This window comes from Bos taurus, chromosome 24 (genome assembly GCF_002263795.3).
Source record: "Bos taurus isolate L1 Dominette 01449 registration number 42190680 breed Hereford chromosome 24, ARS-UCD2.0, whole genome shotgun sequence".
In the NCBI taxonomy this organism is placed as follows: domain Eukaryota; kingdom Metazoa; phylum Chordata; class Mammalia; order Artiodactyla; family Bovidae; genus Bos; species Bos taurus.
This window is the reverse complement of record NC_037351.1, coordinates 38862251-39150608: the sequence shown is the minus strand read 5'-3', so window position 1 is coordinate 39150608 and position 288358 is coordinate 38862251. Positions and strand designations below refer to the sequence as shown.

Here is a 288358-nt window from a genome sequence, read left to right as displayed (position 1 = left end):
CCCAAGAAAGTGTGATCTAAACCCTCTAATACTGTGCTTGGGATTCCATTTAAACATAAAATGAGCTCAACATAGAGTTGTAACCATGCTTAATAGTAGAGAGAAATATCTACTTTAAATATTTTGTTGTTATTTTAGTTGCCAAGTCATGTCAAACACATTTGTGACCCCATAGACTGTAGCCTGCCAGGCTCCTCTGTCCATGGGATTTCCCAGACAAGAATACTGGAGTGGGTAACCATTTCTTACTGCAGAGGATCCTCCCAACCTAGGGGTCAAACATGCGTCTCCTGCACTGCAGGCAAATGAATGATATTCAGCAGTTTAAAAAATTACATTGTTCTCCTCCCCTCTAGCTCATACATATTGTTTTAAAAATTAAAAATGCCTGCATAAGTATCATAATTGCATTGTTTATGTGACTGATTACAGGAAAACAAGATATACATTGTCACAGACGTTGTCTACAGATAACTATTAACCATCAAGGAATTGAAATCAGGCTCATGGGCTGAAAGCTATTAATTAATTCAACTTTAAAAGATTGCAAGGAGATTTTAATAGAAGTTTATATAACATCTCTGAGCACGAGTATCCCATTTCTCCTGATAACAAACTTATCAGACACTCTTAATATTGGAAAATCAAAGATTGCTGGGGAAAATTCTGCAGGCGAAAAAAAACTTATAGGGTAAAATTTTCTGATATTATAAAATACTTAAAAGCTATATTATTTCATACTCATGAAATTTTGGAATTATCTATATTCCCAATCTTTTCAATCATCTTAGCCTCAGAATATTTTCTAACTACTCTGCACTCAAAACCTAATTCACCCATTTCTCAAGCATAGAATGAATATAAAAGATCTCAATTTTTATGCCACTGGGGAAGAGTGTTTTCAGGCATGATCATTTGCATTGATGACTCTGTTCTGGTGCTCTGTAATGAGAGCAATAAGAATTAAATTTTTTGAACGTCAGGGCATCATTATGGTTCCAAGATTATGCTCCTTCTCTGTTTCCTGGTTTGCACTTGACTGTTCAAATGGAATAAGGAACTAAATTCACCAACTCATGGAGCTGGTTCTTAACTTCAAAAAGCTTCCATGGAGAATGCTATTCTACAGATGTTTAAAGTGAGAATAAGATGCTGACTCCAGAGGAGAAGATACACGGGATCTAGGTCAAGAGTGGCCGCTCACCTTCATTTTTCACAAGGGCCTTTTCTACCTCTCCTGCTTCTGTCTGATGGTGATCCAGCTCCTGAGAAGTCTATTTTAGCAGCCCCCATTGTGGCAAGAGCTCTCTCAATAAGCAGAACAAACACGATTTCAACCAGAAACTAGATTTGCCTCCAGGGAGTGAAGGCAGCTCTGTGCATATTAAATTCTGTATGTGGCTGAAATCTGCTTCTCATTTACTGGGTTTGAAAGCAAATAAAATGCATGTTTGGATTTTTAGATCCTTTATCTGTCATCAGAGGAATATTTTCCTGTGCCTTATATAATTCTTTCAAAGATGACACCAAGAATAACCTGCAAAACTTATGCTCTTAAACTTATGAAACTGAAAATTGGTTCAGTTTCAGCCAAATATAGCAGATAGCATTGCGGCATCTGTCTTTCATGTCCTGAAATATTCCAAGTTTGACTTCAGTAAAAGAGTAAACATTCTTCTTTCTATTATTTCCTTACTTGTGAGCAACTATTTATTATGGTTCTTATTAGTGACACTTTCCTCTAGGGTGGGGAAGGAGGCTAGAAAATGTTCATAGAATCTTCTTTGGAGCCTTTTAAAAATACAGGTGCCAACTGCATATATGTAGTCAACTGGCCTTTGATAAAGGAGCAAAGGCAATACAGCACAACAAAGATGGTCTTTCCAACAAATGGTGCTGGACACTCATGAGTGTCATGAGTCCAGACACAGACCTCATACCCACCACAAAAATTAACTCAAAATGGATCACAGACCTAAATGTAGAAGACAAAACTATAAACTCCTTTTTGTTGTTTTTGTTCAGTCACTAAATCATGTCCGACTCTGCGACCCCACGGACTGCAGCACGCCAGGCTTCCCTGTCCCTCACTGTCGCCCGGAGTTTGCTCAAACTCATGTCCATTGAGTCAGTGCCCTAAAAGATAACAAATAAGAAAACCCAAATGACCTTGGGTATGACAATGACTTTTCAGATACAATTCCAAAGGCAAAATTCATCAAAGAAATAATAGATAAGCTGGGACTTCCCTGGCAGTCCAGGGGCTAAGCCTCCACCTCCCAATGCAGGGGGCCTGGATTCGATCCTTGGGCAGAGACCTAGATTCCACATGCTGCAACTAAGCATTTGCCTGCTGAAACTAAAGATTCCACAAGAAAGATGGAAGACCCCACGTGCTACAGCTAAGACCCAGAGCAACCAAATAAGTAATAAATAAATAGTTCAAGAAGTTTAAAAACTGCTCTGTGGAAGACAATAGCCAAAGAATGAGAAAACAAGCCACAGGCTGGAATAAAATATTTGCAAAAGGCACACCTAATAAAGGACTGTTATCCAAATATACACAGAATGCTTAAAGCTCAACAATAAGAAAACAACTCAGTTAAAAAGTGAGCCAAAAGTCTTAACAAACACCTGACCAAAGAACATATATGATGGCAAATGGGCATTAAAAAAAAAAAAAGTTCACATAATATTTTGTCAGGGAAATGCAAATTAAAACAAGGTACCACTACACACCTATTGCTGCTGCTGCTGCTGCTAAGTCGCTCCAGTCGTGTCCGACTCTGTGTGACCCCACAGACTGCAGCCCACCAGGCTCCCCCGTTTCTGGGATTCTCCAGGCAAGAACACTGGAGTGGGTTGCCATTTCCTTCTCCAATGCATAAAAGTGAAAAGTGAAAGTGAAGTCGCTCAGTCATGTCCGACTCTCAGCGACCCCATGGACTGCAGCCTACCAGGCTCCTCCGTCCATGGAATTTTCCCGGCAAGAGTACTGGAGTGGGGTGCCAATGCCTTTTAGAAGGGCCCAAATCCAGAACTGACGACACCAAATGCTGGTGAGGGTGTGGAATGACAGGAACTCGTGTTTACTGCCAGCAGGAATGCAAAATAGTACAGCCACGTTGGAAGAGAGTTTGGCCATTTCTTACAATTCTAAACATGCTCTTTTACATACTATCCAGCAATCTCATTCCTTGATATTTACTCAAAGAAGTTGAAAACTTATGTCTATATGAAAGCCTACACATGGATGTTTAAAGCAACTTTATTCATAATTGCCAACACTTGGAAGCCACCAAGTGAAAGTGAAAGTGTTCGTCTCTCAGTCGTGTCCGACTCTTGGCGACCCCGTGAACTGTAGCCCATCAGGCTTCTCTTTCCATGGGATTCTCCAGGCAAGAATACTGGAGTGGGTAGCCATTTCTATCTCCATCTTCCCAACCCAGGGGTTGAAGCCAGGTCTCCCACATTGCAGGCAGATTCTTTACCATCTGAGCCACCAGGGAAACCCACCAAGATATCCGTCAGTTGGTGAATGAATAAATAAACTGTGGTCCATTCAGACAATGGAATAGTATTCCTCACTATCAAGCCACAAGAAAGCACGAGGAATCTTAAACGCATATTACAAAGTGAAAGAAGCCAATCTGAAAAGGTTATACACTGAATGAGTCCAGCTATATGACAAAACTACAGAGACGGTCAAAAAAAATCTGATGATTGCCTGGTGGGGGCAGGGGGTGGTAGGGATGAGCAAATGGTGCACAGAAGAGTTTTAGGACAGTGAAAATACTCTGCATGATATTATAAGGATGAATACATGCCATTATATTAGGTTGGCCAAAAGGTTCATTCAGGTTTTTCCACCCCATTTGTTTGTACATTTCCAATACGTACTGCATTGTTTTTGTAGTACAAATGTCTAATCCCATAGAACAGGTACTTTGGCCACCTCATGCGAAGAGTTGACTCATTGGAAAAGACTCTGATGCTGGGAGGGATTGGGGGCAGGAGGAGAAGGGGACGACAGAGGATGAGATGGCTGGATGGCATCACTGACTCGATGGATGTGAGTCTGAGTGAACTCTGGGAGTTGGTGATGGACAGGGAGGCCTGGCGTGCTGTGATTCATGGGGTCTCAAAGAGTCGGACACGACTGAGCGACTGAACTGAACTGAAGAGTGAACCTTAATGGCCACTGTGGACTTCAGTTAATAATGACCTGTCAATGTAGGGTTATCAACCACAGCCAAGGTACCACTGTGGTGGGAATGCTGATAGGGGGCAGGCTGTGCACGTGAGAGGGCAGGGCCACAGGAACCTCTGTGCCCTTCCCCTCCATATTGCCATGAACCTAGTCTAAAAAATAAAACTTAATATAAATTTGTAATAAATTTAAAAACCCACCAACAACAGGTGTTCAAATTCTGACTTTGGTTTTAGCGCACCCATGTTTCTGACAGTAGGCAGGGGGTGGGGGTCCCACCTGTGAATTTGAAAAAAGATTCCTCATAATTGTGATGAGCCTCTTAGTTGAAATCATTGGCATTGTAAAGTACTAAACAGATTGCATTTAATAATGAGACTTTTTAAACCTTTCTGGGCATGCTCAGTCGCTTCAGTCATGTCCAACTCTTGGCAACCCCATGGACTATAGCCCACCAGGCTCCTCTGTCCATGGGATTCTCCCAGCAAGAATACTGGGAGTGGGTTGCCATTTCCTCCTCCAGGAAATCTTCCCAATCTTTAGCATGGGTATTAAGTGATGGGGGATGGCAGAGGAAATTATAAGATTATATTTTACTCCTTCTGCGTAAATTATGTCTCTTCTGCTGGTAAGTGAAAACAAGCAACAGTGTGAGAATTCTATTACCATCACAGATCTGCTACCTTAAATTTTTTGCATGAAGTGTGATACCATTTTTTAAACCCCAATACAGCTTTTCAGTATATCGACTGAATAAAGTCTTTTCACTTGTCTCCCCAAAGCCTATTTTCCAATTTCTGATTCTGTTTGCAGTTTGGACACACAATATAATCTTAAAATCTCTTTACAAACTGTTTCCAGGTTCTCTGAACAGGACCCTGGAGAAATGGTACAAAACATGCATGCATCACAAGCTCTATACAGTAGAGATTTTCTTTTTAATTCTATATAACATCATTGGGTTTGGAAGCAGTTGCTTTAAAAGAAATATGTTTTCCTTCTCCCATCTTAAATGAATAATGCTTAGAAGCTGTCTAAGATGCTTACAGATCTGGGGAAATAGGAATCATAGGTGACTTAAGCTTCTCAACAGTGTAGACAGTTTTTGAAAGCAGAATAGGTAATTTAACTTTCAGAGATGCTGAAGTGTGGCATACTGCCCCAGTCACCCCTCCTCCTGAAACTTATACACAAACTCAGAAAGTAAAATACTTTAGAGTATCACAGTGAAGATGAAACCTATAAAATGAGCTTCCTGTACAGACATAATAATAGGAGATCACAAAGTATGTATTGTCTACTTGGGTCCTATTAGAGGATTAGTATGCTAAGAAAATATTTGTCAGTCTCTCAATCCTTACAGCATCAAGGTGAATTGAAATGTGCAATCCTCTGCAAAGAAAACTCTTTATTATATTTGATGTTTTTCAAAGGAGCTAGTGGTAAACAACCCACCTGCCAAGGCAGGAGACAGAAATGGTTTCGATCCCTGAGTCAGGAAGATCTCCTGGAAGAGAACATGGCAACCCAACTCCAGTATTCTTGCCTGGAGAATCCCACGGACAGAGGAAGAAGATTGTCTCTGAATTTGCTCTGCCTCCTTCCATGGCCCCTGGGGAAAGTAAAGGCTTACTAAACACCGCATACATCCAACCATACACACAAACACACAACCTTGACCTGACTTCCTCCTCCCCCTGAGCCCCCACCATGAAATCCAGGGCATACACATGGAGACACAGGATGAATGAGGATATAAGACCCAAGTGATGAGCAACTTGATGCTTAAATGGGAAAATTGGATTTTATCCTAGAAGCAAGTTACAGCCACTAAAAGTTTATGAGCAGTGGAATCATATGATCTAAATGATGTTTGAGGAATATTCCTCCTATGGTGGATGATGGGGAAATTCATGAAACTGTATGTTGTTACTATGATCTTCTAAAACGTAACAGCAAAATAATCAAGGGAGCAATGTGGAATTACCACATTTCAAGTCGCCTCAGGCACCAGTAAGAGATTTCAGCCTCTGAATGATAATACTGATGTTAGCAGTACATAGTTAAAACTTCCTGAGCTCTAAACAAACCCTCACATATACAGTCAAATGATTTTCCACAGCGATGCTAAGACCATTCAGTGGGAAAAAGGACAGTCTTTTCAACAAATGATACTGAAAAAATCAGAAATCCACATACTAGAAGAATGAAGTTAGACCCTTACCTAACACCACATACAAAAACTAACTTAAAATGGATCAAGGACCTAAACCCAAGGTGCTAAAGCTATAAAACTATTATATAGGAAATGAGGGGGAAAGTTTTGTTACATTGGATTTAGCAGTGATTTCTTGGATATGATACAAAAAGCACACTTAAATATGACACACAAAATGCATTTTAAATGATGCAGATGATACATTTTATATTATGCATAATTTTATCACTTTTTTAATTTTTAAAGAAAAATCTTTGAAGATTATATCTTTTAGCATCAGCTTTGACTTGTAAGGGCTTCTCAGGCAGCTCAGTGGTAAAGAGTCTGCCTGCCAATGCAGAAGATGAGGGTTCAATCCCTGAGTCAGGAAGGTCCCCTGGAGAAAGAAATGGCAAGCCACTGAAGTATTTTTGCCTGGGAAATCGCATGGACAGAGGAGCCTTCAGTCCACGGAGTCACAAAGAATTGGACATGACTTAGTGACTAAACAACAACAATATGTAACATATACGGATTGACTTGTAAACAAAATCTCTGTATCAGAACACATTCTGTGTTTGACCCGAGGGTACGAGTTAGAAACAATGCTGAGGAATCCACTGTAAATAACATAACTACACAGAAATGTCCAGTCACCCACACAGAAGGATCTAGGAAGAGAGGGCTGGGCGCTGCTTGACTTTCTTCCCACAGAACCAAAGAGAAACTCTAAGATTACTTCCTGATGGAAAACCAAAACTTTGCTGTAACTCTTTCATGTGAGAAAGAAGTTTATGTGCATTTCTCTTTTTTTTTTACTTTTCCACACGTAAGAATCAGCAGCAAAGCTCAGATTCAGGAAAAAAATACACCAACCTTTCCCTTTGCCATGAAATACCATCATCATTGCATTTTCTTCAGCTGATGGAAAGAGAGTTAACTGCAAAGCCAAGAACGCAAGCCCATATACCTCAGAGGGACATCTGGGACCCTTTTCTAGAGCACCTGTTCTCAAGGACTGCCGAGACCTGCAACACTGGTATTGCCTGAGATCTTATCAGTAAGCCCCAGGCCCCTGTGTTTTAATAAACCCTGATGAAGTTCAAGAACCTGTCAAGTATGAATGTCATTACCACTCATGCAATAGGAACCCCGGGAAGACAAAAAGGGTGGGGTGGGGGTGGGGCAGGACTTTCAAAGCATGAATGAAAATGAACTGTTGACTTCTGAATGGTTGATAGAAATAAAGAAATAGAAAATTAAACCAATGGAAAATTAATATCCATTTTTCTACAAAGAGCATCTAATCCAATTAATATTTATAGTTTGTTGTTTTAATTGAAATCAATTTTTATTAAAAGTTCTAAAAGAAATGTAGTGAGCACTCAGTATGTTCAAAGGGCTTTTAGGTACACTTTCCCACTGAGTCCTCACATTATCCCACACGGCGGGCACTATTATTCCCATTTTACAGATGAGAAAACAGCCTGAAGAGGTTTAAAAAAAACTTGCCTATAGTCACACAGCTGGAATAAGCAGCAAAGCCTGAATTTAACACTGGGTCTCTCTGACTCAGTCTGGCTTGCTCAGCATTTATTGTCATCTGTTAGGTGGATCTTCCTGGACATTGAACTTGAAGACAGTCTTAGACCCTAACTTGGAATCATGTGTGATTCACCTCGCTCCTTTACCCCTTGAACACCATCTGCTTCCACTTTCTTTTTTATTTCTACTGAAAATTCCTCCCTTTCCACCCAGACTTCATTCTGCTGGGCAGTGATTTTTCCTTAATCATGACTTTCAACCTGTCAGAGACTAGTTCAAAAACTCCTAAATACCAAATCGTTCTTTTCTTTGTGTCCTCCTGTGAATTCTCACCTGCAGAGTGGTTCAGATGCTCTCTCTGGCTACAAACCTTGGTCTGTTATTCCCTTTACTCTCAAATGCATTCCCTCCTCCCTCGATTGGTCAGTCTCCTCCCAGTCTCAGGAACATTCGATGGTCACCCAGCTCCATTCTTCAGCTCCCATTGTCTTCTGGACTGGAATACCCTCCCCTCTTTCTTCTGCACAGTCAACCCCCTCCCCTGCTCACCTCTTAGCTTGAGCCCACCTTGACCTCTTCCTCCCCTGCCCTCCTTCAGCCCTCACTCTCTGCAGGGGTCTCTCAAGTTCACTAAACAAGATCCCCCTTAGTAGACCATTTGTACATGCACATTTATAAACTACATTAATGAACATAAATGTGCATTTCAAAGCATTTGAAAATAGAAGTTAAAAACTGATACTTCTGATCTTTTCTTCCTTCATCTTAAAAGATGATCCCGGGGCTCTGACCACATGTGTGACCCCTTTGATGATTCTGCCAGCTTTCCTTGTCCAGTTGGTCATGCATCCCTATTTTATATTCCTTAAAAATATGTTGTATGTTCTTAAGGGGAATGACTCTCTTTTCAGTGGCAAAAATGGGATATTACATAGGAGGTGCCCAATCCTTTTTTTGGGGGGGGGATAGTTGCTTTACAATGTTGTGTTAGTTTCGGGTGTACAACAAAGTGAACCTGCCCATTCTCTGATACAAGTTCACTGATGTCCACTGCACTCAGCTGACATGTTAGGTTTCAAGGCTGCTGGTTATTGTCAGATCATAGCTTCTGGTTGTTGCATAAGATGAGATGGCAGTGGTTTCAGTTTGTCTGACTTCAAAGGGAAGCCAGGCAGTGCCTGAGTCCCATGTCACTTGGCCAGTTCCTGTGAAATTGGGCATTTCCAGAAGAACAGTGTGACTCGCAGCCAGAAAGAGAATCACATGTTTCACCAAGTCTTGGCGAATTGAGAAGGGGGTGACTTTTTTTGTTTCTTTCCCATATCCTTGCCGCTCTCGCTCTCTTTTTCCTCACGGCTTTATTGAGATAGAATTGACATATAACATTGTGTAAGTTGAAGGTGTACTAGATGTTGATTTGATACATTTATATATTGTAAAATAATTACCACCTTAGCATTAGCTGGCATTCCCATTCTGTCACATAATTACCATTTCTTTCTTTGCAACAGGAACATTTAAGACCTACTCTCTTAGCAATATTCAAGAATATACTTCTATTAGCTATAATTTCTGTGCTGTACAATAAATGCCCAGAACCTATTAATCCTGTAACTGAAAGCTTATACACTTTGACCAATATCTACCCCTTTCTTTCATCCCCTCAGCCCCTGACTCTATTCTGTTTCTCTGAATTTGGCTTTTTAATATTTCACGTATAAGTAAGATCATAGAGTATGTCTTTGTCCATCTGACGTTTTTCACTTAACATAACGCCCTCACATTTCATCCAAGTTGTCACAATGGGCAGGATTTCGTTCTTTCTCACGGCTGAATAATATTCCATTGTATAAACCCCGCCTCTTCTTTATCCATTGATCCATTGATGGACGCTTGGGTTGTTTCCAAGTCTTGGTTATTGTGAGCAATGTTGCAAAGAACAAGAAGGTGCAGATTTCTCTTCCAGATAGTGATTTCATTTCCTTTGGGTAAATAACCAGAAGTGGAATTGCTGGACCATATGGCGCTTCTATTTTTAATTTTTTGAGGAACCTCCACACTGTTTTCCAGAGCGGCTGCCCCCACGTGCTTGCCCACCAACAGTGTGCTAGGGTTCCCTCTTCTCCACACCCTCACCAACACTATCTGTTCCTTGCCTCTCTTTGAACCCTGTATGGATGTCCCCAGATTACCTGAAGGCCAGGTGTCATTTCCTGAATCACCTAGCAAGATGAAAGTGTACCCTGACCAACATCTAATCAACAATCTAGCATTTTACAATCACGCCTTCTCCCTGATAAAAGTTTCAGTTAATCATTGCTTAGCAAGATAACCTTGGTTGGGAAGAGTCTTATTACTGAGGTGTGCCTTTTTTCTTTATCTTAAAAGTCATTTCACATCTTTAAATGTAGTCTTATGTTATTAAAAATTCCCTAAACACGTCTCATTTCTTTCTGTTCTCCCCTCCATGTTTTACACCTTTGTTAATTATCTGAGGGATTCAGAAAGTAGCATCTCTACTTTAAAAGTGATGTTTGCCAATGCTGACAAATTAGATAGTTGCCAAGTGTTCAAAGAGAGGGAGGGAAGATGGGTAGGAATTAAAAAGTCACACCATTCTTAATAAATAAGGAGAAACTTTCTAGCCATTGACATGAGTGACTCATCTGAAGGACTGACACCCTAATTTAGACACACAATAATCCTGCCAGAGAAGACAAAACTCCACAGCAAGACCTGGCTTCCATATTCCTTGGGGTAAAATGCCAGGGGGTTGCCTGTTTTATTTTCAGGGGAGGCAATGGATGCTTTTATTAGCATCTTGGTGAAAGAATCTTACCAACCAATACTGTGATTTTGTACACGACTTTGGAAAGTGGAGTCTGGTCAGGAAGGAGTCTCTTTACTGGTCCCTGGTCTCCCTGTTACAGGCATGATTGTAAAATGTAAGACTGTTGATTAGATGTTGGTCAGGGTGCACCTGTTTACCCTCCAGCCCAACATGATGCAGAGAAGCACAGGGCTCAGCCATGCCTGCAAAATTCTGGGGGTGGTCTCAGGGGGTCAAGATCAAGTTGGGGACCAAGGTGAGAATGAAGTCGCTGGTGTCCCCTGTGCCTAGCCTTCTGGTGATCTGGGGAGTAGAGAGCAGACAACCATCCTTATCACCAATATCCATGTGGTATTGCTGGATTTCCTGGCTATCTTCCCTTCTATCACCTGCTGAAAAAAGTAGTGAAAGCGTTAGTTGCTCAGTCATGTCTGACTCCTTGTGACTCCATGAACCGTAGCCCGCCAGGCTCCTCGGTCCATAGGATTTTCCAGGCAAAAACACTGGAGTAGGTTGCCATTCCCTTCTCCAAGGGATCATTCCAACCCTAGAATCAAACCTGGGGCCTCCTGCATTGCAGGCAGGTTCTTTACTATCTGAGCCACCAGGGAAGCCTGCTCTCACCTATTAAGCAACTATTATTTCACCTTTTCAAAAATCACCTGGCAAAGCAGATATCAGGATACCATTCTCCAGGTAAGAAACTGAGTTCAGCAGGATGAAATCATTTTTCCAGATTCACACAGCTAGGAAGTAGTAAGTAGACAGTCGAAAGACTTCCCCAGTGGCCCAGTGGTAAAGAATCTGCCTGCAATGCAGGAGACACAGGAGACGCTGGTTTGATCCCTGGGTCAGGAGATCCACTGGAGGAGGGCACAGCAACCCATTCCAGTGTTCTTGCCTGGAGAATCCCATGGACTGAGGAGACTGGCGGGCTACAGTCCACAGGGTCACAAACAGTCGGACACAACTGAAGTGCAGAGGCTGATCTCAAAACTCAGACCTTTCCATCTCACCGGGCTACTTCTCACCTGCATTACTGAGTGACTACTTACTGTGTATAAACAGATCTGTGCACACATATCCCCACCCCCATTCGGCTTCACATTAGCCTGATCCATCTAATTCCTAAATCCACCACATTTCCTTGGAGTTGGTTGTTGCTGTGATAGCTCAGTCCCTTCTGGTTCCCCATGGCTTCTCTCTGAAGTCTCCAGCAGCAAGCTGAAGAAGGTATTTGTTTGTTTTTTCTGAAATGCCCTCAGTAGCCCCTCCCCGCCATTTCCTACAGAATGAGTGTCCAAGGGAGAAATTGTTGTCCTTATTTTGATGGCATTTCAGACACAGGGCTCAAATAGCCACAGAGCCCATTAACTGAACTGCAACACAGTGGCAAAAAATAAGAAGTTTTGTTTTCTCTGCATTTTTATCTGCTATTTCTATACTAGCATTCCTTAACTATTACTGAAGATTCTGGTCTTGACAGAGGACTAACTCTGTGAGATGTGGGAGGTGGGAAAAAATAGACTTCATCTAACTATGAGAAAAGGATCTTGAGGGTTTTTTAAAAACCTTCCTTTTCCAAGCACCTTTCCCACCTACATTCCAAGTTAAGAAGAATGTTACCAAATATCTCTTCTTAAAATATGTCCTTTGGAGTCTGTGAAATGGCACTGTTATAAAGAGCATAACAAGCTTTTTTAAAAGGAAAGGGGAAAAAAAGGAGATTTTTTTCCAGGAGAATGTTTCTCAAAGTATGGTCCTGAAAACTCTGAGTAGTAACTGAGACCCTTCTAGTGGAAACCTTAGAGTTAAAATAACTTTCACAACAAAATTCACACATTATTGCCTTTTTTACCCTTATTCTTTCATGAGTACAATCAAGTTTCCTGGGGGCTATTTGGCATGTAGTGACTATCATCTGACAGCTTGTATTCTGATGTTTTTTAAAACTGCAATTTGGTACATCCACTATGAAAAACATTATTCATGATCATCAAAAACTTAAAAATAGAACTACCATACAATCCAGTAATTCCACTTCTGAAAATATATCCAAAGGAAATGAAAACATCAACTAAAAAAATATCTTCACCCTACGTTCATTGCCACATTATTTACAACAGCCAAGAAATGGAAACCACCTAAATGCCCATCGAATGGATGAGTAGATAAAGAAGTTGTGAGATATATTTCTAATGGAATATTATTCAGCCATTAAAGATGAGGCAACCTTACCATTTGAGACAGCATGGATGGACCTTGAAGGCATTAAGCTAAGTGAAATAAGTCAGACAAGGACAAATACTACACAATCTCATTTATATGTGTAGTCTAAAACAAAGAACCCAAGATCATAGACAAAGAGATCAGATTTGTGGTTACCAGAGTCCCAGGATAGGAAGGGGGAATTGGAGGAAGGAATCAAAAGGGACAAACTTCCCGTTATGAGTATCCAGGGTGTAAATTACAACACGATGGCTGTAACTGACACTGCCGTATTATATACAGAAAAGTTGGAAAGAGAGTAAATTCTAAGAGCTCTCATTGTAAGGAGGACATTGCTTTCCTCTTCCTTTTCTTTCCTGTTTTATTTTTATTGTACCTATAGGAAAAGATGGATGTGTTAGCTGAACCTACTGTGAAAATCATTTCACAATTTGTATAAATCAAAATATCATGCTATGTACCTTAGACTTATACAGTGATGGATATCAGTTATTTCTCAATAAAATTGGAAATAAAATTTTCACTTTTATTTTCTAACATGATAAACATGATTATAATCCACATAAGCAAAATCTCCTTGGGGTCCCAAATGATTTTTTAATATTTATTTTTATTCATTTATCTATGGGCTTCCCCAGTGGCCCAGTGGTAAGAATCTGCCTGCCAATGCAGGATCCCTGGGTTAGGAAGCTCCTCTGGAGAAAGAGTGGCACCCCACTCCAGTACTCTTGCCTGGAAAATCCCATGAACAGAGGACCCTGCTAGGCTGCAGTCCATGGGGTCGCTGAGGGTTGGAGCTATTTCACGACTGAGCTATTTCACTTTCACTTTTCACTTTCAGGCATTGGAGAAGGAAATGGCAACCCACTCCAGTGTTCTTGCCTGGAGAATCCCAGGGACGGGGGAGCCTGGTGTGCTGCCGTCTATGGGGTTGCACAGAGTCGGACATGACTGAAGTGACTTAGCAGCTGGAGAAGGAAATGGCAAACCATTCCAGTATTCTTGCCTGGAAAATCTCATAGACAGAGGAGCCTGGCAGACTACAATCCATGGAATTGCAAAGACTCAGACATGACTGAGCGACAGAGCACACATTTATTTACTTAGCTGCACCAGATCTTAGCTGTGGCAGTCAGGATCTTTGAGTGTGGCAGGTCAACTCTCAGTTGCAGCATGTGGGATCTAGTTACCTGACCAGGGATCAAACCTGGGCCTCCTCAATTGACAGTGTCGAGTCTTAACCACTGGACCACCAGGGAAGTCCCCCCAGTAGCTCTTTAGGAATGAAAAAAGATTGTAAAAGCAAAGTCTGTGAGCCACTATTCCAAGAAACACATGCTCGTTGGAAATTGGTGTCTCATGAAATATCCTGAAAGAAGGCACCGTGTCACCAGGGTGGTGACTCTGGTGAAAGTCACAGGAGGAAAGTAATCTGACTTCCAGTATTCCTAAGGACGCTCCAGGGACATCGGGCTGGGACACACTTCTGGCAGGCTGTCTGTACACACAGCAAACTGAAGAGATGAAAACAAAAGAGCAACGATGGGCCTGTGATCTGAACACACTCAGACCTGACACTCAGCAAAGGTGAGGGGGCTCAGCAGGGAAGTCACACGACAAATGCAAATGGAAGTGCGCGTCCACACACGCTGGGTTCCTGTGGCCACATGCAAGTCCCTGAGAGCAAGCCAAGGCAGTAGGGTCTATTCTGCAGCCTCTGTCTGAGTCCAGAAAGGGAATCAGAGGCAAATGCTATGCCTGCCTGGCACCGGCTCTTCTTGCCTCCAGATGACAGTTGTGGAGGAAAGCTGCCTTTACAGAGAGTCCACCTGTCCTACCTCGTTGAGGATGGTGCTCCTAGAACAAGTGATGGAATTCCATCTCAAGGCTGCCTCATCGCCTGTCTGGCAGAAGCAGCCTAGATAGATATTCCTTGTGCCATCAAACAATACCACATTTCATGGTTTTGTTTGCACTCCAGGTTGCAATTATCTGATAAGAAGTAGCATTGATGTGCTAATTTCTTTGAAACTTTGGAAAGTTGAGAAGTATAAAGTATCTACTCTTAAAGGAAAGCAAAAGTTGTCTCCTGGTATTGATGGGAGTTCTTTATAGTAGCAGCTTTCAGGACTTCCCAGGTGGTCCAGTGGTTAAGATTCTGAGCTTCCAGTGCAGAGGGCAGGGGTTTGACCCCTGGTTCAGGAACTAAGACCCCACATGCCACAAGGCGCAGCCACAAAAATAAATTAATTAGATAAAATAGACAACCAACAAGGGTCCACTGTAAAATAAGTATGTATGTGTGCTCAGTCACTCAGTCATGTCCAACTTTTCATGACCCCATGGATTGTAGCCTGCCAGGCTCCTCCATCCGTGGGATTTCCCAGGCAACAATACTGGAGTGGGTTGCCATTTACATTAGACCACCTTAAAAAAAAAAAAAAAAAAAAAGAGCTCAAACTGCAGTAAAGGAAAACCACTCCAACGTTCCTCTGAGCTGCTTAAATCAAGACAATTTCCAAGGCTGGGCAGATGAAATGTGCCAAACCAAATATGACATAGCCTGAAATCAGCAAATGGAGATCCATACTGGGGTAGTAAAATGGATGTACAGCTGTACTTTGAACATGAAGATTATTTTAAATCACCAGGTGTATAGGTATTGTAAAACTCATCAAAAGACTTTTGCACCCTGGACTGTCCTTGCCTTATTGGGGGCCAGCCGCACAATCTAACACTTGGCGGCAGCCATCCTTAGTGTCCAGGTTTGACTGCAATGCTTGCACAGCTGTTTGAACTGTTTGCACTCATATCTAGATATCGATTTGCAGAGTCAGTATTCTCACACTTGAGTCCTTGAGAGACAGGACCTAAAATCCAGGGCTACGGTTTTTAAAAATAAGTAAAAGGTGTTCTTCTTGAGTGACAGGGTTTTCACAATACTTATTAAGTGAGACTAATCAGGTTATCAAGCAATGTATAGAGTAAGATTCTATTTTTCCATAAGAAAAATATATATAGGTATAAACTTGTCAGAAATTTAAAACAGCAAATTCATTAGTGGGATGGTCTGGGGATGGGAGGTGGGAGGTGTGGAAAGATATACAGGCTTATTTTAAATCAGAAATGGAACTTACCAAACAGCAAATAAGATGGCCTTACATACAAAATGATTTTATGCATCTAAATTTAGTCAAGGAGAAACCAGCAGGACATTAATTATGTTCCAATCATCTAACCAAAATAGGTGTGGGCTTGATTCACTGAATTAAGGTACAAAAGCCACATACAAAAGCCTTTTCAAAATTCAGTAAAGCAGACAACTCACTCATGTCTTAAGAGAATTTGGAAATTATTAACATTATTAACCAGAGGATATTTTTCTTCAATATTCAGTGAGAAGTCTTTGCAAACATATGGATGCTTTCTATTAATATTTTTAAAAACTTGTTCCAGGATGTATGGCGTGTGAAGTGAAAGTTGCTCAGTTGTGTCAGACTCTTTGTGACCCCATAGACTATAAAGTCCATGGAATTTTCCAGGCCAGAATACCGGAGTGGGTAGCCTTTCCCTTCTCCAGGGGATCTTCCCAACCCAGGGATCGAAGCCAGGTCTCCCACACTGCAGGCAGATTCTTTACAAGCTGAGCCACGAGGGATATAATGGTATTTAAAAAATACTCAATTATTTTGCCCAATGCTAAGGTAAATAATTATTCATCCAAATCATAATTATCAGTATATGATTAGAAAAGTTATTCTGACACAACAGGCTACATTAGCATTAAGGGTCACAGTGGTTTTTCTAAACTTTGTGAACCACAAAATGATAAATATGTTGTCATAAAAAATGGACATGTTATGTAGAATAGCCATTAAAAATGCCCGGAGCATTAAAAAAAAGGCAGTACAGCTCTAGAGAGGTAATGTTTGAGCAGAAACAAATCTTATTTGTTACAATTCTCTCAATTCACGTAAAGGATTTATTCATTTAAAGAGAAAAGGAAACATCAAAAATATAAATCCTTAACATTACTTGAGGCAGATTTTTCTAACATCAGCCAAGAAGCCAGCAAGTCTCACTGATAGCTTCTATGGTGATGTTTCTAATTAATACATTGTGATGACAATAAAACCATATGAACAAAAAAGAACAAAATATCTGTTTTCTTTTTATTAACAGAGATTTTCCAGGCCCTTCTTTCATTTTTCCATCACAAGAAAAGCCAAATTTGGCTCCTTGACTCAAACTTTATTACAAAGTTATAATAATCAAAGCAGTATGGTACGGGCACAAAAATAAGCCACATAGACCAACGGAACAGAATTGAGGACCCAGAAATAAACCCACACCTATATGTCAACTAATATTTGACAAGGGCTCCAAGAGTGTGGCACACACACACAATGGAATATTAGCCATAAAAAATGAAATCCTGCCATTTTCAACACTATGGATGAACCCTGGGGACACCATGCTAAGTGAAATAAATCAGAGAAAGATAAATACTATTTGATCTCACTTATCTGTGGAATTCAAAACATTGCACTGATCAAAACAGAAATAGAATGGTGGTTGCCAGGGGCTAAGGGCTGCATAAAATGGGAAGATGCTGGTTAAAGAGTAGAAACTTGCACGTACAAGATGAGTAAGTTTCAAGGAGGGCTTCCCAAGTGGCACTAGTGGTAAAGAACCCGCCTGCCAATGCAGGAGAAGTAAGATACAAAGGGTTCAATCCCTGAGTCAGGAAGAGCCCCTAGAGAAGGCAACGCCACCCCACTTCAGTATTCTTGCCTGGAGAATTCCATGGACAGAGGAGCCCGGCAGGCTATGGTCCACAGGGGTCGCAGAGTCCGACATGACTGAAGCGACTTAGCTCGCACCCACGCAAGTTCTAGGGACTCTAACGAACAGCATGGTGACTATAGTTAACAATATTGTGTTGTATATGTGAAAGTTACCATGAGAGTACAGTTTTAATGTTCTGGCTAAAACAACAACAACAAAATGATAGTTTTGTGAGATGAAGGATGTACTAACTGATCTTATTGTGGCAAACACTTCACAATAAATATGTGTATCAAATTATCATGATCCACCTTAAATTTACACAGTGTTATAGGTTAACCATCTCTCAAATAAAAAAGGGGAAGAAAAAGAGCCACCAAATTTGGGGTTCTATGGGAGCCATTTTAGACAAAGTTTGTAAAGGAAAGGCAAAGAAAGTGTCAAAAAATATCCATGACCACATAGGAATTTATGTATATGGCAGGTCTGGCACTTTCAATGTTGTTTGTACTATCTTTTTTGATGATGTGAAAGTCATCTGAATCATGTAAACCAGGACAATTTTATTTCCTCTAAACTCTGATGGCTTGGTGGGTAAAGAGGCAGGCAGGCAGTCTAAGTTGATTCCGTCATGTCTGACTCTGTGAGACCCTATGGACCATAGTCCACCAGGCTCCTTTGTCTGTGGGATTCTCCAGGCGAGAATACTGGACTGGGTTGCCATGCCCTCCTCCAAGGGATCTTCCTCACTGGGTAAAGAATCCACCTGCAATGCAGGAGATACAGCAGACACGGGTTCAATCGCTGGGTTGGAAAGATCCCTTGGAGGAGGACATGGCAACCCACTCCAGTATTCTTGCCTGAAAAAATCCCCTGCACAGAGAAGCCTGGTGGCCTACAGTCCATGGGGTTGCAAAGAGTCGGACAATACAGAAGCGACTTAACAAGGGCAGAGGCACATCCATTTGGAGAAAGTGCATTTCAATCAGGTCTCCTGGGACAGGTTTTGGCAGGAAGAAGAGATGCAAAACAGGGAACTGGGCCAGTCCTGAGAAGGAGCTCAGGAAAAGCCTGGAGGTGGGCAAGAGCTCACAGCCACCTTGGATGCCAAGTGAAGATAGAGTGCGCTGGGAGGAGGCACAACTGCTGGGAGGGCTGGTAGCCGTCCCTGACTGGGTTCCTTTCAACATTTTCAAATTTTATCCGGAGTGAGCCAAAGGTCTTTGAAAAGAGCTAAGCAAAGGAAGAATCCCTGCGCTAGTATGAGAAAAATGAGCCCGAGGCAGAAAGGGTGGAGTGGGGGGCGGGGCGGAGAAGCACCGCAGTTGGGAGCCTAAGACAGACCAGACTAGGGAAGATGAGTTTGGAAACCACAGCAATGGAAGAGGCAGACACCTTAACGCAGTGATCTGGAGGTGACCTGGCCAAACCTGACAGGCCTCTGGTGACTCAGGGCTTCCCCAGGAAAAAGCTGAAACACTGGAGGAGAAATCTCCTTTTCTCATAGATTGAAAAAAAAATCTGGATTTTTATTTTTAATATCAGCATTGTTCTTTTTATGGATCAGCCATATGTGAAATAAGAGAACGCTAACAAGTTTGCTTAAAATCTGATGATGGAGCAAATTTCTGCGGCAAATCCTACCCTTTCAAGTGTCACTCAGACAGCATCTGCCTGGGAAATTTACTAGTTGGTTACCGTTCCAAAGAAGACCCTCATGTTTTAGAGACATCTAACACAGAACTCTGTCACTTTCCTCTTCTGGCTTCCTGGGTCTGGAAAGTTCTGCACAGGCCCCTCACCAGTGGATGGTTCCACCACCCAAATAACTGACAAAATGAAAAGAGCCAGGGTGAGGCCAGAGATAGAGACCAGCAAGGTCTGGGAGCCTTACTAAATCTCACTTGGTGAAAATGAACATCACCAACTAGCCACAGGACATGGCTCTTCTTGGCAAAGAATGTGGCTCTGATTTTAAAAGCGGAAAAGTAGAAACCAAAGTAATAGTCAGTCCAGTTGTCAGCCCTGGCTTAAGGTGATACAGACATACACAACTACCAATTTTAAATACATCATATATCATATTTAGAAAACTTCTTGGTTTGTAAAATGTGGCAAAGAATCACTTTTCAGATGATTAGCTCCAATGTATCGCTAAGTTCTCATGCTTTGCCACAGATCAGAAAATAGCCTAAAGAGTTTCTGCATCTAGAGTGTTCTTTTCACAGGCTGGCATGCATCAAGCCAAGGAGCAGGAAACGGCAAGTCCTAAATCTTTAGAATGAGTTGATGAGTTGCAGTTATGTGGGAGGTTTATTGATCAGTCACTGCTGTTTGATATTTCGCAGCAAAGGGCAGAGCTTCCTACGGAACTTTCTGCTCTCAGCAACTTGGTGAAATTCGTATTATAATGGAGAGGTACTTATTTTATTTTATTAGAGTATAATTGATTTACAATGTTGTGATAGTTTCAGGTGTGATTCAGTTACATGTATATACATATTCTTTTTCAGACTCATATAGGTTATTACAGAATATTGAGTAGAGTTCCCTGTGCTCTAGAGGAGGTCCTTGTTGATTATCTATCTTACATACAGTGGTGTGTGTGTGAATCCCAAGCTCCTGATTTATGCCCCTCCCCCCACACCTCCCCTTTGGTAACCGTAAGTTTGTTTTAGATATCTGTTTTAAGTCTGTTTTGCAGAGAACTTCATTTGTACATTTTTAAAAAAATTAAATTGCAAATATGAGTGATATCATATGATATTTGTCTTTCTCTGTCTGACTTATTTTATGTCGTATGATAATCTCTAGGCCCATCCATGGTGCTGCAAATGGCATTATTTCATTCTTTTTTGTGGCTGTATAATATTTCTTCACATGGGCTTTCTTGGTGGCTCAGATGGTTAAGAATTTGTCCACGATGCAGGAGACTCTGGTTTGGTCCCTGGGTAGGGAATATCCCCTGGAGAAGGGAATGGCTACCCACAGTAGTATTCTTGCCTGGAGAGTGCCATGGACAGAGGAGACTGGTGGGCTATGGTCCATGGGGTCACAGAGTCAGACACGACTGAGAGACTAAGCACGAATGCACACACGCATATTCCCTTGTATATATGCATCAGGTCTTCTTTATCCATTTACTTGTCAGTGGACATTTAGGCTGCTTCTGTGTCATGGATATTATAAACAGCACTGCAATGAATATTGAGGTGTATGTATCCTTTTGAATTATGGTTTTCTCCAGATATAGGCCCAGGAGGGAGATTGCTGGGTCATATGGTAGTTCTTTATTTACTTATTTATTTTTGACTGTACTGGGTCTTCACTGCTGCTCGGGCTTTTCTCTAGTTGTGGCGAGCGGGGGCTCCACTCTAGTTGCAGTACGTGGGCTTCTCATTGCCTTGGCTTTTCTTGCCGTGGAGCACACACTCCAGGGCATGCTGACTTCCTTAGATGTGGCGTGTGGACTTGGTAGTTGCAGCTCCCGGGCTCTAGAGCACAGGCTCAACAGTTGTGGCACATGAGCTTAGTTGCTCCACAGCAGGTGGGATCATCCTGGACCAGAGATTGAAACCATGTCTCCAGCATTGGCAGCTGGATTCTTTACCAGTGAGCCACCAGGGAAGCCCCTGTTTTTAGTTTTTTAAGGAAACTCTATACAGTTCTCCATAATGATTGTACCAATTTACATTCCCACCACTCTATTTTTACAGAAAAAAAAAAGGGGGGAAATCATTCTAAGGCTGATGCATGCCATGCCAAACCTAAGGAGGTCTGGAGGATCAGTGACGATTCAGTGGTTTTAAGTATTACAGTAGGATTTCACTTGGAGGAAAAGCTGGTTAGGAGGATGGGCATGTCTGATTGTAAGAAAAACATACAGGTGTTCCATCCACAGCATTTTTAAACTTCTGATGTTCTTCAATTTCAGTCCAAGCAGCTTGAGAGGGAGGAGGCTGGTGATAGTGATGACAGCACAGTGTCATTCTTAGGGCTCTTCCTCGTTTTCAAAGCCCTTTCATCAGATTATTTCATTTAATCCTACCTATTCAATGAGGTCCTCATGGCGTTCCCAATTTATCTAAGGAGATTGAGATTCAGAGAGGTTAAGTCTGAGATCCCACTGCTGGGAAAGAAACAGCACTGGGGAAGAAGCTGGAAGACATTCCTGGAAATCACAACTTTATTTGACTTTTTGCTTCACGTTTTGAAGTTTGCAGGGGCAGGACAGCAGCAACGAGAGGAAACGATTTTTGCTGCAAAGGCCAGTCTCCAGTTTATGCATCAGGAGGCCACGGATGCCAGCCTTCAGTTTTGCCAGTCCTTGTGTTCGCAAAGGTGGCTCCTTAGAGAAAACACAGGGAAGTCTGCCTTTCAAAAGATTGCATAAACCAGCTAGGCCACTTCTGCAGAATCCAACATTCACCTTGAAGGCTTTTGCTAATGAGACAAATTTAAGAGAAATAATGCTCTTTTCAACTATCGCATTCCGTTAAGGATGTGCTGAACAACTTGAATAGTTAGAATACCTAAAATTTCTATCAGAGCTGTATCTTTCATTTAATTCACTGTATTCTACTGCAGTATCTACCTGGATACTTTGGGGGGATTATAGAAAATAAAAGCCACTTTTTGCAATTCCAAATATAAGTCACTGTCTCTTATGTGTAGTCTCCAAGCAGAGTCATTAAATAATATTAACAGTAGGGCTTTTGTTGTTTTAGTCACTAAGTTGTGTCTGACTCCTTGCAACCCCATAGACTGCAGTCCACCAGTCTCCTCCGTTCCTGGGATTCTCCAGGCAAGAATACTGGAGTGGGTTGCTTCTCCAGAGGCTCTTCCTAACCCAGGGATTAAACCCTCCTCTCCTGCATTAGCAGGCAGATTCTTAACCACTATGCCACCAGGGAAGCCAATAGTGGGACTGGCCTCAGTCAAACTTGCTTTCTGAATTGTTCTCAAACGCATACTCAGATTCTCCGTAAGTTTGCAGAACAAGGTACATGAAAAATGGGATGATTAATCAATGAGGAAAATTTGTCCCATATGTAGGAGTTTTCCATTTCATTTTGTAGAAATGTTTTCTAAGGACTTCCAACTTATAAAGCCCAAGTTTGACCCAGAGCTTTAACAGTACAAGAAAGGCATTCATTTCCCTTGTGAGCTGAGTTGCCACTTTGGAAAAAGACAGTGCTAAATATGAACCCCTTTAATGAGTTCCTTCTGCTCCAAGAGACTCTGTTTCACAAGAAGAAAGTGTCCAAAATCGTTTTAATAGACTCCATGATTTGAAAGAATATGTTTCAAAACTTTCGTTGAACTTTTCATTTTGATGCCTGGTGATATGTAATTTCACCTTTTGGCCAACTAAATGGTCAGATGATCGCTAACAACCTTTTGTTTGCATATTACCTGCTTTACTTCCTATTCATCAAACACATAGTTATTTTAAGTCTTTTACATTCTTGATACTCTTTTACTTTACTCTGCTGTTTTTTTTTTTTAATAATCTTTTTTTAAAGATTTTTTTTTTTATGTGCACCATTTTTAAAGTCTATTGAGTTTGTTACAATACTGCCTCTATTATTTACTTTCTGGTCTTTTGGCCAAAAGGCATGTGGGATCTCAGCTCCTCCAATAGAGATCGAACCCACGCCCCCTGCTCTGGAAGGTGAAGTCCCAACCACTGAACCACAAGGGAAGTCCCTACTCTGCTTTAATTATATAGGCCTCTCTATGAAACCTTTCAACTATCTGGCTTCCATCTCTTTAGTCACACTGACAACCACTTAGCATGTGAATATATCACCAGTTAATTGTAAATGTGTTCATGTGTTCCTGGAATTTCACCCATTCATTCAACAAATATTTATTGAGACTCTATTGTATTCCAGGCTCTGATATAGGCACTGAGGATACAGCAGTAAACCTAAGAGATTAAAATCTCCTTTTTTGTGGGGTTTACAGTCATGGTAGGGGATGGGTTGACTGTAAGTAATTAATAAAAACAATCTATACTATGTTGGATTGTGATGCAAGCTATAGAGGAAAATCCAGCAGTGAGACAGAGAAGTGTGTTGGAAGCAGGGAGTGTAATTTCAAATTCGGCACCCACAGGAGCCTTCACTGAGGAAGACCTTTGAGCAAAGGCCTGGTGCTGATGCAAAGTACAGGGACACCTGGGGAAGAGCATCTCAGATGCAAGGAGGAGGATGCACGTCAGGAGCATCTTGGAAGCCAATGACCTTGAGTGGGGCCCAGGGTGGAGAGCAGTAAGACAAGAGGGAGAAGAGGCATTAAGACCAAAAGGGCGGTTCTGTTTGGATTTGGAATTTTTATGCTGACAAAGTAAAAGCCATGGAGTTGGGACCTGAATGGAGAAGGAAATGGCAACCTACTCCAGTGTTCTTGCCTGGAGAATCCCAGGGACGGGGGAGCCTGGTGGGCTGCCATCTATGGGGTCGCACAGAGTCGGACACGACTGAAGCGACTTAGCAACAGCAGCAGCAGCATGGAGCTGAAATGATACGATATATTTGAAAAGTATGATGTAGGCTGAGGGGCTGACGACAGTCTTCGGTAGAGCCAGGTCCAACACAGGGGACCGGTGACGAGGCTATTATGATAGTCAATAGTGATGGAGGTGGTGAGAAATTTGGATTCTGGACTCTGTTCAAGGTGGAACAAACAGGATCTGCTACAGATCAGGCATGGGGTGTGAGAGAGAGGGTGTTATCAAGCATGACTTTGGGATTTGACCTGCACAACTGCAGGGACAGAGACATCATTTTACTGACGGGGACGGTCAGGAGCTGATGACAGCTCTGGGGGCCCAGGAGCCTGAGACAGAAGAGGCTGCAGGAGCAGGGGGCAGCAGCTGGGGCGAGAGGGAGGGGGTGGCTAATACCGTCAGAAGATGCTTACACAATGGGACTTCCCTGGTGGTCCAGTGGTTTAGACTACATGCTTCTGCTTCAGGGGGCACGGATTCAATCCCTGGTTGGGGGGACTAAGCTCCCACATGCTGCACCATGCAGCCAAAATTTTAAAAAGATGGTTACACAAGGCGAGTCAGGAAAGTAAGTCAATATTCTGAGGGTAATGAAAGGTGACTCTGTCAGAGAAAAGATTTACAAATAAAGAGGGAGGGCTAGAATGAACCCTGAATGTTTGAGGCACAATTGGTAGTATTGACGTGCTATTTACATCTCTAGATAAATACAGAGATCAATTTACCTCTATATGTTTTCATAGATATATACATATAAATGGCTTGATAGAAAAATAGATACATAGATATACACACACGTAGCAATAGACATAAATGTGTGTGTCTGCTTGTGTGTGAACATTTGTCACTTACTTCCTTGCTCGCCCCACTGAGAGAGCATAGAAGTTAGGACATGCTAGTAGCAGTGAGCATTTTGGTGCCCAGAACTCATTCCTTAATGCCATCCTCTATGAAAAGAAACCAGGGCTCCTCAAAGAGCTCACTGATTCCAAGACTGGGGCAGCGAAAGTACCAAATGAGCCATCTTGATTTGCCAGAAAGTGAGAACCACGGAGGCATGATCAGAGGGACCGAAGAGCCAGCTTGAAGAGACACCCTCTGGCCAAATCTGGATGTGTGAGCATCAAAATAAATAATGAAAGTAATAATATGATCCGTGGGCTGGAATAGGAATTCATGACTCTATACTGCCATAAACAGACAAATGCAGGGAAGGGAACTATTGTTTTCACAGAATGCCAATACACACTTGAAAAAAGGAATGATGCAAATGGGGGGTAGTCATTTGGCAACCATCATAGCAGTGGCTGATTTAGGCAAGACTGGTTGAGTGAAGTTTCAATGAGAAACAGACAATTGATGTAGCCTAGGAGTCTGTCCCTATACTTCTCAGTCACAGGACAGAATGCTGACTTCACACTGGAGGATTCCAGTGTCTGACAACCCAGGAGATCAAGGTTATTATCACAATGATGGGATGCTTCTTAGTGAACTGTCTAGAGCAGAGTAGCATTTCTTTGATGCACCCAACAAAAACGCACGACCTGGGTCAAACATGAAGAAACATCAGATGGATCCAGGCTGAGGTCTCTGAAATCTACAGAATAAAAGGCATGTCATTTTCAAAGCCATCAAGGGCATGAAAGATGGAAGAACTGTGGCAGATGAAAGGAAAAGAACCAGATGTGTCACTTTCAGGAAATGTGTGCACCTAGATTGGATTCAGGACCAAAAATGAAAATGAAACATTTTGCGGCAAGTTGGGAAATCTGAAGGGATTCTATGGATCGGCCGTACTGTGCTTATGTGGGAGAGAATTCTAGTTTGGGAGAAACATATCCTGGAGTGTTTAAGGATAACGGGACATCATGTCTACACCTGCTGTTAAATGATTCAGACAAAGAATACTGATCATGAGTATCTACCCATCTAGAGAGAAAGAGAGGTCAATGTGAAATGGCCACAATTCAGAAAACTAGGACAGAAGGACTTACTGAGTTCTTTGTACTATTTTCCATACTATTCTAAGTTTGAAATTGTTTCAAATCATTAAAAAGTGACTTCACTGGTCCCTGGGCCTAATCCCACCCTTTTACAGGAAGGAAGCATTGAATGACACACTGCGCTATGCGAAGTCACTGCAGTCATGTCCGACTCTTTGTGACCCCATGGACTGTAGCCCACCAGGCTCCTCTGTCCATGGTGATTCTCCAGGCAAGAATACTGGAGTCGGTTGCCATGCCCTCCTCCAGGGGATCATCCAGATCCAGGCATGGAAACGGTGTGTCTTATGTCTCTTGTCTCTTGCACTGGCAGGCGAGTTCTTTACCACTAGCACCACCTGGGAAGCCCGAATGACACTAGGAACCCCTAAGTCCTGAATGAGCAGTAACACATGAAAAGGATTTTTCAGGTATCACATGCCACTCTCCCATTCAAAACGGATACAAAAGTGCCACCCACGCTAATTGCAGCACCTTGGGAAAGGTATTTTGCTGGTAGATGGGGTGGAGCACTGCTTTCTTTTACAAGGAGGTCAGAGGCAATTTGGAGGGTAAGAAATGGCGAAAGATTGTGAAACCAGGTCACATGAGGAAAGGCTGGAAGCCCAGGGCACTTTCGTCTGGATGAAAGAAGTCACACAGGGGATCTGTTATTTGTCTCAAACAAGCTGGAGGGCTCTCTTGTGACACAGGGCTCAGACATTTCTATGACCACCAAGGGGAGGAACAGAACCAGAACCAATCAGTAAAAAAAAAAGTGTACTGTTTCGCATTTCATCTTCAAGTAAAAAAGAGGGCATGAACACTGGCTAGTCAGTTTCTCATCACAGGGAAAACACAAGCAGGGTGAGGAGTTGTCAGAAATACTCTATCAAAAGCAAATATAAAAAGGTCTTAGGTAACCTTTAAGCCCTTTTTAAACTCTGTTTACAATAATAGCTACTATTCACTGCATGCTTCCATCTTTCCACAAGCAGACATTGTGCCCAGCATTATAGACTGCGCTGTCTCAGTGAGTCCTTCCTACGGCTCCATCAGACAGGACCCCTGATCCCCGTTACACAGATAAACAGAATGAGACTTTAACAACCTGTCTCACTTGCAAATCAAACACAGCACATGGAAAAAATGGAACCTGGAGTCAGCCCTGTGTCTGTCTACTCCATAAGCCACTCTAAGTCCCAAGAACTCTCTCATACCTCCTCCTTCCAAATCTTGAGCCATTTGGTATGTTCAGTAGACCAAAGAGCATCCATTGATTTCTCATACTATTCACAGGTGCTCCAATTTTATCTCTCCTTGCTTTCTCAGCCACTTGAGTCTTTAGCTCCTTCCCTACTATTAAGGAAAAGCCATCTTGTCTAGTTGTTTGTGCCTGGTCGGGCTGTCAACACATCAGATGCCTGGGTGGACTAATATTAGACAAGAGGCATGTCCCCCATCCCCATCCCCACCTCCACCTCTAATCAGGTACTCCTTCTGGTACTGAATCCAGCTGCACTCAAGTTTGAGCCAAGCCACACCTTCATTCAACCCTCAGTTTCAGCCAGTTCAGGTCAGAGTGCAATGCATTTGCTATGCTATGCTAAGTCACTTCAGTCGTGTCCGACTCTGTGCGACCCCATAGACGGCAGCCCACCAGGCTCCCCCGTCCCTGGGATTCTCCAGGCAAGAACACTGCAGTGGGTTGCCATTTCCTTCTCCAATGCATGAAAGTGAAAAGTCAAAGTGAAGTCACTCAGTCGTGTCCGACTCTTCGAGACCCCATGGACTGCAGCCCACCAGGCTCCTCCATCCATGGGATTTTCCAGGCAAGAGTACTGGAGTGGGGTGCCAGCACTTAACCTGTAGTATGAACAGACCTCCCATGAATGTTTTACCTCTGAATTGCGCCACCCTAGTCTCCTTGGGTTTCAAGTTTTAAGAAAACGGATGAGGACAGACTTGCCTCTTCTTGAGAAGTAAATGTTAGCACTTGGCTGCCAGGAGGGGGAAAAAAGTGGCTATCATTTTCCAAAGTGAACCCAAGGTGTGAGGATCTCATGAAACAAAATCTGCCTTAAGGTGCAAGGAACTGGGGCTACGAAACAGCATCCCAAGTCACTTAGCAATAAGAGGACAGCGAGAGTCTCCTTAACTGGTGACAACTGCCGCCTGATTTTCTTTAGTGAAGCCTCTTTCCTCCCCCTCCCCCTATTGAGGAGTCTAGAAAGCACAGCTAGACAGGACCGCGTGTGCGCGCTTGTCACGCTTAAGAGTGGCACAAGGGCACTCACAAAACAGAGATATGTCCCTGACGGACTATAAAATGTGCGATTTGGGAAGTTCATTTTGAAATGTACTAAACTAACAGGGAGTTGGCATTGTACCTCGCTCCCATATCAGGGAGGGAGACGTTTCTGGTTGACTGGATCACTTCCTAGAGTGGGATTTTCATCTTTTTATATGTTTTTCTCCTCCAGTAGACTTTACCCAAGGAATTGTCCAGAAAGCATGACTTCAGGAGGTACTAAGCGACAGAGGGAAGGTGCGCATGAATGTCTGGGCGATGGCCCAGGAAACTCCTATCCCAGTCTCTAGGGAGGCAGTGGGAGGAAAAAGAAAGATCAGGTGCTCTCTGTTTACTTAAAAGACCCAGTTGTGCAAAACGCAGGCCTTGTGCATGCACGGGCGTGAGTGTTCTCCGCCTGGACGCCGAGGCGCAGAATCAAGCAAGCACGTGGCTGACGCGTGGGCCTTCCTTCAGGCCTCGGGGCTCGGTGGGCACCGGTCGGGGTGAGTGGCTAGGGGGTCGCTGGAGCCCGAGGTGCTCCGCGTCGGTGGTGCAGGTTGGGTGAGAAAAGACCCGGATCCCAGGACTTATCTTCGTATTTTAGCGTTTCGTGTGAACCCGTGTGAAGCTTAAGCGGAAACAAGCCCCCGAACACTTAAGGACTCGCATCCCCGCCGCTTCTGCCGTGACTTGAACTCTTTTCAGAAACTGTACAGATTTAATACCAGCAAAAGGAGCCGAGTTACCAGGTCCCCTTCAGGCGCGCGAAGGGCTTGTGTCACACCGTATCTCTCTTCTCCAATCCCCGGCCGACACAAAATTGCGCGTGTGTGTACCCGATCCTTCCCTCCTTGCCAAAGCCCAAGCAGCTCGCAGCATTCGCGGGCTATAAAGCCCGGGGCTGCTGGGCAGGAACGCAGCTCTGGGACGGAGCTGGGCGGGGCCGAGCGCCGGGACTGCCCGGGCGCGGGGCGCAGCCAACCAGCGGCCGCGGAGGCGGGTCGGCGCGGGCAGAGGGGCGCGGGCTGTCACAGGCGCCTGGCGCGCGCTGCAGGTGGCAACTTGGAGGTGCCACCGCCGCCGCCGCAAGAGGGCCCGGGTCTGGCGGCCCCTTCCGGCCTCCGGGAGCCCTTTCCCGCCACCGAGCGGAGATCGGACGCGGGAGAATCCGCAGGAAAAAGCCGCTGCGCAGGGACCCGTGAGCAGCCCTACCTCTCCTCTGCCCTTCCGCTACTTTTTTTCTTCGAGGAAGGTTGTGCCGGGAAGCGGCGACCAGGCTTCGTGAGAGGCCGGAGAGGGACACTCCCGGCGACCCAGGTGAGCGCCTTTCCTCCACCTATCCCAGCCGGGCGCAGGCCGGGACGCTGGCTCGCCCAGTGCGCAGGGGCCGCGGCGCGGGCGCCTGCCCTTGGCTCGAGGTCGAGGAGGGAGAAGGGGAGGCAGGGGGCGAGGCTGCCCCGGCCGGGGGCTGCTTGCCCGGAACCACCTGAAATGCGCAGAGACTCCCGGTTGGGCACTTGCGGCGAGGGATGGACGGAGAGGGGCTCAGCGGTGATGGGAGGGCGGGCACCCTGCTTGCCGCGGGCCAGGATCGCCCCCGTGCGCGCCGTTCGGGAGCCGCAGCGGGAGCCGGGCGCTGCGCCTCTGCGAACCCCGGGAGTGAGCGCGCGGGTCCGGCGAGCTCAAGAACCTTCAGTCTCTGCGAGACCCGGGCTTCGGAGGACGTCATCCCTCCCGGCCCCACAACTCCTCCGCCCTTCTCGCCTCCACCCCTCCGTGCCCGCGGCGCAGCCTATTCGGAGATCCGTGCCTTGGCCGGCGCGTGGAGGGGTTGTTGCTTCCCCTCCCTGCCCTCGCCCGAGTTGGAGCGCCCCGGGGTCCCGCTCCTCTGCCCCGACCGCCCAGCAGTGCGCTGGAGGCGAGTGGGGCGGACCGGTTCTCCGCGCCGAGGGCGGAGGTGGCGCGGTCTCGCTCTCCAGTGCTCCCTCTGTCCATACCACCCGCCCCTCCTGCAGTTTGAACCGCTGGCCCAGGGAGGGGAAACTCTGTAGCCAGATCCTCTCTCGCTCTGGGAAACTGGGGGGCCTCCGGGGATGTTGGAAACCTCGGAGAAGAGGCGAGAGTATCTGCCTCCATCTGGACGTTTCAGACCCTACTGTGAATTGGACAGTGGCTCTGACCTCCGTGTCCGGGATCTGGCGTGGGGGTGCTGGCGGCCGTGAGCGTGTGTGTGTATGCGTGTGTGTGTTCCTCAGTGAGGCAGAGGTGCAGGGGCCGGCTGCCCCTGCCCGGCGGAGACGCAGGGCCCCGCCACCCGTCTTCGCCGGCCGCGCGCAGCGGCACCGAGCAACTCAGCGCTGCTGACTCTTCTCCTCCGGCTCCAGCTGCCCGCCCCCACCCCCACTCCACCTAGACGCGTCTGGGGGTGGCTATCATCTGGCCGGAAGGTGCGGACGGAGATCCAGTCTCTCCCGGGGCGAATGGGGCAGGTTTCCAAAATCCAGAGGAATGCTCCTCGCCCGGCTGTAGGGACCTCGGGAAGAGGCTGGTGGAGGCGAGTCCGCGCTTCGCGGAGGCTGTCGTGTCCCTCGGGAAGCCGAAGTTGGGGTCGCTGAGCCGCGGAACTGCCTTTGGTGCGTCCGGGTCGGAGGCGGAGGAACCGGCCGGCGGGGGGCGCGCTGCGCGGGCGGTGGGAGAGACTGGGGACCAGCTGTGGAGAGTTCCCGGGGCCGCGGGTGCACGGGGGCTCGGCTCCGGTGTGTGGGCGGGGGGCGCGTCCGGGCTGCGGTGGGCTCCGGGGACGCCCACTAGCGCTAGTTGAGGTCGGGGTCGGTGCCTCGTAGGGATCGCCCTCGCGACCGCTGCGGATCCCAAGCAGTAGCCACGCGGCGCGTTCGGCCCCCAACTCCGCCCGCCGGCCGCGGCTTTCGCTTTTCATTCTGCAGAAGTGGAGCTTCTACGCAGGGAAAGCCGGAGATGCTGGAGGCGAAATCCTCCGGGGAGTGAGGGCGGCGCCCAAAGACGCGGAAAGGGAGAACGCGGGTAGCGCAGTGAAACGCCAAAGATCCCCTAGGCAAGGCAAGGCTGGCCCAGGCCAGAGGTCGGGCTCCGGGCCCTGGCCGCCGCTTTCCTAGGGGACGGAAGGCTCCAGCCTCCCGCGCCCCCAGCCCCGGCTCGTGGTCAACTCCTGTGTAATTCCCTGCGAAGTGCACTGGATTAAGACTGGGCGGGGAAGGGGCTAGAAAGCACGAAATGAATGAAAGTGGAAAGGGCTGTAAATCCCAATTTTAATTCCGGCTTAAATCTAAACTCCATTTGATTAGAAACAGACTCTAATCTGGTCGCGCGGGGTCTGGATTCATTTCTGCTAAGGATAGTTACTGGAGGGCCGGGCGAGGTTCGTCCTTCCCAGACTGGAATTGTCCGCAGACGCAGGTGGGCGGGGTGCACCGACACTTCACTTGCAGCAGGGAAGCGGTCAGTTCACGTTGGTTTCGAAATGACCTTGCAGGCCTTCTCTTATTTGTCACAGGCATTCCCTCCTGGATCAAATACATACGTTCAGAGACTTCATGACACCAAGGGGTTAAAATCCTTGCCTGTAACAGTAGTTTCCAAGGAGGGCTTTTTAATGGGCTCCTTAGAACCGCAGTAACCTCAGGGAACATTCTCAGTTCCCAGGAGCAGGGGTGTAAAACCAAAATTTTATACCTCGGCTATGATGTGTAATCCCCCATAAGGGAGGTTTCCTCCTGACTATGGTGTACGTTATTGAGGGCAGGGCTCTGATTCTTTTTTCTCTAGGGCCGGAAATATAGTAGGTGTTCAACAAACACATATAGACTGGTACTTACAATTAAAAATGTTGGCCTGAAAAAAAAACATTTAATAATTTCTAGGATCAATCATTATTAAAAATCAGAATCTTAAACCGAGTGTTATAGTCATTTTGAGGCCTATTGTGCGTAGTTTAGTTACATTTTTAAAAAACCGTTTGTGATTGATAAAATCACTTATGAGAATGCGCTTAGGATGTTGCTGTTGTTAGTCACTCAGTTGTGTCCGACTCTTTTGCAGTCCTATGGACTGTAGCCCGACAGGCTTGTCTGTCCATGGGATTTCCCAGGCAAGAATACTGGAGTGTGTTGACATTTCCTTCTGCAGGAGAATCTTCCCACGCCAGGCAGGGACCAAACCCGGATCTCCCACGTTTCTTGCACTGGCAGATGGATTCTTTACTGCTGAGACACTGGAGAAGCCCACTTAGGATGTTAGGAAATTTAGAAATAACAGAATGACTGTTGCATGTTTAAAGCCCCTCTGTAACAGTCTCAGATTCCTCCAGAAATGGAGACCTCACTACTTTCACAAAGGTTCAATCCACTGTAGATAAACTCATTATTCCAATGTTGGGAGCTCAAGGTTGAATAGGACAGGGCCTCTGTCCTCACATGCTGCTTGGCAAGCCAAAAAGGAAACGTGATTTTGGTCCTGCTGTGTAGACATATGGGAAAGTTAAGAGATCTCAGTGCTTTGAGTGACAGCAGCAAGGGGCACCTGACTGAGGACAGTCCTGTGGTTTGGATTTGGAGGAGGAAGAGGACTATATAAACAGACTAATAAGAACTTTCTCAGTACTTCCCTGGCAGTCCAGTGGTTAACACTCTGCCTTCCAATAGAGGGTGCCCTGGTTCCATCCCCCATCAAGGAACTAATATCCCGCATGTTGTGCAGTGTGGCAAAAAAAAAAAAAAGAAAAAAATTAATTATATATTTAAAAAAGAACTTTTTTGAAGCTTAGCCTGCCTGTCTATTCCTCCCAGAGCCATCTCCTGAGCTGTGACCCTAACGCCCTCTCTCTCCTCCATGCCTACCCTTCTTCTCTGTAACAGCAGTCTCCAAGCCTCTCTGTTTCTTTTCTTGAAGCCTAAGATTCTTCATGCTACACCTCACCCTGCGTAACCAGCTCACCTCACAGCACACTGAATATTAATATGCTATCTCTGAAAATTAAAAAATAGGGAAGAGGAGCAAAAACTCAAGCAGGGGATGATTTGTGTAGGACTTGAAGTCAAAGCAGTGAATAGTTCATTAAAAAGATCCAGGGAGTGGGATGAGTCATGGTCCATTCTGGGCAGCCACTTCCTGGTCTGGAAGGAGAGTAATCATTTTCACCTGCCATGCGGTGAGAATCCATTTATGGCTCCTGCGTTATCAGAGATGCTGGGAAGGCGCCGGTGAGAGCGAACACATAGAACCTATATTTTTCCAATCAGAACTGGTTAACCAGGAATAACAAGACCCACAATTAGTAAGAAAACAGGACTTTCCCTGGAGAGCTGCTGAAGGGGCTGGAGATGTTGAAAGCTATTGAACCATGGTCTTCACAGTAAAGATGGAAGAAACGTCAATAGCTGTTATAAAGTTTCTGATTTATCATTTTGCCAGGGAGTCATTGAAACAGTGATGGAGGAATCAAAGCGACCACCAGATTGCTGCGGGGAAGACAATCATTGTGTTTTAATGCTACCTGAGTGGCACGTGAGGCTGCTTTTTTTGGGCAGCTTTTTGTGTCCTGATGACATGATGTAGAAAGCAGGTCTGATAGATGGACCACCTGTGTTCTGCAGGGCCACCGGTCACAGGGCCCAAAGCTAATACTAGGGCTCCTATCCTGGTGGGATGCTGGACAGAATTCAGGACACCAGAGCTAAAAGTCCAGTATCTTGGAATCCTCAGTAGCAGAGAGTGACCGGCTACCTAGGTTAAGAACAGTGATGTGATAGGGAATAGCACTGCATATAATCAGGGCCGATTAAGAGGGTTTTGGTCAAGTGGAATGAACCCAGATCAGAACGGGAGGAAAGATGTGAATGGGCGCAGGAGCGCCTGGTAGAACTTGGTGCCTGGGGACTCAGGAGCAGAAAGAGGAGGAGAGCTGTCCCATCTCAGTGGGAAAGCAAGGGCCAGAGGTGGCAGTCGGTCCTTGCTGCTGCTCCAGTGTGTTGTTACGGAAGGTCTCTGAGCCACAGCATCTCCATCAGGAAAATGGGGAGAAAGATGCTTCCTAGTGAGAAATCAGTACCATGTAAATGCCTTACATCTGGTCTGGCTTCCAGGTTAGCTGCCCTGGCAACAAGCTTCCAGTTTGCTAGTCCAGGAATGTAGGCTGACTGGATGAATTATCACCAGGTCATTCTCTTCAGCCTCCTTTAGAAGTCCAGTCTCACATTTTCAGCTGCCAAGTAGCTTCCCTGATAGCTCAGTTGGTAAAGAATCTGCCTGCAATACAAGATACCCCAGTTCAATTCCTGGGTCAGGAAGATCCCCTGGAGAGGGATAGGCTACCCACTCCAGTATTCTTGGGCTTCCCTTGTGGCTCAGCTAGTAAAGAATCTGCTGGCAATGAGGGAGACCTGGGTTCCATCCCTGGGTTGGGAAGATCCCCGGAGAAGGGAATGGCTACCCATTCCAGTATTCTGGCCTGGAGAATTACATGGACTGTATAGCTCATGCAGTTGCAAAGAGTCGGAGACGGCTGAGCAACTCACTTTTACCCACATTTTCAGCTGCCAAGTAGATATTTTTACCCTGCTGTTCCACAGTCACTTGGACTTGATGGATCTCAATGTTTCATTCATCTGTTTCATGCTTTTCTCCCTTATACCAGTACGTGCCCTCAGTCTCCAGGCAGGAAGCCTGGTCTTCATTTTCTTTGCTTCTTCTTCTCACGTAGCTCCCCTGTAGATACACAGAAATGCCAGTAGTCATGTTGTGACTCCCATTGTCGCTCCCTTCCCCAGTCTCTTCCTGTCTGGACTGTTGTATTGTCCTCCCAGCCTACTCTTATCCCACCCCCTAACCTGAGCTTCCCACTCAGTCCTTTGATTGGACAATTTTGATGACATTGCTGCTGCTGCTGCTGCTAAGTCGCTTCAGTTGTGTCCGACTCTGTTCGACACCATAGACGGCAGCCCACCAGGCTCCCCCGTCCCTGGGATTCTCCAGGCAAGAACACTGGAGTGGGGTGCCATTGCCTTCTCCAATGCAGGAAACTGAAAAGTGAAAGTGAAGTCGCTCAGTCGTATCCGACTCTGTGTGACCTCATAGACTGCAGCCTAGCAGGGTGCTCTGTCCATGGGATTTTCCAGGCAAGCGTACTGAAGTGGGGTGCCATTGCCTTCTCTGTGATGACATTGCTGCCTGGCTCCAAACCTCAAGTCTCTCCTATTTCCTGATAGGCGCTCAGCCCTTTCAATCTGTGTTCAACATTCAGTGTGACCTCCCACTGGCCCCCAGCAGGAAACCCATTACATCTGTCCCTGGTTTTTTTTTTTGGTTGCACACCTTGGCATGTGGGACCTTAGTTCTCTGGCCAGGGATCAAACCTACACCCCCTGCACTGTAGGCAGAGTCTTAACCACTGGACCACGAGGAAAGTCCCTGTCCCTGTTTTGAATGTACATCTTTCGGTTTTGTGTCCACATCCTTTGCTCATCTACTTCCTTCAACCGAGATCCACCCCCTCTGTATTTTCTTGAAATCCCACTGGTTTTTCAAGGTCTAACTCAAACACCACCTCCCTTCTGTTTTCCCTGGTCATTCTCAGAAGGTCTCCCTTCCCCTTCAGCAGATCTATGCTTCTTCCTCACGCAAATACCATGTTTTTATTCCGTGGTGTGTTCCTGTTGAGAACTTATGGATCTTTGTCTTCATCACTGAGTGGTACCCTCCAGAGTGGAGACTCCATCACTTTTCATTGAATGAATGATTGTGTCGTGAAGCCTGAGAAAGACAATGAAAGAAGGATGCTCGAAACCCAGGTCAAGACCTACCTCCAACCTAGGTAGGAGGAAGAAGTGGCCTTGATCAGGTCTTTGCAAAGTGGAAAAGAGGCAATTATCTGGAGGGTTCACAAACCACACTCTACCTCCTTTTGGTCTAGTTACATGAGTGACTCAAGCTTTGGCAGCCGGAGGAACCTGTAAGCATTATTGACATTCTTCATTGTAGAAATCAGCTTCTAGTCATGTGAGTTGGACAGAGCTTTCCAAAGCAGGCTGGAGTGTGGGAAAGCCAAGCTGACAGTGATTGGGCTGAAAGGAAACAGGTATCCTGGGCAAGATGCCTGTAAATGCTGGATGCAGCCAGAAAAAGGAAAGATTCTTGGTCTGGGACTCAGGAATGTCTGATCTAGAATTCCTTTTAGGAAGCTTTTCATCTGATTCCTCTCATAGCTCCTTGCTTTACAAGATATACATACTATATTATCAAAATCTATAATCATGCATGTGTTCATTAGCATGGGTAGTTGTTTGAATGTTTCTGATGGAGAAGAATGAAAAGACTAGGCCTATCCTCCTGTGCATACAATATGTTTGAGGACAGGTTGGAAAACAAGTTATTATAAAAAGCTTGCCAGTTTGCAAGTTCCAGGAACAGAAATGCTTCCAAACAGTCGTAAATATACAAGCTTTCAACCCTGAGAGGATAAATCCATCCTCATCAAATAGTTATAAACAGCCCATTGCACACGAGGAATGAACAAGTAGGAAGAAAATAGGGCATGATCAGGTGCTGAGGTTTTGAATAGTCAGGAATGAGACACTTTATTAAATGATGTTTGAATTATACTCTCAAACCTCTTCTGAAATCTGAGCAACTGGATGATCTAAGTGATCAAGAGCTGTTGTGTCTGTGCTATATAGACTTTAACACATGGTGTTTATATAGTCTGTATACATACATTACAAAATAGAAAAGACGTTGGTCATCCAGTGTGTGAGAACATTTAGCCACATGTTTGATTCCTATCTAGGACACTGTCCAAACTGGCTAATAGAGATGATAGTGTTCTGTATCACAGAAACAACAACAAAAGTACTGAATGGCATCTCAGAGACACAGCATTTAATTACTACTCTGATAGTTTAAAAAAAAAATCAGCATTTTGCCATAGAAATCTCTTCATCTCTGTAACCTCCTCGATATAAAAGTCCATCGTGGAAGATTCACAAGAACTATTTCAAATACAAGGAAATTTTTGTTCTTTAGGTTTTATTGAAGTCCTGTTACATTAATTTCTGCCGTACAGCAAAATGATTCAGTTACATATAGAAATGTGTGTGTTTGTGGATATATCCTTTTTCATATTCTTTCCCGTTATGGTTTGTCTCAGGATACTGAATATAGTTCACTGTGCTATATACCCTGTTGTTTACCCATTCTATATATAATAGTTTGCATCTGCAAATGGAAAAAAGAAAATATTTTTTAAAACAAATGTGATTTCTTTTTGGCACTTTTCACATTAGAAAAAAAAATTTTTTAACCAAAGTACAATTCAGTTAGGAAGATAAACCTGCCGATTCTACTGCAAAATATGTCTGCATTTTAAGATCAAATAGAAATGATTATTATGTTGATCTACCTCCTCTGCATCATTCATGTTGTAAAAATAATGTCGCAGACGTTTGTCTCTGCACTAAAATAATCCATGACAAATTCATTTAGACTCTTTGATCTTGAAGTGATCCACATTGATCATGTAATTACCAAGATAATTAGGTAAAACTGCTGCACCTTCTTTTTTCAGCTGGGCAGAGCTGATCTGCTTCTTGAAAAAGCAGTTCCATTTACAGTGGATGCACGAGTAAGCCATGTTTCCCAGGCCAAAGAGCTTAATAACCGTAATGCGACTCACTCTATCGCCACCTGCAATCGTGTTAGTTCTGAATAGAGTCAGATTTCGCCTGCTGACCTTAGGAATCCCTGGGGATCACTCCCTGGCTTGCGAAACCAAATTCTTCCGGGCTGCCTGCACTCCACCATTTTCACTTGCTTTTATTCAGGCCACCATGATGTCAAATGATGACATTTGATATCAAAGATCCCAGATGCACCCAAGGATGCTGTTAAACCCACCCTGACTTGAACCCAATAGAGAGGCGCCCATGAGGCCAGCAGGTGACGTGCTCCCCAGCTTTCCCAAAGTCTGGATTGAGTACAAGTTCAGTAGAAAAGTGAAGTGAAAGTGTCAGTCATTCAGTTGTGTCTGACTCTTTGCGACCTCATGGACTGTAGCCCTGCCAGGCTCTTCTGTCCATGGGCTTCTCCACGCAAGAATACTGGAATAGGTTGCCATTCCCTTCTCCAGGATCCCAACCCAGGGATCAAACCTGGGTCTCCTGCATTGCAGGCAGATTCTTTACCATCTGAGCCACCAGGGCAGCCCACAGGTTCCACGCTGGTAGTGCTTGGATCACTGCTCAGCTGGCAGCATTGTCCTCGTGGCCCCATGAGGTCCAGCATTCAGCCCTTTGTCTTGGAGACACCAGCACACAACAGAGCCTCTTGGCGGATTCTGTGATTGACGTGAAGTGGCTCCTTCACTCAGGACCCAGACACGAGGGAACCAGGCATACTCTGTATCACACTCCAAGCCTGTTACAGTTTCATGGTTTCATAAAATATCCCTGGCACACAGTAAATGTGTGAACAAGGATACCAAGCTTGTAAGCTTATGAAATGTGTGTGTGTGTGTCTCCACGCACGTGCTCAGTCACATCCAACTCATTGTGATCCATGGAGTGTAGCTCACCAGGCTCCTCTGTCCATGGGATTCTCCAGGCAAGAATGCTGGAATGGGTTGCCATTTCCTACTCCAGGGAATCTTCTTGACCCAAGAATCAAACCCACATCTTATACATCTCCTGCACTGGCAGACCGATTCTTTATCACTGCACCACCTGAGAAATCTTGGAGTTTATCAAACAGGCAATGCAGACCCATGGAAGGAATTTGTGTAGGAGAGTCATACAGGAAATGAGAAATAGGCTTACTCTGGCTGTGGGTGGAGTAAGCTTGATGGCACAAAAGGGCAGAAAGTTAGATGGGCAACCAGGAAGCTTTTCCACCTTGCACCACACTCCTTGCTGACCTTGGAGTTTGAATCTCTTCCCCTTTAATTTGGGTTCTTTCCTGGGAGGTCCCTAACTTTTTCTCCTATGATTAGATGCTGGAATAACAGAATCTAAAATGTAGAGATCTCATTCTTCAAAGGTTGGGTGTCTTAGATACTTTCCTTCATAAATTTTATGAATCTTGGGGAATATTATCATATTTCAACATCATCTACATTATATTTATAAAGAATGAGTAATGTGCTATTCTTAGTCATTTGCTTTCTTTGGAAAACATATTAAAGATGAAAATGAATTAGGTAATTCAACAATGAGTAATGCTGCTGAAGTGTATGTGCAACCCAGATGTCAAATCTTTTCATTCAGTGAAAAATATCATGATGTTCTGATGTATGTCTTATACCTTCAATATACAAGTATACACTTATCTTTCAGGTTATTTCACATAGTATTTTGTCTTAAGTGTAGCTTTGTCCACCCCCTAGATACAGTTAGGAGATAACTGTGTTTCATGAAAAATAAACAGTGATGTAATTTTCCAGATTGTGGGTTTATCAGCATTTAATTTCCCTGGATGACTGTTTATTCGTCTTTAGGATGGAGTTACAGCTGCTCCAGCTTTCAAATCTACAATCTGAAAACATCATCATAGATTTAAAAAACCTTTTGTTTTCTAAACCTGATAGCATCACATAAACTTCATGATCGATTTTACACGTCAGCATTATTGAAACATAATTTTGGCTCAAGGAAATGAAAATATCACTTTGCAAGGGTCTGCTGTACAAAAATACTAAATTCACTGTATTGTAGGAATTAAAACAACACTGTAAATCAACTACACTTCAGTAAAATAAACTACAAGGGAAGCAAGACCAAATACTAAACAATTCTTTAGTAACAATAATAATAGTAGTATTATTAGAAGCAGAGGTAGTATAGTTTTGTTCTCTGGATAATTGATCTCATTAGTTTGATGACGATGTCCTATTTTTCGGAACTGACTCAACACTTTCTTTAACCACATTATCCAGAATTTCATTTTATCTTCCTCCCCTTTCACCTCTCCTCCTAGATTTGGATGGTCTCAAAGATATTCTAAGTAATCTTTACAAAGCCTGGGAAGATGATTTATCTGTGTGGTTTTCACTAAAATCTATTGGAGTGATCAACACAGGCTGAAGTATAGCACATCTTTCAGAATGCTTTCTCCTAGACTCCATTTGGCTTAAGGAAAGGAAGTGTTGGTTACATCTGGCCAGCTGTTAGTCTAGTGGGAAGTCAAGGTCCATTGGGCAGGGCTGGAGTGTAGCAAATGGCTCTAGCAGTGAGCTGTTTGAAGCTTCAAAGAGCAGCTGGGCTGGGACTTCCCTGGTGGTCCGGTGACTAAGACTCCTTGCTCCCAATGCAGGGGGCCCAGGTTCCATGCTTGGCCAGGGAACCAGATCCTGTATGCCACAACTAAAGACCCAGCACAGCCAAATAAATAAAAGAACAGCTGGGCTGAGCCACTGGTGACTTTCTATGGGAGTGTGGTTCACTTATTGCCTGGAAATGAGAAGATTTGGGAAAAGTGACCCATAAAATTATTGCTCTGACCAAAAGTATACTTTTAACAAGATTGAGAAATAGAGTTGAAAAATAGAAAAACCAAAACAAGGAAAATAACCATTTCCTCACATTATACTTCACTGTGTTGGATCAGAGTGAGTGCTGGGTGTCATGGATTCCGTAAAGCAAGTTACATTGTGTTCACAGAAAATTAGTCAGAGTCAAAGAAATATGCTCTTCTTTCTCTGCCCATTGCTTCTGAATATTGCCCAAGACCTTGCCTCAAAAATAGCAACAACAGGGACTTCCCTGGTGGTCCAGTGGCTAAGACTCGGTGCTCCCAATGCAGGGAGCCTAGGTTCAATCCCTGGTAAGGTAACTAGATCCCAATTGCTGCAACTAAGACCCTGCTGCTGCTGCTAAGTCGCTTCAGTCGTGTCTGACTCTGTGCGACCCCACAGTCGGCAGCCCACCAGGGTTGCCTTTTCCTTCTCCAATGCATGAAAAGTGAAAGTGAAGTCGCTCAGTAGTGTCCAACTCTTCGAGACCCCATTGACTGTAGCCCACCAGGCTCCTCCATCCATGGAATTTTCCAGGCAAGAGTACTGGAGTGGGGTGCCATTGCCTTCTCCGAACTAAGACCCAGCACAAATAAATAAATAAAAATATTAAAACAACAACAAACCCAACCAAAACTCTTTTCTTTTCCTGATTGTTTTATTGAAATATAATTGGTCTACAGGGCTTCCCTGGTGGCTCAGTGGTAGAGCCAATGCAGGGGATGCAGGTTTGATCCCTGGATCAGGAAGATTCCCTTGGAGAAGGAACTGGCAGCCCACTTCAGTGTTCTTGCCTGGAGAATGCTGTGGACAGAGGAGCCTGGTGGGCTACAATTCATGGGACCACAAAAGTGTCAGAGGTGTCTTAGTGACTAACCAACAACATCAACAATTGACCTACCACACTGTGTAAATTTAAGGTGGACAGCATAATGATTTGACTTACATACAACATGAAATGATGACCCCAGTAAGTTTAGTGACCATCCATTATCTCATATAGATACAAAATAAAATAAAAAGCAAAAACTTGTCTTCCTTGTAATGAGAAGTCTTAGGATTTATTCTCAATTTTCATATAAACTATACAGCAACATTCAGGTCTTCATTATATGTATCATATTGTACATTATATCCTAGTGTTTCCTTATTTCATAACTTTGTACATTTTGACCACTTTTATCCACTTCCTCCTTCTCCCCCCATACCAGCTCAGGCAACCACACATCTGATCTCTTTTTCTGAGAGTGTTTTTGAAGCATAATTGACCTAAAACACTGTGTCTGTTCTTGGTGCACAGTGTTGTGATTTGATATTTGATGGCATCACAGACTCGATGGACATGAGTTTGAGTAGGCTCCGGGAGTTGGTGATGGACAGGGAAGCCTGGCATGCTGCAGTCCATGGGGTCACAAAGAGTCGGGCACAACTGAGCAACTGAACTGAACTAATATGCTACACTATGATCACCACAGTAAGTCTAGTTACCTCCTGCACTGCAGGCAGATTCTTTACTGTCTGAGCCACCAGGGAAGCCCCAACATATTATACAAAGATTAATTACATAGTGATTGGTTATATTTCCCATGGTGTAGATTTCATCCCCATGACTGGTTCATTTCACAACTGAAAGTTCCTGCCTCTTAATCCCCAAATTCTCTTAATAGCCAAGAGCCAGATTTTTGTGAGGCTGTCCTTTAATACAGAGGACATGAAAGTGAAAGTGTTAGTCAGTCAGTCATGTCTGACTCTGTGACTCCATGAACCGTAGCCGTTTAGGCTCCTTTATCCATGGAATTCTCCAGGCAAGAATACTGAAGTGGGTTCCCATTACCTTCTCCAAGGGATCTTCCCAACCCAGGGATCAAACCCGGGTCTCCCACGTTGCAGAGCACATAGTAGGCATTCAGTAAATGCAAAGAATCCTAAAAACTTGATTTAGCATCATGAACCAGGATGCAAACTAAGCATGTCTGCTCATCTGTTTTCAAAAAAGTTTAAGTGGCTGAGTTCATCAGAGTGATATTTTAAAGATCCTTGTCTCTGCTTGTATCTCCTTGTATCTGCAGTGAGGGGTTTGCATTTCCCTTTATTTTTTTTAATTTAATTTTATTTTATTTTTAAACTTTACATAATTGTATTAGTTTTGCCAAATATCAAAATGAATCCGCCACAGGTATACATGTGTTCCCCATCCTGAACCCTCCTCCCTCCTCCCTCCCCATACCATCCCTCTGGGTCGTCCCAGTGCACTAGCCCCAAACATCCAGTATCGTGCATCAAACCTGGACTGGCATCTCGTTTCTTACATGATATTTTACATGTTTCAATGTCATTCTCCCAAATCTTCCCACCCTCTCCCTCTCCCACAAAGTCCATAAGACTGTTCTATACATCAGTGTCTCTTTTGCTGTCTCGTACACAGGGTTATTGTTACCATCTTTCTAAATTCCATATATATGCGTTAGTATACTATATTTATGTTTTTCCTTCTGGCTTACTTCACTCTGTATAATAGGCTCCAGTTTCATCCACCTCATTAGAACTGATTCAAATGTATTCTTTTTAATGGCTGAGTAATACTCCATTGTGTATATGTACCACTGCTTTCTTATCCATTCATCTGCTGATGGACATCTAGGTTGCTTCCATGTCCTGGCTATTATAAACAGTGCTGCGATGAACATTGGGGTACACGTGTCTCTTTCCCTTCTGGTTTCCTCAGTGTGTATGCCCAGCAGTGGGATTGCTGGGTCATAAGGCAGTTCTATTTCCAGTTTTTTAAGGAATCTCCACACTGTTCTCCATAGTGGCTGTACTAGTTTGCATTCCCACCAACAGTGTAAGAGGGTTCCCTTTTCTCCACACCCTCTCCAGCATTTATTATTTGTAGACTTTTGGATTTCCCTTTACACCCAACAGTCAGAGAGCTGTGAGCATGTGTGTTCTACCCAGGCTAAAAACACTGTGCTCAGTTCCAGGTGCCTTCTTGTCTCAGTGGTCTGATACAATGGTCCGATGGTTTCCTGATTGTAAGCACAAGCTGAATCTGTCCCTGTGAGGTTGCTTGCTTGAAATTGATGGTATGGTTCTCCCCTACTCTGTGTTGACTCTTCTCTGCTTACAGAGAGACACACTGAATTCAGAAATTGGCTTTTTGGGGCATTGACCTACCAAAGTATCAGTTTGTTCCTGATGTGAAAGTCAGCATCAGAGATGTGAACAGGATGAGGTCAGTGACGTTGAACATCCTGAAGCCTTTTATTTTTCAGCTGTGCTCACACAGGGGAGAAGCCTGGCTTCAGAAGTCCTGTGCCCTTTGGAACAGGTTGAGCAATGTTGCCAACAGAGTCTTTTTTTTTTTTTCTTTTTGAGCCCTTGGTCTTCTTTGAAACATTTATACTTCTGCACCCCCCAGCAACCCAACCCCATAAGGAATTGAACTTCCCTGGTGGCTCAGCAGTAAAGAATCTGCCTGCCAATGCAGGAGACACAGGAGACTTGGGTTTGATCCTGGGTGGGGAAGATCCCCTGGAGAAGGGAATGGCTACCCACCCCAGTGTTCTCACCTGGAGAATCCCATGGACAGAGGAGCCTGGTGGGCTACTGTCTGTGGGGTCGAAAAGAGTCGGACGTGACTTAGCGACCGAGCACAAACTCATGCCACAAGGAATGCATGCAGTCATATACTTTGACAAGTTTCGGCACTCCTTTTCTGAGTTATTTTTCAAAGCAGAAGGCGAGCAATGATCAAAGAGCCCTTTAATGGATGTAGTGCATTTTGTTTGTAACAGCACAGAAATGCTTATTTTCTTCAACCTCTGGCCTTTCAGTCCTAGGGGTGAGATGATTAGATTGATAAAAGGCAGAGACCTACTTTCTGAATACAGTCATTCCCCATTTTACAGAAGAATTGTTTTTCCAAAAGTATATTTGTTAGTATTTGTTTGAAATGTTGAATTCTTAGCCCGGAGAGAAGATACTGAAAATTATGGTTAGATTTCTAGGCTAGTTCAGACAACTATGCTCAGTCTGTGTCATGAGAATATGTTGGAATTATTAGTACCACTACTGGGACTCAGACAGGAAGCCAGTGGTGCCTCATCATGGGGACAGCCTAAGGTGAAAATCTTTTAATTCATATATAGCATCTCTTCCTGACTCCTCATTCATCTTCTCCTGCCCACTTCTCTGGGCTCTGATGTCCACATACTTTCTTGAGTCTCACTTCTAGTCTTTCCATTAGGCTTTCTTCCCCCAATACATTCCTTGTTCCAATTGTATTACCTTCTTTATTTCCCAAATAAAGCTATCATTTCCTTAGTTCTGCTGATCAATCCTGATACGAGTAGGAAAGCCATCTGATTGAATTAACTGTAATTGTATGTTTGTATGGGATTGATAACCCCATAGCCCTTTCGTGCTATTGCATTAAAAAGGAAAATGTCTCACAGATGGCCAATAGTCACATGAAAAGATGCTCAACACTGCTAATCAACAGATGAATGCAAACTAAAACTGCAATGAGATATCATCTCACACTGGTCAGAATCAGATCAGATCAGTTGCTCAGTTGTGTCCGACTCTTTGCGACCCCATGAATCGCAGCACGCCAGGCCTCCCTGTCCATCACTAACTCCCGGAGTTCACTCAGACTCACATCCATCGAGTCAGTGATGCCATCCAGCCATCTCATCCTCTGTCGTCCCCTTCTCCTCCTGCCCCCAATCCCTCCCAGCATCAGTCTTTTCCAATGAGTCAACTCTTCGCATGAGGTGGCCAAAGTACTGCAGTTTCAGATTTAGCATCATTCCTTCCAAAGAAATCCCAGGGCTGATCTCCTTCAGAATGGACTGGTTGGATCTCCTTGCAGTCCAAGGGACTCTCAAGAGTCTTCTCCAACACCACAGTTCAAAAGCATCAATTCTTTGGCGCTCAGCTTTCTTCACAGTCCAACTCTCACATCCATACATGACCACAGGAAAAACCATAGCCTTGACTAGACAAATCTTTGTTGGCAAAGTAATGTCTCTGCTTTTGAATATGCTATCTAGGTTGGTTATAACCTTCCTTCCAAGGAGTAAGCGTCTTTTAATTTCATGGCTGCAGTCACCATCTGTAGTGATTTTGGAGCCCCCCAAAATAAAGTCTGACACTGTTTCCACTGTTTCCCCATCTATTTCCCATGAAGTGGTGGGACCAGATGCCATGATCTTCGTTTTCTGAATGTTGAGCTTTAAGCCAACTTTTTCACTCTCCACTTTCACTTTCATCAAGAGGCTTTTGAGTTCCTCTTCACTTTCTGCCATAAGGGTGGTGTCATCTGCATATGTGAGGTTATTGATATTTCTCCCGGCAATCTTGATTCTAGCTTGTGTTTCTTCCAGTCCAGCGTTTCTCATGATGTACTCTGCATATAAGTTAAATAAACAGGGTGACAATATACAGCCTTGATGAACTCCTTTTCCTATTTGGGACCAGTCTGTTGTTCCATGTCCAGTTCTAACTGTTGCTTCCTGACCTGCATACAAATTTCTCAAGAGGCAGATCAGGTGTTTTGGTATTCCCATCTCTTGAAGAATTTTCCACAGTTTATTGTGATCCACACAGTCAAAGGCTTTGGCATAGTCAATAAAGCAGAAATAGATGTTTTTCTGGAACTCTCTTGCTTTTTCTATGATCCAGCAGATGTTGGCAATTTGATCTCTGGTTCCTCTGCCTTTTCTAAAACCAGCTTGAACATCAGGAAGTTCATGGTTCACATATTGCTGAAGCCTGGCTTGGAGAATTTTGAGCATTACTTTACTAGCGTGTGAGATGCGTGCAATTGTACAGTAGTTTGAGCATTCTTTGGCATTGCCTTTCTTTGGGATTGGAATGAAAACTGACCTTTTCCAGTCCTGTGGCCACTGCTGAGTTTTCCAAGTTTGCTGGCATATTGAGTGCAGCACTTTCACAGCATCATCTTTCAGGATTTGGAATAGCTCAACTGGAATTCCATCACCTCCACTAGCTTTGTTTGTAGTGATGCTTTCTAAGGCCCACTTGACTTCACATTCCAGGATGTCTGGCTCTAGGTCAGTGATCACACCATCGTGATTATCTGGGTTGTGAAGATATTTTTTGTACCGTTCTTCTGTGTATTCTTGCCATCTCTTCTTAATATCTTCTGCTTCTGTTAGGTCCATACCATTTCTGTCCTTTATTGAGCTCATCTTTGCATGAAATGTTCCTTTGGTATCTCTGATTTTCTTGAAGAGATCCCTAGTCTTTCCCATTCTGTTGTTTTCCTCTATTTCTTTGCATTGATCGTTGAAGAAGGCTTTCTTATCTCTTCTTGCTATTCTTTGGAACTCTGCATTCAGATGTTTATATCTTTCCTTTTCTCCTTTGCTTTTCGCTTCTCTTCTTTTCACAGCTATTTGTAAGGCCTCCCCAGACAGCCATTTTGCTTTTTTGCATTTCTTTTCCATGAGGATGGTCTTGATCCCTGTCTCCTGTACAATGTCACGAACCTCATTCCATAGTTCATCAGGCACTCTATCTATCAGATCTAGGCCCTTAAATCTATTTCTCACTTCCACTGTATAATCATAAGGGATTTGATTTAGGTCATACCTGAATGGTCTAGTGGTTTTCCCTACTTTCTTCAATTTCAGTCTGAATTTGGCAATAAGGAGTTCATGGTCTGAGCCATAGTCAGCTCCTGGTCTTGTTTTTGCTGACTGTATAGAGCTTCTCCATCTTTGGCTGCAAAGAATATAATCAATCTGATTTCTGACCATCTGGTGATGTCCATGTATAGAGTCTTCTCTTGTGTTGTTGGAAGAGGGTGTTTGTTATGACCAGTGCATTTTCTTGGCAAAACTCTTTTAGTCTTTGCCCTGCTTCATTCCGTATACCAAGGCCAAATTTGCCTGTTACTCCAGGTGTTTCTTGACTTCCTACTTTTGCATTCCAGTCCCCTATAATGAAAAGGACATCTTTTTGGGGTGTTAGTTCTAAAAGGTCTTGTAGGTCTTCATAGAACCGTTCAACTTCAGCTTCTTCAGCATTACTGGTTGGGGCATAGACTTGGATTACTGTGATATTGAATGGTTTGCCTTGGAAACAAAGAGAGATCATTCTGTCATTTTTGAGATTGCATCCAAGTACTGCATTTCAGACTCTTTTGTTGACCATGATGGCTAGTCCATTTCTTCTGAGGGATTCCTGCCTGCAGTAGTAGATATAATGGTCATCTGAGTTAAATTCACCCATTCCAGTCCATTTCAGTTCGGGGATTCCTAGAATGTCGACATTCACTCTTGCCATCTCTTGTTTGACCACTTCCAATTTGCCTTGATTCATGGACCTGACATTCCAGGTTCCTATGCAATATTGCTCTTTACAGCATCAGACCTTGCTTCTATCACCAGTCACATCCACAGCTGGGTGTTGTTTTTGCTTTGGCTCCGTCCCTTCATTCTTTCTGGAGTTATTTCTCCACTGATCTCCAGTAGCATATTGGGCACCTACTGACCTGGGGAGTTTCTCTTTCAGTATCCTATCATTTTGCCTTTTCATACTGTTCATGGGGTTCTCAAGGCAAGAATACTGAAGTGGTTTGCCATTCCCTTCTCCGGTGGACCACATTCTGTCAAATCTCTCCACCATGACCCGCCCGTCTTGGGTTGCCCCACGGGTGTGGCTTAGTTTCATTGAGTTAGACAATGGCCATCATCAAAAGTCTGCATATAATAAATACTGGAGAGGGTGTGGAGAAAAGGGAACCCTCTTACATTGTTGATGGGAATTAAATTGGTACAGCCACTATGGAGAATAGTATGGAGGTTCCTTAAAAAGCTAAAAGTAGAGTTACCGTTTGATTTAGCAATCCCACTCCTGGGCATATGTTGGGAAAAGAAAACTCTAATTCAGAAAGAACCCCAAAGTTTATATCAGCACCATTTACAATAGCCAAGACATGGAAGCAACCTGCGTCCACTGAGAGATGAATGAGTAAAGATGTAGCATATATATATATGATGGAATATTACCAGCCATAAAAAGAATGAGATAATGCCATTTCCAGCAACATAGATAGGCCTAGAGACTATCGTATTGAGTGAATTAAGTCAGAGAAATACACATATTATAAGATATCATTTATATGTGGAATCTAAAAAATAACACAAATGAGCTCATTTACAAAACAGAAACAGAAACCTACAGACACACAAACAAATATAGTTACCAAAGAGGAGAAGGGATAAACTAAGAGTTTGTGATTAGCCGATGCACCCAACCATATTTAAAATAGATAAACAACAAAGATTTCCTGTATTGCACAAAGAAATACATTAAATATCTTGTAATAACTTAATGAAAAAATATATATATGTGTATCACTGAATCACTTTGCTGTACTCCTGAAACTAACATAACATTGTGAATCAAGTACGTTTTGATTAAAAAAAAAATAGAATGTCTTGTAACTCAAATCAAATGCAAGGTGTTGTATTTACTTCAATTTGATTTTCACTCATTTTTTACAAGCAAGGTACTGATGCAGGCCATGAAAATACAAGTGTGAATTAAAAACGGTGCTTATCATCTTACTGGGAGACAAATATATAAATGCCAATGAACATGATCCAAAATGTTATGAATTTCTAAAGAGAATTTTATGAAAATATCAAACCTTATACCTCACTGGAGTGAAGCAGATAAACTGATAACGATAATACTGAAGAACAAGGGACTTCCCTGGTGGTCTAGTGGCTAAGAGGCCACGTTCCTGATGCAGGGAACCCGGGGTCTGATCCCTGGTCAGGGAACTAGAGGGGCTTCCCCTGTGGCTCAAACAGTAAAGAATCTGCCTGCAGTGCAGGAGACCTGGGTTTGATCCCTGGGTCAGAAAGATTCCCTGGTGAAGGGAATGGCAAGCCATCCAGTGTTTTTGCCTGGAGAATTCCATGGACAGAGGAGCCTGGTGGGCTACAGTCCATGGGGTCACAAAGAGTTGGGCACAAGTTAACAGCTAACACTTTCACATTCCCTAGTGGCTCAGCAGAAAAGATTCCACCTGCCAATGCAGGAGCCACAGGAGAGGAGGGTTCAATCCCTGGGTCGGGAAGATCCCCTGGAGGAGGGCATGACAGTCTACTCCAGTATTCTTGCCTGGGAAATCCCATGGACGGAGGAGACTAGCAGACTTTGCAATCCACTGGGGTTGCAAAGAGTCGGACATGACTTAGCAACTAAACAACAACAAAACAACATCCTAAGTGCATTCTTATAAGTGATTTCACCAGTCCCAAATAGTTTAAACATTAAAATTGAAGAAGTTTCTAGAAGTCACGTCAATCAAGTTACCACATACAAAGCTAGATGTCAGGGGGACTTCCCTGGTGGTCCAGTGGTTAAGATTCTGCACTTCCGCAATAGGGGGCACAGGTTCAACCCCTGGTTGAAGAACTAGGATCCCATTTGCCATGTAGTGAAGCCAATAAATGAATGAATCAGTGAATAAATAAAGTGAATAAATCAGTGAATTAAGTAATCAGTGAATAAATAAAGTTGTCAACAGGTGTCAGGGAGGAGAGTTTCAACTAAATCATCATGAGATAGAGATTTCTATTTTTAATCTATTCATGAATCACAGGCATCTGTCTTCAGCATATACACATTCCTTCAGTTCTGTTTCTCTCTCTGTACATGTAATGGTTACCTAAGAATTGAGCAGCTCTTGGATGGCGGGTTGTGATGTGAAGAAAAAAAAAGGGAGGAAACCAAGAAAGGAACTGCCATTTACTGAGCACCTGCTGTGCTCCAAGTATTCTGACCTAAGGGCTGAAAATGCCCTTATTTCTGACCTTTCTTACAGTTCTGCAGAGATGAGCAAAGACAACAAAATCAAGGCTTGCCCAGGGCAAGTGACTCACCAAGCCAAAGTAGATTCAAAAAGACAGACTATCTCTGTGAAATCATACTGGGTCCCTCCTTGCTTTACACCCCGCAAAAAAAAAAAAAAAAGAGAAAAACAGGGAACTATATTTAATATCCTATGATAAACCATAATGGAAAAAATATTTAAAAATGTATACAGGTATGTAACTGAGTCACTTCGCTATACAGCAGAGATTGGCACAATGTTGTGAAAAAACTAAATTTCAATTTTAATAAATAAATTTTGAAAGAAAAGTTTTAATTAGATCCACTCAGAAGTTTAGCTTCCCAAGTGGTTCAGTGGTAAAGAACCTACCTGCCAATGCAGGAGATGCAGAGACCCGGGTTTGATCCCTGGGTTGGGAAGTTGTCCTGAAGAAGGTGATGGCAACCCAGTCCAGTATTCTTGCCTGGAGAATTCCATGGACAGAGGAGCCTGGCGGGCTACAGTCCATGGGGCTGCAAAGAGCCAGACAAGACTGAGTGGCTGAGCACACATGCATGCACTGAGAAGTTTAATTCCTTGGGTTTTTTGCTCAAATGTCTTTAGCATTTTTTATAGGTCTGCCCTCCTCTCCTGACGTTCTACCATCTCAGTCTTGCTGAAAGGCTTGAGCATCTTATCAGTTTTGTTTTGTTTTTTTAAGGTACAGACTGTCCCCTCAGTGATGCTGTTCCAGCAGGCGTCCCTGGAGAATGCACTTTGATAAGAATGTTTGATGTGACTGGCCTTGTTGCCTGGCTGCGTTCCTTCATCTCCTTCACACCCATTTCCTTACCTGGATATGCCTTAGATCCGTCTTCTCTCACTGATGTTACTAACATACAATTATTTTCTTGTTATTAAAATCATAATCACGCTTTTGGTTGCTATTTATTCCTGGAAATTGCATATTAAAGTAATTATTTTTATCTTGCCGACATTAACAGCTCATAAATTTTACAGTCATAAATATTAACCGCTTAGCTGCCTGCCTCTAGCTCCTTGGTGAAGAGAGAAGTGAGGTTTTTTTCCTCTAACAGTTAGGGGAATGCAGAAGGGACTTGAGGATGGATAAAGCTTGCAGCAGCTTCTGAGGTGACAGGTACCAAAAAGCCAATAGGGCTAGTAGAGGGGGTTCACGGGCAGCACAGAGGGGCTCACTTCCTCATAGCTCAGTTGATAAAGAATCCCCCCTGCAATTCAGGAGACCCCAGTTCGATTCCTGGACGGGGAAGGTCCCCTGGAGAAGGAATAGGCTATCCATTTCAGTATTCTTGGGCTTTCCTGATGGCTCAGCTGGTAAAGAATCTGCTTGCAATGCGGGAGATCTAGGTTCTATCCCTGGGTTGGGAAGATCCCCTGGAAAAGGAAAAAGCTACCCACTCAGTATTCTGGCCTGGAGAATTCCATGGACTGTATTGTCTGGGGGATCACAAAGAGTCGGACACAACTGAGCGACTTTCACTCACTCAGAAGGCCTCACTGAAGTCAGAAAGGACCACCTATCCTGGAAGCTCTATTTCTTCCTGCCCCACAGAGCATCCTCAGAGTAGTGACTCTGATCTTGGCTCCACTGGAATGCGGGCTCCTCTATAAACATTTCCCACTTCCCAATTAACCATAAAGTGGGTTTCAAAAAATGAGCACAGTGCAGACATTGCACCAACCACAGAGGGGAAGTTATTCTTTTTGAAAGCAACCTTGAGATTCATTGTAGGCTGATGAAGCTTTATGTTGGAGCTTTATGAATTCATGTTTCTATGATGAATCATTAAAAGGTAGAAAAGTAAGATGAGCGGTGAGTAATTCTTTATGTCCATCACAGGCAGGGAAAGACACTGTAACTGCAGCCTCCAACACGCGTGGACCAGACTGATCTTGCTTTTTGGTTAAGACCAGAATCACGCATGTGGCCCTGGGGGCTTCTCCTGCATCCTTCTCAGCCTCATCGTTTACCCTTCACTATCCTGATTTCCGTTGTAGACACTGGTACCCAAATATTTTGGTCTTAGGACCTCTTTCCTTCAATCATCCTTAAAAATGATTGAAGAACCTTTGTTTATTCGTGCATACTTATTGATATGTACTACGTTCAGAATTACAACGGAGAAGTTTTTCAGATATTTGTTTTTAATTCACCTTAAAATAGTAAATTCCATACCATGCGAATGTAAACATTTTTTAAATTTATGTTTAACTGGAGGTTAATGAACGTGAATATTTTTATGAAAGTTGCCTATATTTCCAAAATAAGAATAATTTAGGGTAAAGAGTGTTACTGCAATTCTATTTAATGCCCAGCTTAAGAGAGTGAATTCTTATGTAGGTTCCTGCTTCCCACTTAGAAACCGAAGGTGAGACCTCATAGACCATGTAGCATCCAGAAACTTCCACTGTATGCAAAAGGCAAATTAGTCCACGGAGTCCCTAAGAGTCAGACACGACTGAGCGACTTTACTTTCAGTTTTCACTTTCATGCATTGGAGAAGGAAATGGCAGCCCACTCCAGTGTTCTTGCTTGGAGAATCCCAGGGACGGCGGAGCCTGGTGGGCTGCCGTCTATGGGGTCACACAGAGTCGGACACGACTTAGCAGCAGCAGCATGACTAGGGAAAGGGCTTCCCTGGTGACTCTGGTAAAAAAAAAAAAAAAAATCCACTTGCCAAGCAGGAGACGGGGATTCGATCCCTGGGTCAGGAAGATCCCCTGGAGAAGGAAATGGCAACCCACTCCAGTATTCTTGCCTGGGAAATGCTATGAACAGGGGAGCTTGGCGAGTCAGTCCATAACATCACAAAAATGTTGGACATGACTCAGCAACTAACAACAACATGACTAGGAAAATTGTTTTGATCTCATGGGCCTCCTGGAAGAGGCATAGGGGCCTCCCGGAGTCCTGGACCCCACTTTAGAAATAGACTCATGGGCCTTCACAGGGTTGGAAATAGGCCTGTAGGGATGGATAATGACAAATACAATTGGCAGTTGAAGTTGAGGCTACAGCATATCCTATTTCAACATTTCTTATCCAATGAAGGGACTGAGCATTCTTGCTGAGAAGCAGACAATAAATACTCAAGGACATTCCAAAGCCCACTCTGAATTTTTCCTGCTTATTTCCCAAAGGTCTTTCCCAAACATCATTTCATTTCCTCTGCACCATGACTTGATGAGAAAACCAGGACCTCATTCTCCTTTTCCACTCAAGGAAACAGATGTTTAATGACTTGCTCAAGATTCCCCCAGTTCCTTTAAAGGACCCCTGAACCCACACTTCAGATTCCCCAATTCCTCCCCCTACTCTGGCTGTCTCCCCTCACTGTGAGGTCAACCCAGGCAGTCAGGGGCCAGGTTCACAGGGTGATGGAACCTGTGGGCAGAAGGTGATTGAAACCAGATGTGTATGCTCACTTCTGTGACAGTGACTCATGTATGCACCTACGTATTCCCTTTCCTGAGTCTCTAGGAAAGAAAAATAGTCAATATTATTTTTATCCACAGAGAGGATCAGCTGTATCCTTTGGCCATTACCAAGGAAGTCCGTGTGTTCTCACTGGGAAGAAAACACCATTCACTATTAGAACTAGGAGAGTAGATGAAACCAAATGCTGCACACTAGTCAAGTTCTTAAACTTTTTAAATATCCAGAGGACGTTAGGGGCATATTGCAAGGTTCCGCGGGCTTGGACGGATCAGGAGGGGGCTGTGGGCTGAGTGCTGACAGCTGGCTCCTCTCTGGTCTCTGCAGGCATGTCTGTCACACTTCATCCAGTGCCCTTTAAGTAACTGCTCTTGTCCCAGACCTGTGGAGAGGAAGACCAGGTTTCTTGAGTATGTGCTAAGGCTGCTTTTGTTTCACAGACTGCAATATTTTTTAACACTTTATGCTGAGCGTGACTTAGACTCTTATTCTTTCTTCTAAAGATTGGGTCTACAAAGGGTGACCAGTAATCATTCTAACAATAGCTGTTTTGTTTTTAAGTGTGGTAATGTGCTGACTCACTGGAAAAGGCCCTGATGCTGGGAAAGATGGAAGGCCAAAGGAGAAGGGGCGGCAGATGATGAGATGGTTAGCTAGCATCACCGACTCAATGGACAGGAATTTGAGCAAACTGCAGGAGATAGTGAAGGACAGAGGAGCCTGGCATGCTGCAGTCCATGGGTTCACAAAGAGTCAGACACAGCTGCCGTCTATGGGGTCACACAGAGTCGGACACGACTGAAGTGACTTAGCAGCAGCAGTAGCAGTCAAATGCTTGTGGGAGTATGTAAATAATTTTACTGAGTTTTCTGATTTTGATTTTGAAATAGCCTAAGTCTTTACTTGGCCACAACGTGCCTGCAATGCAGGAGACCTGGGTTCAGTCCCTGGGTTGGGAAAATCCCCTGGAGAAGGGGATTGTCAACTACTCCAATATTCTTGCCTGGAAAATCCCACGGGCAGAGGAGCCTGGCAAGCTACAGTCTGTGGGGTCACAGAGAATCAGACACAACTGAGTGACTAATACACTTACTTGACCACAGTCTCAAACTCCTCCCCCATTCTAGGCCACATTGCTTTCATTATTTTTATGTCCCTATGCGTTCATACAACTCTTTTATAGTCTCTTTCTGGAAACATCTATTATACATTCAAATGTGGCTTGCATGTGTTTTCTCTTATTTGTAACATTTGTGTTCTCTTATCTGCTTGTTGAAAGTGTTAACAAGATATCCCTTTGTGTCTCTCATGAATTATCTACCTTTTCTTTTTTTAAATCTCAATTGGAGAATAGTTGCTTTCCAACATTGTATTCGTTTCTGCCGTACAAATTATGAATACATATACCCCCTCTTTTTCAGATTTCCTTCCCATTTGGGTCACCAGAGAACACTGAGTACAGTTCTCTGTCTATACAGTAGGTTCCCATTAGTCATCCAGTTTATACACAGTAGTATATATCTGTCAATCAGATATATACTGATCTGTCAAATAGTATATATCTGTCAGTAGTATATATAAGCTCATCCCATCTCCTTCTTTCCCCCTTGGTATCCACAGTTCTCGACCTTGTTTTCCTATAGCAACTTTCGCCTTGACCCACTGTGTCTTGGCAATGGGGCAGTTTCTAGAAAGGAGAGAACTCTTACTATCATGCTCAGAATGGGGATGAGTTATCACTAGGTGTTGAATTACTTCTAATCTATGTTTTCTTCTCCTTTTTGCTCACCTCCCTGTCTTGCTGCCTCTCGGAACATGGCACGGGACCTGCACATCATCTGGAAAAATGTTATTTCTGGGCGTGCAACATGGACTATGTGGGTGAGTCATGAAATTAATGTTTAAGCTGTTGATTTCTGTGTTTGGAGAAGAAGACAATTGCCAGATGAAATTGCTTGTTGGGAAAATATCTTTAGCATCCTGGTGCCCACATGCGTGCACCCTATGCGCCTTCATGTTTTGCTCTTGGTTTTATTTCTGAAAGGAGGGGTTTTGTACAATTTTGAAGAATAGTTCTTTATAACAAAGTAGTTTGAAAATATCCCAAACAGTTTGAAATGGAATTTTCTAAGGCTCTTGTTTGGTTGTTTCTATAAGTTATACACCACGGATATTCACAATTACCATTTGTGGCAGATATGTGTGTTGGGTTTTGTGATGCTGGCATTGTTTCTAATATAAAGGCATTGGAAATGGTACGCTATGGATGTATTTATATTCAATGAGTTGTGAATTTGACATGAAATCTTCTCACTTTAATTGGTCCCACTTTAATTGGTCCTCAAGGTAGCAAGATTCAAAATATCAAACTTTGTTCTTCCAAAGCTGGGCAGTAAGGATGTACTGGGCACCCAGCTATTCCACCTGTGGGACCAGGGAGGGGGGAAAGGGTTGATGTCTGCTGGTGGATTTCTTGTTGTAGAATGGAGACCAGATGACAGGTAGGTTTTGAATACAAAAAGTAGAGTTTTAGTTACATTTATTTCTAGTTATCAAGCATGTGGGAAATAAGATTCCTCCCCCTGCTGAAAAAGGCTTTGATTAGCATGATACTGTAGGAGTGGCTGGTTTAATAGTGTCTATCCATTTTTAATTTCTTTATTTTTAATTGGAGGATAATTGCTTTATAATATTGTTGGTTTCTGCCATACATTAACATGAATCAGCCATAGATATACATATGTCCCCTCCCTCCTGAACCTCCCTGCCACCTCCCACACCATCCTACCCCGCTAGCTTGTCACAGAGCACTGGATTTGAGCTCCCCGGGTCATACAGCTCATTCCCCCTGGCTATCTGTTTTGCATATTGTTATGTATACATTTCGGTGCTACTCTCTCACTTCATCCCACGCTCTCCTTCCCTCACTGTGTCCACCAATCTGTTCTCTATGTCTGCATCTCCATCGCTGCCCTGCAAATAGGTTTATCAGTACCATCTTTGTAGATTCCATATATATGCATTAATATACGATATTTGTCTTTCTCTTTCTGACTTACTTCACTGTATATAATAGGCTCTAGGATCATTCACCTCATTAGAACTTCTATCCTTTTAAAAAAAAATGTCCTTAGCATGGCTGGTTCCTGGAAGAAAAAGAAAAAAGAAATCCTTTGGGCTATTCTTCTGTAGGAAAATCATTGTCTTGATTATCCATTCCACTTTCATCCTGGGTCTCCCTCCTCATAAATTCCAAATAAATTTCAAACTGTCGTCTTAGCCAGTTGAGATGGCAGGATTTCACTTGTTGGGAGCAAATGCATGTTACTGTTACAAATACATAATGCCATCTGGGTTATTTCTGGAACCTCTAAAACTATATATTGAATGTTAGCATGAAATTTGGCATGGATGTTTGTAAGATTTTCTATTCTGGTGTAAGTAATTTGGGAATCTTATTCTTAGATGATTTGGTTGCCTGTAAATATCCTTAGGACTACGTATCATTTAAGTTTACTCTGTTGAGCTATGAGTTGTTGATTTGATGCAATTACCGCTAATCAGCAGTTTTGCCTTTTGGGTTATGCTATGATTTTTCAGTTCCACATCTCAAGTCCCCTTTTGGGATTCACACTGTGTGTTTTCCTCTGTGTATGTCTGTAGGTCTTTCCATTATCCTTCTCATTAACGAGCGGTCCTCAACCTGGCACCCAGGGTCGGTTTTATGGGGAAGACAACTTTCCCACAGACCAGGAGTGGGGGTCTGTGGGAAAATTCGGGATGATTCAAGCGAATTGCATTTATTGTGTACTTTATTTCTATTATTATTACATTACCTCCACCTCAGATCATCAGACGTCAGATCCCAAAGGTTGGGGACCCCTATTGTAAACGATAACCTGCTGGACAACCATCCTTAAAATCTCACTTTCTCTTCCAGTAATAATCAGTAACTAGAACCTACTTCTTTTAAGTTAATCGTGTGCCAAATACTGTGAATTCTTCTTTCTTCTAGGACTTAGAAAGTTTGGAATATAGCACTGTGTTTGTGAGATGTTCAGGGAATCTTCTGAAATCTCTGCTCCCAGAAGCAGCAAAGTACAAGCCAGAGTGTTTGCCTGTTTTTTCACCCTCGACTCCATCCCAGAGCATGTGTATCCTATCAGTTTCTCCTTTTCTTTCACTTTCTAAGGCTCCCTTCTACTCTATTTAGGAATCTTTTGATGTGTGTGTGTCATTTGGGCTTTTAAAATTTGTTTTCGTTCCATTTACAGAGAGGGGACAGGCAGGGTCTGCAGCCTAAAGATTTGGTCGATCTGGGATCACTTTCTTAAAAAAAAAAAAAAGCTAATGGGCTTGTCACTCGACGTGGTTTCTTTTCTGGGATGTGCATGACCAGATATCATCAGCAGCCTCATTTTTGGCCACACCTTCATCACTTCCTCTTTCCCAGGTGCTGGGCGATGGACTGCACATGTGTCCCATTTAATCTTCATAACCTCATGATAGGAACTTACCTATCATCTGATTTTATGGATGAGTAAACTGAGGTACAACTTACCTGCTAAAAGCCACCAGGGTCCTAGTCATAAACTGGTTTTATTTAGACATATTTCCTTTTAACCATTTTAATATACTTTTTGACTCTCCTGTACCTTCAAAAACAGAATTTTGGTGCATCTCAGACAATATTTTGTCACATACAACTAAATTTGTCTTTCATCTGGAGGTTATATAAAGCTCTTTCATTGTGCAGGGGGAAGGGGGATTAGAAAGGGTTATAGTTAAAAAAAAAAAAATGTGTCAATCAGTAGGGTGATTTGCCCTATGAAAGAGATTTCTGTTTCTAGAGAAGTTGCTATCCTCAACAGTATATTTTGGTAGAACTAATAGTGGTTTTGCAGGAAAAAAAGTCAAACAGAAACTAAATTTTTTTTCCCAATTCATATAAAGCCTTGTACCTACAAATTCCATTTAGATTTTCAACTCTTTCTTTTGAGGGTTATTGAGCTTCTAAATCTAATCATGAATACTTCTCTAATAGCTAATTTTCTGCTTTATTAGTCAGGGTAATAAGGCCCTTCTCAAAATCAGAGAGACATGAAAAGCAGAAAGTTATCTTGGTCAGCTTGCTCTCCCTGCTTGGCTCTCCCAAGGGTCTCCATTGAGAAGGATAGGAGTTGATGAAGCCAAGCCATAGACACCTTGGACCAGAAGACTGGGATTTCCAGTTGCCCAAGGTGTGCAGATTTTCATCATATCTTCCCTGAGTTTTGCAAAGGCTTGCCAAATCCTTCTTTTCATCTTTACGCTATCCTTCATCTGGCTCCAGAGATGCATCCAAGCTATAAATCTGCCCATGCCCCCCTCTTGCTTTAAACACCCCAGTGGTTCCATCTTGCTTCTGGTCCTGCTTCTCCACCATAGTTTTGCAACAGCCTGGTGAGCATTATCGTTTGTGTGGGTGTCACAGGTAAGGGGCTGCTAATAATAAGTCTAAGTATTAGAGCTTAAGAAGTATTTATTTCTAAAGTAAAATAGGCTGGATTCAAGTTTATCTCTATGGCATTGTTGTCTGTACTCACTTTTATTCTGTACTGTTTCATCTGTGTGTAAAATAAAGATCTGTTAATATCTATCTGTGCTGTGTGCTCAGTCGCTCAGTTGTGTCTGACTGTCTGTGACCCCCAAGACCTGTAGCCCACCAGGCTCCTCTGTTCATAGCATTTCCCAGGCAAGATACTGGAGTGGGTGCCCTTTCCTCCTTCATGAGAACTTCCCAACCCAGGGATCAAACCTGCATCTCCCACATTGGCAGGCAGATTCTTTATCATGAGCCAGCAGGGCAGCCCATCTATCTATCAGATGTCATATCTGGCTATGTACTGGGGATTGTGTATAAAATCATCAGTCCTCCTTATTTGTCTCATCACCTCGTGGTTTCTGGTGTGTCACTAATAATTCTGTTTATCAAGAATCTCTGTAGCACTTGTGAGTTGTAACTTTGTAGTTATTGACTGGGTCTATGTAATTTTGCTCGTGGGTAATTCCTAGGTAAGAAGGAAGGCAACTATCCCTCGTAGTTCAGATGGTAAAGAATCTGCCTGCAGTGCAGGAGACCCGGGTTCGATCCCTGGGTCGGGAAGATCCCCTAGAGAAGGAAATGGCAACCTATTCCAATATCCTTGCCTGGAAAATCCCATGGATAGAGGAACCTGGTGGGCTGCAGTCCATGGGGTTACACAACTGAGCGACTAACCCACACACACACAAGAAGGAAGGCAAGGATAGCTGAGGAGAACTCCAACATTGTATTGTATGTAATGATGTTATAAACATTGTGACCCAAATGGCAATCATTTCTGATGACCACATAAACATCAAAGTAGGACAAGTCATATAAATAAAAAGTTAAGATCTGTACATTTTGTTTGTTTTGGTAGCAATAAATAATGTAGTTGCTCTTCAAGAGTCCATGTTTATTTACTTTTCTAACATTATCCATGAAATCGAGATTTGAAAAAAAAAAGATAAAGTTCTTTTTTCAAAATAAAATGTTTTGAAAAATCTTATGTGCTGATGATTTTTCTTATAAAATATCTAATTCTGTGCATAGTAGATAATGTCAGAAATTAGTTTATGTAAAGTGTTGTCCATACCACCCTCATACTCCTGAAATGTCTGTGCTGCTTTTTGCTTTATATTCCCAAGTAATTTTGGTGGAGGTCAGGAGTTGGGAAAATCTGAAAGTGTAGATTGCATGAAAGTCATCTGTCTTATGTCTCCATCTATAAAAAGGTCAAGAACAAAGCTCCTTACCATCACCTGCAAGTTTTCCCTGATCCTGTTACCACCTACCAGATGCATCAGCCAGGTGGCTTTTGGCTCCAGGCTTGTGTCACTTGTTACTCCTGCTGTGCCCCATGTGTGTCCTGCCTTTAACATCCCAAGGACTTGCTTGTATCCATGATTTTTCTCATTTTCTCTCTCTTGCTTTCAACTCCTTGCCTTGTCCTTATCTAGTAATTCCTGCTTGTCTTTTACACACAGCTCCCAAAAGAATTCTGTCCTAATAAGCATCCCCTTCTCCCATCCTCCTGGGTATGAGAATCCATCAGACTCTTTCAGCAACTAAGTGTGTCTCCCTGTATCTTTGCATGTCATAAGGAGTAATGGAATTACCTATATATGTCCCTGTTGTTTTATAAAACCATGAAGAACTGAGACTTCTCTTGAACAATTCCTTATGCCTTATTCATTATGCCCTAAAGTCAGGGATGTCATGGGTTATTTCTTGAGGATAGATTGTGAAATGGACATTGATGACGAAGATATTTATTAGCAGAATATCCCTGAAACCAACGCCAAGGAGGAAGGCAGGACAGAACAGAGGGAGAAGTTGTGATCCCCTCAGCTCATCCTATGAGGACCCTTAGAGCTGGGGTGACCTCCAGGTTATTTCTAACCTCCAGTTAGAGCAAGATGGCCCAAGCATCCTTACCTGCTCCACTGGAAGATGTATGACATAGGCAAGGCAGCTGTCTTCAGTGGAGGCAACTCCACGAAGGGCTGACAGCTGAGAGCTGCCTACTGACAGCACTTCCGGAAGCTGGAGGATTATAAATCGTTTGTTCCTGGAAGAATATCATAGTTCCCACATGCATGCATGCTAGCATCATCACTTTAATGTGTCCAACTCTTTGTGACCTATAGACTTTAACCCGCCCGGTTCCTCTATCCAGGGTATTCTCCAGGCAAGAATACTGGAGTGGGTTGCCATGCCCTCCTCCAGGGGATCTTCCCTACCCAGGGATCAAACCTAGGTCTCTTTCATCTCCTTCATTGGCAGACAGGTTCTTTATCGCCAGCATCACCTGGGAAACCCCTCGTACTGCCCACTGTGGGGTTATCATGGTGTCCACTTTATAGGCACAGAACTCTTGTGACATTGACTGAAGAAGAGCAAAATGCCTGTGAATTTGGGAAATTGGGGCTGAGAGGAGGAAATGAAACACATGGGTGATGTCTATCTGCTCTATTAATAGAAATGGTTTTAATAAAAATGGATTTTTCTCTGAATAAGGAGATATGATTTTTTAAAGACCCTTTAAGCTCTAAGCCTTCCAGCCCTGAAAGCAGCAAATGCATTGTTTGTAACTGTTCCAAATATTGAAACTTCTGCTGCTCATTCCACAGACATTTATTGACTCCCCAAAAGATACACAGCACTATAGTAGCTGGTGAGGGACCCAAAAAATTGTTTAAAGAAAAAAACAATCAAATATCCAGGAGATTTCAACCCATTGGTAGATAAGGTCATCTAGACAACGGATCACAAAGCAGAGCAGAATGAAACTCTGGAGCGAGATGTCACATGAGCTGAACTTTGAACCTCCAGAGCCTTGAGTCTGACTCTTCCAGGAAATGGTAGCTTTTACTTTTCTCCCCGAAAAAATATCTCATTTGACTTTTGTAGCCTCTGCAAACAATGACCTCCATTTGTTTAAAAGAGAGGCACTCTTATCACAACTTACAGTGGCCAATGAAAACCAAATCATAACTCTTTCTTCTGTGTTCCATTCCCAAACTCTAAAAATGAAATGATGCTCGTGCCTTTTAGCTGTGGTTTCTGTAGGGAAAAAAAGTCCCCACACGTGGAGCTATATATCAGTTCCAGGGCTGGGCCTACAGAGGCTTATGGGTCTTGCTTGGTGATGTTTGCTTCTAATCACCTCTGAGGTTCGCTGTGGGCTCTTGTCCCAACTGGTGATCCTGAGTCACCTGCAGGGTGGAGGTGTGCCTCAGCTCATTTCCACTGTATTTAAAAGAAAATGCCTTTGGGGACTTACCTGGTGGACCAGTGGTTAGGACTCCCTTCCACTGCAGGGAGGGCGAGTTGGATCCCTGGTTGGCAAACAAAGATTCCACATGCTGTATGAATCAAAAAATAATAATGTTAAATATTATCAAAAAATAATAATAATAAAAAATAAAAGAAAGTGCCTTTTCACCTTGCTTTTATAGAGGACTCGCCCTTCCTTTTAATGACTTCTATGTATATTATAGTTCCTTTCTTTCCCTACCTTATCTTTAATTGCTAAGATGGTGACGGTGCTGATGAAGAAGACATATGATTCTCTCTCAAAGGTTTAGTCAAAAGGAAAAAAAATGAAGCAAACTGAATTACAATAGCAGAGTTCTCAATTATGCTTATGAGGCAGTGTTGGTGATAAGGAAGTAGTTAAACATTACTTTGCTTAGGAATTGTTCTTGGGACCAATACCAACTGTCAGCAAAACAAAAAACAACTGATCTATCAAGTTCTTTCCTCCTTGGCATATACAGAATGAGATGCTTAGCTTGGCAAAGTTATTCTGCAGTCTATTTTAGTGTGTAGCTTTCTCTACCCACCATTTACCCACCCTGATGTTCCTGAAGTCCCATATGTAAAAAATTTTAAAACATCAGTTACCCAGTCTCCTCTGCTGACTCTTCTAAAGATGTTACCCTCGAGATAAAGAGAGGAGAGCTGAAGGGCTGTAAACCTGTCAAGTCTGTATTGATCCTTCCTGTTGAATTTAGCATCACTTTCCTGATGTTCATCATGCAGGAAGTAGATACGAGATGCCCAGGTCACCTATCTTTTAGGGAAGAATTTGAATATAAGTTTTACTCCATAAGACTCTATTATCATAGTATCAGTACTGGCTACAAGAGGGCAGCAAGAGAAACGGGGAAAGCACAGTGTTTGGGGGAAGTATGTGAGTGTATATTTTCTGTGCTACGGGGTGGATTTCACCCCACTCCCATCTGAAAAGCTAATTGGAAAACTCCAGTACACTGTAGCAGAAGGAATAAGAGCATCAACATGGAAACTTGGTATGAAAATAAAAGCTTAATGAGCAATCTTACATGAAAGTTGTCACTTTTAAAGGTATCGAAAAAGGCTCTTATAGTCTGTCCAGTTCATCTAGTCTTTGTTTTAGCCAACAAACAGCTTGAGAACCCAAAGCTCAGATCATTTCTCTTCTTTTTTTAAAAAAATCACCTGGGCTTCCCAGGTGGCCCAGTGGTAAAGAATCCACTGCCAATGCAGGAGCTGCATAAAATGCCGGTTTGATCCCTGTGTCAGGAAGATCCCCTGGAGTAGGAGATGGCAACTCGCTCCAGTATTCTTGCCTGGAAAATCCCATGGACAGAGCTACAGTTCATGGGGTCGCAAGAGTGGGACATGTCTAGAGACTGAGCACACATACTGTCATCAAAGAAGATTGTCCACTCCTCAGTGCTATTCTTCATCCTATTGATTTTGCTTCTGTAAACCATTTATGGTAGCAGAACAATTTGAATTTAGTAAATAGCTTGAAAAGGAAGGGAGCGGCTTGCTTATGGACAATATGAAGCAAACGTCAAAAAACATGATATTTGATATCTGCTTTTTATAACTGTTCTCTTTAACGGGTATAAATTTCTGGTTCTGTTGATGCTGGATTCTTCGGGTAGTGCTAACTGCCTCCATGCCTACCTGACCCAGCCTGAACCTGACTCTTGGATTTTCTGGGGGAGAATTTATGTGAGGTCAATGATTTGTACTTGTTCAAAGGTTACCGTGCTACATAATTCGGCTGTCAGCAGAGTCAGGTCTGTCCTGGCCCAAGACTGTGTATAGATCTGGAAAAAAATAAAATAAAAACAGACTACACAACATTTTACTGCCCAGTAAACTGACAGAATCACATAGGCTATGTCAGCACAGGTGCTGGGTGGTTGGGCAAGGGTAACTGCTGCTCGTCTGAACTTTGCATTTTGAGCACGTGGCATTGGAAAGACAGCCCTGAGATAGCGCAGGGGGAGCTGAACCAGCAACGATGCCCAGGAAATATTTGTGGGGCTATCATGGTGTTTTCATCCAGCAGCTGTGAGTGATGACTAAGTTTGGCCGGTTATCTCTGAAGTCTTATCTCCTCCAGCTTGAGTCCACTGAGAGGCTCAAGACTAGACAGCGCCTATTTTTAACAGCAAGTCCTACAGACCCATAATTGAACGTGTGTGTGTGTGTGTGTTTCGGTTCAGAAGTCACTCCTAAACCGAGGTTCAGATATTCCTAAATGTCTGGTTAGGCCTTCCTGCATTTCTTAACCATGGAGAACATAGAGATTTGAATGTATTTTGCTTTGCTTTTATTTTACTGCAGTTTAATTGATTTACAATGCTGTGTTCATTTCTGCTGCACAGAACACTGATTTAGTTATACTTATACATGCATTCTTTTCCATGATAATTTATCCCGGGATACTGAATGTAGTTCACTGTGCTGTTAATTTGGGTATTTTGTCTTTTACTCATGATGATGTTTTCCATCCTCCTCCTTGTTAGTCACTCAGTCGTGTCCGACTCTTTGCAATCCCATGGACTGTAGCCCACCAGGCTCCTCTGTCCATGGAATTCTCCAGGCAAGAATACTGGAGTGGGTTGCCAGTCTCTTCTTCAGGGGATCTTCCCAACCCAGGGATCAAACCCAGGTCTCCTACATTGTAGGCAGATTCTTCACTGTCTGAGCCACCAGGGAAGCCTGATGATGCTTTGAGGTTTGTCTTTTACTCTGATCTTTTTGAGTCTTGTTTTTCACAACAGCGTGTCTCTAATTGGAATGTCATGGTGTGTCTGAGGACTATGCCCACTTTAGACACAGGAGAACATTAACACTGTCAAAATATTTTTACAAGTGTCCAGAAAGGATTTATTCCCCAATCCCCATATGCCTCCTCTTCAAAGGAAATGTAATATTTGCATTGAATTCAAATCCTTACAGCTCTTGACTCTGTCACTTTGCACCTGGTGCTTCTCCATAATAAACATTAATGATCCTATTCATAGTCATGGTTTTTATTGTTAGAAAGAAAAACTCCATTCTGATGATACTATAGATTTTAAGGATACGTTCTTTAAAAGTGAGAAAATAAAAGTGCCTTTCGGGTTTTGCTTTCAATTGTTTTTTTCTTTCCCTTTTTAAAATCATTCCAAATCTTGAACGTGGGGCTCCACCTAGTGTAAGTTTTAGGTTAAAAAAAAACAGTATGAATATAAGGAAAGGGCAAAAATAACAGAATGGACTTCTTAATGCTAAAAATGCAAAACAAAAGACAGTGATATTTCATAAAATGCTTTTGTGGTTCCAGATGCTTCACGGAATTTAGGAATGCAGAAGCATTCTTCTTCGTTCCATCGTTTTCCACAAATTCTTACTTTTATACCTTTTTTGAAAAGCAAAAATACATTATAGATGCGTGTAAATACAGTTTTAGGTTGTAAACATTTTCTTTGCCTATGGTAAATGGATTTAGATTCAATTTTCCAGTGGTGTAACAAGACAAGAATCTTAAATAAAACAGTTCGGGATGTCTTCACAGTAAAGTTAGAGTTGCTACCGGAAATTGCTATTTTTTTGGTTTGTTTTAATAAACAAGGACTTAAATTTTAGGCTAACATTTTAATTTAATACTTTCAAGAATACCATCTGATTATATTTTGAAAATATTTATATTGCATCCAGCTTAAAGATTGAGTTTTTTTTTAACTTAGTAGTCACTAAGTGGAGTTGTAGTACTGTCACTAACACAATTTTTTTACAGCTTTGAAATGATCACTATAGTCTAGTGTTCAGTATCTTTATATTTTTTTCTCATAGAGGGGAATTTGCAGTGCTTATGTCTATTGTCAGTGAGTTCCAACAGCAGACTGTATGTACGTCTCTAAAGCACCAAGTACCAGACTGAAGTGACACATACAGGAAATTGACCTAGCTTCACCATATCAACAGCCAAGAGATGCAGAGAGTTGAGAAATTCACTTCAGAAATACGTCCCCTCGAGTGTTAGGATTTTCAGATAGGCAGCATTTGCCCTAGAATTGACCCATGGTGGTTTCCAGGGGAATATTTCCCATGTGCCCCCTGCATGACAGGTGTTGTATATATAAGATGTATCTACTTTTCCTAACACCCTGTGAAGTAGGAACACAGAGCTGTTTTACAGAGAAGGAAACAAGCTCAGAGCAGTCAAATAACTTATCCTGGGTTTGAACTCAAGTCTGTGTCTCTACATACTATGTTTTTTCCTCTGCATCATATTACTAAACTACATAAAATTTCTGAAATCTTTCATGACAACAACTCTTTTTTAAGATTCCAATTAATCGCTGTTTTTATTCAAGACTGAATATGTGCTAGGGAGTTCCAAGGGAGTTGATACTATTGTGTCCTCAAGAAACTTTCGTTTTAGCTGAAGAGGCCGAGCACAAGTTGTTACTGTTGCTATTTAGGCTCTGAGTCGTGTCTGACTCTTTTGCCAGCCAGTGGACTGTAGCCTGCCAGGCTTCTCTGTCCACCGGATACTCCAGGCAAGAACACTGGAGTTGCCATTTCCTTCTCCAGGGGATCTTTCTCACTCAGGGATTGAACCCGACTCTCCTGCACTGCAGGTGAATTCTTTACCACTGAGCCACCAGGGAAATTCTAGATTTCAGGGAGATGAATTCGCAGGTCCCAAGTCAGAAAAGAGGTTATATGACAGATCTAGAGTGTGGATCAAAGATCCTAGAAAGATGAAGACCAATGCATGAAAACCAAAACTGGCTTGAGGAGAGGCTGATGGCATTGGGGGCAGGGAGAGGGGTTAGGAACAAAGTAGACTGAAGCTAGACCCCTGGCAGTCTACAGTGGGAGAAGACAGGTGAAACGCTGGTCAAAGCCAAGTCTTGTAGATCTTGCTATTATCTATGGTCTTATTTAGTTATAGGGAGGGTGTCTGGGAAAAGATATTTCCAGCTGGAAAATATATTCCTTAAAAATAATTTGAAAAAGAAAAAGCTTAGCTAAAGATTTATAGAAAAACATGTCATTATTAGAACCCTATGAAAGTGACCCCATGAAAAGAATCTTCTCATTGCATTTTCAGAAGCATGACATAATGTTTTTGTTTCAAAAGAACATTTTAGCCACAACAATAAAACTGCCACAGAAATCTGTCATTGAGAGGAAGGGAAAAAATCAACAAAACTTTTTCATCCTCTGATTGGAATGAGCAGAATAAGAAATTATTTTCTCTTCATATCCTCTATCATTTCATGTGAAACTAGCATTGCCAACTAGTCAGACACATTTTTTTGTGCCTGTGCTGGTCATCTACAAGTTTTGGAGACCCAGATATCACCACATCTGTGACCCAGATGTGGTCTACTAATCAGAGGACCCGGGCATCAGAGTATGGTTAGAACCTGGGTCTCCAACTTGGCAGTGCGTCTTTGGGTAGGTCACACCCAGCTTCTGAAGATCTCCATCATGTATACAGCAGGAAATAAAAACTAGATCATTGGTTCTCAAAGTGTGGTCTATGGACTGACAGCATCAACATTGCTTGGAACTGGTTAGAAATAGGTTGCTGTATTTCTACTCAGTTAGAAGAGAGGCCCCTCCCAGACTTTCTGAAGCAAAACCATAGGAGCAGGACTCAGAAATCAGTTCTGACATGTTCTCCAAATGATTTTGTGCATTCTACAGTTTTTGAGCCATTAGCTTAGCTGATCTCTTAAATTCCTTCTAGTTTCAATGCTAGAAGTTTCTAAGAGTCATGTGGCTCATTCTGGCCCTCGGGGAAATAGTTGTCTGGAGCCATCAGAACAGAGAATCATTTTTCTTTAATAAATATTCAGAAGACAGAGACTGCCATGAGTGGCTCACTGCATTATTTAACCATTTCAAGTTATTGTACCTTGTTGTTTATTCAAAATATATGTAGGACAGTGATTTTTTAAATTGATTTTTGGATTATGGTTACCTTAAAGACAAAAAGAGCTGTGAGGATTCTCCAGTGGGGAAGGTGACTGGGAGGGAAGGAGAGCCACCTCCTAGAATAAGCATGTAATTGATACACAACTTTAAGCGGTTCACAGATGCCCTAACACCCATCCCTGGTACTCACAGACTTGGTTAAGAACTGACTTGGAAATTTTTCAATAATTGTTGAGAAAAGTAAGGACATTTCCAGGGGTTCTAAAAGAGAGACTCATTCAATAGATTTCCTCCAGTTTCCATCTGTTTGTCAAATCCATTTTAAATACTTACTCATGGGGAAGGTGCAATTCTGAGTCCTGGGGTGGGATATATCCTATTCTTTTTTTTGTTGTTGTTTAATTTTATTTTATTTTTAAACTTCACAATATTGTATTGGTTCTGCCATATATCGAAATGAATCTGCCACAGGCATACATGTGTTCCCCATTCTGAACCCTCCTCCCTCCTCCCTCCCCATACCATCCCTCTGGGTCGTCCCAGTGCACCAGCCCCAAGCATCCAGTATCGTGCATCGAACCTGGACTGGCGATTCGTTTCATATATGATATTATACATATTTCAATGCCATTCTCCCAAATCATCCCACCCTCTCCCTCTCCCACAGAGTCCAAAAGACTGTTCTATACATCAGTGTCTCTTTTGCTGTCTCATATACAGGGTTATCGTTACCATCTTTCTAAATTCCATATATATGCGTTAGTATACTGTATTGGTGTTTTTCTTTCTGGCTTACTTCACTCTGTATAATAGGCTCCAGTTTCATCCACCTCATTAGAACTGATTCAAATGTATTCTTTTTAATGGCTGAGTAATACTCCATTGTGTATATGTACCACTGCTTTCTTATCCATTCATCTGCTGATGGATATCTAGGTTGCTTCCATGTCCTGGCTATTATAAACAGTGCTGCGATGAACATTGGGGTACACATGTCTCTTTCCCTTCTGGTTTCCTCAGTGTGTATGCCCAGCAGTGGGATTGCTGGGTCATATGGCAGTTCTACTTCCAGTTTTTTAAGGAATCTCCACACTATTCTCCATAGTGGCTGTATTAGTTTGCATTCCCACCAACAGTGTAAGAGGGTTCCCTTTTCTCCACATCCTCTCCAGCATTTATTACTTGTAGACTTTTGGATCGCAGCCATTCTGACTGGCGTGAAATGGTACCTCATAGTGGTTTTGATTTGCATTTTTCTGATAATGAGTGATGTTGAGCATCTTTTCATGTGTTTGTTAGCCATCTGTATGTCTTCTTTGGAGAAATGTCTATTTAATTCTTTGGCCCATTTTTTGATTGGGTCATTTATTTTTCTGGAATTGAGCTGTAGGAGTTGCTTATATATTTTTGAGATTAGTTGTTTGTCAGTTGCTTCATTTGCTATTATTTTCTCCCATTCTGAAGGCTGTCTTTTCACCTTGCTTATAGTTTCCTTTGTTGTGCAGAAGCTTTTAAGTTTAATTAGGTCCCATTTGTTTATTTTTGCTTTTATTTCCAATATTCTGGGAGCTGGGTCATAGAGGAACCTGCTGTGATGTATGTCAGAGAGTGTTTTGCCTATGTTCTCCTCTAGGAGTTTTATAGTTTCTGGTCTTACGTTTAGATCTTTAATCCATTTTGAGTTTATTTTTGTGTATGGTGTTAGAAAGTGCTCTAGTTTCATTCTTTTACAAGTGGTTGACCAGTTTTCCCAGCACCACTTGTTAAAGAGATTGTCTTTCATCCATTGTATATTCTTGCTTCCTTTGTCAAAGATAAGGTGTCCATATGTGTGTGGATTTATCTCTGGGCTTTCTATTTTGTTCCATTGATCTATATTTCTGTCTTTGTGCCAGTACCATACTGTCTTGATGACTGTGGCTTTGTAGTAGAGCCTGAAGTCAGGCAGGTTGATTCCTCCAGTTCCATTCTTCTTTCTCAAGATAGCTTTGGCTATTCGAGGTTTTTTGTTTTTCCATACAAATTGTGAAATTATTACATAGAAAACCCTAAAGACTCCACCAGAAAATTACTAGAACTAATCAATGATTATAGTAAAATTTCAGGATATAAAATCAACACACAGAAATCCCTTGCATTCCTATACACTAATAATGAGAAAACAGAAAGAGAAATTAAGGAAACAATTCCATTCACCATTGCAACGAAAAGAATAAAATACTTAGGAATATATCTACCTGAAGAAACTAAAGACCTATATATAGAAAACTATAAAACACTGGTGAAAGAAATCAAAGAGGACACTAATAGATGGAGAAATATACCATGTTCATGGATTGGAAGACTCAATATAGTGAAAATGAGTACACTACCCAAAGCAATTTATAGATTCAATGCAATCCCTATCAAGCTACCAACGGTATTCTTCACAGAGCTAGAACAAATAATTTCACAATTTGTATGGATATATCCTATTCTTTGTGAGCTTTCACACTTACCTGCAAAAGTGGTCAGAACAAGTACCAAATGGGCCACAGATTCCTTCTGCCGGAAGCTATTTCCGTGTGTGTTTCGGCGGGGAGTGGTGGGGAGGGATTTTCAAAAGAGATGGCACATGAATTGGTCTTGGAGATGAGCTAGATGGGCATTTGCAAACTGAGATGATGGCAGGAAGGAAGGCTGGAGATCCAAGGTCGTTCAGGAGGCCCAATTGATGGAGAAGCTTTAAACAAAGAGACCCTGGCTCCTGAGTTTTCTTCAAGGGCTACATGGAAATTTCTAGAGGAGATAAAGTAGAATCCTTTCCTTCCCTCACTGATGTTAACATGCACAGCTGTCAATTCTCCACGTTAGCTCCAAGGATTCTCTTGGAAACAACTTCTTCCAAGTGATGATATTGGATCTTAAACAATTGGGCTGTTCTCCTAAGAGAGCAAGTTATAACCACAAGACATTTGCCCATAAGACTTTTCTGGTAATTTTAAGCTGTATTTTTACTTCAGTTTTCAAGAAGCTAATGGAGGTGTGTGTGCTCAGTCATGTCCAACACTTTGCAACCCCATGGACTGTAGCCCACCGGGTTCCTCTATCCATTGGATTCCCCAGGCAAGAATACTGGAGTGGGTTGCCATTTCCTCCTCCAGGGCAACTTCCTGACCCAGGGATTGAACCTGCATCTCCTGCATTAGCAGATGGGTTCTTTACCACTGAGCCACCAAGGAAGCCCTCAAGAAGCTAAAAGTTGGGTCATTTTAGAGAACTAGTCACTAATCATTTGCTTATTCTCAAAGTGCCTTGTGTGAATTGATTAATTCTGTGTACTTAACAAGTGCTCATAAGGCATAGCCTTTTAGTCCTTTAATAAGATTTTAATTAATTCTTGCAAGAGCGATAATTTTCTACTCATTTCTTAGACCTTTCCAATTATAATGACAATAGTTGTGTCCTGATGACCTCATGTAGTGCTTCATTTCTTGGTGGTTTAATTTCAGAAGGAATAGGGCAGTGTGAAAGTATCTTCTGATTTGATTGAATTTTCATCCTTGGTATTCACTGCTAGACTATATTGGGACTTCATTACTGAGAGACTGCTTACATTCCCTGCAAGGGGAACAAACAGTTTAATCTGCTGGAGTTTGCTCGGATTCGTATCCATTGAGTTTGTGATGCTATCTGACTATTTCATCCTCTGCCATCTTCTTCTTTTGCCTTCAATCTTTCCCAGCATCAAATTCTTTTCCAGTGTGTTGGCTCACTGAGCCACCTAAGTTTGGTCACATCAGGTGGCCAGAGTGTTGGAGCCTCAACTTCAGCATCAGTCCTTCCAATGAATATTCAGGGTTGATTTCTTTTAGGATTGACTGGTTTGATCTCCTTGCTGTCCAAGGGACTCTCAAGAGTCTTCTCTAGCACCACAATCCAAAAGCATCAATTCTTTGGCACTCAGCCTTCTTTATGGTCCAGCTGCCATACCAGTACATGACTACTGGAACCATGTCTGGTGGTTTAGTTGCTAAGTTGTGTCTGACTCTTGCAACCTCAGGGTCCTCTGTCCATGGGATTCTCCAGGCAAAAATACTGGAGTGGGTTGCCATTTCCTTCTCCAGGGGATCTTCCTGACCCAGGAATAGAACCCGGGTCTCCTGCATTGCAGGCAGATCCTTTACTGACTGAGCTACAAGGGAAACCTGGAACCATGTCTACAGGATGCTAAGAAATCAAACAATACAATGTCTATGGTGTTGTCATAGCCATCATTACAATCAACCAGGGAGTTAGAATTATTGCTGTCTGGGCCCCATCAATTAAGCTCATGTCTCTGAAGCCTGGGCCTTGGTGTCAGTTTTTAAAGGCTCCCAGGTGGTTCTCAAGGGCAATTAGAGCTGAGATCTCCTGGTCTTCATGAGACCTGCGTGGTTGTCACATTTGGGCAGTGATGTGATTGACAGAAAGATGTCAACAGTTACAGCCAGAAGGTATGGTTTTTTTTCTTTAATGGCAATTGACTTGAAAACATCCAGAGACTCTTACATTAAAGCAGGATATAACATAGCGTGTTCCCAGAGATATGGATTTCCAGGCCCCTGAAGTTCCCCATGGTGATGGACAGCTGGGATGGATGATCCCCATGTGAAGTGAGGGTCTCTGGGGGGTGGGGGAGAGCATCACTTGGTCCCTGAGTTCTGTGTTCCTGCTTCCTTGTCCATATGCCCCCCGCCACCTCTGTTCTGGGTGAACTGGCTACCTGTTTGCTGCCAGTGCAACCTCCCTCCTCCAACACATTCCTAGGCTTGTGCTGCAAAATTAGATAGATCCAGAACCCCTGAGGGGCTCCCTGGATAATCTCCCCAGGATCCCCAGACAGCTGAGGGCCATTCTTGCAATGGCCAGTTGGCAGTCTATCTTCTCTCTTAAAAAAAATACGTATATATATATATATATATAATTTTTTTTAATTTACTTTATTTGTGGCTGTGCTGGGTCTTTGTTATTGCACAGGCTTTTCTCTAGTTGTAGCCAGCGAGGGCTACTCTCTAGTTGCGGTGCATGGGCTTCTCACTGCAGTGGCTTCTCACTGTTGTGGAGCATGGGCTCTAGGGTGCTCCGGCTTCAGTAGTTGCAGCACATGGGCTCAGTAATTGTGGTTCCCCAGCTCTAGCTGCTGCTGCTGCTGCTAAGTTGCTTCAGTCGTGTCCGACTCTGTGCAACCCCATAGACGGTAGCCCACTAGGCTCCTCTGTCCCTGGGATTCTCCAGGGAAGAATACTGGAATGGGTTGCCATTTCCTTCTCCAATGCATGAAAGTGAAAAGTGAAAGTGAAGTTGCTCAGTCGTGCCCAACTCTTAGCAACCCCATGGACTGGAGCCTACCAGGCTCCTCCGTCCATGGGATTTTCCAGGCAAGAGTACTGGAGTGGGGTGCCATTGCCTTCTCCACCCAGCTCTAGAGCACAGGCTTAATAGTCGTGGTTCACAAGGCTTAGATGCTCCAAGGCATGTGTGATCTTCCCGGACCAGCGATGGAACCTTTGTCTTCCGTATTGACAGGTGGATTCTTTACCACTGAACCACCAGGGCTTCCCTGGTGGCTCAGCTGGTAAAGAATCTGCCGGCAATGCACGAGACCCTGTTCAATTCCTGGATCGGGAAGATCTGCTGGAGAAGGGATAGGCTACCCACTCCAGTATGCTTGGGCTTCTCTGGTGGCTCAGCTGGTAAAGAATCCACCTGCAATTCTGGAGGTTCTGGGTTCGATCCCTGGGTTGGGAAGATCCCCTGGAGAAGGGAAAGGCTACTCTCTCCAATATTTTGGCCTGGAGAATTCCATGGACTGTATAGTCCATGGGGGTCACAAAGAGTCAGACATGACTGAGTGACTTTCACTTTCACCAGGGAACCCCTCTTAGCTTCTCTTTTAAAGATTGGGATGATTTTTCTAGTGTTTTTTGGGTGGCAAAACGTTTTAGGTAAATTATTGATCATAATAATTAAATAGCTCATTTCTCTTTGTTTTGAAAAAATGAGAGACAATGAGGAAGTTCATCATAGCTTGAAGCATTTTTAAGTCTAGACCATGCCTAGCTTAGTATTCTTTTGTAGGCAATTATTTAATTTTTCTGGCAATTATTTCATTTTTCTGGGAAGGGGAGAGGCTGTAAAAGATGACATCATGTGTCTATTTCTGGGTGTTCTCCCTTTCCAGAAAATGACATATTGAAATCTTTTTAATGTTTTTATTTGATTTCCCTTTTCTTTCACTCCTGGCATTTCTTTTTACCCTATACTTAGAGGTCAAAATAAAGGTGAGATTTTCACATGTTTTACCAAAGAAAAATGACAAATTCAAACTTTTAGCAATCATTGCAAATGCCAATTGAAATTTTCCTTTCCTAATATTTCTTCCACTTTTTTTCCCTCTCAACCAAATGATTCTCATGTTTGCTCACCACAAAAGCTTTGTGGCCTTGGTCGATATACTTAACAAGAAAATAACCATGACAAATGAGCATTGGATGTATCCTCAAGTCCAGGGCTGTGAGAAGACAGTAAGCATTATAAAAAATTTTTTGTTGAATAAATGAATGGATCTACCATTTAAATTTTTCTTTTTTGCTCAAGATGACTATATAGAAACTTTTCTGGGATGTACATACTCATATATTTCAAACTTAAAATTATTTTATTTCATCATAATAACATAACATTCTTAGCTCACTCACTTATAGTTGGAAAAGGGCCATTTCCACATTATGGACGGTATTTTGAAAACATCATATGCACACAACTTTTTTCTCTTTCCATTGCATCTTAAGGGTACCGATTCTAAAGTTGGAATTACTGGGTCCCAGGCTGGGGGCTTCCCTTGTGGCTCAGCTGGCAAAGAATCTGCCTGCAATGAGGTAGACCTGGATTCAATGCCTGGGTTGGGAAGATCCCCTTGAGAAGGGAACGGCTACCTACTCCAGTATTCTGGCCTGGAGAATTCCGTGGACTATATAGTCTGTGGGGTCACAGAGCTGGAGCAGCTTGAGCGGCTTTCACTTTCACTCTTTGGGCTGTGCTCAACATCCTGACTCTTTTTGAAGATTGCATGGTTGTGTCCCAAGTTATTGCACTCCTTTACAGGAATTCATAGGGCTCCTAGCAACTCCTGCCAACATTAGATTTATTATTTTAATTCATGTTTCCCAGTTTGGTAAGTGTGAGATGGTACTTTATTTAAATGAGTGCTGTCTTCGTTGTCTATGAAGCTCTGAATATCATTTCAAAGTGTGTTATTTTAGTGCCTCTGTGTGTGAGCCGCATTTTACTCTCGTCAAATTGAGGTTAGGTATTATCTTAAGGGATTTAAGGAGGTATTTCTAAGAGGCTTACATTCATAATATAGAGAAATTTATTGTGATCATTGCAGCTGTCTTGATTTTCATCTTAGTTCTCATTTTTGTGTCCTACAGAATTATTTTATTTCATTATGTTAAAGCCACTAATAGATTATAGGAGTCAAACAAACTCTAGCTGCTCTCCAGAATTAAAATTCTTTATCTCCCTCTCTCCCTATTTCCGGTCTCTCTCTCCATCTTTTAAGCTTTCATTGGTTGCTTTTACATCTTAAGGAAATTTCATGGCTGTCATGTGAGGGGACAGAATCAGGAAGGGAAGAAGGACGTTGAAAGGCTGTACATGGTCTGTACTGCCCGGGCACTCAACCCTGAATGGTCTTTTTCTAATTATAAGGCCCATTGCTGTTTGATTAATTTCTAACTTCCCTGCTTCTTCCTGATGATCCCTATTTCTCAAAGTTGCATCAAAGTATTCTTCTTACTAATTGTTTTCTACAGATAGTGACAGATGTGAGTTACAGTTCATTTCCAAGATGTGTGTTAAAGTCTGTTCTACTGAATTTTTTAAATGTTATAAACCCAAATCTGTAATTTATTCACATTTTCTCAGGACACTTGAACAAGTTGAGTTCTTGCCATTGCTTCTTGTGGATGTAAAGGGCTAAAGAATTGTGAAGGTTCTGAAGATATTAAAAAATGACTGTAATTACCTAGGACACCAAGGATTTGAATACCAACTGTTTTTCCAGCATCTGCCTATAAATATATCATGTTGTCAGGCTTCATGGAGCTCACTGAATAACCAAGCTGCCAAATAATTATCTTTGGACATCATTTAAATGACCACACAGGAAATCCTATTTATCTTAAACAGTACCACACACAGAAAAACACAATGCAATATAATTGTTGACATTTAAGAATATTTAGACTACTTATTCATAACATATGATCCTTGAATCTTTCAACTTCTCTGCCTAATATAGCTTGGTCAAATAAATGACTTAAAAATACATGACATATGCCAAAATGCAGAATTTTGCTCTAGCTGAATTATTGAAGTACAGAACAAACACATTTTAGCTATCTATTAGCTTCGTTTGTGGATGTAGCCATTAGGACTGCCCCAGGAAGCAGGAGGCACGTGCAGCTGTGAATTTCAGCAGGGAATTTTATAGAAGCCAACAAGAGATGTTGAAGTACCAAGACCAGAAGAGGAGGGAGCCGTAACCACCCTAGACTGACATGGTGAGGGGAGGAAGCTTTTTACAGCATTCAGTGTGAGTGGAAGGGTAGGAGAGAATGCTTCCAACAAGAATGGTGCCAACAATATTTCCTTCCCATTTAGGTCCCCACAGAGCACTGAGTAGAGCTCCCTGCTCTATACAGTAGGTTTTCATTAGTTGCCTGCTTTATACATAGTATTGTGTGCATGTCAATCCCAATCTCCCAATTCATTCCACCCTCCACTATATCTGTGTCTTTCTGCTTTGCAAATTAGTCTTCCCTGTTGGCTTAGTTGGTAAAGAGTCTGCCTGAAATGTGGGAGACCTGGGTTCAATCCCTGGGTCAGGAAGATCCCCTGGAGAAGGAAATGGCAACCCCCTCCAGTATTCTTGACTGGAGAATTCCACGGACAGAGGAGCCTGGTGGGCTACAGTCCATGGCGTCACAAAGAGTCAGACATGACTGACTAACACCTTCATCTGCACCATTTTTCTAGATTCCACATATAAGCAATATTATAGGATATTTTTTTTCTTTCTGACTTACTTCACTCTGTATAACAGTCTCTAGGTCCATCCACATTTCTGCAAATGGCATGGTTTTGTTCCTTTTTATGGCTAATATTCCATTGTATACATGTACCACATCTTCTTTACCCATTCCTCTGTTGATGGACATTTCAGTGTTTCCATGTCTTAGCTATTGTAAATACAGCTGCAATGGACATTAGGGTGCATGTGTGTTTTTGAATTATAGTTTTCTGGTTATGGGTTTATGACCAGGAATGGGATTGCTGGATCATATGTAGTTCTGTTTTTAGTTTTTTAAGGAGTCTGCAAACTGAATGGTCCTTGGAGATCAGGTCCTTGGAGACATATGCAGCCCCTGGGAAGCACATGGCATCATAGCTGGGAGGAAACCAGGGGAAAGTACTCCAGCCTATCTCTCCTCTACTTCAGTCCTGATGGTGTTTCCCAAAGTCAAAGTCAATCTGAGCAGAGGGTCAGGCAGCCTGAGTGATGGGGGTAGGTCCTATAAGTAGACCCTCACCCTATCCCCAATTCTCTGGTATGGAGGCACGTGGAAAATGGAGTTCCTACAGGGAAATAATTAGCATGATAGAATTTTGAGTTCCCTTTGAGGATATCTATTGATAAACACATTCAGAAGAGCAGTATACAAGAGAATCATCTATCTTTTAAATAGATCTCTACTGTGAAGAAAGCTGAGTGCCGAAGAATTGATGCTTTTGAACTGTGGTGGTGGAGAAGACTCTTGAGAGTCCCTTGGACTGGAAGGAGATCCAAACAGTCCATTCTAAAGAATATCAGCCCTGGGTGTTCTTTGGAAGGAATGATGTTAAAGTTGAAACTCCAGTACTTTGGCCACCTCATGCAAAGAGTTGACTCATTGGAAAAGACTCTGATACTGGGAGGGATTGGGGGCAGGGGATTACAGAGGATGAGATGGCTGGATGGCATCACTGACTTGATGGACATGAGTTTGAGTGAACTCCAGGAGACGGTGATGGACAGGGAGGCCTGGCATGCTGCGATTCATGGGATCGCAAAGAGTCAGACACGACTGAGCAACTGAACTGAACTGAACTATGTGCACTCGGGCTTCCCTGATGGCTCAGTGGCAAAGAATCTCCCTGAAAATACAGAAGACTTGAGTTCAGTCCCTGGGTCAGGAAGACCCCCCTGGAGAAGGAAATGGCAGCCCACTCCAGTATTCTTGCCTGGAGAATTCCATGGACAGAGGAGCCTGGTGGGCTACAGTCCATGGGGTTGCAGAGTGGGACACAACTTAGCAAATAAACAGCAACAACAACTCTAATGCATTATGTGATAATTAATAATACAAAATAGTATTAGAATATAGCTTCTTTAGAACCCTTAATATAGAAAGAAATTCTTGTCAAATCTAGTGTTAATGACCCAAGAGAAGACTTAGCGACTGAGTAGCAGCAATAGTATTTGCATTACTTGCTTCAAAGATAAATATTTAAGCTCTTTCAATATTATTTTGAGTAGCAGGAATAAGCAGAGAGATGATCATGTGTTGGCAACAGCATCCACCCCTTGTAAATTACAATTGCAGACACCAATTGGGTGAATTTATAAGTCAAAAAACAGCAAAAGCTGAAATTAAGCTACACCTAGCATATTTATCTATTTTTCTCTTTCTTTTCAATTTGGGTTTGCATGTCTTTCTTCAAAAGTTTCACACAGTTCTCGAAAGCATGAAAGGGTCATTCTATTAATTGGGGGAAATTGTACCCTCCTCTATACAAGGCAGCCATTGATTGTACAGTAAGAGTCACAGGGGCCTGCAGTCCAGTTTTCTGAGTCATCGTTTCATGCTGGACTTAGCATTATGTTCATCTTTTTTAATTCAAGTCAGCCTTCTCTTTGAAGCTGTGTGCCTTCGATTTTAATTTGCTACAGATTTTCACTTTGAAGCAGATGAAATACTTTGATTCTTTGGAATGTCTCACACTTGGTGGTTAGGAGTTATTTTCATATATTTATTGATTACAGTAACTGAAATTCTCCCTTTTAGAATGGGAAAAACATAAACTATTACTCAGGGAAGGTAATGAACAGTTACTGAACACCTGTCACATGCCAGTCTTTTCATCTTTCTCTTTGTTCTGTATTCTTCATTTTATTTCACAAAGAAGTTTGGAATAATTTTTGTTAAGAGGTCACAATCTTTACCGTAGCTCTATGCAGCAGGTACTATTCATTTCACTTTTTTAGATGAGGAAGAAACATCCAAAGAGTTTAAATAACTTTGTAAAGCTATGAAATGAAGCAGTGTGTGTGTGTGTGTGTTAGTCACTCAGTCGTGTCCGACTCTATGAAACCCCAAGTTAAACCTTGCTATCTCCCCAGGAAAAATGAGATGATCTACTAATATTAAACTCAGTGCCAGAACAGCATCAAAATATACCTGACAACCCCTATCAAAAGCTTTCAGTCACACCTGTTTCAATGGGATGGATTTTACCACAGCAGATTCATTCCAGGAATTTTGGATCTGGCATGGAGAGGCCCTTACTGAGCCTTAGTGATTGAATCTAGGAATTTAAGGCCTCAGCTTTTTGCCAGTTTATGCCATACCCTCATTTCCAGTGATTGATAGGTAGAGAACTTATAGACATGTTCTAGAGCAGAAACATGCTGGATAAGCATGTGAGAATGGTTAATCTGAGTTTTCAAAGGTGTTTGTCCTCTTAAAAAAATACAAATGAACTGATTTACAAAGCAGAAACAGATTCGTAGATTTAGAGAACCAACTTATGGTTGCCAGGTGGAAGACTGGGGAAAGGGATAGTTAGGGAGTTTAAGACAGATAACCAACAAGGACCTACTGTATAGCACATGGAACTCTGATCAATATTATGTGGCAGCCTGGATGGGAGGGGAGTTTGGGGGAGAATAGACACATGTATATGTATGGCTGAGTCCCTTCCCTGTTCCCCTGAAACTATCAAAACATTGTTAATTGGCTATGAAAAAATGAAAACGTTAGTCACTCAGTCCTGTCCGACTCTTTGCAAACCCCATGGACTGTAGCCCACCAGGCTCCTCTGTCCATGGAATTTTCCAGGCAAGAATAGTGAATGGGGAGCCATTCCCTTCTCCAGGAGATCTTCCCAATGCAGGTAATCAATCAGCTATACTCCAATACAAAAAAAAAAAAAAAAAAAAATACAATGACTCTTCAACTTTCAGCTGCTATATGATCAGCCCATCAATTTAATAACACTTTGGGGGTAGGAAACACTGCCACATTGAATATATGAATCAGTTTCACATCCTGATTTCAAAGATGTTGAAACAGTCAGAGAAAAAGCACATGTTAGAAATGAGGAAACAAAGAATTCCTGGAAGGTTACCTGACTTTCGGAAGTATACTTGTTCCTTGTAGTCAGCTGGATCCAGACGATATTCTGGGGAAAAAAAAAAAAACAAAGAGGAAGAAGAGCTGTTGATTTTGAATTGTGCTGCCCTGGATAACCTACTAAGATGGTCATTCTAACAGGTAAATGGGTCACGCCTGGGCCACTGTGTCTCCTGGGCTGGTTCCCGAGTCAGTAGACTTGGATTAAAACCAAGACTCAACCACAATGTCTCTGAGCTTCCCGAGGCTTCGTGAGTACAGTGGGCAGGCAAATGCCTTTCTTGTGAGACTGGTGGACATTTGAAAGACCTCACCTCGGTGGATTACCTTGGCAGGTGGTCGGGACTGTTGTACGTCTTCTACGATGGTTTATGACCTATTGGTCTCAGCCACCCTGCCTGGGAGTCACAGTGACTAAAAGAGTCAGAAGAGATTATTTCCCCGATTCATCCCTTTGCCTGAATCTCAGAAATTCCAGGACCCTGTCCAGATTCTCCTTTCCTATTCACTGCCCCCCCTTTTTTTCTGGAGTATTTAAGGTGCATCTCATGGGCTCAGGGTCCTTAGTTACCCTGTGGCATTTGCCACCTTCCCCTCTGCTGCTCTGGGTCCCTGTCATGACATCAGCAGCGGCTCCCAATTCCTGGGAGAGGCCAGCCACTTCTCCAGGGACCCTTTGCCAGGTCTGCTGAAGCTCCAGCATCAGTCCTGCCAAATTTCACATCTGAGAGAGAATGAAGGACAGGGAAGCTGGCGTGCTGCAGTTCATGGAGTTGCAAAGAGTTAGAAACCACTTAGTGACTGAACAACAACAGGGGTCCCCAGGGGCTGCTTTTAGTTGGCGCTTACACTTTCATGACAGTTCCTGTAATTCCAGGGGACATTTAAGTTTTTATGAGAGGTTAAAATAAGTGAAAATCACCACTCAGGTCTGACTTCCTGCTCAGTCACAAACTACATAGAATCAGTAAGTCATGTAACTAACGGGGTCTCAGTTCTTCCTTCCTAAAATGAGGGCTGGAAGAGCTTATTTCCTTGGTTCTTCCCAGCACTGATATTCTCTGCATTAAAACCATTTTGGCTGTTGTAAGAAAATACGAAGCCACATTTGTCGTATTTAGAAAACATTAGTCTTAGAGCCTCCTTAAACATATACTGTTTAGCATTTTAAGAGTAAGCATCTGTTTGATGTTGGGAGAAATTAACTTGTAGGCTCCAGATGTGATCCTGTTCTCTGTGGAAACATCTATTTAAAGCCCACGTCTCTAACCAGCCTGGAGGCAGCTGCCAAGATCTCTTATGTTCCTTTACCTGTTTTTTAGTCTTTGCGGGATGAAGATTTTGTGAAGCTTTTCCTGCTCCGTTGGCTTATTTTCTTCTGTGTTGAGAACTTTTTCTAGCCTGGGATCATTCTCAATCTCCCACTGCACTTCTTCTGTGATGTAAGAGCAAAATGTAGTTGTTGTGGACTCCCATGGCCTCAGGATTCAGTTTGAGAGCAAACCCCAATGGTCTTTGGATCTGAAATCACACTGGAGGGCTTTTTACTGAGACACCATGGAGCAAAATTTTCTAGTTTGATGTGAAAACTCAACATTCCAAATCCTTAGTCTCTTTTGCTTTTCTGTTTCTGCCTTCTCCATGAAAGGTACAGGTTGTTTAGAAAAAATTCAGTGGAGTCCATTTGAAGATCTAATTGGCTTTATTCAATGATTCATGAATCGAGAGGCATCCCATCTGACAAAGTTAAAAAAAGCTCCAAGGAGCGGAACCAAATGGGAGGTTTTTATAAGCACACGGGGTGGGGAGAAAGAAAGAGCAGATTCCCTTACTTCCTTTGGGGAATGGAAAAATGGGCCAGTTATCAGTGGACTACCTATTTCTGCTGTCCAGGCAAGTCTAGATGGACTGGTATAAGATTACAGACCTGGGAGGAGCAGAAATTGCAAGAAGGTTGGGATTTAAGTCTTGGTTTGCTGACATGAGGCTTAGCACAGGTGACTCCATTTGGAGTCTGTTGTCTCTATTTTTTAACAAGGTGAAACTACAACATCCTAAGTTTTTAGAAAGGTTAAGGTTTTGTGTTTTGAAGGTCTAAGTGACATTTGGTAGAATGTGTGTGTGTGTGTGTGTGTGTGTGTGTGCTCAGTTGTGTCCAACTGTTTGCAATCCTACAGACTGTAGCCCACCAGGCTCCTCCATCCATGGGATTCTCCAGGCAAGAATACTGGAGTGGGGTGCCATTTCCTCCTCCAGGGATCTTCCTGACCCAGGGATTGAACCTGCATCTCTTGCATTGGCAGGCAGATTCTTACCACTAGTGGCACCTGAGTGGTTGATGGACTGTCCCAGAACTAAACAATGAAGTGTGTATGTGTGTTTGGGGGATGGGGGGGAAGCAGTGATTGGGGGAAAGGGAGTTCCATGCGCCTTTTCCCTGGCTCTCACATATCTTAGTGATTCAGAGTTTGTACAGGCTTTTTTTGTTGTTGCTTTTTGAGCTTTTTTCCTTTTTTGCATTTTTGTATCCCACTTCCAACTCACATACCCATCTCACTTACTTACATCAACAGCAAGTACTGGAAATTGTAGCCTGTTTACTCTTTCATTATTCTCTGGAGCCTCTAGCTTTTAAAATCCAATTTGAGAGAATGTTCTTATAACTGAACCTAAACTCATGGGAGAACTTCACATTTAGACACTGTAAGGGTGTGTGTATGTGTGTGTGTGTTGGGTGCTCAGTCGTGCCCAACTCTTTGTGACCCCATGGACTGTACCCACCAGGCTTCTCTGTCCATGGAATTCTCCAGACAAGAATACTGGAGAATTGCCATTTTCTTCTCCAGGGGATCTTTCTGACCCAGGGATCAAACCAGCTCTCCCACACTGAGGCAGATTCTTTACAATCTGAGCCACCAGGTAAATGCACCAAACTAAAAACCTCCAAAAATAAGATCTCAGAAGCCAAATTTAGGAAGTCTAGACTCCCTGTGAGTGATGATAATAGTGAGTCTTATTTTTTATAATATTAATGGTGGCCATTCATTAAGTGCTGGTTACATTCCAGACTCCATCTGGTATATACATCACCAACAATTAGGCAAAATTTTTCTTTGCTTTTGTCACAGCAAAAAGACTTAATAGATTTTCCCAAATTTAAAGAGATATGGTTACAAATATCGATGGCTTCATTTCCACTAAGTTGCTCTGAGAGGCCACTGGCAGGTGTGGGCCTGGCCCTGAGGAGGAGCAGAAAGTGAGATACAATGGGAGGCTGTGGTGCTCAGGGGTGTGAAGGACAGGCCATGGCGGGAAGCACGTGTGAAATCACCAGCAAGGATTGTAACCGGGAGCCCCAGGATGGGCGTCATGGACCAGCTGCTCCAAGGGAATCACGTTCATTTTAAGCCACGTTGCTTCTCATATGGATGATTCAGTGACATATGCTGGAGAAGGGAAGGGACACAAGGGTTTTTGAAAATAGTTAATGAGTCTCAAGTAATGCCAGAAAAACTAGGCAGCATTTTGTGTGTTTGTGTCTGTACATATGAGTGCATGTGTGTGTGTGTTCATATGTGTCTATACATGTGTGCTTATGAGTATGTATCTTTTGTTATGAGTATATATGCATAAGTGTTAATACATGTATGTGAATATGTATGTCTAAATACAGATTGTGCATGGGTGTATGTTCATGCATATGTGTATATGATGTGTGTCTATATGTATATGTATGAGTGTGCATTTATATATGTAGTGTCCACGCACATGTGTGTATCTATACACATGAAAGTACATGTGGATATTTGTGTTGGTACTGTGTGTGTTTCTGTACATATGTGTGTGTATTAGTATCACCACCATTAAGAGCTTGGACAATGGAACAAGAGACAACTGGGTTCAAGACTTCCATCATAATTGTATGTCCTCTGGGAAATTTCTTGACCTCTTTTTCTTACAGTTTGTCTTTAAATTGGAAACAATAATAATTCATGCCTCATAGATTGTAGTGAGGGACATGTCAAAAAGCGTTGGTAGTGCTCTGGCTGATAAGCAGATAACAGCGTTAAATCATCAGGATCACCACCTTTATCATCATCTGAAGTCCTTGCGTCCCAAGGACTCTGAGTCTGTGAGAGTGAGACAGCCCCTTCCAGTTCAGGATGCTAGGTTTGGTTGGTCTGTGTACTGTTCAAAATGTCTGTTAGACTGGTGATACCTTTCTTGTCTTTCAACACAAGCTGGAAAAACTAAGTTGATTGGTTCTGGTTATGACCTGTAGACAAGGTTGCTCCATCCTCATAGATGAATGGGAGTCAGTTGTGCTGTTTGTACGTCTCTAGTTGAAAGCAGGGTAGAGGTCTCTGTTCTGGTGGCAGTGGGGGCTTCAGAGTCTGCTGAACCTGAATTTGAGTCCTTAATGCAGCACTGTATGACTTGGACCCAATTTTTCTTTATTTGTTGTTTTTTTTCTTGTTTCTTTGGGTGTTTTTAGGACCTCAGATGTACAAACTGGGCTTCCCAGGTCATGCAAGAGGTGAAGAACTCACCTGCCAATGCAGTAGACATAGAGATGCAGGTTCATTCTCTGGGTTGGAAAGATCCCCTGGAGGGGGGCATGGCAACCCACTCTGATGTTCTTGTCTGAAGAATCTCTTGGACAGAGGAGACTGGCAGGCTACAGTCCATGGGGTAGACAAGAGTCAGACATAACTCAGTGACTTAGTATGCACACACTTGTGTGAATTAGACTACTAGTAATCCTCGGTCAATGATACACTCCAGTTGGTGTTTTCTCTTTATTTCATTGTTTTCTAAATGCAGTAAGGCTAGTGAGGGGGTTTCCTAGGTGGCTCAGCAGGTAAAGAAATTACCTGCAATGTAGGAGAGACCCAGGTTTGATCCCTGAGTCGGGACGATCCCCTGGAGGAGGAAATGGCAACCCACTCCAGTATTCCTGCCTGGAGAATCCCACGGACAGAGGAGTCTGGTGAGCTACAGTCCGTGGGGTCACAGAGTTGGACACAACTAAGGGATTAAGTATGCATTCACACAAGACCAATGAGACCACCTCCCCAAACAAAAGCCAGGATTTGACAGTGACCTTCACGTAACCATCAGGCCATTCCCTTATTTCATTCCAGCTCCACCTGCCCTGACTTTATCCTGAGTCTCATGTTTGTTACTCCTTTTCTTTCCTTTCCATGTGCTTTCACTGCATTCATAAGAAATCCGAAAAGGAAACCTTTAATTATAATTATCTTTTACTTTCTATAAAGGATATAATGTTGCATGTAATCCTGTGAAACTAATTTTTTATTTCAGAGATTCATCTACATGATGATACACTGTACTACTTTTGTTTTGCTCTATTGTTTAATATTCTAATGTGTGAAGCATTTCATAGTGTATTATATGGTCATTTGTTGATGGGGCATTTGTGTGTCTTCAGAACGTTATTGTTGTAGAGAGGGGTATTTTGACATTGAACAGAAGTCTTCGTGCACATGTGTAAGAGTTTCTTGGAGAACAGTACAGAGGTTTCTTTTAAAATTTAAAAATAGAGATACCATATGATCCTGCAGTCTCACTCTTGGGCATATATCCAGAGAAAACCATAATTTGAAAAGATACATGACCCCAATGGTCATACCACTACTATTTACAATTGCCAAGACATGACAACAACCTAAATGTCTGCCAACAGGTGAAAGAATAAAGAAGATATGATACACACATACAATGGAATATTACTTGGCCATAAAAAATAATGAAATAATGCCATTTGCAGCAACTTGGATGGACCTAGATCTTATCATACTAAATGAAATAAACCAGAAAAATACAAATACCATAAGATATCATTTATATGTGGAATCTAACAAAAAAAGATACAAATGAACCTATATGCAAAACAGAAATAGGTCTATACAAATAGAAGACAAACTTAGAGTTATGAAAAGAGAATGGGGGAAGGGGTAAATGAGGAGTTTAGGGTTAACATGTCCACAATGCTGTACATAAATAGATAAGCAACAATGACCTACTGTTTAGCACGGGGAACTATACTCCGTACTTTGCAACAAACTATAAAGAAAGCCTGGTAGGCTACAGTCCATGGGGTCGCAAAGAGCTGGACATGACTGAGCAACTTCACTTTCACTTTCATAAAGGAAAAGAATCTGGAAAAGAATAGACATAAATATACGTATAACTGAATCACTTTGCTGTTCACCTGAAACTAACACAACATTGTGAATCAACTATACTTCAATTAAAAATAATAATTGAAATTGAAAACAAATTTCTCTTGGACAGATGTGGAATTGCTGCATCCTAGGGTTTATGAATGTTTAACTTCAGGACATAGAACCAAATGGTTTTCCAAAGTCAGTAGACCTAATTTTCACTCTCATTGGAATGTAGGTCCACAGTTCTTTAACACTTGTTGGACTTTTTCATTTTTGCTAATTGAATGGTTATCTTGCTGGAGTTTTATGTTTCTCTGACAATTAATAATGATGAATACTTCTCACGCTTACTGGCGGCTGTGAAATGTCTCTTCCTATATTTTGATCATTTTTCTCTTGGGTGGTGATTTTCTTACTTGTGTGTAGGAGATGTTGAGCAAGTTACTTGACCATTTGGAGATTATTTTTGCATCTAAAGATGGGGTTGATAGCTCAGTGTTTGGGGGTTGATTTTGGATTCATGTTTATATAACATACCATAAGTACTAGCCTAGAGCACAATAGATGATCAGAAAGCAAAGCTCTTGCTTGTTTCTTGGTCCCTCCCCACCGCCGGAGCCTCTATTTCATAGACTAGCTTTGTTGGAATTTGCCCCATTTACTTAGTTGGAGAATCTCTGCTTATTGGCCTGGCTAGTGTAGCCCTACTGATATTTTTATACTTTAGAGATTAAGCAATTCAGTGAACTCAGACTCTCTTGGAAGAAATATGGGGAAAGAAAGTTAGAAGGGAAGAGCTTCAATGGAGTCTTTGGTAAAATAAAGGAGGAAAAGAAATCAGCATCATTATTCCATTTTGCTTTTGGTAGCTCTGTTGGTAGATGTTTAAACTGTGTGTATTAATACAGCATGGGCTTCCCAGGTAACTCAAATGATAAAGAATCTGCCTGCCAATGCAGGAGATGTGGGTTCAATCCCTGGGTCAGGAAGATCCCCCGGAGGAGGAAATGGCAACCCACTCCAGTATTCTTGCTTGGAGAATCCCATGGACAGATAACCCTGGTGGGCTACAGTCCGTGGGGTTGCAAAGAGTCAGACACGACTGAGCACGCAAACCCATTAATAGGGCATTGAAGAGACTTCCTTGGCAGTCCAGTGGTTAAGACTTTGCCTTCCAATGCAGGGAATGCAGGTTCAATCCCTGGTTGGGGAGCTAATATCCTACAAGCCTCGTGGCCAAAAAAACAAAACATAAAACAGAAGTAATATTGTAACAAATTCAGTAAGACTTTTTAAATGGTCTACATAAAAAATCTAATTAAAAATATGGCAATTGTGGGAAACTAAGGATTTCTAAAATGCTCATCTACATATTTACACTGAAAATTTGATACAAAGCAGAAGAGTCTAAGATGCCCGGGAGCCGGTGGTCCTAGGATGCCCTCTGTGACTCGCGGTGTTCTCTTTGCTGCTGCCACTGAAGCTGCTTCACAGCACTTTTCAGAGGGCTGCACCGTCATGCAGAGAAGCTACAGAGAGGGGCCGGGAAAACGATTCGGAGACGGGTCTGAAGGACACTGTGGGATGCTGTGCAGTGATTGCTTCCTGCCCCTTGCTTGTTTTTTCGAGCTTTGAATTCAAGGAGAGCAGCTGGATGTGATCGGAAAACAATTGCCTTTACCTCCCTGGATCTGTTTGTGTTTCGCTGAATCTCTTCCTGGAGGAATAGCAGCCAGGATGCCTGCACTCCGGTCACTTTGAAACTGCTGCACTGCAGCATGCCATCCTTCATCTGCCTCTATCTGTGCTCAAAGTCCCTCTTAGGATTTGGAGGTAACGTTTTTGTCTTCCTAACATGAATGTGTGCTTATGAGAAGTGACCATTTATCAAACTCTGAACAGGATAAATGATGAAGCAAGTCCAGTTATAAATTCAACCAGGGAAATGTGGAAATTCTTCTTTAGTGCCTGAAGTCTTTGAAAACGTTGGTTCATTCGTGACTTTGTTACGTTAATTGTTCTCTAGTTTTTCTCTGTTTGAAAGGCTTTGCTTTTCAGTTTTTAGCAGGAAAACCTGGAGGTGAGAACAGATGGGGTTTAGCTACAATGTCATCTCACCTTCCTCTTTATCCTTCTTAGTCTTTGCCAATCTGATTCATCAGAAAGTCTTTGCTCTAAGGACACACACTTAGAGTTAGGAAACAGCTTTCGGTCATTATGGCAACTTCCATGGAAGAAGTGGTTAAAAGCTTGAATGTGCTCCAAAGAGAAGAACGCCACAGGCTTATGCTCAGGCTTTGCAATTCACAAGTTGTAATTCGCTTTTCTTTATGCCAAGAATTACACAGACTAGAATAGTCAGATGTAACTTAAATTTATTCTGGAAATAATAGTAAAACAACTTCATTAAAGCGTGGATGATACCTACACCTCAAAGGGAGGGAGCTGCCTGTCAGTCAAGCCAGGGATCTATTTCAGGCTGGAGAGTCTCATGTCTGACATCCTCAGTGGTTTCTGTGGGTCTTTTGTGGATCACTGGGAAAATGAATTTTTAGCAATAATTGGTTTTAGAAGTAACTAATTAGCAAGGTATGTATACAGAAGCAGCAGGAAACTCAGAAAGGTTTCTCTGCGGGCTCTTTTGTTGGAATCTTTTGATCTTGACATGTATTTTATCAAGTGAATTCATAATATTTTCAAAGGGGGCTGTTTCCTTTGTCACCCACCTCGTCCTGAGAGACAAGGGGCTTTGACTGAACAAGAACCCAACCCCTTTCCTGCCAACTACTGAGTTGCTAGTTTCTCTTAATTCTGTCCTTTTCTCAGAGTAACTTTCAAGAACAATATTATTATCTGGGAGATTTTGGTGTGATATTTTGAATATTATCTGTATTTTGCACCACACTTTATTTTTCTTTGAATGTCTGTTTCTGAGCTATTTCTCACATTTATTTTCAACGAATCCAGAAAGTTTTGCAGGGCTATGCAAAAATTAACTTTCTAGCATGGAAGTTACAGAGAAAATAGGCCTCCCTTAATAGAGCCATTTTGCTTCAAATGAACCTTTTAGTTGGAAATTGGTAATATTTTGCACCTTGCTGTTCAGTTGCTCCATCAGGTCCCATTCTTTGCAACCCCATGGACTGCAGCACCCCAGGTTTCCCTGTCCCTTACTGTCTCCCAGAGTTTGCTCAAACTCACATCCGTTGAATTGGTGATATCGTCCAACTATCTTATCCTCTGTTGTCCCCTTCTCCCCTCTGCCCTCAATCTTTCCCAGCACCCAGGTCTTTTCCAGTGAGTTGCCCCTTTGCATCAGGTGGCCAAATTATTGAAGCTTCAGCTTCAGCATCAGTCTTCCCAATGAATATTCAAGGTTGATTTCCTTTAGGATGGACTGGTTGGATCTCCTTGCTGTCCAAGGGACTCTCAAGAGTCTTCTCCAGCACCACAGTTCAAAAGCATCAATTCTTTGGCTCTCAGCCTTCTTTACAGTCCAGCTGTCACATCTGTACATGACTACTAGAAAAATCATAGCTTTGACTCGACTGATCTTTGTCAGCAAAGTAATGTCTCTGCTTTTCAGTGCACTGGGGTGTGCCTGATTCCTCCAGAACAAACTGACAACACTTGAGAAATGGTGTCTGCCTGTGGGCTTACTAGAGACACCTTACCCAGGAGTTCTATTGGTGGCTGGTCCCATCGACATCCTCTACCACGTTCCCATCAAAATTCTAGGCTCCTGGAGGAAAGTGGGTATTCGGCATAAGCCATGTGGTTTGCACCAACAGTTTGGGCCAAGAGAGTCACCTGATCAGTTGGGAGCAGAGCAAACTCTCCCCTTAATCCAAGTTCCCAGGTACCAGCCAAGGGGCAGTCCTACAAAGAGGCCTTTCTAAGGATAGCATATCAACCTTGCTGCTCTCACACTTCTCTGCATGGGATCTACTGAAGTTTATTGAACAGCTACAGTGACCTTGAAAACCGTGGTTCGAAAGATTTCATTGGAGTGGAGTGGAGAACAGAGTGGAGTAGTTGGTGAGACACTGGAGCCAGGAGCTTGGAAATAATCTAGCCTAAATCTCAGATGTCAGTGTGAGAATAAAAAGAGGAGGGATGGTTGGTAGGAAGAATAACAGGTCGAAGATAAGCAATGCAGGGATAGGAAGTGGTATCTAAGTCTGAGAGATGAACTACCCAGAAGGCTTTTTTCTGGTAGAGGAAGATTATTTAGGTAGAGCTCCTTGATGGGAAGGGAGACATTATAAATTCTGGATATATTGATATATATTATCTAATATTATATTACAATTTATTATATATCATATTTCCTACCTACTGGATGAGAAGGGAGACATTCTAAATTCTGGATATATTGATATAACATTTATTTACATTATTGCATATCATATTTATACTATATTAAGGGCTTCCCAGGTGGCACTCAGAGAAGGCAATGGAACCCCACTCCAGTCCTCTTGCCTGGAAAATCCCATGGACGGAGGAGCCTGGTGGGCTGCAGTCCATGGGGTTGCTGGGAGTTGGACACGACTTCACTTTCACTTTCACTTTTCACTTTCATGCATTGGAGAAGGAAATGGCAACCCACTCCAGTGTTCTTGTCTGGAGAATCCCAGGGACAGGGGAGCCTGGTGGGCTGCTGTCTATGGGGTTGCACTGAGTCGGACATGACTGAAGCGACTTAGCAGCAGGTGGCACCAGTGGTTAAGAATCCTCTTGCCAATGCAGGAGATGCAAGAGACTCAAGTTTGATCCCTGGGTTGGGAAGATCCCCTGGAGGAGGGCATGGCAACCCACATATTATTTATATTAATATATTTTATTCATATCATATATATTATTCATATTGTATACAACATATTGTGAAAGTGAAGTCGCTCAGTCGTGTCCGACTCTTTGCAACCCCATGGTCTGTAGCCTACCAGGCTCCTCTGTCCATGGGATTTTCCAGGCAAGAGTACTGGAGTGGGTTGCCATTTCCTTCTCCAGGAGATCTTCCCAACCCAGGGATCAAACCCAGGTCTCCCGCACTGCAGGCAGACGCTTTACCACCTGAGCCATCAGGGAAGCATGTATTATTACACATAATCAAATTATATGTATATCATATAATATAAAATATGAATATTTTACCACCAACAAAATACATTCAAGATATTGGTAAATTACATTAGAAAAACTGATTCTAACTTGAAATTCATGTCCAAGGTATGTTTTTATGTCATGAGTAGACAATGAGAGTAAATCACATAATAAAATAATTAGTGTTGAGAAGAAAATTTAAATTGTATTAGCTGTAAAGGACACACTATTAACAGATATAATTTTAACCTAGAAATATTATTAATGTCATTTTAAAGTATTATATTTTAGGCAACTTATTTTAGCATTTTATTCTACTTACCAATCATTAACAATTGGAATCCTTTACCCAAGCTATCTAATCTGGTCGTGATTTTTTTAAACATAAATAGCTCTTGTTTTTTTTTGTTGTTGTTTGTAAGAAAGAAGTATTGTGTGAACAATTCCCTAGAGGTTTGTTTGCTACAAGGTATAGATTTCTGGTTGGAGTTGATTTAGAAAAGAAACATAGGAAATGGAGTCTGTTAGGGGAATGGGAAGTGATGAGGTCTCTGGTCATTGAACCAAACTGATGAAACAATGTATGTGTATACAGCTTCTAAGAAAAACTCTCTTCTCACTGATTATCTGAACAACATAGGCAGATGCCAGCTGCCTGGAAGAGTATCTGTGCTGTGCCTCCAGTCACAGCGGCTTCTGAGAATCCAGTTATATTTCCTCCCCATAGTTACTACCGTAAATATCCTAGTCCTATTTATTGATTAGCATATAACTGCTTTTGATCAGACTAATAACCACTTTACTTAACCAGAGCAATATTTTACATTCCCTATTTTTTATTCTTTTAATGAAGATTCTCTCTCACTTGCAAGGGCAGAAAATATAGTAACAGGTTTGGGATCATTTTTAGACCTGCCCAAGTTGGGGAACACGTGTGATGCAGGAGCTGGGCAAAGCTACTTCATAAATATGTCCTGTGGAGATGACGTTCTTGTGTTATACAAATTGGATGTGTCAGGATTTTAAATGTCACTTTGGGATTTAATGTGAGAAATTCCTGACTGGCATTTTCTTGACTTTCTTTAGAAGTGACCCCGTAGTCACAGAAACTTAGTTTCAATTCCTTGCTGCTCAGATGTGAGATTTTTCTCTTTCCTTCTTGCAAGTCCAGCCCCCACCTACTCCTGTTCCTCAGAACTCTTGCCATCTTCTTTGAATGTCAGGACTCCCATGAGTGGGGGGCGGTGGATAGATGGGGCATCCTAAATCCTTTTTGCCTTCACAAAGTAGAGGTCTAAAAGCAGGAAAAAGACTATCTTTCTCTTCCATGCAACTATTTTGCTTATTGCTCATTCTTAAAACTCATATCCCATATTGCTCTAAAGTACCTGAGTTAGGCGTCCCAATTGTTCAAACAGAATAAATGGTGGAGGAAGTCAGGGTTAAAAGACGATACAGGAAGGAAAAAGCAGGGCCAGGACCAGGTGAGTCTGAGAGGTATGTACCTTCATGCCTTGTGGACGAGGTAGGTTGCAGGTTTAACTCCTTCAGGGAAAGTGAAGAGGAAGACATAATTAGTGACAGATCTGAAATATCTTAAGATAAAAACCCCAGTTGTCCTACTCCTGAAACCTGAGAGGAGATTCTTCCAGCTGCTCTTTAAGGGTAATGTAAAGGACAATGATTCACCAGCACCCTGTAATAGACAGCTAGACTCATATGGCTGTTGGTTAGGACCTCGTCAGTAGATGCTTATTTACATGCCACACAAACATACATGAGCAGAAGGAGTTCTAAACAGACCACCAATTCCCAGTACACTTGTTGTTGTTCAGTCACTCAGTCGTATCTGACTCTTTGTGACCCTGTGGACTGCAGCACACCAGTCTTCCCTGACCTTCTCTATCTCCTGGAGTTTGCTCAGACTCATGTCCACTGGGACAGTGATGCTATCTAACCCTCTCGTCCTCTGCCATTTCCTTTTCCTTTTGCCCTCACTCTTCCCAGCATCAGGGTCTTTTCCAGTGAGTCACACCTTCACATCAGGTGGTCAAAGTATTGGAGATTCAGCTTCAGTATCAGTCCTTCCAATGAATAGTCAGGGTTGATTTCCTTTAGGATTGACTGGTTTGATATCCTTGCAGTCCAAGGGACTCTCAAGAGTCCTCTTCAGCACCACAATTCAAAGGCATCAATTCTTTGGCACTTAGCCTTCTTTATGGTCCAACTCTCACATCTGTACATAACTACTGGAAAAACCATAACTTTGACTATACTGACCTTTGTTGGCAAAGTGATAACTCTACTTTTTAAATATGCTATCTAGGTTTGTCAGAGCTTTTCTTCCAAGGAGCAAGCATCTTTTAATTTCATGACTACAGTCACCATCTGCAGTGATTTTGTAGCCCAAGAAAATAAAATCTGTCACTGTTTCTACTTTTTCCCCATCTATTTGCCATGAAGTTATGGGACCAGATGCCATGATCTTCGTTTTTTGAATGCTGAGTTTTAGGTCAGCTTTTTCACTGTCATCTTTCACTTTCATCAAGAGGCTCTTTAGTTCCTCTTTGCTTTCTGCCATTAGAGTGGTATCATCTGCATATCTGAGGTTATTGATATTTCTCCTGGCAATCTTGATTCCAGCTTGTGATTCATCCGCCCAGCGTTTCTCATAATGTACTCTGCATAGAAGTTAAATAAGCATGGTGACAATGTACAGCCTGGATGTACTCCTTTCCCAATTTTGAACCAGTCTGTTATTCCACCTCCAGTTCTAACTGTTGCTTCTTGACCTGTGTACAGGTTTCTCAGGAGACAGGTAAGGTGGTCTGGTATTCAGCCTAAGAGGTTAACATTTTTCTACAGACAAGAAGAAGGTGGAGGACATGGGGGGTGGGGCAAGATCTCTTCTAGGAAGGCCCCATAGGGTCCTGCTCAACTATGGAAGGACAGAGTTAATTTTTTCTACTCACGTTTAAGGACACATCCCTAAATGGATGGTCACTGTGGCTTCACTTAGGTATGATACAAGGGAGGATCCACAGCAGGGATAAAAATCCACTTCAAACCAACATGGAACATGATTCTAACTCAAGTTTCTTACCTTTATAGCAGTTATCTGGAAAAGTTAAAATTTGGGGGTAAGAATCATTGAACACCACATTGCCCAGAAATGAAATGTCATTAAAATCACATTATGTTTTGCCCACTGGAAAAGAAGTCCTAAAATGCATCATGCTGAAATGCAATTAATTACCCAAGAGCTATGAATCCTCAGAGGCCTAGCATTTGGTACAGAACAGGCTGAAAAAAATAAACTCCAAGAAATGATGCTTAAATTTTGATCACATTGCTGCTCATGTCAAAATAGAGTCTAGCCAACCTAGAGAACGTTTGCATTCCTTTCTCTAAAAGAAGAATTTTTTAATAAGCAGGTCAATGTATTTGAAAATGGAATTTTATTTGACATGAACTAATGGCTCAATGGTGAGGAAATTTAGAGCCAATGTGTATTTCTGATGCCTCTTGGAATGTTTTCAAATGTGTTTACAACCACTTTTCTCAGAGTACATGACTTCAGAATGCTGAAAGTTTTCCACTTTACCCTTCAAAATGTGCTAATATAACAGAGAAGTCCATTTCAAAGCAATGCACATAATTTAAATTCTCCATGTGTACTGGACTTATATTCAGAAAGAAAGAAAGTCTCTAAAAACTTGGCATTTGATAAGAAAAAAACATACAGACTATTCAACACAATGAAACCTATTTTATTTCAAGGATTACAAAGTTCGATGGAAAATGCTGATAAGCTTGCTTTTCCATAATGACTGCAGTCTGCTCCCTCACCTCTGACATCTCTTGCCACGTCTCTGTTGCCAGGCAACAGCAGAGAAATAAAACCTGTGTAAGGAAACTTCCCTACATAAGGAACTACATAAGAATGGCCTGTATTCTTGAAGCTGGTGAACCACTTATTTAGAATTTTAAATGCATTTTTTATGTTAAAAATATTATCAATAGCAATTCAGTGCCCCAGCCAGCTGCTGTAAGTCTGTTTAACTCTTGATGCCCTTCCAGGATTAAAAAGTAGCACCTTTTCTATCCAGAGTGAACAGGACACGTAGTAAACTCCTCGACCTCCAGACAGCCTCCTTATAAGAATTATAACAACTATCCCATACCCAACAAATAATACTCTTTTTAAAGATTCATTAGTAAGTCAAAGACAAATATCATATAACATCACATATGATGATATGTAGAATCTAAAAAAAAAAAATGACACGAACTTATTTACAAAACAGAAATAGACCCACAGCCATAGAAAACAAACTTACCGTTCAGTTCAGTTCAGTCGCTCAGTCATGTCCGACTCTTTGTGACCCCATGAATCGCAGCACGCCAGGCCTCCCTGTCCATCACCAACTCCCAGAGATCACCCAAACTCATGTCCATCGAGTCGGTGATGCCATCCAGCCATCTCATCCTCTGTTATCCCCTTCTCCTCCTGCCCCCAATTCCTCCGATCATCAGAGTCTTTTCCAATGAGTCAACTCTTCACATGAGGTGGCCAAAGTACTGCAGTTTCAGATTTAGCATCAGTCCTTCCAAAGAACACCCAGGACTAATCCCATTTAGAATGGACTGGTTGGATCTCCTTGCAGTCCAAGGGACTCTGAAGAGTCTTCTCCGACACCACAGTTCAAAAGCATCAATTCTTCGGCCCTCAGCTTTCTTCACAGTCCAACTCTCACATCCATACATGACTACTGGAAAAACCATAGCCTTGACTAGATGGACCTTTGTTGGCAAAGTAATATCTCTGCTTTTGAATATGCTATCTAGGTTGCTCATAACTTTCATTCCAAGGAGTAAGCGTCTTTTAATTTCATGGCTACACTCACCATCTGCAGTGATTTTGGAGCCCAAAAAAATAAAGTCTGACACTGTTTCCACTGTTTCCCCATCTATTTCCCATGAAGTGATGGGACCAGATGCCATGATCTTCGTTTTCTGAATGTTGAGCTTTAAGCCAACTTTTTCACTCTCCTCTTTCACTTTCATCAACAGGCTTTTGAGTTCCTCTTCACTTTCTGCCATAAGGGTGGTGTCATCTGCATATCTGAGGTTATTGATATTTCTCCAGGCAATCTTGATTCCAGCTTGTGCTTCTTCCAGCCCAGCGTTTCTCATGATGTACTCTGCATATAAGTTAAATAAGCAGGGTGACAATATACAGCCTTGACTTACTCCTTTTCCTATTTGGAACCAGTCAGTTGTTCCATGTCCAGTTCTAACTGTTGCTTCCTGACCTGCATACAGATTTCTCAAGAGGCAGGTCAGGTGGTCTGGGATTCCCATCTCTTTCAGAATTTTCCACAGTTTATTGTGATCCACACAGTCAAAGGCTTTGGCATAGTCAATAAAGCAGAAATAGATGTTTTTCTGGAACTCTTCCTTTTTCCATGATCCAGAGGATGTCAGCAATTTGATCTCTGGTTCCTCTGCCTTTTCTAAAACCAGCTTGAACATCTGGAAGTTCATGGTTCACATATTGCTGAAGCCTGGCTTGGAGAATTTTGAGCATTACTTTACTAGCGTGTGAGATGAGTGCAATTGTGCGGTAGTTTGAGCATTCTTTGGCATTGCCTTTCTTTGGGATTGGAATGAAAACTGACCTTTTCCAGTCCTGTGGCCACTGCTGAGTTTTCCAAGTTTGCTGGCATATTGAGTGCAGCACTTTCAGCATTATCTTCCAGAATTTGAAATAGCTCAACTGGAATTCCATCACCTCCACTAGTTCGTAGTGATGCTAAGGCCCACTTGACTTCACATTCCAGGATGTCTGGCTCTAGGTGACTGATCACACCATCGTGATTATCTGGGTTGTGAAGATCTTTTGTGTACATTTCTTCTGTGTATTCTTGACACCTCTTCTTAATATCTTCTGCTTCTGTTAGGTCCATACCATTTCTGTCCTTTATCGAGCCCATCTTTGTATAAAATGTTCCCTTGGTATCTCTCATTTCCTTGAAGAGATCTCTAGTCTTTCCCATTCTATTGTTTTCCTCTATTTCTTTGCACTGATCGCTGAGGAAGGCTTTCTTATCTCTCCTTGCTATTCTTTGGAACTCTGCATTCAGATGCTTATATCTTTCCTTTTCTCCTTTGCTTTTCTCTTCTCTGCTTTTCACAGCTACTTGTAAGGCCTCCCCAGACAGCCATTTTGCTTTTATGGTTACCAAAGGGAAAAGAGCAGGAGGGATAAATTAGGAGTTAGTGATTAACATATAGATACTCACACTATTATATTTAGAATACGCAAACAACAAGGACCTACTGTATAGCACAGGAAAATGTACTCAATATCTTGTAATAACCTATAATGGAAAAGAATCTGAAAAAAAAAATATATATATATAAAACTGAGTCACTTTTCTGTACACCTGAAACTAACAAAGCATTGTGAATTAACTATACTTCAATTAAAAAACTGAATTACCAAAAAATTTATCATACTAAATTCTAATGTTTGGAGTACAAAAAAAAGACTCATTAGTGTACATTTTAGAAAGCTTGAATCATAAATAGAAAGAAAGTTAAGTGGGATCGCGACCTGTAAGCAGCACCATCGAGGTTTGAAGATGCCTCATTTGGGTTGGACTAATTCCAAATTCTGTTTTCTTGCTTTTTAATACTGATAGACTTTTATGCTTTGTGCACATAAATAAGAAACTGTATTGATGTTACCAGAAACGTCTTCTTTTAATTCTCTTTGTGCCTGCGCTTCCCTGTAGTGTGGTCTGTGTTGGCAGTAAGCTGCAGTGGAGGTGCTATGCTGGCATCTTAGAGGTGTGGAGGGAAGAACTCTGACGTCCAACATCAACATCTTGGTCAAGTAAAGTCTTCAGGGTGTTTTGCACACAAATTGTAGTCAGATAGCTATGCGTGTTTAGAGTAAATCTCCCGTTTGTAATTTTCCTTAGAATTTTGCAAAATGTTGTGACAGATATTTGTCAGAAGAAAACAGCACTGATTACAAGTTTTGAAGAGGTATGTCTTCAGGTCTAAGCAAAGTTCATCTAGCTGTATAGCTGAACTTTGCTATCAAAGTACCACAGTTTTGGAAAAGGAAATGGCAACCCGCTCTGGGATTCTTGCCTGGGAAATCCCATTGACAGAGGAGTCCATGGGGTCGCACAAGAGTAGGGCACGACTTGGCCACTAAACAACAAATCCCGCATGACCTCATTCTAAGCAATTCATTTCAAAAGACCCTGTTTCCAACTAAGATCATATTCTGAGTTTCTGGATAAACATTTTTTTTTTTTTTTTTTTTGAGAGAAACACTATTCACCGTAGTACAGTGATATTCTGTGTGTCTCAAGGGAATTTATATTCTGCAGTTGCTGGCTGTAGTGTTCTATGCCCAGTAGGTATATTTAAGTAAAGTTTTGAACCAATTCTAACATATGACTACAATTTTTCTTTTCTTTTATTAGTTACTGAGTGTGATAAGTATCAATCGTGATTTAGATGTTTGTATTTCTTTTTAATTCTATCAGTTTCTACCATGTATATTTTTAGTCATATTGGATATATACAAATTAAAAAAATTTAGATATCCACTTGGATTTAATATTTTCATTAATAAATATCCCTTTAAAAGCAAAAAAGTACCACAATTTAATTATGCCTAAGATTTGGTATGAATTCATGCATTGGAGAAGGAAATGGCAACCCACTACAGTGTTCTTGCCTGGAGAATCCCAGGGACGGGGGAGCCTGGTGGGCTGCTGTCTATGGGGTCACACAGAGTCAGACACAACTGAAGCGACTTAGCAGCAGCAGCAGCAGCATACCAATATATTGCCATAGGGAAATATTTTAAGAATTCCAACTAGGGACACACGATAAACATCTTCCACTTAGAGGCAGTGAAAGTAAGCTATTGAAAGCTGTGTGTGCCTGGGAAAAAGAGGAAAAGTAGCAAGGTCTTCACCTCTGGGTAAAAGAAATACACATCTCTGAGTTAGTCACCTAACCTAGTGTTAAGAACTGTGTCGTAAAACACAGTTGGCCCCTAAGAGGCCAAGAACATGCTTCCCTCTCACCCGCTCCTCTCATCCCTCAGGTGGGCTACTCGTTCACAATGGGGGCATCACTAATCTGACAACTATGTTGTATTATATGCTACACCTCAGCAACGTTTTAATCGAGTTGTTCACAAGCCCTGCTGACTCTTAATTGCTGTTTTGGTCACGCACCCAACAGAGACAGTGATTCCGAATTAGAAAGTGAGTGATTGGTAGTAAACATTTGATTAACTTCATACAATAAGTACCAGTACTTGCTAAAAATATTGGGAGGTAGCTGACCACTCTCTTTAAAATGAGGGTGGTCAAACTAAAAATCTAAACTAAAAATGTTCTGCTCACCAAAACAAATTCTGCTGTTACTATTCTGTTTCATTTTTTCCCCTTTAGATTGCCTCTAGATCTGAAGGGCTAATTTTGAGAATTCCTATTCCAGATTACTGAAAATTGTACTAAAAAGCTACGCAGTCCCATTGAAAGAAAACATTACCCAATCAAATCTACCGATTGTAATCAAGATACATTTTATAAAATTGTATTTATGGAAAAGTTCCATTGTTTGTTGTTGTTTGTTGCTATGTCATGTCCGACTCTTTGCACCCCATGGTCTGTGGCACATCGGGCTCCCCTGCCCTTCAATATCTCCCAAAGTCTTCTCAAATTCATGTCTGTTTAGCTGGTGATGCTATCTAACCATCTCATCCTCTGCCGCCCCCTTCTCCTTTTGCCGTCAATCTTTCCCAGCATCAGGGTCTTTTCCAATGGGTTGGCTCTTTGCATCAGGTGGCCAAAGTATTTGGAGCTTCAGCTTCAGCATCAGTCCTTCCATTGAATATTCAGGGGTGATTTCCTTTAGGATTGACTGGCTTGATCTTGTAGGAGCTTGCATAATCGTCACTAAACTCAATTTTTTCAATAGTCCACGTTTTTATAACTGAAAGTCTTAGTTTTATTTTTCTCATTGTTCAGCTTGAGCTTCTTACAGAATTTCTTAAGTTCAAAGCATGCTGGGGCTATGCCAAGGCTCTTTGAAGAAGTGGGTAACATACAACAACATATTTAATAAAAACTTCTTAATTTGGAAATCCGGGGATCTGAAACTATGGACTTGAAGAACAAAAAACTTTACATTCTTCCTCCAAGAGAGATCCTGGGAATGGTCTATATATATATATATATATATATATATATATATATATACTGCTAGGAACATTACTGTAACTTTGTTAGTCTCTCCTCTTGTTGACAAATATCAGTATCACCCAGAGATGTTTTGCATTTAATCAGGGCTTGAGTATACCCCAGGGAGCACCCTAGCAAATGTGGAGAGACCTCTGGGAAATCTAGATCCATATTTTCACATCTAGTGTTTTAAAAACATTCTTTGATATTCAACAAAGCCTTTCCTTTCTCTCAGATTTGACTGTTTTTCTTTGTAACCATCCAGAAGAATTGGTATAAATCACAGTGGAAGGAGAACGGCAGCTTTCGAGCATGGATGGGACAGTACTTCATTGAGGACCAGTGATCTTCATACTTTTTGCTTCTATGCCACCTAGAAGAAGTTTGAGAAACTATGTACCCCTTGTCCATTTTTAGGCTCATATCTAAATGATTTTACACTAAATTTTTTCATGTCAAATTTAAATGGTTATACCACACATGGTTTTAGTTATCATGCATATATGATACTTTTCATAATCAAACAAGTACATCACTCTTCTATATGTATCTTTTAAATTCTGTAGCGATCTTCCTGACCCAGGGATCAAACCCAGGTTTCTCATGTAATAGACAGATTTTTTTTTTTAACCATCTGAACCACCAGGGAAGCCCCAATAATACTGGAGTGGGTAGCCATTCTCTTCTCCAGGGGATTTTCCTGACCCAGGGATTGAACCTGGGTCTCCTGCATTGCAGGCAGATTCTTTACCATCTGAGCCACCGGGGAAGCCCTAGCAATTTCCTACTGGCCATCTATTTTACAAGGACAGGAATAAGCTTTTCTTTTGCAGATATTTTGCATCATTTCTTTCTCTCCTTAAACTTTATTTTTTTTTCTACTTGCTCCATAGAATATAACCCTCATATGGTATTTTTATGCTTGAAAGTATTTTATTGATTGCCTATCATAATTCTCTGCAAAAATTGGGTATGTAAATTGAAATTTGAACTTCATTTTTCACTTTATGTGATATAATATTCTGTGTTTGACCTACTGTGCAGCACAGGGAACTAAATATTTTATAATAACCTATAGGAATGAAGAGTCTGAAAAAGAATATATATATTCACTTTGCTGTACACCTGAAACTAACACATTATAAATCAACTATACTTCTAGAAAGAGAAAAAAAAAACTGTCGTATAATATCACTTCTATGTGGAATCTAGAAAAATGATACAGACGAACTTATTTGCAAAGCAGAAATAGAGACACAGAGAACAAACATGTGTACACCAAGGAAGGAAGGCAGGTGTGAGATGAACTGGGGAATTGGGATTGATATATACAAGTGAGTGTGTGCTAAGTCCCTCGGTCGTGTCTGACTCTGCGTGACCCTATGCACTGTACCCCGCCAGGCTCCTCTGTCCATGGGATTCTCCAGGCAAGAATACTGGAGTGGGTTGCCAGGCCCTCCTCTAGGGGATCTTCCCTACTCAGGGGTTGAACCCGGGTCTCCCACATTGCAGGCAGATTCTTTACCATCTGAGCCACCAGAACATATACACACGGCTATGTATAAAACAGTAAACTAATGAGAACCTACTGAATCACACAATGAACTCTGTTCAGTGCTCTCTGGTGAACGAAATGGAAGGAAATATTACTGGCACTGCTCTTGTTGGATGGATTCTTCCCTATCTTTCAGCTCACAGTGAGTGCTGTTAACAGCTTCCTCCCCACACCGTGTCAGCCTGGGGGTGATAAAGTATCCCTCCTCTTCCCAGTCCTGGTGCCTCAACACCCCTTGTTGGCTTCTCTAACATTCCCTGCCTTATTTCTCTGAAATTCACAGCTGCGTATGCCTCTTGCTTCCTGGGGCAGTCTTGATGGATACATCCACAAATCAAGCTAATAGATAGCTAAAATGTGTTCCCTACTTCAACAATTGAGCTAGAGCAAAATTCTGTATTTTGGCATATGTCATGTTTTTCTTAGAAGTCATTTATTTGACCAAGCCCATTAGACAGAGAAGCTGAAAGATGCAAGTATTATACGTTATGAATCAGTAGTCTAGTCTTAAAATATCAACGAATTGAACTGCATTATGTTTTTCTGTGTGTGGTACTGGCTAAGACAAATAGAGTTTCCTCTCTGGTCATTTAAGTCCTTTCCAAAGATAACTGTTTGGTGGCCTGGTTATTAAGTGAGTGCCACGAAGCCTGACAACATGACACACTTGCAGGCAGATGCTGGGAAGACAGTGAGGATTCAAGCTCTTGGTGTCCCAGATATTTTGTAGAATGTCCCTCCATTTGGCTTTGTCTCATGTACGTGAAAGTGTTAGTTGCTCAGTCATGTCCAATTTTTTGCAACCCTATGGGCTGCAGCCCGCCAGGCTCCTCTGTCCCTGTAATTCTCCAGGGAAGAATATTGGAGTGGGTAGCCATTCTCTTCTCCAGGGGATCTTTGCAACCCAGGGATCGAACCTGGGTCTCCTGCATTGCAGGCAGATTCTTTACTGACTGAGCCACCAGGAAAGTCCCATGTTTCCCATGAATAGACTAAGGTCATGCATTTGGGGAAGAACCTACACAGGTGATGTGACCTCTCAGTGCATCATGTTGGGAGCCTGTGACCTCTGTGTTAACATTATTGGTGATGTCAACTTTCATCACCTGAGTTAAGGTGGTTCCTACTATAAGGAGGGTAACATGCATCCGTCTGTAGTTAATAAATATTTGTGGGGAGATACTCTGAAACTTAAACTTTCACCCCCTAATTTTGGCATTCATCCATGGATCTGGTGATTTTTCTATTTCCTTCATTCATCCTACAATTATTAGTTGGAATTCTTCTGTAAGAGTTGTGCCTTCTCCTATTTCTGTGTATTTAGTCAGTCATTTATTTATAACGGTATGGAGTCATGGATATTTACTTGATTCTTTGGGTTATACTCGAGTATCATCCTTATTTCCTTTTTTTGCTCAAATTGTTCCAGTCTTGGCTCTTAGGAGCTCCCATGTCCCTTCCATTATGCCCCCCAACTTATTTTTAGGCACTTTCTTTATGGCTCAAAAAGATGCTGCAGGCTTAGCACATGAAGCACGTTTATGGGATTTTTAATTATGTATCCTACTTGAAAATTAAAATTTCTCCTTGGACATCTCATTCAGTTGATCACTAGCCTTTTAGAAGGTTCTTGTGAAGGATTTGCCATGTGTGGCCGTAAGAAAACCGCAGAAGATAATACATTCTTTGTTCTTTCCCCCCAATATAATGTCTTGGAAATTACCATGTAAAGTATGGAACATAACATTTGAGTCACATAACAAGGCCTGCCATTCAATTTCCTTTCAATAAACATGCAGATGTTCCCCTTGCTGATCAATGTACCCGAACAAATGTAGATTTTTTTCAGAATGGTGCAGTGGGGTATCCTGCAGTGTTCTCCAGAACTAGGATCTGCAGGCTTCATTCCCCTGCATATTCAGATAGACTTTGTACTTCACCTGAGGCTTTGACGTTGTTCAGTAACAGGTTATCTCTTCCTACAGAGTGAATTAAGTTTGAAAAAGTTAAAATTAAAAAGTTACTCTTATCAGGCAGTTTGTGTTGCCAAAGTTGTTTAGTTTTTCTAAATGCTTCCCTGGGGGAACTATTTCTAAACAACCAATTTTAAGTTAGGAATAAGAGTTCTTCATTCTTTTTTTTTTTATCTCCTATATTTATTTATTTGGCTGCATTTACATCTTAGTTGTGGCACTTGGGGTCTTCATGGCATCATGCGGGATTTTTATGTCGGCGCACAGACTCTCTAGTTCTGGAACACAGGCTCAGTAGTTGTGACACGCATGTGGGCTTAGTTGCTCCTCGGCATATAGGATCTTAGTTCCCGGGCCATGGGTCAAACCCACATTCCCTGTATTGCAAGGTGGATTCTTAAACACTGGACAGCTAGGGAAGTCCCTCTTTTTCATTCTTAAAGTTACTGCATCTAGACTAGTATAGACTATGGATGTCCTCCTCACCCCTCCACTCATCAGGCAGTTGCTATGCAATTAATCAAGGGAACCCATCTAATTTTAGGTTGAACTTTAATTAGCTCTTGTGCTATCACCATTTTTTTTTTTGCCCTTTTATACAAACACTTTAGATTACTTTCAGCATTTCTGAAACTCAAAGTTGGGGAAAAACCTGATCCAACACACAGATGCCAAGGGGATTTGCAGGGAGCGTCTTGGCGAGGTTACTGGAGGTGCGTATATTTTCGTGTCTGGATGGTATAGTAGAGTTTGAGCCAAAGATCAAAATAAGATGGCAAATAAAAAATAGCCTACCTATCCATTCATCTGCTGATGGGCATCTAGGTTGCTTCCATGTCCTAGCTATTATAAACAGTGCTGTGATGAACATTGGGGTACATGTGTCTCTGTGGTACATATACACAATGGAGTATTACTCAGCCATTAAAAAGAATACATTTGAATCAGTTCTAATGAGGTCGATGAAACTGGAACCTATTATACAGAGTGAAGTAAGCCAGAAAGAAAAACACCAATACAGTATACTAACACATATATGTGGAATTTAGAAAGATGGTAACAATAACCCAGTGTACGAGACAGCAAAAGAGACACTGATGTATAGATCAGTCTTATGGACTCTGTGGGAGAGGGAGAGGGAGAGGGAGAGGGTGGGGAGATTTGGGAGAATGGCATTGAAACGTGTATAATATCATGTATGAAATGAGTCGCCAGTCCAGGTTCGATGCACGATACTGGATGCTTGGGGCTGGTGCACTGGGACGACCCAGAGGGAGGGTATGGGGAGGGAGGAGGGAGGAGGGTTCAGGATGGGGAGCACGGGTATACGTGTGGCGGATTCATTTTGATGTTTGGCAAAACTAATACAATATTGTAAAGTTTAAAAATAAAATAAAATAAAAAGATAGCCTACCTATAGAGGTAGGTGAAATAGCATGTCCGTGCTTTAGCATGCATAAAGGCAAAATTTAAACTATAATATCTAACATCGTGATATAGGTGCAATATCATGAAATTTTCTCTCATCTTTTTGAAAACTGCTAATTATGTGGTAGGTGAAAAATATTTTATGTAGATCACATACCAAGAACCTGAGGTAGTTATTAAGCCATCAGTAATATTGTTTAGTATTCATTAGTTTTTCTAGAGAAGCAACCAAGTAAATACTGCCTGATTGATATGAACTGCAAGAAGGTTTCAAATTAATCCGAATAACCATGAACTTATGAACACTGACATCCATAGGTTCATTTGTAGATTGATTGTTTGGAGCTCAGAAGACAGACTGTTTTAGTGGTTGGCTTCCCAGGTAATTGGATGGAGGTCTGTTTCATCCCTTTGAAGAACAGATTGTTGTTGTTGTTCAGTCGCTAAGTTGTGTCCAACTCTTTGCGACGCCATGGACTGCAGCATGCCAGGCTTGCCTATCCTTCACTATATCCTGGAGTTTGCTCAAACTCATGTCCATTGAGTCGATGATGGCATCCAACCATCTCATCCTCTGTCGTCCCCTTCTCCTCCTGCCCTCAATCTTTCCCAGCATCAGAGTCTTTTCCATTGAGTTGGCCCTTTGCATCAGGTGGACAAAGTATTAGAGCTAAACTCTAGTATTTCAATTCTACTGAATTGACGATTTTTGCATGGCAGCTGTGAAACTTTGCTTTTGGGATCCTATCTCTGGTGAGAATTCAGTTAGCTAGGATTTCACAGATGGTCCCTATATAAGATTCTCCTGGTGTCCTAAGATGGGGGAGAAGCAGGGCTCTCTTGGCAACGGAGACTTCCTGTAGTTGAGGTAGGTCCTCCAGGTACCCATAACTTTCTCTCTCTTTGCCTAAAATTGATGTTCTAAATTAGGAACCTAGGGAAATTTTTCTTCTCCATTAATTTGAAAATAGGGCTGTTAAAAGTCCAGACTTAATGATATGAGAACATTTCGTGATAGGAAAACATCATCATCTATTCTCCTGATCAACTTGGGAGTAACTGTGGCTGCCTTGACTTCATAAAGATAAAACTGCTGCCAAATATTTTGAAGATCACAAAGTTCTCCACAGGAAAAAAGAAATGTATATTCATCTTCATAAGGAATGCATGCCAAATTTTTCTTTTCTGAGGTACTCTACAGAAATGGGTCCTGGAAACTTTTTACTTTAGAAACTATCATTTAATTAATTTCAGACGCTGTGTAATGTTGGCAAGGAAAATTCTCATAAAGTTCAAAAAACTCAGACTTGATGTAGTCTAATTGAATTAAAGCACCACTGCTGAAGACTAAGTACCTTTGTAGAATATCAATGTCTGTCCTGTGGTGCCCTCTCCCAGATAATGACCCTTGGGGAAATGAGTGTGTTTCTACATCAATATGAATAATCACAGCTAACATTATAGTGGGCTTCCTATGCCTTAGACATACTAGGAAGAACTTAACATATCTGATTCTCAAGCAACCCTAGGATGAGGGTGATTCCCACTCTGCACTGAAATCACTGAGGCCTTAGGGGATAATTTACTGGGCTTCCTCAGTGGCTCAATGGTAAAAATCCTCCTGCAAAGCAGGAGACACAGGAGACATGGATTCGATAGCTTGGTCGAGAAGATCCCCTGGAGTAGGGCATAGTAACCCACTCCAGTAGTCTTGCCGGGAAATTCCCATGGATAGAGGAGTCTGGCAGGCTATGGTCCTTAGGGTCACAAAGAGTTGAACACAACCGAAGCAACTGAGCGCTAGAGATTCCAAAGTCAGGTTTAAACGCAACTCTTAACACCTAGTCTGTGCAGCTTCTATATAACTAAATTTAATATGTAATTATACTTCATACTAGAAGCTCAAACCCTCCCTGTAAACATAATGGTAGCTGGATACACATCCCATTCTCTGTTATTCATTTCTGAGATTTTTGTAGGCTCATTTCTGCTTCCCATTTGAAAGGGTCTCAGAGTGCTTCCCTCTGACACTGGAAATTTCTGTCCACTAGCAAAGCCCTGTTTCAAGGCCCCAGGTTCTAGTAATCCTGCATGGTTATTGTAGGGTTCTATGTTTGCATGGATTACAGAAAGCTTGGCCATTATATGAAAAAAAATTTTTTTTTAGCAAATATATCAGAGAGCATTCATTCAAAGGAATGTTGTCTTCTTGAAGAGGGAGAGGAGAGAGCTGTCAAATAAATACTTCTATGCAGACAAATGCAGTTCTATCTCTTTATTGTGACCTTGGGCACAGACTGAATTTCTCAGGTGTTAGATGGTACAATATAGATTTAGGGGTTTTCTGAATCTCAAGTGATAGAGTGAATGTAACATACTTACCAAGTGCCTGGCAGATAGTAGGCTGTTGATAAATGAGAGCTATGTTTGTGAATGGAGATGATTCTGTGGCTCAGAGTATTTTTGGAACTGCTTTTTGAACTTCCTTCCAAACTAGTCCATTAAATTCTTCTAAGAACTCAGTTGAATGTGTTTATAGTTAGAACTCCCAGTTTGTGTCTTTCTTTCTTTTTTTTTTGATGGCCAATGGCTCTGACCCCAGTTGATCCCTTTATTCATTAGTCTGGTGCTCAATCATTTTGTCTCCTTCAAAAATATATATCTATCTTCAGCAACATGAGTATTTGTAGTTTTTGATGGGATTTCCAAATACTGACACATGCTCTTGAGAACATCTCAGATAAGTGCTTAAAAAAAAAAAAAAAAAAGCTTCCAGCCATGGTGGCAAGACTGGGGAAAAAATGTGTTAGGAGCAGCACATGTGTTAATACATAAGCTCTTGGCTCCGAGTAGATATGATTTCCTGCATTTACCCCTTTCCATCGGGTAACAGAACTGTGTCAGATTAGCTATTAAGGGCTCCTTGCTGCTTCTTCCTAGCTCCTCGTGAACTAGATATATAAGTTCAACACACCTCCCAAAGATTGAGGGTTTCACTGTTGGCTCAGACAATAAAGAATCCACCTGCAATGCATGAGACCTGGACTTGATCCCTGGATTGGGAAGATCCCCTGGAGAAGGGAATGGCAACCCACTCCAGTATTCTTGTCTGGAGAATTCCATGGACAGAGGAGCCATCCTTCTTTACCTTTTCAAGTGGGCTGGTTCTCCAGGGGCCCTTAGCTCTGCCTCTGTATCTTGGAGCCCACAGAGGTGAGATGGAAGGAGGGAGATGTCAGGAACCTGTGGGCTGCACTGGCCAAGGAAGCGTGGCCAAAAGGTATGAGTGTGAGCTGCCCTCGTAACCTCATTTAACGCCATCACCATTCTACGAACCTAAGATCTCACTTAGTGCTTTCTACATTATTTCATCCAGTCCTTTCAGTGGCCCTTGAAGCAGGTTAGTCACTCAGTTTAGAAATGAGAAAGCAGACACAAAGAGATGAAGCACCGTGGCCCAAGCCAAGTCAGGGCTCTGGCGCTTGGAGGAGTCAGGGGGCTGACTCCAGGCCCAATGCTCTGTCCAGCATGAGGAGCCAGGGCCAGACAGAGAGACTCAGCCTGGTCTTTAATTCCTCTTCCAGGATTGATCACTGACATGGACAGAGTGAATGTGAACCAGTGGCGAAGCTCAGAGGCTGATGCTCTGGGCTAGGGAAGAATTGCATCATTCTCCCCAGTCTATGGGCAGCATTTCAGGTGCAAGTGTTCCTGCTCCTGCCACACCACTGGGAGAAGTAGCAAGGTTTTGGTACCTGTTCAGTCCCTGTGCACAAATGATATGGATGAATATTTAAGTGCCCATTGTGAGCCTTACTTACTTGTCCAAGATCCTAAAGGCCTCGTGGAGTCCAGGTTTATGCATTTGGTTTTTCTTTGTACCAGAAGTAGTGAGCCCCTTGCCACCACCTGTGCAGGCAGACGCCTAATCATCATGGACCGTACCGTCTCCAATGACGAGAGTCTGGTGACGTTCATTTATCGTAAATGTTCACTGAGCATCTCCCATGTGCCAGGCAGTGTGCATGGTGGGGACACAGCAGTGAGGAGAAGCAGACCTGGTTCTCAACTGGGATTTCATTCTAGCAAAGGGAGACAGTGGCTCATCAGTCACACCCTCCCTGCAGAGTTGCAACGGTGGCACTTTTGGAGGATCTATGCCCTAGTTAAGGAAGCCAAAAAAGAGGAATGGAAAGCAGCTGGTCCGAACAGAGCAGAGTAAGTGCACATGGGTCAGGAGCTCCATGAGAACTCAGAGCATTGAGGCTGCAATAGAGGGAGTTGTCCTTGCCCTGAGAACAGTGGGCTGTTCTTGTTCTAAGCAACCCACTTATGTCTCTGAGTGCTCACTCTTGTCAGGGCAACTGGAGACTAGAGAATGGACTGTTCCAGTATGGAGAGGAGAGATGTGCACAGATCTGGGAGATTCGGATAAAATGCAAAGGACTTAGTAATAGAGTGGGTAAAGGAGCTGATGGGGAGTGAGGTGCCAGGAAGACCCAGGGTTTCTAAGGTGCATGGCTGGGAACGGTGGCATCATTCACTAAGCCCTCTAGTGCCTGGTGCTAGGAGTTATTTCAGAGTTTCTTAGGGTTAATGTGCCATGCCATTCATACTGGAAAGTACAACTATGAGAAAAATATACCCACTTTGCTCACAGGGCTTGCAATCTAATGATGTGGGGCACAGGGAGTGATGAAGATATTCTGTCTCCTAAGATTTGTTTAAAGTATGGCCGTGGCATAAACTTGGCAATGTAACACACAAGGACACTTCTTTCAGAGTGTGTGGGAGGCCTTAGACCTTTGTTGCCCTGGTGAAGGAAGAGGCTGGGGATTAGAAGACATTCTTGGCAGGTGAAGGATTGATCTGGTGACCTTTGAACAGGCACCATGAATCACTGAATAAAACCAAAATGCAGACCGCATGGAAAGACACAGTACAGGCTTCAAGCTTGAAATTACAGAATGTGAGACTCATCTTTCTTGGGCACGCCAAGTGCAATCAAAAGAAGTGAGCAATTTATTGGGAGCAAGTGGGATGAGAGTGATTTGTGAAGATGGAGGGGGGATTGTAACTTCTTATCCTCCAGAAGCCTCTTAGAAGTATTCACTGACTGATCATGGTGACATCTTTATAAATATCACCATGGCAACCATGGATGTGAGAAACAATTCTAGCCTGGACACTTCTGCTCCAGCTGATGTGACAACTCCCACTGCAGTGGTCATCCCCATTGTTTGTGCAGATGAGTGAGGAGGGTCCCACCTGGATCCTGTGACATTTTCTTTTGTCTTGAGAAGACAAGTGCTCATTAAATCCTCCCTGATGTTAAGTGGCATTTGGGGTGGTGGCTACACCATTCTTGACTTTCATCGCTGAGGATGTGGTAAGAGGTGCACCCTGCTGGTGTCATCCGTGTTGGTTCAGGGTGAGGATGGGGAGCCTTTTAGGGTGGTTAGGAGACTCTGCCCAGATCAGTTCCGCCATTGGATCTGGAGGAAGTCTGTTGCTTGTAACTCTGCACACGTTTCCACCATACATCCATTCCTTCTCATATTTAGTTTCATCCTTCTGAATCTCTTCTTTCTGGTGTCCAACCCCAATCCCAGGCAACCTAACTCTGCAGTTCTGTACTTCCTGCCCTTCTAATCACTCTTGTCCTCAGAATTCCTTCTTTTATAATCCCTGCTCCTTTCTTCATTCTTTCATTCAACAAATACAAACTGAGGGCCTTCCCTCTGCCAGGCACTGTTCTCTGTGGGCGGGACACCCAGGGAATTGGATCCCAGAACTCTTGCCTTTGTGGGACTCACATTGAGTACGTAATCAGTAAGGAAATACTGGGTGTGATCGATGCAGGATGCAGGGTGGGAGTGTTGGGTCAGTTTATAATCAGGTCCGCCGTTTACAATCAGGCTCTTTGAGGATATGGCATGTGATCAGATTTGAAGATGGGGTGTCAGCATATCAGAGAGAGGAATTGAGCGTGGGCTGTGCCTGGCTTGTTTGAGGATCTGCAAGGAGCCAAAGTGAGAGAGACAGGATATGTGGTTGGCAGAAGAGGCCTGAACAGTGAGAGCAGAGGATGCAGGTCTAGAGATCTTTGGGGGCTTTGAATGTGAATGACATGACCTGGCTTGTTTCATCAGGATCACAGTGTCTTCCATTTGGACAATGACAACAAAAGTCTCAGAAAGGCAGAAGAGATAAATATGACACTCTTACAGGAACCCAGAGAGGGATGGTGATGGTTTGCCCCAGAGTGCTAGCAGTAGGTGTGGTGAGAAGAAAGAAAGAATGTGAAGTCGCTCAGTTATGTCTGACTATTTGCAACCCCATGGACTGTAGCCTGCCAGGCTCCTCTGTTCATGGGATTTTCCAGGCAAGAATACTTGAGTGGGTTGCCATTTCCTTCTCCAGGGGATTTTCCCAACCCAGGGATCAAACCCTGGTCTCCCGCACTGCAGCAGACTCTTTACTGTTTGAGCCACCAGGGAAGCTGGTGTGATGGAGAGTGGTGGTATTCTGGTTATATTGAAGGTAGAGCCACTAGAATTCACTCATGGAGCAGAACTTTCCCCTTTGGCCTTTTTCCCAAGGTTGAAATAGAAGTAGAATACACTTCTTAGTAAAATAGATCCATCTCTAAAGAAGAAAGTGAAGTCACTTGGTTGTGTCCGACTCTTTGCAACCCCATGGACTGTAGCCTGCCAGACGCCTCTGTTCATGGGATTTTCCAGGGAAAAATACTGGAGTGGGTTGCCATTTTCTTCTCCAGGGGATCTTCCTGACCCAGGGATTAAACCCGGGTCTCCCACACTGCAGGCTGACTCTTTACCATCTGAGCCACCAGGCAAGCTGGAATACATGGATTCCACGTGGGGAACAACTTTTTAAATTTGTTGATGAAATTGCACTGAACTGATGGAATTCTGTAGGAACAACTGGGCACTGTGGTTAGGAGCACAGGCTCCAAAATAAAATTACCAGGTGGTAGAAATGATCATTCCTTAATCCCGTGCATCCCTGCCTTCATAGCTAATTCAGTTTCTTCTCATTATAGTACATATCATAGTTACTGTTTTTGAAAGTCAAAAAACACTCAGAGAATGCCAGTTTCATGAGATTTAACTAAATATGTGTGTGCGTGTGTGTATATGTGACTGTAGAGTTGGAAGCCTTTGGGGTCTAGCTTGGGAGTCAGGCCATCCAAGTTTATATCCTGGTTCTACTGGTCATGGTTATGTGACCTTGGACACATTGTTGAACCCGTTTCTGCCTCATTTCCCCCTTCTGTCAAATAGGGACAATCATGGGATCTATCTCATAAGGTTCTCATGATGGTGAAACAAGCTATTCTCATAGACTAGCTCGTAAAACAGTTGCTTGCACAAGGCAAATGCTCCATAAATTTTGGCTCTTAGTAAAAAATCATGATCACTGAGCTGGGAACATGGTGTAGAATCCCAGTGTGTGAACACCCCTGGGGGAAATCACTAGCTTCAAATCATAAAACATTAAGATTATATTTATTTAGACACAACTTCCTACTAGACACCTCTGATCACATACTGGAATCTTCTATCATCCACCATCCAAGATACTCATGAGTGTACAAGTATATTTTCTCTACTTCATGCAGGAACTTGGAATAAAACCATGAATGATATTTTTTTCTTTGGGGTGTTTGAAGAGTTGTTGAAATTCTAGTCATGATATTTAGTGTTATGAGCTCTTTATGCCTGTTGTTAAATATGCCAGCATTTTATTGACACATTACTGTGAAATGGGCAGCCAGCTACAGTAATAAGTTTCCCCTAAAGAGTGCGAGTATCAACAAATCTGATGGCAGGCACTGCCAAGGAAACTTAACATGTGTTCAAAAAACAACTAGCTTCACAGAGGATAATGGGTACATGCATGTTTAATCCAGTGACTTCTGTTTGAAGGTATAAATAGGTGGCTACTATTAATTTTGATTTTCATGGTATCCTTCTTTTGAGAAATTCTATATATGGCTTAATTTTGTGCTTTAGTCTTCTCTTACTCTTGTTTCTCAACTCTGCCTATCCTTAAAAACCACTTAAGAAATATTAAAAAATATTGATACTTGCTCGTCATTCCCCAGAGGTTCTGATCTCATTGGTTTGGGGGTGGATCTCAGGCATCAGTTATTTTTTAAGTATTTTTAAACTTTCATCATGAAATATTTCAAATGTACATAAAGTACAAATATTTATAATAATAAGGCCACATGTATCTCTTATGCCTCTGTCATAATGAACTTCAGTTGTTATTTTTTAAAATCTCCCCTACCTGATTCTTCCAACGCACCACCATGGTTGAGAACCATTCTTTTAAAAAGACAGAAAATGGGAGGAATATTTCAATGGATATTGACATCAAGAGAAGCTGAAATTTGTTCAAGGTCACACAACAATTTTAAAACATCATTCCATACTCTGTTCATCAAGCCATAATGGCATTCATGAACATGTATGTTGTATGGCAAGTGTGTGCCTGCTTGATTTTGTTTAAAGAGTGGAATAGTTGGGAAATTTTCAGAAAAGAGCTTAGAAATATAATGGTTTTCCATTTACAATCCTTGTACCTTGACTCAAACCACATTGTGGCCATCCACTTAATGCAGCTCAATAAAACGTAACTCAGAGATAAAGGTCTGATGAGCAAGGGTGGGACAAGTGGATTAGAGTTGATGGATCAGACAGGTCATGTAGGAAGGGAAACAGTGGTGGAAATTGTCTTCAGATTCACAGAGAAAAAGCAATGAACCAATCACAGATTAATCTCAACCTATAAGAGAGTTTTGTAGGCTATTCCATAGCATGTACATATATATATATATAGTGGTGGTGCTTCAGTTGCTAAGTCGTGTCCAACTCTTGTGACCCCATGGACTGTAGTCTGCCAGGCTCCTTTCCAGGCAAGAATACTAGAGTGGGTTGCCATTTCCTTCTGCAGGGGATCTTCCCAACCCAGGAATTGAACCCACAGTCTCTCACATCTCCTGCACTGTGGGCAGATTCTTTCCTGCTGAGTCAGCAGGAATGCCCCATATATGTGTGTGTGTGTGTGTGTGTGTATAAAACATGTATATGTAATATGTATACTGGATATCTCAGTCAGTATATCTTAATGAAGTTAAGATTTGTATTGCTACCTCAACAGTGAAGACTTGTGGGCAAGCTCTAGTTCCTGCATGGCAAACACTTGGAAAACAATTTGGTCTCAGGGGTAAACAGGACTTTAAATATGATCTCGCCAAACTGCCCATCTGTAAGAGGAATCTCTTCTGGGGCATTACTGACAGATGTCATCTGGTATCCAGATGGAGACCCTTGACCCTGCCAGCTGGAAAGTCCACTGCTCATAAGCCAGCAGGTTCATATTAGGATTTATTATCTTTTATTGAGCTGAAATCTCACTCTTTAATATACCTTTAAAGAAAGAAAATACTTCTGATGTTCCTCATGTTGTCATATTTTTGTTACTTAAATATATATAGATGTAAAACTAGATTTAAATTTCTCATTCTGTAGGTCTCATCAACTATAAAACCAAACTAACCTTACAACTTGATATGAAAAATACAAGACCCATAAATTAACAACATATTAATGGCTACCCACCCAGTATTCTTAGGGCTTCCCTAGTGGCTCAGATGATAAAGAATCTTCCCGCAATGAGGGTGACCTAAGGTCAATCCCTGGGTCTCGAAGATCCCCTGGAGAAGGGAATGGCTAGCCACTCCAGTATTCTTCCCTGGAGAATTCCATGGACTGAGGAGTCTGATGGGCTACAGCCCATGGGGTTGCAAACAGTCAGGCACAACTGATTGACTAACACTAATGGGAATAATGATCTTGTTTTTCAGAAACAAAATCCCTCACTTTGTGCTTAAGGATAGAAAGACGTATGTCTGGTCAATTTGTTTGGTTCACTAGCTTTCACTGATCAGCACAAGGGATACCTGTCTGCATATGTATGTTCTAGCAAAAGGTGTGAATACTTTAAAGTTTCTATTTGCTGGGTTTGGGAGAGTCAAATCTCAAACTTAACCGAAACTGCCAGCAATTAGTTCTCCATTTCCCATTTTTAGGAGACATCCCTTGGCAACTTTGTCAGGATGTTTTGTGCACTTGGAAATTAAGGTCAGAGTTGTAGTGTTATTGCAGTCTTCAATAAATGGGCATCTAATCTAATTATTGCTGGAACTGGGTACAGAACAATCTTTCATTGTTATTTATTACTGTACTTACTGAGAATGAACTGCTGTTGCAAATTGACGCATACGACAGGATCCAAGCAATAACTCTTACAGCAAAATGTGTGCTGACTGTCATGGCAGAGCCTCCTTATAGTTCTGCTTATCTATGTGGCTGAAGGAGGCTGTCTCTCACTTATCTCTGTCCCACCTTCTATAAAACAGCTATGCAAATAATACATCAACCTTGTCACCTGTATCATTATTGCTGTACCCTAGTGTCCTGGACCAGTGGTCCTCAAAACCAAGTGTGATTTTGTATCAGCTGGGGAGCTTGTTGAAAGTGCTTGCTCTCTGGTCCCCACCCCAGGGATTCTGGTTTGTTTATCCTGGGGCTGGACCCAAGAGTCTTCCTTATTAACAAGCACTCTGAGGGATTCTGATATAAGTGGTGTGAGTGCTTATAAGCTTTCCAAGATTATGGTTGACATGGAAATAAGAGACTTAAACTCTTCACAAACCACCTGAATTGAGAAACTCTGGTGTCCTCCTCAGATTTACATCATCCGCAAAAAGCCCTTCTTCGATATTCTGACAAGTGCCTGATAAACATCTTGAACAGGAGAGAGTCAACAGCAGAGTCTTTAAAGATGGCTTTGACCTATTAAGCACCAGATTTATTTCAAGGGACACAGATATTCTAATGATGTTTTCATTGATGCCCAGAACATTCTGGAAGCTGTGGACTATTTTCAGATTATTAAGTATGCATGGACAAGGAGGCAATTGGAAATGGCAAATAAAAGTCCTGGAAAACAGGAATCAAATCAAGCACCAAAGTTGACATTTTTCTTGGGAGTAGTTATAGGTGGATACTCCTTAATTTACAGAGTTAACTATGGCCTGTTTGCCTAAAGTGGGGAACATAAGCCTGCAGACAGAGTCAACAAGCTAATAAACCAGACATCTGAATGTGTCATATTACCATTTTTTTTTTCTTCCTCAGTTTATTCTTGTTAATTCTGGTTAGGATGAAATAGAATAGCTGGCTAGGATTATTTACAACTTTACAGGAGACTAAGGGGCTTGCTGGCATTTATTTCATGTCTTTTGGGGTGAAGTGGTTAAAATGTTACGTGTCTTGGCATAACCCAACAGTGATCATCTATTGGGGTATCAATATGGTCTTAGTGAATTACAGATCGCCAACTTCCATTATTTATATTTTACCACTATAAACAAAATGCCCAAAGATATTCTTAATGGATTTTTATTTCTACTTAAAGGAAAGAGAATAGTTATTGAGCATTTCAACTTTATAAAGAACTGAGGATTAGACTAACCCTTAAAATTTTATTGTTGGAAATTATGCTATTTATTTACAAGTGCTGAGATTACTTTCTAAAGTTCACAACAAATGGAAAGTAAAAAATTATTTAATAAGGGTATATTTTAATACAATGAAACTTCAGATCAGATCAGATCAGATCAGTTGCTCAGTCGTGTCCGACTCTTTGCGACCCCACGAATCGCAGCACGCCAGGCCTCCCTGTCCATCACCAACTCCCAGAGTTCACTCAGACTCATGGCCATCGAGTCAGTGATGCCATCCAGCCATCTCATCCTCTGTCGTCCCCTTCTCCTCTTGCCCCCAATCCCTCCCAGCATCAGAGTCTTTTCCAATGAGTCAACTCTTCGCATGAGGTGGCCAAAGTACTGGAGTTTCAGCTTTAGCATCATTCCTTCGAAAGAAATCCCAGGGCCTATCTCCCCTAGAATGGACTGGTTGGATCTCCTTGCAGTCCAAGGGACTCTCAAGAGTCTTCTCCAACACCACAGTTCAAAAGCATCAATTCTTCGGTGCTCAGCCTTCTTCACAGTCCAACTCTCACATCCATACATGACCAGAGGAAAAACCATAGCCTTGACTAGACGGACCTTTGTTGGCAAAGTAATGTCTCTGCTTTTGAATATGCTATCTAGGTTGGTCATAACTTTCCTTCCAAGGAGTGTCTTTTAATTTCATGGCTGCAGTCACCATCTGCAGTGATTTTGGAGCCCAGAACTTACATGATATGTATTAGCCATGTCTTTTTGACTAATATTTTTCCAAGAGTACAAAGATAGAAAGGAGGAAAATATGGAATTTTGATGAATAGGAATGATTTTTAAGAATGATGTGCTAGCAGCCTATTATACAGAGTGAAATGTTTGAAAGAGAAAAACAAATGTCATATACTAACGCATATATATGGACTCTAGAAAGATGGTATTGATGAACCTATTGGCAGGGGAGCTATGGAGACAAAGATATTGAAAACAGATTTGTGGGCACAGGGTGGGAAGGAGATGGTGGGACGAATGGAGAGAGGAGCGTGGAAACATAAACACTACCGTATGCAAAATAGATAGTCAGTGGGAATTTGCTGTATGATGCAGGGAGCTCAAACTGGTGCTCTGTGACAACCTAGAGGGATAGGATGGGATGGGAGGTGGGAGGGAGGTTCCAATGGGAGGGGACATATGTATACCTATGGCTGATTCATGTTGATGTATGGCAGAAACCAACACAATATTGTAAAACAATTATCCTTCCATTAGAAATAAATAAAAATGTTTAAAAAATAGCTGAATAAAAGAGGAGAGAGAATAAGTCTTCAACATAAAAAAAAAGAAAATGATGTGCTAGCAGGTCTAAACTTGCTCCCTCTCATATGTACATATTTTTACATAGTTTGTGCTGCATTTGTACTTGCATTTTAAAATTTCGTTCTGCATCTGTGCTCTGCATGTACACAGACCTCTGAAATGATGTATACAAACTCAGAATGAAGCATCTGGAAGCCTTGATAAGCTGTTAACTTGACACTATTCTTAGAACCCAGAAACTCTCAAATGAATTTTCATTTCAGAAGAGTAAGCTTGTTGCTTCTGAATTATGCATTCATCCCCGGATTTCCCTTATTTATGGTCCCTGGTAATGCTATGGCTGAAGACTTGGTGTCCTCTTTTCAAGGACTTGATATGCAATTCAGGTGCCTGAGAGTATCATGAGCATAAAATAAGCCTCAGCTAGTTACCGCGAGGGTTGTTGGCATTTTACTAGGACAACTGACGACGAGGAACAGTCAGCCTAAGGACTGAAGGGCATGGAGGTATTTTTAAACACCACATGCTTTCATGAAAGGTGGTCTGAGATCATGGACAGGGGTGCACGCCTGTTAGAGCAGCCGCATCTGCCAGGTTTGGTCAAGCCTCAGTGTTCTCCCAGTCCTCCTGCTGGAGGGCAACATCCTGGTGGGTTCACTAGACAGACTCCATCATCTCTTCCTGGAGTCTTGTTGATGAGGCTGTCATACAGCTGGTAAATGCTGCCTTTGCCTTGGCCATCAAGCTGGAGTTATCATCACTCATAAGGTAGCAGGGTACCAGTGCATACCACGGAGTCAGCATGCTGTTGATGCTCCTGGATGGATGGAGGTTCGTGGGGAATCCTGTCTTTACAGTTTGGGATGAAGTCACACACGTACTTTGCCTAAAGTGAGCTGTGTCCCTTTTCTCCAGACCACGGCTAGAATTCTGGATAGCTTCTTGGCCTTTAGTGATGTACCTTCCCTGCGTGCATGCGTGCTCAGTCACTCCAGTTGTGTCCAATTCTTTGTGACCTATGACTGTAGCCTTCCAGGTTCCTCTGTCTATGGGATTCCCCAGGCAAGAATACTGGAGTGAGTTGTCATTTCCTTCTCCAGGAGATCTTCCTAACCCAGGGATCAAATCCACATCTCCTGCATTGTAGGTGGATTCTTTACCCACTGAGCTACCTGGGAAGCCTGTATCTTCCCTACAAGAGAGCAATCTCAGGAAGCCCATTGTAGGGTAAGCCTCTCTTAGTGGGAGAGACCAGAAAGAACTAAGGGCTGGAGTCATGGCCTGGGGTCATCCTTGCCCCACGTTTCATGGATTATTTCAGCATTTCCTGTATGAACATAGAAAATCTGGAATCTGAGTTCTCAGGCCAAATCTGCACTCACTCTGGGACTGTATGAAAGGCATTTCTTTGACCCAAGAACTACTTTTCTGTAACCCACTGAAGCAGCACCATGAGGGGTCTTACACAGACAAGAATATCAAATTCTCTGGGGGTAGAGCGGCTTTATTTTTGATAGCTGGAGGGATGTAGAGTGTTTATTAGTGTTTTACGAATATAATGCCATCAACTATAATGGCATCATCACCTTATCTTCTTTTTGCTTTCCTTCTCTTCTCCAGGTGGAAGAGCTCCTTATTTCCCAAAGAGAGTTATAATTCATAAGCATAGTCTTTATATTATTGTTTTTACTCAGCAGGTATTAATATGTGATGGCTCAGTGGTAAAGACCATGCAGGAGACATAGGTTTGATCTCTGGGTTGGGAAGATCCCCTGGAGAAGGAAATGGCAACCCACTCCAGTATTCTTGCCTGGACAGAGGAGCCTGGTGGGCTGTAGTCCATGGGGTCACAAAAGAGTCAGATACTAAACAGCATTAGTATGTGATAGTGTCTTTTTATTTTGTGAAACCCTAAGTGCTTTTAAACATAAGCATTTTGGAAATAGTCCTTTGTGAGGAAACAGAACCGTCCAAGTGACAACTTAGTTCTTTATTCCATGTCCATTTATTCATTTAGCAGAAGTGTTCACTGCTTGCTTGCAATGTACCCAGTGAGGCACTGTGGGGAGACAGATGACTAGCAGCGGCTTTGGCATGATATTCACAAGGTAGAAAGAAGAGTGTTTATTACAGAGATACAAGCAAGTACTGACGAGCTAGCCCTGTGATGCTCCTGAATTTTTGTTTGGCCTTTCTTTTTCTCCACGTGTGTGCTAGGAAAAACAAAAAAGAATAGTAGAGAGCCTTGGTCAAGCCCAAAGAGTTTCATAATAATTACTTCCCAGGTTAACTATTAAATTATGAAGCAGGATGGTTTTTACTCCAAATTTTGAATTCATGCAGTATTAGGATGAATAGTTAGGTACTTCTAACTTTTAAAACTGATATTTAGTATTTGAACATTTTCTCCCAAGAAAATAGACCTTCATTACACTATTGCTGATTTTTTCCATCACTAGAAAGATCCAAGATTCATCAGTCAGGGAGAAAGCGGTTCGCTTTCAATTAAAAAAAAAACAGCAAAAATACTGCAATAAAATGAATGAAAATATGAAACCATCTGTATCTCCAGTGATAATGCCAATGCAGTGTATACTGTAAACAATACAATTTGTTCAAGTCCACTTTAAAGGAAAGTTGTTTAGTGTGGATATATAAAAAAGGAAAAAAAAATCCTTTCTTTATTCACAGATCTCATATGCAACACAAACCACCATATATGCACAGATGTTACATATATGTGTATATATATTTCTAAACACTCTTGTGGCCCCCATAGGAAATTAACATAGGTCATCACCAAGCACAACCAGTATGTGAATTGTCATCTTTGTCTGTCACTTAAAAGACAGTTCAGGTCTTTGTTATCTCTGGTCCTTGGAACAATGCCATACTCACCTCCTGTCTGCCCATCCTTTCTAGTTTTTGCAGTGTTATCAGAATATTTTTCCTATGACATGACTCAAGTCACATTTTCTTCCTCAAAATTTCCCAAAGCTGCAAACCTAAAGAATGCAGGCCCATACACTCCACAGAAACACAGGAACCATGGTTTTCCAACTGTCTCTAATACAGTCTGAAAAATGCCCCTCCATTTTATTCTTTTCCATTAGGTTTATTACAGGACATTGAATATGGTTCCCTGCACTGTACAGCCCTCTCTCCTTTCTATTGCCATCTTCCCTGTCCTGGAAACACGGGGTTACCCACAGACCCGGTCCAGAAGCTCTGCCGCAGCCATTTAACTGTGCACCACTTAACTGGCACTCGATAGTAAACGCAGTACTTGTGTAAATCCATGTTTTCCCCTCCCTGAATGAGTCGGTGAGCTCCCAGAAAGGTGACTAGGAGTATTTGGAGAAGCCCTTAAACATTTTAATAAATGTGCCTTGGTTACTTGGCTAGGGCTGTGATATTGCGAGACAAACCTGCAAACCACTCCCCACCCGCCCCAGGCCCCGCCATTTCAGTGGGAAGCGTTATCAATTATGACTTCCCATTAGGCCGGGAAGACCACCTGTAACTGCAGCTTTAGGTTGGGGATGGGGAGACGGTGGGGAGCAGGAGGCTGCCTGGAAAACAGGAAACCTCCCTCAACCTCTAATTCAGATCTTCTCCATTAACTTAGTCTTTCTGGGACACCAACCCGGTGCAAAACACCGCCAATTTGATTTTTTTTTTTTTTCTTTCAAAAAGGTGGGTGGGGGGAACCTGCAGTCCCCAAGCCAGTAAATAACTCACCTGAAGGTCAGGTACGCCCTCCCCCCACTCTCCCGGGGGTGTCTGGGAGGGGTGGGGGTGGGGGTGGGGGTGGGGGGCGGATAGAGAGCCCGGCAGTGATCGCAGTAGAAACCCGGAGGCTCAGGCGATTGGCAGCGGTCTGGGAGGCGTCCTCCCCAGCCCGACCCCGCGCCGGGATGAAGGCGGAGGCGGCGGCACGACAGCCCTGAAGTCTCCAGCGCCCCCTCCCCCGTGGCCGAGCCCGGCCGGGCGCGTCCCTGGGCGTGTGCCCCGCCGCAGCCCGCGGAGCCTCCCGAGTCTCCTGCCAGCGGGGCGGGGAGCGCGGCAAGCGCCCGCGTCTGCGGCTGCCTCCCCACGCCCGAGCCTCCGCGCCGCGCCGCGCCGCGCCGAGGACGCGCGCCCCAGCCGGTCCCCCCGCCGCCGCCGCCGCGCGCCCGGGCCCCCCGGCCCAGCCCAGGTAACTTTTCTGCCTGCGGGGCCGCGGGGGCCGAGGGAGGCGGAGGGTCGCCGGGGGCGCAGGGCTGGCCGGAGGCCGGGGGCGGGCGCGTGGCTGCGGCGCCGCTCAGCCGCGCGAACCGCGGGAGCCGGGCACCCTCCCCGCTCGGCCCGCCGGGACCCCCGCAGGGACCCCCGGCCCCCTGGCCGAGCCGGGGCGCCGCGCCCGGGGACGTGCCCGCTTCGCCCGCCCTGCGCTGCAGCATCGCAGGGCAGGCGCGCGGCCCGAGCCCCGGCCTCCGGCCCCGGGGGCCTCCCCCGGAGCTCCGGCCGAGAGGGGCGGCTGGCCCCTGCTCGGTCAGTTTCCGAGCCCTCCCCCCGTCCCGGGCGCCATGTTTTGAGTTACCCCTCGGGGTGGGGTGGGGGCGGGGGCGACACTGCGGCGCCGCCTGGGGCGCGGGGAAGCCTGCGCGCGGCGGCGGAGGGTCTGCGCGGGGCTTGGCAGACTCGGGGCCGGTAAGGTGCGCTCGCACAAAAGCATCTGCGCTCCAAGCGGCCGCCGCTTTTATGTAACTTGTCCGCTTCGCCGAAGTGGGGCGGGCGGCGGCCCCCGGACGGCGGCGGAGGCTGCAGCGGGGTGGCCGGGGAGGGGGACGAGGCAGCGTCCTCCTAACGGGGTGCGGAGTTGGGGTAGGGGGTGCTCGGGCACCTGCGGGGCCAGGGACCCGGGGGCGGCGCAGCTCACCTGGCGCCTGTGAGGCTGCACTGCCCCGGGAGGCGTGTGCGCGGGCGGCGCTGCGGCGGCTGGGGGCGGGGAGGCCGGGGCGCGGGGCTCGGGACTCCGGGAGTCGGGGTCTCCGCCAGTTCCGGGCGGGTGTTTCCCGGAGCCTGCCGCGGGGGCCCCTGCTGTCTGGGGTCTCCCCTCTTCTCTCGCCCTCCTTCCCCTCCTTCCCGCTCCCCGCCCCCCCCCCCAAGTTCACGGCTTCTGCAATGCGGTGGGCGTGGTTACCTAGTCTATTGCCCCTGTGGTCCTTCGCCGCGGGAGCGGTGTCTCCTCGGTTTTCAGATTTCCGGATCCCAAGTTGTCTAGGGGTTTTTTTCTCCTTCAGTCCCAGCCCAGGGTTAAAGTTGAGATGGTTGCAGAACACGTAGAAAGATAAAGAGAACATGTGTTGTTAATTACGCCTGGAGGCCGGCCTGAGAAATCCTGAGGGCCAGGCAGCCCTGTCATGCATCGCTTGCATTTTCGTGTTTAACTTGGTGTTTCAGCTTTTTTTTTTTTTTTAAACCTCAGTCTGGCGGAATTGTTTTTGCAGATATCCCGCTCTTCCTTTTTTTTTTTTGGGGGGGGGGGTCCATTTTAGGGTCTCCGGGGCGGCCAGGTGTGCGTTGGAGTTTATCCTGGTAGCATTAACTTTCCTAGTAGAAGAGCCATCAGATCAGACCAAGCACTAAAAACAGTCTTTTTGAATTTTACACTGATTTTTAATGTCTCAAACAAAAATGGTAAACCTCCATTTATGATCTGGGAACCCTAGACACAGCAATTATACAGCAAATTGAGCAGAAAAGCCCTATTAAGGAAAAAGAGCGCATCGAGTTTGAGTAAACTCTGGGGAACGGGAGGTGATTCGTATCTTGGATCAAAAAGCTTTTTTAAAAAATGCACGTTAATTTTGGTATCAGACTTTCAAAACTTTAGTTGGAGTAACAAAGTCATTTCGAGAGGAAATAAATTCCATATTGAGAAGCCTGACTTTAATTTGTTAATTTCAGAAGGCATTGATGAAAATAAAATAGCTGAATACTAAATAGTCTCATTTGCATTATGATTTTCTAGTGGTTTAGAAAAGCAACATACCAGATGCACGAGTTACTGCACACAGTTTATCGAGCTAATACACTTTAGGCAAATAATTTTGGCAGCGCAGAACGTGTTTTGTGAATGATTTCTCAGTAGCGGGAAGAGTGGCTGCTTTATTTAATGTGTAAACCCCTTGGAGCTGAAGGATTGAGAAGATGGAGGTCAAAGGTCAGTATCTCAGAGAGCTGTTTACATTTTTTTTTAAGTCATTTCTTCTGTACCAGTGCGATTTAGGTTAAAAGCAGGTTTTGTCAATTCTTGTACAGTGCTTGGACTTGGGCCAACTTTGAATTGTGTTGAAATAGGAGACCTGGGATTTTTTTTTTAACTTGGTCAGAAGCTATCTTGTCCATACTTTGGTCTTGAAACATTGGTCAAATGCATTAAGGGGCTGCCCAAGGAGAAGGGAGGCAACTGTTCATGGACCAAAGATGTTATGATGTCAGTATTTTGTGAATCCTTCCTTGATTTACAGTTTGTTGGGTTATTATGGCAGGGACATACTATCCAGTGTATTTAAGTTAGTGATTTTTTGGAAAAAAAAAAAAAAAAGCCTTAAAATTCACAAAATAGAATTCATGTCCTCTCCAGTAAAATAGAACTCCAAGAGTGAGCTGAAAAATAAAGACATGTTTCTTTTCCTTGAGAATTTGACTCTCATGGAGATTACTTAAGTCCTGGAGTTCCTTGGTCATCTTTCCTCCCCAGCCTCTTCTAAGGATCCAACCATTGTTTTCCTGTGAACGTCAGCTTTATAGTGAAATAGAGACTTACTATGGAAAACCATGACTCAGGTTTATCTCTGGCACCGCTTCCTTTAGAGAGATCTCTGATGGTATCAATGCAGCATCTCTTTCTTTCGGAAGGCTACACAGCTGCTAGCTTGTTGAGAATTCGTCAGGCACTCCTGGAGAGCTCTGCTCTCATTTCATTCCTCTTGGCTGCAGAGAATTGTGTGCCCAGAAGCAGGGTCTGGAGCCATGAAGTCACTGCCCTGCCCTGTCTGGTGTTGTGACATCACTATGGCTCAAAGGAAACAAGGGTGGGGCAGCAACACCAGACCGTCTAAAGCATCTTGCCGGCATTAACTTTGCCTGATCCATGAATGAGGCTGTCCTTTCTCCAGTTGAACTGCACCATAAGGTATTGTTTGAAGCATGAGATATGGATGCAAGCCTGCATGGGAAAGTGTGTTTCATAGATTAAGGAAGCAGAGCGTTTGTGTGTGTGTGTGCAGTAGTAGAAATGATTGACTCTTCCTCCTGTTAAGGAAAATATCGTTAGTTTTTTAGGAGGGCCATTGAAAAATCATATTTAATTAACGAGTATATATTAATGCAGAGAATAGAGTCAGTATATTTCTTACTCTTTTTGTACCTAAGTAGCATTCTTGCTAAATTCTTGGTGTAGGTGGTTAGTCTTGTCTTTCAAAAGTGTGTGGTGTGGTGTCTGTCGAGATACGGTCTCTTTCTGGGTAGACGGTGTTCTATCTGATGTGTTTTCCAGTGATGTGTTTGCAATTGGCAATTAGAAAAAAAAGATGGGCAAAAGAAAGCAAGAGGTTTCACAAGTGTAGAAGATAACCTGCAGTGATTTGGGGTAGTTGATTTCTGTGTAAGTTTTTGGTTTATGTGTAGATGATTTTATAATTTAGCACTTTTGAATTCTCTGAACTGAGCATTCTAGTGCAGAGATGATCCCAGACAGGCCGCAACCGAATTTGTGATTAATCAGTTTCCTGTTGTGATTCCTGATTTGAATGTGATGTGAGCATAAAGGAGACCCACAGAACAGCTGCAGCCTGGGGTCTTCTTGCCACCTCTTCAGTAAGATGACTGACCTTTTCTCATGTGAGGATATTATGTGCGTGGGACCTGTGAGCAGTTCTCATTTAACCATGTCACTGTCCAGAACACATTGCCAACGCAAAAGGGAAGGAAAATAAAAAAAAAAAAAAAAGGAAGGATAGCCCAAATAGAGAAGTTGAAATTAAGTACCAGAACTGCAGCTCGATTCGTTGAAACGTCTTTGGTGTTGCATTTTTAGACTTAACCATGATTGGCTAAATTGCACACTTCACAATTGTAAGCTTCTATTAGCGCCAAACCCCTAATTCTTTGGTAATTTGCAGTACAGAGGAAAAAGCTGACAACTTAATTTTTAGATGGCTGACATTTTGATGCACTGTTCTTATAACCCTTCCTTACAGACTTTAAAAAAAAGCAAAAGCAGAAAGGTTTGTATTCAATCTAGAGAACAGTTGGGATACTTCCTCTGCTTCATGCACTGTTTTTTTCTCTCCACTTAAACTGAATGAGTGCCTGTTGTTTGGAGGGACTTATTTTCCTTTTGCTTGGAGTTTCATTCCCAGACCAGCACAGGTCTAAACTCATAGGGTGTTGAGTAAATATTTATGGAATTGGATTAAGAAGTGAGGCCATATGTGACTTATGCTTCACTATTAAAGAATAGTCGACAAGGCTTAAAAAGCATGGCCACTTCCTTAAAAATGAGAATGTTCAGACTCTTGTATGCAGCTGTTTCTAACCGCACGGTCCTCTTCATAACGAGTTTGCTGCTCTGGCCACAGCTCAGATTAGGTAGGTTCTAGAGGTTTTGTCTGATCCAAGAAGAGAATACTGCAGGTACCGTGAGAAAAAAGGACGGCTTCTTTGAGAGAAGATGGGCAGGCAGCCTGCTTCCCTTCCTGCCATCTCTAATTGGTGTCATGGGGACATCAGTAGAGCAGATGTACTCAGAAGAAGGGGAGAGGGATCAGATGGAGGGAGACAAAAGCAGAATGAGGGCTGGGCCATCATATTGATCTTGATGTTGAACTAAGAAGAGAAAAACTATTTTCTCCTTAAAAATTTTTTTATTTTAATGTTTTTATTGGAATATAATTGCCCTAAGATGTTGTGTTAGTTTCTGCTGTACAGTGAAATGAATCAGCCATATGCATACATATATCCCCTCCCTTTTGAGTCTGCCTCCCACCCCACTCCCCCATCCCCACCCTTCTAGGTCATCACAGAGCCCTGAGCTGAGCTTCCTGTGCTTTATAACAGCTTCCCATTAGCCATCTATGTAGATCTCTCTTCTTTGGTCATTTTTTTATATATGTTGTATTTACATTCTCCAGTAGTGACTTTCTCTGTGTTTTAGTCAAGCTCCACATTTCATCCTTTCTCTAAAACAAACCTTTTTTTTTTTTTTTCCACATTTGCACATCTCTGAAATTGGGATATGTCTTACAGTTGCTCTCAGCCATATGGCAGAGAGAAAGCTGGCAACTGAATTCATTGATAAAGACGCAGACGTCAAAAATTGGAGATTGGGTGTCAGTTGATTGGAAGGAAATCTTGGAGACATAATGGAGCATGCATAAGAAATAGCACATCACCCATGAAGAAACATAGGTGGTATTTCCTGTGTAAAGGCATAGATCACGGTAACTGAATCAGCATGCAATTTGAGAAAGTTGGATTTTGACCTGTAATAGAATTTTTTTGAGTACCTTGGCTAGTTTATTTTGTTTCTCTTTGTGCATGCAGAGAATATGTAATTAAGTGTAAAAGAGTTCTCTAAATAACTAGAAAATTAAAATTCCAACATATGAGTCACCACTTAATTGGCAGAGTGCTACGTATTGCGTTATTTCTTAGAATTAACAGTGTCATGAATGTTATGAGATAGGGTTTGTACTTGGCTATGCACATTTTAAAAATGCTCTGTGATGTTCAGTGCTTATTCACATGCCCTATTCACATGCCCCCTTCTATGTATTTGGTAACTGAGGTGCATCCCTCTGTAGGAAAAACCTATTGAGCGGTTTTCATTTTCAAGTTTGGCTTTTCCATTTGGGTCCTTGAAAGATGGTTGGACTTTGACTAGTCATTGAGAATACATTCCAGATAGAACACACTGAAAGGTAGGAGGCCTCAAGGTAACTGGAATGTAGTCTTTACCCTGCAGAGTAATAAGAGATGAGTCTCAGGAGAGAGTGTGGGGCCTTACGGTGAATATGAGACTAAGGAACATTTTGCGCTTTGCTAGGTACTAGGGAGCCATTGAAAGTAGTGGAGTAGGAAAGACAGTGTTCATCTGGTGATCAATGTAGGGTGTATTAGAAGAACAGGAGTCTGGGGACAGATGACCTTTTGTTAAAGGAGTAATCCAAAAAATTTCAGAAATTGTATGTAATGCTAGTTCCTTTCAGCGATTGATATTTTGGCAACTCATGACGTATTTTTTGTGATCGTATTTAGTTGAAGCCTAATTATTACTTTTGGACTGATTAGGGTGGAAAATGAAATGTTCAGAAGATGGAATGATTTTCATTCCTATTTTTCCTTCCAGTTAAAACCTCTCTGTTATTTCAGGTATTAAGAATAATGCATACTCCCTGTAAAATATTTTCTAATAATATTGAAAGACAAGCAGAAGAAACTGCACTGTCTAGAGGCCACTGTTGATAATTGTGCTCAGTTGCTCAGTCGTGTGCTCCTCTTTGTGGCCCCATGAACTGTAGCCCGCCAGGCTCCTCTGTCCATGAAATTTTTCTGGCAAGAATACTGGAGTGGTTGACATTTCCTTCTCCAGGAGATCTTCCTAACCCAGGGATTGAACCCTCTTCTCTTGTATCTTCTGCATTGGCAGGAGGATTCTTTACCACTCACCTGGGAAGTGACTAAAACAACAACAATAACAATGTGTGTCTTGGAATCTGACAGCCCTGGGATGGGCTCCTAGGCTTGCTATGTGGTTGCTGTGTGATGTGGGTCAAGTCTCTTAACTTTTTGAGTCTATTTGATCACTTACAAAATGGCCATAATGTTTAGATCCCGAGGTTGCTGCTGCTACTGCTAAGTCACTTCAGTCATGTCCGGCTCTGTGCGACCCCATAGACAGCAGCCCAACAGACTCCCCTGTCCCTGGGATTCTCCAGGCAAGAACACTGGAGTGGGTTGCCATTTCCTTCTCCAATGCATGGAAGTGAAAGTAAAGTCGCTCAGTCGTGTCCGACCCTCAGCGACCCCATGGACTGCAGCCTACCAGGCTCCTCCATCCATGGGATTTTCCAGGCAAGAGTACTGGAGTGGGGTGCCATTGCCTTCTCTGAGATCCCGAGGTTATGAGGGTTAAATGATGCAGTACACACAAAGCACTGCATGTGGTACCTGGTACATCACAAGTGTCTAATTAATAGACACGGATTCCTGTCGTTGTTCAGCTGATGAGTCACGTCCAACTCTTTGCAACCCAATGGACTGTAGCCCGCCAGGCTCCTCTGTCCTTGGGATTTCCCAGGCAAGAATACTGGAGTGGGTTGCCATCTCCAGGGGATCTGCCCAACCCAGGGCTTAAACCTGAGTCTCCCGCATTGCGGGCGAATTCTTCACCACTGAGCCACCAGGGAAGCCCTACTGGCTAGTGTCTTAATAAAGATAATACACTGGAAATAAATAGTCCTAATGATTGTGAGAATGCTCAGCATGGAGGAAAGACCCTTGTCTGGGTTTCTCTATGGCTGATCCATCATTTACCACTTTTGTAGCCCTAGGAAATGAATATAAAATTTAAAAGGTTAAGGAAGTAGGATTAAGGGTTAGTTTTCTTATCTGTTAAGTAGGGATGATAATCATGTAGTGTAATGGTCTGGAGTATGAAATGAATGTCTAATTGAAAATATGTGGCTCTTTAATACATCTTCAGTTGAGGTTAGTTTTCTCTCTTTATGATGAATAATAGAAAAATGGAGTGAAGTTAGTAAAGCAGAGATGCTTCTATGAGAAAATGTGATCTGCTGATCAAAATCAGGCTGAGTACTTTGGGTCTTACAGATATTTTCAAGATATTGTGAAATTCTTAACTTTCATATGGGGGCAACAAAACAAGGCATTGATTTAATAGGATCCGAAAATGAATTCGCTGATTCAGCAGACATGAATTTGAGCAAATTCGGGGAGATAGTGAAGGACAGAGGAGCCTGGTGGGCTACAGTCCATGGAGTTGCAAAGAGTTGGATACAACTGAGTGACTGAACAACAAAAGCAACAGCAAAGAAAAATGAACTCAAGAGGGAGCTTCCAGGGGACTTCCTGGTGGTCCAGTGGCTAAGACTCAGCGTTCCCAGTGCAGGGGCCCGGGTTTGATCCCTACTCAGGGAACTAGATCCCACATGCCACGACTAAGAGTTTGCATGCTGCAGCTAAAGGTCCTGTATGCTGCGCTTAAGACCTGGCACAGCCAAATACATTTTAAAAAAAGAGGGAGCTTCCAGTCCTTGGACCTACAGTTGCGATGCAGCCTAAGGGTCTTCAGAAGCTTGTCTGACGCTATGGCCCAGTCTCAGTAGAGACCCAGCAGGTCGCCACCCCCAGCAGATAGCCTTTCAGTTCTCACTGTGCCTTCTGCAGGTGTCTTCAGACACCATCTTGGAGTCACCTCTGCTCTCCTGGATGCTGTATTTCAAGCTGGGGGACCAGCAATACGCAAATAGGATTTCAGATTGGGATGAATGTTCTGAAGCAGGACCAGGTCACAGTGTGGATGGGTGTAGAGGACTGCTTCAGCTACTGTAGCTTGGGGACGGTTAACATTTAGTTAAGTCCGTCCGTCCTTGTTTGCACCCTTCCTCTGCAAGTGAGACATCAACCCTTAGGTGGTAATCGGTGCCAGGCAAGAGTCACATCTTCCATCAGCTGCATGTCTTTGGGCCTCGTACAGCGCCTGGCTATAGTCCCAGGCATGCTCCTCTGTCCATGATTTTCTCCAGGCAAGAACAGTGAAGTGGGTTGCCATTCCCTTCTCCAGAGAATCTTCCCAACCCAGGCATTGAGCTCAGGTCTCCTGCATTGCAGGCAGACTGTTAACCATCTGAGCCACCAGGGAAGCCCAGCTACTGAAAACATAGCTTTTATACTCACCAAGCCCTCTCTTGTACCTTACCTTTCTTGTGATATGATTTTTACTGAGACCATGCATTCTTTTCTTATTTCTTAAGTTTGATCTCTTGAACCTTCCCACTCAGATGTGGGCTTAACCATGCATGAAACTAATGGAGCCTATGCTGCTGCTGCTGCTGCTAAGTCACTTCAGTTGTTTCCAACTCTGTGCGACCCCACAGACGGCAGCCCACCAGGCTCCCCCGTCCCTGGGATTCTCCAGGCAAGAACACTGGAGTGGGTTGCCATTTCCTTCTCCAATGCATGAAAGTGAAAAGTGAAAGTGAAGACGCTCAGCCATATCCGACTTTTAGCGACCCCGTGGACTGCAGCCTACCAGGCTCCTCCATCCATGAGATTTTCCAGGCAAAAGTACTGGAGTGGGGTGCCATTGCCTTCTCTGAACGGAGCCTATACTTAAGTTTAAATTCAAACTGTATCATCTTTTTCTTAGAGAACATTTCCAAAATTCGTTTAAGTGTCAGTGTTTATGAAACCTACACCTGCCTCTGATCTCAACCTGTATTCAATTCAGTTCAGTTCAGTCTCTCAGTCATGTCCGACTCTTTACGACCCCATGAATCGCAGCACGCCAGGCCTCCCTGTCCATCACCAGCTCCCGGAGTTCACTGAGACTCCTGTCCATCGAGTCGGTGATGCCATCCAGCCATCTCATCCTCTGTCGTCCCCTTCTCCTCCTGCCCCCAATCCCTCCCAGCATCAGAGTCTTTTCCAATGAGTCAACTCTTTGCATGAGGTGGCCAAAGTACTGGAGTTTCAGCTTTAGCATCATTCCTTCCAAAGAAATCCCAGGGCTGATCTCCTTCAGAATGGACTGGTTGGATCTCCTTGCAGTCCAAGGGACTCTCTCCACCCTTTTCTGAATTCTTACTGCAAATGTGGTTCACCCGAACCCAGAACTTTACTGTGTCCCAGTTCATCTTCTCATGGGTGCACACGAAAGGTGTCCAAAGACTTGGATTTGTGACTTGACTAAAAAGCTTCTGGACCTCTCAGAGATGTAAATTCTCATGTAGGAGTGTAGAACAACCCTTCCTTCCTGCGGAATCACCTTCATGTAGTTCAGTCGCTCAGTTGTGTTTGATTCCTTGTGACCCCATGGACTGCAGCATGTCAGGCTTCCTTGTCCTTCACTGTCTCCTGGAGTTTGCTCAAACTCATGTCCATTGAGTCAGTGATGCCATCCAACCATCTCATCCCGTTGCCCCCTTCTGCTTTCTATCTTACCCAGCATCAGAGTCTTTTCCAGTGAGTCGGCTCTTCACATCAGGTTGCCAAAGTGTTGGAGCTTCAGCTTCAGCATCAGTCCTTCCAATGAATATTCAGGGTTGATGTCCTTTAGGATTGACTTAATTGATCTCCTTGCAGTCCAAGGGACTCTCAAGAGTCTTCTCTAGCACCACGAGTCGAAAGCATCAGTTCTTCAGCGCTCAGCCTTCTTTATGGTTCAGCTCTCACATCTGTACATGACTACTGGAAAAACCATAGCTTTGACCAGATGGACCTTTGTTGGCAAAGTAGCATCTCTGTTTTTGTCACTGTCATGAGCCAATGGTACTTTTCCATTGATCCAATCCAATTTTCAAGCTGTAAGATGTAGAATATGATGATAATCAGTGTTTTGTTTTTTTTTAGTGAGTTAAGGTAGCAGACATTTAGTTGAAGAAACATCTTGGATTTCTTCCATGCTTTGCTCCCACCATCCCCTGCCTTCATTCCTTCTCCTGATGATGAAATACATCCTGAGGACTTCGCATTAGCACTGTGCCGGTGTCAGTGACAGAGCAAAAATGAAAATAAGAAGCAGCCACTCGCTGGGCTCCCCCAGGGCACAGAGCTGTCACTGCCTGTGAAAGGGGCATCGGGCTCCAAGTTCTCCCCAAGAAGCTCACCACTCAGACTTGGGATGTGGTCCTGGCAGAAGGGAGTGAGGTCTAACCTAGACCTGAACAGTGGCCAGGAGTCAGCATGTGGTGGAGAAGGGGAGGGTCTGGTAGGATCCAGAGTGGACTAGAGAGGGGGTGTTTGTGGGGTGACTGACAAGCAGGTACAAAGGCCAAGGGGGAAAGGATGCTTCGTCAGACATGGTACACGACTGAGGGATGAGACTGGATCCAGGAAGAACACTGGGGAGGTGACAGTGTTGCAGAGGTCCATGGGGTCCACAGGACATCCAGGGAGAGATGTCCGGTAGCTTTCACACCAGAGCAGTCCAGCTTCTAGATCAAGATGGGGACTCATTACAAAAGGATGCTATTAATGCCTTGGAAGCTGAGGCCCGGGAGAGGGTGAGTGAATAGGGTGTGCAGAGGAGGAGGGGGATGGGGGGCAGACACCCCTGGAAGCGTGTTTAGAAGGAGCAGTGCTTAGGGCTCCTGGGCACCCAGGAGCAGCGAGGCTGTCTTGTGCCTGAAACAGCTTTGGTTCAGCTGCTGTGACATTGGTGTCTCACAGGGACTCAGAGAGCAGGACCCGTCTCCTCTGGGAGCACCTGGTGTTTCTGCTTCCTTGCGTTCCTTGGTTTTGAGGATGGAGCAAACTGCTGGAGGTAGAGGTCTGGGTGGGGGCAGCAGGAATTGGGGGAGCCCAGGCCCCCAGGAATCTTTCCCACATACAGGTGAGGTGTGAATTACACGCCTGTATATAAGAGGTCCTGGTATCCATGGCGTTTTATTTTTTTTTAAAAAGTATATTGAGAAGTGAAGGTGACATGGCTAAAAGTGCCCGCCTCCTACGCGGATGAGGGGCTGTGTCTAAGGTGACACTGCTGACAGTGGAAAGCACTGAACATAGATTTGCGGCCTTCTGTGCAGCCCCTGTTTGTGGACCCTAAAAGGCTCTGATGTGTCGTTTGAGAGCTAGGAAAGTGATGACAGCTTTTCCAGTCCCTTAATTTGTTTCCTGTCTCCTTGTACCAGAAACGTTTCCACCAGTGGTAAAATATTCTTGATCACAGCAGATTAGAAATACTGGACAGCCTTGTCCATTACGTAGAGATCCGTGTCAGGATGACCCATGGATGGGTCTTAACTCAGATCTCAGAGGACGTCGAGATGGGGTGACGATCTCTCTTAGAAATAGTGTGTAATATTTCTGATACCTGAAAAAGTTGAGTAATAGGTACAGTGACCACCTCTGTATCCCACATCCAGTTTTAAGAGATAAAACTTTTTAAAAACATCACTTTTTAATGATGTTTTTATCTCTTAAAAACATCACTTTTTAAGAGAGAGAGCACTATCCCAAATTGCTTACTTTCCCTGTGTTCTCCTCTGCAGTTGTACCTCCCTCCCTCCTAGGATTCTCTATAGCATCACTAAATTATTTGTGGTGGTGTTCACATTTAAGCAACTTTAAACAGTGTCTTGTACCTGTCCCTCTGCAGCTTTGTTCATCCTGTAGGCTCCATGACCTCCAGGAGCCCATGGTGTAGTTCTTGGGGGTGAAAACTGATGCTTTAACCAGAGCTCATGGCTTCCTCACCAGGCCTTGAACAGGATTGTGCTTCTCACCTCAGAACATGGTACAACCCTGTATCTTCACACTGTGTATCCCTGGATTCAGCCAACCATGGATTGAAAAATACTTCTTCAGAATGTTCTAGAAAGTTCAAAAAAAGCAAAATGTAAATTTGTCCCCAGCAGCTATTTACATAGTACTTGCATTGTATTTACAACTATTTACATAGTATTTCCATCGTGTTAAGTGTTATTGAAAAATATTTTTTTAGAATGTTCCAGAAAATTTCAAAAATCAAAACTTGAATTTGCCCCCAACAATTATTTACATAGCATTTGCATTGTATTGACAACTATTTACCGAGTATTTCCATTGTGTTAGGCGTTATAAATAATCTGCATGCTCAGTCACTTCAATAGTGTCTGACTCTTCGCAACCCTGTGGATTGTAGCCTGCTAGGCTCCTCTGCCCATGGGATTTCCCAGGCAATACTGGAGTGGGTGGCCATTTTCCTCCTCCAGGGGATCTTCCTGAACCAGGGATTGAACCTGTGTCTCCTACATTGCAGGCAGATTCTTTACCTGCAGAGCCATCAGGGAATCCCATAAGTAATCTAGAGATGACTTAAAGTCTATGGGAAGATGTGCAGGGGTTAAGCAAATACAGTGCCATTTTATAGGCTTCCCAGGTGACTCAGTGGTGAAGAACCCACCTGCCAATGTGGGAGATGAGGGTTTGATCTTTTGGGTCAGGAAGATCCCCTAAAGGAGGGTCAGGAAGATCCCCTGGAGGAGGGCATGGCAACTCACTCCAGTATTCTTGCCTGGAGAATTCTATGGACAGAGGAGTCTGGCAGGCTACAGTCCCTGAAAGGTAGCAAGAGTCAGACATGACTGAGTGACTGAGCATGTGCCATTTTACATAAGAGACTTGAGCTTCTATGGAATTTGGTATCTGAGGGTGTCCTGGAATCAATCACCCCTCCCCAAGACAGACACCAAGGGATGAGTGTCCTTGCTGCCCATCAGCCTAAGACGTCCTGCCTCTGCACCTGCACCCCATCGCCTCTCACCCCACCCAGCACTGACTCCCTGCTCTGCATCCATTTTCTTCATATGAGTATATGTTTTACTTGTTTGTGTCTGTCGTGTGCCTCCCCCAACCAGAGCATCTGCTTCATCTGTTCTAGGACTTAACATCTGTTCTGTTCACCATGGACCCCAGCTTTGAGAACAGTGCTGCTCAGTACCCAGCTAACTGAAGGAGTCCTTCAAGATACGATGTGATAGGAATTTGCCACGTTTTTATTGTGGACCTTTTAGTTGTGGTGGTTTGTCTACTATGAATAAACCTACATTGTACATACATGCAGGAGTCTTCTTTTTTTTAGAAAACAAACACATTTCATTATCAATCCAAAAATAAAAGAAGAAGATGTGAGCTTACGAAGGAGAACTTTTTATTGATCCATCTTTAACCTTTGATTTAGTGGATACGGTTGTGTTCAGAGTGATTTAATGTTGAATTGTAAATATAGCTTCAGTAAGTGAGGCCCCCTGATGGCAAAAGCTGGCCTGTGTGGCCCGAGGTATCTTGCCAAGAGGTGAAGGAGCCAGTGTGTGTGCACCAGGTCGAGACCTTCCTGCTCTGAGCTGTGAGCTCAGCCATGCTTCCCAGAGTGACAGTTGGGTTCCAGTCATTTTCAATTAATTTGGACTTGCAGTTCTTTATGCTCATTAGAGTATCATAATTTTCCCCCTCCTCAAGAATTAGCACTTCCACAATCATCTGTACCTTCCCAGACATGCCATCTGGCCTGCCCCCTTCTTTCCCTTCCATTATTAGCACAGTCAAAGGTAAACACGTTTTTTTTGCCCCTCTTCCTTACCGATGAATATTCCATTTTCTTGTAATTTGGAAGATAATTCGTACACCTCTCGTTTTCACTCTTTGTATTCAGTGCTGGAAAATCAAAGTGTGCTTGGTTTTCTGGGCTCTTTAATGAAGCATCAAGTCGATAGTGAGGTTTAGATTAGATGTGCATTCTAATTAAAGGAAAACAAATGATAAATTTCCACTTGGATTGCCATAGAAAATGATTCCAACATATAAGGATAGATAGTCATGGTATCCTATCAGCAAAATAATTTATAACTTGGTTTTGAAGAATTTCTTATCCAAAAGAAAGCTTTCATGACTGCCCTTTTTTCTGCTTCTTTTATTGACAGTATTTTTCTCTGAATCTGTGTATCTTGTCTACTCTTGGGGAGGGTGGAGACCTGGAATTTCTCTATCCAGGTATTCCAGAAGCATTGGTGAAATGGAATGTTCTCCCTCCATTGGGAAATTTGTTTTCCGTTACGTTCCTTTCTTCTTGATGCCAGCAATGACATGTTCTTGGATGAGCCTTTGAGTTCAGGATGGTGAGTTGAATGTGCCTGGTTGATAAAGGGGAGCTGACTGAGTGGTAAAGCAGATCAGTTCAGTTCAGTTGCTCAGTCATGTCCAACTCTTTGCGACCCCATGAACCACAGCACGCCAGGGCTCCCTGTCCATCACCAATTCCCAGAGTCCACCCAAACCCATGTCCATCAAGTTGGTGATGCCATCCAGCCATCTCATCCTCTGTCATCCCCTTCTCCTCCTGCCCTCAATCTTTCCCAGCATCAGGGTCTTTTCAAATGAGTCAGCTCTTTACATCAGGGGGCCAAAGTATTGGAGTTTCAGCATCAGTCCTTCCAATGAACACCCAGGACTGATCTCCTTTAGGATGAACTGCTTGGATCTCCTTGCAGTCCAAGGGACTCTCAAGAGTCTTCTCCAACAGCATAGTTCAAAAGCATCAATTCTTCAGTGCTCAGCTTTCTTCACAGTCCAACTCTCACATCCATACATGACCACTGGAAAAACCATAGCCTTGACTAGACAGACCTTTGTTGGCAAAGTAATGTCTCTGCTTGTGAATATGCTATCTAGGTTGGTCATAACTTTCCTTCCAAAGGAGTAAGTGTCTTTTAATTTCATGGCTGCAGTTACCATCTGCAGTGATTTTGGAACCCAGAAAGATAGTCAGCCACTGTTTCCATTGTTTCCCCATCTATTTCCCATGAAGTGATGGGACCAGATGCCATGACCTTCGTTTTCTGAATGTTGAGCGTTAAGCCCACTTTTTCACTCTCCTCTTTCACTTTCATCAAGAGGCTCTTTAGTTCTTCCTTACTTTCTGCCATAAGGGTGGTGTCATCTGCATATCTGAGGTTATTGATATTTCTCCCGGCAATCTTAATTCCAGCTTGTGCTTCCTCTAGCCCAGCATTCCTCATGATGTACTCTGCATTTAAGTTAAATAAGCAGGGTGACAGTATACAGCCTTAACATACTCCTTTTCCTATTTGGAACCAGTCTGTTGTTCCATGTCCAGTTCTAACTGTTTTTTTTTTTTTTTTCCTATTTTTTTTTAATTAATTTTATTTTATTTTTAAACCTTACATAATTGTATTAGTTTTGCCAAATATCAAAATGAATCCACCACAGGTATACATGTGTTCCCCATCCTGAACCCTCCTCCCTCCTCCCTCCCCATACCATCCCTCTGGGTCGTCCCAGTGCACCAGCCCCAAGCATCCAGCATCGTGCATTGAACCTGGACTGGCATCTCCTTTCATACATGACATTTCACATGTTTCAATGCCATTCTCCCAAATCTTCCCACCCTCTCCCTCTCCCACAGAGTCTATAAGACTGTTCTATACATCAGTGTCTCTTTGCTTCTTGACCTGCGTACAGATTTCTCAAGAGGCAGGTCAGGTGGTCTGGGATTCCCATCTCTTTCACAATTTTCCACAGTTTATTGTGATCCACACAGTCAAAGGCTTTGGCATAGTCAATAAAGCAGAAATAGATGTTTTTCTGGATAGCAGCTTAGATATTCTCTGATGACCACGGGCGTGGCTAGCGTGCACCCCCTGCCCCCATCATCCCCCATTGTCATTCCTCCTGACCTACATCCATGCATGACCACAAAATAGTTCTGAGCAGGCCGCACTGGTGCCCTGCCTCTGGCTTCTCTGGTTTTAGGTGGTCTGATAACAGCCATTACTCATTTTGAAGCCATCATTTCTCAGCATAGGCAGTCTGGATTCTGTCTTAGACCCAGATTAGCAAGTTGGAAACTGCTTTAAAGGGTTTGTTAATTGTTGTTATGGCTTTATAAAAGTGAAATAGAATTACCTGATAGAGCAGTCTTGTTTCTTGGCATTCTTTTATCTGATACTGGAAAGAGGATAATGTTGAAATCCCGTTCAGTAGAAACAGCATCACCACAGTCTTCAGAAGTGTTAAATGTGCATTGACTGTTTCTCCTATGGAAGGAATCTTCTTGGGAGATGTACTGAGGACAGTGTGGTGATTTGAATGCATTTGTTTCATTTAGGGTAGGTGATTCTGTGGTACTTGCTGCTGCGGTTGTTCAGTTGTTCAGTTGTGTCTGACTCTTTGCAACCCCATGGACCACAGCACACTAGGCTTCCCTGACCTTCACTGTCCCCAGAATTTGCTCAGACTCATGTCTGTTGAGTCGGTGATGCCATCCATCCATTTCAACTTCTGTCGTCCCCTTCTCCTCTTGCCCTCTATCTTTCCCAGCATCAGAGTCTTTTCCAGTGAGTCAGCTCTTTGCATCAGGTGACCGAAGTATTGGAGCTTCAGCTTTAGCATCAGTCCTTCCAATGAGTATTCAGGGTTGATTTCCTTTAGGATTCACTGGTTTGATCTTGCTGTCTTAACCTATTTTATCATTAATTGCATTTCACATGAGCAGGTTTTAGATATTTCCTTTTTAAAGAGCACTTTGATTGTGGAAACATTGGGTTTGAATTCCTGGAAGATACTGTACGTGGAAGAACAATTTTATTATTTGTCTTATTTGATGGGCTGCTGCTGCTAAGTTGCTTCAGTCGTGTCCAACTCTGTGCGACCCCATAGACGGCAGCCCACCAGGCTCCCCCGTCCCTGGGATTCTCCAGGCAAGAACACTGGAGTGGGTTGCCATTTCCTTCTCCAGTGCATTAAAGTGAAAAATGAAAGTGAAGTCGCTCAGTCATGTCTGACTCTTTAGCGACCCCATGGACTGCAGCCTACCAGGCTCCTCCATCCATGGGATTTTCCAGGCAAGAGTACTGCAGTGGGGTGCCACTGCCTTCTCCTATTTGATGGGCAGTGACCTTAATAACAAAATAATACTCTGATGGTAAATGTATTATTATACTTGGGCCTTTTCTAACCACCACAGTTTAACTCCTGGGAGGTGCTTAACCACTCTGACCTGGCTCCATCCTTGCCCTTGTGAGGCAAGCAATTTAGCTGGATTGTCTTCTGTGATTAATGCTCTGTGACTCAAAAACATATCCAACTTTTTCAGCTCAGAAAGAAATCTGCTGACCTAGTTTCTTTGGCCTCTATTGGCCTCTATTGCTCGCTCCTTGATTTGAAGCATCTTTCTTTGGGGGCATCTCTGGTTTGACACATTTGAAACATCATTGGTTACTACCTGTTGTTAGTGTGTCAGGACACCCAGCAGGAAGTAGGAAATGTAGCCGAAGAGCAGGGACAGGACCTTGACTTGCCGCAAAAGATGAAGCAGTCTCGTTCCTGAGCTGTGTTTGAGGCTTTCATCCCTGAGGACGTTGTAGGTTGGGCTGTGCTCATTTATAACACTTGGGGAGCACAGTGAAGGGGGTGAAACACTCCCTCCCAGTGTTTCCCTGAGGACCGAAGAGCAAAGCTGGGGGATAACTAACCACGGGAGGAAGGGACCAGGTATGCTCAGCTGAATCCCCCTCAGTGCAGGGGAAGGAGGGTGAGTCCTTTCTAAGGAAAAACAGACCATCCTGTGTGTCGGATGGACGTCATGGTTGAAGCTAAGATGATCCCATGGTCAGGGGCAGCAGTGGTCCTGCAGGAACTCAGCAAGGAGACACCTGCGAAGGCTTCCTCCAACACGGGATGTCCCCAGTGCTCTGCAGAGCCTCCTTAGGGACCTTGAGCAGGGGAGACACAGCTGGTGGCTTCAGTACCTTCTCTTGACAAAGCCCGGAGCAGTTCAGAGGCCCCACCCTGTGCTCTTAAACATACTTGGCATTGGGTCTGTTGTTTCGAAGTTCCTGGTTGTAAGTGCTAAGTGACTCTTTTGCCTGAGAATTTTTGAAAAGGAAAAAAATGGGAAACAGCCTGACGTATCAGGAGTTCCTGAGATGTAGGGTGTATAGGAGAACAGGGCTGAAGAGAAAACGGTTTCTCCCTCAGCAGTCTCCCCTTCTTTCCTGGGAGTTCCGAGCTGTGTCACCATCTTCCCAAGGACATCCCGCAGTCATCTGCATCTGGACCTGCAGACGGGCCCCGCTGCCACGTGGACGGGCTTCCTTTGCAACGTGCTGTGTGCTTTCACCAAAAAAAAAAAAACAACTGTTGAGGGTTTGTTGTTGTTTCTGCCCTGTTTTCCTCTCTCAAAGCCGAGCGTGAGTTGCTCTCCCTGCAATTTTTCTCTCCAATCAACCCTATAATTTTATTGTAATAATTCTCCGCGGGCTGTCACTCGACACACATCCAAGCAAACACATCGCCTGCTCGGTTGCCCAACAAATGGGTTCAGACACTTGAGCCTCCTCTTACTCGTGTCAACCTTTGAGATATTTGTACCAAAAGGAAAAGCTCAACTCTTTTCATTTTAATCCTCATTTTTATCTGCAAATGTGTGTCCGTGTAGAAGAGTGTGTGTTTGTATTCTAAGTAGTGAAAGAATGTTGTTATTCAGTCTCCAAGTAGTATCTGACTCTTCTCAACCCCATGGACTGCAGCACGCCAGGCTTCCTAGCCCCTCACCATCTCTCAAAATTTGCCCTGGTTCACATCCAGTGAATCAGTGATGCCATCCAACCATCTCAACTTCTTTTGCCCTCTTCTCCTCTCGCCCTCAATCTTTCCCAGCATCAGGGTCTTTTCCAATGAGTTGACTTCAAATCAAGTGACTGAAGTATTGGAAGTTCAGCTTCAGCATCCGTCCTGCCAGTGTATATTCAGGGTTGACTGCCTTAAGGATTCACTGGTTTGATTTCCTTGCTGTTTTAACCTGTTTTATCATTAATTGGATTTAACATGACCAGTTTTTAAATATTTCCTTCTTAAAGAGCAATTTAATCACGGAAACATTGAGTTTGAATTCCTGGAAGACATTGTAAGTAGAAGTATTGAAGCTTCAGCATCAGTCCTTCCAATGAATATTCAGGGTTGATTTCCTTTAGTGAAACAATGGAGAGACCCTAAAAGGTCCTTTCAGAGGGGACTAAGTGCATAAACGCTCGCTCTCCTAGGCTGGGGTACCAAGCAGTATCAAATACAAGGAGATCGTTTTCTCCACCCAATAAGGAAGCTGGTAAGCGATAGTATTCAAAACATGTTGCTTATTCGTTACTTCATTCAACAAAGATTTACCAAGTGCCTAACATTGAGTGCCAGGCATTTTTCTGGGAACCAAAGATAGAAACAAGCCAAGAAAAAAAAAAATCCTTGGTGTCCTGAAAGTTATACTCTAGAGGTGAGAAGTAGAAAATAAATCATAAATTTGTTGGTGTTCAGTTGCTCAGTCTTGTTCAGCTCTTTGTGACCCCATAGACTGCCGCCTGCCAGTCTTCCCTGTCCTTCACTATCTCTTAGAGTTTGCTCAAACTCACGTTGATTGAGTCAGTGATGCTACTTATCCATCTCATCCTCTGCCACCCCCTTCTTTTGCCTTCAGTCTTTCCCGGCATTAGGGTCTTTTCCACTGAGTCAGCTCTTCGAATCAGGTTTCCAAACTATTGGAGCTTCAGCATCAGTCCTTCCAATGAATATTCATGGTTGATTTCCTTTAGGATTGACTTGCTTGATCTCCTTGCTGTCCAAGGGACTCTCAAGAGTCTTCTCCAGCACCACAGTTTGAAAGCATCAGTTCTTCGATGCTCAGCCTTCTTTCAGATCCAACTCTCACATCTGTATATTACTACTGGAAAAACCATAGCTTTGACTATACAGACCTTTGTTGGCAAAGTGATGTCTCTCCTTTTTAATATGCTGTCTAGCTTTGTCATAGCTTTTCCCCCAAGGAGCAAGTGTCTTTTAACTTCATGGCTGCAGTCACTGACCGCAATGATTTGGGAGCCCAAGAAAATAAAATCTGTCACCATTACCATTTTTTCCTCTTCTGTGCCTTGGATGCCATGAATTACAATAACAGGATATTCAACGTCTGATGAGTGTTATGGAATGACATAGCAAGGGAGAGGAGAAAGAGGGGGGGTGGACTGGCAGTTTTGAGAGCACGTAGCACTCTGGGAAGCCTTCAGGGAAAAATGCAGTTGAGCAAAGCCTGAAAGGGGGGTGGGGCACAGAAGCCTGATGGCGTGGAGGGAAGAACATCCCAGGATGCGTGCACTCTTCACAGACTGACTGTTGCTGGAGAAGAGCAGAGCTTATCCAAGCATGAGCCCTGTGGCTCTCCAGGGTCTGCAGACCACTGAGCAGTCAGAGGGGAAGGAGAGACCGGGAGCCTGGGGCCAGGAATCCTAGGGGAGCCAATGTTTGGGGGGGCGGCGAGACAGGGGCAAGGGGGAGCCATGGCTGTTCTCCGTGCAGGTGGTGGAGACAGTGCAGTGCAGAGCCGTGTGTCCAAGCTGCTTCTGTTTTGTTTAAAGGCAGGAGTTAGCATCCATGTTGGTGTTTGATTCTGCCTGGGGCACTTCTGGGGAAATACCCAAAACACTTGACATGTGTCTTCTGGGGAGGCCAACCCCCTGGGGCTCCAGTCAGGGGAAAAGGAGACTTTCTCAGTTTAAAAATAATCAGTTTTTAAGCCCTTTCCATTATGAGAACATTTGAATGGACAGCAAGCCTTGCCTTTCCCTCCTTGGCTCTACTTTGAGGGCTTCTTCTTGATGGATCGTGCCAGACCCTGACGTGTCACGCTTTGGGGTGTAGCGGGTGCCTCCTCTCATTCATTCATTGACTTACTCATTCATTGACTCATTCATTCATTTACTCACTCACATGTGCCGAGGACTGCTTGACATGTCTGCTGGTGGTGTTTAGTCACTCAGTTGTTTCCGACTCTTTGTGACCACATGGACTGCAGCCCACTAGGCTCCACTGTCCATGGAATTTCCCAGGTAAGAATCCTAGCGTGGGCTGCCATCTCTCTCTCCAGACATGTTTGGTGATGGAGCCATAAACCAGAGGCAAAGCCACAGTGTTTGTTTTGAGAGCAGTACCCAGACCTCCTCCCCACGCTCATTCCCACTGAGTTTAAGGAGTCCCAGGGCCCTTTAGGATTCCACTAAAATGTTGTTCTCATGCTCATTCTGTTTTCAGATTTTTATAGGCAGTCCTTGAAGCCTGACTATAATTTAGGGCACTAGTATCTGTGTGGAAAAGGCTTCCTGGGTGGCGCTAGTAGTAAAGAGCCTGCCTGCCAATGCAGGTGACTTGAGAGGCAGCTTCTATCCCTGGGTCATGGAAGATCCCCTGGAGGAGGGCACAGCAACTCACTCCAGTATTCTTGCTAAGAGAATCCCATGCACAGAGGAGCCTGGTGGGCTACGGTCCATAGGGTCAAAAAGAGTTAAACACAACTGAAGTGACAGCACACACGTGTGCCTCTGTGTGGAAAACAGGCTTTGGGGCTTTCAACGACCACTTTACAGGTTACATTTTGGAATATGACAAATTGGCTGTGGGCAGCTGCCCATACACTGGTCTTAACTGTTCCAATCAGCAGATTTTGTTAAACAGTCTACTCTTGGTTATCTCTGCCTATGGACATTTGTAGTAGTGTGAATATATGAATTTTGATGGCTGAATTAAAAAAAAAATCTATCATTAATTTTTTTGCTTAGGTAAATCTTTCATTGTTACTGGAGTACAGTTGCTTTATAATGTGGAGTTCAGTTCAGTCGCTCAGTCGTGTGGGACTCTGTGACACGAATCGCAGCATGCCAGGCCTCCCTGTCCATCACCAACTCCAAGAGTTCACCCAAACTCATGTCCATCAAGTCCGTGATGCCATCCAGCCATCTCATCCTCTGTCGTCCCCTTCTCCTCCTGCCCCCAATCCCTCCCAGCATCAGGGTCTTTTCCAATGAGTCAACTCTTCACATGAGGTGGCCAAAGTATTGGAGTTTCAGCTTCAGCATCAGTCCTTCCAAAGAACACCCAGGACTGATCTCCTTTAGGATGAACTGGTTGGATCTCCTTGCAGTCCCAGGGATTCTTAACAGTCTTCTCCGACACCACAGTTCCAAAGCATCAGTTCTTCGGCACTCAGCCTTCTTCACAGTCCAACTCTCACATCCATACATGACCACTGGAAAAACCATAGCCTTGACTAGACAGACCTTTGTTGGCAAAGTAATGTCTCTGCTTTTGAATATGCTATCTAGGTTGAGCATAACTTTCCTTCCAAGGAGTAAGCGTCTTTTAATTTCATGGCCACAATCACCATCTGCAGTGATTTTGGAGCCCAAAAGAATCAAGTCTGACACTGTTTCCACTGTTTCCCCATGGGACCAGATGCCATGATCTTTGTTTTCTGAAAGTTGAGCTTTAAGCCAGCTTTTTCACTCTCCTCTTTCACTTTCATCAAGAAGCTTTCTAGTTCCTCTTCACTTTCTGCCATAAGGGTGGTGTCATCTGCATATCTGAGCTGATGGATATTTCTCCCGGCAATCTTGATTCCAGCTTGTGCTTCTTCCAGCCCAGCGTTTCTCATGATGTACTCTGCATAGAAGTTAAATAAGCAGGGTGACAGCCTTGACGTACTCCTTTTCCTATTTGGAACCAGTCTGTTTCTACTATACAGCAAAGTGAATCAGTTATACATATACATTTGTTGTTATTCAATCGCCAAGTCATGTCCAACTCTTTGCGACCCCATAGACTGCAGGAGACCAGGCCTCCCTATCCCTCACCATCTCTTGGAGTTTGCCTAAGTTTATGTCCATTGAATTGGTGATGCCATCCAACCATACATACATCCCTTTTTTAGATTTCCTTCCCATTTGGGTCCCCACAGAGCATTGAGTAGAGTTCCTTGTGCTCTACAGAAGGTTCTGATTAGTTAGGCAAATCTTGAAATGAATTTACATTCCCCAGCTTCACAGGGCTTCCCAGGTGGCAGTAGTGGTAAAAAATCTGCCGGCAATGCAGGAGACGCAAGAGATGCGGGTTCCATCCCTGGATTGGGAAGATCTGCTGGAGAAGGAAACGGAAACCCACTCCAGTATTCTTGCCTGGGAAGTCCCATGGACAGAGGAGCCTGGTTGGCTACAGTCATTGAAGTTGCAGAGAGTTGGAGATGATTGAGAATGCACACACAAATTCATAGGCTCTGATACCCAGGATGATAGTCTAGTCACATGCTATGGAAAGGAGTTCCTGGTGTGCTGCTGCTGCTAAGTCGCTTCAGTCATGTCTGACTCTGCGACCCCATAGATGGCAGCCCACCAGGCTCCCCCGTCCCTGGGATTCTCCAGGCAAGAACACTGGAGTGGGTTGCCATTTCCTTCTCCAATGCATGAAAGTGAAAAGTGAAAGTGAAGTCGCTCAGTCGTGTCTGACTCTTAGCGACCCCATGGACTGCAGCCCACCAGGCTCCTCCGTCCATGGTGTTTTCCAGGCAAGAGTACTGGAGTGGGGGGTGCCATTGCCTTCTCCGTCCTGGCTGTGCAGTGTTGAGCATTTCTGGTTTAGGGAGCCGTGGAGTGTGAGGAACACTGACAGTTATTTCCATCAAGGATGGTTTTAGACCTCTTTTGGGGGACTGGAAAGAAAGAGCCTCAGTTTATAGAAACATTCATGTGGGAAGCAGCTGATAGTGTCAGGAACCAGCACGGACTTCCTAGTGCCTCCTTGACCGCGTGACTTCCGGTCATAAAAGTGAGAACAGGAGTCCCCTGCCCTTCCTAGAACATTGGTAGTCAGCAGGGTCCTTGATTGCATGGAAGGGCTGGTCCTCATGTCCATTCTTTAAGTATCTCCTTAAAGCATCCTCTTAATTTTGTCTTTGGCATTTCAGAAGCCCACAGTGTGGCTGAACCTTTGGTCTTAGCTGTGGTCTTGAGCTTTCAATTTGAAGAAGCTGGTGGCAAGTCCAGTTCTCAGCTGTGGCCAGGTATCAGTTGCCCAGGAGAGCATCCATAGACTGTGTGAATATCCACCCCATAAGTGGGGCTCCAATGTGGTCCACAGACCAGAGGCATCTGTAGCATCCAATATGTTTGTTAGTCGGGGACATCTCGTTGCCCTGAGGACCCTGCCTGTACCAGCTATCAGCTTTGGGGGCATCTCACTTTTTATGGGCACTTGAGTTTCAGTCCATTATAACAGTCCTTTCTCTAGGCAAGGAAATAATGGTTTTCAGGAGTCTGAGGATGACCCTAGCCACAGGCTTCCCTCTGCCAGGACAGCAGGTTCTTCTCCTTTGGGAAAATCTGCTTCTGTGCCTTTGTTTCCTATGAATATTGGACCAGGTCAGAGAGTTGGTGGGTGGTCCTCTGTGTTTGGAAAAAGTTACTCATTTTCTTAAGAATTGGGCTGCTTTTTGTTTCAAAGATTCAGTCCAATGTAAAGCTTGCTCCCTCTTTGACTTTTTGACTTAATACTCTCGTTTCTGAGACAGGGAACCCGGATGATTTTGAAATAGGATGGGATTTTCATCTGCCTTCTCTTAGTTCCTCCTTGCTGTGCTGTGTTGGTTCATCTGGACGATGGTGCCTGGAAAGGAAAATTATGTAAAAGGCCGTGGGAGCTGTGGTATCGGCTCCAGTGCTGATGCTCTCTGCAGCTTTGAATCGGAAGATCTCTCCTATGGTTTTGCACTTCCCCATTTTTCATGCTGAGTCTCAAGTCCCCACCCACGTGACTGGCTCAGTGCATCTGAAAGCAGGCACTGCTCTTAGATCTGTTCATAGCTAGTGGTGGAAGAATTCCCGTTTGCCTCCCAGGCCAAATTCCAATCCGTGTTCTTCCAGCAGCTCCGTCTTGAAGAGGACATTTTAGGGGCTGATATAAAGCACAGCCCTCTCAGCTCCCCTAGCAGCCTCCACTGAGGCAGCTGGGGAGTCTAATTATAGGCTGGGAAGCCCCTGAGGAATTACAGAGTGTTAGCAGAAGGCCGGCATGTAGATGACAGCTGTTTGCCTGGGGCACCAGGGAACACAGTGCAGAGAGAAGAAAAACACAGTGTCCTGTCCAGCAGATGTTGGCCTTAGACACTTGTGATAATTACCCTCCTTGGTGTTAGCAAAAATGCATCCGTGGTCCGTCACTGTAGTGGTTCTGGCTCAAACCCTGTGGGCAAGAGAACACATCCCTTCCCTTGATTGTTCAAAATTGTGTGTTTGAGACATTTTGACTCTTCCGTGTCTTGGTGATTAAAACATAGTGTAGGAAATCAATGTTCTAGACCTGTAATTTGGCATGTCAGAATATTCTGGGTGCAGCTGTGCCCTGCCTACACTGATGGATTCTCGGACCTAGGAAATCCCACCTTCTTGTTGGAAGCATATGGTGTGAGAAATATTCCCTCTTTAAAAAAAAAAAAAAAAACCCACCAGGCCCCAAAGTCATGCCAAGAAAGTGCTAATGAGTTCTCGGAAGGAATACATTTCTCAGGCTAAGTGTTTTTCCTAAGAGGGTCATATGAAAATATATTGTTTCTTTGTAACTTTCGTTAGTATTTTGACATTTCTTGATAAAGATAAAAGGGATATATACATTAATAATATGCGGTGCAAATAAGGCAAGGTTTGGCTTTTAAAGAGGAGAAAACTACTTTGGAAATGAAAGGAATAATTATTTGCAGGTAGCCTCTAATGCTTACGCATGGGCTTCCCTGTTGGCTCAGCAGCAAAAGTGCAGGAGACACAAAAGATGTGGGTTTGATCCCTGCACTGAGAAGATCCCCTGGATGAGGAAATGGCAACCCACTCCAGTATTTTTGCCTGGAGAATCCCATGGACAAAGGAGCCTGGCACGCGACCATCCAAAGGGTCACACAGAATTGGACGTGACTGGGTGACTGAGCACACATGCAGCCATAAAGGGAGGAAGAAAATGTTTTTCAAGCATGATCTTTTTGTATAATGTATACTTTTTACTATTTATGTAAAGACATACATAATGTCTTATGTCTTATACATAATGTCTTATGTATGTCTTATTTTGGTTGTTGAATTACTCTTACAAAAAGTGCAAGAACACTTACGCCATTTTTGATTGGCCTCAGATATAAAGATATGTATTAACTTTTGCTGTTGTCTTCTCCCGTAAAGGGAAGGTGAACCCCACACTGAAATCAGCGACGAGGACTGTCTCAGCAGCTGCTCTGGCGTTGTGTTTCAGTTAGGCTGAGGCAGGAAGGAAGTGCCTCATACTGAAATAATCATCACATAAGGGTTTATGTCAGCAGTGTCACTAAGAGTTGTAATTTAATGTACAAGACACACGGAGGGAAATGCTCATTTTCTTCCTCTTTTGTAACCTTGTAATTATGCTTTTGCCTCTGCATGAACCAAACCAGAGTCAATAATGACTTTTTTATTGAAGTGAGATTCAAGTTTTAAAATGCAACTTTAACTTTGCTGTGTCTTTTTTTTTTTATCATCAGATTTGTTGTGCATGAAAATTATCTTGGTTTTCTATTGGCATAAACCATTAAAACTATAGATGCTACATTCTGGACATACTGGGCCTAGGAATCTGAACTGTGAATGATAAATAACAGCTAATGTTTGAATACCTAATGTGGACTTGAGAATTCAATGTGATTATTTTTATATAAATCCTATGAGTTATCATGATGAATTCTCATAAACTGGCAAGATTGGCAGACAAGATTAATATCCCTGTTTAATAAACTAAAACTCAGAGAGGTTAAGTAACTTTCCCAAAATTACACAGCTGATTAATCATGGAGCCAGCTGAACCCATGGTAGAGTTTATACCCTCTCTGTTGTATTGGGTCTTCATTACAGATAGAGACCCATGAATGGCTTGAACAGTTGGGAAAATCTGACAATTTTCTAGGCTGCCACCTTCAGTTTTATCTGGTCATCCCATCCTTTCTGTTTTCCTAGGTCCTTGCAACCCAGCACAAACATCCCTGGCTTTCTCTTCCCTCATTACACCAGACGTGCAGCCTTTATGCTCTGACGGTTAGGATAGGTGAGGCGATGCTGCTTTAACAACCCCAGATCTGCACCTTAAAGATGAACTTCTTGCTTGAGCTCCATGTGCATCATGATTTGGCAGGAGGTCATTACCCAGGGTAGTAACTGAGGGACCCAGGTTCACAAGGACATCCTACAATGTGCCTAGAAAGAGGTGGACAGGTGTGACTTGGGAGAGAGTTCTGCCAGCTGCGCAACCCAGTTCCCAAACAGGAGACCCACACAGGCCGCCCACTGATGCCCAGGTGCCTTTCCTGATGTGATGTCCCTTGTCCTGCCATGTTCTGTGGATCCTTTTTCTGAAGGATACGCTCCTGTTCCCTTACCAGAAGCTCCAGCGTTTTTATATAGGTGTGGCATAAACACGCATGCTGTTTGGAACTTGGGGGCTACCGGTGTGTCTTGTACCTGCATTCGCATAGCCAGCCCTTTCTCACTCAGGTTATTGGTGGGAGAGTGTGACGACTCTGATTCAGCTTCTGGTGGGAGTTAAATGATGGAGGTGAAAAGGAGATCTGATGCTCGCCATCCCAACTCATCTCCATCTCCATGATGCTGTGATTGTTCAGGCCCTCATAGTTTGCCTGGATCGCCGTAAGATAGTCTTCACTGGGTCTTGGTCTATTCCCTAATCCATTCTGCACCTTCTAGCCTCTATGATGCGTCTAATACACCAATCTGGGCTGTTTACTGCAAGGCTTAACACCTCAAAATGTTTTGTGGTAGCCTGGATGGGAGGGAAGCTGGGGAAAGAATGGATACATGTATTTTTATGGCCAGGTCCCATCACTGTTCAGCTGAAATTGTCATAACATTGTTAATCCATTATATGTGTGCTCAGTCGTGTCCTACTCTTTGCGACGCCATGGCTCCTCTGTCCATGGGATTTCTCAGGCAAGAATACTGGAGTGGGTTGCCACTTCCTCCTTCAGGTGATCTTCCCGACCCAGGGATCAAACCCATGTCTCCTGCATTGGCAGACAGGTTCTTTTCCATTGAGCCACCTGGGAAGCCTAATCACCTATACCATCAGATCAGATCAGTCGCTCAGTCATGTCCGATTCTTCGCGACCCCATGAATCACAGCACGCCAGGCCTCCCTGTCCATCACCAACTCCCGGAGTTCATTCAGACTCATGTCCATCAAGTCAGTGATGCCGTCCAGCCATCTCATCCTCTGTCGTCCCCTTCTCCTCTTACCCCCAATCCCTCCCAGCATCAGAGTCTTTTCCAATGAGTCAACTCTTCACACGAGGTGGCCAAAGTACTGGAGTTTCAGCTTTAGCATCATTCCTTCCAAAGAAATCCCAGGGCTGATTTCCTTTAGAAAGGACTGGTTGGATCTCCTTGCAGTCCAAGGGACTCTCAAGAGTCTTCTCCAACACCACAGGTCAAAAGCATCAATTCTTTGGCGCTCAGCCTTCTTCACAGTCCAACTCTCACATCCATACATGACCACAGGAAAAACCAAAGCCTTGACTAGACGGACCTTTGTTGACAAAGTAATGTCTCTGCTTTTGAATATGCTATCCAGGTTGGTCGTAACTTTCCTTCCAAGGAGTAAGCGTCTTTTAATTTCATGGCCACAGTCACCATCTGCAGTGATTTTGGAGCCCAGAAAAATAAAGTCTGACACTGTTTCCACTGTTTCCCCATCTATTTCCCATGAAGTGATGGGACCAGATGCCATGATCTTTGTTTTCTGAATGTTGAGCTTTAAGCCAACTTTTTCATCTATACCATAGTACCCCATAAAAGATAAAAGTTAAAGAAAAAAACTGATACTACAATCCAGCTTTCCCTGATCTGTATTATGGGTTAAGTGTATGTGTTCTAGGAGTGCAGGTACCTCCTGACTCCAGTCCGGGTTGATGATGGTGAGCTGTAAGTAACTTGTTTGATGTACTTAGCTTTTTTTAAAATGATTATCATGTAGGTACAACATGTTGTTTAGTGGCAAAAATCAAAAGTAGGCCAAATTAACATGAAAAGGTGCTCAACATCACTGATTATTAGAGAAATGTAAGTCAAAACTACAGTAAGGTATCACCTTACACTGATCAAATTAGCTGTCACTAAAATGTCTACCGGTAACAAATGCTGGAGAGGGTGTGGCGGAAAGGGAACCCTCCTATGCTGTTGGTGGGAATGTGAATTGCTGCAGCCACTATGGAGAAAAATATGGAGGTTCCGCAGAAAACTAAAAACAGAATTACCATACCATCCAGAAGTTCCACTCCTGGGCATATATCCAGAGAAAGTGAAAGTTGCTCAGTCATGTCTGACTCTTTGCAACCCCATGAACTGCAGTCCGCCAGGCTCCTCTGTCCATGGAATTCTCCAGGCAAGAATACTGGAGTGAGTTGCCATTTCCTTCTCCAATAATCCAAACAAAACTATAAAAATATACATGCAGTCTTATGTTCATAGCAGCACTAGTCACAGTAACCAAGACGCAGAGACAACGTAAATGCCCTTGGACAGATGAGTGGGTCAGAAGATGTGGTGCACACATATACACGTGATAGACGTATTTAGAATGAAATGTTGCCCAGCCATTAAACAGAATGAAATAAGGCCATTTGCAGCAACACGGATGGACCTAGAGATGATCATACCAAGTGAAGTGAGTCAGAAAGAGAAAGACAGATACTATGTGATGTGGAATCTAAAATATGAAACAGATAAACTTCTATACAAAACAGAAACAGACTCAGACATAGAGAAGAGACTTGTGGTTGCCAAGGGGGTTTGGGGTTGGTGAGGGAAGGATTGGGAGTTTGGGATTAGCAGATACAAACTATTGGGGTGGCCCAAAAATTTGCTTGGGTTTTTCCATAAGATGGTGCAGAAAAACCCAGATGAACATTTTGGCCATCCCAATATTATATATAGGATGGATAAACAAAAAGGCCCTACTGTATAGCACAGGGAACTATATTAAGCATCCTGTATATTCATCATCCTGTAATAAACCATAGTGGAAAAGAAAAAGTAGGCCAGGTCAAAAATAAGGTATCAGAGCCTCATGTTTTCAGGATGCAGGATATATTAAGAAATGTTACTGAATGAGTGGATAGTTTGGAATGAAGGTGGATTATAGAAAATGATTTGAATAATTATCTTACAAATGAAAACAAAGCAGAATAATGGCAGAACAACAAAAATCCTATTAGTAGAAATTTGCCCAAAGTGCTTTTGAATAGAAGGTGAGTAGGTTGGTGCCAGTGCCCCGGGTTAAGCATATTCAGTTAGGGGCCCGCGACTTGACTTTTTGATCTCCTTCAGCTCCTTTCAGGTGAGCGTGATTCCCCAGTAGCAAACTGTGAAGTAGGAAGATTAATGCCTCCAGTCCCATTTACATTTCCAACTGTTCCTTCTTCCTGCTACACTGAACTCTCTTCCCTGCCAGTTCTCTATGTCTGAGTCTGTTTCTCGTAATGGGGAATGAGGGAGTCCACGGAGAAAATAGAAAGATAAAAACAGGAATACTCTGCAAAAGGTTTAGAGCAAACGGAAGAGATTTTAGTGGGAGGTGTGTCTTCTGCTAAGGTCAGTGTTAATAAAACATTAGACTTAGTGAATTGGTCTTGTTTTCCCCATCACCAGGAGGAGAACATAGCTTGCAAAGTGGTGTATTTTTCTTTTTTCTTTTTTTGCTTGTTTTTTTCGTGACTTTTGGAAGCTGAATGAAGAAGACAAAATATTTTTAGGACCTGATAAGGGTTATGTGTGTGTGTGTGTGTGTGTGTGTGTGTGTTAGTCGCTCAGTTGTGTCTGAGTCTTTGTGACCCCATGGACTGTATAGCCCACCAGACTCCTCTGTCCATGGGATTCTCCAGGCAAGAATACTGGAGTGGGTTGCCATTTCCTTCTCCGGACCTGATGAGGATTAGACTCTAGTAATTATGATTTCATAGCTGTGGTTCCTAGATTACCCAGAAAACTTATTTTCATCGTCTCCCTGGCTGATGGAGGGCGTCATTGTCCTGTGTAACCTTTGTCTGAATGCCTTTTCCTTATCGCCCTCCTGAGAGAGTCCTGGGAAGATAATTATCTCCCAGGCCCGGGTTTTCAGCGGAGTTCACGTAAGCAGGTTACTGGAAATGACAAGTGCACAGAAATGATACATGCGGCTGTGATTTTTTTGACAGACTAGCCAGGAGAGCGTTGAGCCTGTCCCTTAATTTGGTTTATTAATTATGAGTAGATTAGCACTAACAATGCTATAAAACTCTAAAGGAAAAGATAATATTTCTATAAGTTTCAAAGAACTGTGCCCAAATCCTCTTTGGATTTTAACAAAATGTTCATTTTTTTTTTAAACTCCCTAATATTGGAGTACATTCTAACCAGGAAATAGCAACAACAGGAATTGATCCACTGGTTTAAAAAGGATGGTCCATTCATTGAATGGTTCCTGTGTGTGTTAAACTGTATTAAATGCTACTCTATATATTTTATTTTTTATAATTCCAGCAATCATAAGATGTATTTTATCTACATTTTATAACTGACTAAAAATGGATTCCTAGAGAGTTTGAGTAACTTACTGCAATTCGCAGAGCTGGTAAGCGACAAAGCTCAAATTTTACATTATCCGTTAGATTTGAACACTTTAGACAGAGATCAGTAACTGTTCCCAATTGGCAAAAGTGATTAACTTGAGCTTAAATATCTTAAATACTAAGGTTGTTTTGCCTTTTTTTGGTTAACCCCCCTTGAAAGAGAAGAGACTCCTGTCAGATTGTCAGTGCTGAATATGAGGTGGCTATTGTTCAGTCGGTCACTCAGGGGTAGATTATATTCTGTCTCTTGGACCTCATGCTGATGTTCTGGGTGAGCTTTGGTTGCTCCGTGGTTCTTTACAAGTTTTGCCCTGGACGGATCTCCCTTCAGCAGAGCCTCCTAAGGGAGACAGGTGTGGATGTGGGAGGGGTGGCTCATTCTTCACAGCACTTTTTTGGATAGCACATTTTTGACATCTGGATTTTACACAAAAAGGAGTGCTCCTCTTTAGATAGACATGGAGCAGGTGTCTTCTGCATGAAGTAGGGGTCCTGGTTAGTGTACAAGACACTCTGCCCTTGAATAGCATGCGTTGGAAGTACTCAGGTCCACTTACAGGCAGATTTTTTTCAGTGGTACATACTATTTCGGGCTTTGGTGGCTCAGATGGTAAAGAATCCACCTGCAATGCAGGAGACCTGGATTCGATCCCTGGGTTGGGAGGATCCCCTGGAGAAGGGAATGGCAACACACTCCAGTATTCTTGCCTGGGCAATCCCACGGACAGAGGAGCCTGATGGGCTACAGTCCATGGGGTTGCAAAGAGTTGGACATGACTGAGTGACTAACACAGCAACTTCTGTTTCAGCCAAGGTTGGTTGAATCCAGGGATGCGGGACCATGGATGCACAGGAGGAACCCAGTGTACGGAGGGCTGACTGTGGTTATGTGTGATGGGGCAGGGCCCCTGTCCCCTGCATTGTTCAAGGGTCAGCTGTGCTTTTAACTCCAGCCACACTCCTGGGTTGTGCGGTGGCCTGGTCTCCTTCAGCTCCAGCGTCCAGACTGCCCTGCAGACTCCAGGCATTTGGGGACCATCTTCAGAGGTGGACTTGAGGAGGAGGAGTGTCTCAGATCTGGAGGCCCTCTTGCTGTGTCCCAGCTCTGGTCCAGAGGGGCCGTAAAGAAGGAATACCTGACAGTAAACATCTGTGCTTCTGTGACATTTCCAAGGTGTCGCCACTAGAGATAACAGTGACTGTGCTTTTTCTGGCCAAGGACCCAGCTATGTCTTTTTCCCACTGTGGGAACTAAAGCTTCTTTTAATATTTTTATTTATTTATTTATTTATGGCTGTACAGCCTGTGGAGTCTTAGTTCCCCAACCAGGGATCAAACCTGTGCCCACTGTAGTGGAAGCTGCTACTGCTAAGTTGCTTCAGTCGTGTCCGACTCTATGTGACCCCATAGACGGCAGCCCACCAGGCTTCCCCGTCCCTGGGATTTTCCAGGCAAGAACACTGGAGTGGTTTGCCATTTCCTTCTCCAGTGCATGAAAGTGAAAAGTGAAAGAGAAGTCGCTCAGTCATATCCGACTCTTAGTGACCCCATGGACTGCAGCCTAGCAGGCTCCTCTGTCGTGGGAGTTTCCAGGCAAGAGTACTGGAGTGGGTTGCCATTGACCACCAAGAAAGTTCCTGAAGCTTCTTTAAAATCTAGATTTTTATCTCACCTCCTGTTCTATTGAGGAATAGTCCACATTGGGTAATTTCCAAAGAACATTCTGAGAAATTAATAAGAAAAACAACAATCACGATTGCTATAGTGTATTGAGGATCTGCTATGTGCCAGGTGTTGTATATACATCTCTAGTCCTTATGGTGACCTCGTAAGATAGATGTTCACTCGTTTAAAGATGAAGAACCTGAGATGCAAGAGGTGACACTACCCAAGCACTCAAAATTAAAAGGAGACTGAACTAAATCTTAGCCCAGGTCTGGTTTTCTTTACATTCAGGATTGGGTAGATAAGAGGGTTTTAGTCATGAGGGCTCTTCTTAAGAAATAAAACGTTGATATATCTGTGACCTCTTCTGTTAGGCAACCAAGACCCTGCCTTAGGGTGAGGACTCAGCAATTTTTGTGAAATTGAATTGAAAGCACAGGCTCAGGGCTAGTAGGTGGTAAGATTTCATGAAGGCAAAATCTGAAGGAGATCTCTGAATTGTAATTAGCAGGGTTTTTCTTCCTCCCTTTTCTGTCCACCCCTCTCGTATCTGTCCACTGTCCTCTCTTCATGGGGACCTCATTTCAATTTAAGGGAGGTGCTTCCTTGGAAAGAGGAGGAAGATTTCCTCAACGTTAAAGAAGTCAGGTGTTCTCAACCTTATTTCAGTCATCATCATCACTAATACACACAGATAATATTCTTTCTATCAGTTATTACTTAATAGTCTGTTAGAAAGAAGATTGAGCATGACTGAGGCAGAAGAATGTAACTGTTGTGGAACAGACCTTGGAATGAATCTTGCTCTATTACTGAAGTGAAGATCTTAACGTTGGAAAGCATACAGTCTGCATGTACATTTTGCATAAACCAGCGAAAGCAAAACGACATGTACATATGGGAGACGTGAAACACAGTAAGGGTGCTTCAGCTTACACAAGCAAGAGAAGCCGAAATCGATGGCCTTGACCAGGGCCAATGACTTGTTGTGATCTATTTGTCATTTCTGCCTCCAGATACAGTTGCTTAATAACTTTAGGGGCTTCCCTGATAGCTCAGTTGGTAAAGAATCCACCTGCAATGCAGGAGACCCCCATTTGATTCCTGGGTCAGGAAGATCCACTGGAGAGGGGAGAGGCTACCCATTCCAGTATTCTTGTGGCTCAGCTGGTAAAGAATCTGCCTGCAATGTGGGAGACCTAGGTTCGATCCCTGGGTTGGGAAGATCCCCTAGAGAAGGGAAAAGGTACCCACTCCAGTATTCTGGCCTGGAGAATTTCATGGACTGTATTGTCCATGGGGTCACAAAGAGTCGGACATGACTGAGCAACTTTCATTTTCACTTTTCCATCAATAACTTTAGGGCTGTGAATTTTCTGATTGGGCCACTAATTAATAAACTTCAGTGTGGGGATGACCTGGGTGCTTATTAAAACTGCAGAAATGCTAGCTCACTATTTTCATCCCAGTCTGCATTTTAGAATCCCAGAGTGGCTTTTAAGAATTAAGGAGGCTTAAGACCGGCCACCAGGGATTCTGGTTGAATTAGTGGGCCTTGAACCCAAGCATCTTGTGAGGAAGATTCTCTGCACCGGTGGTTAATTCTGAGGACTATGGAAATTTACCAGAGCCCCAGATGATTCTGATACATATACACGTGGTCTGCGTATCGTCCTGTGCACACCTTAAGCCTTCACTGGTTTCTCTATCTACTGAATGGTGGCACTGGGTTATATTAGTGGCAGATAAATAGGCCTATTTCTGAAGTGTTCAATTATTTTAGGATGAGTCCTTTTTAAAAAAAAAAAAAAGCCAATTTAAGATATTAGGATAGTCACCTAGAGAACAGATTATTTTAAAGATGCGATAAACATATTTTTAAGGGACTTTCCTGTGGTCCAGTGGTTATGAATCCCTTTTGCAATGCAGGTGACACAGCTCCCATCCCTGGTCGGGGAACGAAAAGCCCACATGCCACAGAGCAACTGAACCTATGCACCACAACTAGAGAGTGTGCGCCGCAACAAAGACCCCTTGCAGCCAAAAAAACCCCACATACCTTTAAGAAACAATGTTTTGGGAACTCCCTGGCGGTCCAGTGGTTAACACTTCACTTTCCAATGGGGAGGGGTTGTGGGTTCGATCCCTGGTAGGGGATCTAAGACCTCACATGCCTGAGGGCCAGAAACCAAAGCATAAAACAGAAGCAATATTGTAACAAATTCAATAAAAGCTTTAAAAATGATTCATATGGAAAAAATCTTTTTGAAAGAGAAGCAGCAATATTTTGTTGATTTGTTTTCTTCTGGTTATATAAATAATACTTTTGTACAAAATCTGAGAAAGAGTCGACCATCTAGAAATGATCTGTCAACATTTTGGTTTCTCTCTTACACACGTCTTCGCTTGGTGAGCCTAAATGTTGAAAACCGCAGGCTTCATCCACAGCCTCTCCAGGGTTAGTCATTAGCACTACCCTCTCCAGCTGTCTGGTTTCTGTTGCTCTCCGATTCCTTCCAGCAGAAAGCATTGCTTCCCTGCTGTCAGAGAACAGTTTAATCTATCTTCCTCTGGCCTTTCATTTTTCCTGCCCTACATCAGAAGCATCAGTGGCTCAGCTGGTAAAGAATCCCACTGTAATGTGGGAGACCTGGGTTGGGAATATCCCCTGGAGAAGGGAAAGGCTACCCACTCCAGTATATTCTGGCCTGGGAAATCCCTTGAACAGAGGAGCCTGGAGGGCTACTGTCCAAGGGGTCACAAAGAGTTAAACACGACTTAGGGACTAACCACCAACAACAGTATTTTTCACAGCCTGACCCTGGCAGAGTCTGCTTTGAGAAAACCCTTCTTATTGTAGCTTCTTTATGTATAAAGCTGCCAGTTAGATTTAGTTTGCTTTCAACAGACAAGTGAAAGGATTTAAAACTAATTACATTGTGAAAAGTGCAGTAATTAAAATTATCAACATTTGAAGTGAAGCAGGTTTGCCTGTGATTAAACCTTTTCTGGAAACCTAGACTGTAAAGAATGTAGGAAAATTTTTAAAGATGAACTTCGATTCAACCTTTCTGTTTTTCTTCAAATTTATTTTTGTCTGTAGGGTTTTAAGTTAATCCCCATTGAACTGGAAATGTGTGGATTTAAAAATTGAAAGAGCTGTTTATTGGCTTAGTTCCCCGTTAGAGAAAAAGCATATAAATAAAACAGCACACCTGTAGCCATTCAGTCTTGTTTTAGTACATTGGGTGGGAAATTCAACCCCCCCTAATTGGAATCTGGAGTGCTGGAGAAGACTTACTGAGAGTCCCTTGGATAGCAAGCAGATCAAACCAGTCAATCCTAAAGGAAATCAACCCTGAATATTCATTGGAAGGACTGATGCTAAAGCTGAAGCTCCAGTACTGAAGCCACCTGATGCAAAGAGCTGACTCATTGGAAAAGACCCTGATGCTGAGAAAGATTGAGGGCAAGAGAAGAAGGGGGTGACAAAGGATGAGATGGTTGGATGGCATCCCCGACTCAATGGACATGAGTTGGAGCAAACTCCGGAGATGGTGAAGGACAAGGAAGGCTGGCATACTGCAGTCCATAGGGTCGCAAATAGTTGGACACGACTAAGCGATTGAACAACAGTAGATCATAATCTGCCATTAGAAGGCAGCTGCACTGGGCTGTGTTTTTATCTGCTGAGTCACCTGAGGGAGGGGGGCAGGACGGATGGTGGCTGAGCCAGTCTCTGAAAGCTTTAATCACAAAGGATTCGAGGTGCAAATGGAGAACCTCTTCAGTGCTACAGGCACCAAGGGAACAGCCCTGGAGTAAAGAATCCTCTTATCAGCGCCTTCAGAAAACTGGACCAGACACTGTCTCTAAGCAGCTCATTTGTGTGCCAGGGAGATCCTTTAAGAACATTCTTTGTAGTCTCCTTCCATTGCTAGCATAGAGATAAAAACTAATGCATTATGGTAAGAAACAGAATAATTCAGTACTTGGCCTCACATTTGAATTGAAGTTTGCAAAGACCCAACAACCTGTCAAAACTCCCAAATGTAGAAGGATCCAGAGTACCAGAGGAGCTCCCATTTCCTCTCTTACAAGAGTTCTGAACACTTAGTTGATTAATGGGGCAGGGGTCGGGGGGGGGGCAGAAACTCTATGATATGGAACTGTGGTGAAAACCAAATTCTATTAATTTGGCTTTGGAATACCTAAGTGTCAAGACAATGTCAGGATTAAAAAGGGAAGCTGGTCGAATTTAGCATATTCTACTCGGGGAAGAGCTGAGAGCTTTCAACTTGTATTCGTTTCTGTTCATGGCAATAAACCACCAAAACAGCCCCGGGTTTTAGGAGTCAGACTCGATTGGATCTGAGTTCCCAAGACATTATTTGTAGACACGGGACTTAGAGGTTCAGTCATTTGTTCACATGTAGGCGTTGTTGCAGGGTGGGTTCCAGACACACAATAAAGCATGTCGTACAATGCTTTTTTTTTGGTTTCCCAGTGCCCATAAGACTTACGCTTATACTACACTGTAGCCTGTTAAGTGTGCAATGGCATTATGTCTTAAAAATATTATACAAAACTTGACACTTTATTATTAAAAAGTGCTAACCATTATCTGAGCCTTCAGTGAGTCATAATAGTAATATTAAAGATCACTTATTACAGTGTTGTTAAACTCAGGTTCAGCTGCTCGCCATTCAAAACCAATCATTTGAGAAGCAAGTGTCAGTAGAAAGGAAAAGTGCTTTAAGCAGACAAGTCAGCAGTCTGGGGAGAAGGTGGACCAACTACAAAGATGCTGCCCGGCCATGATAGCGGTAGTTTGAATCACTCGTTGTTCAGTTGCTAACTTGTGTCCGACTCTGTGGGAGCCTATGGACTGCAGCAAGCCAGGCTCCCCGGTCCTTCACTATCTCCTGGAGTTTGCTCAAATTCCAGTCCATTGAGTCAGTGATGCTATCTAACCATCTCATCCTCTGTCGCCCCCTTCTCCTCACTTATATGGGAAGATAAGTGAATCACTTAGATGGGACATTTCTTCCGGGTTTCCTTTGGCCAGTCATCTTGCTTTGCCCAGTTCTGAGTCAATGTTCGGTTTATCTCCAGGTGCTTCCACATGTGCATGCGCCTCTTTAGTCAGGATGGATTCCAGTGAAGAGGGCTTTGGGTAGGTGGGCATCATTCCTTTTTGACCTCCACAGCGCCTTTCTGTTCATGTGTGTAAGGAAGGTCTCCCTGACCTTGACTTCCTTGAGAGTGAGAAATGTGTGGTCTTGTATCTGGCTGGGGTTCAGCTGCTTCTCCTCTTCAGCTTAGAGTATCTGTGCACAGAGGACAGACTCTATTTTCAGCCTGGGCCCATCGATCTCCTGCCTCAATCCCTAAAGTGCTGACGACTCTAAAGAGAAGCCCGAACCCTGGCTTCTCGGCCAGGTTCCCCCAGAAACCAGAGGGGACGTTGTCCCTCACTGAGTGCAGAGGTTGGGAGTTTTAGCCATGACCTTTTCCCTGTTTTGAAAACGCATGGTTCTAAGGGAGAGAGACCCGTTTCAGAAAGAGCCGGGCAGCTCTCCTGAGTGGTGGTTAACGGCAGAGAGTCTGACTCTGTTTTAATTTATTCACTCTCTCTGGTTCACACCTCATTTCTCACAGATGCAGAGTCAGATGCTGGGTAGTAGAGAAATATGCTCCCTATTTAAGGTGCCAAAGATATCTTTTTTGCTAATAAGTTCTTCATCGAGGCAGAATTGGCCAGAAGAAACACGCCATCTCCTTTTCTTTCCTATTTGGATTGTAGCTGTGGAATTCTGAAAAGTTTCAAACAGTGGAGTCGGACAACATGTTGTTGGTGTCTTGTCCATTTGAGGCCCTCCACGAACAACACTTTCAAAGTTGGAGCTGGTTAAAGTCTAGACTCAGATGGATATTTGAGGCTAAAGCCACTATCGGTGGAAAGTCACAAATTGTTGAGAATCTAGAAGCAGGGTCAGTACCATTCATATTTTCTCTAAAAGCAACAATGATCGTTTTGTTTTCCAGAAATAAGTTGGCAACCTGGTATAGAATTCTAAGAGCTTGCAGTCGATTAGAAACTAAAATTGTGATGTTCTATATATATATACACACACACACACACATATATACACATATATAAAGATAAATTAAGTAGTAAAGATAAGTGCATAAAGACAAGTAAGTAGTAGGGAAAATAGTCTATAAACCAAAATGTAATGTTATAGAAGTTTAAATTTATTAATGTTTGATTTACATTGAGTAAAGGAATAAAGTAGCATTGTGGAATTGTAGATGATCACATAAAACAATGACTTTGGAAAGCTGTCCAGTTCTGAAATAGGGACAGAAGGCTAAGGGTAGGTTTAACCGCTATCACTGAAGTGCAGAACTCATGTAGAAGAGGTCTTATCCGAAGCAGAAACTCAGATTAAAAAAAAAAAAACTCATTTGTGTATTTGGGTGCATCAGGTCTTAGCTGCTGCACGAGGGATCTTTGTTGTGTGGGCTCAGTTGCTGCACAGCATGTGGGATCTTAGTTCCCCAACCACTGATCAAACCCGCATGCCCTGCATTGCAGGGTGGCTTCTCAACCTCTGAACTACCAGGGAAGTCCTCCAAAACTCAGATTTAATTGTTGGCCAGTGGTGGTTGTTATATGACCTTGGGCAAGGATGACTTCCCGGCCCCTATCTGTCCTGCACAGATAGGGTTGTGAACCCTATGAACCCTTGGGTTCCCTGTGAACAAGTTCCTTTACTTTCTCAAGCACCACACCCTGTTAATTACAAAATAATATTAGGGAAAGCACAGAAAGGCGATAAGAAATTACTCCAAACTCAGGAAGCTCCTATGCATTTTGCAAATTGAATCTTCCTTTGAGGAAGCCATAAGGCAGTATTTTCTAATATTGGCGAAGATGTGAGTTAAGAAGCAAATAATGCTGTTTGAATGACGATCCGCACACAGAGAATATAATGCCAGTTTCTTCCTTAGAGTGATTTATGCTTAACAGTAAATGAAGAGAATGTTGCTAAATTTAGCTTGCTCTCTTAGACTTTCCAGGATTCATATTGACATAAGGGCTGTCTTTTTGCCCTTTCTGATGTATTTCATTGGTGGCTGAAATTTCCATTTTGATTTAATTTTTTGCCTATAACCCCAAGGGTTCTGTGGGAGCATCTCTGGCTGAGGGAAATGAAGTCGTGGTCAGTCCTGAACTCTATTTCAGTGATAGGGAACCCAAATGCATGGCTGTAAACAGAGCTCGTACGAAACAGAATTGAAATATTCTAACTCCTAAAAATAAGTGCTTGGCACTTTCTTATCACAGGAAAGCTCCTTAAAATATTTCTGCTGTGCATTGACTAATTCATTCAAATGCTTGTCCAAGTGAAAAAATGTAAACATGATGTGAAAAGTGCTGCCCTGTGCTTGGTAAGGTGCTTCTAGATCCAACCTGGGCAAGAGAAGGTTCATGGGTAGACAGCTTCGTCATTTAAGTTAAACCCTTTGATAGGAGCAGAAGTGTTCTACAAACTTACTAGCACCTCTTTGCTGACGATGACAGCGTCTCAGTGATAATCACATTAAAATCTCATGGAGACTGAAATTCTTAGCCACGTTATGTGTGAAATGAGCATATAGGTCCAGATGCCCTTTAGCTATGAGCTCGGTACCCAAATGAAGTCTAGGAAGCCATGCTCTACACCCAGGGCCAAAGCTTTTCCGTGTTAATCTGCTTTTCTGGGAAGACTGGAGCTGTCACTTAGACCAGAAGAAGACATTCATTACACACGCAGCCAGGCGTTGCCTCTCACCTGAATGTGTTTAGAAATGATGGATAATGACGTTGGGTTCCCTGAAGATCTGCATTAGAGATGCGGCAGTGCCCAGAAGGACTGCAGCCTCATCTTTGCCTGTGGCTGGGCTCCCTGCCTAATGAGTGCATAGTGTGCAGTCTTCTCACCCCCAGGGTCCCTTGTTTATGAGACCTAACAATGCTAAGCGGTTGTATCTCCCAGCTAGCCCATCTCCCCTGCCTGCACAAGGCTCGGATCATAGCTTCCAATACCCTAGAAGGCACCCCTGCCCTTCCTTCGTCTCCTCCCAGCATCTTCCCTCACCTGGACTACAGTAACCCACTCACTGCTCCCCCTGCTCCCATCTTGGCTCCCTCACTCCAAACCCAGCATGGTCTTTCTCTCTTTAAAAAAAAAAAAAAACAAAAACAAAAACCATTTCTTTCTTTATTTTTGGCAGCACTGGATCTTCATTGCTGTGCACGGGCTTTCTCTAGTTGCAGCAAACGCAGGCAACACTCTAGTTGCGGTACATGGGCTTCTCTTGTGGAGCACACGCTCTAGAGTGCTTAGGCTTTTTTAGTTGTGGCTCAGGGGCTTAGTTGATCCCCAGCATGTGGAATCCTCCCAGATCAGGGATCAAACCCTGTCCCGTGCATTGTCAGGCAGATTCTTAACCACTGGACCATCAGGGAAGGCCCTGAGTCGTCTCTTAAAAAGCATCAATAAGACCCTCTGACTGCTCCCCTTAAAATTCTCCACTGCCTTTAAAATAAAACCCAGCTTCATATGCTGGCTAGCAAGGCCCCAAACCCCACTTACATCACCTACTTCATGGTGGCCCTCCCCCTGCACCTTCTGAGTCCCAGCTCCCGACACCAGCTTTTTTTCCTTAACCATGGGCTTCTCATTGCAGTGGCTTCTCTGTTGTGGAGCACAGGCTCATTTCATCCTTAGGGCCTGGGCACTAGGCTTCTGGAAGGCATGGTCCCAGCCCCTGTGCCTGATATTGGAAATGTCCCCTCCTTGGAGAAGCCCTGCCTAACCACCCAGCGTCAGCAGCCACCCACCCACTTGGTGTGTGCTCTGACTCTGTGGGTGGCCCCATGGACTGTAGCCCACGAGGCTCCTCTGTTCATGGGATTCTCCAGGCAAGAATACTGGAGTGGGCTGCCATGCCCTCCTCCAGGGGATCTTCCCCACCCAGGGACTGAACCCAAGTCTCTTGCACTGCAGGCAGGCTCTCCACTAGTGCCCTCTGGGAAGCCCCACCCAACTTGAGATTCACTCATCTAATACCGTCTCCCTGGGGCTGACGTCTTTCATTTCTCTGTCTCCTTCAATTAGAAGGCAGGCTCCCCTAGAGCAGAGACTTGTTTGTCTTCTTCTCATGTGTCCCCGGGCCTCACATTCAGCACATGTTTGTGGAAGGGATGGATTCATGAACGAAGCAATGATGTAGCCAGTATTTCTAACCTTAGCTGATAAATGCCCAGGCAGAAACAGAGAGACTCGGCCACTATATGCAGCCGTGTCATTTCTGAATGTACAATATCCTTGGAAATACCAAAGCAATCTCTCGGACCCTTCAGGCCCCTTTCCCCACTGTCTGGAGTTCAGGATTCCAAGTTTGGGGCCGTCCTTGCTTTTAACCCAGTGGTTGTAATGCAGGTGTACTAAAGCAAAACTGAGATTGTTGTTCTGCCACTCGCTTTATAGACCTAACTTGCCAGCAGCTTAATGGTCTCAGGAACTTGGCCTCTCCTCCCGTTAGTGGTGTCACTGAATTCTGTTAAAATCCTTTACCAGTGCAAGTCCCCTTTCCTCTAGAGGGGGAGCCAGCTGTTCCCCTGGTTTTATAGAAATGTATTTAGAGGACTATGGAAAGTACAAAATATCCTGGTATTTCAAAGATACATTGGAGTTTTATACCCTGGCATTTCCCATCAGTTGGATTTCAAAATGTGGACACATGTTCATAAAATGGACACTTCCATAATCACCCTATCTATTTTCTTTTTTTAAACTTTTTATTTTGTGTTGGGGTATAACCGATTAACAATGCTGTGATAGTTTCAGGTGGACAGCATAGAGACTCTGCCATCCCCGCCGTCCGTATACATGTTTCCTTTCACCCCCAAACTCCCCTCCCATCCAGGCTGCCACATAACATTGAGCAGAGTTCCCTGTGCCATACAGTACATCCTTGTTGGCCATACATTTTAAATTCTGTTTTCTAAACTGTATTTGTTTATCTGCTCACACATAGAGGTAAGCATCTTTGAACTTGAAAAGCTAAAAAGTTGCTGAAAAAATTATTTAGGGTTTTCAAGTGTATTCAGTAAACTAAGAGATTGTTTCAGTTTCTTAGGATTATCTGGGTAATGTCTTGCTTTGGTGAATTAAATCAAACTTGAAGAGACTCAGATAGCTGATGAAGCCTTGCACTTGTACAGTGGCCAGGAGGCTGGTTTTCCCACCAGAGTGTGAGCAGTTGCTGCTCTAGGAGCTTCCTGTTCTTGGAGTTCAGTTAGTCTCGGTCCTCACTTAAAGGACAAAATTTCCTTAGACTTCATTGTTAATGGGCTTCCCTGGTGGCTCAGCAGTAAAGAATCCTCCTGCCAGTGCAGGAGATGTGGGTTTGATCCCTGAGTCGGGAAGTTCCCCTGGAGATGGAAATGGCAACCCACTCCAGTATTCTTGCCTGGGAAATCCCATGGACAGAGGAGCCTGGCAGCCTACAGTCCATGGGGTCACAGAGAGTCAGACACGACTGAGTGACTAAAGCCACCGCCACCATCATGCTGTTCATACAACAGTGTCTCAGGTTTCAGGAATCCTAGAATTTCAGCCTCTTAGAACAGAGGGAGAAGCCAGGTTCTTTGGGGTCCCAGAACCTGTGGTAGAGTTGAGGGTAGTTGCTGCGTGGCTGCCCGGCCCTCAGCGTCCTGCCTCATCCTTGCTCTTATTTATCCCCATTCCCCTTTTGTTTTCCTGAAGTAGCCTGTGATCTTTGATTGCTTCTAAAGCTAGTCCTTTAACTTGAGGTTGAAGGTTAGCAATTATCTTTTTTACCCAAGGTGACTTCCCATGAGCCTGCCCCGCGGGCTGGTGGACAACTCTCAGCTCGAAGCAGATTTCTTGCACCCTGGGCACCGTGTTACTTGGCTTCTCAACGTAGCCTGTCAGACTGATCGTTCCTTGAAGCAGGGGGCTGTGGCCTTGTTTGGGGGTGTTGGTCTTGTTTTGTTTTAAAAATTCTGAGTCGTGGATTCCCAGTACTGTTATGAAATCTGTCTCCATACTGATGGGACTTGATCATCCTTTCCAGGTTTACCATGGTTGTTGTGAAAGTGGTTTTGAATTATTGTGTTGTTGCCATAAAAACTCTTTCTGTTTCTTCTACAAACTTAAAGTCTGACACCTTCACAGGCTTTGGTCTATTGGCTTATAAGACTTGAAATTAGTATGGCCCAAGAACGTCTTTGAAAAAAAAAACAGAATTGTCCTTGCCACTGGTCCCAGGCATCGTTGCCATTCATTACTGTCAAGGTTTCAGAGATACTTTACAGCATTGTTGTTCACTGGGTAAGTCATGTCCAATTTTTTGCGACCCCATATTCTGCAGCACACCTGGCTCCTCTTTCCTCCACTGTCTTCTATATTTTATAATGATTTTTTTGAATTTTTTGAATTTCACTGTTTTGTGCTTTGAGGAGTGTCTCGTCCACTGCTGCCCCATCAAGGCTTTCTTGGCCTGTCAACTTGGTCTAATTTTGAGCTGATGTTGGTCATCCCCATGGCTGCCAGAACGGCCTCTGTGTGATGGGATGAGGACCCCTTAGCGAGGACCGGCTGGCCTCACAGGGCCTGATCTCTGCCTGGCTGGTCTCATGAGCTCGCCTCACCGGCCACGTAGCTCTCGTGGTCCAGCCACCACTAACCACGTGCCCTCACGCCAGGACATGTACAGAAGTTCTCACGCCCTTCTGCTTTTGCCTGACTGGTCACTTGTGCCTAGAAGTTTCTCAGGTCTATTTCTTTAATTACAGCTCAAGAGGTGACATTGACAAGTGTGAAGGGGATGGAATTGGGAGTGAGGAAAGAGAGGTCCCAATCCCCACCGTGAGCAGCTGGACAGACGGACACCTACTGACATGGGGAAGATGGAAGTAGACCAGATGGGGGGCTGGGAGGGGGTGGGGCCAATGGTTTGGATGAAGAAACGTTCAGTCTTAGGTGCCCCTGAAATAGCCAGGGAAACAGGACGGGCAGTGGAGTTGTGTCTGTGGGTCTGAAGCTCAGAGAAGTCACAGAGTAAGGAACCTGTATTTCGGATGTGCTCTTGTGCTGGGAACCAAGTGGAGGAGCTCAATTCCAAAGACCTGCAGAGCTTAGAAACAGGATGAGATGATGAATGTGAAGAGGAGGATGGAAATGAGGCAGAAGGGAGGAGGAAGATCTCGAGTGTGTCAAAAACACAGAGAATTCAGAGATGGGAAGGGACTCGTGTGGATTTATTGGCTTGTAGGGAGGTCATCGGTGACCTCAGTAGGATTTAGTAGAATAATGGGGACCACCCTGAAGGGTGCTGGGGGTGGGGATGTGGTGACAGCATGGGGGTGAAGTTCTTTTAGTTTTCCTTCTGTTTAAATTAAAAAAAAATTTTATGGAATATAATTGCTTTACAGTGTTGTGTTAGTTCCTGCTATGCAGCAAAGTGAATCACCCACACGTGTGTGTGTGTGTGTGAGTGTATGTATATATACATGACTAGTCACTTCACTCGTGTCTGACTCTTTGTGACCCCATGGACCATAGCCTACCAGGCTCCTCTGTCCATGAGATTTCCAAGAATACTGGAATGGGTTGCCATTTCCTCCTGCAGGGCATCTTCCCAACCCAGGGATCGAACCCCAGTCTCTTGTGTCTCCTACATTGCAGGCGGATGCTTTACTGCTTGAGCATTTTTTTTTATTATTCTTTCCAGAACATGACTGTAAAGAAGAGTAGAGAGGTAGGGCCATCCTGGAAGGGTGAGGATGGGGTTGCAGAGGGGTAGGATGCAAGGTCAGGAGCAGTTGTTAGGTGTGTGGGGGTGTGTTTAGTGGATACTGGGTTTTTTTTTAATGCAAATAGACTCCACTAGAGGAGTCATGGCAATGGCACCCCACTCCAGTACTCTTGCCTGGAAAATCCCATGGACAGAGGAGCCTGGAAGGCTGCAGTCCATGGGGTCGCTGAGGTTCGGACATGACTGAGCGACTTCCCTTTCCCTTTTCACTTTCATGCATTGGAGAAGTAGCAACCCACTCCAGTGTTCTTGCCTGGAGAATCCCAGGGACGGGGGAGCCTGGTGGGCTGCCGTCTCTGGGGTCACACAGAGTCGGACATGACTGAAGTGACTTAGCAGCAGCAGAAGAGTCATGGGATATCACTGTTTTTCACTTGCTTGAAGTTGGTAGTTTTAATGGATCAGTGAATAGTATTCAGGAGTCACAAATACTTAAGCTGAGTATATCAAGATCTACTAGCCTCTCTTCTGTACATTTATATTTGAAAGATCAAAGGGAGAAAAGGCTTGTTTTCTTAAAAATCATTAGTCTTACAATCCCCCAGGCAGGTAAATGGTGTGAAGGGGTTTCTTTATGAAATGTTTTGTTACTCCACAGGAATCCTGTTGTATATGTAAGGACAGAGATTTATATGAAACATTCTCTTGCAGGAAAAATCCTAGGTTTGTGTCTTTTAATAAAATGTCACTGAATTTTCTTATCTGCAAGAGATGTAGGTAAATTTGAATGCAGAAGCTACTGTGGCAGTCAGGAGATGGAGAAGTTAGAGATGCTACTTCTATAAGTGGAAAAAAATGAGGATAAACTGACTTTTTTCTTCTGTAGAGTAAAAAATTAGAGCTGAAAAGGAACGAAGCCTCAAATGAATGCCAGGGACCATTTTTTAAAGGAGAAATGAATCAGGAATTGGGAAGGATTTCATTCACACCTGCGCCATGCCTCTTTGGAAGCTAATTACCATTTCTTTTGGTAGTCATGGAGTAAATACAGCCTTGAAAAGAGGCATCATGGAATACAGTTTATGTTTCTTGAAAAGATAAAGAAGGCTTCTCTTGCCATCATCCCAGTGCATGTAGCAAAAGTCCTTATACCAGTTTTGAGGATTTAGAGTTTGTAGGATTCCAAACTTTTTTAAGCTGAAGCAGAACACAGTTAACAAGGTAAATTTAATATAGAGAAAAGGCCCAGTTTAGCCAAAGCTGAGCATAAGCGTTTTGTGTCACTTTCTGTTTGTGATCACAGGTGATGCTGTTCCTTCCAGTCACTGAATGATTGCTGATTTTAGGTCATACAAAATTAATCTATCAGAAGAGAAGGGAGCATTGGAAAATAGTCATCTTTAGTGAGTTGGCAAGGATAATGTGCAATTTTAAATGGCGGGGGTCATCCAGGAAAGCAAAGAATTGAGTATAAGAAAAAGAAAAACCAAAGCACTGTAAAAATCATGCAAATCTAATACTAAAGAATGTTTCGGCACTTGGGTTTAAGATTGGAGATGTACATTATAGAATTATTAAACTAATGACATAAAGTAAGAAGGACCATATTAAGAAGCTTTGATTTTAGTTGGTTGTTATTGAAAAAATCAGTTTATTGCTCACTTATATTGGCATGTGAATAGGGAAGGAAGACTATTTTCAAAGTTTTGAAATTGAATTTACAGGTTGAGGCCATTGATACAGTTTGCTCATAGGTACAATTTGACCTTATGCCCTTTCAGATGTTAGAATTAAATATTGATTCTAGTGAGATTCCAGAATTTTAAAACCTTACATTTTTAAAGTTTCTTACTTTCAGTTCAGTTCAGTTCAGTCGCTCAGTCGTGTCCGACCCTTTGTGACCCCATGAACTGCAGCACGCCAGGCCTCCCTGTCCATCACCAACTCCCAGAGTTCACTCAAACTCATGTCCATTGAGTCGGTCATGCCATCCAGCTATCTCATCCTCTGTCATCCCCTTCTCCTCCTGCCCCCAATCCCTCCCACAGCAAGGAAATTTTATTTTATTAAGACTAATAAAAAAACAGCAATGATTTGTATTTCTTGTATTATATATTTAGTGTTAGGGGAAATGATATGCTGAGGAAATTTTGACAAGGGCGTAGGATTTTATTTGAAGTGCGGTTCTATGATAAATGTGATATATGCCAGGTCAGGTATTAGTTATTCCTAGGCAGAGAATAATGCTAGGTTATTTCACTATTTAAATAGCTGATAGATGGTTCCTGGGCTCTGTCCATTTTGCATTTTTATTCGGCCTTTGTGGAGCTGGCTTTTTGCCTTAGAGACAAGACATGGAATTAAAGACAAAAACCAGGTGCTGAGCGATTTCATGGCTAGAATAGTAGCAGTCAAAATTGGGATATTTCTTTACGAGTTTTACCTTTCTGTTTCATGTAGAGTGAATCCCAGGCTAATTTTATGTTTAGAAAGATTTTTATCTTAACACGTATTGAGAAGATTTCAGCCCAGATAGTGAAGAATCTGCCTGCAATGCAGGAGATCCCAGAGTCAGGAAGATCCCCTGGAGAAGGGAATGGCAATTCACTCCAGTATTTTTACCTGGACAATCCCATGGACAGAGGAGCCTGGCGGACTACAGTCCCTGGGGTTGCAAAGAATCGCACTCAACTGAGCGACTAACACGCTTTCAGGTCTAGAGTGCAGTCATATGAGCTGTATATACCACAGTTACCTGTGTGGAAAAAAATACTTACGTTTAAAAAATAGTAAGGAAATCCGGAGAAGATAGTCAAAGAGGTGGCAGGGGGTTACAACATATTTATCTCTGCTTCTAAACCAAGAGTAGGGCTTGACTCATATCTGGTACTCCCTGAAGGTTGGGTGGGCAAGTTGAATTGATTATTAGAATGACTCCTCCCCTTCTAAAAGGAAGAATTCAGCTATAGTCTCTGAATTACACAATCACCACCTCTCCCTCCCCCTCTACTGTTTTTTTCTGTAGACTTGACACTTTGTATTATAAGCTTAAAAATGAGAATATCATATTTACCTTCAAGATTTGCTTGAAAATCTAAAATATAAGGAGGAAAAAATTGTACTGGTTTTATGTAGATCCCTGGGTGGCCCTGCACTTGGATTGATGTTTACATTTACATGGTAACTGAGCACACGCCAGGTTGACACATCTTTTATTCAACAGGCAGAATAGCTGGTGATGGTAAAAAGTTACCTAAAATAGAAAGCACCACATTCAGTTTATAAGATAGATTAGTATTTATAATGTTTCCCTCTTCAAAGTGTTAAGCATCTTCCAATGTGTATTGTGAGAATGGGAATTAAATGGTGGTTTTACTATGGAGTTTTATTGAGCATACAAATTCTACACCATACTAACAGGTGTATTATTTGCTTAAAGTGTGATACTAATTCTTTGCTTGATATATTTTTACCATAAAATTAGGATTCAGTTCAGTTCAGTCGCTCAGTCGTGTCCGACTCTTTGCAACTCCATGAACTGCAGCACACCAGGCCTCCCTGTCCATCACCAACTCCCGGAGTTCACTCAGACTCACGTCCATCGAGTCAGTGATGCCATCCAGCCATCTCATCCTCTGTCGTCCCCTTCTTCTCCTGCCCTCAATCCCTTCCAGCATCAGAGTCTTTTCCAATGAGTCAACTCTTCACATGAGGTGGCCAAAGTATTGGAGTTTCAGCTTTAGCATCAGTCCTTCCAAAGAACACCCAGGACTGATCTTTAGAATGGACTGGTTGGATCTCCTCGAAGTCCAAGGGACTCTCAAAAGTCTTCTCCAACACCACAGTTCAAAAGCACCAATTCTTTGGTGCTCAGCTTTCTTCACAGTCCAACTCTCACATCCATACATGATCACTGGAAAAACCATAGCCTTGACTAGATGGACCTTTGTTGGCAAAGTAATGTCTCTGCTTTTGAATATGCTGTCTAGGTTGGTCATAACTTTCCTTCCAAGGAGTAAGCATCTTTTAATTTCATGGCTGCAGTCACCATCTGCAGTGATTTTGGAACCCCCCAAAATAAAGTCTGACACTGTTTCCACTGTTTCCCCATCTATTTGCCATGAAGTGATGGGACCAGATGCCATGATCTTCGTTTTCTGAATGTTGAGCTTTAAGCCCACTTTTTCACTCTCTTTCACTTTCATTAAGAGGCTTTCTAGTTCCTCTTCACTTTCTGCCATAAGGGTGGTGTAATCTGCATATCTGAGGTTATTGATATTTCTCCCAGTAATCTTGATGGCCGTTTATGCTTCTTCCAGCCCAGCGTTTCTCATGATGTACTCTGCATATAAGTTAAATAAGCAGAGTGACAATATACAGCCTTGATGTACTCCTTTTCCTATTTGGAACCAGTCAGTTGTTCCATGTCCAGTTCTAACTGTTGCTTCCTGACCTGCATATAGGTTTCTCAAGAGGCAGGTCAGGTGGTCTGGTATTCCCATCTCTTTCAGAATTTTCCAGTTTATTGTGATCCACACAGTCAAAGCCTTTGGCATTGTCAATAAAGTGAAATAGATGTTTTTCTGGAACTCTCTTGCTTTTTCCATGATCCAGCAGATGTTAGCAATTTGATCTCTGGTTCCTCTGCCTTTTCTAAAACCAGCTTGAACATCTGGAAGTTCACGGTTCAAGTATTGCTAAAGCCTGGCTTGGAGAATTTTGAGCATTACTTGACTAGTGTGTGGAATGAGTGCAATTGTATAGTAGTTTGAGCATTCTTTGGCATTGCCTTTCCTTGGGATTCGAATGAAAACTGACCTTTTCCAGTCCTGTGGCCACTGCTGAGTTTTCCAAATTTGCTGGCATATTGAGTGCAGCACTTTGACAGCATCATCTTTCAGGATTTGAAATAGCTCAACTGGAATTCCATCACCTCCACTAGCTTTGTTCATAGTGATGCTTTCTAAGGCCCACTTGACTTCACATTCCAGGATGTCTGGCTCTAGGTGAGTGATCACACTATCATGATTATCTTGGTCGTGAAGATCTTTCTTGTATAGTTCTTCTGTGTATTCTTGCCACCTCTTCTTAATTAGGATTAGGAAGGGAAATTATATGATGATCTGAGATATTCATTTTTGAAATATTTACCATACACCTGAGATCAGAAATTGCTTAAAATGACATGGTGACCCGTGGTATAGAAGCTCTCTTGCTTAGAGCAAAAAACAGCTTTAACTAGGGCAGCATGTCTATTAGTAGTAGGAAAAAGGTAACAGCAGGGAATAGCTTATTTAGATGTGATCATGTTCAGTTCTCCCATTTGGCAGATGTGGAAACTGAGGCACAAAATACTAGTGTCTTGAAAAGTAAATTATAAGAACATGGCGGTTATATCTTAGAGCGTCTTTTTTAGGATGTAAGAGCAGATTATTCTGTGTCAAGATCTGTTGTGTGAGTTTCAGATGGAATATGAGACAGACTTCTTCAACACTCAAGGGAAATGAGGGGGAGCTGAGAAGAAACCTTTGAGAGTGAACTTGTGATGAGCAGGAGAGGGGATGCTGTCTGGCTTCCCTCCGGCCATGGCCAGGGCTGGCGTGGTCCAGTGTGGACAGGCCCGGCAGTACTTAAGGAGCCGCTGTTATACTGTGGTTGCGCATTCAGAAGGGCATAACAGTTATGGGACATCACAGAGGAAAGACGTGTGTTCCAGGAAGAATGCATGGATTCAGGGCTGTGGAGGGGCAGAGCAGGGTCCCTGGGGAGGAGGAGAAGAGTGAGAAATTGTACCTGCTTCCATTATTAGATCATCCTTCCCAGAGACTAAAATGTATCTTCAGCTGATACATGTTTCTGAAACTAAACGTATCTAAGTTAGGTAATTATTAGGATGGTAGTGTCATTTCCCTGTCATCTGTGGCGAAAATCTAATAGGAGGAGAACCCGTGATGGCCCCGAATCAACTTGACTGCTAGTTAAACGTTCATTTTGCGCCGTCGACGGGCACCTTTGCCAGTGGTGAACTTGACAAGGCTGCTTGCTGGGTCTGTGTTGGGTTCTTAGCGTTTCTCCCTATTCTGGGTGCTGGTTCCCCGAGTGATAGGATTGTCCCTCTCTCTGCCTGCAGAACAATCGACCATGACCACCGAATCAGGATCAGACTCGGAATCCAAGCCGGAGCAGGAGGCCGAGCCCCAGGAGGCGGCGGGGCGCGAGGGGGCGCAGCCGGGGGCGCAGCCGGGCCCAGAGCCGGCCGCCGAGGAGCAGCCCCAGGCGCCGGAGCAGTTCGAGGAGGCGGCAGCACACAGCACGCCGGTGAGGAAGGAGGTGAGCCTGCATCGCCCCGTACCTCTGGCATTCCAACTCAGAACCATGAATGAATGTCTGCTGAGCTTTTCCAGGCTTTGCTCTGGCCTGGGTCTCCTAGCACTAGCAGGAACGTGGGGGGTCCAGGGGACGGGGGGGATCATCTGCTTGTCCTCTTCTGTTCCCCTGGCAGATGGACACTTAAGCTGTTTTAAGACTTTCAGTGAATGACATTCCACAGCCTTGCTTAGTAACGCCTTTCTTTGATGAAAGCACTTCAGTTCACACTGAAATCTGGACTTCGGGTCCACGGTTTTATCTGAGTTTACAGGGAGGCTAGACACTGCACTGGCAGCTCTAATTATGCTCCCAGTTGTTTATTTAAGCCTCTGGTGGCTCAGACAGTAAAGAATTCACCTGCAATGCAGAAGACCTGGGTTTGGTCCCTGGGTTCAGAAGATCCCCTGGAGAAGGACATGGCAACCCACTCTAGTATTCTTGCCTGGAGAATGAATCCCCATGGACAGAGGAGCCTGTTGAGCTGTAGTCCATGGGGTCGCAAAGAGTCAGACATGACTCAGCGACTAAGCATGTACACACTGGTTCAGAACTATTCTAATGTTTCCCTGGGGGCTACTCTGACCTTAAGGTTACCAGCTGTTCCTAGTAGGTGTTCAAGCTGCTCTCTTTCTCTCTGCCATGGACATATTCAACTTGGTTACCTAAATGTGTTTAAGTTGTCATGGAAATGTGATTATTCCTTTTAAAAATTTTCCTACAAAATATAAAGCATGATTTATACCTGGGCCTTGAATGAATCCATATTTAAATTTTTTTGTCTTCAAACTTCAAACCTGGGATTGGTATGTTTTAGGTTACTGACTCATGGGTTAAGGGAATCTGGGAATCTCTACATATGGTTGACCTTTTACAGGTTGAAAGTGTCTGTGTCAAGCTAGAAATTCTAGAGAACATCAAAAGAAGAGACATGAAGTCCCCATGTCTTTTTAAAAACACAACATATAATTATAACATTAAACTGTATGTTGACAGCCTGATTATTTTATTTCTTTTCTCATAGTACTTAAGTTCTGCTTTTAAACTCTATAAAGAGTCATGTTGGAACTTCCCTAGCGGTCCAGTGGCTGACTCTGCACTTTGAAATGCAGGGGCCATGGGTTCAATTCTTGGTCAGGGAACTAAGATCTTGCATGTGGTGCGGTAGGGGGTCAAAAGGAAAAGAATAACATTTATTTTCATGCTCTGTCTGATCGACATTTTGTGAAGGGAGCTGTGGGTTATCCTTTAACTTTTTGTCAAGTAGAATCTAAGGAGCAAGTGTTGTCATCACGGTTTCCCTTCCCTTTTCTTTTTGTGTAGACATGGTGGCTGTAGGGTTTTGTTTGTTTTCAGATCTTCAGCAATTTTAAATTACTAGGCTGGATTTTTCTATCCTCTTCACTCTGAAATGAAATAAACATGAAAGTGGGAGAAGAGTTTCTATACCCAAATATAATTAGACATACATGGTTAATAAAAGGATTGACTTTCTATACTCAGACGTTGGAAACTAAAGAGAAGTGTGACTCTAAACCACTTTTCTTCTGTGGTTATCTCAGTGTTTCCAGAACTCTTTTCAAGTCCTCTGGACGTCAGCTTCCTTCTTTACAAAATGGAGAGGTCAGAAAAGAGAATTTTCTAAGAACATATCTTTCTTTGGACTTTTCAGAGTGTATTTGCAGACCAGTAGAAGAGGTGGTTGGGCCCATGGGTTGATATACATTGGTGGTGATCTAATAGATAGAAGAGGGGTAGAAAAAGTCATTGGAGAGCAGGGCACAGGGAGATTCCAAGGGGACTGACTCAAGGGAGAATGTTACTGTTCTGTAGGATCACTCCCTCTTAAAGTTCTGAGTCTAGCTTGGACTGGACTGTTAGGCTTTGAAAGCAGATTAAAGCCTTTGAACAGATTTGATATTTTTTTATACTGGCTCATTACAATGAAGGGGGGGGGGGTGGGAAGCAGACTTAAAGGATTATTTTTAATTAATTTCCGTACTGCTAGCTTCGTTGAATTGAGTTAGAGCTAAATCACGTATTTTAACAGTTGTAAAATTACTGAGAAGATTAATCCTTAAAACTCTGTAGGCTTTACAGTTTATAAGATACCTGGTATGTTTATGGAGCAGTATGGGTCATGGAGTAAAGGACCTGCCAAACAGCTCGACCCAGTGAATGAAAGAAGCAGAATACATTAGATTCAATCTTAGATGATTTGTTTACTTTTAAGGCTTATACTATCCAATGCCTTTGTTTTTTCTAATTGAAGTATAGTTGGTTTACAATTTGTATTAGTTTCAGGTGAACGGCAGTGTGATACAGTTATACACACATTTTTTTTTTTTCAGATTCTTTTCCATTATAGGTTATTACAGGGTATTGAAGATAGGTTCCTGTGCTGTATGGCCCTTGTTGCTTATCTAGTTTAATATATATATAGTAGTGTATGTTAAGTTGCTCCAGTTGTGTCTGACTCTTTATGACCCTATGGGCTGTAGGCCTCCAGGCTTCTCTGTCCATGGGGATTCTCCAGGCAAGAATACTGGAGTGGGTTGCCATGCCCTGCCTCCAGGATATCTTCCTGACCCAGCGATTGAACCCGCGTCTCTTATGTCTCCTGCATTGGCAGGCAGGTTCTTTACCACTAGTGCCACCTGGGAAGCGTGTATCTGTTAATTCCAAACTCCTAATCTGTCCCCTCACCCTTTCTCTTCTGATAACTATACATCTGCTCACTATGTCTGTGAGAGCCAATGCCTTTTTAAAAAGTCAGGAGCCCGAACTTCCCTGGCAGTCCAGTGGTTAAGACTTCACCTTCCAAGGAAGGGGTTGCAGGTTTGACCCTGGGTAGGGTGCTAAGATCCCACATGCCTCAGAGCCAAAGAACCAAAACATAAAATTGAAGCAGTATTGTAGCAAATTCAATAAAGACTTTAAAAATGGTCCATATAAAAAAAAAATCTTTAAAAGACATTTGTACCCTTCTTTGCTTGGGCGAAACTTGATGGCATTCACTGAGAGCTCAGCACTTCTCGTATAAATACTTGAGTCAAACTGAAAGAAGTCCCTATGGGTACATTCAGGTGGCAGAAATTATTTAGGTGTACCTGTTAGTATTATTTTTGTGTATGTGTATCCATTCCTTATATCCTCATTCAGACATCCCTCATCCTGTAGGAAATAGAAAATCCCGTTTCTACAGTGTCCTTTGGTTGCCTGAGCAATGCAATATTTATTTCCTGTCTTGCAATGAAAACTGTCCATTGTTTGCTCTCCACAGGTCACTGACAAGGACCAGGAGTTTGCTGCCGGACCTGCCAAACAGCTCGAATATCAGCAGTTAGAAGACGATAAACTTTCTCAGAAATCATCTAGCAGCAAACTATCTCGATCTCCATTGAAGATCGTCAAAAAGCCTAAAAGCATGCAGTGCAAAGTGATACTTCTGGATGGATCAGAATATACCTGTGATGTAGAGGTAAGTGTATATTTAAAATATTTTTTTTGTCCCAGATATTGAAGAGCTGGGGTATATTGGTCTAAAGCATGCAAGATGTCTCTTTGTTTTTCCAGATCTCTGGAAAATTACTCAGACCCAGTTTCTAAATACAAAATTATTTCCAGTCTCTCTCACAGGGGATCAAATTACTGAAAATACTTGTAAAGTCCCCAAAATGTTACAATTAAGAGAAAAATGTGATCTTCTTTAAAAAAAAAAAAAAAGAAGGCAAAATATCTAATACTTTCCATGGTAGGAAAAACATTTTGGAGGCCTTAAAAAATCAGGTTTTCTTTAATATCCTGGCTGTGAGCTGTCATTGAAATGAATTTTACTTTTTCTATTTGCATTACTTATGGCAGGGTTGTTAATTGGAGGAAACTTACAGATTTCTGTACACAGGAGCGGTAGGGTAATTTGAATGGTGAATGTCCTTTTCCTGCTTGGACAATGAGTAGAATCTGCAGCTCAAGTGTAAAAGGGTTTTAAAATTCACATCTGCAGCTCGAATGTAAAAGCATATGCTCCTCTGTGCTCTCTCTGTAAAGAAAACAAAAAAAAAATTCCTTTGAGAGAAAGGGCAGATGAATGACTTTTATCAGAGATGTGTGGCCAGACCAAGTTGACAGCTGAGAGCAACGTGGGCTGTTGAGAGCCGTAGAGACACGGATGGTCGCTGAGTATCGCGAGAACACAGGCTGGGCGCGAACTCAGGCGGGAGCTAGAAGTCTGCCAGGTCCACCGCCCGCCATCCACAGCATCTTCTCCTTGCGCCGAGCTGGGGGAGATTCCCGTTTTAGATTTAATATTTTCATTTAAAGAGCTGTTCCTCTGCCTCCAGCTGCCTGCCCTTGGTCCTTCTCACATCCCTCTGCTTAAACCCCGCCCACCGCATGACTCCACTGGCCCCCTCTTCTGCCAGGGGTGCTGAGAATCTGGACCTCTGTGTGTGGTTGTTCACTTCAGTTTCTCTTTTCTCATGACACAGCCAGCACCAAGCCCACCTGATGCCCTGTGTTCTCTGCCTGTAACCCCTGCCTCGTTCCTTGTAGTCTACACAATGTGCTCACGCACCAGTGCTTTTCTTGGAACAGAAGGTTCAAATTCATTTCACATTGATATCATTTAGGGTGGGGATGGGGTTGCATTACCAAATCACTACAGGTTACAGGGACATAGAAAACAATTTTTAAAATAAACTCTTAAATCAAAAGTGATTTCATTTATCATGTTAATTTAGAGAATTTTTGTCATCCTGTAACCTGACAATTATTAGTGGGTTGTTTAGTGAAATGGGCTTGTTTGTCACTGACTGGTTGAATAGGAAAAATGGGTGGGGAGTAAAATATATGTTCTGAGGTTTGCCACACACAGATCCATTTGTTGCAGTTTGTCTGCTGCTTCTGATTTTGCCTAATTTCTTAGCCCAAAGTATTCAATTATTGATTCAGATGTTTATTCTGGAAACGAGAAGATCCAATAATATAATTTTACCTGGGCTTTACTATGAAGCTTAAAGCCCTTTTGTAACCTTTAGCAACGTTGCATTTTTCCAATGTGGATCCACCTTCTGGAAAAATTTAAGTCAAGAGAAGCTTTCTTCCTTAACTTGAGGGTGAGTCTTTCTACTGAATTATATTTATATAATGGAGTAAATAGGGTTCCCTGGCAATTCTCTAGTCAAGACTACCAGAGTTTTCTAAAGAACAGTCTGGAAGAAAGTGGATAGTGTTTTCACACAGGGAGAATTCCAGCAGAAAGCGTAGGTGCATCTGTGGAAACCAGTAGCTCTGATGGCTTCCAGTGCTTTTTCCTGTTCTAAGACTCATGGAGAGAAGAAGCACAAAACTCTGGAGAAGCAGGATTACCACTCCCGACCCCTGTCCCCAACTCGAGCAAGTGAATTAAGAATAGAATGGAGGAGACAGTAAGAGGAATATCTCCCCCCTCCCTTTATTTTTGCATTGAATAGACCTCAAACAAGGCATTTTATTTTAATGAAATCTATGTGCCTAGCTGTTTTTCCTCTCTGGCTTATTTAATGCCTTTAATGTTTCACCGTCAAAATCAACAAGGCTCAGTTTGCCACGACTGTGTCATGAGAATTTATAGTTGCCAGCAAAGGACCCCCTGCCAACATACACACACACACACCTTACCTGTACCTGATTCTCTCTTCTTTTGATGGTACAAGGTAGCTTTTCCCCTTGCCCAGTAGTGCTGCAGCAGAGGAAACCCAGCGACCCTGAAAATCAAGATACAAGAAGCCTTTGCTCTCTGAAAACAGTGACTTCATGAAGTGTACAGTTCCTGCCCCCACTGTTTTGATGGGAAGCCCTTTCCAATTGTGCTGGATTTTTCAAATTTCCCTCCAGCAGTAGCCGTAGATCGTTGTAACAGTGGGTGTTTTCCATTTGAGAGATGTATTTCCTCAGTCATTTTTTTCAAACTCTTCATCATGACTATCTAAAATATAAAAAGAACTAATTACACATAAAATATAAGAAAAAAATCCGATGATCAGCAATTTGATATGCATGTTTGGGCAATGTTTGCAGGCCCCAGGATTGTCACATTTGCCAACAAAATCACCAATACTGCCCTTCCCTTCCTGTCATTTTTATTGGATCTTTAGAGAATGCCAGCTACTTCCTATGGCCAGTTTGTCACCGTCATCATTGCTATTTAGTTCTTGACCTTGAATTTTAAAAGAGAAAATAAACAGAAGTACCAGTCACAACAATAGAGGAAGTGGTGCTTATCATGTTTATTTTATTTTAATTTCACTCTCATTGTTTCCAGGTCTGGTTAGCTTACAGTGTACTTTCTGATGACCATCCAGTTAGAAATGCTTCCTCTTATTTGACACCATTTTCATCTAGTCTGATTTGGTTTTAGGAAAATAAAATAGACATGTTTGAACTTTGAATCCATATTTCATCCATATTTTAAGTCATTTTCAGATGTAGTTTGGTTTGTTCTCCATAAGAAACCCAACGGGTGGAGGAGTCCCAAGCTTTACCTCAAAAGTGGCAGAAGGTAGACCTTGAAGCAGACTTTGTTTTTCACAAGGTCCCACTGTGTTGCTGGTTTAGTCCTGAGCAAGACCAAGTGCTTGTGAGCCCCAGGTAATCCCATGTGGGGCTGGAATCCAGGGGACGATGCCCGTAGGTGAAAGAACTCTAGCCTCTCTGGAGAGAGCTTTGCATCAGATTTGGGCAAATACAGAAGGGACTTAAGTGTAGCAGTAAAACCTTAGAAGCCTGCAGCTCAGACATCCCCGCAGCTTTGGCCATGCCCAGAGGCCTGCAGGTTGATGGACTCCATGACTGAGTACCACTCAGATCCTTCCAAAATCCAGAGTGTTTACTCCAACATGCACTTCTTGCTACCATTCAGAGATGCTTCCAAGGGACCAGGGAGGATAAAGGAATATTTTGCCCTCTGTCCTAAATATGCTTTCATCACCTTCTAACTGTTAGAAAGGGACTGTTAAAAATTTTCCAAATACCCTGTCTTGCTTGTGATCCAATTAACTTTCCATATCATGCTTCTGTTTCATGTATTCTACTCACTGGGGTTTAGTTGGAAAAACAAAATCACTGTCTGAATTTTCCATCTTCTCTAGGTTACATGATTAAAATGCCTTATGGTCCCTTTAGAAGTTCTTGAAAAAGTTTGTGTTAGTTGCCCAGTAGTGTCTGACTCTTTGCGACCCCATGGACTGTAGCTGCTCCACCAGGCCCCTCTGTGGTATTCTCCAGGCAAATATACTGAAATGGGTTGCTATTCCCTTCTCCCAAGCATCTTCACAACCCAGGAATTGAACCCATGTCTCCTACATTGCAGATAGATTCTTTACCATCTGAGCTACCAGGGAAGCTCTTAGAAGTTCTTGATTGAACAACAGATAGATTTGCTATCACGCAGAAGGTTGAATAGAACACCTCTTGCCTTTCATGGAAGTTGTAGTTGTGAAAAATAAAAAATAAGAATTTTTTTAAACCACTGTGAGTATCATTCACTCAACTACTACATGATTCAGAGGTTTTGATTCTGTATAATTGTGTAAATTTGGATTTAACCTCAATGGGTTTCTGTTCAACTGTGTTTTACTACATCAAAACATCTGTTATGTCTTGTGACCAAGTGGCCCGATCTTGCAGCTGAGCCTTCCAGCTTGAAGACCAGTGGACTCCTGACCACAGAAGGGCTTTAATAAACTCAGTTTCCTTGTGCAGTGACTCTTTGAGCAACCATAGGAACAGGGACACACGAGGACTGTTAACAGGCACCTTCTTATTTACCTGACATAGTCAGCATGCAGTCTTCCCAAGGTGTTCAGATTTGACTTCTTGAAGATTTAAGAGAAACAAACTCTTTTACTAAAGGTATTAAAATTTTTCTCCTAGTTTTCATTTCAAAAAGTAACAGGGACCACAGCCTCCCAGGCACATAGCTCCAAGCTGATTCAGGTCCCAGGACAGGAGTCTCTGCCACTAGTTGAGCTTCTTTAGCCTCCTTCCTAGAGGAGGCCCTTGATTACAGCTTCCAAACATCTCTTGAGGTGGTGTCTCCAGCAGGCATCTCACTCACATCTCTGTATTTTGTAGAAAACATTGATTGATTTGTACATGGCAGGTACTGAAACAGTTTTTAACAAGGGGGTCTTAATTATGATTTGTCTTAATGAGCCTTCTTTTTTTCTTGTTTACAACCATTCTAGTCCCTAGAACTGACATCACACAGTGTGCAAAAGATGACAAGGAAGACATTGATACAAAGCATTTGTTGAGGGCCTGCAACATTCCAGACACTGAAAACCAAATGATGCAAAGACTTCAAGCTTAGACAGGGTGTTCTCTTCCTCAGGAGTCACAGTTTTAGATCTGGAAGGATCATTGGAGATAACTTTGTCTCCTGTCCCATTTCACTGAAGAGGAAATAGGCCCAGAGTAGTTAATGTTATGCCTGAGGACACACAGCCTGGAAAGGACCATGAAGGGCTAGGGCCCAGATCTCCTGCCCTCTGCTCCAGAACTTTCTTTGTTGTTGTTCAGTCGCTCAGTCATGTCCAACTCTTTGTAAATCCATGGACTACAGCATACCAGGCTTCCCTGTCCTTCACCGTCTCCCAGAGTTTGCTCAAACTCATGTCCATTGAGTTGGTGATGTTATCCAACCATCTCATCCTCATCTAAGAGACGGGTTGAGTTGATGGAAAGGATGTCATCTTCTCAAGACTTCTTAAATCTAATTTATCAAAAGGACCACCCAGGCCTTGCTTCTGGCTATACTATCATGAAATAAGATGCCCTGAAAGATACCTGCACCCCTATGTTCATAGCAGCACTATTCACAGTAGCCAAGACACGGAAACAATCTAAATGGCCATTGACAAAAGAATGGATAAAGAAGTTGTGGTACGTATATACAATGGAATATTACTCAGCCATAAAAAAGAATAGTATAATGCCATTCGCAGCAACATGATGGACATGGAGATGATCATACTTCGTGAAGTAAGTCAGACAGAGAAATACAAACATGATATCACTTACATGAGGAATCTTAAAAAGGATAGAAATGAACTTATTTACAAAGTAGAAAGAAAATCACAGACATAGAAAACTTACGGTCACTAAAGGGAAAAAGAGGGGGGATGAATTAGGAGTTTGGGATTAAAGTATACCCATTACTCTATACGGGCTTCCCATGTGGCATGATGGTAAAGAATCCACCTGGCAATATAGGAGACGAAAGAAAGGCAGGTTCGATCCCTGGATTTGGAAGATCCCATGGAGAAGGAAATGGCAACCCATTCCAGCGTTCTTGCCTGGAGAATCCCGTGGATAGAGGAACCTGGTGGGCTACAGTCCATGGAGTTGCAGAGTTGGACTCCACTTAGCCACGAAAACAAAAACAGCAACTACTACTATTGCGTATAAAGTAGGTAAACAAAAGCACTACTGTATAGCACAGGGAGCTATACTCAATATCCTGTGATAACCTATAGTGGAAGGTAATCTGAAAAAAAGATTTTTTTTTCAGTTTGCGTTACATGAGAAGCTAACACAAGTTTGTAAATCAATTCTACTTCAATTGAAAAAAAAAGATATTCTGTGAAGAGCAGAACTTGGAACCAGCACTTTTTAATTTTGAGTAAGAAGGGGAAAACAGCTGGGGAAGTGTCTTGCAGAAGCTCTTCAAAGTGGGGAAGGGACCAGAGCTGCAGCTGATCTCCACTCCTTGCCAGAACATAGAATGACTGGGAGCCAGTTGTACAGTTGTTGCGTGTCCTACTCAGAGTGGAAAGGCAAGTCTGATCTGGGACCCTCACCATCCTTTCTGGAGAGAAACACTTTCCACAATACAGTGATCTCTTCCCCCAATTTTCCTGATCAATTGCCAGTTCATTTCATAATTACAGCATTTTCCCCATGAAAGACAGGTTATAATTTTCAAGATTATAGCTCATCTCCTTTTCGTTAGCATTTAAATTGATGCCTTACTTCTTCCGGCCATAGTCTTGGCTCTGCGGGAAGTCTAGGGAGAACGCTACTGGCATCAACCACACAATGAGAAAAGTCTTTTCAAAGTTAGTTCACAACCTGGGAAAATGTCTACATGGTGGATCATCTTTTGAATGTGATACCACTTTTTTTGTTGCTGTTACCTTCAATGTCAGAGGCAGGTGTCTTTGACCTTGTCCCTTCTTGGACAGCAGAGCTCAAGTCTTGTAGAATAGCAGGTTCTTAGGGTCAGAGGACAGTGTAAACTCTAGTTCAGTCCTGCACTCACATTCCAACAAAGTGCAGAGGTAGGTTCTGGAAGCCTGGAGGACAGTGATTTTAAAGTCCTTGTCTTAGGGACACAGTAAAATAGTCACAGAAAACCAGCTTGCACACAATTTCGTGGTGTCCGTCCACATACCAGCTGATCTGGTCTTAGAGGGAAGTGCACACAGTCAGGCAGCAGTTAGTGTCAGGATTTGACTGCCATGTATGCCTTACAGTCCAGCGTCCAACTGGCACAGGAAGAGAGCTGAATATGAGGATCGTAGTTTGAAAACCCAGAGAAGGCAATGGCACCCCACTCCAGTACTCTTGCCTGGAAAATCCCATGGACGGAGGAGCTGGTAGGCTGCAGTCCATGGGGTCGCTAAGAGTCGGACACTACTGAGCGACTTCACTTTCACTTTTCACTTTCATGCATTGGAGAAGGAAATGGCAACCCACTCCAGCGTTCTTGCCTGGAGAATCCCAGGGACAACGGAGGAGCCTGGTGGGCTGCTGTCTATGGGGTTGCACAAAGACGGACACGACTGAAGCAACTTAGCAGCAGCAGCACCAGTTTGAAAACCCTTGTAATATAAAAGGAAATAGCCAGCTGTTACTTCCCTGATAGCTCAGTGATTAAGAATTCGCCTGCCAACGTAGGAGGCACAGGTTCTATCCCTGGGTCAAGGAGATCCCCTGGAGAAGGGAAGGACAGACTACTCCAGTATTCTTGCCTGGAGAATCCCATGGACAGAGGAGCCTGGCGGACTTCAGTCCATGGGGTCACAAAGAGTCAGACATGACAGCACGCATGCACAGCACAGCTTATTACCTTATAATATAGTAAACACTGGAAAGTATTTCTTAAATCTGAGAAAGTAAATTTCATCTTGACTGTCCCTTTATAGGCTTTTTTCCCCCAACCTGGAAAGATTATCAGTGTTTCCATATGAGCTAATCATTTATCTGGCAGTTGGGGAAATGCTGAATGATTTTATTAAATATGAACAGGAAGTAACTGCACTCAACACCCACTTGTGAGGACTGAGACGCTGACCTTAAACAGGAAATTTGCTTTTCTCACGCTGCCCAGCTTGAACCTGCTGAGATCAGACAGAAGATGTGGCTAAGGGTCTGTTGCTGTTATGCCAGAAATCAGTAGGTGTTTAACAAGCCTGAATATGTGCTGAAGATAATTAAACACACTCCATATCTGGCTTTCAGCACTAGCCTCCTCTCATGAGCCAATTCCCACTTTATGGTGAGTGAGGAGGCGGTGGTCCTTGGCGTTGGTGATGAACTCCTCAAAATGTGTAGGAAACTCTATTAGAGAAGGTGTCCGACTAAGTCACCCGCTTTTCCTTCACGCTTGATCCCTTCAGAAGTCCCTTTACAGTCTTTCTAGTTCCAGTAAGCCTTAATTCAGTATAGTTTCCAGTTTCTTCCTTGGTAACTCTGAGTAGTGTTATTTGAAGAGGTTTCTTTACTATTTTTTTTTTTAAATCAGAGTTTAGTTGCTTTACAATGTTGTGTTAGTTTCTGCTGTACAGCAGAATGAATCTGCATGGTGTGTGTGTGTGTGTGTTTGTCGCTCAGTTGTGTCCAACTCTTTGTGACTCTATGGACTGTAGCTGGCCAGGCTCCTCTGTCCATGGGATTCTCCAGGCAAGAATACTGGAGTGGGTTACCATTCCCTTCTCCAGGGGATCTTCCCAACCTGGGGATCAAACCGGAGTCTCCTGCATTGCAGGCAGATTCTATACCATCTGAGCCAGCAGGGAAGCCCTATACATATACATAATATGCCCTGTTTTTTGGATTTCCATCCCATTCAGCTCTTTACCACAGAGCATTGAGACCACACAGTTTTGAATGTCTTAAAAATGCAGGTTTCGCTTGTGGCTCAGATGATTAAAGAATCTGCCTGCATTGCAGGAGTCCAGGTTCGGTCGCTGGATCGGGAAGATCTGGAGAAGGAAATGGCAACCCACTCCAGTATTCTTGCCTGGGAAATCCCATGGACGGAGGAGCCTGGCAGGTTATAGTTCATGGGGTCGAAAAGGGTCAGACATGACTTAGCAACTAAACAAGAACAGCAACAAAATGCAGGTCATCCTGTATTTGTCCTTCTGTAGCAAGTAGAGAGTCCCAGGGACGGGGGAGCCTGGTGGGCTGCCGTCTATGGGGTCGCACAGAGTCATCTATGGGGTCGCACAGAGTCGGACACAACTTCGCAGCAGCAGCAGCAAGTAGAGAATAAGAGAGTCTTTGTGAGCCTGTTATCCTGAGGAGTTTTGTGATGTGCTTGGTTTTAATGCAAATAACCAGGGACAATAGGAGCAACTCAGAAAAAGCAAAGAATTGGAAATCTACTCAACTCACTTCCATTTCATGCTGAGACAGATTCTCTGCTCTTGTAGAGAACTTTCTCTCTTGCCTGAAGAAATTGGGAGTGGCTGTTTGAGGCACGTTTCTTAGATTCTTCTTTCTTTTTTAGGATCTAGGTTTTGAAATAGGGCTGATGCATAAAAAGCATGACTCCAAATCTTTAGCTGACTGTAAATACCTCCCTACGAGCAAAGATTCCTCCGCAGTGGTTCATGCTGTTAAAAATGGTATGCACGTGTCCGATCATATTTTTGGCATATATTTATTATTAGAATGTGTTGGCTGACTTTCCCTGTGGTGATATTTAAGTCAAGTAGCATTCACTTATTTTATTTACTTATTTTTAAATTTCCAGAATAATTCTTATTGTACTCAGGATATTTACACAGTTCTGTTTAGAATTTTGGCAGATAAGGAGATGAGAAAAGTACACATGGAGAATTTGAAACGTCAGGAGCAGCTGAGAGTGAAAAGGGAAGGCCAAGGGCCGGCCGGGAAGGATGGGCTTGACTTGCTAACAGGGTTGGGTATTTGCACATACTGGTTTTCTGTGCGTGTGGATGCTCAGACTTGTCTGACTCTTTGCGACCCTATGGACTATAGCCCACCAGGCTCCTCTGTCCATGGGATTCTCCAGGCAAGAATACCGGAGTGGGTTGCCATTTTCTCCTCCAAGGGACCTTCCTGACCCAGGGATTGAACCTGCTTCCCCTGTGTCTCCTGTACTGCAGGCGATTCTTTACTGCTGAGCCATCCAGGAAATTGGTTTTCTAGCTGTATAACACATTTGGAGAAGGCAATGGCACCCCACTCCAGTACTCTTGCCTGGAAAATCCTATGGGCGGAGGAGCCTGGTGGGCTGCTGTCTATGGGGTCACACAGAGTCGGACGACTGAAGTGACTTAGCAGCAGCAGCAGTATAACACATTACCATAAACGTGGAGATGTAACACATATCATCTCACGTTTTTTGGCTGGATTGTTGCTCAGCATCTTACAGAGGAGAAGTCATGTTCTTCACCGATGCACTGTGTATAGAGGCGGGTCTAGGGGAAGATGCATCTACGTGCTTTCTGGTGCTGTTGGTGGAATGCATTTCCTTCTGGTTATAGGACCGAGGTCCCGTCTTGCTGCCTGTCAGCCAGGGACGACTCAGGGCTGCTGAGTTTGCTATCAGTCCATGAGGCTCCGTCTGTCCCAGCAACAGAGAACCTCTCCCACCTTAGATTCCTCTACATTCAAGTCTCTCTATTCCCCACTTTTTGCTGCCAACTGGAGAAAACTCTCTGCTTTTAAGGGCTCAGCTGATTAGGACAGTGTTCCTATCGAAAGGTCACTGGTGCCAGCTAGTGTAACCTAACTGTTAGATCTACTCTGTCTGAAACCCCAGGGATCAGGCGGGGTGTATACACCAGGGAGATGAAAAATCACAGTAGATAATGGGCACTTCTGAGGGGTTTTGCTTTGGGGAGCTGGTTGACCATTTGTGTTTTTAAAAGCTACTTCTACTAAATAATAATTGAAACAGGGATGCTAGTTGGCAAGAGTTGCTGAGGACCACCAACCAAGGTGGCCAGTGGGACAGAGGGGAGAGGATGGATTTTAAAGAACTACCCTGAACATGAGCAGACATGATTAACTGCATGTGTGGGCAGGTATGTAGGTGGGGAAGAGATGGTAACTAACAATGGCATCCACATTTGTAGACTACAGTATAAGAAGAAAAGTGCGTGGAGGGGAGACTAAGTCTAATGTAAGCCTATTGAATTCGAGATGCCTGAAATATGGAAGTGGCAATCTGCTATTGCAGTTGGATACGTTGTTTGACCGTTGGAAGAGAAGTCAGGCTGGTAGGCACTGTGCAAGCCTGTACCGTTTACAGTGAGTCACATAGAGGAGTGAATGAAATGGTGCAGATGGCCAGTTAATGAGTGGGAAGAGCGTTAACAGTAGAGCTCTGGGCAACACTGACGCTTCGAGTTGGGGTGGGAGTGCCTTGTCCAGCTTCCCCCACCCCACCCCCAGATGCTCCTGTACACCCAGGCCCAGTCTCTTCGGGCCGTACCCCTCGCTTAGGAACTGGATGTGCTCAACCCCGTGGGAACGTTACAGCAGTGATTGTGGTTGAGCGTTATTGTTGTTGCTCGGTCGCTAAGTCATGTCTGACTCTTTGCCACCCTATGGACTACAGCACGCTAGGCTTCCCTATCCTTCACTGTCTCCTGGAGTTTGCTCAAACTGACGTCCGTTGAGTCGGTAATGCTGCCGTTTAACCTTCTGTCACCCCCTTTTCCTTCTGTCTTCAATCTTTTCCAGCATCCGGGTCTTTTCTAGTGAGTCAGCTCTTCTCATCAGATGGCGAAAGCATTGGAGCTTCAGCTTCAGAATCAGCCCTTCCAGTGAATATTCAAGGTTGATTTCCTTTAGGATTGACTGGTTTGATCTCCCTGCAGTCCAAGGGACTCTCAAGAGTCTTCTCCAGATCTATCATTCAAAAGCATCAATTCTTCAGTGCTCAGCCTTCTTTATGGTCCAATTCTGACATCTATATGTGACTACTGGAAAAACCATAGCTTTGACTAGATGGACCTTTGTCGGCAAAGGGATGTCTCTGCTTTTTAACATGTTGATTAGGTTGTCTTAGCTTTCCTTCCAAGGAGCAAGCATGTTTGAATTGTGGTTGCGTAATGGGTCTCCTTCAGAAAGGTTCAGGAGAGACTCTCCACAGAGAAACATTCCCAGTATTAGTTTCTAACTGCCGTCAAGGCAGGGCACTACTGAAAGCAGCAAAGATGAGGCCATGGAATGCCCCAGGGACGGTCCATGGAGAAATAGTGTCATTCACTGTGATTGATTCTTGTTCTCCCTCCTGTCCGATGCCCGTTGTCCCTTTATTTCTTTAATTTGGCTCTTTGCTGTCCTTTGTACATTAGAATTTCAGTTACACAAAGTGGTAAGGACAATAACGTTACATTTCCTCTAAGGAATGCCTGACCCCTGTTTCTTGGAACACTTGAACCAGACAGGGGACTTCCCTGCTGGTCCAGGAGTTTTGACTTCATCTTGCAATGAAAGGGCTGCAGATTTCGAGCCTGGCTGGGGAGCTGAGATCCCACAATCCTCAGGGCCAAAAAAAAAAAAAAAAACATAAAACAGAAACAATGTATATGTAACAGATTCTTTCAATAAAGACTTTTAAAATGATCCACATCAAATTAAAAAAATTTAAACAAGACTGTTAGGACTGGGCTTCCCAGGGGGTGCTAACGGTAAAGAACCCACCTGCCAATGCAAGAGACATAAGAGACATGGGGTTTGATCCCTGGGTTGAGAAGATCCCCTGGAGGAGGAAATGGCAACCAGTATTCTCCAGTATTCTTGCCTGGAGAATCCCGTGGACAGAGGATCCTGGCAGGCTACAGTCCTTGGAGTCGCAGAGAGTCAGATATGACTGAAGCAACTTACCACACAGCACGTTAGGACTAATTTTACATTAGCATACTGTGTCATCCTGTGATCATCAGTAACTGTGAAGGGGTGGTGTTACTCAGAAAGCTTTTTAACTCTTTAAATCTCAAATTAGAAAACAATACCCTCTCCCCGCCTCCACCCACCCAATACATAGTCTCCTGCAGTTTTCCAGTTCAGGGTTGTGGTCATGGCCTGCTGTTCATTCAGGAAATACCACCTCCTCCCACGTCTTCCCCCTCCTTTTGGTCTAGGGCAGATGGGCTTTAAGCTGAGCCCAGGTTCCTTCTCTCAAGAGCTGTAAAACCACGGATTCTTTTCCTCTTCAGTTCTGTGGTTTGTAATGACCAGCCAATGCACTTCCAGGTTTTTATTTGCTTCTTCTAGACTAGATCATAGGAGAAGGCAGTGGCACCCCACCCCAGTACTTTTGCCTGGAAAATCCCATGGACGGAGGAGCTGGTAGGCTGCAGACCATGGGGTCGCTAGAGTCGGACATGACTGAGAGACTTCACTTTCACTTTTCACTTTCATGCATTGGAGAAGGAAATGGCAACCCACTCCAGTGTTCTTGCCTGCAGAATCCCAGGGACGGGGGAGCCCGGTGGGCTGCTGTCTATGGGGTCACACAGAGTCGGACACAACTGAAGTAACTTAGCAGCAGCAGCAGCAGCAACAGCAGACTAGATCACAGATTTTAAACTGTGGGATTCTCGTTGGAATGCATCACAGTTCTATCAAGAACGTTAGCTTCTCATAACCTGGTATGATATCCCTTGTTGGATTTCTAGTGTGGATGTTTTATCTCTAGATAAATGGAATTTGGGTCTTCCTTTTGCTTGTCCTGCCAAGACACGTCTCTTTTGTTAGTGTTGTCTAGTGACTGTTTCCTGTGGTTTGGTTCCAGGATGTGTCTACAAATGGCAAATTTAAATGGCCAGATTAGATGCTAATTCATGAAAGGTTTTGATCAGTGGGGGTTTCTTCTCCACGACAAACAAGGCATCTTTGCTGCATCAGAATGTGTGTGTCCTGTGTGACAGACAGCTGTGTGTAACTGGTATGCACATTTGGGGTCACTTTCCAATAAGGGTGAAAGAAATTCCAATCTCGAAGTCATATTTGCACTTAGGAATGCACTTTATTCATCCCACGGCTGCTTGTAGGCATGAGTGATGGTATGCGGACGTACAGTGAGCACAAGGAATTGGTTCTTAGGATGGTGTTCGGAAGGAATAAAGAGACTTGTTATTTCTTATGGAATGCCATGGTGACAGCAAATAAAGTCACTAAAGAGCCGCCACGTTCTTTAGGGAAGTGCCCCTAGACTGGACTTGTCAAACGCACGGGATGCTTTTCAAGGATTACCTGAAGCAAAATGCTTCAGTTCATGTCTCCAGTTATTCCTTTAAAAAAAAAACCACTGTCCAAAATATCATGTTTTGACAAGCTTCCTTAATAATACCAGGTCAAGAATTCATCCTCATAGGGGAAAAAAAACCCACCCAAATTCTAAAGATAATTTGTTTCAAAAATACATTTTATTTTAAGTTAGGGTTTCTATGATGTGTACTCAGCCATGTTCTTAAGGTATTTTACAGACATACATGTAGGCTGCCCACGTGGCTCAGTGGTAAAGAATCTGCCTGCCAATGCAGGAGACTCGGATTCAATTCCTGGGTTGGAAAGATCCCCTGGAGAAAGAAATGGCAGCACACTCCAGTATTCTTGCCTGGAGAATCCCATGGAAAGAGGCGCCTGGTGGGCTACAGTCTGTGGGGTCACAAGGAGTTGGACACAATGGAGCACACACGCATATAGAGATATACATGGAATATAATGAGAAGAAAATAAATAAGCAGAAAGCAGCACCAAGAGAAAACGAGAGGAAGAAGGTGGGAAGAGATGAATCCATAAAACCCGTGTTTTGAACGCTCGCCTCACAGCGTCCATATAATAAAAACACCCCTGTTGTTCACTGGAAGCCCACTTCTACTAACATTACTCAAATCAGCAAACCAGCAGGAATTTGCCACCCTGACAAGTGCGATGCAGGAGCTGTAAAAAACATTCTCTGGGACTTGGTCCTGGAGGAAGGGATGCTTGAGGAGCAATCTGAAGGATGAGGGAGGGTGTTGGGGGGACCCAGAGTGTGAAGGTAGCTTGTGCAGACTTTGTTTGGCAGAAGGAATCCAGGGGGAGTGGGGAGGAACTGGAGGAAGGTTGTGTGATGGAGCAGGAGGTCAGGGGCTCCTCCCCGCCGTCACGGGCTCTGACTGCGTCCTCACGCTGGCTGGCTGTGCTGCTGGAACTGAATCCGATAGCCGGCTTCTGGTCTTCCCACGTGGGTTTATTCTCACAAAGATTTTTGGAGGATATAAAAGCAGAAGTGAAAATACATTTGATAACATCTTGGGGTGACCTCCTTGGAATTTCACTTCACGTCCCCTCCAAACCTCTCAGACCCCAGGCATCCTACTGCCCCAGAGTCCTTATTAAGCCAGGAGGGAGCCAGCAGGACTGGCTCCAAGGATCACCCTTCAAAGAAGGGGGAGCAGGGTCACCCGAGTCCTGAAGAACTTCCCAAAGTCTCTCAGCCCCGAACCTCCCAGTTTAACCCCAAACGCTAGTAAGGTCCAGGAAAGATGGCTGCTTTCAGGCAAGCACAGGAAAATAAGCAGAATCATCTGAACAAAACTGTAATATTTGACTTTTTGCTTGAATAGAACTGTTTTAATTTTCCTGTCAGTGAAAGAATGTTACAGCTCTTTGTTTAGGGCAAAAGCCTGTACCTACTTTAAAAGCCATTCGTTTTCTGGATTCAGTTAGCCTTGTCATTTCAGTTTTTCTGTGATTGTTATTTTGTGACCATTTGCTAATGCAATTCATGCTTTAAAAATAAATATAACCACAGAATGCAAAGAAATCACCATCTGAGGTTCAGGTGTCAGCAGAGTGACATTCTCCGAGGTTCAGTGAGCTCTTAGGATGGCTGCAGGGTGAGGGGGGACCTCGTGTATCCTAAGGCAGTGGGGCGCGTCTCGTTCTAGAACAGTTCTGGCCTGTGCAGAGCTGAGTAGGCTCCACCCGCCTCTGCCCCCAGGAGCAGGAGCTGACAGGCCAAGGGATTAACGCTGGCTTTTCACGATTGCCAGCTCAGGAGCATTAAGCCAGGATGTCCCTGATCCAGAGCGGATGGTCCAAAAACCGTCCTGACCTTGGGCATATAGACCTGGCAGTACCCAGGGAGTCTACATAGGCTACTGCCTGTGTCCAACAGAACTGGAGAGCATATGTATGTAGGATCAACATGTTTGATGATTGCAAAGACTTTTCCCTTCATCTACTGCATTTAAATGCTAATCTGAAAGATGATATGCTTTCAGTGAAGGCCAGACTGATCCTAAGTATAGTTGAAAGTGTGATCAAAGGTACGTCTAGTCAAGGCTATGGTTTTTCCTGTGGTCATGTATGGATGTGAGAGTTGGACTGTGAAGAAGGCTGAGTGCTGAAGAATTGATGCTTTTGAACTGTGGTGTTGGAGAAGACTCTTGAGAGTCCCTTGGACTGCAAGGAGACCCAACCAGTCCATTCTGAAGGAGATCAGCCCTGGGATTTCTTTGGAAGGACTGATGCTAAAGCTGAAACTCCAGTACTTTGGCCACCTCATGCGAAGAGTTGAGTCATTGGAAAAGACTCTGATGCTGGGAGGGATTGGGGGCAAGAGGAGAAGGGGACGACAGAGAATGAGATGGCTGGATGGCATCACTGACTCGATGGACGTGAGTCTGAGTGAACTCCGGGAGTTGGTGATGGACAGGGAGGCCTGGCATGCTATGATTCATGGGGTCACAAAGAGTCAGACACGACTGAGCGACTGAACTGATCACCTATCCTGTTTTTTTTGCCAGACATTTCTATTTTCATTATAGGTTTTTCATAGGTTACACAATTATTTTAATTTAAACCCACAATTTTACTGGTGAAAGGATATAATTACATTTTTGAATTATGAGAGTGTGTGCATGCATGCTAAGTCACTTCAGTCATGTCTGGCTCTTTGCGACCCCCTGGACTATAGCCTGCTAGGCTCCTCTGTCTATGGAATTGTCCAAACAAGAATACTGGAATAGGTTGCCGTGCCCTCCTCCAGGGAATCTTCCCAATCCAGGGATCGAACTCTCATCTCTTACGTCTCCTACATTGACAAGTGGTCCTTTACCGCTAGCGCCATCTGGGAAGCCCCAAATTATGAGAGTAGTTTATGTAATAACCCTGAAATCTTCCTCTGTGTGCTTGCTCACAGTCTTGTCCTGTTAATAGGAGGAGACAGTTGGTGAAAAGGACACTGGTTCACTTAAGACCTATTTATTTAAAGCACTGACTGTTTTTATTCAGGTTTATTCATCGTTGCCTTAGCAGTGATTCCCAGCCATTTTGGCACCAGGGACCAGTTTCCTGGAAGATAATGATTCCACGGACTGGAGGGGTGGGGATGGTTCCAGCATATTCAAGCACATTACGTTTATTGTGTATTTTATTTCTATTGTTGTTACATCATCTCCACCTCAGATCATCAGGCTGTAGATCCTGGAAGTTGGGAACCCCTGCTGTATAGGTTTGAAAAGTGACCATTCTACAAATTTATACTTGTTAAATGTATAATATGAAAAGTTATATTTTCACTGTCAGCATCTGCGTCGCCTCCAGGTCTTTACTTGACCAAATGAGTTGTAAATCACAATTGGGAATTTTGTTGGATTTTTCTTATTTTTGGAGAATTGTCTTGGAAAGTGGTCATATATGGATGTGAGTTGGACCATAAAGAAGGCTGAGCACTGAAGAATTGATGTTTTTGAATTGTGGTGTCGGAGAAGACTCATGAGTCCCTTGGACAGCAAGGAGATCAAAGCTGTCAGTCCTAAAGAAATCAACCCTGAATATTCATTGGAAGGACTGATGCTAAAACAGAAGCCTCAATACTTTGGCCACCTGATGCAAAGAGCCAACTCCATTGCAGAAGATGCTGATGCTTGGAAAGACTGAGGGCAGGAGGAGATGGGGTGACAGAGAATGAGATGGTTGGATGGCATCACTGACTCAATGGACATAAATTTGAGCAAACTCAGGGAGATGGTGAAGGGAAGTCTGGAGATGGTGACAGGGAAGTCTGGCATGCTGCAGTCCATGGGGTCGCAGAGTCAGACATGACTTAGTGACTGAACAACAATGACAGCTCCCAGGAAATGTTTCTCAAAGTCCCCTGTTGTTCTGAATTAGGGCCTGTGGTTCTTTTTTGTGATTCAGGTTTAAAAGTCTGTGTCTCTCCCTCATCCCTCTTCCCCAGGCTTCCTTCTCTGCATTCACTTGGCACTCATTGGCTTAGTGACTTGAATCCCTAGCAGATTAACAGCAGGAAATGTTGTCTGACAGTTCGCTGCCAACATCTCATACGTGTGATGTGAAACTCTTTGTACAAAAGCAAGCCCAGTGTTTTTGCTGGCCAAGAAGAAGCGTGCTTCACCGGAAAGCTATTATCGGCCACGGTACTCGGCTCTGAGCACAGAAGTCTGATTTCAAACAGAATGAAATGGCTACAACAAATGAAGGCAGAAACAGATTGTGGCTGAAAGAAAAAGACGTCTTCCTAAAAACAGTGGAGGAGCTTCACGTGCACGAAGGGGTTCTTGTATAGGTGCTGAACGTGTTTTTGCAGAGAATTTCAAACCTCGGTGGGCTCTCCGCGTGTGAACTCTCCCTTCTTGCTCTGGCTGTGCTGCAGGCTGTATCTGTGATAACTCGTAACTCTCATGTTTGGCCTAGGATGTACCTAAGTGTGCCAGTACACCCAGTGCGTGTGAAAAACCACTTTGTGTTTGTATTTGCACAGGGTAATGGAATGTTACCTTGGTTTACTGATAATGATACTCTTTTCAGCCATTTCCCACTTTGACCTGTAGAGTGAGATTTGTTTTTCATGAGACATAGGGGGTGATTTAACTGCAGATGAAAAGGCTTCAGTCTCTCTCCCAAATTTCAACATTAGAAACCCTGAATTTGCAAAAAACAACAACAACAACAACAACAATAGAAAAGGACCCTGAATAAATTGGATTCCTTATGATAAGGGCCAACTGATAATCACCAGCATTGATTGGTAATGGCTTCCCCTAGGCTAGGCAATCTGTATGCTTTCCTGTGTTTCTTGTTTCTTTAAGAAATTTTATTTCTGTTTTATGGAAGAGGACGGAAGGTCTGCATTCAGTGCTGCTGTGAAGGTTCCTTGGTCATCAGGGGGGTTTATGTTTGGGGTTTTTTGCAGGGGCAAGGGGCTCGAGGTACATAGGATCTTAGTTCCCCCAACCAGGGATGAAACCCACACGCCCTGCAGTGGAAGTGCAGTCTTAACCACCGCCAGGCCGCCAGGGAAGTCCTTTCCTGTGTATTAATTAATGCAACAGTCTTATGAGTAAGGAAAAATATTATTACCATTTTTTAAGGAAGGCAGTGAAGTTCAGAAAGCTTCAGTGACTGTCTCACCTCACAGCCAGCTAGTTGTAGAGTCAGGGTCCAGCACTGGGGCTGTCTGATGAGCCTCGTTTAGAATAGAATGATAGGGAAACAAACTTGAATTGGAAAAGAATAATATCTTTAAAACTGCATCCTAAAGATATTTAAATAATGCTAGATGAATTCCAATCTCTAGACAGTTGAGACATTAGACAACTGTCTAATCTCTAGACAATTGGAAATAAATTACTGTTTTGTTTAAAAACCAAGCAACACCAGGATGTGGTTCTGAGTTCCTGTTTTCACAGCCCTCTCCGTATCGGCACTGCCAACTGAGCTGAGTTTAAGAAAATGGCAGAATAACTATTAATGGACTTATGAATATTTAAAAGAACTGTCATGGTTTTCTGAAAAGCCAATTGCCTGTGAATTTAAAGAACATGCTAGTGAGACACATAACATCTAGGCAGAAAAAATTCATCTCTGCCTCTCACATCAGCCCTCCTTGCATTCGCTGTCTGGATCACACTTGGGATTTGGGCTTCCCTGGTGGCTCAGCTGCTAAAGAATCCAGCTGCAATGCGGGAGACCTGGATTCTATCCCTGGGTTGGGAAGATCCCTTAGAGAAGGGAACGGCTTCTAGTATTCTGCCCACTCTAGTATTCTGGCCTGGAGAATCCCGTGGACTATATAGTCCATGGGGTCGCAAAGAGTTGGACACGACTGACGGACTTTCACTTCACTTCACACAGGCTGAAGTTTCCATTAAGTCCTGCCCTTCGGGGCGTGGATTCTGGCAGTAGTGATGGGGATAATGGACTTCCTGCTGTGCTTATTAAACTTGGCATTGAAAGTACACTTGAGACAGAAAGCCCCAAATGGAAGTGGATGCACACAGGGCAGCTGGGGCCACGTAGCGCTTCTCAGACCTTCCCGGCCTCAGATCTCTCTCGGGGACTTCAGGCTGTTGTCACAGACCAGACACCGTCGTCATCTTTTATTCATGAGTTGACCACGACTCCTGCTGTTTTCTAAATGTAGATTTAAAAGAAAACAACAACACTTAAATTTCAGGGCAGACAGTATTAGAACATTTTTCAAACAGAAAAGGGAAAACTGAGGAAGAAATGACTTACACGGAGTCCAGGTGTCCGATTTAGGCTCAGGCTCCAGCCAGGTCAGTTTGTGGAGCTCTTCAGATGCTCCTAAACACCAGGCAAATGGTGATGCCGTCTTTTAGAAATTAAGAGAATTCCATTTGACCTTTAAAAGTGAGGAGAATGGAGAGGCATTCAATGAGGAAATATGCCGTTACAGAAGGAAGCATGAAAAAAGAGATGGCATTTTGCAACAAGACTAATCCAAGGTAATGTGAGGAGAAATTCCTCCTTCAGATTCATGCCAGGAGCACTTATTAGACACATATGTTGAATGTTTTTGGTGTTTAGGACATTCTGTTGGGGACATTAAAAAGGGTGTCCAGTTTCATGTCCTTGGGGGACAGAAATGCAAGTTCACAAAGTGCATCAATCTATGGGAAGGTATAATTTGCAGGAGAAAATCAGCAATCTGTTTGAGGAAGATACATGGTGGAGAGATGGAAGTGCTTACAGGGCTGGTGCACCCTCAAATTTCAAAGCAGCTGAAATAAAGGTACAGAAGTGTCAATTTCTCTGTAAGTTCTCAACATCGTATATATTTCCTTGTATTAACACATGTGGTTTAGCCTAAGCTATGACAGACCTAGAGAGCATATTAAAAAGCAGAGATCACTTTGCTGAAAAGGTCCATCTAGTCAAAGCTATAATTTTTCCTAGTCATGTACGGATGCGAGATCTAGACCATAGAGAAGCCTAAGCGCCAAAGAATTGACTCTTTCAAACTGTGGTGCTGGAGAAGACTCTTGAGAGTCCCTTGAACAGGAAGGAGATCAAACCAGTCAATCCTAAAGGAAATCAACCCTGAATATTCATTGGAAGGACTGATGCTGAAGCTAAAACTCCAGTACTTTGGCCACCTGATGCTAAGGGCTGATTCATTGGAAAAGACCCCGATGCTGGGAAAGATTGAGGGCAGAAGGAAAAGACGGGCAGCAGAGGATGAGATAGTTGGATGGTGTCACCAACTCAATGGACATGAATTTGAGCAAACTCAGGGAAATAATGAAGGAGAGGGGAGGCTAGTATGCTGCAGTGGACACAACAACTGAACAATGAAATGTAACAAGGCTTTTTTTAAAGCAACAGTTTATTTCTATAAACACATCGATCCCGAGGAGCCTCAAGGATGTACCCGCAACCTTGGTGCTGATGGCTTTGCTTCCCCGCCTCCCGCCCCCTGTCCCCCTTTTAAGAAGTAGGGACCACTGATTAGCTACACTTCTCAGGCAGGACGACAGTCTCTGCTTCATTTTCTCCATAATTGTGCAGCTCCAGAAAATAAGAACTGCAGCCCATCTTCTCAGGCGAGGACATTATACTTGACTTTACAAATTTCTCTAATTTCAGCGTTTAGCCTTTCTTAGCGACTGATTCATAGCTTTGTGAGACTGAAAGAAAAGACAAATTGTATTGAAGTCTTGTGCTGAGATTTAGTACAATTTGGGCTTATGTTTGGGAGCACAGATCAAGCCAGAGTTTCCAGGCCTTTTAGGAGGGCATGTGCCCAGGTGTGGGCTTCCCAGGTGGCGCTAGTGGTAAAGAATCCACCTGCCAACTCAGGAGACATAGGTTCAATCTCCAGGTGGAGGAAGGCATCATGACCCACTCCAGGGGTTGTATTCTTGCCTGGAGATTCCTGTGGACAGAGGAGCCTGGCAGGCTACAGTCCACAGCGTCACACAGAGGCGGAGGCGACTGAAGCGACGCAGCACGCACACACGTGCACCAAGAGCAGCTCCTCCCTCCATCCCACCCCAGGCTCAGAGCCCTGTGTGTTTGTTCCTTCTGGTCTCCTCCCTAACGTGCTGGGCAAGATGTGAATGCTTCTGCTCAATCACAAAAGAGGAAATCAAGATATTTCTTATCCCACCTGGGTCATTTTTTAGTATGGTATCAGGTTCTTCCGGAGAAGGCAGTGGCACCCCACTCCAGTACTCTTGCCTGGAAAATCCCATGGGCAGAGGAGACTGGTAGGCTGCAGTCCATGGGGTCGCTAAGAGTCAGACACGACTGAGCAACTTCACTTTCACTTTTCACTTTCATCCATTGGAGAAGGCAATGGCAACCCACTCCAGTGTTCTTGCCTGGAGAATCCCAGGGATGGGGGAGCCTGGTGGGCTTCCGTCTATGGGGTCGCACAGAGTTGGACACGACTGAAGTGACTTAGCAGCAGCAGCAGGTTCTTCAGTTAAAGTCTATATGTTTTGGCTCTCCCAAGGGAAAATGCCACCACTTAAAATTCAATAAACATTTTAATTTTGTGTACCTTGTTCATAGTTTTCAATGCAAATTCATTGGTTTGTTTACTGGTTGGTTTTATAGTTTGGTGATTTATCATTGCTCGTTTGTATCATTTTATTTCAACATTTGACTGGTTTTTCATTTCTTGAGAACTTAACGTTTTTTAAGAAAATTTGTTGGAAAGGATATCTTAAGATTTTAAGACTGTGTCTGTATGTAAATAAAGTTTATTATCATGTAGCTATCAGTGTTGGTCTAAGAGGCCTGAAAGAAACTGTTATGAAAAAGTTACACATTTCATCAAAAAAAGAAGCATTGCTTTGGAGTCCTCCTATTTAAGAGTTTTTAAATTGTAAACTTAATTTAAGTGTACCTTTCAACCATACCTGCAAACGAGATCTTGATAACCTGCAAAGACCATGCTCCCACCTTCAGAAATTCTGATTTCTTTGTCCTGACATGGGTTCCTGGATATTGGTGTCTTTTTCACTGTTCCCAGGGTCCAAGGTTGAAAACCCTAGGTGAAATTATTGCTTCTGCAACATTGGTTATGATATGCTGGCAAGAAAAATTTTATGTAAATTTTCATCGCATTACCTTTTTAATCTCTTGATGATATTTGACCAAAATGAGGTTCCATAAAAAGTGTAGGAGGGACTCTCCTGGAAGTCCAGTGGTTAAGACTCCATGCTCCCAATGCAGGGGCATGGGTGTAATCCTTGGTAGGAAAACTGAGATCCCACTTGCCATACAGCATGGCAAAAAAAAAAGTATAACTGGCTTGATAGCATGAAGAATGTCTTTATAGTCGGTCGGGGTAAAAGGTGATGCACAGATAGACGGCTGCAATGTGAAGTGGAATGTGGAAAGTGCCCTCTTGGTACCAGAAGTGCTCAAATGTCCAGAGACAAGAGACATCACATTTGGCTGGGAGGACAGGAAGTGCTATAAAGAAGTGGCACTAGAGAAGCGTCGTGAAGGATGAGAGTTGACAGCAAAAGGCCAGGCAGAGCATTTAGGGACATTTAGAGCTTCACTAAGGGTAACACCCATAATGGACTGAAACACATCAAGCCTGATTTACCTCCGTGAGTTCATAGTGACAACATAAGACAAAAATTCTAACTGGTGACTTTTAGATGATGCTAGGGAGCCAACTTGTCTTGAAATTGAACAGAGGAGAAGGTGTGAGTGTTGATCCTGGCTTCATCATATTATGTCACTGGATACATAATTTTGACAAAGAGACTCTCTTCATAGACATGCTCCAGCTGATCATTAGGGGAGCAATGATGAGGATTAGAATATTCCCATCTTGCCATCTCAATTCGATGGGTCTAGGGCAACAATCTTTAGTGACTGTGCTTCCGAGATAGCTTAGTGGTGAAGAACCTACCTGCCAATGCAGGAAACATGGGTTCAATCCCTGGGTCAGGAAGATCCTCTGGAGAAGGAAATAGCAACCCACTCCAATATTCTTGCCTGGGAAATCCTATGGACAGAGGAGCCTGGCGGGCTACAGTCCTTGGGGTCACAAAGGAGTTGGACATGACTTAGCAACTAACAACAACAAAATATTACAAAAAAGGCAGGAGTCACTGTATACCTCCTGATGAAATTACATAGCATCTGTTATAGAAAATAGTCAAATAAGAATTCTGGTCAAGCTTCTAGATTTTACTGTCAGTTTACAGAAAATACAAAAGACAGAGGAACGTGTTAAATTACACCATGAAGATGCTAGCAGCAAGTCTAGACTGAGGGAACTCTGCAGGCAAATGACCTGATTTCCAAAACAAGTTCATTTCAACAGGAAAACCAGGATAAATGGAAAGCTTGCAGTTTCAGAGAGACTACAGAGATATGACAGCCTATTGTGATGTATCGGAGAAGGCAATGGCACCCCACTCCAGTACTCTTGCCTGGAAAATCCCATGGACGGAGGAGCCTGGTAGGCTGCAGTGCATGGGGTCGCTACAAGTCAGACAGGACTGAGCGACTTCACTTTCAGTTTTCACTTTCATGCATTGGAGAAGGCAATGGCAACCCACTCCAATGTTCTTGCCTGGAGAATCCCAGGGACGGGAGCCTGGTGGGCTGCCGTCTATGGGGTCGCACAGAGTCCGACACGACTGAATCGACGCAGCAGCAGCAGCATTGCAATGTATGGGCTTATCAAAGAAAATGAAAAGAAAAGCTTTGAAACAATTGGAGAAATTAAAGCACTGACTACACATTTGGTGATAGTATGGACTGATTGCTAATTTTGTTTAAATGTGATGAAGGCATTGCAATTATACTTTTTGAAAGAGCAGAGTTAAATGCTAAGATAAATAGAGATAAAATTATTTGCTTAGATGCTTCCAAATAACTGTCGGGTAGGATGAGGGGAGCAAAACTCAGATGAACCAAGGTTGTGATCTTCAAAAGGCATTTGTTAAAACTGGGCGATAAGTATACAGGGTTTCATGATACTGTTGTCTGTACTTTTGGAACTGTTTGAAATTCCCCAATCCTGAAACATTTTGAAGTTAATTTTTAAAACTTGTTCCTCTAAGCAGACAAGTGAAAGTGAAAATAAACATTTTAATATAAACTTCCCAAGTGATGCTGATTGATAAGCTATGCCTTGAGAACCAGTGTTTTACAGACATAAAAATCCTGGAGTAGCTTTGACTTCGGGAAGTTTCATTAATGTTGCAGAAAGACTTGTTTCATCTGCTGTGTTTGAGTGGTGGTGATAGCTGTATCCTCATCTTCTCTATTAGAAATCCAGTTTTAAGAGGAAAAAAAGAGTCAAGAGAGGGCAGTCCATCGTTGGTTTGTTGTTGTTTAGTCACTAAGTCGTGTTCAACTCTTTTGCAACCCCATGGCATGTAGCCCACCAGGCTCCTCTGTCCATGGGCTTTCTCAAGCAAGAGTGCTGGAGTGAGTTGCCATTTCCTTCTCCAGGGGATCTTCCCAACCCAGGGACTGAACCCGTGTCTCCTGCGTTGGCAGGGAGATTCTTTACCCACTGGGCCATCTGGGAAGCCCATTGGTTTGTAACTGCAAAGCAAACTCAGGATTTCATGATGTTCGTGTGTTCATAGTGAAGGGTTACATGAACTGCGAATGCATTTGAGTCAGTGACATGACTTATCAACTCTCAGGAAACAGCAAATGAGATTAAAAAGTGTTTGTCTCCAGTTAAGTAAATTATCCATTGATTTTAGAATAACTCTGTCCAAAAAAACGTTTTTGAATCTACTGAATTCTTGACTCATTATGGCAATATATAAACACACCCCATGAAAATTAGGTGCCTAGATTTGATCACTTCATGAACATCCTTTCTCTGGGAAACAAATATTTAACATAAATTCTCTAGAAATTCCGGGTGACTGTTGAGCTTTAGTCATATTTTAGATACTATTACCCAAAGATGCACATGATGTCAAACATGTAGAAATAATTGACTTGAAAAACTCGAATAATATGCTAGAAAAAAATCATCTGTGTAAAAACTATCAGTTTGGGGGAGGTGAGAGTGATTACAGAGGGGAACTTGTGTGGGGCTGGAAAATAGTCCTGTTTTGTGTCCTGTCTCGACTCCAGCCATCACCAGGGTCTTTCCCTTTACGTGTGCAGATGCCATGTCTAGGCTCTGGGGCAGTGAGCTGTGATCATAGTGATGTTGGCCATGAGCACAGGGGCCCTATATCCTCGAGTCCGTGATCCCTGGCTCCTTATGGAGTCTTCCATTCTCAATCAAGGATGAGCAGGAGAAGGCCCACATAACGTGAGAGGCCTTTCTGGTGTCATCCAACTGGCTGGCGGCTATGGTGAGATTTAGTAGATAGGAATTTCATTGTTTACATATAACCATCTGTAGTGAAAGTGAAAGTCACTCAGTTGTGTCCAGCTCTTTGCGACCCCATGGGCTCTGCAGTCCATAGAATTCTCCAGGCCAGAATACTGGAGTGGATAGTCTTTCCCTTCTCCAGGGGATCTTTCCAACCCAGGGATGAAACCCAGGTGTCCCGCATTGCAGGCGGATTCTTTACCAGCTAAGCCACAAAGGAAGCCCAACCATCTATAGTAGGAGAGATCAAACCAGTCAATCCTAAAAGAAATCAACCCTGAATATTCACTGAAAGGAACTGATGCTGAAGCTCCAAGGCTTGGCCACCTGATGTGAAGAGTCGATTCATTGGAAAAGACCCTGATGCTGGGAAAGATTGAAAGCAGGAGAAGGGGATGACAGAGGACAAGATGGATGGACGGCCTCACCAACTCAATGCACGTGAGTTTGAGCAAACTCTGGGAGATGGTAAAGGACAGGGAAGCCTGGCGTGCTGCAGTCCATGGGGTTGCAGAGAGTCAGACTTGACTTAGCAACTGAACAACAACGACAACATTATAGTAGATTCTAAACAAACCGTCTTGGTTCTTAGAGCCAAAACAGACAGAAACAAATCCCCCCAAACCCCTCAGGGTTAAGAATGGACCACTATGTTATTGTCTTACAAACTGTTTGTTAGTGAAAGAAAAAGAAAGTAATTTTGCCCTGAACTGGTTATTTCTATGTGGAAAAAAAAAAGAAAGGCCAAACTAATATGAATATAGAAATTTGTGGAAAAGGAAGCCTGAAAAGAATTTTGTGTGTGATTATATTTAATTTAATGAATGAATTTTAATATTGTATTAAAGGTGTAAAATAGTGGAAAACTAAAAAGTATATATATGTGTGTGTGTATATAAATATATAGTATTCAAATATGTTTAAGAAAAGTAGTCTATTCAAGAGAAAGCTGTGGGTCATTGTTGTTCAGTCGCTAAGTCATGTGACCCCCATCTTTTCACCCCATGAATTACAGCACACCAGTCTTCCTTGTCCTTCACTATCTCCTGGAGTTTGATCAAATTCATGTCCACTGAGTCGGTGATGCCATTGAGCTATCTCATCCTCTATCAACCCCTTCCCTTCTTGCCCTCAATCTTTCCCAGCATCAGGGTCATTTCCAATGAATGAGCTGTTTGCATCAGGTGGCCAAAGTATTGGAGCTTCAGCTTCTGTCCTTCCAGTGAATATTCAGGGTTGATTTCCTTTAGGACTAACTGGTTTGATCTCCTTGCTGTCCAAGGGATTCTCAAGAGTCTATTCCAGCAGCACAGTTTGAAATCATCAATTCTTCGGTGCTCAGCCTTCTTTTTGGTCCAACTCTCACATGGGTCATTAATAGAAATCAAATGGTGAGGAGCCAGAAAAGTAAGAACCAGCTAGCACAGTGGTCTCTGCCTGAGCTAGCCTTTCCACCTGTTAAACAAAAGGAAGAAGACAGATAATTAAAACGATGTCCAAGGCTGCCTGCAGCATGATGAGAATAATTCCTCCATTGAGGGCCTGGCTGAGGTCCGCTGGGTCAAAGAAAGTAGAAGTTTCTGTAGAGAAAGGTTTATTTATTTATTTGTGTTTGTTTTTGCTCATTGAGAAAGTACTTGGCCAGACACTGCTGTTTATTTGTCTGTGTATGTGTTGTGTATATTATGTTCTGCTTAAAGCAGTTAGGCAATAAACATAATTGATATCTTAAAAAACAGCAGGGTATTTTTTAAAATTGTTTATTTATTTTGGCTACACTAGATCTTAGTTTTGACATATGGGATCTAGTTCCCTGACCAAGGATTGAACCCAGGTCCTCTGCAGTTGGGAGTGGGGGTTCTTGGCCACTGGATCATCAGGAAAGTCCCAGAGCAGGATATTTTCATGTTGTGTGTGTGGTGAGTTGCTTCTGTCCTGTCTGACTCTTTGCAACCCTGTGGACTGTAGCCCATCAGGCTCCTCTGTCCATGGGTTCTCCTGGCAAGAATACTGGAGTGGGTTGCCATGCCCTCTCCAGAGGAATCTTCCCGACCCAGGGATCAAACCCGCATCTCTTATGTCCCCTGCACTGGCAGGCTGGTTCTTTACCACTAGCAGAATTTTAGTACTAAGGATGTTTATCAGCCCCACAAGGAGCTGTGTTTGTTCTCCTGCAACAAAAAGGCAAACTGAGTCCTACATTACATATTCTGCCACTTGTCACTTAGGCTGATAACAGCTGATGTTTGTGGGATGCTTGATGTGTGTAATCATTGGACCAAGTTTGAATGTTTTTGTTCTGGGAGATAGTGAAGGACAGGGAAGCCTGGCATGCTGTAGTCCATGGGGTCGCAAAGAGTCAGACATGACTGAGTGAGTGAACAACAACGCTGCAAATAAATAGATGGCATCATACCCATTTTACAGAGGGAGAGAGGTCTGCACAGATGTAGGGGACATAAGGAAGATTCAGAATTAGGTTTATCTGTTAAAGCCACCAACATAGGCAGCAGCAAGACTGCCTCTCTCATCTAAGTCCTCTGCACCTCTGTGTTCTTTTCTCTTAAACTGGAGATCTTACCAATGGAAGCATCAGAAGAACCAGTTTGTTTTTTGTGTGTGTGAAAACTTTATAATTTATTAAGAATTTTTCAGAAGCAATATTCCATTATTTACAAATATAAGATTTAAACTAGCAGGCAGCATTTTGTTGTCATACCATTTACTCATATCCGTTGAGTGTTAAGCAGTTTTGCTATCATGTAATTTATTTTCATACATTATTAAACTTTATTCAAATACAACATTGATTATTTAGCTAGCTATAAACCAGGCTTCACTTTTCTATCCTAAATTTATCTTTTCTCCTAAATAGTCATGCTTGAGGGGGCTGAGTAATTTCCAATATATTTGCAGTTGCACAGTAATACATACCACTTACAGATCTTCTGAATACTTTCTTTTTTGGCATGCCCATTGTTTATCAATTTTCTTATTTTTCTCTTACTGTATTAAATCTTAAAGACAAATATGCTTAATGTACAAGATGTGAAATGTTGCTACTATGCAAACAAAAAGTAGTTTAGCTTAATTGCTGACGGTTAATCCATCTCAGACTCCAAGGCCAAGTTGAAAGAGCTTTAAAGTCTCACATGAAAACATGATAGATGCTGTGTATCACCATAAATTAAGCTGATGGATTTTTTTCCCCCAGATGATTGCCTTTTTTCCAGACAAGAATACTGGAGTGGGTTGCCGTTTACTACTCCACGTGATCTTCCCAACCCAGGAATCGAATCCTCATCTCTTACATCTCCTGCAATGGCACTCCACTGAACTGATCACACCCACTCATCATTTACTGAACAGTTACAATAAGCAACATTTTAAAGTGTACCCGTTTTAATGGTGGCAATTGAAGAACTTTTTTGGTAACTTGTTTTTCTGTTTTGTTCTTCACAGAAACGCTCCAGAGGCCAAGTGCTGTTTGATAAAGTCTGTGAACATCTGAATTTGCTAGAGAAAGACTATTTTGGGCTTACATATCGAGATGCTGAAAACCAGAAGGTGAGTGGTTCAAAGCTATAGAGAATCTTCTGGCTTCAGCTGCCCTTCACTGCAAGAAAGTGAACTGACACTGAATCGGTAGATCGTCTTCTCCACCCACCCCTCGCACCCCTACACCTCACATGTACTGTCTGAGGCCCTAAATGCTGTTTATCACCTTATTTCTTCATGAGGGAAATTATCGACAACTTCCTTCGATCTTGAGTCTTTTGGAAACAGTAAGTCAGTGTTTCTGCTCTTCATGCTTGAGTTCTTTATGCTTCCAGAAAAGCATTTTATATAGTGCTTTGGGGAGGGTATGATAATACGTCAGTGGATTTGAGCCACTGAGAATCAAATACATTGATACACGGGAAACATGTCCACTGGATGCCATCTTACTGTTAATTCATCTCATTATGCTTTCATATTCTGGCTGCGTCACAATATGAGAGGGGTCTTGTCTTAGGTATCCAGTTTGCCTCTGTAGACTCTCACAGCTGATGCAGCCTCGTTAGGCCTTTTCCTCACTTATCCTCTCAACCACCTGAGAAATGAGGAAGAACAAATTGTCTCCTTAATACTGGAAACTGAGCCACCACAATCGTGTTCATAAATGTTACTTGTTTGGTTGTCATTCTGTGAATCGTACTTAATCTTGGCTGGATTCACTGGGTGATGTCTTCACTTCATCATGAAATGCCTGAGTGTTCTGATGAAGAAAATCATAAAGTCTCAAACAAGTGTTTGTTTGTTAGGAATGCATTTAAGAAGGTGCTTTAAAATCTATAATCACAGAAGTCACTACATGGGAAGCTGAACAGCTAGGACATCAGTGGAGTCACATTACACGTAGCCAACTCTATGTGTTCTCAGGTTCTGCATCTGCAGATTCAACCAACAGAGGATCAAAAATATTTTTTTAGAAAATTCCAGAATGTTCCAAAAACAGAATTTTAATTTGCTGGTGTACCAGCAGCTCTTTCTATCGCATTTCCATTGTATTAGGTGTTAGAAATAATCTAGAGATGACTTCAAGTATGTGAGGGGATTGTATAGGTTGTATACAGATACTGTGCTATTTCATATCAGGGACTTGAGCATCCCCAGATTTCAGTGTCATCTGGGGTCCTGTGACCAATCCTCTGCAGTGACTGGGGGTTGGCTGTTTCTTCATTTTTTTCTCCTAATTTGTTAGAACATAGAATCCACCATCTTTTCTACTCTCTTTCTATGCTAGCTTGAATCTCTGAAGGCACTTGTAAAAGAATTTTGTCCAGCCTAAATCCTGCACATACACACATCTTCTCAAGAGACAAGAGCCTGGGCCCTCTCGGGACGAGTGAAGGCAGCTGGACATATTAGGGGCAGGACCCAGCTGGAGGCCCTTCCGACAGCCATTCCCTGCTCCCTCCCAAATGCACTTAGCCCGTGTCTCTACCCACTCAACACGAAATCATTTCTGTTCTTCTCTGATTCATATTCAGACTCTCACTTCTTTTTCAGAACTGGTTGGATCCTGCTAAGGAAATTAAAAAACAGATTCGAAGTAAGTTCTTTTGGATTATTTTGTGTAGAAATGGGAGGGAGATTTCCAAACTGTGGGCTTATCTGAATTAGTACCTCTTACCCACATGGCTGGTGTGGATACAGTATTTTGAAAGACAGATTAAGATCTCAAGTTTTATTTTTGGCAGATTTGTCTGGCTCAGATACCCATCACCCTTTATGAATTATGACAACCTGGGAGTAATATGACATGACTTTTGACCTAGTCCCTTGCCTGTACACAGATGTGAGATGTGATTTAATCAAGTGGTGCCCCCATTGACAATCATTTTAAAGTTCCAAATTTAATTATTAATGTTATATTATGCCTAACCAAAGTACGAAAGGCAAGCAGTCAAGCTAGAAGTAACAGTCATTTAATAACAAGTCAGACTGAATTTTACTATCTGATGATAGCTTCTTTCCTTAGCCCCAAAAGGCAAATTAAGAAATGCACATTTCACATTTCCTAATGGACAAAACAACTACAGGAGCAACACAGAAAGTTTAAAACAGGTAACTAATAGGTATTAGACAGGGTGCTAAATCTTAGTAGTAATTAAATGCTAATTAAAATGAGACATTTTTTCACCTATTCAGTGAAAATGGCACTGTAGCATAGGCAGTTGAGAGTGAGGATTTTTTTTTAATTTTTAACCCTTTTCTATAGCTGTTGCTTTTTGCTATGGATAAATGGTAAAAGATATACTTTACAGTTTCAAATAACTAGTTAATTTTTTCAAGCAGTTCATTTTTTATCAATAAAACCTAGTTTAATTTTCCAGAGCAAAGATTTTAAAATTTTAATAATTCCCTGCACTGGCAATTTTGTACTCAATTGGGAGAAATATAACCCTTTAAGAAGACACTTTTTGTCAATATTTATTAGAATTTAAAAGGTACTTATTCTTTGACCCCTAATTTTACTTGTAGGAGTGTTATCAGTGTGTGTGTTAGATAGGAGTATGTACATATGTGTACGTGTAGGAAAGTTCATTGTAATACCATTGGCATAACAGAAAACTGTTTCAACTTAAATATCCATGTATAAGGAAATGATTAAATCGATCATGAAATAGCCATACCTTGAAATACTAGGTAGCTATTAAATAGAATGAGATAGAGTATAGTTTTAGCTCTCATTAGTGAGACCTTAAAGAAATAAATCATATTTGTTTAAACAGAATTATGCATAGGGACTTCCCTGGCAGTCCAGTAGCTAAGACTCCACGCTTCTGCTGCAGGGGGTGAGGGTTCAGAACTAAGACTCCAACGTGCGGTGCGGTACGGTGCAGCAAGACAGAGTTATGCATGTATATAGGTATGTGGATATTTGGGAAGAGCATGAATGTTATTAATAGTAAATACCCCCCAGAAATGTCCCTGCGGGGTAAGGGGTTGAGAACAACTAATTTTTTATTTAACCCTTTTCTGTGGCTATTGCTTTTTACTATGGATAAATGATAACAGGTAGATATACTTTATAATTTCAAATAACTAGTTAATTTTTTCAAGCAGTTCATTTTTTTTGTCCATGAAATCTAGTTTAATTTTCCAGAGCAACTGATTCTATTTGGAGACAAAATTTAAGACGAGTTTATTAATAAGAACATCATTTCCATTGAAGTTTTCAACAGTTTACTATTAAAAGAGAAACATCTTTCTAGTGCCTTTGAATGTGCTGAGACCTCCAAATACCCTAGGTGCAAATAAAAAGTAATTAGTAGTAAGCAGTTTGAAATGGTTTAATGCTAGGTAATATCTCAAAATAGTGAATTTTTCCTCAGATAGTAGAGAGCCTGATGAATTATTTGTACAGTGAAAACATCTTTACCATATTTTTGAGAGGAATTTGGTGTCATCACTAACAAGAAACTTGATAATGAAGTAGTTTGATAGAAATAAATTGGGATTGAAACCAGGGAAAGCTACAGGTGTGATAAGTAGATAAAAACACACCTTTATCCAGAGAGGTCCAGTAAAAACTTAAGATGATGAATTTGTTCTGAGAACTTTTTTATGGAGTTATTAAAAGCAGATGTGCTGAAATATGTCTTAGCATTTTGTGTGCTTTATTTAAGTTCCTTATAGTGACCTAATTAATAAAATACTATTTCGTACTTGGGTGATTTATAGTCACAAAGCACTTTGAAAATCTATTAAATGTTCAAGGATAAATCATAGTACTGTTGCAGGAAAGGCTGTATGTATTAACAGGTAGTTTTTTTTGCTGTTAATGGAATTCTTTTTTTCTCTGTCTCTCTCTCTTTATTTCCCATTTATCCTTTGTCCTACCTTTCTTTCTAAGAGACAAGCTAAAGGGACAATCAGACATGAGATTTAAAGCAAATTTTCCTCATGTAGATTAGACAGTGTTTGTGACAGAAACATAAAACCAAGAGATAATCGTGCAGACAAAGGAGGCACAGAAAATTGGGATTTTTTTGGAAATGGAATTTGGTGTTTTTATCTATATTTCTCATTGTTTCCTGGGTACTAAATACCTTCTTTCCACCAAAGTTACATTCTGTTAGTATCAAGGCAGAAAAGTATTATCAGGCCTCATGTAATTATTGTACAATCACCTTCTCTTCTAAACACACATAATAAAAGGATATTTCCATTATTTTTATGTTGTAGCCCCACAGTAGTTCTCTAGCATGAGATTTTCAAGACAATGGCAATCTAGCTGATAGAGATTTTAAATCACAAATTTATGAGAAATAGAAAATTCTGAGCCTGTAGAGTTTGTGCTTATAAAAAAATTCTTATTCCAGTCATCTTTTATGCCTAACAGATCTAAAATTTCTGAATCTACTATTTTAGGATATAGTGTATTTATAATATAGTGATTTTATGATATAGAATATATGATAGTCATTTATGCTATAAACATAGTATATTTAGACATTTTAAGATTTGGCAGGCATAGAAGACTAAAGTTAGAATTTTTGCATAATAATGAATTCTCTTTAGTTTCACAGTTTTCTAATTATCATAAATTTGTAATTTAAAAGCCTATATCAGTGTTATAGAATGTCATTTTTATGCATTGAGACTCCTCCAATTGTGAAGTCTCTAACCAGAGTCATCTGAGCAGATTCAGGATCACAGGCCTATTTATGGCATAACCATAGCTTCTCAGTGATTTGTTCCTACCAAACTCTCTATGGGGATATATATTTCAGTTTAAATCTGCCTTGCATATTAATTTCAAATTTTATGCCTCATTTCACTGGATTTTTTCCCCCTTGATTATGGTATAGATTATATTTTCTTTAAGCTTTCCCACTTTTCAAAATAATGTCCTATGAGACCTCATTGTCATTTGAGTTATAATCTTCAGTTCAGTTCAGTTGCTCAGTTGTGTCTCAGACTCTTTGAGAACCCATGGACTGCAGCATGCCAGGCTTCCCTGTCCATCACCAACTCCCAGAGCTTGCTCAGACTCATGTCCATCGAGTCAGGGATGCCATCCAACCATCTCATCCTCTGTCGCCCCCTTCTCCTCCTGCCTTCAATCTTTCCCAGCATCAGGGTCTTTTCCAATGAGTCAGTTCTTCACATCAGGTGGCCAGAGTATTGGAGCTTCAGCTTCAGCATCAGTCCTTCCAATGAATTCCTTAGGATTAGTGATTTTCAAAGTGTGGTCCCCAAGACCAACTGTATGAGAACCATAAGGGCGTTTATTGAAATCATATGTTCCTTGGCTGTGTTTCAAATCTCCAGAATAAAAACCTCTGAGAGTGGAACTTGTTGTTCTTCAGTCACTAAGTTGTGTCTGACTCTTTGGGACCCCATGGACTGCAACATGCCAGGCTCCTCTGTCCTTTACCATCTCCCGAAGTTTGCCCAAATTCATGTCCATTGAGTCAGTGATGCTATCTAACCATCTCTTCCTCTGCCGCCCCCTTCTCCTGCTGCCCTCAATCTTTCCCAGCATCTGGGTCTTTTCCAGTGAGTCAGCTCTTTGCATAAGGTGGCCAGAGTATTGGAACTTCAATTTCAGCATCAGTCCTTCTAGTGAATATTCAGGGTTGATTTCCTTTAGGATGGGCTGGTTTGATCTCCTTGTGGAGATCAGAGCTATGGAGTAGAGTAGAGTGGAGCCTAGGGATTGACATTTTTACCAAGCCCCTCAGATGCTTCTCAGGCCCACAGTCCTTTGAAACTCACTTTCCTGTAATGAGGATTTTTGCATTGAAATATCTTTCTTCTATTTTTATTACCTCTTAGTTTCCAACTTAGAGTGTTTACCCTGAATTTATTATGAGTTTGTTTAATTACATTGCTAAACGATTCATTGGATTCACTTTAAAGTGGATGAAAATTATAAAAGAGCAATAAATCCATTTCCCATAACTAATCCATTAGCTTTCATTCCAGTTGCTTGGGGGTGAGCCAGCTCCCATTGTAAACTTCACTGTTGGCAAGTGTTCTGTTTTAGCAGGAAGTGAACAGGGATCAATAGGAGAGTAAAATCAAACCAGATTATTTTTAGAATAACAGGAGGACTTTTTTAAGAACAGGGGGAAGAATAATCACTAAGAATATATTTGATTGACAGATATGTTATGACTTGTAACTCTTAGAGCCGGTGTTTTGGGAATATTTTCTGGGTGGTTTAGAAATGACATGAAACACCCAGTAATACCTGGTCCCATGCTAAGTCCTTTGTAAGTCAACTTAAGAGGGATCCCTGCCAGGTGGAAACCTAAATGTAATATGAGTAATAATGTCAAGAACAAACCAGAATTAATAAATGGACCATGCCGTTGATGACAGAAACACAGGTAACCTATGTAGCCTGAGCATGTGCTACTCAAGCAAGAGAATAATGCAAAGGCTAGAGCTGGCGTGTACTTATCATGCTGGCACTTTTCTTGTGAATATTTGGGAAGAACTCTGGGAGAGAACGGAGCTTCCAGGAGTCATGGAATGAGGAGGCGAGATGGGGTGTGTTAGAAGTCTAGGAAAGAGCTTCCCTGGTGGCTCAGTGGTAAAGAATCTGCCTGCCAATGCAGGGGTCATGCCTTCAATCCCTGGCCCGGGAAGATCCCACGTGCTGAGGAACAACTAAGCCCATGCACCACCCCTGCTGAGCCGGTGCACCCCAACTGGAGAGTAGCTCCAGCTCGACACAACTGGAGAAGGCCCACGTGCAGCAGCAAAGACCCAGAGCAGTCATAAAGAAAGAAAGAAAGCCTAGGAAAGTGTTTGAAGCATAAGGGTGGGACTGCAAGGACAGGAATCACAGAGCGAGAGGAAGAGTGTGGCTCAGAGGAAAGGCCTCCAGCACCAGAGCTGGGAGACCCGGAGGCTCTTCTCTGCAGCCATTAAGAAGCAGCAGGCCCTCGCACTGTGCTTACTGGGTGCAGAGAACAAATGAGAACAGTTCCCAGCCAGGAGCACCCAGGCCTCAGTAATGTGCCACGCTAAAAGGTCAAATGGAAAGAGCAAGAGGAAAACATGTGACAGGGTGACCACAGAGAGAGTAAATGTAGGGAAAAAAATGTGTTTTTTTCCACATTTAAAGTAATAAACCTGGTTAGGTGTGAAAGTGTTAAGTCGCTCAGTTGTGTCCGACTCTCTAAGACCCCGTGGACTGTGACCCGCCAGGCTCCTATGTCCATGGAATTCTCCAGGCAAGAATCCTGGAGTCGGCAGCCATGCCTTTCTCCAGGGGATCTTCCTGACCCAGGGATCAAACCTGGGTCTCCCTCATTGCAGGTGGATTCTTTACCTTCTGAGCCAAACAGCATGAATCAAAGGCAGAGCTCAGGGAGGCTCATGATGTCTCACATATGTGTGTAGACTGGCCCAAGAGCAGGTACCCGTGAGCTGATGTCTGGTTGACCTGCTTCCCCACTGGAGAGGCCAGAAGAGATGCTAGAGGAAGAGGAATGGCAGCGTGCAGTGAGGACCCATCCTGATCAGGGGATGATGAGGCGGGGTGGGTTTGGGGATGCACAGAAAATACCTGCAGTGTCTCTTTAATCAGAAATTTCCCCGAGTAAGAAGAGAGCTTTCCGAATGACCCATAGAGCAGATCATCCCTTAATATGACAGCAGACTTTTCCTGTAAAATAAAAATATTTTGAATAGTCCCTTGACATGTATTATTAGAGGATCTGACCTGTAGAAACGAAACAGACAAGACAAGGGAAACGGGGTTATCTCTGCAGTGTTGGTATGTGAGCTCCCCAGAACTTCAGAGGATGGATCCGGCCAGCTCCAGTCTTGTCCAATTGAGGCCTTTCCGTACCGTTTACTATTTTTCCCTCTTCCCAAAGCTTACCTTCGTCCCTGAGAAAGGGAGCAAATTTAGTCAATTTCCTTGCTTGTTAGAAGCTCCAGTAAAGGATTTAATGGGGGAGATTAGAGATTGAATGTAGTTGCCGCGTTACCTGCAGATTTCACTGAACAGAAAAGTCACCGTTTTCCAGGGATGATTCAGAGTTGTCAGCGAGTTAGTGCCTAGAGTTAAGACAGCTCTAGCTATCAGTTAGTATAATAAGTACAAAGGGATTGTCTGCAATTTTGTTATAAATTTTTTCTCCTCTCCATAGGTGGTGCTTGGCACTTTTCGTTTAATGTGAAATTTTACCCACCAGACCCTGCCCAGCTCTCTGAGGATATCACCAGGTATTTGAAAGTTGGCTGTGAAAAAGGCAGTCATGTTGGGGGCTGTGCTTCTCTTAAATTCTGGGGAAGGGAGCAGGCTTACACCTGGTGAGCTTCTTAGTCGACTGCGCCCAAAGGGCGAACAGAAGACAGCTGAATGGGAGCAAACATCTGATAAGAAGATTTGCCGAATGGTATCTGTTCACAGTTGAATCTTTGGTGTTAAGCTGATACTTCCTACTGCCTGACCCCAGTGGGAAAACACGGAATTGAGATGCTGTCATCCTCCCACTGCAGTCAAATTGGATGGGATTCAGCCTGAAATAATATGGCAACTCCTGGTGCTCCTGCTTTAAAACTTGGAAATGTGTCTTCAGATGCGTATGCCTTTGTATATAACCAGTCTGATACATTGGTGGCTGTTTTGTGTATTTGTGTATGTGTACACACAGGCATGCACACACACACAAATATACATAAACACATGCACATGTAAGAGTTTACCTTCCATGCCTTCTATATACGAGGAAAATGATTCATTTGTTTTGGGGAAAGAACGTTAAGAAAGGAATATCAGTCTGGCCCGGTGGCTGAGCTTTGAGTGTAAGGAAGAATCTCTTTATGAAGTGATCCTGGGTTTGCTGCATGTCTTTTTAGGCCTCTTCAAGTGCTTTCTGCTTTGGAATCCCAGGTCTTCTACTGTGTTTTGTAGTAAATTTATAAGCAGTCAGAGTGATACTGTACAGTGTAGCTGTACATCCTTCTTGGCAAGCTTTTCAGGAAAGAGAAATTACTCAAAAGTTTCAGTCACTTGCTATGATGAAAAATAATTCCAGTAGACATGTCAGAGAAGAGGAAAAACTAGTTCCAGAAGATTTCTTTTATATGTACATTAAATCAAAGAACAATTTATAATTTCTTATTTATATATACTTTCTAGTAATGTTGTGGCTATACAGCTAATTTGTGGCTAATTTGTGGTTAGACAGCCTGTATATACTTGGATATGAAATCTAGTACATGATTCCTTTCTATTTATGTCATGTTTGTTGTTGTTCAGTCGCTAAGTCCTGTTCAACTCTTTGTGACCCCACGGATGGCAGCACGCCAGGCTCCTGTGTCCTCTACTCTCTCCTGGAGTTTGCTTAAATTCATGTCCATTGAGTCGGTGATGCTGTCTAACTGACTAGAACCTGTGAAATTTGTAGAAATCTTTGTATCTAGATTACACAGCATTTATATCATCACCTTTAAAAGCCATATTGCGAGGGGACCTTAAGACTTAATCATAGCCCTCAGCTTCAGCAGTTTGTTTTTTATGTGAAAAGTGCAAGGTATATTTTATCATTTATACTCATATTCTGGGCCGTGAAGAGTATCATTAAAATTCGTCAATGTTTCCATTTACTGTGGAGTCTTCTCCAATTAGTATTATATCCATAACTCTTAGAAGCAAAATAACAGAAGATAAAAGTCAACTATTAATGGAGATATTTAATATTGGCAAAATTATACAGAAGGTGTTCTGGATTCCCCCAATTTAAAATTGTTTACTTTTAGTGAAGAGATTTTAAGTACAAATTCTTCAAAGTCTTCATAACAGTTTAAGTTATGTTCATTTTAAAAAATGAGACTTTAACACAGGAGAAGGCATCCACTCTAAAGAGGCCCTCATTTCAGGATGCAGGAGGTGGCAAGCCATGTTTGTGATGGCACAGCAACGGTTTATCTTGGTCCCATGGCAGGACCTTTCATCTAGATAGCAAAATGAGTCTTCCTTTAGGCTTTGGGGTCTCATCATTATATTTAAGAGCACTGTTTTAATATTAGAATTGCCTTCCCCCTACCCAGAGAGTTTGACCTTCAGCATTACCTTAATGTTAGAGGGACAGTCTGTAGGTTTCCTTTACCCTGTGCATCATGAACGCATCTATGTTTGATGACAAACGTGGAGTTGCCACTAGATGCCCTTAAATATTACATTTTGTGGCCAAGTATGTCTTCCCTTGGTGTGGAGATCCAAATAGAGATGCTGGACAGAGTGTCCCAGCGGGTCGTTGCGCGGGGAGAAGTTGCCTGCTGCCCGCCTGGGACTGTGCGGGCTCCTTTCCGGTCTCCTAACTCTGGCTTTCCACCCGCCCTCTGGCCCCCGGAAGGTACTACCTCTGCTTGCAGCTGCGTGACGACATCGTGTCCGGCAGGCTGCCCTGCTCCTTTGTCACGCTGGCCCTGCTGGGCTCCTACACCGTGCAGTCGGAACTGGGTGACTACGACCCGGACGAGTGTGGCAGCGACTATATCAGCGAGTTCCGCTTCGCCCCAAACCACACGAAAGAACTGGAAGACAAGGTCATCGAGCTGCACAAGAGCCACAGGTGAGCGGCAGGGGCCCGGAGAGCATCTTGTCTGAGCTGTGCTCGGTGGGTGGGCGTCCCCTGCACTGCCTGCTTCTCCTGGGACCTCCAGGTTAATGGCTTGAGGATGGGACACAGTGGAGTGAGGTTCTGGGTCTGATACATTCTGGGTGGTTGGTGGTTCCACTCCCACTTGGGATGTCCTTGTGCTGTTTCAGCTAAAAGTCATTTTTCTGATATTCTCCCTCGCACCCTACCTCCCTTAGAGCACAAATCAGTGTCTCTGTGGGAACTTGCATGTGAGCTAAGTGGGAAATATTACAGCCCCACCGGGTTCAAAGGCTTCCCTGGTGGCTCAGACAGTAAAGAATCCGTCTGCAATGAGGAAGACCCAGGTTCCATCCCTGGGTCAGAAAGATCCCCTGGAGAAGGAAATGGCAACCCACTGTGGTATTCTTGCCTAGAGAATTCCATGAACAGAGGAGCCTGGTGGGCTGCAGTCCATGGGATCACAAAGAGTTGGACACGACTGAACAACTAACACTATCTTTCACCAGGTTTGTTAAAAAAAAAAAACAAAACAGTATTGTAATTAATACTTTTCATTTCTTATCAGAGGAATGACGCCAGCAGAAGCAGAGATGCATTTTTTGGAAAACGCCAAAAAACTCTCCATGTATGGGGTCGATTTACACCATGCCAAGGTATACACTTTAACACTCCAGACTTTCTGATTTCATGGAAGTGTGTACAAGGCCCGGTTGTCACAAATATTGTGTGCTAAATTGCTATGTATACCCTTGTTCTGGACATCCACCAGGCAGTCAGTAAATTCTTGTTAAATTTTTAAAACTGTCTGTAAAGTTTAGGCTTCCCTGGTGGCTCAAATGGTAAAGAATCTTCCTGCAATGTGGGAGACCTGGGTTCGATCCCTGGGTTGGGAAGATCCCCTGGAGAAGGGAATGGCAACCCATTCAAGTATTCTTGCCTGGAGAATTCCATGGACAGAGGCTACAGTCTGGAATCACAGAGTCGGACACGACTGAGCTGCTAACGCTTTTACTTTCATAAGGTTTAGATGCTGTGACAAAGAATCAGTGCTTTGAAATAAGAGGATTATTTTGGAGTTCAAGTAAAGTTAGCCAGCCAGGCTAAGTCACTGGGTGAGTTGTTGAGGCTCTATCTTGATTCCAGGATCTCGGGAAGAGAGAAGTTGGGGTTGAAAGGTAGGCAGGTTAAGGTTGGGGAGAAAGTACTAGCTGCTTTTACTCCCTGTCACACTTCTGGAATCTTTGTATTTTTCAACAGTGAGAGAGTGAGCATTGGAATGTTAGTCTGTTATCTAACAGCTATGAATAGAAGTGCCGTGGAAGCAGAGGCTTTCCTGAAATCTTGTATCATCAAAGCATAGAAGATGTGTTAGGCTCTTAGAGAGAGATTCTGGTCCTTCAGCAGTGTTGAAGAGATCCATGCTTGAAATTGAGGAGCAGCTGCTTCTGACTTGGACTGATACAATGACGTCCTCCTGGGTGGGGACATGCCTTGACTTCCGGTGCACGGAGTGGTATGGTCTCACGGTCCAGACCTCACAAGAACGTGCACGCAACAGGCTGCCAGGCAAGCGAGAGTCTTATACAGTCAAGTTTGGGGCCAGTAAGTGAAGAGGGTTTTGGCAGGCTCTGTTCAGGCAAACATCTCAACAACGCTGGGGACCCCTGGGAGGGGAAATACATGATCTGTACTTTCTGTTGATGCTGCATTTGGAAAGCTGATGGGTTTAGAATGAGTTTGGACAAGATAATAGTGAGCAAATGAGTGCCGTTCTGACTGGGTTTGTCTGTGCATCATTTGTACATCACTCAGGATGAGCAATTTCTGAGGCCCAAAAGCTCCAATATGAGCAGGATCTCTGAGACTTGGTTGGGCCTTCACCGGGGAATGCTGCTACAGCAGAGCCAAGAGCCCTGACATTTGTGTGTAATTACAACAGCAGGTGTAGCTCTGTTTACTTGCCAGTTAATTATTACAGGTTTTCACTTAGTTGGCACTCAGATCACATAGCGTTTTATAGTTTTATGTCAGCTATAAGGTAGAATGAGGAATTGAAAAAGAAAATAAGGACACACACTTAGATTGTTTTTCTCAGAGTTTTCCCCTGCATGGCCAAAAGATAAAGAAACAAGACAAAAATGAAGGTAGCTTGGAAATTGGAGTGAATCAAAAGCTATTTTTGATACATACGATGACTCACTCACTACCCAGGGAGAATAAATAAATGAAAGATATGGGCCTCTGTTTAGGAGAAGGGCAGCTCAGGATGTGTCACTGTTCCTATCGGGAAAAACGAAGCCACTTAACATGGCTTTAACGACTAAATTAAAATAGATAGCTGGTTTTTCATTCGATAATGTGATTTGAAATTAGGCCAATTAAAAAAGAAAGAATTAAGGAAGTGGCAGTGCCGCCTGTGATAGGTTTTCATCTGAATGCTAAGTATAACAAATGATATGGTTATGGGCTTCATTTTCTGCTGCAACTGCCCTCCATCATTTCAAGGAGGAAATTTACTGAATTACATTAAAGCTAATTTCCGGTTATAAGTGAGATGCTTCTCTGCTGTGGATAGTATTGAAAGGCCCTGAGTTTTAACACCTAGTTAGAAATTCTGAACTGTGATCTTGGACTCAACAGCTCTCCATGAAGAATAAATAACCTACATTAGGTGAAGGTCCCTTGTTTTGGAAAAACCTGTTCTTAATACTTTGTTTTTCTCCTGAAGAAAACTGTCTCTGCTTGTTGGTCGTTTAATATCACTCTAAAGGCTCTGTCAGAGGCGTTTATTTCATACAAGATTCAGAAATGTAGATATAAATCCATATTGGATATCCTGTGGACCAGGAGATAATAAAGGATGGGGAAGTTGGAACAGTGCTTTTAGATTGAGGGATAGTAGGTTTGTTTATTTTAATTGGGACAGGCTGAGACTGTCCAGGTCTTCCGTCAATGCTCCCTGCTAAACACATGTCCCCAAACACATGGTTATAGCTTTCAATACAGTTTGTCAAGTTACTGCTAGATGCTATGGGCTGCAGCAGAAACCTAGATATCAAAGTGAAAGTGAAAGTCGCTCAGTCGTGTCTGACTCTTTGCAACCCCATGGACTATACAGTCCACGGAATTCTCCAGGCCAGAATACTGGAGTGGGTAGCCTTTCCCTTCTCCAGGGGATCTTCCCAACCCAGGGATCGAACCCAGGTCTCCCACATTGCAGGCAGATTCTAAACCAGCTGAGCCACAAGGGAAGCCCCTAGATACATATCAAAAGTATCCTTTTTTTAACCAACAAGAACCTATTATATAGCACATGGAACTCTGTTCCTTATGTGGCAGCCTGGATGAGGGGTGGGGTTTGGGGGAGAATAGATACATATATATGTATGGCTGAGTCTCTTCCCACTTCACCTGAAACTATCACAGCATTATTAATTGGCTTTACCCCAAAACAAAAAGTTCAAAAGAAAAAATAATAATCCATTTTTTGGTTGCTGTGTCTTTAATGAAATGGAAACATTCATCCAGTTTTAAGCCCTGCTTATTCCTGACATTTTCTTTCTTCATTTGCTTTTTCTTCCAACCCATCCGTAGTAGCTTAACATGTGCTAGGCAGGTGCCGTGCTGAGCATGTAGGTCACTGAGATAAACAGAGCAGGTTCTTCCCCAGCCTGGGTCAGGGGAAGGAGGAGGAGGAGGAAGGGGAGTTTGGGGCAGCACATTTGCCTGGGGTGTGCTGGCCGCAGTAATGATAGGGGGCCACAGGAGAAGTGAGTGTGTTGAAGGCCCCACAAATAGTTTCCCACCTTCTCATGGTTCAAGGACACTCATGAGTGATATGAAACATAATAATAGAAGAGGTTGTAAACGTCCAAAGGCGTGTTTCCTACTAGTTCTTCATCACAAAGACCGTGACTCAGGAGACCTTATTCCAGCAGCCCTGCTCACGTACACACATCTGCTTGAGGCCTGAGGGGTCACCTGGGTGGTCCCGAGAGCAGATCATCTGGATCTAAGCATCCACCGTGCCCGCTACATCCAGTGTCAGGTGACAGCTCTGTAAATTGCTCTTACAGTTACAGCCCTTGATAAATGGTGGGTGGTCTCTGGTCTCTGAATTCCCCTGAAATCTGATTACGTCGTCATATCCTGCCGTCAATTCCTTCCATCTCTCTAGAGTGAGGTCGTGTCTAATGGAGCAATACGTTTCCAAGGAGAAATGTTTCATTTTAAGTCAATTAGATTGTATGTGTAACCTCACCATGCCCAGAGAGGGACCAGAATACTTATTTTTGACTCTGGAAATGTTCCTCCTGTGCTTTGTACTGGCGAGATTTAGGACGTCAGTCCACCCACCCCCATACGGATGAGTCAGAAGCCCCTGTTTGGGTTCTTTTGTGTCTCTCTCCCCACTTTGCTGGGGCTGCAGTGACTCAAAGTGAGACAGCCCTGACAATGACATGTCCCCAGACCTCAGCTTTGCCTCTCCGTGACCCTTTTTCCAACAACCAGTGAGAAACGGGTGGGGGGCTCTGCCTCACACACAGCCCCGCCTTCTGAACTTTGTCCTTAGCCCACGTAGGACACCGCTGATACTCACTTTACCCTGATCTCACCTGAACACAACGTTGAAGGGACACAAACGGGTCATGGGGCGTCTCCTGAGCTTCACATAACATCTCTGATGACCCCCGGGACCCCTCATCACACCTCCCTAGGAAGTGACCTAAAGATGTAGGATGCAGGTAGCTAAAGCAAGTTGCAAATACAGCACGATCCCCCTTTTGTTTAAAAAAAAAAAAAGAGGCCTAGGACTTCCCTGGTGGCCCAGTGGTTAAGATTTCACCTTCCAATGCAGGGAATGTAGGTTCAATTCCTGCTCGGGGAGCTAAGATCCCCACATACCTTGCAGAGAAAAGCAATAATGTAACAAATTCAATAAAATACTTTAAAAACGATCCGTATCAAAAAAATCTGTTAAGAACAAACCTATACATATATATTAAGTGCATCTATATTTTTTGTCTGGGAACCAAGTGATTAAGAGTACGACTGGGCGGTGAGTGTGTGTTGGGGGCCTGTTGGGGAGGAGGTGCACACTTTAAAAAATTATTTTATACTCAAATTTTATAATGATATATTAAAAAATCAAGGCTCTTTTTAAAGCAACAAACCCCAAAACACTCAAAGGAAAGGATGGGGCCTGTCTGCTAGTGTCCATATTAGTTAAGTCCTGCCCCTGGAAACAGGCTGCCCATGTTCAGCTGGGATGGACAGCTAACCTATCTGTGCCTTGGTCTTCTTGCCTGTAAAGTGGGAATAATAAGAGCAACTAGCTCAGAAAAATGCTAGTGAAGATTAGTAATGTATGTAAAGTAGTCCGGCCAGACCTGGCACCCAGTGATGAGAACCCAGGCTCTGAACACCACTGCAATTAACACACCTTCACCTGGATGACCTCCTCTATGTGCAGTATGGACATCATAAGTCCAGGATACCTGGGTGAATAGAGTCTCCACTAACAGATCTCCATAGCAATGAGTATCTTCATCACAAGGCTATTATTTAGTGGTAATGTGTTTTAAATGGCTGAAGTATTTTTCATACTTAAATCAGAGCTACAGACAAGCCTTTTATAGGTTCCAACCTGGAGGCTTAAATAGTGTACCCAGCCATAAACGGAAATAGATGAGTTGCTCATCCTTCATTTTTTTTTTTTTGCAATTTTAATTTTATTTTATTTTTAAACTTTATAATATTGTATTGGTTTCGCCAAATATTGAAATGAATCCGCCACAGGTATACATGTGTTCCCCATCCTGAACCCTCCTCCCTCCTCCCTCCCCATACCCTCCCTCTGGGTCGTCCCATTGCACCAGCTCCAAGCATCCAGTATCATGCATCGAACCTGGACTGGCGACTCGTTTCATACATGATATTATACATGTTTCAATGCCATTCTCCCAAATCATCCCACTCTCTCCCTCTCCCACAGAGTCCAAAAGACTGTTCTATACATCGTGTCTCTTTTGCTGTCTCGTATACAGGGTTATTGTTACCATCTTTCTAAATTCCATATATATGCGTTAGTATACTGTATTGGTGTTTTTCCTTCTGGCTTACTTCACTCTGTATAATAGGCTCCAGTTTCATCCACCTCATTAGAACTGATTCAAATGTATTCTTTTTAATGGCTGAGTAATACTCCATTGTGTATATGTACCACAGCTTTCTTATCCATTCATCTGCTGATGGACATCTAGGTTGCTTCCATGTCCTGGCTATTATAAACAGTGCTGCGATGAATATTGGGGTACACGTGTCTCTTTCCCTTCTGGTTTCCTCAGTGTGTATGCCCAGCAGTGGGATTGCTGCATTTTTTTTTTTTTTTAATCTTCTCTTTTGTATTGGAGTACAGCCAATTAACAATGTTGATAGTTTCAGCTGAACAGCCAAATTTAAAGCGAAAGTTGCTCAGTCATGTCCGACTCTTTGTGACCCCATGAACTATGCAGTCTGTGGAATTCTCCAGGCCAGAATACTGGAGTGAGTAGCCTTACCATTTTCCAGGGGATCTTCCCAATCCAGGGATCGAATCCAGGTCTCCTGCATTGCAGGTGGATTCCTTACCAGCTGAGCCACCAGGGAAGCCCAAACAGCCAAGGGATTCAGCAATACATAGACACATATTACATTTTAACTGTTTTTCTAGATGACCATTTTTTGTAGATGCATTATTATTTTTCTCTATGGCTTTGATATTCTAACTTTGTATTCTAAAAGGTAGCATGTTTTTTAATCTAATTTAGGCCTCTGTTATCATTCACTGATCTCTTTATTCTTGTGCCATGTATCACATGATGCAATTGCATTTAATTTAAAATATACTTTGATACCTGATAAGCCTAGGACTCCTTCGTTACCATTCCTTGTTTCTCGCTGCTGTTTTTCAGGATTCTGAAGGAGTCGACATCATGTTAGGAGTGTGTGCAAGTGGTTTGTTGATATATCGTGACCGACTTCGCATCAACAGATTTGCTTGGCCAAAGGTTCTAAAAATTTCATACAAACGGAACAACTTTTACATTAAGATCCGGCCAGGAGAGGTAAGTAGACCCCAATTTGCATGTACGTTGGGAAGAAAGTTACCAAAGAACCAACAGAACATTTTTCTAAATTTTTTTTAGTAGAAATTTACCTGGTCAGCAGCTTTATTAGGATAACTTTGTGACAGTAGATAGTCAATAAAAGTATGTGATATAAATCTTTAAGAAGAGTTCAAAAATGAAAATTCATAATTACATAGTTATTTGCACCCATGGACTCTATTTGTGTGTTACCGTAGTGGCTCAGTGGTAAAGAAGCCGCCTGTCAATGCAGAAGTGGGTTCTATCCTGGGTCAGGAAGCTCCCCTGGAGAAGGAAATGGCAATCTACTCCAGTATTCTTACCTAGGAAACCCCATGTACAGAGGAGCCTGGCGGGCTACAGTCCACGGGGTCTCAAAGAGTCAGACGTGACTTAACGACTAAACAACAGCAACTCTATTTGTAAAATATTTAATAATAAAATAAAAAATAAAAGTTTGTGTATTTAATCCTAAACCAAGAGGTTTTAAGACTTTTCTGATAAGATTAATGAATGTGAAAGACAAAAAAATGATCAAACAGAAGTTTAAATCCCCTGCTCACATGTTTGGAACTTGGCAGGACATAGTGAGTTATAGCTAACTGCCTAAGAGAATTTATTGTAGGTTTGTCCAAAAAACAGTAGTGCATACAATCTTATCTTCCCTTTTTATTGTTTTGTTCTAATTTTTCCCCACTGCATACATTAATTGAATGATTTTTTCCTTTTGCATGTTTTAATGTAAAAGCAGGATTCATGAATAATGTTTTGTGTTTTTTTGTGCTGTGGTAGAAAAGAAACTTAGTTGCTAAACCTCTTTGTGAATAAAGAATAGATTTCTTCCCCATCTGTCCTGTTGTGCTGTCTCTGCATCCTCTTTGTCCTCCAAATCTGATAGCATCCTAAAGGGAATAACATAGAGGTAGTGTGACTGGGTGTAAATTGTGCAAGTTCAGTAGCCTGATACATTTCTCCTCTTTTGTTTTTCAATCAGAGAGACTAATGAAAGAATCAGAATTGTTAACTAATCTTTGCTCCTTAGGCAGAAATATCCATGATTAACTACAGCCTCCTTAGTGGTTCCGTATCTATTTCTTGCCAACATTGTACTTGTTCGGTTGCTAAGTCATGTCTGACTCTTTGTGATCCCATGGACTGCAGCATACCAGGCTCCTCTGTCCTCCACTGTCTCTTGAAGTTTGCTCACATTCGTGTCCTTTGATGCCATCATGTCGGTGATGCCATCTAACAGTCTTACCCTTTGCCACACCCTTTTGCCTTCAGTCTTTCCAGCATCAGGGTCTTTTCCACATAATACATAGTAAATATCTGCTATTATCTCATAACAGATAATATATATGTCCAATTTCTAATTAAAGTAGTTAATATAATGGAAGTAGTCCAAGCCCTGATTTCAGCTCATCTAGCCTCTACATTTTCTGGTAGAGTATAGAATTACCTCCTGTCTTCGAAATCAACTTCTCCACGGGTGGAAAATGCAATTTCAAGCATCACTATATGGAGTATAATGGTTACAGTAGTTCATAATGCTATATTGTATATTTGAAATTGCTGGTAGAATAGATCTTAGAAGTTCTTATCATAAGAAAACAAGATTGTAACTCTGCAGTGATGGATAATTAATTTGCCTTATATGGTAGTCATTTCACAAAATGTCCAAATATCAAAACGTTATGTTGTACATCTGAAGCTAATATAATGTTATGTATCAGTTTTGTTCTCAAAAGTTTAAAGAATCAGACTATAAAGCAGGCAATTGTGTTTAATGTAAATATAGAGTCAAACTTGTATTTGAAGACTGAAATAATCTACAAGCTTTTCATACAAATACATGAAATTAAAGTAAGTTTTTATATTTCCTTAAGACTGCATGTTATGACCAAGATATATTTGATTTATGGAGCATTTATTAAGTGAGCATCTGTTTATTGCCAAGAACTGTGTTGGGCCAGCTTCCCAGGTGGTGCTAGTGGCAAAGAACACGCCTGCCAATGCAGGAGACATAAGAGACTCTGGTTTGATCCCTGGGTCACGAAGATCCCCTGGAAGAGAGCATGGCAACCCACTCCAGTATTCTTGCCTGGAGCATCCCTTGGACAGAGGAGCCTGGTGGGCTACATTCCAAAGGGTTGCAAAGAGTCAGACACTACTGAAGTGTGAATATTCACAACCCTGAATATTCATTGGAAGGACTGATGCTGAAGCTGAAGCTCCAATACTTTGGCCACCTGATGTGAAGAGCCGACTCGTGGGAAAAGACCCTGATGCTGGGAAAGATTGAGGGCAGGAGAAGAAGGGGATGACAGAGATGATTGTATGGCATCACCGACTCAATGGACTCGAGATTGAGCAAACTCTGGGAGATGGTGGAGGACAGGGAAACCTGGTGTGCTGCAGTCCACGGGGTCGCAAAGAGTGGGACACAACTGAGTGACTGAACAATAACTGTGTTGGGCATTGAGAATAGAAAGATAAATGTGACCTTGTTCCTGTCCTGTAGGGAGTTTCTGTTTCGCAGAGAAACAGACTGAGACAGTTGGAATCACAGAGTCATGATCCAAGTGTGATAATATTCCATAGACGAGGAGTGAGTGTAGTGAGGGGCCAGAAGGGGAAGTCGGAGCAGTGCATCTGGAGACCACCATGAGCCGTGGGAGCTTTAAACTGGGATGTGACATACTCGGTGGATATTTTGGGATGAGATTCAGCAACTTAGTAATGTGATGTGATGGGACCTAAACTAGGGCAGAGGCTGTGGGAATAGACTGGAAAGAGCACATCTGAGAGAGGTTTCAGAGGCAGAGGCCGTGATCCTGCAGACAGGATGCAGGAAGGATTGAAGGAAGAAGAGAGTCCAGGAAAATCAGAGGGCTTTGGGTTTGCATGAGAGGTTGATGGCGATGATATTATTAGATAAGAAAGAAAAGGGGGGAGAATTTCAGAAAAAAAAAAGATTGACATTTCTTTGCAACAGAGTTTTGGGTGATGGTGATCCTTGCGTAGTAAGAAATAAAAGATTTGAAGAGTGTCATCAACTGTATAATACATTTTATTCAAGGCCTTAGGCCTGGAAGAAATTACCAAAGAACAAGTAAGTCTTGTTCAGTGAGGACAAGCGGGGGAAAGACCCTAAAACAAAAATTATGGGTAGTGCCACTTTTTCTTGGCCTTCTTGGCTAAGATGAAGTGTAGTACAGGGGCTTCCCTGGAGGCTCAGTGGTAAAGAATCTGCCTGCTAATGCAGGAGATACGAGAGACACAGGTTCAATCCCTGGGTGAGGAAGATCCCCTGGAGAAGGGCATGGCAACCCACTCCAGTATTCTTGCCTGGAGAATCCCATGGGCAGAGGAGCCTGGTGGGCTACAGTCCATGGGGTTGCAAAGAATCAGACACGACTGAACCACAGAGTGTGCGCACACGTGTGCGCATGCACGCACACACACACACACACACACACACACACCACTTTTTAAGGGAGGGGTTGGCAGAAGAGGACCAGAGGCCGATGAAGAAAAGCATCCAGAGAAGAAAAGACTAGCCAGAAACAGTCATGGCTGATAAATAATGATGATGAGATGCAGTGACTCTGGTTCACCAGCAGTACCAAATGGGGCAGAGGAGCCTCTCAGATGGGAACAGAGAAGAGTGGGTTGAACTTCATAGGCAGGTCCTGTCGTGACAGTAAGAGCTCAGAAAGGAGTGAAGACTGGGCAGGTGGCAGCCAGGTGAGAAATGGGCTACAGAGGCTTCTCCTCCTGCCCCTCAGCCCTGACCCCGGCTCTGCAGAAACAAGCTCAGAGAACGTCCTCCCTGCCCTCACTTTTTACAACCATGTTTATAGGCTGAGCAGAAAGGGTGAGAAGGAATTACTGGTGACACAAAGGCTCCAAAGAAGTTGAAAGAAACGAATCCAAAGCCCAGAGAAAGATAAGCATTCAGAAAGTGCCGGCCCTCTCTCATCCTTGTGCTGAGGAGACTCTTCCTGTAAAACCCCCGCCCTCAGCATCACAGTGTGTGGTCCTTCAGCAGAGCGTGTGGTCCGTGTGAGATGCAGGATGAACACGTGGAAGATGGTTTAGTCGGGGTCCCTGGTCCTCTGGTCTGTCGGTTGACTGGGTCCACTAGGTGGGGTGAGTTCCCATGACCACCGCATGACCATCAGAGGGAGGGAGAATTTGGGGAAAGCAACTGCATTTACAGTCACCCATGATGTTCTCCCCATCTCCCCTGCCCAGTCCCTCTCAATGAACAAGGAAGAGAGGTCCAGCATATTGAAAGCTCACATGCCTTGCACAGGACCCCTCCCTTGGTTCTTTGCCACGTAATTTCCTTTTGCTGCTGATTATACCGGTAGTCTGGTGGGTTTGAGCTCTTTGGGAAAGGCTTTACTGTTTAAGATGATTGCCCTCTGGTGGCCTGATGGATCCTGTCTTCAGAAAATTTTTTAAAAATTATTGAGTATCTGCCATAATGATATGAAAATCTGTTACTCAGGAAATTAGCTATTTCACTTTGGAGTGAGTGTCATCTCAAGTCTACATACTGAAAAATATGAAAATACGTTCTCCCAATCCTTGATCTTGTGCAGTCGGGTCTTCTCATCCCAAGGTTCTGCATCTGTGGATGCAACCAATCATGGATCAGAAATATTCAGGGAAAAAAATTCCAGAAAATTCTGAAAAGCTAAAAATTTGAATTTGTTGCAACTATTTCCATAGCATTTTACATTGTACTTAAATTCTTCCCCTAGCATTTACATTATGTTAGGCATTATAAGTAATCTAGAGATGATTTAAAGTCTGTGGGAGGGTTGTGTATGTTATATGCATATACTAGGCTATCTATGTAAGAGATTTGAGCATCGATGGGTTTTGTTATCCAGGGTGGCCTGGGACTCATCCCCTTGGATCTTGAAGGACAAATGTAGATAGTGATGAGAGATGTTAGCATCTAACATGGTAATCCATGTTGTTGTTCAGTCACTCAGTTGTGTCTCTTTGAAACCCCATGGACTGCAGCACACTAGGCTTCCCTGTCCTTCACTGTCTCCCAGAGCTTGCTCAAACTCATGTCCATTGAGTCGGTGATACCATCCAACCATCTCAGCCTCTGTCACCCCCTGCTCCTCCTGCCCTCAATCTTTCCCAGCATCAGGATCCTTTCCAATGAGTCATCTCCTCGCATCAGGTAGCCAGAGTATTGGAGCTTCAGCTTCAGCATCAGTCCTTCCAATGAACAAATAAAATCAGCAATATCTGATACCAAGTCATCGGATACATAGAATATATGCATATTTGTAGACCAGATACAAGGAGAGAATGTCATCCTGAGGCTGCTGTAGACTCTAAATGTTTTATTCATTTCTGTGTTCCAGCTGATGTCATGATGTCAGAGAGAAACCATGAACATTAGGTTTAAAAGATCAGGACAAATTGGTCTCTGGAAGGAATACAGATTCTGTCCTTTTCTGCGTTTAGTTTTCATAAGATTAATCCTTGTACATGCAACATTTACTACATGCGTAATGTGGTTGTCTGTACCTGCAGTGTTTTGAGATTGATATAAGAAGTTTTTTTTTAATGAATGAATGTGTGTAGCATGAAATCGGTATATAGCAATTGATGTAGGGAGTAGAGAAAAATTTATGGGTGGTATTTTTATTTTGTATGTTATTTGCTTTCATGTTATTTATGACTCCAAACTTCACTCTGCTCTCCAACATTTTTTTTTAATTTAGTTTGAACAATTTGAAAGCACCATCGGGTTTAAGCTGCCAAACCATCGAGCCGCCAAGCGTTTATGGAAAGTATGTGTAGAACACCATACATTTTTCAGGTGGGTGGAAATCACTTTGGTTTTGTCCTAAGGAAGTAGGGTGATTGGAATCACCTTACTGAAAAAGGTGGTTAGAAAGAATATGGCAGCAAAATTCTTTCTATCCTTCAAGTTTGTTGCCGTCAGATGCCTTGATAAATCCTAAAGATCTGACTAAATTTGAAGGGTTTTCCTTCAACTGTCTTATAGTTACCTGTCTTATCAGTCCCTTTATTATCTTTAGTGGCTTTCCCTATTTTTATAGGGTGTCTATTTCAGATGGCCAGTCCATTCCTTGCTATTTAAATAACTTTTTAATACCCTCAACTCCTCTGTTCACACACAGTAAAGTTGTCAGATTTGTGTCTACAAAATAACAAATTATCACCATTCACTGATACCACCTACTTAGTTGTTCACTGGATTTGTAGAACCACAGACCCTCCAGTTCCATGGGATGGTCAAGTTCACCTAATCCCAACTCTACCCCCATAGCATGTCTACAGCATCCCTTGTTGATACACACTGTGTGAATTGACTTTTTTTCTTACAAAATCAGATTCATTGAATTGCAAGTTGGCTATTAAACCTCTGGTGCACAGAGCACTTTTTACCTTTCAGAACAGAGTAAGAAAGCACTCTTGGGGCTTCCCTGGTGGCTCAGTGTTAAAGAATCCTCCTGCCAATGCAGGAGACACAATTTCGATCCCTGGTGCCGGAAGACCCCACTTACCACAGAGCAAATGCACCGAGCCCATGCAGCACAACCATTGAACCTGTGCTCTAGAAGCTGGTAACCACAACTACTGAAGCCCGGGGGCCCCAGAGCCTATGAGAAGCCACCACAAGAAGCCCATGCACTGCAGCTAGAGAGTAGCCCCCGCTCCCCGCAACTAGACAAGAGCCCACACAGCAAGGATAACCCAGCACAGCCAAAATAAATAAAAATAAGTTAGCATTCCTAATACTTAGCTTAATAGTCTTTCTGATGTTTTTCCTTTAATCTTTGTAGACTGTTGTTACCAGAAGCGCCTCCAAAGAAGTTCCTCACCTTGGGTTCCAAGTTCCGGTACAGTGGCAGGACACAGGCCCAGACCAGAAGAGCCAGCGCGCTGATAGACCGTCCAGCCCCGTACTTCGAGCGCTCGTCCAGCAAACGTTATACCATGTCCCGCAGCCTGGATGGAGGTAGGTGCCACTCGTAAGGACTGCTAGTGGCCACCAAGTAGTGTGAGACCATCGTGAGCCTTTGATGGATATCATTGCTCTGGGATAGTATGGAATGAAAAGCACTTGTTGGTCTTCGATCAAATGGAAAATTTTAACTAACCCCTAACCTCAAAAAAATCTTTAGGGACTTCCGCTGGCAATCCAGCGGTTAAGATTTCATGCTTCCACACAGCAGGCATGGATTCTATCCCTAATCAGGGAACTAAGTTCCCACATGCCACATGGCATGGGCAAAAAAAAAGGTGCCTTTGTGAGTCTGATGTCTGCTGTGCCGTGCTTAGTCGCTCAGTCCTGTCCGACTCTTTGCGACCCCAGGGACTGTAGTCCACCAGACTCCACTGTCCATGGGGATTCTCCAGGCCAGGATACTGGAGTGGGTTGCCATTCCCATCTCCAGGGGAATCTTCCCAACCCAGGCATCAAACCCAGGTCTCCCACATTGCAGGCGGATTCTTCACCACCTGAGCCACCAGGGAAGCCATGGTAGGTTTATGTAAAATCACACAAAAGAATGGTACTTGGAGAATGAGGCAGCTTTCATAAGTTGGCACCCTGAATTTGGAGAAGGATGCTCTTATTCTTCAGTATAGGAATCACATACTTTTACATCATTTGCTTCTCTCACCAGCAGATCTTAAATGATTATCAGGTTTATTTTAGATCATTTGGTTCAGAAAGAAAACTGCATTAAATGTATCTCTTGTTCCTTTAGAAATGTCAGCAGTGAAATGTGACTTTTATCTGTCAGTGAATAATAGCTTATAGGAAGGATGACATTCAAATAACAGTGAAGGGCTCCAAGTGACCTCCTCCTGGTTTATATTAATCACTCCAGCAGATGGGCTGGGAGGGTGGCTGTAAACATTCTCCACCTTTAAGTCAGGTGTGAGTATGATGGGGAGAGAATCACTCAATCACTTAAGTAACATTTTTAAGGCATAAAAGGGAGTATTCAGCAAGTTTCTGCGTCATGGGGCAGTTTTCTGTGGCCATGCAGAGTTACACACTGGTGTGCTTTTCTGCTCTAAGACATTGCAGCTAAAGTCAGAATATCTGTATCCTCAGAAGTGAGATCCACAGAGCAGAGGCCGAATATAATCGCTGTGCCACATACAGCGTTTTGTGTCAGGGAGTTGAGCATCCAGTTTTTGGTTGTCCTCGGAGGTCCTGGAACCATCCCCTCCAGACTCCATGGGATGACTGTGAGGCTTGACTTAGGCCCCAGGCCTCTGTCTCCTAACCCAGAGCTCCTGAACATGAGATGTGTTATAGGGACCTTGTCCTGGACATACAAAGTGATGTTTCTAGCATGAGTATATGATTTTAATAATAAGCAAAAGCATAAATAGAATCAAAAGTTATTATTACAGATGCCTGGGATCATCTCCCCCTTGACCTTCTCTGCCTTCAGCTCACTGTAGCGTCTCAGTCCTTCCTTCCCTTTCACCAAGCCCTGATGTGACTGTTGGGGTGACATACTCCCCAGATTTCTTGACTTAAAAGGCTATATTGCATTGATGTTGTTAGAAATCCTGATTCTGACAGCAGAAGGAGATAACAAATATGAATGAGGTGAGATAAAGAATCCTATAATGCTTTATCTGAATATATCTGTCCATGGAATTCTCCAGGCCAGAATACTAGAGTGGGTAGCCTTTCCCTTCTCCAGGGGATCATCCCAACTTAGGGATCGAACCCAGGTCTCCTGCATTGCAGGTGGATTCTTTACCAGCTGAGCCATAAAGGAAGCCCAAGAATACTGGAGTGGGTAGCCTATCCCTTCTCCAGCGGATCTTCCCAACCCAGGAATCGAACCAGGGTCTCCTGCATTGCAGGCGGATTCTTTACCAACTGAGCTATCAGGAAGCCCAACAACATGAAGTCATAATTTATAACTCTTGATTCTTGGCTCCAGCCGCTGAAGGGGCTAAGAAGCCGTGATATCCAACAGTACTGAGCACACTGAGTGCCTACATTGTACTTTCCTGGTGTCTCCCCTGCCCCCGCCACCATGTTCTGTGCTTATGCTTGTGTGGATGTAGAGAAAGTTAGGAAAATACATACCAAAGAGTTTGCAGTGACAGTGGAATAAGGAGGGTGGGGCAGTGAGCAGACTGAAGAAAAGAAGAGAAAGCCTCTGTAAAGTGACTTGCTGCCATGACCAAGAGCTCCTTTTGCAGTTTGCAGATTCTAATGACGTGAATGAAAACAATGCACATAAAATGAAAAACGAATTGTCCCAGTGGAGTACTTTATACAAAGTTTATAGAAATTTTTAAAAAGTTTATAGAGGGAGTCAAACCTGTGTTATTAGTGCTCTGTTCTTATGAGTTCTGTTAGTGAAGTGGGAAGAACGCTCAGCTGGTGTAGATAAATCCAGACCCGTTCCCGGTACGGCAGTGGGTGAGTGGCTGACCATCTCCAGGTCCCAGGTTTAGGCGCCATCTGTAAGGTGGCATCATGGCCACCTCTGGCAGGGTTGTCGCAAAGAGTGAATAAGACGCTGGTGAAAGCGGTCTTATTCCAGATGTGACCCTGCGACCTCAGCAGGCATATTGAGAGTCATTCTTTAGGCTCTTGTGAGCGGGCCTAGGAAGGTCAGTTACCTTTCCCTACCTTCTACAAGAGTGTTCCATTTTTAGAATCTCTGAGAACCAAGCTTTCGGGAAACATAGTTTACTAGGACTGTTCAAAGCTGAATTAAGTTCTTTGAAAGTTCACATCCGCAGTGGCACCTTCTCTCCGTATCGTCTCATCTGCTCTTCTTTAAAGCATCTGTGTAAACTGGTGTGTGTTCTTTAAGTCAGTGTTGGAGGAGCTCATGTAGAATCACAGCTTTTTGCCCTGTCCTTCACGTGGTTTTGTGATATGAACCCAAGGGGACACATTTGCTGTGAATGCTGTTTTCCTTGGGACCCTCTGTGCGATGGTGATTGCTGAGAAGACAGAAGCCAACTGTGAAACCAGTGTACTAACTCCGTGCTGTGTCTCTCTCCCCCGCCCCAAAGTGATGCTAGTGTGTGTTGTCCCACTCTCTGGGGTCCTGCCGGTTCTCGTATGTTTTCTGTGCTGCTGTGTCGGGGACCATGGCTGCATGTTGGAATAGCTACTGCTTTTTGCAAGGTTGCATCTTCTATGAGAAAAGCCTAACAAGCCTTTTTAGGAAACTGTCTCATACAAGCTTTTTTGTCACTAGATGGAGATGTAAAATATCTTAGTGAAGGTATTTTAGTGAAATGGTTTACTATTCAAAGGAGTTCAGAGTTTTTTTCTTAATGTTTATGTCTTAAACTCCCAAAAATATGAAAGCAGATTAAATTTTGCCTGTGATTTGAAAAGTAACCTTTCTAAATTTTAGTAAATTTTATGATACCTAAACCCTAAAAGAATGAGTAACAAATTTCAAAAAATTTAATTAAATCAGGTATCTCTTTCACTAAGACATTTTAGCTGGGAGGAAGGGCTGGGTCTTACATCTCTTACATTTGCATGCTTTGCAGTTGCATGAATTACATTAGCAGTGTTTGTCTTCCTTTCCCCAAATACCAGAGATGAATGAATGTATGCACATTGTGGCAGTCTTTTTAAAACGCAGTAAAAATTAAAACATTTCTGCACTTCAGTTGAGCAGAGTTGCCATCCAAATTGTATCATCCCTGCTGAGATGGCTGCTTTTCAGTATAACTTAGGTAGCTTTTATATTGTAGGAGAGAGAGACTTTTCAACCACTAATAACAATAGTAATAGTAGCAATAGCAATAACACTACAAAAAAATTCAGTGCTCCTCAAGGACTGGCACTTCCAAAGATGTGCTTAAAGTCAAGTGTAGGAGGGCAGTCATCTGCTGTTAGTTGTGGAACTTGCCTCCGAGTGCTACTGCCCAGCTGGTTGACTCTGTGGGTAAGTGGCTCAGCAGTCACTCATTGCTCCCCGGTTTCCACTCACATCCACCCTCACACACATCCTTACCAGAGAGCCTGCGAGTGGATGAACACTGTGCTGGTGGCTTCAAGAGACGAGCATGGAAATCACGCTTAGACGCAGTTACAGGTGACAGAAATATGAAACTGCGTTGTTGCTTAGATGAGAGTAACTGCAAGGCTGATGTGTCTTTTGAAGAGAAACCTGGTGCTTTACGGGGTTTTTTGCTTTTTTTTTTCCCCTGTAATAGGACAATGGGTGGCGTCCATCCTTCTTCTGACTTAACTATCTCAGACTTTATTTCTCCAATTGTATCTGCTTTTAGCATCAGTGAATGAAAACCATGAAATATACATGAAGGATTCTGTGTCCGCTGCAGAGGTTGGTACTGGCCAGTACATCACCACAAAGGGCATGTCTCAGACCAACTTGATCACCACTGTGACTCCGGAGAAAAAGGCCGAGGAGGAGCGGGACGAGGAGGAGGACAGACGGAAAAAGGCCGAGGAAGCCACGCCGGTTGCTGCCGTCCGGCACGAGGGAAAGGTACATCTCCCCTCTGCCTCCCAGGGCGCCTGCAGATTCTAAAGAACTCCTGAATGGTGCTGAGAATGTGAAGCAGGAATGTGTACATAAGACTTAGGCTGACTCATAGCTCAGCGTTAGTCACATTCGTACTATCAGTCTTTATTATTTCTTCTGTCCACAGTTTTCCTCTGAAAGATCCCTTTTTTAACTTTTTGAAACTGCTTATTGAACGACTTAGGTGCTGCGTAAGACTTTCAACAGCTGTCCTGTCTGTAGATCTTAAAAATACTTTTGGCGGCATATTAACCCATTTATTTGTGTTTGGGCTTAAAATTCAGAATTGCCGCTAAAGCTGTTTTCTTTGTTTCTGGCCCCATTCTCCTACCCAAGGGCTGTGTATTTATCTAGATGTACGGTATTGACTTTGCCATACTCTTGACTGCAAGTAACTGAGTGACCACAGCTTGCATATTCATACGCTGTTTTCTCTCTTAGTCTTTTGATTTTAACCTCATCATTAAAGTAGCCAGTGAATATATTTTGGAAAAGGGTTAAGGCAGACTTCACAGGGGAGATGGAGGGTGAACTTCGCAGTCATTTCTCCAGGGTGCTTGATTCGCTGAATTCGGTCACTTCATTTCATCTGAAATTCAATTTATTGAAAAAAAATAACATTATGGTTATTTCTGGAGTTCCAACACTACAAAGCAACTTTTTGAGAAAATGAAAGTCAAAAAACATCTTGATAGCATCCTTCTGGTTCCGGTTTATGTATCTTGCAGAGCAGCTCCCATAAAAGTCAAAAAATACAGTAGGAGGTTTATATGTATTAATCATGGAAACCCAGGAATGTACAGGGAGAAAGGAAACTGCAGAATAAAAATACTATGTAACTTAGAGGTGATGCTAAACTTGATTCAAAAGTGCTGTTTTGCAGGCGGGCTCTTCAGATGTAGAGGCTGGGGTGGGAATTTCCCCTGGGGCTCTGTAGAGAATACTTTTGGTAAGAATGTAACAGAGACTTCTGAACAGGCAGATTGGCAAACGTATCATCATTCTGTTTATGATAGAACATCCCAGTAACCCAGTGCACAGCCCTTTTCTTAGGGCGAGTGAGGGAATGAGTGAAGTCACTCAGTCGTGTCCGACTCTTTGCGACCCCATAGACTGTAGCCTACCAGGCTCCTCCGTCCATGGGATTTTCCAGGCAAGAGTTTCTTAGGGTAAGATTAACTAATTTGCCTAACTCAAAAATAAAGACAGGGCATAACAACAAGGATATCTGGCTCACTTTAGCTACAAAAATGTGCATTGTTCTGACTTTCATTTTCACACACCTCCTTTTCAGTTAAGGCGGGTTTTAACTAGGTCTTAATCAGAAAATGATAATATACTTGAAAACCAGTGCGTCCCATGATTTCTGGAAGTTGCCCAGGCTAACACTCCACTTTCAGGGATGTGTAAATAATATGAAAGTGTTAGTCGCAGTCGTGTCTGACTCTCTGTGACTCCATGGACTGTAGCCCACCATGTTCCTCTGTCTATGGGATTTTCCAGGCAAGAATACTGGAGTGGGTTGCCATGCCCTCCTCCAGGGGATCTTCCCGATCCAGGGATCGAACCCAGGTCCCCCGCATTAGCAGGCAAATTCTTTATCTTCTGAGCCACCAGGAAAGCCGAATAAGATGAAGTGAGCTATAAAAGTAAATGACTTGTCCTTTGCTCCTGAAATGATCCACTCCTACTTTATTGATTTTAGAAGATCAGGGATTTGTTTACGTGAGATGGAGCCCTGAGCCGGTGTCACTTGGTGCCGTTTGTGCCACCGGAGAATGGAAAGACAAAGGAGACCATGGCTGTGAGAGTCAGAGCGCCGTGACCCAGATGCCTTCTGAGAGGCTGGGGCCCAAAGCTCCTGCTGCAGTAACTGCCTGCTGTCTCCCTCCCCCCACCCCCACCCCCACCACCACAAAGCTGTTTTAAAACCACTCTTTAAAAAAAAAAATTAAAAATCCACTCTAATCAGCCGCGTAAAAGATTAAGCCGTAATTTCATTTTTCTCCATCTTCCAAAAGGAGCACAGCACTCTTTTTATTTTGTTAACCAAAATGAAGGTGTGTTACTGAAAACAGTACTTAAACGACTGGTCCCTGATTCCTTTAAGAATGTGTTTCCCCACTGATGATCACCACAGGTGACGGGGCAGCCTTCTGAGGGCTCTTGACTTTTGCATTATCCTCAGTTCAATGAGATTTGTGCAAGGTCTTGTGTAAGTACAATGTTTAACATCAAATGTGAGTATTAGGAAAAGACATATTTGTCTGATATCAAAAAAGAGACACTTCTGCATTATAGTAGGTCCATGCTATCATTTTATTTGTGCATTTTCTTACCCTCTGCCTCTGTACTTCCCAAGTCAGGGTTGGATAACCGCCACAAAGCAAGCTGGGTAATGTCCATGCTATCAGGACACTAGGCAGAAACACACATGTGCGTACACACTTGCACACACACACTTGCACACACACACACACACACACACACGGTGGACGTGCGGTCATCTTCAGGCTCCAGGTGACCTTGTCTTGAACTCCTTGGTGGCAGCAGCCTCTACACTGGACCCAGGTCCTGTTTGGCCTTTGCCTGCTTCCTCTCCCCTCACCCGCTGCCCACCCCACCTCCTCGCTCAGCAGTCCCCCTCCACCTGCAGAGAAAGCTGGCTGTGGTCACAGAGACCGTGGGGCCAGGGAGGGTGTGAAGAGCTTCACATGCCCACAGAACCCTGCACAGCCCTCCCTGGGAGCAAACTCATGTGATGCTGGCCTAGATCTTCCTCTTAAGGACTCAAACCATACCACTCCTCTGCTAAGAAAATGCAGAAGACTGGGAAATTGTGTCTTTCTGTTACTTATGGATCACACATAATACAGAGTAAACACTGATAAACCACATCACAAAAAAACACAGTCTTTTTGGCTAGTTAGCTTATTGAAAGCACTTCTTCAGGCTCCTCTGGGTTACACCATGGGTAAATGGAGCCGGAAGAGGAGTTTTCAGAAGAGCCTCGGCTCTTCACGGAGACTTCATGTTCCTCCTGTGTTCACTGTGGATTTCCCTCATGGGAACTGCTTACAGATAGGAATGGGGCCAGAAACTTCTTGATTTGGAAACCCACCTTGTTTTGGCTATCATCGACTAACCAAGGACAGGTGATGCTGGAGATTTTGCTTTAAATGACCGCAAATTGGATTCACTGTGATTTTAATCCAGTTGAACCCTCATGACAGATCTGGTAGCCGGACATCAGGAGAAGTTATTGAAAGTCTTGGTTTTACGTTATCAGAGTTATATTTTCTCTCAGCATCCTAACCATTCATGGAGTTGTTGGTCTAAACACAAGTTTTGAATCGTATGAAACATGTAGATACTGAGATTTCCCACAGATATCTTCCCCTCCAACCTTTTTTTACAGCCTACCCTATGTTTGGCTTGAGGGTCTAATGGGGAAAACGATGGCTCTTCATGGGAGCGTTGGCATGCACCTTGAATGCTTTAAGATTCATGAACGACCCCAGTGCTGAAATTCTTGTTTTGACGATTTTATATCGGTACCCATAAGAAAATTAACTAATCGCAGTTTTCTTTTTGTCCTTTTGCACCTCTGTTCGCTGCTCTCTGTCTCTCTCGCTGTCCCTCACATCAGTCACCTGGGCTTGGCACCGACTCATGCCCCCCGCTCCCCCCATCAGCCCACCGTCCCCCTGCATCCCCCACAGGGCTCCGCAGGAGGTGTAAGGAGAACGGGCAGCCCCCGCTGGGGGTCGAGCTGGCCCGAGACTCCAGGCGCCAGCACGGGGAGCCCGCCTCGGACCCTGACAGCCGAGGGAAGCCGTGCCCGGGGGACCACGACGTGGCTCTCGGCTACAAACCGCAGCCGGGCAGAGGGGCCACCCTGTTTTCCTTCTCCCTGCAGCTCCCTGGGTCCTTCCCCTCTCTCCTGGATGACGATGGCTACCTGTCCTTCCCCAACCTGTCCGAGAGCGCCCTCCTGCCCCAGAGCCTGCAGCATTATCTCCCCATCCGCTCGCCCTCCCTCGTGCCCTGCTTCCTCTTCATCTTCTTCTTCCTGCTCTCCGCCTCCTTCTCAGTGCCCTATGCCCTCACTCTCTCCTTCCCTCTGGCTCTGTGCCTCTGCTACCTGGAGCCCAAGGCGGCCTCCTTGAGTGCCTCACTAGACAATGACCCGAGTGACAGTTCAGAGGAAGAGGTGTGTACCTCGGCATAGAACACACGTCCCTGTCGTGTTCGGGGCTTCGGTCCGAAACACTTGGTAGACGGCTGCTGCGATAGTGGTCCTCCTTTCAGAGCCTCATTTACCGTCTGTGCCACTCCGTGCAGAGGTTTTGTGTGCCGGGGATGCGCCCCCCCAGCCCCGGGGTTAGGCACAACACCATGTGGACACAGCAGGCTGAGCCCAGCCAGACCCATGCTGCCGCCCACTGCCTCCTGCCAATGGGAAAGGACTCAGCCTCGAGGCAATCATACATAAATAACCCGTTTGCTCTGTAGGAACTCAGGGTCAAATAAAGGCTCTGTTTAGTTACCATTCAATAAAGGAAAGGACACAGAAGACAGATAAAGTAACTTTTCAGCTAGACGAGGCAAGGTACCAAAACGTGTCCTAATGCAGTGATGCTCTGTGCTGATACGCGCCCAGTAAAGGATGCTCCAGGTGCGGGGAAAGGGCCCCGCCCTTGAGGGTACATCACCACCAGGGTGGCTTTCCAAGGTTGTAAGCGCCTCCCTCTCCTCCCTGGAGGTTCTGAAATGCCCCCACTGCTCTTTGACGGTCATTGCCAGACTGTCCTTGTGACTCCTGGAGCAAAGTCCAATCCTGTGGTTTTGTTGAGTCAGAAAGATAGGCTGGAGCCTTTTAAAACACCCAGTGACATCAGTTATTGGCAGGGTCAGAAACGGGAGCAGAAAGAGCTGAAGTTGAAAACAGCGGTTTTCAAACACAGTCGGGGAGAGACTCATTTTAGGTTTCTATACACCATAAAAATGGGCTGAAATTCCTTGAGCACAAGCAATGCCAGATCAGGTATTGGGAGGCAACCATGCTGTCAGGCCAGCGTGAGCCCCAGATCCACCCACGTGGAGACAGTCTGGTAGGTGAGCCTCTGGGGCTGGCAGCCAGGAAAGGACTTGAGCCTTCCACCTCTGTACCTGAAAGCGGGCTGACCCGCATCCCTCATCTGAGCCACTGGGGGAGGTGACATGGTAGCTGGTAGTTTTTCCTTTTAATTGCTCCCCTTCCCACCACTGCACTGGCATGTGAATAGCCCAGCAGTTTCCCTTTGTGCAGCCTTCAGTAGACGCCAGGAAAAGTACAGAAGCTGCCAACAGGCCTCTGGCTGACACCCCTCCTCCCCCACCCCCACCTACACCTCCCCCCAGCTCCTCCAGCAATTCTCTTCCCACAAAACAAGGGTTTTGTGGCAGGAGACAAACTCGATACACCTAGCAGTTAAAAGAATCACAAAGTCAAAGCAGCACTTTAAAAAGGAAAGAAAGTCTATTCAGGTCTGTGCTCAGCTAGAAGTGATAATTCCAGCACACCTGTGAGTGTATAGCATTGCAAGGTGCATAAGCATCTATATTTAGTTGTATTGTGACCATTTCTTTGTGGCAGCAGGGAAAAATGGTAATGATCTGAGAGATGTTCTAAAGAAAAGTTTAGCCTTTCAATTTGATATTGCCTAAGAACCCTTTGCAAGGTTCTTGGATCTTACATGACTTAGATCCAAATCTTAACTGTTATAGAACTATTTTCACACATGGAAAATATTTTAAGAGAAAAACCACTGTAAATCCTAGTCTTGAATATCTGTTTCTCACAGTAGAAGCATTATCAAACAATGTAGGTCTAAACATACAGCCTTTAAGAACACAATATCATCTACAAAAGCTGTTTGTACTATTAACTGGTTTCCAACCTGGATATTATCTATTCCTTTAGCAATGGAGTTAGTCATCCAGCTCACAGAAGGCAAAAAGATTGCCATTTTATGTTCTTCTGCATTGTTAAATAACTGAACTTTTATGTAGCCAACCACACAGATCTTGTGCCTAATCCAGGGTATACATCTTGTTGTAATCAGTGCATGAAAATTAATGTTCTACTTGGGCATGTCTGCGTTACATCAGCAAAACAAATCACAGCACTTACTCCTTGCAAGCTGGTGGCAGCGTGGCTGGCGTGGCATAAACCCTCCTTGTTCCTGCAAACCCCTGAGACCGTGAACCAGCTCTGGCCTCGGCAGCCTTCCTGGCCACCCATGACAGCCTCCTGCCACATGACCTTGTATTTGGCCATCTGTTCAGTGTCACCTCTTAACCCCAAATGTTAAGAGCTATGTGCTCTGGTTCAAGCTGAGCTAGAAAACTCAGATGTAGGTCATTCAGTTTAAAAAAAAAAATCACCATTTGTTGACACGGCCTGTTTTCTTCCCTGGGCCTCAAGCACTTTGGCAGCAAAACCGGGAGACTTTGTAACATGCAGTTCAGCTCTGTCACTTTCGTTTTGCAAAATCACTAATGACTGGAACGCTTTTTAAATATTTTGACATCCCTGCTTACATTTGTCGCATGTGGCTGTGGCTTCATTAGTCCCAGCCCTTCTCAAGAGTGAAATCCAGTGTAGAGAGCTGTAATCCTTTCAAACTGTAGGGCAGTTGGCCATTTTTTTCTTTTGTCCTTCTAAAATTTGGCTCAAATACAGAGGGGCTGAATACTAAATCATGTACATCTCCCAAAAGATATAAGATGAACTTAGTTCACCATAAATTGTGTGTCAACTTGTGAAGCATTTTTTGATGATGCCAAAAAAAGGAGATGGATTAAATCTGGAGGAAAAGATTGACCACCTGATTTAACACTTTAAATTGTGTAAACACATCATATGATAGTCCATGGTGCAGCACACACTTTGCAGTTTTACTTAGTCATGTTCCGTTGGTCAGTCGTGTCCAGCGCTTTGCAACCCCATGGACTGTAGCCCGCCAGGCTCCTCTGTCCATGGGATTCTCCAGGCAAGAATAGTAGAGTGGGTTGCCATTCTCCAAACAGTTGCTATAAAAGTTGTTTTATTCAGCCTTTATGACTTCAGTCTTTAACTGTTTACTGATCAGGTACTATATTTGTTGAAGGACTGACTGACTAGGTTCTAAGTAGGAATGTAAAGGAGCTTAGATGTGGCCTAAGCTACTATTTATTTGTGTATACCTAGGAAAAATAACAGCAATAATGGTGAAACATTGAGTTGGCTGAACTTTTTGGCCAACCCAGTATTATATTCATAGCAATATTTATGATTTTATAGGCATTTTTAGCTCTGTGTGTGTCAGGTAGTTAGGGCTATTAATTTCCCCATTTTCCAAGAAGGAAATGGGAATTCAAATATGAAACATTCCCCTCGTGCTGCAGAGTTAAATATCAAGCATTAGAGCTGGTATCATTCTGACATGAGACCCCTCTCTCTTATTATTAACTGTGGTGGTAATTCCAGTACCAAGATGCTTGGAACGCTGCTGAAGTGAATTCTAAAGCCGTAGGGGAAGTAAAATAAGGGGGAAGAGAAATACTTTGAAGAACATTCGAGGCCTTTAGCACAGCTAGTTAGTCCTCTGAACCAAGTTGTTTTTACTTGTTCTCGAAAGCCTAAGGTTTCCTTGAGTTGTTCTGTACCTTTCAACAGCAACCTAACTCTGTCTTCCTAAATCAAACCAGCCTTGCCCTAGACTGTCAGTTGGTGAAACCGTGTTAATGCGCCACCAGGGTCACCTGATAAGAAGATTAATAGCCACCCCCCTGCCAGGTGTTGCCAAGATGGTTGGGTCATGACAGCTCTCAGTGTGGTTCCTTTACCAACCTATTGGAAAGGGTTCCCTGCCCCGCTTAGGCACGGGAGCAGGTTGCCAGGATAGAGACTTAGGTGCATAGGGCAAGTATGAGTGACAACTCCTTTTCTTTCAGGAATATAGGAAATGAAAGCTTGGGAGCAGGTCAAAAAGTCAAGCCAGCCAAGAGTTGTGTCAGCTTAATCATGTCCCAGCCCTCCCTCTTGATAACCCATGTTCTTTGCAATGAAAGATCTAAGAGGCAGATTCACAACCTTAGAACCCCGAGTTTTGATTGTCGTTTACAAATTATTAATCACACAGCTTCATTCAAGGGAATTTTAATAGTTGCTAGTTTCAAAGGGAAAGTCAGTTGATATTATGTAAGATGTTTAGGTCTCCTTTTCAATGGCCATGGCTCTTCTCTCCTCCAGAAAAAAAAAAAAAAATGAAAAGTGTTTGTTCTAAATCGTAAACGTCTATAAAACAGATTAAAAAATCAGTCCTGAAATTCCTATTGTAATTCTCCCGTGAAAACCTAGGGTCTGTAAAATGCTGTGCTTTGTTTTATTTGTTTCCAACTAAATGTCTCTTTCCCTCCCTCTCTCCTTATTTTTCATTACTATTATTATTATTATTTGCTTCATTTGAATGTTTATTTGGAACAAGATATTCAAATTCCATACTTTTATATACCTCTTTCTATTGGAGGGTGGGACAAAGTAAACAATATATAGTCTTAAAAATATCTAGTTACCAATGCTGCTGGAGAGTTAAGTTACACTTTTCGTACATAAAACATAGGCCAGAGTCACTGGCATGTGCTTTTTAGAATTAAAGGGTAATGCAGATAGCCTGATGGTCTTAGATGGATGCAAATTATCAAAATGATATAAAAAATGAGGGGCTGAAAGTCCAGTGACTATTATAGTAGCTTTTTATTTAAATGTACTTGTTTATTTACCTTTCAATCGTGACCTATTATACTAGAATTTTTTAAAAATATATAGATTGCAATTTTATTTGCATTTAACATTTTTAGATCTTTCTTGGGGTTTCTGTTAAAAGGGCGGGAGAACGACACAGCAGCAGACATGGCACCCTGGCTAACGCGCGTCCTGCGGTTCAGGCGGGCCGTGTGCTGCTGGTCTTCCTCCGAGTGTCTCTGCTGATGGGACCTGGCTCTGGCCTACCTTTGGCTTTTGTTTGCACCTGCATTCTTGTGGGAAGGTAGTGCGATTTTACAGGGCACAGAGAAAGGGACTGGGCTCTCGGACCCGGACATACCTGCTTTGACCAGATGATTTGTTTTCTCTTCCTGCCTTTCTCCTGGAACCTGATCACCTCTGCCACCCACAGACGGACAGTGAGCGCACAGACACGGCAGCTGATGGGGAAACCACCGCCACTGAGGTTGGTACTGTAACCGAGGGGCTCGGCCCGTTGCCTGATGACAATGCTCTGAGGGCCAGCTCTGTGTTTATTAGCAGCTTGCATTTAGCATTTTGGCATTTAGAGTGGAGAGAAATGCTACCTTAATAATAGGAGTTAAAAATATTCTGCTGCCTAGCCCACTGGTTCTCAAACTCTGGCCTGCATCAGAGTCACCTAGGGTTTTCTATTCGCGTTCAGAAGAAGGTCTGGAATAGGCTTGAGAATTTACATTTCTAACAAATTCCCAGGTGACAGTGGCTCTGTCGGTTGTGGGGTTGCATTTTGAAAACTCTTGGCTAAACTGATAATACATTTAAAAAAATGTATTCCCTTAACCCAGAAGTTTATGTATGATAGCCATAATAGGAGGGGGAAGATGTCGGGGGAAGGTCACAATTAATTTAAGTAGCTTGTTTACTGAATACAAATACATTTTAAAATCCTAAATGGTCAGAATGCTTATTAAAATTATAATACTTCTCTTAACTCATTTTTTGTAGTCTGGATATAGTCTAGGTTACTCAAAAGAAACTAATTCCCCAGGGAAGAGAAAATTAGCAAATTACTGTTAGTACTTTATGGGAAAAAAGAAAAATTATCACATTGACCAGTGATAGGAGAAAAACTGTGCTATTATTTAATTTTATTAATTTTTAGGGTTCATTAAATATGTATATGGCTTGTTGTTTTTTAAATCTTCTCTATCAGCAACTAATTAAGATATCTGCAAAAAACAATATTTATCTCTAGTAGTGGAAATCAAGATGTTCATTTCCTAAAGTGCTAACAGAATTTATTTTTCACTTTGCTGTAGTGTTTACATTAGGCTGTTTTTTATGTTATCCAATCATAATATTTTCTAGTTGGGTATTTAGGAAGAATTAAAAATATTACAAGTAGTATTTACACATCATTTCACTGAAAATATTTTCAGGAAAACATTTCAAAATGGAGTTAATTGTTTTTTTCCTTTGGAAATGGCAGAGTTCAATTCAAAACTTGGAAATCATCATTTGTTAATTTAAAGATAATACTGGAAAATTATTAGCAGTTTCTTTTAGGCAGTCACATATAAACTGATTATAGTATAATCATTTTCTATGCCAAATATCCCAATTGCATCTTAATTTTGTGAGAATTAGTTACAGGTAGCTACTGATACATTCAACAAATTTCATTGTAATCCTAACGTATGCTATAAACGAAAAATATTTTAATAATACTACTTTAAATTTTCTAGCAGTTTTAAAATTTGTATTACATTTGAAGCATGCAAGTGAAGACATGTAACATAGATTATGCATTTTAAAAATAAAACGAAGAGCTATGAACCCACCACCATTGTAGAGTCAACATGCCACCAGCCCTCTAACACTTTTTGTAAATAAAAAGCGTTATTTTTATTGGAGCTCTTCTTTTTTCTGGAGCTGGTTGTAACAGTAGTTCAGAGTGGGGCATTCAGGTTAGACAGTCTGGTCCCCATTGAAACCCAGACAGACTCACCTTGAAGGCAGCCTGCTCCAGTATCACCTGCTTCTCATCCATAACTTCACTCTGGACCTCCTCTTGTGGTTGATTTTGGACTCGAGGGAGGTTTATTTATTTATTTTAATTTTCTTAGTTACCCAGTATCAGCCCTCTCCTCTTCCTAAATTTGTTTTAAAGTACGTGGGCTCAACAAATTCAAGGTTTAAAGAAATTTTTTAACGTGAGAACCTTTGTGTTAAGTTCTGTGTGTCTCACTTCTCTAGTCTACAAATCGGGGATCATAATAGCTAACCTCATAGGATTATGGGAAAGATTGACTCAGAGCACTCATCATTGGGTATTCATAGCCGTTTGGTGAATTTTAATTTTGATGTGGCCCCTCACACTTCCTGAACCATTTCTAATGTAAGGACAACCCGTCAAGTCCTAGCTGTCACCTCCCACACAGGGTGTATGCTTGTCATACTTGGAAGTCTCCAAGTTGAAGCGTCCAAGACCCACCGAGCAAGGAGTCTTTTGCTCTCATCATCTTATTAAGCTTCATAATTTGTGTGTGAGAACATTGTGGTTCACATATAAAAAAGAAATGTCCTCTAATGTAAGCGTAAACAAGTGTCCCGCGTAGCTGGCTTATCTAGACCCCGTCCTTCGATCTCAGAGTCGATGGCATGGTAAGACTTTATCTCCCACTCTTTCTTGATGCTGGCAGTCGGACCAGGAGGAAGATGCAGAGCTCAAGGCACAGGTAGAAAACTCAAAATGGAACAAAAGCCAAAAAAAAAGCAGCGTGCGATAAGTCACTGTTGGTCTTCGGTGTTCAGATCTTCCAGCATGCTCCGTGGCGGTGACCGTGTGTTGGTGCTGTGCGCAGGGTGGCACTTGTTTTCGTGACTTATCATGTCCCTTACCTTTCCTTTCTTTTCCACTTTTTTCAGAATAGTCTGATTAAGCGAATAAAGGGTGAAAATGTGTATGTCAAACATAGTAATCTTATGTTAGAGGTTGGTATTGGTATATACCAGTGCATGCTCGTGTGTGTTGGTTTTCCTCCAGGGGCACACCTGTGGGCTCGTACCATGATGCATGAAGGGTGTGTTCTCACCTGTGACTATGTGTGGTTGACTTCTCTGCTTCCTTTGATTCCTTCCTGTCCCCCCGATGTAGATCCCCTTTCCTGTGTGTGTATTTATTTTAATTCTCTGGTTCTGTGTGAATTACACTCTTTACAGTTGACCTTTGAAACTTTTGATTTTTATGCTTGTGTGATGGAGATTTTGTTTTCCCTCGCTTTTCCTTGGAAATATCACATTTTCACCAGAATGTTTGTGGTAGTGTCATGAACCCTGATCAGAATTTTTTTTTTTTTTTTTGACTACTAATGAGATAACGACCTTACTTTTAAAAAGAGAGCGAGCACGTGCAGAAAGGAAATCAAATGTAAAACGTTGACTGTTGGATTCTCTATGTTCTGAATATAGGAGCTAGATAAAACCCAAGACGACCTGATGAAACATCAGACCAATATTAGTGAGCTGAAAAGAACCTTTTTAGAAACCTCCACAGACACTGCCATCACGAACGAGTGGGAAAAGAGGCTTTCCACCTCCCCCGTGCGACTAGCCGCCCGGCAGGAGGATGCACCCATGATCGAGCCGCTGGTACCCGAAGAGGTTGGTATTCAGGCGTCAGGCTGCACTCGTCTTCAGTTCACTAGCGTCACTCCTCTACAGGGTCTCCAGGGAAGGGATCTGGAAGGCTTCTGAGTATAGAATCTCACCCCTTGTCTGTGTATAACCTGTAAAATGATTGGGTGGCCAAGGAGTGAGTAATCTCATCCCATGGTGCCTTGGAATGACCGAGGACACTGCGGTGCAGGCAGGGCTGCTTGTTCTAGATTTCACAGCTAAGACACTGACCTATTGTGTGAATTAACTGTCACTTTTTCTGAATGTACTTTCGCTGCCTGAGGAAACGCCCTGAAGGCCCATAAATGTTTCTCATCACTTGCAAGATGAGGCCTATTGAGATGGTCTAATGTTTGAACATTGTTCTGGAGTTGATAACATTTCAGGACATATTTTCCTCTGGGAATACTATACTAGGCTTTTACTGGTATTTGATTTTTATTTATAACATATATATACATACAGTTTTTTAAAAACTGCTTATTTTAACTGACTTATATATAAACATTTATATTATGATTTATAATGAGTTTTTATTTAATTTTTAAGAGGGAAAGTAAAGGCCAGATTTTTGTTTATAATATATATATATATAGTTTTTAAAAACTGGTTATTTTAACTGATATATATATAAACATTTATATTGTGATTTATAATCAGTTTTTATTTGATTTTTAAGAGGGAAAGTAAACGCCAGAGGTCTTTTTGAGTAAGAGCTTTCCACATAGAACAAATACTCTCTTTAAATGTTCGGCGAGAGGATTCAGCTGGTGTAGCTTCAAGGCTCCCCTGATGTAGGATCCACAGTGGCAGTGGAACTAATCTGACTGTAGACCATTACACGTCATCTTTCTTTATCTGTCTGTCAAAAGAAGTCATTTTTAAAATCAGCTTCTTTCTAGCATCACATTGATTAAGTTATTTCTTACCAAGATTCCTTTCTTGAAAGACATTTGTCCAGGAAGATGGGATAGAACAGAATAAAATTAAAACTTAGGCCTTTATGGGAGAAAACTCCTTTTTAAGCAGGAGTCTATATGCAATGCTTAGGTATTAGTCATTTTCTAAACTTCCTTTGAAAGCTGTTTATCTAAAGTGACCACAATCCTGACTTTCTTGACAGTTCCAGTCCCACTTTTTAAAAAATGACAAGATGTATCTCCATTTCAATCATTTTGAAAAAAAGGCCTTTTTATGCAGAATAAATGAAAAGTCCAGTGACCAAAATATTCTTGTACCATTGGTGGTGGTGGTGGTTTAGTCACTAAGTCGTGTCCGACTCTTGCAACCCCATGGACTGTAGCCCACCAGGTTCCTCTGTCCATGGGATTTTCCAGCCAAGAATACTGGAGTGGATTGCCATTTCCTTCTCCAGGGGATCTTCCTGACCCAAGATTCGAACTCAGGAATCGAACCGAGTTGCCTGCATTGCAAGTTTCATTCAGATTGTTTAGAGTTTCACAACAAAAAGTTTCAGATTTTCCAGATGGATTTAAATATTGTAGTTCCTGCATTAGTAAGACTGTCATTCATGAGTTATGGTCAGATTAGTTTTATCATCATTGGTCAAATTTGATTTACCCTATTTCTTTTTTATTTATTAGTTTTATATTTTTTTTAAATTGGAGGATAATTGCTTTGTAATGTTGCATTGGTTTCTGCCATACAACAGTGTGAATCAGCCATAAGGATACAGATGGCCCCTCCCTTTTGAGCCTCCCTTCCACACCCTACCCTATCCCACCACTCTAAGTTGTCACAGAGCACCAGGAGCTCCCTGTGTTATACAGTAACTTCACACTAGCTATTCTACATATAGCTCACCGTATTTCTATAAGGGCTGGAAATAAGGAAGGACACACTGGCTCTGAAGATGACAGATACTGGATTAAGTTAGAAAAGCACAAAATAAATTGCCACTGAAAAAGTCAAGCCTCTCTTCCTCTGCTGTCACTTAAGGACTTGGGAGGTAGCAGGCTCTCTGAATGGAGGTTCAGGTAGTGTGCTTGGAAAAGTTAGAGTGGTGATAATAAACCAGGGGCTGTAGAAGTCTAGGCCATTAGACTTGTAAAAGAAATTCTTTTTGCTTATTAAATCCTCTAATTCTTTGAGAATAACATTGATGATCCCAGTCGTGTCCAACTCTTTTCGACCCCATGGACTATAGCCCACCAGGCTCCTCTGTCCATGGAATTCTCCAGGCAAGAAAACTGGAATGGGTTGACATTCCCTCCTCCAGGGGATCTTCCTGACCCAGGGATTGAACCTGTATCTCCTGCATTGCAGGCAGATTCTTTACGGCCTGAGCTACCAGGGAAGCCCATTGATGAATCCAAAGAACGTTAATGACTTGAAGAGGTGATGGTTTGAAATACTAAACTTGACATGGATACGGCTGCCATGTCCTTGCCTTGTCCTTGTTGATGCAGAGAAACTGCAATAGACCTAAGAAAGGATTTTTTTTACAAAAGGATTAAAGGGTGGAGGAAAGACGTCCTCTGCAGAAGAGCAAGCACTTGGTTTCCATAGCCCAGGCATCAGCAGCTGACTTTGTAACTGCGTTCAAGTGTCTGTTGAGCGGTTATGCAAATGGTGTACCTCAGGGCTTCTCTACCACCCAGAAGGGAAGACACTATAGGAAGACTTGCTGGATATAAAGAAGAGCTTCTTAGAAACAGGGGTTATCAACTCTTTTATCAAAGGGGCTCTGAGAAAGCAGCTCTAAGTAGCTTCAAGTCCCAGAAGAGTGGTCCTTCCTGGGCTGGGCAGTCAGGGCTGTGCCCACTTCCCTTGCCTTGGGGGCTTCCATCTAACACTCCTCCCCAGTAGGATGACACCCACTTTACACTCATTTGAGGGCCCTGGAGACAGCCCTAAGAACAACCCTGCAAGTTCTTATCTTTCAAATTCTTCTTCATTTCTATATTCAGACTTAACATGGCTTTCATTATTGGTTGTGTGAAAAGCACAAAAGATAATTGTGTCCTCCCAGCCGCTAGGCATATGCAAAGCATATTTGTTTAAAAACACATAAACAGAAGATATTCATCTTAGAGGTGAGATATTTTTCTAGATAAATTACTCATTTGATCTTACCCATTTGTTTAATGTATCTCACTTTAAATTAATTAAAACAGTAATTGGCCAGTTTTAGAAAGAGGTCTAATTATTTCTAAAAGAAGGTATTTAACTTAATTTTTTAAAGTGACATCTCAAAGTAATATTATTTGTGTCAGAAGGGTAAAGGAACTTTGATTTAGTGACCCCAAGCTTAGTTGGACTTTTTTTTGGCAATCTCAGTGATACAGTGTTGTTTTGGAAAGATAATATAATGACCCCTGATTTTTAATGAACCATCTTTTTCCTTATCTATGGTGGTCGAACCCTAAGTAAATCTACTTTGCTACCAACTTATGAACAATTAAGAAAATTAGGAGTTGGAAATACAATGAGCTAGTAATGGGATCATATTCTTAGAATATAATGTATATTTAATGTAAAGTGTGAATTTTATTGCCAGTTGTTTCACGTTTCAAATGTTTGAGTTCACAGCAGACAAGAGGCCACGATGCCCCAAAGAAGCAAATGATAGCAAATCCTCCTGAACTTTGTAAACCAGACAAACCCGCACATAGAACCCATGGAATGGAGGGTAGATGGATGAGATGTGAAGGGTGTCCGCTACATCTTCTGTCCACAGATATGTCCCATGGCAGCCTTTTTGTGATGCAGTCACAGGCCTAGTCCGTATCAGGGGAATAGTGAAAGTGTTAGTGGCTCAGTTGGGTCCGACTCTTTGTGACCCCATGGACTGTAGCCCGCCAGGTTCCTCGGTCCATGAAATTTTCCAGGCAAGAATACTGGAGTGGGTTGCCATTTCCATCTCCAGGGGGGCTTCCCGACCCAGGGATTGAACTCTGGTCTCCCACATTGTAGGCAGATTCTTTACCATCTGAGCCACCAGGGGAATATTCCTTTGTGGTTATTTGAATACTGAGAATTTCCACATTCTAACCACAGTGCAATACAGGTTAGCAGTTATACACTGCCAGTGCTGTCCCCTTTTCTAAGGTGGCAGGCAGTTTTACTGGTATATAAACTTAGCACACCCCACTCCAGTACTCTTGCCTGGAAAACCCCATGGATGGAGGAGCCTGGTAGGCTGCAGTCCATGGAGTCGCTAAGAGTTGGACATGACTGAGCGACTTCACTTTCCCTTTTCACTTTCATGCATTGGAGAAGGAAATGGCAACCCACTCCAGTGTTCTTGCCTGGAGAATCCCAGGGACGGGGGAGCCTGGTGGGCTGCCATCTATGGGGTCGCACAGAGTCGGACACGACTGAAGTGAGTTAGCAGCAGTAGCAGCAAGCTTAGCACGATCAACCCTCCCTATTCATGGATTCCAGATTGTGCACTTTCAACTACTCACTGAAATTTATTGTAATCCTAAAATACTAAACATTTTCATGATAATTTGCAGACAGGTGCAAAGTGGTTAAAAAATAAATAGTTGCTCAAGGCATTCCCAGATAAGGTTGAACAGGTAACAAGTTTCATGTCTCATACTGTAAGCAGGTGTCCTTTTCAAAGCCTGTTGAATGCCCCGTTTTTGCTTTTTTATATTCTTGTTGGTGATTTTTGCTGTCTAAAATGACCTCCAGGCATAGCGCCGAAGTGCTCTCTAGTATTCCCAAGTACAGGAAGGCTGTGATGTTCCTTATAGGAAAATATGTGTGTTAGGTAAGCTTTGTTCAGGATTAAGTTACAGTGCTGCTGACTGTGAGTTCAGTGTTAATGGATCAATAATATATATTAAAGAAGTGGTCTTTAAATAGAAACACACATAAAACAAGGTTATGCATTGATCAGTTGATGAAAATTTCATGGCCAGAGGCACCCAGGAACCTGACTCTATCTTTCCCTTAGGAGCCATGGTTCAGCATTCACTAGTCCAGTGTTCACTGATTCAGTGTTCATGGAAACTGTATAGACCATAATTGTCATGAATACCTAGAATCAGCTCTATGCACTTTTCTGCTTTCTTATCCAAGTTTACTTTTGCTATTCAGGTCTCAGATGGCCCTTAAATTGGGCAAAAAAAGAAAAATCCATTCACCATGGATCATCTATACATGCTAGAGAAAATCATCTTTACTCTCTGAATCTGACTTCTGTGACTTTGCATTTAGACTTTGGGGTGCAACTCTGGATCACCTACAAGACTTTTAAACTACTGATACCTGGGTTCTGCATCAGAGTCTGATTTAATTAGAGGTGCACTTCACACATTCAATTCAGTTCAGTTCAGTCACTCAGTCGTGTCCAACTCTTTGCGACCCCATGAATCGCAGCACACCAGGCCTCCCTGTCCATCACCAACTCCCAGAGTTCACTCAGACTCACATCCATCAAGTCAGTGATGCCATCCAGCTATCTCATCCTCTGTTGTCCCCTTCTCCTCCTGCCCCCAAGCCCTCCCAGCATCAGAGTCTTTTCCAATGAGTCAACTCTTCACATGAGGTGGCCAAAGTACTGGAGTTTCAGCTTTAGCATCATTCCTTCCAAAGAAATCCCAGGGCTGATCTCCTTCAGAATGGACTGGTTGGATCTTCTTGCAGTCCAAGGGACTCTCAAGAGTCTTCCCCAACAACCACAGTTCAAAAGCATCAATTCTTTGGCGCTCAGCTTTCTTCACAGTCCAACTCTTACATCCATACATGACCACTGGAAAAACCATAGCCTTGACTAGACGGACCTTTGTTGGCAAAGTAATGTCTCTGCTTTTGAATATGCTGTCTAGGTTGGTCATAACTTTTCTTCCAAGGAGTAAGCGTCTTTTAATTTCATGGCTGCAGTCACCATCTGCAGTGATTTTGGAGCCCCCAAAAATAAAGTCTGACACTGTTTCCACTGTTTCCCCATCTACTTCCCATGAAGTGATGGGACCAGATGCCATGATCTTCGTTTTCTGAATGTTGAGTTTTAAGCCAACTTTTTCACTCTCCTCTTTCACCTTCATCTTACTTAAAAGCTCTCCACATAATTGTAATGCACAACCAAATTTGAGAACCCTCAACCTAAGCAGAAATGAAAGTCACAGCTCCATAGAGACCCTTATGAGCGAGTAACAGCTCTGTGAATTTTGCAGGCCACTATAGGGCCTTGTGTACCAATTATGACACAGACATGAATGTTTAAGTAACTAAATGTAATAGAGTGTGCATCTGACTCTGTCTTGAAAGTGAAGTCGCTCAGTTGGGTTCAACTCTTTCAGACCCCATAGACTATATCCCACCAGGCCCCTCCATCCATAGGATTTTCCAGGCAAGAGTACTGGAGTGGGTTACCATTTCCTTCTCCAGGGGATCTTCCCTACCCAGGGATCAAACCCTGGTCTCCTGCATTGCAGGCAGACTCTGTCTTAACCCCTAGTAAATGTCTCAATCACTAGCTTTTCTTTATCAATAACTCTTCACTTCTCTTTAGTCAAACTCACTGGGTTGGAGTCGATCATACATAGGATTAATGGTAATATTTGTCCCCTCATGTTACCCTTTTCTGTTATAGGGTATATATACATGTATAGGCACAGTTCTGAATGCAGACCATGTGGACATTTTTAATTACAGACACAGACGTTTTTAAATTAGTTGATGTCAGATAACAGGATATGCTGAAAACCACTGTTTTCCTGCTGCTGGGTCTTTTTTTTTACGCTTTCATCCTAGGAAAAACATTTAGCTCAGTGATTATAATTAGAAGCCTAGTCTTGGTATTCTGAAAAGTACCTATAATTTCAACCTTTCCTTCCTGTTTCTTATTTCTGTTGGAAAAAGAGGCTCTGATTGAAAGTTTAAAGCATAAATCCACATTTAATGATGCCACAGGGTACATTTTGTCTCTTCCAATATCTTTCTCCAAAATGGGGCAGGACAGAAATTTTTTTTCCCCTTCAAAACGTCTTCTTTGTTCCTTATTTAAAAGGAGCATCTGAGAGCAGTGCTATCAGAATCTGTCAGCAGGCCCTTCTGGAGAACATTCCAGATGCTCCTCTATAACCTCTTGCAGGAAAATGATTAAGTAGAGTACTGAAAGCTTTGTAAACACATACATAGGAATTTTAAATACCTCTGATAAAATTATACTGTTTAACAAACAGCAAGAAGGTTTATTTTCAAAGTTCCGTTCATCTAGATACTCTGAACTCTGTTATTATTTTTAAATGGCTTTACTAAAATGTCCTTTCTATCATTATTCTGTGGAGTTTTATTAGCTACCGAGCCTGTGCAGAGACACAGGCTCAGTAATTAATGTATTGTCCCTTGAATTATGCATTTTTAATACTGAAGAAAGAAAAACAGGTGAAAGGAAAACACCTATTTTAACATGACATGTGTAATGTTTTTCTTAAGTTTATATGTTAAAGATGAGTACGATTTGAAGTACTTAATTCTTCACCAAGATATTCTGAAGCTGACTTTTCAGAATTACTCACCATGTTATAAAAGTTCAAATAAAGCTATAATCTTGAGAATATTTTATGTTTATCTGTAGAGTAAAGACCTCAAGCTAGGCTGGGTATTTCAGATTAGTAGGTAATACAGTGATCCATGTGCATTTCCTTCCTCTGCATCAGGCAGCTCTTCAGTGCAGAATATGATCAAGAATTTGTCAGAAATGGAAGTGAGGATTTATTCCCAACTTATTTTTCTTAATCTTAGCATTTTCATTTGAATACTCATTTCTACAGTATTGCAGATGACAGCCATATAAGCACCTATTGAGACTCCAGGAAGTCCTTTATTCCACCCTTGCATGTTCTGTGTTTGTAGAAATGAGAAATGTTTGAGTTCTAAAAACACCAGAGAGTCACAGAATAATCTGTTTCACTTTGGAAATAATTATTCAACTTTGACATTAATTTTCCAAATTAACAGACAGTAATTCTTCTGGGGAAATGAAATGAATGACTATTATATGTGTAGCACAAGAAAAGAGCTCTCTTCCTAACTTGCTTTTTTGGAAACTGTCTGCTTCCTCCTCTCCCACCCAACCCCCTTTATTCAAACAGACTGAAGAAGAAAGGGAGATTTCAGAAAAGGTTCTATTTTTGCAGCAAGGAAGTTCTCCATTCTTTGAGTCTCAGGTAAAAAACAAACATTAAGGAATCAGAGGGAATTGCTCTTCAGATTTCAGTGTCATTCAAATATCTTTAGTTTTTCCTTTTAAAACTTACCTTGCTTGCCACCAAGGTAGGTATATCATTTTTGCCTAGATTCCGGGGAGGGAAAATAGGGAATTTTCTTACTATTTTGGTTATCCGTTAGCCATCGTTTCTTTGTGGCCTTTGCTTCTCAGTGATTATGTCTGTGTTTGGTCATTGAAGCATCATGATTATAGTTTGTAATGATATTATTGGGCCTTTTTACTGTCTCTTTCACCCATAGAGCCATGGTAATTCAGATGACCTTGATTGACTTTGAAAGTTCTGAACTTTTATTGGTTTTCCCACTAGCAGAGTGTGACACAGAAAATTCAGGAAGGAGACTCAGCAATCTCTGTGGTTACCTCTCGTCAAATCATTTTCCAGAAAACTGTCCCGTCGACCCTTGAGGTTATTTTTCAATTCATTGCATTTAATCCAGCACCAGTCTATAGATGGGTCTGTAATCTTCTTTCTTAAGCCCCACCCCCTCCAATTCTAGCTTAAAGTTTTCAGGCAAGGATAAATAAGAAAGTAAAAAACATCCGAGATCAAAATGTCAAGCAAGGCACTCCCTGCTCCTGGCTTGGTTTCTCTTCCCTCTGTAACCTGTTAGACTAAGTCACCTGCTAACCTCTGCATAGGCTTCCCAAATACAGAAGTTTCATAACTCCCATTTCTTCTGCCTTTTTGGGACTAACACTAAGGAAACTGTCAAGAAACTCCTGAGACAATGAACTTTGGTTGTAAATAAGTTCGGAACAGTGTGCAGACAAGTATAGCCAATTTTTTTAAGAGGCTCTGAACAATGTGCTAACAGTGGGAAATGGTTCATTACCATGCCTGGAACACAGGTGCACTCTATTTATGGATAATAAGTGCTAGAGTGGATTCCAGCACCCATATAAGGAAATATAATTCACAAACACGGAAAATGATTTTCACAGAAGTTTGTGGAAATGCTGGCACGTACTTTGTGAGAACAACAGATGTGAAGTGCAGTGTTCTATTTCACATGGAAAACAGTCTTTTCTGTGTCCACCTGAGTAAAGCTGAATAACATGTACAACAGCTTCAAAAAGGTTTTATAATCTTGAAATACAAAATGATCAGACATTGAGTACAAGATCAGATATATTCCTTGCAAAATTTACCACTAAAGTGTTTCAAGAAATCTGAAATTGCAGGTCTACAATAGACCGTACTCTGAGTTGAAGGCTAGAGTTAATACATTTCAGATGAGAAGAGATTGCAGCCGTAATTAATAGATCACAACCCCTGCCCTGGACACTCACCTCCCAGACCCGAGTGTAGCTCTCATCTAGATTGCCTTTTTTAAAGGATTCTTATTTTAGAAATGAAATACCATCAGAATTTCTAATTTAGCTTTTATATTTCAAATATAGGGCACAGAGGATTGGGTTATTGTAGACAAAGTGCCCACTGAGGTAGCTGATGGTGATTCGAAAAAGACTGTGACGTACAAGGTGGTGACCTTGAGCAGTAGAACTGGTGACATCCCCACCGACCTCTTAGAATCGAGCACCATGGAAGTGCAGAGCTTCGAAGACTTGGCCCAAGAAATGCACTTGAAGGAAGAGAACAAGCAGAAGATATACACTCTCGGAAAGTCCTATGACACCGTGTCCGGAAAAATTGTCACGATGACCGGAAAAGGCAGAGAAGGCGAGAAGGTGGTGTCACCCTCCACTGTGGAGCGGGGACTGGCCGAGTCCATAAAGACCCCCCTTGTCCTGGCCGAGTTCGAGGTCCTCAGAGCTGTGACCGAGGACAGGGCCAGGAGAGGGGCTGAGGTCCACACCCCAAAGCGGAGGCTGTCAGAGTCGCTGGCCCCCATCAAGGAAGCCGAGTCCCGACGGCAGAGCCCGGAGGACGATGCTGTGGGGAAAGCCCAGGTGCCCAGGAGGGATGCTGGCCTGGAGGGCCCACGACTGGGCCGAGCGGAGCCCGAGGCCGAGGCCTTGAAGGTGGGGCCCTTTGGTCCCCGCAAGAAGAGCCTGTCCGAGTGGAGGTACTCGCAGGAGCCGGCCGTCACTGTCGCCACTGCCCGTTATGTCGTCACCGAGTCAGCTGCATCCCAAGTCGTGGTAACCGGGGCCGCCTTTGGGCCGCCGTTTCCGATTCCAGCATGACTGTTTGCAGAGGCAGCCCTTCCACCCCAGCCTTTCCGTTTCTCTGGCTGTTTGGCTTATGTTGAGAGCCGCCAACCCAAGCTTTTTGGTTGTTTTCATGGTTAAAAGTCACCACGCCGTCCGACGTGCACCTTGAGACACCTGCCGTTTTATTTCAGCTCTTGTCCCCGAGGTGGGGTGGTGCTGCCAGCCTTGCGGGGCCAGGAAAGGATCGGCTTCACCCGGCACCGCCCCAACCCAGGAACTGTCTCTGCTTTCCCGAAACAGAGCCCCTGCTCACCCTGATGACTGGCTGTTTCCCCTCCCTTTCTGTAGCTCTTGCCATCCCTCGCCCTGGGTCCCACGCCCACCGTTGTGTCTCACCAGCTGTGAATGTGTACATGCCCACATGTGTCCCAACCACTGTGCCTGACTCTCCATTTCTCTGTTCACTCAGACCAAACAGACTTCTGGCGAAAAGCTCATGGACGGCTCAGAAATCCTCAGCTTATTAGAGTCCGCGAGAAAACCGACAGAGTTCATAGGCGCGGTCACTTCCACTTCTCAAAGCTGGGTGCAGGTGGCCATTTGTTTCCATGCCCCGTGTCCCCTCTCTGCCTTTCTGCCTTTTCTTTATGCTTTTTTGATGTGTGTGTGTGTGTGTGTGTGTTTTCTATCCAGGTGGCTTTGCCTTAAATACCTAAGAGGGTCTTCACTTCCACCCCTCTGTGCCTGCCCCACATATACATCACATGTCTTCAGTTCCATTATAAGAACATACTTCAGATGTTCAGAAAGTAATCTTGCTGACACATTTTAACAGCATTTAATTTTTAAAGCATCTTATGTCATCTGTTAGGTCTGGAGAAGCCGCCGAGACTGATAGGCATGTGCCCCAATGCTTTCGTTTTGTTTTGATTTTTCAATTGCATTTCATACAGCATTCTGTTTCTTTTGCAACATCCCAAAGGAGCAGCACAAGTTTGAGTGTGTGTTTTGGGGTATCAGAGATTCTGGTGGGGGGGATGAAAGCTAAATTATATTTTCTGTCAGTGCTGCCGGGTATAAGCACAGGTACCCCAGTGAGTGGCTTCTTTTGTTTTTTTTGCCTTTTGACCTTTTCTTGGTGGAAAGTCATGCTGACGCCACAATTTTTTTTTTTCCCATGCAGAAAACAGAAACCAAGATGGAGTCCAGCGATATAGAGACGGAAACAGCCCAGCAGCCCCAGCCACCGAGTGTAGAGAAGGTTGTGCAGGAAACGGTGCTGGTGGAGGAGAGACACGTGATGAATGTGCATGCGAGCGGGGATGCTTGTTACGTGGCTGGAGATGACGCGGACACTGCGACCCAGGCAGCACCTGCTGATGCTTCTGGCGCAAAAGAGAAGGAGGGCTCGGCTCTTACTGAGGGGGCAAAGGAGGAGAAAGGGGAGGTGGCCGATAAAGTTGTTGTGGAGCAGGACGAAATGGCCACTGCTTCCTGTGAGCCAGAGGAGGAGCAGACTGCAGCCGTCCACGTTTCGGAAACTTTGGAACAAAAACCTCATTTTGAGGTAACTAATAGTTAATATTCCTTGTAGCACTAAAGCAAGTCCCTAAAATTTAGTTAAGTGTAAAGGCGGGGCTATGTGTTGATAATTTTCTTCCTTTTCCAAGAGCAGTTTGTTTCTCCTCTTAACTGCCTTCTTGCATGGCAATTGTGGGTCTCTGTGCTGGTTTTCATCTTTGGGATCACATGCAAACATAGATTATGATGATTAATAATCTACAGTTCCAGGAAATGGTTCTTACTCTTGTAATTACTGTAATTGGCAGGAAACCTGGGAGATGCATGGCCAGCCAAGATATCAGAAAACTTGATAGATCTATTTCTGATCAGTATACTTATCCAGAAGGGCCATAGCCAGGCTTGCCCAAGTACCAAGTGCTTGAATTTATTCTTTCTTTTCTTTTATTGAGATTCCAGAAGTATATGTAGGCAGGGGTGGTTCAATGTCTTATTACTTGCTCCTTTTCTCTAAGAAGTTATTCAATAAAAGGCTAATTTATGGTTTTTAATCTATTAAAATTAGTTCTTGAGATAGAAAAGAGGGAATATAAAAATGTGGGTGTTTTTTCAATTTCCTTCAAAATGTTTTCCTTTACCTGGAACATTCCATATGAATTCTGGGAGACTCACATATATCTGTTTTATGCCTCATTCCCCAACTTACCCCCATGTAATACATAAACATTTATTTCATACTAACCTGTGCTTATATAGCCACCAAGAGGGGAGGGGGAAAATATATGTGTCTGTGCAAAATTTAAGAACCACTCTGCTTCCTTCCCGTTGGTATAGTCTTCAACTGTGAAGACAGAAACCATCAGCTTTGGCAGCGTTTCACCAGGAGAAGTAAAGCTAGAAATTTCTACCAAGGAAGTGCCGGTAGTTCACACAGAAACAAAAACCATAACATATGAATCATCACAGGTAAGACAGTCTATGAAGCCCAGAGCCCTGGCACCTGTTTTACCCCATGCATGACTTCGTGCACCTAAGCGTAATTAGTGAAAGTGTTACTCAGTCATGTCCAACTCTTTGCAACCCCATGGGTTGTAACCTGCCAGGCTTCTCTGTCCATGGGATTCTCCAGGCAAGAATACTGGAGTGGGTAGTCATTCCCTTCTCCGGAGACCTTCCCGACCCAGGGATTGAATCTGGGTCTCCTGCATTGCAGGCAGATTCTTTACTGTCTGAGCTACCATGGAAGCCCTAAGTGTAATTACATGATACTGAATCTATGAGAAGACTCAGAGGACCCAATTGTCTCTATCAAAAACAGTGCAATAATTGTAACTTTATTACTGATCAAGGAAGAACAGGTGACTTAAGCAGGTCTTCACATGTCTGAAAATGTAGACGTGAAGTCAAAGTCACTCAGTCATGTCAAACTCTTTGCAACCCCAACTATACAGCTCGTGGAATTCTCCAGGCCAGAAAACTGGAGTTGAGTAGCCTTTCCCTTCTCCAGGGGATCTTTCCAACCCAGGGATTGAACCCAGGTCTCCCCACATTGCAGGTGGATTCTTTACCAGCTGAGCCACAAGGAAAGCCCAAGAATACTGGAGTGGGTAGCCTATCCCTTCTCCAGCAGATCTTCCCAACCTAGGAATCGAACCGGGGTCTCCTGCATTACAGGTGGATTCTTTACCAACTGAGCTATGAGGGAAGCCAAAATGTAGAAGGAGGCTCAGAAATCTTATCTCCCTCATTGTTTAGATAAGGAAAAGCGCTAGTTCCACCAGCCCCTGCTTACACTTCTGAAGTCCTGTGTTTTTTTTGTTTTTGTTGTTTTTAACAATAGTGACCATTTAGTAAGCCTATTATGTGCCACATCCTCTACAAACTTCCCACATAAATCTCATAAATAAGGTGGTGGTTGTTGTTCAGTTGCTAAGTTGTGTCCAACTCTGCAACCCCAGAGACTGCAGCACACCAGGCTTCCCTGTCCTTCACTGTCCACTCTCTCCTGGAGTTTGCTCAAACTCAACATCTGTTGAATCAGTGATGTCATCCAACTATCTCATCCTCTGTCATCCCCTTCTCCTCCTGCCTTCAATCTTTCCCAGCATCGGGGTCTTTTCCAATGTGTCAGCTCTTTGCATCAGGTGTAATGGCCAAAGTATTGGAGCTTCAGCTTCAGCATCAGTCCTTCCAGTGATTATTTATGGTTGATTTCCTTTAGGATTGGTTGGGTAGAATTTTTTTTTTTCTTTTAATTTGTTTGCGCAGCACAGCTTCTAGGATCTCAGTTCTTCTTCCAGTGGTTGAATCTGGACCACTGCAGTGAAAGCATCTAATCCTAACTGCTAGACCTCCAGGGACCTCCCAAGAAGGATTTTCTTATATTTTGATCTTTTGTAGTTCTGGCTTTTAATAATAGTTCACAGCGGCCGTGTTTGGTCCAGTCTAGAGTCAGTGGCAGCGCTCAGGGCTATCAGGGAAGCACAGAGATTGTGCAGATAACTAAGTCATCACCATGCCCTCAAGCAACAGAGCAGGCGTCCTGGAGAGGTAATGTGTCGTGTCTCCTGCTTGGCTTGCTTAGGTCGATCTCGGTGCTGACTTGGAGCCAGGTGTGCTCATGAGCGCGCAGACCATCACATCTGAAACCACCAGCACCACGACCACCACCCACATCACCAAAGTAAGTGGACTGGGAACAGATCCAGGGAGGTGTCCGTGCAGAACCCCCAGGTTGCGCTGCACCTGCAGGCACCTACATGAATACCAGGATGCCAGGCACTGCCTTGGAGCTCTCACAGCTGCTGTGTTTCTGATGCTTCTAGCCTCACCTGCCGAGTTCTGCTTAGGAACATGTGTTCCAACGCCCTTGGCGTAGTACTTAGCTCCCTTGCTTCGCATATGACAGACGTTTCAGAAACACCAGCCAGCCAAACCCAAAGGAATCTATTCTGTCTTCACTTCTGAAATTAACGGTTGTAAATAACTGCCATAGGAGTCCGTGTCCACTTTTAAAGAATAAATGAAGCTACTTAAAGCTGAGTCAGCATTTTCTACCATTTCCCCCAGTCAACAGGGATGGTAAAGTCATAACACTTGTCTGTTGCTTTCAGACTGTGAAAGGAGGCATTTCAGAGACGAGGATTGAGAAGCGAATCGTCATCACTGGAGACGCGGACATTGACCATGACCAGGTATCTCGTGAGAGAGGGTGGATGCCCTGGCGGGGAACCACGAGAAACACCAGCTGGCCCTACTTTGCCCAGAGCTGCCCTCAGTCCAGCCTGTAGTGGAACGGTTTCCGAATTAACTTTCCAGCACACAGCGTATAAGCCCCTTGGCAGTCGTTGTGCTCCATTTGTGAATTGTGTAGATAGATCCAGCTCGTGAGTCTCCTCCTTGCTCTGATCATGCATGTTCCACCTCCTTTTTGTCTCTGCCCTCCTGTGATCTCCCGGGGATAGGCGCTGGCTCAGGCAATTAAAGAGGCCAAAGAGCAGCATCCTGACATGTCAGTGACCAAAGTAGTGGTCCATAAAGAGACAGAGATCAGCCCGGAGGATGGAGAAGACTGAGCCCAGGTAAGAGGCGGGTGCTGCTTCTCCAGGCTTGGCCTTGGCTGGCATGTGGCCTGGGGCTTCCCTCTCTCCCTCCCTTCACCTCCTCCTTTTCTCCTTTTTCTCTCACTGGCATTTTCAGGGCTGGGTATCAAGAGGATGGAGAATTGGTTTGCGGATACTGGTTTGTTTCAGATTTACAGGCTCCATACTATGGACTTTTGATGTTCCTCCTGCCAGTTAGAGGATAAAGAGAAAGCAGAGTCTGCTTGCCTGGTCCTGCATGTCTTCCTTTTAGTCCATGCTCCTCTCATTAGCCAGGTCTGAAAGGTCATGTTTGTTTTATTTTACTGGCCATGTAGCCTAATCAGCTCTAATATGGTTTTGTTCTGAGAGGTGCAATTTGTGCGTTCCAAAAACTAGGGGAATGAAATGACGCCCATTCTGATGCCAGCATTATCCCATTGTTAGCTGCTTCTTCAACTGTGTTTGGTTCTGGCCTGTTTAAGCTTTTGTTTTGCTTTGTTTTACAATTTGAAACCAAACCACTCACTCTCACTGTGGATGTTATCTATTTTCCTATATTCTTTGGGAATTTTTTTTTCCCCCGAGCGTAGCACTGTGTCTCAGGAGGAGGCAAAAATGCAGTCTTGTGGTCCTGCTTTCCTTCAGGAAATGCATGCCTTTCCAGCTCCTGTTTGGCCAGCATCACAAGCAGACCGAATCTCGTGTGTGTGCTCAGACTTGTCATGCATACTAACCCGCCCGCCAGAACTTGATGAGCACTGAACATCCTTGGAGGGCTTTGAGTGCTGAATGCAGCTCCTTGCACACTTGGTTATGTATAAAAGTCTCTTAAATGCTCTACCTGTGTAAAGGAAGTTAGTTCTCTAACATTGGTTTAAGAAACCTAGATTGATAAAGTGGCTTCTCTCAAAGGAAAAATATAAAATGCACTCATCATATTCAAATTAAGAAGGAAAGCAAAAAAAGAAAAAGTTTCTCTTCAGTGAGGTCAGCCACTTGGGTAATGATGAGGTTATTTCAGAAGAAGCCTATCCATGACATACACTGGTGTTTTACAGTATCTTGTCCAGAAGAGCATTTAATAACCTTGTAAGATACTTGCCACCTGACTTCAGTCTGAGGGAAACTCTCATATATTCTCAAATGAGTAACTGATCAAATCTCTCTTCTACAGGAATAACCTAGGCTGTACACGAAGCCAGTCATGCAAACCATTAGGAAAAACCAGAATCTATATGGCGTTCCCTCTTCTAACCCACTGACTTGTATCTGCCTGTGGACAATTTCAATCCAGAAGAACTGACTTTGACCATTTAATAAAGACACTGGCAGAGAGATCTTCCCATAATAAAGCAATCTGAATCAGCACCACTAAACCAATATTGCATGAAGCAACAATACAGTTACAAAAAGAGCAGCATTTTTACTTTTCACACCGTGTCTCCGTTCTCAGCTCCACCTGCACGTTCATAACCAACAATAGAAACCGTGATCTCATGTAACACACGAAACAGTCCATGCCTTTCATAGCTGATGATGGTTAAAGTCTAAACAAAACTGCAATTTCTTAGGTGACACATCTTTTGTTTACAGATCAACGAAGATTACCCTAAACTGCTAGAAGCTGTCTAGGTCCGCTGTGTCAGGTTTTTCCCAGATTAGATGTACCAATAACCGAGTTTATTCAGTAAACAACTTGAATCTTGTTATTTGTTTCCTCTGGTTTATTACTCTCACCCATCAACAGTAATGACTCTCCGGAAATATTTAATGCTCACAATCCTGCTTTGTGTAATCTAATTTAATTCGTTACAAGGTAGTACTGATTTTAGCATATTAATGTGATTTCTTCCCTGTCGTCTGCTTTGGTCCGTGTTCAGTCTGGAAAGCTTCCCAGGGTACCCTGACGAGTCCTAAATATGTAAAATGTCATTATTTTGGAAAGAAAACCGGTATTTTTGTTAGTTTACTGTAATGATGAGACTTCACTCCAGGAAAACTCGTTGGGCTTCAGTTGCTTTTGTTTTTTCTTTCTTCATTTCTCCTTCCTTGTATTTTTTTTAATTTTCTTTTTTTACTTGAAAAAAGTGTTTTATTTCCAAATCTGGTCCATATTTACAATCTAGTTCAGAGCCAAGCCTTAAACTGTACAGAATTTCCACTGTAATTAAACTATCTAGCATTGAGTTATAAATAGCCTTCAAGAAGATATATTCTCCATTTCACTGTCAACTGCATCGCACAGCCCCTGGTGAATGTATGTTTCCGCATAGCAAAATAAAAATGGTCAATGCATTTAAATCTCTAATTCTCTACGTGTAATACTTTCAGGATCAGACGCATTTGGCCCAGAGCTAACATTTGCATGACATCAAAGGCCTCATTCATCTGCAGGATAGAGAGAGCCTGTCTTTTTTCCAGGATAAAAAGTACAGAGAGATGGTGAACAAAATACGTGTAGATAAATGTTGGGTTGCCTATGGAAGCCTGGAAAAGTACAATGAGTATCACAGAACCTCGTTTTCACAGTTTTTGCTTTTCTGTTAGAAGGGAGGCTCTGTTGAAAACCCAGTGCTTCTGGGGGCTTTTAATTCTACCGGAGAGACACCTCTGTCTTGCATTAGCACCAGAGCTGAGCAGATGAGGAGGCCAGTCTGCAGGCCCCACGTGTGTTCCCGCGGCTCATTCATCTCGAGCTCCTTGAGTGCCGGGGACTAAGAATCAGACTTTCTGTTGCCAGCTGCCCACCTAACGCCTGAGTGTATCCACTGATACTTCATCCCTCACTTCCCAACTTAAAAAAAACTCATTAAATTTTTTTTCCAGAATATTATTAATATATTTGACCACATTTATTGTGTTACGTTGCTCAGTTGTGTCCGACTCTTCACAAACCCCTGGACCATGTCCTGCCAGGCTCCTCTGCCCGTGGAATTCTCCAGGCAAGAATACTGGAGTGGGTTGCCATGCCCTCCTCCGGGGGATCTTCCCAACCCAGGGATCGAATCTGTGTCTCCTGCATTGGCAGGTGGATTCTTTACCTGGGAAGCCCTATTTGACCACATATCTCAGCCCTATTGAGGGAGTCAGATTCTTATTTCTCTCTCAAGTTATCAGTCTGTCCTTACTGTCAATACTAAGTGTTCATTTTAGGAACTGAAGCATCATTTTAATTGTGCTTGAAGCCAGTCCAAAATTATCTTGAGAAAAGTTAACATTTTTACTGATAGGAAAATGGCAAGTGGCCTCCCAAAGATGCCAGCACCTGGTTTGCTGACTTTTATCCAAGTTGTACCTGTGTTCCTGGTTTTATTTATTTTTCTGAAATTTTCATTGAGGTATAATTTACATATTATTTTCAGGGTACAATATCATGATTTCATATTTTGTATATGTTGTGAATATAAACCCACCATAAATCCAGTCACTGCTGTCACCATACACAGCACAATTTTTTTTCTTGTGATGAGAACTTTTAAAGTTTACTCTCTTAACCTTTAAATATATGTTAATAATATGGTATTAATTATTATAGTCACCATGCTGTCTGTATTGCTGTGTTTACCAAACCTAGCATTTTATGTTCCTCTGCCCTCAGCAGTAAGGGCTTACTCATTTTTATGAAATTATACATTGTCAAGGAAGCTACATGTTTTCAGCTTTCTTTTCCTTCTAATGTGCTTCTCAGACTTTTTCCAGCTTCCTTCTACTATTCCAGATCACTGTCACTTACTGCTGTGACAGCAGTGCCCACTTCTAGTACCAAAATCTCTATCTGCTTTCCATTACTTTATAACATGACCAACCTAGATAGCATACTAAAAAGCAGAGACATCACCTTGCTGACAAAGGTCCATATAGTCAGAGTTATAGTTTTTCCAATAGTCTCATGGATGTGAGGGTTGGACCACAAAGAAAGCTGAGCGCCGAAGAATTGATGCTTTTGAACTGTGGTGTTGGAGAAGACTCTTGAGAGTCCCTTGGACAGCAGGGAGATCAAACCAGTCAATTCCTAAAGAAAATCAACCCTGAATATTCATTAGAAGGACTGATGGTGAAGCTGAAACTCCAATACTTTGGCCACTTGATGTGAAGAGTCTACTCACTGGAAAAGACCCCGATGCTAGGAAGAATGGAGGGCAGGAGGAGGGGGGGACAACAGAGGATGAGATGGTTGGATGGCATCACCAACTCAATGGACATGAGTTTGAGTAAACTCCGGGAGTTGGTGATGGACAGGGAGGCCTGGCGTGCTGCAGTCCATGGGGTCGCAAAGAGTTGAACACAACTTAGTGACTGAACAAGGCGTCTAAAAGACCCTAGCTATTACACTTGCAGAAACTGAAGAATTCCACTCCGGTTACCTACTTGCCTCCCAGAAAATAAATGCTTGCTTCTCAATTTGCTCAAAAATTCAGGTCCAGCGTCATAAGAAAACAGGAATTTATGAATCTCTCAAACGAGCAGAGCAAGTTACAAACCTAAAGGCATTGTGGTCCAGCCACTGGTGGCCTGTGTGCAAGCCTGTGTGCCTGCTCACTCAGTCCTGTCTGACTTCTGCAACCCCATGGACTGTCACCTGCCAGGCTCCTCTGTTCATGGGATTTCCCAGATAAGAATACTGGGGTGGGTTAGCATTTCCTTCTCCAGGGGATCATCCCAACCCAGGGATCAAACCTGAGTCTCTTGCATCTCCTGCATTCTTTACCAGCTGAGCCACCCAGGAAGCCCCTTGTGGTCCAGCCTGCTGATGACCTGCAGTTCCATGCTAATCACACAGGGATGTGCAGAAACATTCGTTGTGGAGTTGCTGAGTCCTCCAAAGTCTTCATGTTTTCTCTGGAGTCACAGAGCAAATGGCTAAGACCAGGCAGTAGCCCTCCTTCCACGGTTTCTGCGCAGTGGAGCCAGCATGGAGCTCAGCCCGGGTGTGAGGCATAGCCTTCATGGACACCTCGGGCTCCTTCTGCGGTGTTGGGATTAATGGACAGAGCTGCATTGATGCTGAAACTTCACTGCCCCAGCAAGAGAGAGGGGGGCAACACTAATAATGTGGGGATTTCCTGCAGCTTCACTCTCCTGGAAGAATTTTCCCATCCCCTATTCCCTGTGCATGCAAAGTCACTTCAATTGTGTCCGGCTCTCTGCGACCCTATGGACCATAGCCTACCAGGCTCCTCTGTCCATGGGATTCTCCAGGCAAGAATACTGGAGTTGCCATGCCCTCCTCCAGGGAATCTTCCCGACCCAGGGATCGAACCCACATCTCTTATGTCTCCTACATTGGCCGATGGGTTCTTTACCACTCACACCACCTGGGAAGTGCCCTGTATTCCCTATTCCTTTCTGATTTCCTAGACCACCATGCCCCTTACGCTGGGCACTGTGTGAGTTCATGCAACTTGTAGGGTTCTTCCATTAATTTTTTTAAACAATCCATTTCCTTCATTCTTTCCAGCACGTCTATTACGTTATATTTTCTAAATCAACATCGATTGTAGCTATTTTTTGAAAACCAATGTGGAATCTACAATAGGGCTCTAAAATGCTCCTAACTGACAAATGAGAGTTATAGGTACCTCCATGAAATTCTCTCTTATCTTTCTCACTATGGTCAATTAACCAGTGTCAGAAGCATCTGCTGTGACTTGCTGTAGAGGTGGCCTCATATTTGTTTAACTTATTTTTTTAATTAAAGGATAGTTGATTTACAACATTGATTTGATTTCTGCCATACATCAACACGGCCTCGTGTTTTAATAGGTATTTACTAAGTAAAATTGGGTTATTCCATTTTTTGGTATACGTTTGTTTGGCAGGTCATTGGTGCGTGTAAAATTGTATTCTCAGAAATGACATTTCATTTTGCCAAATTGTTTCTTATCAGAGCTGATTAATTCTGAGGAAGAACGATGGAGTTAATGCTTCCCTGGGAGTGTTACACACATACACACCCACAATAGCCTCTTATGTTTCTTTGAGATAAGTGTAATCTTTTAAGGGATTGGACAGGTTCTTGCATTGCAAGCTCAAGGGAGAGCTTATCAACCAAGATAATATGTGGGTTTTCACGGCACCCCATGCAACAAGGAGGAACCAGAGTATTCTGGGGCTGAATTTCAGGCTTACACACTCTCCTTGAATAATACTGAAATCTAAGTGATCCCTGAAAACATGCAGTGACAAAGAAATGCACGTTTTAATACACTGTGATTTTACAATTATCAGCCAAAACACCACTGTAAGTCTAAGCTTTGGAAGGGTGCAAAGCAAAAGCCACTTCTCGTGGGAGTGTCAGTTACAGATTTGCAGTAGAATCAAGGAAGACATGTATTTTCGAGTTTTTTACAAACTTTTGACCCCGCAAATCCACTTTGGGAAAATTTTTCTTAAATCCAACACAGTTTATAGAAGTAATATACCATTCTGTTTGCCACAATGTTATTCATAAAAACCAAAGTGTTTAAACAGTAAATATTCAGCAAAGTGGAAAATTTATAAATAATGGTATTTTCCTAAGATGGAAGACTGTACAATGCCCAAGAATTGTAGAATACTGACCTGATAGAGGAATTAATCCTAGTAAATGTATAAGTAGGTAAAACAGTTTATACATGATGATGCTGAGCAGGCAGACATACTGTCTGTGCACAGAAAAGACAGAAACATCAGCCAAAATGGTACCAGTGATTTTCAGAGGAGGGAACATATAATGATTTTCTTTCTTCTTTGTGCTGTTGTATTTTTCCTGTTTCTTCAAGTGTCTGTCACCTTTATTATATATATATATTTTTTTTTTTTTTTAAACCATTGATTCGGGAACAGTGAGAGAGATGTAAATGAGAAATTTGGAAAACTGACTTTTTCCTGGAACTTCAAAGCCATTATTACCCTCACCAAATGTTACAGATGCTTTGTTCAACATGGATTTCTTTAGTCATGTTCTAATTAGAATGGTGATAGCTGAGTTTCTATTACAGATAATGAAGTTATTTATAGTAACACTCCATGCGAAATCTTTCCAAATGAATAAGGTTTGCTTTGTATGAATACATATTTGTGGTTCAGGAAGTGCATTTGCTTTTGATGGGCAGTAAGTTAGTATACTGTGTAAGTAATTTTTAAGTGTTACCACAGTATAATTGAAAGATGATGCTTCTCTGGGTGTGCTTAATTTTTACTTTCCTCTGCATAAAGCTGTCTCTCACCGGTGCTGTCTTTCTTTAAGCAAGCATGGCCTAAAACAAAACACATAAACACTGGACTCAGCAACCATGCATTCCGCCCCTTTTTTGTCACCTTAAGGCAATGACTTGAGCATTTGAGCCTCAGTTGACTCAACATAAAAAGGGAACAACAGCCAATTGCAAAGGTTGTTATGGTGAAAACTCTTTGGTTCTATGACAGTCAGTACCCTATAGAAACACCTGAGAATGTTCTTTGTAAAACAGAAAGCAGTAGTTTGATGTAATGACCTGATTTGTCCCCCACTTCCCACCACGCTGGGCATCCCTTATTCTGTACATGAGAACACAAACTGATTTATCTCAGGAAGAACAGATTGCTTTTGCTTGTGAAAAAAATAGCCCTCTGCTTGGGCTGCAAAAATCTTTTTTTATTAGGATTCAAGCAATGAGAAAGACCCTAGCTAGGATCCTTCTCCGTATCCAGGTCAACATTCACTTTGTTCAGAGGGGCAAAAAAGATGCATGGGGTGTGTGATGACCCTCGTGCTGAGTTGATATTGTCCATGAAACCATGGCTATGAGGCAGCCAGCACAATGTCTCGAAATGTTCAGCATGAAGCCAAAACCACACACACAATGATCCCGAGATTCTGACATGGCTCGTCGGATAAGGTGTGAGTGCAGGGTGTGCACATATTGGCGGATTCACTGTATTAATTTTCTGTGTTGGGATTTTATATTTGCAGGGGCCCTTTTTGTATGAATAGAGAGTTGCTAAGTGACAATATAGAACATGCTTGAGGTGCTGCGTTTCCAATACCTTTCCTAGGGATACTCCCCGAGGACTAAGAAGAAATTCACAGGCAGCTCCAGCTCTGTGTTTTCTAGAGCAGTGGGTCTTAAGCCTAAACATACATTAAAACCACTTGGGAATTTGTTTTTAAAGATGCTACAGTCTGAGCTGCTGGAGCATCTGAGTCCTGGTCTGAAGGTGGGGCTCAGCATTACTATATTTTTAAGAGACTGCAGATGAATGCCATGGACAGCCAGTGGGGGGTGGGGCACTGGTTTCAGAAAGAGATCTCAGACCCAGCATGCATTGGAACACACACAGTTTCCCCGTGACTCCGTAGGTCTGGGGTAGGACCTGAGAATGAGTGTTTCTAGCAAGTTCTCAGATGCTGCTGATGCCTGAGGTCTAAAGATGGCAGGCACTGGGGCAACTTCTGGTTGTTCCTGGTAGAAGGAGCATTGATTTAGGACTGAGAAGAGCTGGGTGGCAAGTTTCTTGACCTACAGCAATCCATCTTCTAGAAAAGGAAAGTAATTTACCCACATAAAAATTATTGTGAAGACTTATTGAGACAGTATCCTCAGCATCACTTAAGGAATGTTTCTAGTGCTGAATAAGCCTAAGGCAATACTATAATCTCCACATATTGGGAGCCTGTGACAGAAAGAGGGGGTGGCCCCCTGAGCACTAAGAAGCAGGATGGTCAAGTGACGAAGGCAATACAAATACTGCCTGTAGTCATGATGGAAATACTAACTCCAGTCCAAGAAATTGTAGGGCAACAGGAATTGCCTTGGAAATACTGATAAGAATCACCAAAGTGACAGTTTACAAGGAGGCACCAAAAATAATTTTTAAAATATTGCAATGATGCCCCACAAAGTGCTTCGGCATTGGTTATAATCACCCAACACAGACTCAGAAAGCCTTGAAATAAACTACACTAGAGAGGAAGGCTGGAGAAGGCAATGGCACCTCACTCCAGTACTCTTGCTTGGAAAATCCCATGGACGGAGGAGCCTGGTAGGCTGCAGTCCATGGGGTCACGAAGAGTCATACACGACTGCGCGACTTCACTTCCACTTTTCACTTTCATGCATTGGAAAAGGAAATGGCAACCCACTCCAGTGTTCTTGCCTGGAGAATCCCAGGGACAGGGGAGCCTGGTGGGCTGCCATCTCTGGGGTCGCACAGAGTCAGACACGACTGAAGAGACTTAGCAGCAGCAGCAGCAGAGAGGAAGGCAGTCACGGCCACTCAGAAGGATGCTCGTAAAGAGGTGCGCAGGCAGATGAAAGAATCCGTCTGCAATATATGTGATGGGAGGTGCTGCAGTGATGAGTGACGATTGTTTAATCACTAAGTTGTGTCCAACTCTTGTGACCCCGTGGACTGTAGCCTGCCAGGCTCCTCTGTCCATGGGATTTCCCAGGTAAGAATAGTGTAGTGGGTTACATTTCCTTCTCCAGGGGATATTCCCGACCCAGGGATCGAACCTGCATCTCCTACATTGGCAGGTGAATTCTTTACAACTGACCCACCTGGGAAGCCCAAGTGACAATTAGCCCAGAGGAGAAAGAGCATCTCTTGAGTAGGACAGGAGAAGTAACTTGGGAATCGATCCTTAAGGTATGTGGAGTTCATCAGACATCAGGAGGGTGAAGAGCAGGACTCAGGAAATAGAAGCTTCTCACCAGGAACAGTTTCTAAGTCTGGCACTTGATGCTTCCAAATAGCCATCTGCTGCCAGTTCTTCTGTTCTGCTAACTGTGGGAATGTTAACCTACATGACAATTTAATGGAGACCATCAGAGGTGTAAGGGAAACATCCCAAGAGAGATGACGCCTCAGTACAAGTGACTGAGGGTCACCAAAGGACTACTGATTGCAACGTCTGACCCCAGGAGGAGCCATGGCTGAAGTCCAAAGACAGGGCTGTAGAGGGAAGGGTGGGGATGGAGGAGGGGGTGGAGCAGCTTGGAGCAGGTGATGAAGGTTGTGGGGAATCTCCTCTCTAGAGGTGATAAAGGAAAAACAAAATGTACGACAGTGTTGGCTCTGGGGACTGGCTTAAGATATCCAAGAAATTTGGAGCTGGGTTGAATTTCTTCCAGCTTTATAATTCTAGATTTATATAAGTGATAGCTTGCCGTGTAGGGAAAGTTTAAAAATAGGAAAACATGTTCTTCAAGTGCAAGGAGAATTATCAAAACTATTTAAAAAGATAAAACTAAGAAATTCAATGGAATTTTTTAGTAAAAAAAAATATTGTTTTATTTTTTATACCTATTTCTCAAATACCAGAAATAGGTAGGACAGACAGTCTGATTAGTTTATGCCATCCTTCATACCTGACTTAAAAGTCTGACAGTACTGTGTGATATACTTAATACTAATAATACTATGAATAATTTCTCCTTTGAGAATTCAAAACACCTTTTCAGCATTTTTCCATGTATTCATATTTCTCCTCATTACACAGTGTCGTGGAGACAGGCGGTGAAGGAAATGACCCCCACTGACCTCAGCTCAGGACAGATTCTTCAAGTTGCTTTTTGGAATAAATTCCTTGTAACAGCCTGTTTGTCACATGACTCTCAAAAAAGTACAATATAAAGTTTATATGCAAACATTAGGTGCTTTGAATTTTTAAAAACTTGAATTTAAGGTGGAGGGGATTTTCCTACGAAAAGATACAGAGGTGATCCATTTGAAGCATGACATTACCCCCTTTCTTTCTGGAGAGAAAATTATCAGCAGTGTCTGGGGAAACTGAACCAGCTTTAGGTCTTATTGGTATTGGTTGGGATGTTCTGTTGGGTTCTAAAATATAGTGAAATTTTGGCACAGTGGTAAAGAATCTACCTACAATTGCAGGAGACACGGGTTCAATCCCTGGTCCGGGAAGATCTCCTGGAGAATGATATGGCAACCCACTCCAGTATTCTTGCCTGGAAAATCCCATAGATAGAGGAGCCTGGCGGGCTACGGTCCACAGGGTCCCAAAAGAGTCGGACATGACTTAGGGACTAAAACCACCATCCTTAGGGTCAAAGGCATCCTCAACCATCCAGGTGAGACAGCTTGACTTGCTTATGTCAAAATCATCTCTCAGCTTTCTTTAAGTCATTTCTGAGAAAGCGAGAGTTTTCCATCCATCAGGGTTAGCAGGTGGGAATCAGTGGAGGAAGGGAGTGGGTTGGAAGGTGGGAACTGGGAGCAGAGGGACCAGTCAGCAAAGCCTGGATCTGTGCTTGGAGCTACCTAGCAGGAATTAAAGAGGCTGCCACAAACTCAAGACCAGGTGACAGTCACAGGTAAGAGCACATGAACGTCGGTGGGAAATGTTGACCGGGCGATGTGAGCTTAGAAGGTTGAGGAGAAAGTCAGGCTTCCTCCTGGACACGCAGGATCCAGGACCTTGTGAAGGACTGCCTGCTCTGCATGTAGCTGACTTTTGAGAACTCTGTTATTGGCATGTTAGCTTGTCATTCCCCTTCTAAAAGTGATCTGGCAGGAGTGGAAGACCAGGGGGAGGCAGAAGTCCAGCTGAGTGTGCTGGGCAGTTAGGTACCCATTAATAAAGGGCTAGTGATAAGTGGATGTTATTTAAGAACGCATGACTAATGTCTAGCTGTCATTCCCTTGCCATGCTCCATGAGATGCCCCTGCTGTGCCCAGAATGGCTCATACAGAATTTTTTGACAGGTGCTCTATTTTGTAAAGAATGAACACCTGACTCGGCCTTTACAGACATGAACAAAGAAAAATGCAAGCACCATTTATAAGGCCATGCACCATGAGAGGTGACTTGTAAGTCACCCCTCCTACACACACACAACTCAGCCCTTTGCTGACAGCTCAAGCCATCTCCCGATGCCCACCACACCTGTCTAGGATGGCTTTTCCAGAAGCTTCCCCATCCTGTTGATTTCACTTAACCCCCACCATAAGCAGTCTTTCATCAATGTCTCGGTCATCCTCTTCTGCGGGTGCCATTTGTTCCCCCAAGAACACTTGATCTGTACAACCAGCTCTGTGACGCTGGGCAGTTAGTTAAGCTCTTTCTTTCACATCTTCAGGTGGAGAGTTGTAAAGGGCTCGTCTGAACCATATCAAAATGACAGTACATGACCAGCTCTGACCTAAAAAATGGCAATGTCATTTGCTGCGAGAATGACTTGAATATAAAACAATTCAAATAGTGCCCAACAAGCTGTAAGCATTCCTTTCTAGTTATGATGCTCGTGGATACGTCCTAAGTCGCTTCAGTCGTGTCCGACTCTTTGCACCGCTATGGGCTGTAGCCTGCCAGGCTCCTCTGGCCATGGGATTCTCCAGGCAAAAATACTGGCCTGAGTTGCCACGCCCTCCTCCAGGGGATCTTCCTGACCCAGGGATTGAACCTACGTCTTCTGCATTGGCAGAAGGGTTCTTTATCACTAGTGCCACTTGGCAAGTGCCTGTGATGCTCAGATGCTATAAATGATCTCTCTGCCCCACAACAGCACGTCTGTGCTGTCTCCTCCTCCCCCATCGCAGGTAGACACCGCTCAAGTAGTGTAGGGCTTCCTCACCCAGCCCAGAGGCAAAGTTAGACCTTAGGAAGGAAAGGGGCTGCTTTTCAATGCCATGGCCCTGTTCTTCTAGACTCACCCACCAGGGATTTCCACACCCACCACCTGCTCCTCTAGCGCAAGGGGTGCCTGGCATCTTGCCACAGAATGTTTTCATAGAAATGCCCTGCCTAACAGGAGGGTTCCATCACTGTTAATGAAACTGAGGATGAGTGTGGGTTAAATCTATTTCACCTGTAACCTCACTAATTGTGGCTGGACAAGGTTCGCATGTCCTCCAGCTGCACAGAGCCTGAACAATGAGATGCTTGACCCAGCTCTCTTCCAGAGTCTTAGACCAGCTGTGTCTAGCTGGAGCTGAACTGGTTGAGACTGGATAGGACCACTGACCCTCCATCTGGGCACGTGCGAGTGTCCCGCAGCTTGGTGACCTTTTGACTTCAAAGGGTGGAAAACTTCACCGTAAGACTGCGCCAAGTACCTCCCTTCTTAAGGTGCACAGGCCTGTGGCTGAGCTGCGCCTGCGCAGAATGAGGAGGCCCCCCCACCTGCTTCCCATTACCTTTCCCGCAATCCCTGTGCTCCCTGAACCTGTGAGGCCAGCTCATCCAGGAACACCCTAGCCCCTTTCTTCTGGGAGCTGCACCTGAGACTTTGTTCTCTTTCTGCATTAAGCTGCCTTGTCCACAAGTCCCATCTCAGAGCATGGGGGCTCAGTGTTCAGCCTGCTGGGTGTCGGACAAAAACAAACTTTGTTCCTTAACGTTAATCCTTGACTCACCTGCAGTTGCCCTGGTAAGTGGGGTTCTGTGCGCTGGCCTAGAGGCTCTAGAACCTTTGTGTAATTTCGGTATTTGGGAACTTATGTTTTGGATTTCAAACTTTTTACAAATAAATTTAACTTGCAGGACTTGGGGGAAGGGGTGTTGAGCTACCTGATTGACTGACTATGACCCAAATCTAGAGCAGAGCTTAAGTTTTCCAGGACTGGATCAGGGGAAGGGCGTGATTTTCCATGGGTAGGAACACTCCAAATAGGTTAAAACATACATGTGTGCCTGTTTGATGCCCCCAGCTGTCCTCACTCTAATTCTTTGCAGCTCATTTATTCTAAGTCTGTGCTTCCTATGTAAGCTGTCTCTTCTAAATAACATCAAGACCTCTCAGAGATCCCTCTTTAATGTCTAGACTTGTCATAAAACTTCTGCATCCTGCCTCTCAATACCAGATCCCAGCCAAGTCCTAGCTCCTTTCACCTTTAATTTAGAGCATGTTTATGAAAGTGAAATATTAAAGAACTGAAGCAGACCTGTAACTATGAAGAATTAAGACAAGTTAAAGGTAAACATTTCTATCCCCCTTTTGAACTTCTGGATAATATACTGAAGGACAAAGGAGGCAAAGGAGGTGGCGTCTTTTGGGGGGGAGGGGGTCTTAAAAAAGAGAGGGGACACTTCTCTGGTGGCTCAGTGGACTAAGAATCTACCTGCCAATGCAGGGGACACAGGTTCTATCCCTGGTCCAGGAAGATTCCACAATGACTGAACCTGTGCTCTAGGGCTCATGAGTCACAACTACTAAAGCCCCACACCCTAGAGCCCATGTTCCCCTAGAAGTCATAGCAGGGAGAAGCCTGAGCACCACAACTAGAGAAAACCCGTGTGCAACAAAGACCCAGCGCAGCCAAAACTAAAAATTATAATTTAAAAAAGGGGAGGGGGATTTTCCTGGTGGTCAGTGGTTAGGAATCCATGCTTTCGCTGCTGAGGGCGGAGGTTCAATCCCTGACTGGGGAACTAAGATCCCATAAGCGGTGGCATGCCCCCTCCCACACCAAAAAAAGGAAAGGATGGTACTATTGAGGCCAAACTTCCCTTACTTTTGTGACATCCACTGTCAGTTTCCCTACAGGCACACTCTGTTGGCTGAGTATCCTTCAGGGGTCCTACTATTAGAAAGATCAATGATTTGCCTATTACATCAGCAAAATACATTAGGGATGAACTCCTACCAAGGAAAGAATTGGGCTCATGGGGCATATTAATTAACTTAAAGTGGAAACACTTTTTCCACACTGTTGATAAGAGATGGGAACACACCACCCCACCTGTACTTTGGGTATAGGGTGAGTGGAAGGAAGAGAGTAACAGCAAACGTTAATTCAGACAGAATTCAACAAACGTAATTCACAGGGTTCTATTCGCAGCTGGTGCTGAGAACGAAATTATTGCTGTTCTTGGTTAGCTACTAAGTCATGTTCAACTCTTTTGCAACACCATGGACTGTAGCCCTCCAGGCTCCTATGTCCATGGGATTCCCCAGGCAAAAATACAAGAGTAGGTTGCCATTGCCTTCTCCAGGGGATCTTCCTGACCCAGGGATTGAACCCAGGTCTCCTTCATTGGCAGGATGATTCTTTACCACTGAGCCATCTGAGAAGTGTGGAATGAGATAGGAGTTGAGAAATCAACTCACCCAGTTAGCTTTTTTTTCTTTTTTGCCTTTGAAAACTAGTTTCCCCCTTATCAACATCTACATTTTGCACTCTTAGGTAATTGTGTACTTATAATTTTGATTTATTTTTTTACACAGAGAACGTGTGTGCATTTCCAAAGTCTATCTTAAATGCAAACTTAGCATACTCTTACATATTTTAAGAGTATATAGTTTTGCATATATAAGGCAATTCAAATATAATTCCTCTTCCTAACTCAGAAAATACCAGTACTGGATTGTAGAGCCTCTCAAGGCATCTTCTGCCTTATGGAAATTTAGCCCACTCAAATATCACATGCATTCTAAATTTAAACGTCATCAGATTTGTGTAACATTTCACTTTCCAGTGTATTTGCGATGATGTTGTAAGACACTGCTACATTTCAGGGATCATTTTGCTCTACTTTCAACAGTTTTGTCAGGAGCTTGAATTCATTCAGGGGAGTGCTACCTAGTTTGATTTCTGAAAAGTTGTCATCCAGGATTGAGCAGCCAAAGGATACAGGGTATTTGGGCACCAGAAGAATCCTTAGTGAGCTGCCTCCTGACCCAGTGTGAGGATGCTCCTCACTGCCACCCTAAGTCTGCTGCTGCTGCTTCTAAGTCACTTAGTCGTGTCCGACTCTGTACGACCCCACAGACAGCAGCCCACCAGGCTCCCCCGTCCCTGGGATTCTCCAGGCAAGAACACCGGAGTCGGTTGCCATTTCCTTCTCCAATGCATGAAAGTGAAAAGTGAAAGGGAAGTCACTCAGTCGTGTCTGACTCTTCGTGACCCCATGGACTGCAGCCTGCCAGGCTCCTCCACCCATGGGATTTTCCAGGCAAGAGTACTAGAGTGGGGTGCCATTGCCTTCTCCAACCCCAAGTATAGCCTTTCATAAAGCTCAGAGACTCTGGGTATGATGACTTTAAGGTGTTTTTTTGTTAGCCTCAGCTGTTGAACTGTATTTTAACTCATTATTCACTCAGGGGATTTTTGCAGAAATTAATGCCTGTGGCTCGTGAATTGTTATGTAAGTGAATAATGAAATGTCTCTGGTCAATGTTCGGGTAACAAAAGACATCTTCTAATACGTTGTCTCTAGTCGACAATATGTTGAAAGTTAGCTCCAAACTGCTACTCAAGAAGTGTGGCCTAGGCTTCCCTGGTGGTCCAGTGGTTAAGAATCCACCTAGCAATGCAGAGTACATGGTTTGAACCCTGGTCTGGAAGATTTCACATGCCACGGGGCAAGTAAGCCCCTGTATAACAATTACTGAGCCTGAACACTCTAGAGCCCATGCTCTGTAACAAGAGAAGCCACTGCAAGAAGAAGCCCACACACTGCAACTGGAGACTAGCCCCCACTTGCTACAACTAGAGAAAGCCCACGTGCAGCAACAAAGACCCACCTCAATAAAAAAAAATTTTTTAAGTGTGATTCAACTCTGAGGAATGTTGTTGCCTTTTTTTTTTTTTCCTTTTTCATTGCCTTTTTAAAAAACCACAGTGATCACAAGTCATTTCCAATCTAGGAGTAACCACAAACTCTTAGCAACCTGAAGAGTTTTGAAGGAAGCTCAGTGGTGTAGTTATTTTTAGATGTTTTTATGAGTGTGCCTAAGATCATGGCATCTGGTCCCATCACTTTATGGCAAATAGATGGGGAAAAAGTGGAACCAGGGACAGATTTTATTTTCTCAAGCTCCAAAATCACTGCTGACGGTGACTACAGCCATGAAATTAAAAGACGCTTGCTCCTTGGAAGGAAAGTCATGACAAACTTAGACCATGTATTAAACAGAGACGTCACTTTGCTGACGAAAGTCCTTATAGTCAGGCTATGGTTTTTCCAGTAGTCATGTACAGATCTGAGAGTTAGACCATAAGGAAGGCTGAGCACCAACGAATTGATGCTTTTGAATTGTAGTGTTGGAGAAGACTTGAGGGTCTTTAGGACTGCAAGGAGATCAAACCAGTCAATTCTAAAGGAAATCAACCCTGAATACTCACTGGAAGGACTGATGCTGAAGCTCCAATACTTTGGCCACCTGATGTGAAGAGCTAACTCATTGGAAAAGACCCTGATGCTCAGAGAGATTGAAGGCAAGAGGAGAAGCGAACGACAGAGGATGAAGTGATTGGATAGCAGCACCAATTCAGTGAACATGAATTTGAGCAAACTCCAGGAGATAGTTAAGGACAGGGAAGCCTGGAGTGCTGCAGTCCATGGGGTTGCAGAGTCAGACATGACTGAGCAACTGAACAACAGCAAATCAGTGTGCCTGACTTTATTCTTAACAACTGTTCTAGCAAATCACAGTGCATATTGTTTAATTTCACATTCTTACACCATGATTGGGACTTTTAATTTTTAAAAAAAAGCACCAAAAAAATAAATAAATAAGCATCTACCACAAGTAGTAGAATAGTTATATAACAAGAAAACTTACCCTGGAAACACTTGCATAGCAACTAAAGAGCAATTAGTAGTGCATCTGCTCATATAATCCTAGTACATTTTTAAAATAAAATTGTTCTTCTAGATGACTGTACCTTTTAAACAGGATTTGCTTATGTTTTATCCATATTTATGAACAATATAGCACCTTATCCCATAATGTGTGTCATTCTGGCAGTTTTAGATCATTTAGTCAGATATTTTAAATAAAAATAAATTTAATGTCCACTTAACGGCAGTCTTCCCTGGTGGCTCAGACTGTCTACAATGTGGGAGACCTAGGTTCGATCCCTGGGTTGGGAAGATCCCCTGGAGAAGGAAATGGCAATCCACTCCAGTACTATTGCCTGGAAAATCCCATGGACAGAGGAGCCTGGTAGGCTACAGTCCATGGGGTCGCTGAGGGTCGGACACGACTGAGTGACTTCACTAATAGCAGTAAAACTCTCTGAAAATGTTTGTCCTGGTCTGTAATGTTTAAGATCAATAGAGTAAACATGCAGAATTCTATAATTTTTTATTATGCATTAGATCTTAGGTATTCCCAGTGCAATTAAAGCATCTGTAGGAGCTGTCCATGGTTTTCTGTTTTATAAAGTGCAGAGTAAGTCCCAAACCTTTTCATACTGTCCATGGGGTTTTCCAGGCAAGAATACTGGAGTGGGTTCCATTTCCTTCTCCAATTTTTCTCCAGGTTTTTCCAATAGTCATGTATGGATGGACATAAGAGTTGGACCATTAAAGAAGGCTGAGCACCAAAGAATTGATGCTTTCAAACTGTGGTACTGGAGAAGTGTCTCCCTTGGACAGCAAAGAGATCAAACCAGTCAATCCTAAAGGAAATCAACCCCAAATATTCATTGGAGGGACTGATCCTGAAGCTGAAGCTCCAATACTTTGGCCACCTGATGCAAAGAGCAGACTCATTGGAAAAGATCCTGATGCTGGGAAAAGATTGAAGGCAAAAGGAGAAGGGAGTGACAGAGGATGAGATGGTTAGATAGCATCACCAACTCAGTGAACATGAATTTGAGCAAACTCCGGGAGATAATGAAGGACAGATCAGCCTGGTGTGGTGCAGTCCACAGGGTGGCAAAGAGTCAGACTCGACTTAGCAACTGAACAACAAGGTCTCAAATAGTTTTCAAATGTCTTGGTTTCAAGGACCTTTTCACACTCTTAAAGATAAGTGAGAACTCAAAGAGAGGTGTTTTATATCAGTTATGTCTACTAGTATTTATGTTATTAGAAGTGGAGAAATGTTAAAATATGTATCCATTTTAAAATAATAAATCCATTTTGTGTTAATAGATGATATTTTTGTTAAAAAATGGTTTATTTTCCAAAACCAAAAGGTGAAAACAGTAACACTGTCTTACATTTAAGAAAAATCTCTTTAGTGTCTAGAATAATAGAAAAGCAGATGAGTTTTAATATCTGCTTTGCATTCAATCTGTTGTGGTATATTATCTTGGCTGAAGTATATGAAGAAAATCATCTCACACAGACATGTAGTTGGAAAAGAAAAGAATATTTTTCACAAAATTTTGAGCATTGTTTAACACGGCACTAAAACTCCACTAGTGATTTATGGGGACTCTGAAGCTGTTATCAACATTCTTCTCACACTCACATATTGTTGAGCATTGACTTGCATCTCACACTTATGATTTAAATTATGATTGTGATGGGCTTCCCCACAGGTCAGCAGGTAAAGAATTCGCCGGCAACGCAGGAGACACAAAAAGACGTGGTTTCAATCCCTGGGTCAGGAAGATCCCCTGGAGAAGGAAATGGCAACCCACTCTAGTATTCTTGCCTGAAAAATTTCATGGACAGAGGAGCCTGGCAAACTACAGTCCGTGGGGTCTCAGAGTTGGACGCGACTGAGCAACTGAACACAATGATTGTAATATGATGCATCAGTCATTTGAAAAATGTTGGCTCACTGGATTGATTACACAGATCTTTTAAGCACTGACATATTTCATCATATAATCCCCGAAAAACCTCCTTCATTCATACAACCACTAATGTCACAATACTTAAAAATCTTGGAGGGTTAGAAAACTGAAAAGCTTACAGTGGGAAAGACACGTTTTCCATTATTCTAATTTTCACTTGAAAAGTTGACTTTTGTTATTGGCAGAAATAATTTCAGTTGAAGTATTTTTCCTTGAAGTGGAAACCTCTTTTGGTCTTTGAGAAAATATCTGCGAAATCCATAAGCCTGATTAGCTATGGTTAGTCTCTCAGTCACATCCCATAAAATAAACTGTTAGTTGGGCTTGTAACCCACAGAATTTTTTTTTTTTTGGACTGTGTCACATGCAGGATTTTAGTTTCCCAGTAAGAGATCAAAGCTGGCCCCTTGCAGTGGAAATGTGAAGTCTTAACCACTGGACCACCAGGGAAGCCCCCATGTTTGCAGCTCAAACAGCCACCAGGCAACCATTGTGCCCCAGTAGCCACTGAAGTGCTTTTCACCTACTTCCAGTGTCACCATCAAAACATTGAAAGACATGTTAAGGGTCAAGATTCAACAAAAGTAGTGGGTTTTATGGCTTCCTCAAGGGCATTTTTAGTGAAAATAGCATTTTTAAATTTTAGGGGTTTTTTGGTTTTGTTTTTTGCTGCACGTGCCCTCTATTGAACACAATGGCTGATAGAATAGATTTGACCCACTGGATTTATACTAAAGGGCCAGCTGTTCTACTCACTAAGGCTTTTTTGCACCTTCAGAGCAAATGTCAGCACTGAAAATGGAAAATAACATCTCAGTGTTATTAGGAAAATAGTTTGAGCTGAAATTTCTTGGGGACCACCAGGAGTTTGCAGGCCACACTTTGAGTCACTGTCCTAAACAGTTACAGAGTCATAGGTCACTGGATATGTGAGGAACCCCAAATAGAATCACAGCTTTAGAAGAGATTTTAGAAGAGATCATTCAGCAAAATGATCTCCATGTTGTCCCACATTTTC

At 43.1% G+C, this 288358-nt stretch overlaps 1 protein-coding gene and 1 long non-coding RNA gene across 21 annotated transcripts; one reads left to right on the top strand and one right to left on the bottom strand.

Moving 5' to 3' along the window:
* Positions 1-53669: 53669 nt before the first annotated feature.
* On the bottom strand, positions 53670-86983 carry LOC132343774 (uncharacterized). Its single transcript, XR_009492727.1, has 4 exons — positions 83033-86983; positions 81717-81770; positions 63304-63385; positions 53670-54836 (listed from the first exon to the last, which is right to left on the bottom strand). It is a non-coding gene; the product is annotated as an uncharacterized lncRNA (long non-coding RNA).
* Positions 86984-124799: 37816 nt separating this feature from the next.
* EPB41L3 (erythrocyte membrane protein band 4.1 like 3) lies at positions 124800-270187 on the top strand. 20 transcript variants are annotated; one of them, XM_059880861.1, is made up of 24 exons: positions 124800-124821; positions 177051-177250; positions 180570-180767; positions 210642-210746; positions 212232-212274; positions 218843-218918; positions 221054-221272; positions 221868-221955; positions 228256-228408; positions 234189-234286; positions 235278-235453; positions 239743-239963; positions 243649-244212; positions 249203-249256; positions 251701-251766; positions 252244-252435; positions 262061-262762; positions 263244-263366; positions 263958-264341; positions 265130-265261; positions 266880-266978; positions 267409-267489; positions 267760-267876; positions 269054-270180. In XM_059880861.1, the coding sequence occupies exons 2-23, from the start codon at positions 177062-177064 to the stop codon at positions 267868-267870; spliced, it is 4074 nt and encodes a 1357-aa protein (XP_059736844.1). In that variant the 5' UTR covers positions 124800-124821; positions 177051-177061; the 3' UTR covers positions 267871-267876; positions 269054-270180. The 20 variants fall into 20 exon arrangements, with proteins under 20 accessions (XP_059736844.1, XP_059736842.1, XP_059736847.1 ...); XM_059880859.1 differs by lacking the exons at positions 124800-124821; positions 251701-251766 and adding an exon at positions 251475-251510; XM_059880864.1 differs by lacking the exons at positions 124800-124821; positions 243649-244212; positions 251701-251766 and adding an exon at positions 251475-251510 and having other exon boundaries at positions 239797-239963.
* Positions 270188-288358: the final 18171 nt, after the last annotated feature.

Bases quoted from the DNA above. Each gene is read 5' to 3' on its own strand.
- EPB41L3 (XM_059880861.1), top strand. From the start codon at position 177,062: ATGACCACCGAATCAGGATCAGACTCGGAATCCAAGCCGGAGCAGGAG. The intron at 212,275-218,842 runs GTAAGTTCTTTT...TCCTCTCCATAG, and splicing joins AATTAAAAAACAGATTCGAA to GTGGTGCTTGGCACTTTTCG. The intron at 228,409-234,188 runs GTAAGTAGACCC...TTTTTAATTTAG, and splicing joins TTAAGATCCGGCCAGGAGAG to TTTGAACAATTTGAAAGCAC.